Source organism: Thamnophis sirtalis, unplaced genomic scaffold (genome assembly GCF_051295495.1).
Source record: "Thamnophis sirtalis isolate CommonGarterSnake01/CBP01778 unplaced genomic scaffold, rThaSir2_p1.2 scaffold_3, whole genome shotgun sequence".
Classification (NCBI taxonomy): Eukaryota; Metazoa; Chordata; class Lepidosauria; order Squamata; family Natricidae; genus Thamnophis; species Thamnophis sirtalis.
Window position 1 is genome coordinate 32184965 of NW_028261383.1, and position 226476 is coordinate 32411440.

The 226476-nt window shown below is 42.2% G+C and overlaps 9 protein-coding genes across 13 annotated transcripts; 1 reads left to right on the forward strand and 8 right to left on the reverse strand.

The window, feature by feature from the left end:
• Nucleotides 1–11359: 11359 nt before the first annotated feature.
• On the reverse strand, nt 11360–33174 carry LOC148047854 (C-type lectin domain family 2 member D-like). Of its 3 annotated transcripts, none has more exons than XM_087708542.1 (7): nt 33026–33174; nt 26782–26953; nt 24299–24394; nt 21578–21661; nt 19075–19259; nt 15447–15547; nt 11360–13762 (listed from the first exon to the last, which is right to left on the reverse strand). In XM_087708542.1, exons 2-7 carry the CDS (start codon nt 26792–26794, stop codon nt 13639–13641), a joined length of 603 nt encoding a protein of 200 aa, XP_087564668.1. In that variant the 5' UTR covers nt 26795–26953; nt 33026–33174; the 3' UTR covers nt 11360–13638. The 3 variants fall into 3 exon arrangements, with proteins under 3 accessions (XP_087564668.1, XP_087564670.1, XP_087564669.1); XM_087708544.1 differs by lacking the exon at nt 33026–33174 and adding an exon at nt 32850–32985; XM_087708543.1 differs by lacking the exon at nt 33026–33174 and adding an exon at nt 32271–32592.
• Nucleotides 33175–48172: 14998 nt separating this feature from the next.
• LOC106543745 (killer cell lectin-like receptor subfamily B member 1B allele C) lies at nt 48173–58424 on the reverse strand. Its single transcript, XM_087707784.1, has 5 exons — nt 58266–58424; nt 54805–54903; nt 53810–53974; nt 49685–49839; nt 48173–48474 (listed from the first exon to the last, which is right to left on the reverse strand). Exons 1-5 carry the CDS (start codon nt 58354–58356, stop codon nt 48361–48363), a joined length of 624 nt encoding a protein of 207 aa, XP_087563910.1. The 5' UTR covers nt 58357–58424; the 3' UTR covers nt 48173–48360.
• A 13691-nt stretch (nt 58425–72115) lies between these two features.
• LOC148047855 (cholinesterase-like) lies at nt 72116–88657 on the forward strand. Of its 3 annotated transcripts, none has more exons than XM_087708545.1 (6): nt 72116–72208; nt 81871–81940; nt 84235–85753; nt 86771–86925; nt 87592–87640; nt 88319–88656. In XM_087708545.1, the coding sequence occupies exons 3-5, from the start codon at nt 84261–84263 to the stop codon at nt 87624–87626; spliced, it is 1683 nt and encodes a 560-aa protein (XP_087564671.1). In that variant the 5' UTR covers nt 72116–72208; nt 81871–81940; nt 84235–84260; the 3' UTR covers nt 87627–87640; nt 88319–88656. The 3 variants fall into 3 exon arrangements, with proteins under 3 accessions (XP_087564671.1, XP_087564673.1, XP_087564672.1); XM_087708546.1 differs by lacking the exon at nt 72116–72208 and adding an exon at nt 76948–77067; XM_087708547.1 differs by lacking the exon at nt 81871–81940 and having other exon boundaries at nt 72151–72208; nt 88319–88657.
• A 6580-nt stretch (nt 88658–95237) lies between these two features.
• LOC106538378 (RING finger protein 39-like) lies at nt 95238–113165 on the reverse strand. Its single transcript, XM_087707785.1, has 4 exons — nt 113090–113165; nt 103507–103605; nt 100385–100483; nt 95238–95823 (listed from the first exon to the last, which is right to left on the reverse strand). Exons 1-4 carry the CDS (start codon nt 113163–113165, stop codon nt 95303–95305), a joined length of 795 nt encoding a protein of 264 aa, XP_087563911.1. The 3' UTR covers nt 95238–95302.
• Nucleotides 113166–122086: 8921 nt separating this feature from the next.
• Nucleotides 122087–136237, reverse strand: LOC148047856 (butyrophilin subfamily 1 member A1-like). Its single transcript, XM_087707787.1, has 4 exons — nt 136094–136237; nt 126795–126890; nt 124927–125025; nt 122087–122777 (listed from the first exon to the last, which is right to left on the reverse strand). The coding sequence occupies exons 1-4, from the start codon at nt 136161–136163 to the stop codon at nt 122257–122259; spliced, it is 786 nt and encodes a 261-aa protein (XP_087563913.1). The 5' UTR covers nt 136164–136237; the 3' UTR covers nt 122087–122256.
• Nucleotides 136238–142531: 6294 nt separating this feature from the next.
• LOC148047857 (butyrophilin subfamily 2 member A1-like) lies at nt 142532–158029 on the reverse strand. Its single transcript, XM_087707788.1, has 4 exons — nt 157278–158029; nt 148852–148950; nt 145705–145803; nt 142532–143350 (listed from the first exon to the last, which is right to left on the reverse strand). The coding sequence occupies exons 1-4, from the start codon at nt 157351–157353 to the stop codon at nt 142830–142832; spliced, it is 795 nt and encodes a 264-aa protein (XP_087563914.1). The 5' UTR covers nt 157354–158029; the 3' UTR covers nt 142532–142829.
• Nucleotides 158030–161022: 2993 nt separating this feature from the next.
• On the reverse strand, nt 161023–171114 carry LOC148047858 (E3 ubiquitin-protein ligase TRIM15-like). The gene is made up of 4 exons (XM_087707789.1): nt 170994–171114; nt 167089–167184; nt 164917–165015; nt 161023–161713 (listed from the first exon to the last, which is right to left on the reverse strand). Exons 1-4 carry the CDS (start codon nt 171061–171063, stop codon nt 161193–161195), a joined length of 786 nt encoding a protein of 261 aa, XP_087563915.1. The 5' UTR covers nt 171064–171114; the 3' UTR covers nt 161023–161192.
• A 4949-nt stretch (nt 171115–176063) lies between these two features.
• On the reverse strand, nt 176064–186102 carry LOC148047859 (butyrophilin subfamily 1 member A1-like). The gene is made up of 3 exons (XM_087707790.1): nt 186011–186102; nt 179064–179162; nt 176064–176753 (listed from the first exon to the last, which is right to left on the reverse strand). The coding sequence occupies exons 1-3, from the start codon at nt 186021–186023 to the stop codon at nt 176233–176235; spliced, it is 633 nt and encodes a 210-aa protein (XP_087563916.1). The 5' UTR covers nt 186024–186102; the 3' UTR covers nt 176064–176232.
• A 4635-nt stretch (nt 186103–190737) lies between these two features.
• Nucleotides 190738–206140, reverse strand: LOC148047860 (vomeronasal type-2 receptor 26-like). Its single transcript, XM_087708174.1, has 6 exons — nt 206013–206140; nt 204783–205074; nt 202390–203232; nt 195014–195235; nt 193581–193707; nt 190738–191645 (listed from the first exon to the last, which is right to left on the reverse strand). Exons 1-6 carry the CDS (start codon nt 206138–206140, stop codon nt 190738–190740), a joined length of 2520 nt encoding a protein of 839 aa, XP_087564300.1.
• Between the last annotated feature and the right edge of the window lie 20336 nt (nt 206141–226476).

The following is a 226476-nucleotide window of genomic DNA, read 5'->3' on the forward strand; positions in this document are numbered from 1 at the left end:
CTGGATCGGTACATATTTTGCTGAATAAAGAGCTCTTGTTGTCACTGAAGCCTTTACCCTATCTAACAACTGCCAACTCCCAGAATTCCCCATCCCTGCTCTATAAGGAAAGGATGAAGAAGCCATGAGTGTGACTTCCAAGGAGCACAGAGAAGCCTTGGTGTCTGCTGTGTGGGGCCTTCAGATTTCTTTCTCCACAGAACAGATAAAAGTGGATCAGGAATGGCTTACGTCTTCCATCCTTCTCAATAGTTGTGGAAGACGCAAAGTCAATCTCAATTCCACCACTCCCGAAGGTGCTTTTTCAAGAGGCAACTGGACTTTCTGGTTTTTCTTTGAAGACGTTTCGCTCTTCAGAGCATCTAAGAAGCTTCTTCTGCTCTGACTGGAAGGTGGGGAATGGAAGGATTTATACTCCTTGCAGACAGCTGGTCTTTTGCAGTCTTTTAGAGTTGTCAAGTCATGCAAATGGGTGTGGAGCTTCTTGGAACTGTTGAAAGGACTCTGTTGCAGATTGGAGATAGATATTGTATCCCCCCCTTCTCTGTTGAGAGAGGACTGTTCAATTTTGACATAGATGGCCTCTTTTACCCCTTTCAAGACAGCAGATGGGGCTTCGCCCGTTCGTAGGACCTAGTTTCTGACGCGCTATGAAACAGTGCGGTTCGCAGCCCGGGTGTTGGGGACCTCTGGCATAGAGGAGGGCAGTGACAAACATAACATGCAATCCCAACCTACCCATCAACTGTGGTGGTGCAGTGGTTAGAATGCAATACTGCAGGCTACTTCTGCAGTACTGCATTCTAACCACTGCACTGTCTGGCAGCAGTTCGAGTCTCACCGGCTCAAGATTAATTCGTCTTCCATCCTTCTGAGGTTGGTAAAATGAGGACCCAGATGGTTAGGGAAAAATGACTCTGTAAAAACTGCCTAGAGAGGGCTGTAAAGCCCTATGAAGCAGTCTATGAAAACTAAGTGCTATTGCTACCTTCCCCAACAGCATTACAGCAGTTAACCAAATTTTGTTCTTTTGAGTTGTTGTTAGTTGTTATGTTGTGTCTGGCCCATCGCAACCCCATGGACAACATTCCTCCAGGCCTTCCTGTCCTCCACCATCCCCCGGAGTCCATCCAAGCTCATGCCTATTGCTTCAGAGACTCCATCCAGCCACCTCATTCTGTTGTCCCCTTCTTCTTTTGCCTTTAATCATTCCCAGCATTAGGCTCTTCTCCAGTGATTCCTTCCTTCTCATTAGGTGGGCAAAGTATTTTGAGTTTCATCTTCAGGATCTGACCCTCTAAAGAGCTGTCAAGGTTGATCTCCTTTAGGACTGACTGGTTTGATCACCTTGCACGAAGCGACTTGCATGAGTCTTCTACAGCACCATAGTTCAAAGACCTCCATTGTTTGGCGCTCAGCCTTTCTTATAGTCCAACCTTCACAGCCATACATTACCACTGAGAAAACCATAGCCTTGACTGTATGCCCTTTTGTTGGCAGGGTGATGTCTCTACTTTTTAATATGCTGTCTAGATTTGCCACAGCTTCCCTCCCCAGGAGCATCTTTTAATTTCTTGGTTGCAGTCCCCATCTGCGGTGATCTTGGAGCCCAGGAAAATAAAATCTGTCTCTACCTCCATTTCTTTCTCATCTATTTGCTAGGAATTGAGAGGGCCGGATGCCATGATTGGCATCCATTCTTTGAGACAAAGATATTAACATCAATCCTTCCCCTTGGAGGGATGATCTGGACTTCTGTCTCCCACCCTAATAGCCAAATCAGGGGTAGGGTTTCTGTCCCGAATATTATGTGGGAAACTCACCAAAGCTACCATGTTGGCCTAAAGTCAGTTTTGTGTGAGAGTTTTCTTTTCAAAAAGAGGTACATCCCAAATTCCTCTCCTCAAAACCAGGAAAAGTACTGTAATTTTTGGAGTATAAGATGCACTGGAGTATAAGACGCACCAAGGTTTTGAAGAAGCAAATTAAAAAAAAGTTTTTGCACTCTGCAAACCTCCCCAAAACAGCCCATTTTTTGCAAAAACGGGCCCTCTTTTTCAAAAAAAAAAAAAAAAAAAGGCACGGATAACCTTTAGGAGGCTTGTAGAGTACTCCTGGGGCATGTGGGTGCAAAATTGAGCAAAAAACAGGCTGTTTTTTGCTCATTTCTGCCCTCCCCAGCCCCCAGGAGCTCTCTGAAAGCCTCCATAAGGCTATGCACAGCCATTTTGGTGAAGGGGCGGGGATTTGGGAGGCAAAAAATGCTGCATTCAATGTATAAAAAGCACCCAGATTTTCACCCTCTTTTTTGAGGGAAAAGGGTGCGTCTTATACTCCGAAAAATACGATAAGTAAAATAAAATCCTGATTTTTATATAGGGTGGCCCAGCTTCACCCATTTTGTTTCATTACTTCCCCTCCAAGATTACAAAGGATCCCAGGCATGTGTCTACCTTTGTTTTTACCAGCATTCCACGCATATTCTGCATCAGAGCTTCTCAAAGATGTACTTGTGGTCTCAGAAGTCAAGCAATGACAACCATCAGGAACTTCAACAAATATCGAAAGGCAAAAGACAAAAGTTATGGTCTAGTTTTGCTATGGAGAATATGCTGCCCCCACCCCCACCCCCAATACCCAACCAGGGTTCCCTCTTTCTCAGACAAAACAATTTAAATAAATATTTTAAGTAGCTGAAATCTCACAAAATCCCCAAATCTTGCACAGACAGAACTTAAGGTGACTTGGAAAAAACAGCTCATATGAGTTGACCATCTTGCAAGATTTCAGGCGATTATATTAGGGGGTGGTCTCCATGTCATAGGACAAAACCGAACTTAGATCTGGGTTGTTGTTTTTTTTACTGCTTTTGAGGTGCACATTGGAAAGTTTCCTTCTTTTTGCACAAGGAGGTTTGTATATTGCTGAATTCTATCTGAAACTGACACTCCACACAGAATCCAGGTTGTGAAAATCTTTGATTTACTCAATGAGCCTCTTAAAGCTTAGAAGATCATCTGGAAAAGTCCTCCCAGATGTTCTTCTTGTTTCATCAAACTTAGAGTATTTGGTTTCAGTACAGTTCTCACCATAAGAAACAGGGATGACTGAAGAAAACAATCCTATGGGTAACCAATTATCTTACTAGTTTTCCCCAATTCCAGTTTGAATCCTGTCATCTCACAGCTTCAACCTCCAACTATCTATCATGGACCTCACCCCATTCCTAAAAGGTCCCTAAAGGGGGTGTGCATAAGCGCACCAGTGTGCCTACCAGCCCTGTCCTACTGCCCTCATTTATTCATACCCATTTCTTTATGTTTATACTTATACCCGCTATCCTGTATAGTTTGACAAACTAATAAATAAATAAATTCAGATCAAAACTTTTCCCCAAGTCTGCTTTTTCAATTCATGTCTGCCTTACTTTTCGTGATTCCTCCACTTACTATAGAAACCAATGTTTTTAGCCATATAATCAATGAGAGTTTCTCCTCTGATTTCATCAGTACCCTGGGACTTTTCTCCTGCTTCCTGTAGTTCTCAGGTACCATATTTTTCAGACTGTAAGATGCACCGGTGTATAAGATGCACCAAGATTCCAAAGAGGTAAGAAAGAAAAAAAGTTTTTGTCTTCCCCAGCTCCCAGGAGCAATTTGCAGGCTTCCACAGGGCTGGGGGAAGGCAAAAACGCTGTTTTTGCGGAAAATGGCTTTTTTCCCACAAAAATGGGGGCATTTTTCCCTTCCCCCAGCCCTGCTGAAGCTTGCAGAGTGTTTCTGGGGGGGGGAGGCAAAAACGCCTCCGTTTTTGCAAAAAATGACTACTTTTCGCAAAAATGGGATGCTTGGGCAGGGCTTCAGGAGGCCAAAAATGGCTGTATTTGGTGTATAAGACGCAACAACATTTCCACACTCTTTTTTGGGGGGGAGGTTTGGGGGAGGTTTGTCTTATACTCTGACAAATATGGTAAATATAGGAAAGATCTGAATACCTCACCTTTAATTATTCCTGGCATCTTCCAAGCTTTCTGAGTTACAAAAAAGAAAAAGAAAATCAGGGTTCAGACTGCATGGAAAGAAAATAATTCGGTATTACTCATTCCTGCACAGGAGTTTTTTCATTCATATATTAATAAAGATAGATAGATAGATAGATAGATAGATAGATAGATAGATAGATAGATAGATAGATAGATAGATAGATAGATATAGATATAGATAGGTAGGTAGGTAGGTAGGTAGGTAGGTAGGTAGGTAGGATTGATAGATACCCTGTTTCCCTAAAAATAAGACCTCCCCGGATAAACCCAATCCGGCTTTTGAGCGTATGTGCTAAAATAAGCCCTCCCCGAAATTATTGCAACACATAGCAGCAGCCATGAGATGACCACACTCACTGCCTCCTGCACCTCAAAAATAAGACCTCCCCAAAAATAAGGCCAAGTGCTTATTTCGGGGTTCAAAAGAAAATAAGACCCTGCCTTATTTTCGGGGAAACACGATAGATAGATGATAGATAGATGATAGATAGATAGATAGATAGATAGATAGATAGATAGATAGATAGATAGATAGATAGATAGATAGATTACTGTAGGTAAAATACTTCCTTAAACTACTTAACTTCAACAGGCTGCCCTTCACTTGAATTTTATTGACTGGAATGGCCAAAGGTTATGGGACCTGATATCCAATACATCTCTTGGGTACCAGATTGAGGAAGGCAGCTTTAGAAAAACTCACACCTGGTTGTATGGAATATATTTCGACCCATCCATCCTACCATTTGTTTAGTCCAGCTCCAAGAATCTTTTCCATATTAAATATCTCCTATGCTTTAACTAGATTTCCAATGGTCTGAATCTGGAATACTGTACACGTAAAAATTAGAAATTTCTAAATTTAGTAAAACTGAGAAAAACATCAGTCATAATGAAGGGCATTAATATATCAAACATATACACAATCTGATTCTAAGAACTCTAGATAATCATATAAACATATATCTATATTTATCACATTACTGTATTTTTTTAGAAAGTACAAGGCAATTATGGATCAGAAAAATGCATTTAAGAATGATGCAAGAAATGAAGGTGAGAGATATTGCATAATACATATATATAGAAAGGATACTTGCAGAAACATGGTAAAGCAATAGACAGAAGACTAAAAAAGCATAGAAACAAAGGATATGGTAGTAGAAATGAATTGTTTTAGAAGTGGATAAGGACAATTAAAAAGTGTTTAATAGAGTGAATGAAAATAAATATAAAGGTAATTCAGAATGGAATAGAAGAAATGGAATGATGAGAGGAATGTTTTGGAAATGTTTACGAAAATAATACCGTGTTTCCCCAAAAATAAGACAGGGTCCTATTTTCTTTTGCCCCATGAAATATGGCCTTGGGCTTATTATAAAGGGAAGTCTTATTGTTTTGGGGTTGCCGGGCAGCTGCACCCTTGCGAACTGGCTCCCAAAGAGCCAGGCACAGCCTCTGACACTGTGCCCGGCTCTTTGGGAGCCAGTTTGCAAGGGAGCAGCTGCCCGGCAACTCCCCCCTCCGGCCAGGCAGAATGCCACTCCCCAACCTGAAGGCGGCAAGCAACGTGAGCGCCTTCCCCCCCCCCGGCTCCCGCAGCTTGGCACCTTCGGGATAACACTAGGTCGGTGAGCGGTGCTCTGCCAGGCCGGAGGGGGAGGGTTATCTAGGGGGCTTATTTTCGGGGGTGGGCTTATATTTTTGCAAGGTGTTAGTTTCAGGACATGTTGTATTTTCGGGGAAACATGGTATAATGAAATGTGGAATCGAAAATGCTTGAAAATATTATATATCCTCCCAAAATGCTGAAAACAAATGAGTTGTGGTGGCACAGTGGTTAGAGTGCAGTACTGCAAGATACTTCTGCTGATCACTGGCTGCTTGAAATTTGACAGATCAAATCTCACCAGGCTCAAGGTTGAGTCCACCTTCCATCCTTCCAAGGTGGGTAAAATGAGAACCCATATTGTTGGGGGCAATATGCTAATTCTGTAAACCACTTGGAGAGGGCTATAAAGCAGTGTGAAGCGGTATATAAGTCTAAGTATGTATCTTGCTATGTAGGAATACTGAAAGTTACATGACATAACCTGAATAAAAGTAAAAATAAACACACAATGTAATTTGAAATGCATATTCAGTTTGTGTGTGAAGGTTGCATCTGTGACTGATGGTTCAAATAACCATTTATTTATTTGTTTTCTTTTATTTCTATAGCTGCCCATCTCAGCTGACTCCAGGCAGCAAATTCAAAAACATTACAATTAGATCTTTAAAATATTTAAAAACAATAAAAACAGTAAAAAAAAAACCATTAAAACAATAAAAAATATCTGGTTTGAGTCCATGCAAAGTAAGACATCTGACCTGTTCACAATATATCCAACTTGCAAAGGGGACTTCTTTGCTCACCTGAAAAATATGAAACACTAAATAAATTCAGGCAAAGCAAAAAGCATTTACAGGTAGTCCTCATCTTACAAACTTTTGTTTAGTAATCATTCTAAATTACAACGGCACTGGAAAAAGTGACTTATGACCATTTTTCACACTTATAACCGTTGCAGCATCCCCGTCGCCACAATTTACATTTGGATGCTTGACAACTGAGCCATATTTATGAAAGTTGCAGTTTCCCAGAGTCATGTGATCGCCTTTTGCAACCTTCCCACAACCAAAATCGTGGGGAAGCCAGATTCACTTAACAACTGTTACTAACTTAGCAACTGCAATGATACACTTAACAAATGTGGTAAGAAAAGTCATAAAATGGGGTAAAACTTAACATGTTTCTCACTTAGCAACATAGAAAACATTCCACAAGTAGCAAATTTATGGGTTACCTTACTCTGCCAGCTGCATTTGTATGTTTCTTAAAATTTGCAAATGTATTCAAGGACTTTCAGAACATGCTATCTATTGTGTAGTTGCCAAAAAAACAAGTTCTCACATGATAAAGAAATGCCCTTGCCTTGTCTAAGAAGGAAAAACATGTTTCCTTAAAGTTACCGTATTTTTCAGAATATAAGGCGCACTTAGCTTTTGGGGAGGAAAAGAAGGGGAAAATCTGCCTCTGCCTCCCAGCAATTTGCCTCCTTGCAACAAACAGTAAATAGTACAGATGATATACACTGTTTGTGGTGTTACATTTCAGAGTATACTTGTACAAATGCTGTTAAAAGTGATGTGGCTTTCTGGAAGTATCTTTTATTCTCTGCTGTTTAAAAGAAGATACAATAGCACTGCGCCTCTTCAGACCAAACATTTATTTTAAAAAGGTTCCTCATTTTGTTGTCTAGAACAATAATAAAGCAGTCTTTAAAAAATAAGTCTAATAATTTGAACATTCTATAGGCATTTATAGTTATTGATTTACCTCCTTGAAGCAAACAGCAAACAATCTGATTAGCACAAGAAAAAAAAATCTGCCTATCATCAATTTATCTCCTGCAGCAAACAGCAAGTTTCAATTTCAATTTCAGCCTCCAGATGTTTTAGGCTGCAGGGATTGCCATAGCCTATTGCAACCTCCGCAAGCCCCATTTTCCCAGTTTGCTACAGGAGGTAAATTGCTGGGAGGCAGAGGCCAAAAGGTGGGGACGGGGGGGGGGGGGATGGGGTTGGGCAGGGCTACATTCTGTGTATAAGAGCACCCAAATTTTCACCCTCTTTTATGGGGGAAATGTGCATCTTATACAAAAATACAATAAGAAAAAAACCTGCCACCTTAAAAGTGCTTACATAACCTTATAAAATGCTATAGTTTATAAAGCTGAAGTCATTTCTTTAAACATTTCCTTCCTTGCACATTCCAATTCCTCTTTTTACTGTTTAAAAAAAAAACTTTGTATTAGTTCTTATCTTTTTAACTGCCCTGTTCAATAACATTATTACGAAAGTGCTTTAAGGAAAAAGATTTTTCCTTCATGGGCCAAGTCCTCAAAAGCTTCTGTGCTTCACACAGCACGAACGGTAGAGAAAATGTACAAACTAGTCCTACTAATGATTGCATTACAAATATCCGGCGCCCCCTGCTTGCAAAAATAACCCTCCCCAAACCCAGAGAACCCCTACATGAACTCTTAATCTCTCCACCTCGAAGTTATTGCTGGGGCGCGGGGAAAAAAGCCCTGACGGTCTTTGCAGCTCTTCGGCCTAAAAATCTGCGGCATAGCTGTATGTATATATATATCGTAAACAGTAATGAACGCGACTGGCAGGAAAAGAATCGCTCGGCGAGGGACTTTGTAAAACTTTTTCGCCTCCCCCTTGTTTTGACTTGCTCATAAAAAGGCGCGGCCGCATAGTGGAACGCAGCGTTAAAAACGCGGGGAATCCCCCTACCCCCGCGCCAGGGAGCAGCTGCCTCCGGCGCCGAGAACGGAGTGCCTTTCCAAGGACCGCGAGGGGAGCTCCCCCCCCCCGCATCAGATCCAGAGGAGAGCCCCCCCCCCATTCCCCACCCCCCATTCCCCACCTGAGAGTGCAGCGCCCGAGGGTTTCTTTCCTTTCCCCACCTTTTGCAGCGTTGGGAATCGTACTCCCCACTCCCCACCCCCGCGATTGGTTCCCAATCTCTCCTCCCCTCGTTAACTTCCTAAATTTCAGCTCTCGTCCAGAACGTCCTAGGCTCCCGTCCAGAACGCCTTAAGCTTGCTAAACGTTGCCCCGGAGCGATCTCCCTTCATTCCTGTCTTCGCCGCGAATACTTCTGACCGCATTTGGAACAATTTAAAGCCAATTTGTCTGCAGCCCCCCCAACCCCCTAGTTATAGGCTGGATAATGCTTCCCGAGTCCCCCCCCCCCCAAGAAGTCATAGCCTTGTTCAAGGAGAGGGCGGGGGAAGCAAAGGCAACATCTTTGTTGCCAATACCTTCTGTGGGGTGGTCAACACATGGAATGCACACTACCTGATTCTGTGGTTTCATCCCCCTCCCATAACTTCAACCTCAAACTGACTACCTTGGACCTCACCCCATTCCTAAGAGGTCCGTAAAGCGGATGTGCATGTGCCTAATCGTCCCTATCCTACTGTCCCCACTTAATTTGTATCCATTTCCTGTATTTATAATCATGTTTATACTTATCTGTTATACATGCTTGACAAAATAAAACAAATAAATAAACAACACATTAACACACATGAACAAAATCTAAGAACTGGCAAACTTGAGGTTCCTTTAGGAAGTCAAATGAAAGCATCCCAGACAGATGGCCATTTAAACTCTGTATTGACCTTCTCGGAAAGGCAGTTTGGTAGTTGAGGTACCTGGATAGAAATGGGGATTCAGGCCAGCTGGGTGGCCTTGGGCCAGTCCCTCTCCCCTCAGCCCTAGGAAGACAACAAAAAGAAGGCAAGGGCAAATCACATTCAAAGTCTTGCCAGGAAAGCTGCAAACTGTGTCGACATTTGAATTTAATAGTGAACTCAGATATAGCATCAGTGTGACAGAAACCAAACAGACCTGTTGACAAAACACCAGAAAATGTAAGATTGGTTGACAACATGGTTTATTACACAAATCTACAAAAGTTTAATGAATGTGATGGGAGAGAAAACATCTCCATCTACTTTGTATGCATCCAGCACTAACAACAACAACAAAGATTGCTGTACAAAAAAAGAAAAATGACCGAGGTATCAAATTAATTTAACATTAAACATACAGAATTCTCCTCCCCTTTACATAGCAGGTCTACAAACAGTTATAAGCTTTCCCATTCCTATTTAACAAGAATACTATATTAAATAAACAAATATTTAATATTTGAGGGCATTTTTTAATCTTAAATCACATTGACTCACTATCTAATCATAATATAGACCAGTGGTAGTCAACTTGATCCCTACCGCCCACTAGTGGGCGTTCCAGTTTTCATGATGGGCGGTAGGTATTTGCTGTAACTCTGCTTTATAAATTTTATAAATTAAAGTTACTTCCCTACTTTATAAATCACCATTACTGTGGAACCAATGGGCGGTTAGAAAATTTTACTACTAACAGAAATACAAAAGTGGGCGGTAGGTATAAAAAGGTTGATTACCTCTGATATAGACAAACCAGGATGTACTTTAACTCAAAAAATTAAATTGGCCAAAGTACTGCATCCACCGAACCTGAAGGCATCTGAAGGCAAAACGGAGGCCGGGGCAATGCATGCGATTGGCAGGTATGCGGCAGCAGAAGTGGGCCAGCAGAGGGCTCCTGCTTGGCTCCTGCTGGGCTGTCACTGCCACCGCCACGCAGTGAGTCAATAATTAGAACCCTCCAAAAAGAAGGGCTGGCTGTTTTTTCGGGAGTCAAAAGAAAATATGACCTGGCCTTCTTTTTGGAGAAATATGGTATATGCTTCTCTTAACTCACTAATCTTTACCATAATTCATATTAAGAGAATCCTCTATATTCTTTCAATTTTTTTTTACCCTAAATGGAAAAATACTTTTTCTAGTTTTGATATTTTACTAAAATATATTTAAATATTATGTATAAAGGGAGGGAAAAAACCCCTTCATCTTAAACCCAAAACCCAAAACTACATTAGCCCTTTCATTCAATTGTATATATCACACCAATATAAGTCCAATTAGCTCCAATTACCGGTACCTCATTGGATTCAAATCTCTCCCTCAAGTTTATCCTCATGGAGTAAATCTTTTTCTTCCCTTATTTTCAAATTTAATCAATAGTATTTTACAAACTTTGGGAGTTATTCAGTATTTCATAAAAAGATAGAAGACATGTGTTAGGAATATAATCTAATGGTTGGGTTGGCAATATATAAATCATGTAACAATGCTATACCTTTTTCTTTAAATCATACTGTAAAATGTGATTGGTTGCTGTTTTCCTCAATCGGCCATAAAAGGCAGCCAGAATGACTGTTAGCTCTCCGTTTGTTAGATACTGGGCTGATCTGATCTGAGTGTTTTGGAAGCTGGCTGTTAGAAAGTGCCGTGAGCTATTGTAAGTTTTGCAACTGCTAGCAAACTGAGTACTGAACTGATTATATGATACTGGACTATGTTATTTGGATTATCCCTTAACTGAAAGACATTGATGACTGTCTTATCCGTGTATGACTTGGACTGTTTGATGGACTCTGATACCTCTATTTCCACGAAAGTAAAAGCCTATTTAAACTGCAGTGTCTCTGTATGCTAGTTTGTGAATTCTCCAACACAACTATCACAATGCTTCTCTGAACGCACTCGCTCTCCCAACAGGGAGCTTACCTAACAACATGCATTTACAAACTCATTTTATACTTACAAAATTTAGAGGTCCGGACGAAGGACAAGGCAGGAGGCAGTCTGAGGTAACAACAGCCTTTTTATTCCAGATAACAGCACGGTAAAAACTATGTACATAGGCAGTTCAGCATCTTCCCTGCTTGACAGCTATTTATACAGAGCTGTCAAGCAGGGAAACCAATAGGCGCGTCCCTAGCGGCCCGTGCTTAGCCAAGCCGCGTCTTAACCAATCAGGATGCAGCTTAGCTGTTGCTAGCCGCTAGTTCGTAAGTCAAGGACTTAACAAATACTCAACACAAAACGTAAAGCTTTCTTTCAATAAATATATCAAACTTATAAAAATCCATCTCAACTGTAGTAATTAAGTCATTAAATTTAAGCTAGTCTCTCTAGTGTATAGGATGAAATCTTTTTCTTCTCAGCAGAATCTATCAATTCTCTTTTCTTCAATAAATTATTAATATCCTTATTAATATCCATGAAAAACCAGTACCAAAGTTGTTCTGTTAGACATTGTAGATTAACCTGGAGCCACGTCCTCACAGAATAACATCTCCTTCTCTGAAATGTCTATCACATATTTTTTCCTCAAAGGATTCTCGACCTTATTAGTATCCATAAAGAAAAACTCCCAAACTTGACCTCTTAAGAGTTGTCAACTTACTTAGCATTGTTTCAGTTGCATTGGGAGGGTTATATTTAAGCCATCATCAAAATAAAAGCTAGTGTCAGATTTACTTTCCAAAGGTACAGTTATTTGCATTGTCCAGATTTGTAGAGTTGAAACAGTGGGATGAAAATTTTCTGACATGTCCTGAGATCTCTCTCTGGATTGTCGCTTTTCCAACTCAACGACAAAAGGAATAGGCTTTCCTTTCATTTATCTGACTCCTGGGTTAGGGCAAGTCCATCTCTCAAGATCCTCCAATAACACCAATGAGCCACAAGCAGTTTTAGAAGTCTTCAAAATAGCTGGTGAGCTAAAGCTGGGCATCATGGCTGAAATCATGTCGTTGCAGGATAAAACAGCCGAGGTGGCGCAGTGGTTAGGGTGCAGTACTGCAGGCCACTTCAGCTGACTGTTATCTGCAGTTCAGCGGTTCTAAGCTCACCGGCTCAAGGTTGACTCAGCCTTCCATCCTTCCGAGGTGGGTGAAATGAGGACCCAGACTGTGGGGGCAATATGCTGACTCTGTAAACCACTTAGAGAGGGCTGAAAGCCCTATGAAGCGGTATATAAGTCTAACTGCTATTGCTATTGCTATCTCTATTATCTATCTTATCTCTATCAGCTAAAAGAGGCTTTCTTTAGTTATAGCTTATTACTCTTTTTTGAAGATCTGTGCCATTTTTGAGACTTTTTAAATTACTTAATGGCAAGGAAGAGGGTTGCTGGAGCCAGCTAAAATAAAGAAGCATGGATTTTTTTTTTCTTTTAAAATATAAGGATAAAAGCTGTGGTCTTAATTTACTACTTTTAAAGCAATCTGTAGCCATATATTGTTTTGGATGGTTGAAACTTTCCGATTTGCATGAACTCTAGCTAGAAAAAAACTTGATAAATAAATACATAAATAAACAAATAAATAACATTCTTAGCGCCCTAGAGGGAACTACGAAAATGCTTAGCTCTGAGCTGGAGTCTGTTATCAAGGACAGCAGCCCCCAACCTTTTGGGGAATAGGGATCGGTTCCATGGAGCGGTTTTCCGGCGGACAAAAGGGGGCATGGTTTCATGTGCTGCTTGCATCCCATGGATGGAGCTTCACTTGTCTGCACAGACAAGCATGCTGTGGCCCAGTGCTGGTCCACGGACTGGGGGTTGGGAACCCCTGATCAAGGAGATCTTTGAAAGGTCCACATAGAAAATCGTTTAAATCAGAAATCAGTTAAGTTCTAAAGATACTAATTATACAGATATGAAAAAAGAACAAGAGACACAATTAGATGTAGAAAAAAAATAAGATCCAATTTTTGATTTGGGAGGGTAAATGAGCATTTCAGATACAGCGTGATTTGGATATGTATTGTTTGCAATGTGGGAACAGAAGCAGATGTTTTAATGAGTTGTAGGCAGATACCACTTCTCCACCTTCCACATGAATGTTATAGCATACATGCTATTATACCGACAAAAATGTTACACGGTGCAAAGCAATGATGTAACACAAATATATCAGTGAAATGGGGAACACAAAACTCTGTTAGGCTAGGATGTGAAGATGGATTGGTATTCTCAAATACCAAATGCAGGTATGCCAAAAGAGTCTACATACACTTGTGCTTCCCCGATAAATTCTTGTGAAGTCAAATGCTTCCTCTTTTTTTGATGAGGTTGTGTCATCCAGGCTTCCTACAATTTTCTGGCTTGCTGCAGAGAAAATGTTTCTCCATGGAACATATGGTACTACTGGCTCCTTTTCCATTTAGATATGCACAGAAGCCTTCTCCTCGCACTGGAAATCTGGGGAGGGGGGAAAGGACAAGAAGTTACGGTCTGCATGGCAATGGTGACTGGGGGCAGAAATTAGTATTGCAGGAATGATCCTTCCAAGAAGATTCCCAGCTTTAGAGCATAGAGAATTTCAGCCAACACTGTATCTCAGCAGTGTAATCCTCTGAAGTTTGCTACTGGTTTGGTGAGCCTGCTACCAAGCACGCACTTTGCATGTAATCGCGCCTGAGGTGTGCCCACGCAGTGTTAATAAAGGGACATTTTGAAGCCTTCAGAGTCTGCAAAGATAGAAGAATAGCGAGGGGGGATGGGAATCCACTGTGCCACGTGATATAGATTCGCTAGGAAGCAGGAAATCCAACGATTCTAGCTAATATAAATCTCAAGTCACAGCTGATCGTTGGAAATACTGCTTTGTCTGAACCAATAGCATTTTTTACTACCAGTTTGGGTGAATCGGTCCAAACTGGTAGTATTTTACCCCTGCTCGACCTCTAGGGTGCACTGGATCAATCTTGGGGAGCTGCTACCTAGGCTAGAAGAAGGGGTCAACCAAGCGCCTAGCTTGGAGGTGTTCTGATCAGTCACAAATGGCATAAGCATGACCTCCCTATAAATCCATAAAGCCTTATCTCAGTGATGGCTAACCTTTTCCCCATCGCCTGCCAAAAGTGGGGGGAGCGTAGGTGGGTCGTGCGCAGGCATGCCCACACCCATGATTCTATGCATCTGTGGCTCCCAGCGCACATGCCTGCACAACCCCTCCCCCCTGCTTTTGCCACGCAATGGACCTGTTTTTCGCCCTCCTCAGGCTCCAGAGGCTTTCTAGGAGCCTGGGGAGGGTGAAAATGGCCTCCCACCCCACCCCACCCCTCCGAGGCCCTCTGGAGGCTTTGTTCCCAAACATCCGGGTAGCCCGTAGGGCTGTTTTTCTCTCTCTGGAGGGTTCAGCTGGAGCTGACAGGGCAACGCTTTGCGTGCCCTAACAAATGTCTCCGCATCAGGGGTGGGTTTCTCGCCCCGTTCCAACCGGATCAGTTGGAACGAGGCCGGCGGCGTCCTCGCGCACGCACGCGGCGTCCTCGCGCACGCACGCAGCGCGCGCGTGCGTACTAGCGTCTGCACGATGCTCCAGCTGCTCCTGGAGGATTGCGCAGGCGTTCTGCGCATGCGTGGAAAGCGCAAAATTCGAAAAAAACGGGTAAGGAGCGGGCACGGGTGTGCGGGCGCGCGCGGGCGCGGGGGGGGCTTCGCCGTTCCCGGAAGTTACTTACTTCCGGGTTCGGCGACCAACCGGATCGCAGGGACCGGTGCGAACCGGTCGAAACCCACCCCTGCTCCGCATGCCATAGGTTCCCCATCACGGCCTTATCTGATCATTCCCAGGACAAGGCAAACAGTCTGGTGAGATTCTTGTAACATACTGTAGGTGACAAAAAATGAAGTTCAGCTTGAAGCTATTCAGAATTAGTTGTGATTGTCTGTGCCTAACAATTTGATTATGAAGTCTGGAGTATACAGGAGTTCTGTCCAACAAATTTGCAGTCTAGAGGGCACATGGCTGGAAAAAGTATAATATGCATACACAAGCACACAAACCAAAACACACGGCATCCTTTGAAGAGATCTGTCATGCTTAGAACATTTGATAAATAGCTCTAATAAGCACTATAAACAAATAAAACATACTTACTCATTTGTAAACTCTGTGCCATTAGACCATTTCCAGATATTCTTTTCTCTTGAGAGTCCAAACCAGTAATGGTGGGGCTGGAAAATTTTGAACCAAAATTCCTAGAAGAAGGGAAATAATATATAATAATTTCCCCTTTCAGCAGACTAATTGGGATAGATGTCTATTGACTGTCTATTGAATGCCAATGTACATCATTTGTGCCAAATTATTTCATTTGTATAAAATCATAAAATTAAGGTAAAATTAATGTACATGTAATTTGCCTTGTCAGAACTATTGCGCATGCATGCACCAGAAACTAGAAGAGCAGCAGCCCGGTGCCCATGCACGTGCCGGGAAGATGATCCTCCAGTTTCTGGCACACACATGCGCACCAGCCAGCTCATTATATGCATGTATAAACCAGCTAAAGAATGGGCAGTTGTGATTTCACATTGTTGAGAACAAAGGATAATAATAAATATCTTATTTTTCGGAGCATAAGACACATCTTTTTTCTTCAAAAAAGAGGGTGAAAATCTGGGTGCATCTTATATACTGAATACAGCATTTTTGCCCCCCCCCAAACCCCGCCTCATTTGCAAAAATGGCCGTGCATTAGAAGGCTTCCAGAGTGCTGCTGAGGGCTGGGGAGGGAAGAAATGAGAGAAAAATGGGCTGTTTCTTGCTCAATTGTGCCCTTCCCAATCCCCAGGAGCACTCTATAAGCCTCCTAAAGGCTATGCACGCCTCTTTTTTGCCAAAAAACAGGCCCAATTTTGCAAAAAATGAGCCGTTCTTTGCTCATTTTTGCCTTCCCCCTAGGAACACTCTACAAGCCGCATAAAGGCTATTCATGCCTTTTTTTTTTTTTTACAAAAAACAGGCTCATTTTTGCAAAAAAAACAACAACAACAGGCTGTTTTTGGGAGGTCTGCAAAGTGCAAAAACCTTTTTTTTTTAATTTGCCTCTTCAAAATCTTGGTGCGTCTTATACAGTGACGTGCGATGACGGTTACCGTTGGTGAGGCAAGACCGCAGCAGCGGCGAGAAGCAACGTCCCTGGCACTGTGTCCGACAGGCGTCTTGCATTTATGGCAGACATAAACGCGAGATGCCTATCAGACACAGTGGCGGGAGAGTTGCTTCTCGCCACTGTCGCGCTCCACCGCCTTGCACCCCGCCTCCTCCGATGAACAATCCTGCTGCCTCGGCCTGCAGCCAGCCCAGCACCGAGCCTGGACTCACCGCTCTTCTCCTCCTCATCCTCGTCCCCGCTTGGTGCTGGGCTGGCTGCAGGCCGGGGCATCAGGATTGTTTGTCGGAGGAGGCGGGGGCGGGGGCAAGGCGGTGGAGTGCGACGGCGTGGAGAAGCATCTCAGATGGAGCCGGGACACCCGGAAGTCAAGCCGGCACTTCGGCATGCCTTTAAGTGCCGGCTTGTCTTCCGGGTGTCCTGGCTCCATCTGAGATGCTTCTCGCCGCCGTCGCGTTCCACCGCCTTGCCCCCCCCCACCTCCTCATTCGGACAGTCATAATCCTGCAGCCAGCCCGCCCGACCTGCTCCCTGCCTGGACTCACCGCTCTCCTCCTCCCCGCTCGGTGCTGGGCTTTAAAGGGGTCTCCCCTCCCCAGCCAGCAAGCCCACCCAGCCAATTCCTCCCCCCACCACTACTGTGTCCAACAGGCCAGGTGTCTCGCGTTTATGGCGGACATAAATGCGAGACGCCTGGCCTGTTGAAACACAGCGGCGAGAACGTCCCTGCCGCTTCCGTGCTCCGCCGCCTCGCCCCCCTGCCTCCTCCGACCCCACCGCTGTGAAGAAAGAAAAAACACACACACACACACAAACCTCACAATAAAAAAATAATTTTTTTATTAAATTACAAATTACAAATTAAATTACAATAAATTTGAACCCCCCCTTCCCTCCGTCTGATCCACCTTTTCCAGCTGTGGAAACTCTCTCCTCTTGTCCGCCCAACGTAAGCGTGCTAATGTAAGCTTTTAAGGCATGATTCGCTGCTCCCCGATCAGGAGGCGGGAGAATCAGTGCCTCTTTTGCATATGAAAGTGTTCGCTTGTTAACTCCGCCTTAACTTTTAAAAGGCGAACAATTCCTTAGGCAAAAGAGGCTCCGAGTTCTCTCGCCTCCTCCCATAGTTAACACTGAGAGCAGACACCAAGCCACTGTGACTTTGAATCTGGTAGCAACTACCCTGGCTTTAATTATTTAAAAAAAAATTATTTAAAATTCTTCCTTTCCCTCAGGAGACTGGTGAGGCCCCGCCTCCCCTGCCTCTAGTGACTGCACGTCCCTGGTCTTATACTCCGGTGCATCTTATACTCCAAAAGAAATACTGTAACTTGACAAATTTATGACCTGTTCGGTCATTTTTTTGAGAAAATTAATGCAGTCTGATGTGACCAGAACACACACACCATAAATAGAAAAATAATTGTAGTGACAAATGTACTTCAATAATAAGTCAATATATTTATTTAGCTAAAGAGATTAGGCAAAAACGAAATGGTACTGGGAGAGACTTCTAACTTCCTGATGATTTTGCTTGTGGAAAGCTGGCAAGGAACACCAGAAACCACAATCATGTGAGCATAGGGATGATGCAAAGGCCATAACTTCACGAATAAAACTTGTCTGGACATTGCAGAAATTTCAATTCCACAGAAGTAATTGTTGGTGGAATTTTTACACATTCCTTAAGTTAGCAGATTTTAGGTACCTTCATTCAAAAATTGTTGCAGTATAATACTTGAGGGTACAAACAGACAAATAGATAAGCATGAGAGTTTTAGCAGTATATACCGTATTTTTCAGAATATAAGACATATGTTTCCCCCCACTAAAAGAGGGTGAAAATTTGGGTGTGTCTTATATACTGAATGTAGCCCCACCCACCCAAGGGCCCCCACCCTTTTGCCTGTGTCTCCCAGCAATTCACCTCCTTGCAACAAACGGGGAGAATGGGGCTTGTGGAGGCTGAAATAAGCTATGGCAATCCCTGCAGCCTGAAACAGCTGATGACTGAAATTAAAAGTGAAACTTGCTGTTTGCTGCACAAGGCAAATTGCTAGGAGGCAGAGGCAAAAAAAATTTCTTGTGCTAATCAGGCTGTTTGCTGTTTGCTGTAAGGAGGTAAGTCAATAACTATAAACACCTATAGAATGTTCAAATTATTAGACTTATTTTTTAAAGACTGTTTTATTGTTGTTCTAAACAACTTAACAAAATGAAGAAGCTTTTTAAAATAAATGCTTGATTTGAAGAGGCCCAGTGCTATTGTATCTTCTTTTAAATAGCAGACAATAATGTATACTTCCAGAAAGCCACTTCGATTTTAACAGCATCTGTACAAGTATAGTCTGACATGGAACACCACAAACACTGTATATCATCTGTACTGTTTACTGTTTGTTGCAAGGAGGCAAATTGCTGGAAGGCGGAGGCAGATTTGTTCCTCTTGTTTTCGTCCCCCAAAGCTAGGTGCGTCTTATACTTCAGAGCGTCTTATACTCCAAAAAATACGGTAGATAATAAATATAACAAATATAATATGACTGCTGTTTACATTGGTGAATCTTGGGACAATTATGGAATTAATCATGATGTCTAATTATTCCTTACCAATTCTTCCTGATTATCAATCACAGCCAAGGAGGCATTAAACGAAGAACAAGTGTTTAAACTGAGAGACCAATTCCTTTCTTCTTTTGATACATAGAAACATTTCCTTCTATATCCAATCCAGGAATCAGGGCAGGCAGCACTTTCAATGGGAAGGCATGGCACACATGGTTTTGTGCTTAAAACTGGAAAAAGAAAATCAAAATGGACAAATCATAGAGCTCACAATTAACTACAATTCTGATGATATAGTTCGAAAAGCTAATATTAATCTACCGCATTTAAACGGCAATTCCAGGGTTTAAGGAAACCAAGTGAGTTAACCTGTAAATACAGCTAGTCCTCATTTTCCAACCACATATGGGGCTGTCAATTCTGGTTGCAGTTGTTAAGCAAATATTCACAGCTCATCAAGCACAAGGTTATGTGACTGCAACTTGCAACTTCCTGCTAGCTTCCCCATTGACTTTGCTCTACAGAATCTGGCTATGAAGGTCACCAATGATGATCATGTGACTGTGGATCTTTGTGACCATTGTAAACATGCACTATTTGCCCAGTGCCCAAATTGCTATCATGTTATGCTGGGAATGCTGTGACAGCCATAACTGCAAGGACTGTCACATATCTCCTTATTCAGAGTGGTCATAGCTTTGAACAATTGCTGAACATACGTATGTGTAAACACACACACACTTCTTGTAACTCCTACTTGATGCAAACAACTGTTTGCTAGGTTGCAAGATGTCCCAATTTAGAGAGCTTAGCTTGCATTGCATTTATTTAGCCATATATAGCAGTTAAAGATGCTGAGCTAATCAACTGAAAAGCTGACAGTCCAAGGTTCAAGACCCGAGCACCATGCAATGGGGTTAGCTCCTGTTACTTGCCCCAGCTCCTACCCACCTAGCAGTTTGAAAACATGCAAATGTGAGTAGAAAAATAGGTACCACTTTGGTGGGAAGATAACAGCATTCCATGTGCCTCAATGTATAGTCATGCAGGCCACATAGCCATGGAAATAACTTTGGACAACACTGGCTCCCTCAGCTATGAAACGGAGATGACCACTGCCCCCTAGAGTCGATTTACCCTTTTACATTCATTGCTTCCTTGTGTTTCCTTTGTTCCAGAAAACTTCCCGGCTGTTTGGGCTCAGCCAGCTCCTTTTTCAGATGCTGTAGTGAAAAGCAATAGGACGCTAAAGAAAAATCGTAAGCACTGTCGCAGTCACCTGACTTTCCACTTAACAATTGTGACACCTGAGCAACTGAGATGCCTGAAAAAGTTGGTGTCGCTAAACGAGGAGTATCTGTATTGTTCCATCTAAGGGGAGAGCTAGCAATTGTGAGTGCAGAATTTAGCAGAGTTAGTTAAGTAAGTCTGGGAAAGTATCTGGTGTCAAGTCGGAAGTGATCCTGGCTGAGACCCTTTTTACGGCTTGAGAGTTGCCACAAGACAGAGGTGGGGGGAATGGATAGCTGGAGCTTTGTAGTCAAAACAGAACATTTTCCCGTGGGAATCAAGGACATTTCAACAGGTGGCTGGAAAGAGGAGTAGAGTAATTAAGCAACCGTCCAGCACCTCTATTGGACAATGTGACTTGGAGGGAAGGGGGAACTTTAATTTTTAATTAGATGAAAACTGCAGGAAGTAAATACATAGTTCTTTGAGGAATCTACCTACCTCAGAGTTCTGCTTTCAATGGCATTACTTGGAATGTTGACATCTGGCAGATTTCTGATTAATTAAAAGGTACCAATTTAAAAAAAAGCAGTGTGGTTTTATGCCAGACAAAAGATAAACAGACCAAATTTTTACTCTTCAGCAAGTCATTTAGATAAACATGAACATGTAAAAGCAAGTTCATTGCATATTTCTCAATTTAGAGAAATGGTATAAAGTCATTTATAGAACGCTTTGCATGGAAATGAAAGATTGCTGAAGGCAGTTAAGAGTTAAGGGAATGAAATATTTATGATTATCCCATATTGGCATCATTTAAAACCTCTCAAAAAGCTACAGTGGAAATAGAATTGTTGAGCGTGTGTGATAAAACCAGAAGAGAAATGGTCAGGAATGAAAGGCTATGGAATCAAATGCTAATTTATGTGGATCATGCTCTCTTCTATCTACACCCCTCCCCCGCCCTTTTGTATTGGGCTTGTGCTACCTTTTATATAACAATATTTCTTTCCTTCCTGGAAGAATTTGTTAAGAGTGTCAAAAAATATGGCAATCACAGCAGTGCAATATTTTTTTCCCTTTGTGGATATGAAGGAAACATTTGGCACACCCACAAAAGTCCCAGCTTCAATTGCACTGCAGAAAGAATAATTTTTTTTACTAATTTGACAACACACACACACACACACACACACTTGCTGCAACTTCCTTCCAAATTGTTCTGTTTTAAATGCATGTGGTGATCTTGATGTAAACAGTTACAATTATGGACAAAGTTCATACAAATGAATAGAAATAGAAATGTCTCACTACTTACCAGCCAATGCAATTATAATGATAATCAAAACGACGACCAGAATAACAGCTGGTATAATGTATTCTTTGTATTTAAGTACGCAATCTGAAAAGCAGACAGGAAAATATCAGGAGATGAAGTTCAAGATTTTATTGTTGTTGTTTTATTTTTGCTGTCTTGTAAGCTGCCCAGGTTGTAGTCATATTGTAAGTGGCTATGTAGGACAGGCAGACACTATGGTGTACAAAGACAAATAGATGGACAGACAGAGGGAAAGGATCTTAATGCCAGAGAACAAACATTTACCAGAAACAACTGGTTATAATTTGTATGAACAGTTTTCGTGTTCTGAATGTTAGAACTTGGAATCTTCAGTTTTGTGTGTTGCAGTTGTCAGATAGGGGAATTTGAGAAAGGAAGTTGTAAATATTTGGACTGCTTTTGGTTGGAAAACTCTGATGTATTTCCATTTGTTGACAATTCGGGTTTTTGGTCTAACTTGGTTTATTTATTCTGCTATAAATAAACTCTGAATCACCCTGCTCTCCCTCCCTTCCCTTTTCCACAAGGAAAGACAGAAGGCAGCAGTTAGTGTGACTCGAAGGAGCCCAGAAACACAGCCTTGTTGTCTGTTGTGTGTGGCTTTCAGGTTTCTTTCCCCACAGAACAGATCATGTGGATCAGGAGTGGCTAAGATCCCCCATCCTTCCCATAGTTGTGGGAGACACAAAGTTAATCTAAATCCCACCACTCTTAAATGCCCAACAGTCCTGCCAGAAGGAAAGGATGGCAACCCCTTGTCATGTCCAAAAATATAATATCCCAAAATATGATTCCCAGTAATTGTTTTCCACAACTGCAAGTATTTTGCCATAAGGCAAGGATGAATACACACAGGAGGGAGGGGCTGAAAAAATAAGTTAGGCAAAGCAAAACAAAAACAAACATCAGCTGCCAAATACATACATATATACATACATACATACATACATACATACATACATACATACATACATACATACATACATACATATAATTTTCATGAAGAAAACAATAAAACAAGACAGGGCATGTCTGAAAGTAAATACAAGACTTATCACACACACTCAAATATTTCTCTTGAGGAATCCTTGTTAGAGGCAGTGGCAGATTACAGATTATCAGAGTTGGAAGGAACCTTGTTGGTCATCTAGTCTAACGCCCTGCCCAAGCAGAGACCCTACACCATTTCTGGCAGATGGAAGACCAGTCTTTTCTTGAAAGCCTCCAGTGATGAAGCTCCCAAAAGTTCCGATGGCAAAGCTGTTCCATTGGTTTATTGTTCTCACTGTCAGAAAATATCTCCTTATTTCCTGAATCTCTCCTTGGTGAGTTTCCATCCATTATTCCTTGCCTGGTGGCTTGGAAAATAGCTTGACCCCCTCCCCTCTGTGGCAGCCCTTCAAATATTGGAACATTGCTATCATGTCTCCTCTGGTCCCTCTCTTTTCTAGACTACCCATGGCCAGTTCCTGTAACCGTTCTTCATATGTTTTAGTCTCCACACCCCTAATCATCCTGGTTGCTCTTCTCTGCACTTTTTCTAGAGTCTCAACATCTTTTTTATAGTATTGATAGACATTCCTCACTTCCTTCAGCTAAAACACAATGATGTTCTTAGGCCCCCAGCTCTGCTTTGAAGGTCCTTCTTAAGAGGGGTTTCCCAGCAAAAGGGGCATCCTTGCAGTTCTAAGTAACATATGTGGAATTATAAGTGCACCTCTACTTTGCCTTGCTAAAAGCTCATATAAATGTCGCAGAAAAAGGTACCAGAAAAATCTTCTCTGCAAAGGTGCTTTCCTTTTGCAAAGCAGTTCTAAGGAACCTCAGCTGCACAGCCACGCAATTTGTTATGGGAAACAACTGAGGAAGAAGAAGAGAGAAGTGCGGGCAAGTGAGGAAATATTTAGAAGAGAAACCACATTGTACAGAAAAGGACCGTGCGAAATAGAGCATCCCAACACAGCCTCCTCATCTTCTCCAACATCAATTAATCAGATATTGTTCTTTGAGACAAAGAAATGAATATCAGTTGCTTCCCCTTCAGATGGCTGACCTGGATTTCCCCCTCCAAACCCAACTGCCCAAAGTCAGTGGCAGGGTTTCTCTCCTGAAAATGGGAAATGCTCACAAAGGTGACATGGGAAACTGACCAAAGGTTAGCCTATAATTGGCTTTTTTCAAAAAGAGGAACAGCCTGAACTTCCTCTCTTCAAACCCAGGAGGAAAAGATAAAGGATCCTGAGGTGTTTTTTTTTAAACTTGTGTATGGCCCAGCTCCACCCACTGTGTTTCGTTAATTCCCCCTCCAAGATTACAAAGGCCCCCTGGTAGATTAACAAATGAGTTGGAAGGGACCTTATACGTCATCTAGCCCAACCCGCCCCCCCCCCCCCGGTCAAGCAGGAGACCCTACACCATTTCTGACAGATGGCAGTCCAATCTCTTCTTGAAAGTCTCAAGTAATGAAGCGCCCACAACTTCCAAAGGCAAAGCTGTTCCATTGGTTGATTGTTCTCACTGTCAGAAAATGTCTCCTTATTTCTAGGTTGACTCCCTCCTTGGTCAGTTTCCACCCATTATTCCTTGTCTGGCCTTCGGGTGCTTTGAGAAATAGCTCGACTGCTTCCTCTCTGTGGCAGCCCCTCAAATATTGAAACACTGCTATCATAGGTATTAGCAGGTATTAGCCTTTATTTTTACCAGCATTTATTGTCCTCACATCAGGCCTTCGAGCAGAAGATTCCGTTCTCCCCTCAGCAGTCAAATTTTGACGATTTTCAGAATCTCCTTCTTCCTCTAAAGAAAGGCAGAATGTCACAAGTATGACAATAAATAGAGATATGGTCTAGTTTTGCTATTGAGAAGAGGCTGCTCACAATACCCAACCAGGGCTCCCTCTTTCCCAGTCAAAACAATTCAAACAAATATTTTAAGTAGCTGAAATTCACAAAGATCCCAAAATCCTACACTACTTGAACGTTCACTGGCAGAACTGCAACATTTCAGCTGATTCTATTGGGGGGGGGGGTGCCCATGTCATAGGACAAAACTGGGCGTGGATCTGAGGTATTTCCACTGCCTTGTGCACATTGGAAGATGATCTTACTTTTGCAGAAGCAGGTATGTATATTGCTGAATTTCATCTGAAACTGATATTCCACATAGAATCCCAGGTATGAATGTCTCTGATTTACTCAATGAGCTTCTTAAAGCTTAGAAGATCATCTGGCAGAGTCCTCTCAGATGTTCTTCCTGGTTAGAGCCGCGGTCACCAACTGGTGGTCTGTGGACCACTGGTGGTCCGCGAGAAATTTTTGGTGGTCTGCAGAAAAATTATTTGCATTTTTTATATTGCACTAAATCAGGGGTCCTCAAACTATGCCCCCTGGGCTGGATATATATGCAATGAATGCTTGTGTTGCTGCAGAGAGTCTCCCCCTTCGGAATCTTTTTGTGCGGTCAGAGGGGGGCAGAAATTCTGACATGGGATCTGCTTCGGCCTCCTGGTGTGGGGCTTTGGGGGAAGGTTGGAGGGAAGTGCAGCTGGTGGCGAAGAGCCAGAGGGCCTTGTTCCAGTGGGACTGCATCGTGGCCTGGAACTGGTTGATCATTTCAGCCCACTGAGCCTCCAGCTGCCGGTACCTGGCCTTGCACTCCTACAGGTCTTCCCTCTGCTTGGAAAGCCTATGCTGATCGTTCTCAGTGAGGTGCTTCTGTTGAGCCTCCTTCTTGGTCAGATCCAACTTGAACTGAGTCAGCTGTTTTGCCAATTCTTTCTCATGGTGGCTGCTTAGCTCCAACAATTACTTCCTGTTGGGGCCCTAAGGAGCCTGGGCGGGCAGGAGAGGAATGGATGGGAAGGGAGGGGCGAGTAGAGGCCGATGAAGCACCCCTTGATGTGAGTGACATCAAGCCCATCCAGTCACATGACCACCTAGCCACACCCACCCATCTAGTCATTAGGCAGATCAAATTAGTGGTCTGTAGAATTTAAAATTAAGAATTTAGTGGTCCCAGACATCCAAAAGCTTGGTGACCCCTGAGTTAAAGTGTTTACTCCCAGTGCAGCCCTTACCAGAGGAACCAAGGATGACTGAAGAAAACAATCCTATTGTTAACCTGTTCTCTTACCAGTTCTCCTGAATTCTAGCTTGAGTCCAGTCACCTCCAAAAATTGCAGATCAAAACTTTGGCCCATTCAAATTTGCTTTTTCAACTCATGCCTGCCTTACTTATTGTCATTCCTTTGCTTAAAATAGAAACCAATGTTTTTAGCCATAGAATCAATTAAGAGTTTTTCTCTGATTTCATTAGTACTCTGGGGCTTTTCTTCTGCTTTCTGTAATTCTCAGCTAAATGAAAAAAAGATCTGAAGGCCTCAGCTGTAATTTTCCCGGTCATCTTTCAAGCTTTCTGTGTTCATCACATCCCCCGCCCCCCAAAAATCAGGATTCAGACTGCATGGAAAGAAAAGAAATTGGTATTACTCATTCCTGCACTGGAATGTCTTATTGAGATATTACTATAGCTAAGCTAAGACTTAAATACCGCTTCACAGAGCTTCACAGCCCTCTCTAAGCGGTTTACTGAGTCAGCCTATTGCCCCCAACAATTTGGTCCCGCATTTTACCCACCTTGGAAGGACGGGAGGCTAAGTCAACCCTGAGCCTGGTATTCAAATTGCCAAATTGCAGGCAGCCGGCAGTCAGCAGAAGTAGCCAAGCCACATGACATGGCTTTTCTGCGGTTCACGCAGCACATCCGGATTGCCTGCCTTCCCTTTCTGCCTCTGTCTGCTGCCTGTGTCGCCACGTGAAGTCAAGCCACCTGCCACACAGGCCCACTGACGCTCAGCTTTCCTGCAGCCCATGTAGCAGGTCTGTATCACCTGCCTCCCCCCCACCTGTTTCCATCCGCTGCTTACACAGGTAATCAGCTCACCTGTGCTGAGTGGGCTGCGGCCAGACACTGTCGGCCTGTGCATGCTCATTGCCTATGCTGGCCACACCCACCCTCCTTTACTAGGGTTTATTTTGGAGGTAGGGCTTATATTAATGCATAAAATACAGACTAGGGCTTATTTTTGGATCGGTCTTATTTTGGTGGAAACACGGGATTTACCTCTTAATTTTCATGCTCTACCTTTTCTTCAAGTATTGATCTACCTGAAAGAATTCACATACCTGGTCTTCCCATTCCAGTTTCCAGTTTCACCCTTCAGATGATCCTCTGAATGAGATGGACTGCAGCTATTCCAAAGATCAACAGATGAAAACCATGGGTGACCAGAGATTTAAATTTCAGGGTTGCATCACACCAGCCTTCTCCTCATTGTTTCATTAAGAACCATACTCTCTGGAAATAAATTAATGAATCAACAGTGTATATCCCAAAGACCAGGATGCAGAGTGGTAGAAAATCTACACACACACACACACACACACACACACACACAAAGGGGAAGGCTTGCTTTGTTTGCCTAGAGGAATTTGGCTTGCAAATCTCCATCCCACACCCATAATCTATAACAATAAACTCATTCTGATTAACAATGAACCCATGTGAGCCATAATATTTTGGGCATATTATCAACATTTTTCTCTGTTTTCTCTGTGATGACTAAAAACAGAATGTGAACAAGATTTAAGCCAAACGCCTTCTCCAGAAGGCTGTCGTTACCCCTGAAGATTTCAGACTATAGGTGGGTAACATTTTAAATGGGTGGGAAACATAACAAACACATTTTTTACTTTAATGCTATGCCAGCCTCCTCACAAAGCAGCTGATTATTAATCAAGCTTATTTTCATTTTAAAAGTCAACTGTGAAGGGCAACAGATAGCAAAGCACCAACTTCCATTTATCTGGGTTTCTTTTTTCAAAAAATAAAAGTTGTAAGCTGTCCTTCAAAACAATATTTATCAAAGTTTAAATTATTAAATGCCCAAATTTCTTTTTAAAAGATGCTGGAGAATAGGAGGGGCTAGATGATCTCTGAGGTCCCATCTATACTCAGTTATATATCTCTGCCCGTGCCAACCAAATGATAATGCAGGTAGTTCTCGACCTGCGACCTCAATTGAGTCCAAAATGTTCTGTTGTTAAGTGAGACATTTGTTAAGTGAGTTTTGTCCCCTTTACTACCTTTCCTGCCACAGTTGTTAATTGAATCACTACAGTTGATCAATTAGTAACCAGGTTGTTAAGTGAATCTGGTTTCTCCATTGACTTTGCTTGTGAGAAGGTCGCAAAAGAAAATCACATGACTTTGGGACACAGCAATGGCCATAAATATGAACCAGTTGCTGAGCACCTGAATTTTGATCACATCATCATGGGATGCTGCAAAGGTCGTAACTGTGAGAAATGGCTATAAGTCCCTTTTTCAATGCCGTTTTAACTTTGAACAGTCGCTAAATGAACTATTGTAAGCCGAGGACTACCTGTATTAAGGTGCTCTCTCTCAAGGTTTGGAGGCCTTGGCTTGGGTGGAAAAGGACAGGTTTCAGCTCAACGCTAAGAAGGCCGAGGGGCTTTGGGTTTTAAGGATCATGGGATCTGGTGACTTGCCACCTTTGTTACTGGATGGGGTGGCACTATCCCAAAGAAAACTAGTGAGTAGTTTGGCAGGACTTCTGGGATTATAGCTCCACTTTGTGGAGCAAGGATATAACTTATCTTTAGAGCACATCACACCTTCATCTTTCTAATAATTGTAAATACCTCCATTATTGGTATCCCACCTTTGTTATTTTTACAAATAATTCAAGGCCAACATATCCAACATATCTTCATCCTATTTTACTCCACAACCCCTGTGAGGTGGGTTGAGCTGAGAGAGTGACTGGCCCAAAGTCACCTAGCTGGTTTTCAAGGCTAAGGCAGCACTTGAACCCACACTCTCCCACTTTCTAGCCCTGTACTTTAACCACTAGACCCTCCGTTCACTTCTTTAATCAGCTTATCTTTGGTTATCAGTAGTGCTTTTATCAAAGTTTCTCTCCTTGAATCCATCAATTCTTCTCTTTTTTTCTTCTTCTAAACCTTGAAATCTGGGGCAGAGCTCCTTTCCATCTATCTTCCCTTTCCATGTTCCACTCTTTCCATCTCCAACCACACTCAGTTTGCTGTCAGAATCCACAATTATCTTGCCTCTTTGTTCATTTTTCCCTTGGGTTTTTAGGACTCTAACCTCCACTTTCTCCATTTGCTGGATATCTTCAATTTTTCCATCGAATTTTTCTCTTTATCACTTCTATAAACAAGCTGAAGCCTTTGAAGTGCAAAGTTAAAATGATCAAAGAGAAAAAAGAGAAATCAATATTTCCAGGACTCAGCCTCCAACCTCCAAGTGGCAGTGTAACTTCTTTTCCCTCTGATGTTACTACCCTCTTTATATTCCTTTTACATTTTCTTTATATTCCAGGCTTAAAAGAAACAAAATAAGGAGCAAAATAAAGAGAAAAAACCCTCTAAACCAATATTATAAAAATAAAGAAAAAGATTTACTCCATAGATAAAAAAAAGAAATAGAAGAAGAAAAACCAATACTTTCACTTTAAAAAGTAGGAAATACTTGCAAATTTTCCATCTATAAAAAAAGGATAACACATTTCTCCAATATAGCTTAATTTCGCCCCTTATTTTCCTTTTCTTTGCAAGTTTAAGTTAGCTCTGATTTTTTTGGGGGGGGGGACAGTCTCTTTTATAACAATAAAATTTCCTCACCAGATGGACACACTTCTCTTTCTGCTTTTCTCCCATTCTGGAGCTGTCCCAACTTCAGCAGCTTATAGCTGCGCTTCTATCACCAGTAAGAAGAGATTCTCTTGGATCAATCAGGGACTTTGTGAGGTCCCTGAGATCAGCAAGACATACTCTTCCCTGTCACCATCTCTTTGGGATGGTTTAGGTCCAAAAGGATCGCCCAGCGGCAAAAGTATCAATTGCGAGCTCGGAGTTCCAAGATCGCACATCGTATCGTTGCGATGTCAGCTCCTCTCTTGACCCATTGTTCCCAACCCTCCCCATGGTTTACAGAAGAGCTACTGAAAAGGCACCTAGAACACCACTTGAGGAACGCAAGGCATGATTCCAACCAGGCATGATTTAGAGTCGCTATTAAGGCCTATCTCATGACAGTAACAGGGGTGAAACAACAGTATTTCTCTTATTGCGTCCTCAGAGTGCTGCCCACAGGCCCTGTTTCAAGTCACCCATTCACTCCTAGGTCTGGAGGGGCTCAGGAGATCTCTTGCCAAGGCCAAGCAGAGGAATTTGTTCAGCACCTGATTGACAAAGACATTAAATTCATTTCCAGTTGGGACCATGCATGGAAAAATCCTGTGTGAAAAGTCTTGCCCTGTTATCTGGAAATGGTTTGATCCAGTTCGCCCTGATGAAGTGGACAGAACCTTGATTATATCAGTGCCACCACCTGTCAGTTAAACGCCACTTCAGACAAATGGCTATCCAACATCTTCTTAAAAACTTCCAGTGTTGGAGCATTCACAACTTCTGAGAGCAAGTTGTTCCACTGATTAATTGTTCTAACTGTCAGGAAATTTCTCCTTAGTTCTAAGTTACTTTTCTCCTTCATTAGTTTCCACCCATTGCTTCTTGTCCTGCCTGTTAGGTAAGCTCCCCATTGGGAGAGCGAGTACGTTCAGAGAAGCGTTTTTGAGAGTGTTGTTGGAGAACACACAAACCAGCATACATAGACACTGCAGTTTAAAATAGGCTTTTACTTTCATGGAAATAGAGGTATCAGAGTCCATCAAACAGCCCAAGTCATACACAGATAAGTCAGTCAGTCATCAATGTCTTCCAGTTAAGGGATAATCCAAATAACATAGTCCAGTATCATACAAATAGTCCCGTACACACAAAGTTTGCTAACAGTTGCAAAACTCATAGCACTTTCTACAGCCAGCTTCTAAAACACAGATCAGCATCCAATGAACAGAGAGCTAACAGTCATTCTGGCTGCCTCTTATGGCCGATTGAGGAAACAGCAACCTATCACATTTACAGTATGATTTAAAGCAGGGGTAGTAAACCTTTTTATACCTACTTCCCACTTTTGTATCTCTGTTAGTAGTAAAATTTTCTAACCGCCCACCCAGTTCCACAGTAATGGTGATTTATAAAGTAGGGAAGTAACTTTACTTTATAAAATTTATAAAGCAGAGTTACAGCAAACCCCTACTGCCCACCATGAAAGCTGGAATGCCCACTTAGTGGGCAGTAGGGACCAGGTTGACTACCACTGATTTAAAGAAACAGGTACAGCATTGCTATATGATTTATATATTGCCAACCCAACCGTTAGATTATATTCCTAACATTGCCTTCAGATGCTTTGGAGAATAGCTTGACTCGCTCTTCTTTGTGGCAACCCCTGAGATATTGGAACACTGCTATCATGTCTCACCTAGTGCTTCTTTTCATTAAATTAGACATACCCAGTTCCTGCCACCGTTCCTCATATGTTTTAGCCTCCAGTCCCCTAATCCTCTTTGTTGCTCTTCTCTGCACTCTTTCTATAGTCTCCACATCTTTTCTACATTGTGGTCACCAAAACTGAATGCAGTATTCCAAGTGTGGCCTTACCAAGGCATTATAAAGTGGTATTAACACTTCACGTGATCTTGATTCTATCCCTCTGTTTATGCAGCCTAGAACTGTGTTGGCTTTTTTGGCAGCTGCTGGCTCATATTTAAATGGTTGTCCACTAGGACTCCAAGATCCCTCTCACAGTTACTACTATTGAACAAGTTACCCCATATACTGTGCATTTTGTTTTTCTTGCCTAAAGAGAGTGTCAAGTTATTCTCCAAAGCACCTGAAGGCAGGACAAGAAGCAATGGATAGAAGCTAAGGAAGGAGAGAACCAACCTAGAACTAAGGATAAATTTCCATAGGTAAAAGCATAAAAATTGAATAAGCAATCAAGTTCTAGGACATTGAGGAGATTAAGCATCAAAATGTTTGAAAATAATAGGAATGTAAAGTTTAATAAGATACCTTATTCCTGGTAGACCTTAATAGTTTTTGCTGACCAGGACTTAATGACAAGGTTTTATGGGTTTTCCTAACAAGAATAAACTCCAGTTATTGGTCCCAGCTTCTGCCAACCTGGCAGTTCAAAACAATGTAAAAATGAAAGTAGCAAAATAGGGACCACCTTTAGTGGGAAGGTAACAGCGTTCCGTGCACCTTTAGCATTTAATCATGCTGGCCACATGACCACGGAGACATCTTTGGACAGTGCTGGCTCTTCGGCTTTGAAATGGAGATGAGCACCGCCCCTTAGAGTTGGGAACGACTAGCACATATGTGCGAGGGGAACCTTTACCTTATGGGTTTCTTTATAGATAAAGAGATGAGATATGGGAAGAAGAGATCTTTGCTCAAATGTAACAGGTAACATTTGGTTATATTTGTTATGAAGGGAGAAGTCATTTATATCTTTCCTTCCTACCTTTTCTGCCCTTTGTACTTCCCCTCTTTAGTGTCTTTTCTTATCTTTTTAACGGAAGAGCTCAATAACGTTATTAACAAAAGTTTGAAGAACAATTTTTCCTCCGGAGCCAAAAAGCGTTGTCGCTCTCCTCCTTCCCGCCTCCCACAGCATGAAAGCTATCGCAAGACAAGAAAACACACGTACTCACCCAAATGCAATAAAGCAGCCTTCGCAACCATCCCATTACACGTGTCCTTAACAGCAGTAGTAGCACGAGTGCGTGACCCAAACTAGCGGACCCGCTGCTTGCAAAGTAAAACCCACAACTGAATTCACTCCGGAAAGTTGTGGTTGGAAAGCGATTAACCCTCAGGCAAAGAGGCAGGGGGGCTTCTGCAACAGCCTCAAAGGGAGGCGGCCAACCCGACCGTGAATCAACCGTGAAACGCGCAGATCTGGGAGGTCCAACTATTCTACGGTCAGCCCTATCAGTCTTGTTATAGCCAGGAGCCTGACCCTTCCACATCCCCGCCCCGACATGTTCCTGCTCGTCCCGGCCCTTCCAAGTATAATTTCCCAATTCCGGGCCAGAAGCGAGAACATTTCGCAGCTGTTGATGCTGCCAAGATAACCCCCGCTGCGGCAAACACCTGGCAGCTCTCTGCAGCTGCTGCTTGTTTACAGTTCACAAGCCGCTTCAAACAGATCTCAGAGCGGTTAACGCGCCTGCCAAGAACCGGTCGGGGACGGAGTTTTTTACCCTTCTTTGCCTTTCCCTTCTTCTCACCTCGGAATGAAAAGGTTGCGGCCGCATCGCGAAGCGCAGCACAAGAAAACGCGGGGAAACCCCTTCGCCAACAGCCCAGACAGCAGGCGCCAAGAGCGGGGCGGGCCTTCCGAGGGCACCGAGGGAAGTTTCCCCATCCCCCCGGGCACACCCAAGAGCCGAGCCCCCTTCCTCACCTGAGCGTGCAGCGCCCGAGGGCTTTTCTCTCCCCACGTTTCGCAACTTTGAGCCTACGCCTAATAGTTGACACACTCACCTCCGAAAGAGCAAGCTGGTCCCTGCGAAGTCTGGGAACGCTTGATTGAGGGAGGGCGACGACCAGGCACCGCCCCACTCAGTCAAATTTATGTAGGATTATGCCACGAAGCAGCAGAGGGCTGGACAAGAAGCAACGGGCGGAAGCATGTTAAAAGAGAGATCCAATCGAGAAATCAGGATAAATTTTCTGAGAAAACCATTAAAGGAACTGCTTGCCTCCCAGAGTTGCGTGTGCTCCATCGCTGGAGCTCTTCAAAAGTAGACTATCACTATTTGACCGAGATGGAATAAGATCTCCTGCCTTGAGGTGGGAGTTGGACTACAGAGATTCCTTTGAGATCTCTTTGAGATCCCTTCCAAGCCTGTGATTCTATTATTCTAGAGCACTGTTTCCCAACCTTGTCAATTTTAAGGATGGAGTTCAGTTCCCAGAATTTCTCAGCCTCCATACTGGCTGGGGAATTCTGGGAGTTAGAAGTCCACACTTCTTAAATTTAACAAGGTTGGGGAGCACAGCCCTACAGCACTCTTCCTTCTCCCCCAAGCCTGGGAGTTTCCTAATCCAAAGTCAATTAGTGTGCAGTCCCCAAAGTAGAATAACAGAGTTGGGAGGAGCCTTGAAGGTCTTTAGTCCACCCCCCCACCCCACCCAAGGCAGGGAACCTTACACTATTTCAGACAAATTGTTGTCCAGTCTTTTCTTAAAAACTTCCAGTGTTGGAGCATTCACAATTTCAGGAGGCAAGTTGTTCCTCTGATTAATTGTTCTGTCAGGAAATTTCTCCTCAGTTCTATGTTGCTTCCCTCCTTGATTAGTTTCCACCCATTGCTTCTTGTTCTGCCCTCAGGTGCCTTGAAGAATAGTTTGACTCTCTCTTCTTTGTGGCACCCCCTGAGATATTGGAACAATAATACCACTGTTGATCTAAGGAAAAAAGCAAAGACTATATATATGGACAATGCTTTTAATTGGGGCAGAACTCAAAATGGGCAAGCTTGAAGTTCTCCAGAACTCTTCTTCAAGAATTGTTTAGTTTCTGAAGGGTGAATAAATTTCACAGTCACAAGGTTTAATCTCCAACCTCTTGTTTTTACGTATTTATTTTTGGAATCATGAGGCCTGAATTATAGCAGCTTGCTTAAATAACATGAAGAAGCTTTAAAGTGTAAACAGGCGTTGAAATCCCAGGCTGAGTTGGGATGGATGTGAGAGGTATAAAATCTAATCAGGCATTAATATAAAAAATGGTCCTGAAGTTGCACCACTTGCATTCAGTTCCAACCCCAAAAAGTATAAAACAAGGTTGCATTCTCAACACTTGTCTATGGAGATTCTCAATCCCCCAAGTCATGGTTATCCTAAAAGTGCTTTTTCAAGAGGCAACTGGACTTTCTGGTTTTTCTTTTTCTTCCATTTCCCATCGTCCTGTCAGAGCTGAAGAAGCTTCTTGGATGAGAAGAGAAAGGTCTTCAAAGAAAAACCAAGGAAGTTCAGTTGCCTTTTGAAAAAGCACCTTTGGCCATTCTCGCTACTGTTCAACTTTTGCATATGTGCTATGACTCATGTGTTACCCATATGGCATTGTTTGCTTACCGAAATTTTAGCCTGTTTTATTTGCTGCTTTATGCCAACAACACTATAATTCTCTTTACCCCAAGCAGGTATTTCCTCCATATTCAGAATACAGATAATCGTAAATTGAGGACTATCTGTATTCTGACAGTTATCCATCTAATTGCATTCATCTAATGGCAAGATCCAGTCTCGGTTGGTCACTAACCCTAATCCTGAGGATGTGCTCCAACATGAGTCCGGAAGCTCAGAAGACAAAACCTCTGCTCCCGGTGACCAACCCAGATTGGATCTTGCAACATTATCCTGGGACACATATACTTGCCTTCAGAGGTGGAATTCAGCAGGTTCTGACCAGTTCTGGAGAACCGGTAGCAGAAATTTTGAGTAGTTCAGAGAACCGGTAAATATCACCTCTGACTGGCCCTGCCCCCATCTATTCTCTGCCTCCCGAGTCCCAGCTGATTGGGAGGAAATGGGGATTTTGCAGTATCCTTTCACTGCCCCGCCCACCAAGCCACACCCACAAAACCGGTAGTAAAAAAAATTGAATCCCACCACTGCTTGCCTTCTGTCATTCATTTAGTGACCAAATTTACAATGACATTGAAAAAAGTGACTTACGACTGTTGCAGCATCCCCCCCGGTCATGTGATCAAAATTCAGATGCTTGTCAACTGGTTCATTTTTATGACAGTTGCAATATTGCGGGCCATGTGATCACCTTTTGCAACCTTCTGACAGGCAAAGCAGGGAAGCCAGATAGACTTAACAACAGTGTTATTATTAGCAGTGGGAAGAAAGGTTGTAAAATGGGGCAAAACGCTGAACAACTCTCTCGCTTAGCAACAAAAAAATTTGGGCTCAATTGTGGTTGTAAGTCAAGGATTATCTGTACAAGACTGAATCTAACGTCTCTTGTAGCTACTCCCTCCCAGTACGGATGTTTCATCTTCAGCCTCCTGGACATGCTGAGTTCATGAAGTGGCTGCTTGGCTTCATACAATTATTATTATTATTATTTTGGTTACAGGTGTTTTAACATTTATCATTCTTATACATTTATTATTTCATTTAATAGGTCATAATATACAGTTTGGGTTGCTTTGTTTACCATCCCTTCCTCCTGTTATAACACCACCTTATTTTCCCTTTCTTTTCTCCCTCCCTCCCTTCTCTACTTTCTTCCTTCCTCCTCTCCTTTCCCTTCCTTCTTCCTGTACCTTTCTCCTACTCCTGCTCTTCCTCTTCCCCTTCCTACCCTCTTTCCTCCTCTTTCTCTCCTTTCCATCCTCCTCTCCTTACCTCTTTTTTTCCACCCTCTCTCCCTTCTCTACTTTCTTCTTTCCTCCTCTCCTTCCCCTTCCTTCTTCCCTTACCTCTCCTTTGCTCCTGCTCTTCCTCTTTCCCTTCCTATCCTCTCTCCTTCCTCTTTTCTCCCTTCCATCCTCCTTTCCATTCCCTTTCCTTTCTCCCTCCCTCCCTTCTCTACTTTCCTCCTTCCTCCTCTCCTTCCCCTTCCTTCTTCCCGTACCTTTCTCCTACTCCTGCTCTTCCTCTTCCCCTTTCTACCCTCTCTCCTCCTCTTTCTCTCCTTTCCATCCTCCTCTCCTTACCTCTTCCTTCCTTCCGCCACCTTCCTCCTCTCTCCCTTTCTTTTTCTATTGTTGTTGGTGTATCTATTTTAAATCTCAGTTTATGTTTCCTTGGGATGGTATTTCCACCAACCCAAACATAATTTAATATCATTTCTTATTCCCTTACCTGTGCTAATCTATCCTAACTATATTTTCCCCCCCCACACAGACTTTATATCTCTTTGTTATATATATATATATATATATATATATATATATATATATATATATATATATATATATATATATATATATATATATATATATATATATATATATATATATATATATATATATATATATATATATATCAATCACACAACAATAAAAAAGACACAAAAAAAGAAAAAAAAACACAAAAAGAAAAAAACCATCATCACATACAGGATGTCATTTGGTTACAGGTGTTTTAACATCCATATTCTCGAATAATATTTACCATCTCAGACTTTTCATCTAGTATAACTAAATACCTCACGTTCATTCTACAATATATATTCAGTTACCATTAATATTATTTTTCCCCAGAAAATATGCTTATATTCATTATTATTAGGCTTCATACAATTATTAACCATTCTTTAATTGTAATGGAAATATCTCAGTCTCAGCTGCTAGTGAATTGTATAATGAGAAAATGTTCAGGTTTTTCGGTGTTTGGTGCCAGATGGTGCATTTACGTACTCCGCTACTTGTTATCTCCATGGTATTTCATTTATAAAAAAAGAGTTTTATTATGACTTCCCCATTCTACCTTATTTACCTTTCCCCAGGTAGAATGGAGCTGCAGTTCAGTAACAGCTTTGTTTCCATTTGGGGAAATTAAATTGGCAAAGATGTTATTTCCTTTTTCCTATTCTTTAGCCCTGATAGAGTTCTTCAAGTTTTACTTATCTATTTCTCTTTAAGGTTTGTAAGCCCCTTCCCAAGAAACTACATCTACATGGAAGGAAATATTCAGTGGGTTGTCCCAAGGCTCAGAATTTTTTTGCTACCGGTTCGGGTTCTCCTGCACATACTCGCCTGTGTGATGCTTCTGTGCATGTGCACAAGCGTCCGGGCGGGCGGGCAGGTGGAGCCTCCCACTGCCACTACTACAGGTTCAGCCGATCCAGACCGAACTGGCAGCATCCCACCTCTGCCAAGGCTCTGCTTAGACCCAGTACTCTTCCAATGATTTGGACCAGGGGATAGAAGGTGAACACAACCCGTTTGCAGATCACACCAAGGTGGCAAGAATAGCCCACGCTCCAGAAGATAGGCTCCATATACAAAAGAATCTTGACAGACTTGAACAGTGGACCCTATCTAATAAAATGAAATTCAATGGTACATTTCTACATTCAGGTACGAAAAACCAAAAATAAAATAGGGTGGTACTTAGCTCAGTAGTAGTAATTACAAAAGGATCTTGGAGTCTTGATGGACAATCATTTAAATATGAGTCATCCATGTCCTACAGCTGCTAAAAATGCCAACACGGAGTCTGCATTAATAGAGGGATAAAATCAAGATCATGTGATGGGTTAATAACCATTTCATAATGCCTCCGTAAGATCACACTTGGAATATTGCATCCAGTTTTGGTTGCCACTATGTTAAAAAAAAATGTTGAGATTCTAAAAATAAAGTCCAGAGAAGAGCAACAAAGATGATTAGAGAGCTGGAGGCTAAGACATATGAAGCACAGTTGCAGGAATTGGACATGCCTAGTTTAATTAAAAGAAGGACTAGGGGTGATATGACAGCAGTGTTCCAGGGTTGCCACAAAGAAGAAGAGATCAACCTGTTTTCTAGAGCACCTGAAAGCAGGACAAGAAGCAATGGATGGAAATAAATCAAGGAGAGAAGCAACTTAGAACTAAGGAGAAATTTCCTGATAAAACAATTAATTAGAACAATTAATCAGTGGAACAACTTGCCTCCAGAAGTTGTGGATGTTCCATCACTGGAGGTTTTTAAGAAGAGATTGGACAGTCATTTGTCTGAAACGATATAGGGCAGGGGTGTCAAATTGGTGGCCCAATAAATCACACACAGGCCACGCCCACCCCACACAGGCATCGTGACATCACGAATTTGACATCTGTGGTAAAGGGTTCCCTGCCTGAGCATGGGGTTGGACTAGAAGATCTCCAAGGTCAATTCCAACTTTGTTATTTTGTTAAAATAGGGTGACTCTGGGCGGCACACAGCATAAAAAGCAAACATTTAACACTCCAAACCCCTCAAACCATGAGTATTTAAACAAAGAATCCTAGATTAAGAGGCTCAGAATGATAGAGCCCAAATCTCCCCTTACATTGCTTTGAGGATCTTTTCTGCAACCCTTCAGAGTCCCCACAATACCTCCACAAGGTCATCTCTTTTGCATGCCCAAGACTGTCCACGCTAGAAGGGATCAATTCTTTGCCATCAGTGCTGGCAGAGGGAACATTAATCATTAAACATCATTAAACCTCCATTCAGAGAGCTGGCATTTCTTTCAAATCTGCTGTTTGTCTGTGATCATTATCAACTTGTCTCTGGTCAGCTGTCGCCAGAAGTGGGTGGGGAGTCCTCCACATCCGGTTTTCATTCTTTCCACTGGAAGTTTGGCAAAAGAACTCCAGATACTGCTTTCTTTTTAGTTACTTTTTAAAAAAAAATATTTAGTTTGTCACTCATGCACAAGATAACAGAAATAAGAATAAATATGAATTAGAACACAGGAAATGGGTACAAATAAATGGGAACAATAGGAGAGGGATGTTCTTGTTGGGAGATGGTTTGAGGACTTACCCCTATTTTTCAGAGTATGACACATTTTCCCCCTTAAAAGAGGATGAAAATTTGGGTACGTCTTATACACCGAATGTAGCCCTGTTCACTTGCCGGATCCCACCCTTTGGTCTCTGCCTCCCAGCAATTTACCTCCTTGCAGCAAACGGGGAAAATGGGGCTTCCGGAGGCGGCATTAGGCTATGGCAGCCTGGAACAGCTGATCATCGGGATTGAAAGTGAAAAGGGCTGTTTGCTGTTTTCTGCAAAGAGGCAAATTGCTGGGAGGCAGAGGCAGTTTTTTTTTTCTAGTGCTAATCAGGCTAAACTGAAACAGGCTGTTGGCTGCAAGGAGGTAAGTCAATAACTATAAACGCCTATAGAATGTTCAAATTATTAGACTTATTTTTTAAAGACTGCTTTATTATTGTTCTAGACAACTTAACAAAATGAAGAAGCTTTTTAAAATAAATGCTTGATCTGAAGAGGCCCAGTGCTATTGTATCTTCTTTTAAATAACAGAGAATAACAGATACTTCCAGAAAGCCGCATCACTTTTAACAGCATCTGTAAAAGTATAGTCTGAAATGTAACACCACAAACAGTGCATATCATCTGTACCATTTGCTATTTGCTCCAAGCATGCAAATTGCTGGGCAGGAGAAGCAGTTTTCCACCCCCTTTGTTTTCCTCCCCCAAAGCTAGGTGCAATTTTTTTAAAAAAGTTTTTGCACTCTGCAGATCTCCTCGAAATGGCCCGTTTTTCATGAAAACGGGCCCTTTTTTAAAAAATAAAAAAGTGCATGCATAGCCTTTAGGAGGCTTGTAGAGTGCGCCTGTGGGCTGGGGTGGGGGTGGGAAACAAGCAAAAAATGCCCTTTTTGTTCAAAAAAAGGGCATTCATAGCCTTTATGAGGCTTATAGGTTGCTGGCAGTTTTTTGCTCATTTTTGCCTCCCCCCCAACCCCCAGAAGCACTCTGAAGACCTCCTATGCATGGCCATTTTTGCAAAGCGGGCAGGGTTTCAGGGGGCCAAAAATGCTGTATTCCGTGTATAAGACACACCCAGATTTTCATCCTCTTTCTTGAGGAAAACAGGTGTGTCTTATACTCCAAAAAATACAGTATACGGAAACCTTAGGAAATATTTGGTTTTATATTTAATTGTGTTGATATGATGCACCCAATAAAGCAGCTCTTTGAGAGAGATCTGAGTCTCGGCATTCTGATTTGCTTGGATTTGTTAGTCGGAACGTTGACACTACAATTCAATGTTGTTTATATTGCACAAGTCTGACCAAATCCAGATGGCTTAGCAGGGCATACTTGAGTTTACCTCATCTGAATGAACATAAGACAGAAGCAATTGAAAAACTTATCTGATGCCACCTATTGATTGTCTGGATTTTGGGAGACCAGACATGGTAGCTGTGAAAAGTACTACAACTTACTAGAATTTGGTATGGGTTGTGGTTAATTGGAAGTAAAAACAATTGGGCATGCAAGAGATGTATGAATGTATGAAGAATGTAAACATGGGATTAGAGGTTAAATTTAGAACTTAAATGCTTAAACATGGTCTAATATTCTGTGTGATTCCTCTCTACTTTAGACACGTTTTAAAACATGGAACCTGGAACCTGTATAAAACTAGAGATTTAAAAATCTACACTACGGTATCTTGAATGCTCTTTATTGATTTTGTTTGGGAAAGGAAAGTACCTATGAGTTGGTCAGACCCAACCTTAGATAACATGTCCAAATTATCAATTAAATACCTTGAATACAGTGTCCAATTTGTTTCTTAGTTTCCAAGGCTTCTGATTAACTTCTGAATCAATAACTTGGGTTAAAACAGACAACGTGTGACCTCAAGGCTACAGAAAAAAGGTGATAAAGGGGAGGTTCATAAGTATCAAGGGGGAGGCAAGGGGGACATATGGTGAAATAGGCAATATGATGTCATGATGCAAACTCCAGGGCTTACATACCTGAGTCCAGCATTGGACTCACAATAGAAAGGGCCAAGGTTGTACATTTCCTTCTTTTCATAGCAATATAGCAATAGCAGTAGACTTATATACCGCTTCATAGGCCTTTCAGCCCTCTCTAAGCGGTTTACAGAGAGTCAGCATATTGCCCCCAACAATCTGGGTCCTCATTTTACCCACCTCGGAAGGATGGAAGGCTGAGTCAACCCTGAGCCGGTGAGATTTGAACCGCTGACCTGCTGATCTAGCAGTAGCCTGCAGTGCTGCATTTAACCACTGCGCCACCTTTTCATGTCATGCTGGTATAGTATATAGCAGGTCTTATGATTGGTTATGATTTATTATTACGGGTATGATCTGTCACACAGTTATTCAGATGTTCAGATTGGATTTGGCATTTTTATTCACCTATTGAGTCCATCCCAAGGACCTGGGATACACACATGTGGATTTTTAATGGTATTACAGGTATTCTTGCAGAATGTTCTAAGTAAAGCTGTCTTTTTCAATTGACCTATGATGATTTTCTCCAGTGAGTCCTTCCTTCTCATTAGGTGGCCAAAGTATTTGAGTTTCCTCTTCAGGATCTGGCCTTCTAAAGAGCAGTCAGGGTTGATCTCCCCTAGGACTGCCCGGTTTGACTGCCTTGCAGTCCAAGGGACTCGCAGGAGTAATTCTCCAGCACCATAGTTCAAAGGCCTCCATTCTTTGGCGCTCAGCCTTTCTTATGGTCCAACTTTCACAGCCATACATTGCAACTGGGAAAACCATAGCCTTGACATTATGTTATGTTATATTATATTATATTAATTATATTATATTATATTATATTATATTATATTATATTATATTATATTATATTATATTATATTATATTATATTATATTATATTATATTATATTATATTATATTACATTATATTACATTACGTATTGTATTGTATTGTATTACATTACATTACATTAATATATTTACATATATGTATATGTGTATGTATGTATGTATGTATATATGTATATATATGTGTGTGTGTATGTATTTATATATATATTATTTATCAGCACAAATACAACACACACACACACACACACACACACACACACACAACACACACACACACACACACACACACACACACACACACACACACACACATATATATATATATATATATATATATATATATATATATATATATATATATATGTTTTTATTTGTGCTGATAAATAAAATAAATAAATTTATCAGCACAAATAAAAACACAAATATAACAAAGGCAACAGTAAAAATATTGGGTTTCTGTCTGGATGGACTCTTGTGACGAGCCTAATGACAGAGAGTGGAAGTGTGACCTTCCTCCCACACTTGGGCATACCAGGGGTTGTGACTTTAAGTATATATATATATATATATATATATGAGACACTAAATATAAAACTAAATTTGGTTTCTTTTGCCACAGGTGTTCTATTTTCCATTATTACGTGGGAGTAACGTACAGTTAGATTCACAGTTTAAGACTGGTGGAGACTCAAAAACTCATCCTTACTAAAATTATTAGAATCATGAAAGTGGCAGCTAAGAATGTAGGCAGTTCCAAGTAGAGTGTTTTTAATCAGGTATGATAAATTCAATTTATTTATGTTAAATGCATTAGCTTCGATGGACTCTTATAAATGTACGTGTCTGCCATTGAGCCAGTTTTGACTTCATAGATAACCACATGCAGTTTTCTGGCCAGCGTTTCCAGAAGTGATTCAGCAGTATATTCTATCTGTGGCTAACAGAGAAGAGTTAAGGCAGAGTCACCCAGCCAGAAAAACAGAATTAAATTTCATAGTGTTCTCAGGCTAATCTAGCATCTTTAACTGCTGCACCAAAGTGTCCCTCAGGGACTATGAGAATACCCTTCAAATATCTGAAAGGATCTCACAGTGAAGAAAATCACAATCAGGGTTTTTCCTCATAATTTGCAGGATAAGGAATAATTACTTTAATGGCCCTTCCTTGTCTGATCTTCTGTATTAAATAAGCCAGAGGAAAGCGGGAAAACTCCAATTACAGATTCAGTCATGTCATGCAGATCCAGAGGTGGAATTCAGCAGGTTCTGACCAGTTCTGGAGAACCAGTAGCAGAAATTTTGAATAGTTGGGAGAACCTGTAAATACCACCTCTGACTGGCCCTGCCCCCATCTGTTCTCTGCCTCCCGAATCCCAGCTGATAGGGAAGAAATTGGGATTTTGCAGTAACCTTCCTCTGGAGTAGGGTGGGAATGGAGATTTACTGTATCCTTCCCAGGGGTGGGTTTCTCGCCCCGTTCCAACCGGTTCGGTTCAAACGTGGCCGGCGTCGTCCTCTTGCACGCGCGCGGTGCACACATGCGTACTAGCGTCTGCGTGACGCTCCAGCTGCTCCTGGAGGATTGTGCAGGTGCTGTATGCGTCCTGCGCATGCGTGGAAGCGCAGAACTCGTCAAAACCGGGTAAGGAGTGTGGGTGGGCGCGCCCTTCGCCGTTCCCGGAAGTTACTTACTTCCGGGTTCGCCGACCAACCGGTTCACAGGGACCGCCGCGAATCGGTTGAAACCCACCCCTGATCCTTCCCCTACCACGCCCACCAAACCAGGTTCACAGAACCGGTTAAAAATTTTGAATCCCACCACTGTGCAGATCTTTGGTGTGGTGTCAGAATTATGTCAACTCAGTCATAATATTCTGGAGAGTTGCTAAACTGGGGTATTCTGAGAGCTTGAAGTCCACATATTTTAAAGCTGCTAAGGTTGAGAAACATAAAACCCCCTTTTTAGACATAAAACAGGGGTGGAGCTTCCATAGCATGATGATGTAATTGGCCCCTGTGGTCTCATCCCCGCAGCTCCAATACCTTTTGTGGAATAGGTAATCCTCGACTTACAACCATTCGTTTAGAGACTGTCCAAAGTTATAACAACACTGAAAAAAGTGACTTATAACTTATAACCGTTGCAGCATCCCCCATGGTCATGTGATTTACATTCAGATACTTGGCAACTGGTTCACATTTAGGAGGCTTGCCATGTTCTGGGGCCATATGACCTTCTTTTGCGACCTTCTACCTATCAGCAAAGTCAATGGGGAAGCCAAATTCACTTAACAGTGATACTCATTTAGCAATTTAACAACTGTGGCTGGAAAGGTCATAAAATGGGGCAAAACTCTACAACTGTCTTTGCTTAGCAGCAGAAATTTTGGGCTCAGTTTTGATTGTAAGCTGAGGACTAAATGCACTGTAATAAGGCCGAGCCATCTGGAGCAGCTGGAATTTTGTTGTGAAAAGCAGGAGTTGTGGTGCAATAACAGTTATATCTTATCAAAAAATGCATGTTTACTATACAATAGTTCCTTGTTTTGCTGTCCGCAAGTTGAAATTTATTGCTCCCACCCCACCCCTGTGGTTTAACAAATCCACTTGCTCGTTATAGGACAGGAAATTGTGGTTCGTGATGGATCCTTTCCCTGTGATCCTTAAGTTAGTCAACTACAACAGAGACCTGGATTCTTTCTACAGTCCTTTTGTCTATCATTATTTTTTCTGCATCTCTGGACTGTATCTCCTTTATTAACTCAGCTGGCCTGAACACTAGCAGGTTCCCAGATCTTCAAAATGATGTTTGACTAGCATTTTTTTTTCTTTTTATAACCCTATAATCCAGGGGTGAAATTCAGCACGTTCTGACAGGTTCTGGAGAACCAGTAGCGGAAATTTCGAGTAGTTTGGAGAACTGGCAAATACCACCTCTGGGGAGGGAATGGAGATTTTACAGTATCTTTTCCCTGCCACGCCCACTAAGCCGCGCCCACAGAACCAATAGTAAAAAAAATTTGAATTTCACCACTGTTATAATCTCTTTGTTCAAGGTAGAGTCGGAGAATGAACCTGAGTATTTACTGGCCAGGTGCTTTTCCCGATGTCTATGTGGAATTAGTAATAGATATTTTCTCTTTGTGCCCTGAGAGAGAAACATCCACTGCTACCTAGGACTGAACTCTCAACCTTCCGAGTGGGAGGCGAGCATCTTCACCTCTAGGCCCCCCCACATCAATATGGTTTCAAAAAATTAGGAAGTTCCCCCTCCCCCACAGCACTATTAAAGATTCTTGGGAGGGGGCCGGTTGGCACAAAGAATAGATTCCTACAATGTTATCATATTAAATGTGTGACATTTGTGACATATAGTTCCCAGGTGGTATATCCATGCTTCTTCAAAAAGACTCTGTACTGCAAAGGAATTACTCAATTTAGGACTACAATTGCGACTGGAATTCAGCCTCTAAACAATGTCATTAAGTGATTCACATCTGACTTTACAACTTTTTTGTCATGGTTGTTAAGCAAATCACCATGGTTAAGAGAATCTGACTTCCCTCCCGCTGGCTTTGCTTGTTGAAAGGAACCTGAGGAGGTCACAAATGACCACCAGTGACTCTAAGACACTGCAATATGCCAGTTGCCAAGGGTCCAAATTTTGACCATGGGGAGGCTGCAATGGTCATATGTGTGAAGACCGTTGATAAGCCACTTTTTTCAGCACTGTTATAACTTCAAACTGTAGGAAGTTAGCACCCACCCTTCTCCTAGAAAAATGCAATACCATGGGAAATATTGAAAAGGCACAATATTATATTTCCCTGGATAAGAAATGGAAAAAAAACATGTTTTAGACAGGAAACAGACTCACTCTTAATAGCCCCCACCTTTATCAATGGGCCATTTTTAAAAGCCTGGGCCAATCTATTCTACATAACAAAGCTCTCCCCCTTCAGCTCCAGGGTGATGGGATTAAGGTATGATAGTGTTAGCCCTTTGCCCATCTCACCATAGGGCACCTGGGAAGAAGCAAATGCTCAACCAAATGCTCGAAACACAGTCCAGAGAGTTGCCCCTGCATGGCCCCATGGGAACCTGACAACCAATCAGAATACAAGATCGAGATCAAAGGCCAGAGAGGGCATAAAACCAGGGACTTTCAGCATCTCTATCTTTTTTCTTCTTCATCCAATATCTGGAAGCATGTGACCTCCCCCTTTCCTGTTCAGGACCTCAAGCCATGTGGTCCTGTCCACCATTAAACCATCTTTCCAAGCAGCCTCCATGTTTCCAGTGTCTTTTTCCCCACTTGGAACTGAACCCAGAAGGACATTTCTTCCAACAAAACATTTGTTAAATGAATGCAACTCCAGGATTATCTGTATTATGATAATTTTTTTTATTAAAGGGATGGGTGACAATCATTGAGAATCCTAGTTTTCATGGATAGCCAATGGGGAGAAATGATGGGGAGTTTAGAGTCCAACGTTGCTCAGCTTGACTGAATAGGCCTGTCCATCGAGAAGCCTTTACCGTCTCAGAATTTAATGGGGGAAGAATAAGAAAGATGGAAATTATACATCTGAAACTGAAGATGTTGTGCATTGGGAGGCATAAAAATAGATGCAGTAGAAACAACTACAACTTCTCGAAAGATAACCCCAGGTTTCTTTTTCATTTGACTTGCTATATTTAAAGATGCAAGTATAACTTATTCTCTTTCATTTATTTAACTCTATCTTTAAAAATAGTGCACAGGCTTTTTAAAGGGCTCAAATATTTGCTGGCAATGCCACAAAACCATATTCATTCAGAAGCCACTTCCCTTTATGCTCCTTTTCTCATCCATAAAAGGCTGGTATGAGGATTTAGCCGTTGTTTCCTCAAATAGTATCTCTTTGCTCTGTGGTGGAAGAGCCATTGCAAGGCAGCCAACATTTACAGGAGTGGGGAAGATTTTGTTTTTAATTTTACATGAAAATCTTTAGATGAATAGAGATGGTTTCTGACAAATCCAGTTAAGGTCTGCACTGCAGATATCAGATGCAATTCCCTTCTTTCTTATAGTACCACAGTCAGCTATTAAGTGTCGGGATCTATGAAGGGAAAGAGAAAAGTACTTTCAGTTTAGGAAAAACAGTAAACAAGAGCCACCTGTTCCATCAACAGATCTGCCTTTTACAGCCTCCCCCACAAAAAACAAATACATACGTGCATACACAAACACACATAAAGGCACACAAACACATGCAAAATGGTAATAATTAAGGAAGGTGATATGCTACATTTAGTAAATCAGAGAATTCTTTGTTGTGGAACTGCAATAAGCTATGGGAAGCAAAATATTATCACTAGAAATTTATCCTGTTTTTATTACTTTATAGGTAACATGAGGCAGGGAACATATGCAATACTCCTTCAACTTCTTATTTTCCCCACAGCAGCAACCCTGTGAGGTGAGTTGGGCTGAGAGAGAGGGAGTAACCCAAGGTCATCTAGCCAGCTTTCATGCCTAAGGCAGGACTAGCATGTTGATGGCCAGGGATTGGTTGTTGTTTCCTTGTGCTGCCAAGTTCTTTGGAGTTGCTGGCCATCAACAAACCAATCAACCAATAGGAAGGCACCACATAACAACCACACACAGAATAGCCCAAAGCATACATTCCAGTAGAGAGAAGTTGTCTTAGGGTTGGCTCCAGCATGAATCTGAAGGCTCTGAAGACTAAACGTCTGGTCCTGGTAACCCACCCAGATTGGATCCTGCAACATTATCCTGGGACATGAATATTTGGTTCCACCACAAAACCGCGGAGTACAAAATCGCGCTCGACGAAAGCGCGCATTTGATGTCATCACAGCGCGACGAAAACATCGCGCTGTGATCGAAAAATGTAAAAATAAAGCGAAAACCTTACCCTAACCCCCCCAAACCTAACCCTAAACCTAACCCTAAACCTAACCCTTAACCTAACCCTAAATCTAACCCTAAACCTAACCGTTAACGTAACGCTAAACCTAACGCTAACCCTTAACCTAACGCTAAACGTAACGCTAACTCTCTAAACCTAACCCTAACCCTTAACCTAACCCTAACCCTAACCCTAAACCTAACCCTTACCTTTATGTGAATCGGCTTGCTTTAATTTTAATTTTATTTCAATTTTTAATTTTTTTCGTCGCGCTGTGATGACGTCACATGCGCGCTTTCATCGATTGCGATTTTGTCCTCCGCGGTTTTGACGGGTCACGGAATATTTGCCTTCATTTGTGAAGTGGTGCCTTCCTGATGAAGTGAAAGCCGACCCCATAATCATTTTAAGATGCTTTTAGATTCCATAGAGACTAGATGTCTATATTATCTCGACTCTTTCTCGCTCTTTTACTTTATGCTGCAAAAACATTATATTACAGAAGGTTTCTTTTGTACTAGAAAGTTATTAATACTCACGGTATATTTAATGGTGAGCCGTTGACCCACATCCACTTCTTCTCTGGCAATTTTAATTTGAGCCCAATCCATGTAGGGCTCTCTGTTTTTGTATTGTTTTTGATGAATTCCTGTAAAATATCATTTCATCTTCATTACAAGTACGACTATTGGAATCCCTAACTATTCCCTATTACTGAGTTTGTTAGATTTGTGTTAGATTTCCCCAAATTAATTAGCTGCCCAAGCAGATCTCCAACTTCCTGCCAATTATGCCTCTGATACTGCGGGGAAACTTAGCAGGTGAATTTTGCCCCATCTGTTTATCCTTCAGATAGAAAAGGATTGACTAGATTACAAATAAGCCTTGGAGTAAGATCAATAGAAACAACTATGCTCTACATGGGGCAGCCCTTGAAGAGCATTCGGCGACTTCAGCTTGTCCAGAATGCAGCCGCGCGAGCAATTGTGGGTGCACCTCGGTTCACCCACGTAACACCTATCCTCCGCGAGCTGCACTGGCTGCCTATTGGTCTCCGGATACGCTTCAAGGCACTAGTCGTCACTTATAAAGCCCTTCATGGGATTGGACCTGGGTACTTGAGAGACCGCCTGCTGCCAATTACCTCCACTAGACCGATTAGATCCCACAGACTAGGCCTCCTCCGAATTCCATCCACCGGCCAGTGTCGACTGGCGACTACCCGGAGGAGAGCCTTCTCTGTGGCTGCTCCGACCCTCTGGAACGAACTCCCCGTGGAGATTCGTACCCTCACCACCCTCCAGGCCTTCCGCATAGCCCTTAAAACCTGGCTGTTCCGACAGGCCTGGGGCTAAAGATTCGTCACCCCCTTTCGAACGGTATGATTGTTGCGTTTTTAACTATGTATTGTTTTGTGTTGTTGTTAAACTGTCTGTATCCCCCTTTCCCTTCTTTGAGTTGTGAGCCGCCCTGAGTCCCCTTAGGGAAAAGGGTGGCATACAAATGAAATAAAACTCTAAACTCTAAACTATGAGTGAAGCAGAGGTGGGTTCCTACGGGTTCAGACCTGTTTGCCCGAGTAGGTAATAATTTGGCCTTTCACGCCCCTGAACTGGTGCTGTCGTTGGCGCCACCATCTTGATTTTCGGTCTGTGCATGCGTAGAACAATCTTCATTACAAAAATGTAATTTTATTTTCCTTTTCTAACTTTGTGTGCATGCACAGACCTTTTTAGGAAATATCACCTGAAGCCTAATGGGAAATGCTAACCCATTCCCTGAAATCTTTCTGTTTAAAATTAAAATGGAAAAAGTAAGACAGTTATGGATTATTCTTCACCGGTAACAAATTCTTTTACCTGCTCTCCTATACTAGAAATCACTAATAGCTGAGATCTTTTTGCCAAACACTCCTCGTTGCTTTGGTTCCAGGTCCGAATTGAAGTAGAAAACCAGTAGCATTTGTCCTCATACGGAAGCCATGTTACAGGGCACACACTGCAGGATCCATTCTCTAGGAAGGAAAACAAATATTTTCTTTTTTTAAAAATCATGTTTCTAATCAACTCTGCCGGTATATGTTAAGCTCTTTAAAATTACTTTGAAAGGTAAGGAGAGGATCCTATTTAAAAATTGGATAATTTTTCCTGGGTTAGAGTTATTTATTCAATTTTTTGATTTTTTTTAATTTTCAAAACAAATACAACACAAAAAATCTTCCTTACTGTAGAAAGTGTATCAGTTGGTTACAAAAGACTTTTGTGCGTCTCTTCCACTGTCATCAAGCATAATTCATATTAACTCAAGTATTTTAACTCAGATATTTATACGTTACCATCATCATATCTCTATTTTCATTTGCCTATAATTGTTGAAATGTCCTTCATCATAAAATATACCAAGATTTAATACATAACCACATACTGGCATTTCATTTACTATTTCCAAAATCCTCCAATAACACTGAATCCTTATGTCCTATTCTAGCTAAACATCCATAATATTTAATAACAAAATTTTCTAATCCTCCTTTCCAAATCACTGTTTACAATTTACACCCAGTTTCCTTATGTTGTACACACACACACACACAAACACACACCATTATCATTATCCCTCCTTTATTTGACTATATCCTGTATCATAACATTTTCCCCCTAATAATCCAGACTTAACTGAATCTAACTTAGTTCTTTTTTTATTAACCTTTATATATAATCCAAAATGATTTCTATTCTTCCTTTCATGGGTACCACTTAATAGTCATATCCAATTATTACTTATCATAACACTACACATTGTATACCTTATTATCATTATCAATTATTTATTTAACTATATCTATTGTCACTAAATTTCACTAAGTTTAACTAGTTTTAAATTATACATTTCCATCTATCAACCTGTATCTTCCCAATAGCAAAACAGTCTCATGTCTTCTGCCATTTGTGATGTCAGTCCTCTAATCATCTCCTTAATCAAATTTGTATGGACTTCTCTTAGCAACTCCTTGCTTATAAAATCTTTCATGTAATTTTGATGCCCTTCTTCTGTTTCCTTAATCAGCTTATCTTTAATTATCAGTAGCATTATCAATGATGTTGCTAATAAAATTTCTCTCTTTAAATCCATAAATTCTTTTGTTTTTTCTTCTTCTGTGTTTTGCCATCTAGAGTAGAGTTCCCCTCTATTTAATTCCTCTTTCAGTATTCCACTCTTTCCATTTCCAGAAACAAACCAATCACCATAAATATCAGCAGATATAATTTCTTTATGGTCATTTTCCTCTTCGGTTTTTAGGATTCTAACCTCCACTTTTTCCACTTGATAAACATCTCCAACTTCTTCATCATATTTTACTGTTAGATGCTCTAAGTCTTCCAACTTCTTCTCCATCCTCTCAAATGTGTTTGATAATTTCTGCATTTCTAAGAATATATTTTGCAGGCTTAAAGTTTCTTTCTGCTGTTGAAGTTGTGCCATTATGTCCAGCTAACAAACACTGTTGCTTTAGCTTGGAAGGTTTTTACAAGATTAAGCATAGATTCACAATAAAGTTTTATTTTCACTTTTCTCTGGTTAAAGATATACTTCAAAGGGACATCTGTATGCTTTTCTTCTTATCACTCTCTATAAACCAGCAGTGAGATCTTGGAGTGCCAAGCCAGGATAATCAGTAAGAAAAGTAAAAGTGTTTCGTTTCCAATGCACAAACCTCCAGGCTTTAAGTAGCAGTGTTATTGTTGCAATTTTCTTTGTTGCTTTTTGTATATATTTTGTATTTCAAGTTTAAAAAATGGTCCGATTCTTGAATGAGTTAGAAAAACACCCACAGTAATGAAAGAGGAGAATTTTAGTCCATAGGTTACAAAGAATAATAAAAGAAAAAAAAAATAGAAGAAGAAAACTTAATCCATTCATATTAAAAGGCTTGCATAAATTCCATCCATGAACATAGCATTTAAAAAGTAAGATAACCCACTGTCCAAAACCATTCCAAACTTAATTCCACTGCTTATTTCTTCTGTTCTCCAATTTAAATTAATTTTAAGTTTTTTATAGGCAGTCTCTTTTAAAACGGTAAAAATTTCTCACCAGCTGGAAACACTTTCTCTTTCCGTATCCTTCCATTTTGGAGCCACCCTGATTTCATCAGCCTTGGCTGGATTGAAGAACTTTTCTTGCATCGATCAGGGACTTTGCGATGTCCCTGAGATCAGCAAGAAGTATTCTTCCTGTTCACCGTCTCTGCAGGACGGTTTAGGTCCAATTGGACCATCCAGCAGCAAAAGTATCAGCTGCAGTATCAGAGCACACTTCCATATCGTTGCGACATTGGCTCCTCCTCCCAGGGTTATTCATTCAATTTTTCATAGTGACTTTGCATAGGTTAGCATTTTCTTTTTTTTAAAAAGAACTTTATTAAATTTATAAAACAAAAAGGTTAAAATATATAAAATTACAAGAAAAAGGAAAGGTGGGAGAGGAGAACAGCAAAGTTTCAAAGTGATATAAGAAAAAATACACACCAAAAATAACATTAAAAAAGATTAGTTCCATCTCTCTTCAGTATAGACATATAATAAAATACACTCTTATTTTAGTTTAACAAAATATATACATATAACTATAAAGATATACACACCAAATAATTAACTAATAACAGCAACAATATATAATTTAATCTTCATTTGAATTAAACATAAGCTTATAAATGTTTGATATTATCAATACCAAAACATATTGTTACTAGATATTTCTACAATAAAAATCTAAAATAAAACATCCTTTAAAATTAGACAACATTATACAAGATTTATATAACCAAAACATATCTAATTATCAGATCCCAAAGTCAAAACTTCAATTTTCTCTTTATCAAGTAAAAAGCCCTAAAGGGTTTCCAGAAAAGCAATTGTTAACTTTAATTGAAGTAATCAATTTTGTCTTCTTCTCCAGCTCCATTAATTTCATAATCCATTTCTACCAATTATGGGAATTCATATTTCCTTCCACTTCTGAGCATAGGTTTTGCATTTTCAAGTCTGAAATCATTGGGATTATTTACAACTGTGAGGTGGTTAAAGTAGACCACCAAGTCGCTATGGGTAGTCAGCTTCACTAGGTCCAAGGTAGGGGTCTGAAGTCCATGGCTTAGTGTGCCTGCAGGCATAAGGATCCTTCACCCCTGCAAATGCTCTGAAGGACTAGAAAGGCAGATTAAGGCCTATTGATTTCTTCCACTTCATCTTCAGAATTCTGGACACTGAACTACATCAACATAGCTATGAGATTTCTCTCCTTCCCTCTGTTTGTCTTTCTGTGTTTGGTGACTCCCTCAAGGTTTAGCAGTTTATCATTGCCTAAATGTTAGTGGATCCGCACAAATACACAATATTATATACCGCAATAATAGACGAGCACACAATAGATACAAACTCGATTGCAGAAAATGCAACTTCAGCAACAGAGTGGTCAATGCCTGGAGTGCAATACCTGACTCTGTTGTTACATCCTCAAACCCCATAACTTTAACCTTAAACTGTCAACCATGGACCTCGCCTCATTCCTAAGAGGTCCGGCGTGCATAAGTGCACCAACGTGCCTATCATCCCTGTCCTACTGTCCCCATTTATTTGTACCTATTTCCTGTCTTCTTATTCATGTTTATTCCTATTCCTGATATCTTGTACATGAGTGACAAACTAAATAAATAAAATAAATAAAAATCCTACTCTATCCGAGTAGATAGAGTGTAGTTCAGCAGGCCATGCATGAAAGCTATAAGAGTTGGGTGGGGGTGGGGGTGGAGGAGGAAACAAAAGTAGGATGATGATGCCTCCTTGAGGTTGATAAGCAATCTAGAAATGCCAATAAATGATCAGTTAACAATAAGAGATGACAGATATATTTGAAGATAAAAAATTCTGAGAAATAGTAACAAGGGTCACAGGAACATTTCAGTTACAAATAGAAAGAGTTACCTGTAGATGCATTTGTAGCCCCACACAAATGTTGCCTTAGAAAAGTCCGGAGTTTTTCTAATTCTTTATTTGTTTTGTTTTCTTCTTGTTTGCATTGATGTGCATTTGAAATTCCGGTCATTTCCTGGGAGTTTTGAGAGCCTACTGAGGAAATGCACCTCAGGCCTATAAAATATTAAGCCAGAATTATAGTTACATAATTAAAAGTGCACAATATCACAGATATTGTATTCTGGATAAAGAGAGTCCCATCTGGATTCTACCAGGGATGCATAATAATATTCAACCACTACTAAGACTCCATTTATCACTTTTTGATAGCCTCTCACAAGCTTTATTATTTTATTGATATCCTGCCTTGACTGTCCTATTTTTATTCATTCATTCATTCTTTCATTTATAGAATTTATATTGCTGCCTATTCACACATGGCAATCAGTGGTGGGATTCAAAAATTTTTACTACTGGTTCTGTGGGCATGGTTTGATGGGCATGGCAGGGGAAGGATACTGTAAAATCTCCATTCTCACCCCACTCCAGGGGATGGTTACTGCAAAATCCCCATTCCCTCCTGATGAGCGGGGACTCAGGAGGCAGAGAATAGATTGGAGCGGGGCCAGTCAGAGGTGGTATTTATTGGTTCTCTGAACTACTCAAAATTTCTGCTACTGGTTCTCCAGAAGTGGTCAGAACCTGCTGAATTCCAACTCTGATGGGGGCACAAAGCAGCTTACAAAATATAAAACCTCATATTAAAAACAATAACACTAATAAAGGAAGAATTATATAATAAATTAAAATAATAAATTTACCACCCCACCCCACCCCCGCCTCGGCGACAGCATTTCACGCAAGTTACTTAATGGGCTCCATCCCGCTCTGGATGCTTCTATGAGAAGGGATCCTTTTAATCCTTGAATCTTTGGGTGTCTGCTCAGTACATTTGATTCTCACTTATGGAGCTTCATCATGCTCTCTCCTCCTACAATACTTACCATAAACCCCCATCACTATCACAGCCGCCATCAAGAGAACATTCCCAGTACATGAAAGCCATAGAACTGTCCAACGCCAAGAAGGGCATATTCTGTGATCTGCAAAATTCAAACAAAAACATTTGGCGGGTTACTCTAACATAGGTGGATAGGAACTTTTATATTATGTATTTTACAGATCACCTGACACTTCTACTAAATAATAACAGAGTCATATTAGAAAGGCAAGCTATTGAATCTCTCAGCTCAGCATGTTCTCCTTGATCTTCCGTTGCACACATGTGATATTCCAAGCCTTTGTCAAATAAACTTTCACTTCCTTATTCCAAAGTCCCTTTCTGAATGTTACAAGCGTCCCCCCTCTCATTTTGCCACTCACATTTAAAAATAATTATTGAAGGAGGTTTTAATAGATTTCAATATGTTGTCCCCCCACCCCACTCCCTGAGGCATGCCTTCTTTGTTACTACTTTGTCCCTTTTTCACCCAATCTGTGTTAAAAACTTGGCTTATATTTCCCAATTGCAATGTATGGCTATGAATAGGGGTGGTATTCACTTAATTTCCCTACCAGAAAGACACATAAGTTGAAACAACAAGATTGGGCCAAGAAATCTCTGTAGACAATTTTTTCAAAGGTTTTATGGACTGATGAGATGACAGTGACTCTTGCCGGAGCAGATGGATGGTAGATAAAGGAAGAGAGAGAGAGAGAGAGAGAGGGAGGGAGGGAGGGAGGGAGGGAGGGAGGGAGGGAGGGAGGGAGGGAGAGAGAGAGAGAGAGAGAGAGAGAGAGAGAGAGAGAGAGAGAGAGAGAGAGAGAGAATTGCGCACATATATTCTCCTAACAAAGCCAAAACCTGACTTTTACTTTCTTAAATATTCAGGTTTGAGATTTATTAATATTTTGGATTGACCAAGAACACTGTATTTTTGTTCAATAGTAAAAATAATACTCCAAAATACAACTTTCCTAATAATTGTGCACACAGTGTAGAAATCATCCAGAGTGCTGTAAAGCACGATGGAGTGCATATAAGTACTATTGCTATTGGAAGAACAGCCAGACTTTCAGGGGTTTCTAGGGCGTTATCAAGGTAGGAGCCATATCAGCAGTGGTGGGATTCAAGTAATTTAACAACCGGTTCTCTACCTTAATTATTTCTTCCAACAGCCAGTTTGCCAAACTGCTCAGAAAGTTAACAACCTGTTCTCCCGAAGTGGTGCGAACTGGCTGAATCCCACCACTGCATATCAGTCTCTTGGATGATGATGTCCTAGAACATGGGTGTCAAACTCGCTGTGTCATGTTGCCATCACGTGACGTATTGCAACTTGTTTTCCCCTTTTGCACAGCTGGGGTGGATGTGGCCTGCATGTGACATAGCCGGCCCACTGGCTGCCTGTTTGAGACCCCTGTTCTAGAAGACAGATGCTATGGGTGACATGATTTACTTCCCAGAACCCTGATGCTGTTTAATCAAAGGGAGCTGAAGTACACTCACTCTACATCATCTTACTGGAGAAGCGGGAACTACGGGAGATAAGTGGCTCTTAAATCACTTAAACTTATCATAATAAATGTACAAGAGTTGCTCAAGAGTACAATGGGCAGTATATAAATTTAATAACTAAATGAGCACATGTCCCAAAGGTGCTTTTTCAAGAGGCAACTGGACTTTCTGGTTTTTTTCTTTGAAGATGTTTCGCTTCTCATCTAAGAAGTTTCTTCAGTGCTGACTGGATGGTGGGGGAATGGAAGGATTTATATTCCTTGCAGACAGCTGATCATTTGCATTCTTTTAGCTAGTTGCTAATAAACAGGGGGGGGGGGGATCTGTGTCCTCAGGGTAACCTGAGTGGTGCAAATAATTGTGGAGCCTTCTTGGAACTGTTTCAAGGTAAAGAGTATAAATCCTTCCATTCCCCACTATCCAGTCAGAGCTGCAAAAGCTTTTTGGATGAGAAGCAAAACATCTTCAAAGAAAAAAATAAACCAGAAAGTCCAGTTGCCTCTTGAAAAAAGCACCTTTGGGACAACCATGATCTGGATGACTGAAAATCTCCATGGACATAAATGAGCACAGGTGAAACAATGGTAATGAAAGCAGCAGAGAACGAATTGTTGAACGGATAGAGATTAAAGAAAAAGAACAAGAAAGGCTCTTTATCTTCCCCAGAAGACAGAGAGGAAGATGCGTGGGTGGGTGAAGAACAGAAGTGTATCTATAAAACCACAGGAAAATAAAATGTTCCCATCTCTTAGCGCAAAGCTAACAAACACAGAACTCTCTTCAAATTGTATTTGATACCTAGTTCCATTGTTGCATTCCTACAAGATTTTTAGAAATCCACATTGCCAGTGATCCTTCATGTTTCATACATGGCAGAACAATGCAACCACAGTTTTTGGAAAGCACCAAAGCCTGCAATGCTCTGTGACACTGAGTTCATCAAGACCCCCCCCCCTAAGTGATTACTAACTTTTGTACAATTACTTGGGGGCAAAGGACATTCAATGCAAAGAACTTCCTTCTGTTTTCCTATGAGAAGATGCAACAAATCAGAGCCATTCTTATGTACAAAATTTCAGACACTGTATTTGCTTTCTGTTGTTACAATCAATATTGCATTATATCTCATGGTTTTTCTACAAGCTAAATACACATATATAATGCCTTGGTAAGGCCACACTTAGAATACTGACTTCAGTTTTGATTGCCACGATGTAAAAACTCTAGAAAGAGTGCAGAGAAGAGCAACAAAGATGATTAGGGGACTGGAGACTAAAACATATGAAGAACGGTTGCAGGAACTGCGTATGTCTAGTTTAATGAAAAGGGGAGACATGATAGCAGTGATCCAATATCTCAGGGGCTGCCACAAAGAAGAAGGGGTCAATCTGTTTTCCAAAGCACCTGAGGGTAGAACAAAAAGCAATGGGTGGAAACTAATCAAGGAGAGAAGCAACATAGAACTGAGGAGAAATTTCCTGAAAGAACAATTAATCAGTTGCCTTCAAAAGCTGTGAATGCTCCAACACTGGAAGTCTTAAAGAAGATGTTGGATAACCATTTGTCTGAGGTGGTATAGGGTTCCCTCCCTATACCACCTCAGACAAAGGTAGGCAGGGGGTTGGACTAGAAGACCTCCAAGGTCCCTTCCAACTCTGTTATTCTATTCTATATGTAGCAGATAACCCTGTTATCTGCACAGCAACAATCTTTGGGGAGAAATTGACCTGGGGAATATTGTGACTGGCTCAAAGTCAACAAATGAGCTTTGCAGCCAAGTGACAACTTAAATCTGGGTCCTTATCTGCACCCCTTATCTTATCCCTCCTCCTTAGTGGCTGTGTGAGCTTCTACTTATAGTCTGTATGTAAAAAAAAACCTGCATACTTTCAGAAAGTATGTTGCCTTTCCCAGTCTGAGAGGCTGTCCTGAAATAAATGAACTTACCTGCCTGTTGAACAGCAATGCAATTTGAACTTCTTCTGGATGAGGAATCTTCAGAACATATGATATCTGCATAGACCAGGCCGGTATCCATGGTCAACTTTGAAACCCAAAATAGACGGGCTAGGTGTAAGTGAGATGTTCTTAATACGCCTGCATGTGAGTAACGGAAGTGTTGTTGATCTACACTACTTATCACTTCTCCTAAGTGTTAGGTATATTTTCACTGCCCATGTACAGCTGTGGTTATGTGCTCCTACGCTGAAAGGAGGAAAATGTCTTAAGAGAATACAACTGTTATAAAATGTGTTCTTCTCTACGTGGTTTCCAGATGACAGTGCAAATGAAGCTAAGGGTCACTGTTGCAATTTACAAAGGAAACTAAGGTTAAAAATTCTTTCTCCCCCTCTTTTTTTCTTTGTTTGTGATCACCAGTAACAGGCCATGAAATCCAACAGGTGGGACTCCTCTGCACCCACCCACCCAAAAGAAACTACAGTAGCCCAGCTGCAATCCAGGACATGCCGTTTCATCTGCTCTCTTCTTTACTCATTTTCACCCTCCCCCTTTTCATCCACCCAGTGTGATGTGCTTATTAAGTATGAGTAGCTGTTATTTGTCTATTTCTGGAATCCCCCCCCCCCCTTCAAATGATAATGCTATCTCTGTCAGGCCTGCAGTCATATTCCTTTTAGGATCTTTGGCCTGCCACGCTCTCTCTCTTATTTTACTATGCTGTTTCATTAGTGGGGAATTGGGAAGGGGAATAGTAAGGAGCAGATGTGTTGTTGTCAAAATAAAACATTCCTTTCTAGAAGCCCGGGGTCATTCTTGTCTCCGCATCTCTGCACCTGACCAGAACTAGATGGGTGGAAATGCCAGTGTGGCAGTGGAAGATTGGACCATGTGATGGACTTGTGTGTGGGGGGCAAGATCATGAACTTTCAAGTGGGTGGAAAACCCAGGAAGCTTTCAGATTCGGGTTTTCCAGAGATGTGCCAACATGTCTCTCTTAAAAAAATTGGAAGTTTGAGGAAAGTTCTGCCCTGGCATCTGATTTAATTTTGGATGATATTTGGAATGCTGACAATCTCATCCATCCTCACTCCCTAGGGAAAGTATTGCAACATCTTATGCAACTTCCATTTTGTAGTCTAGCCATTATCTTCACAACTAAAACCAGATGTGCATTTCTAAGACCCATTTAGGAAGTCCTTGAGAAGCAGTCCTTGACAAGTGGAGATTGCTGAAACCTTCTCTTTTGATCAGCATTATTATTTTAGTTATTCTCCATGTTTACATTTGCTGCACAATCTTAACCAACAAGAGCTGTGTATACAAATCTCTCCTTCAAAGTTGACATGAGGAAAATATTTATAGTGCAGCTGAACACAAGGATTGGAAGAGTGAAGAAGGCATTGGAAACCTTGACAACAGGGGATTTTGGAAGAGGAAAAGGCCACATTGAGCAATTTTCCCAGAATCACACATTTTCAGTTTTCCGAAAAAGTTATTTTCCTGGCTCTGTCCTGATGTCCCTTCTGGATGTCTCTATTTTCCTGAAGTCTAGCACACTGTCCAAGCTATCACTGGCCTTGAATGTGAATTTGCTTCTTATTTTAGTGTTGGTTCATCGTCAAATTCTCTATGTTTTAAGAAAAAGGACATTGTGAGAAAAAACTTTCATGTCCTTTTATTCTTACAAGCAAATAGAGATAAACTGGAAAAGCAAAACTGAAGTATATTTGGAGGCCCTTGACTGTAATAAATCTGGAGAAGAAACTTTCAAATCAATATCCAAGCACTTCCCACAAACTCCCTCAGCATGGCCAAAGGCAAGAAATGCTAAGAGTTGTGGTTCATCAGGCCCCGGGATCCCAACTCTACAGCTGGATGATGGTTTGGATGAACAAAATAAAACACTTGCACAAAAACTCTGTTAATTGGACATTTTTAGAATTGAAATCCTAATGTAACAGAACATCAAGCAAAGGATGTGTTAGGGCTGCTTAACCATATTATATTACATCTGGCAAAGCCTGAATTGCATTTAAGAAACCAGCTCTGCACTGACCAGAATATAACAGCAGTTTTTCAGATCTTTCTTTACTTTCAACAGTCATGGGGAGATTCTAAAAAGTTCTCATTTGCTGAAATACCTCAGATATTATTTGCTGCATTGGTTCAAACCACACATTTTGGAACAGAAGTTCTTATTTCCTGTACGTCACAAGACACGATAGCTGCTAACTATCATGAAAAAAAAAGGCAGGCTTAAAAGCTATTTTGCAAATAGAAAACATTTATTTATTTATTTGCTTGTATGCCGCCCACTCCCGGAGGACTCCGGGCGGCTCACAAAAGACAAGGGAAAGAGGGGAACGAGACAAAGACAACATATTAAAAACAAAACCAACATTCACAATTTCTGTGGAGGTAGATGCTTCTCAGCTCCCCCCAGCCTGCTGGAACAGCCAGGACTTGGTGGCTTTGCAGAAGGCCGGGAGGGTAGTAAACATATTATTCTCATGAACCTGACCACTATCTCTTTCTCTATAGTGTGACCACAATCTCTTTCTCCATACCGTGCAGTCTTTTATTAAATGAATGCCCCTCCCAGTATGTTTTTTCAAATTGTAATTTCTTCAGAGCAGGAATTCATAGCCTCCCCTCCAATGGTGGGTTGCAAATATTTTTACTACTGGTTCAGGCGTGTTCTCGTGCATGCTCCCACGGAGGTGCAACGCTTCTATGCATGCACAGATGCTTCAGGTGGGTGGGCTGGGCCTCCCACCGCCGCTACTACCGGTTTGGCCGAACTGGGCCGAACCAGGAGCAACCCACCACTGCCTCCCCATTACCTGATAATCACTATGAATGGACATTTACCAACTATAGCTAACAACAGACTGTTAAAATGACCTATTTTACATAGAGGTGGAAAGATAGCAATAGCAATAGCACTTAGCCTTAGACTTCACAGTGTTTTACTATTTACAGAGTCAGCATGTAGCCCCCCAACAATCTGGGTCCTCATTTTTATCAACCTCGGAAGGATGGAAGGCTGAGTGAACCTTGAGCCTGGTGAGTTTCGAACTGCCAAACTGCAGGCAGCCAGTAGTCAATAGAATTAGCCTGCAGTACTGCATTCTAACCACTGCGCCACCATGGCTCTTGGAAATGTTTGAGTTTTGCTTTCTGGAAAGGAAGATCCAGAGAAAAATTGGCTTCCAAATTGTTTGTTTCTAGGTTAGAAGATGTCTTTTACATTTGGTGGCCATAATAAATCCAAATAATAATAATAATAGTAGTAGTAGTAGTAGTAGTAGTAGTAGTAGTAGTAGTAACAACAACCACAACAACAACAACAACAACAACAATATAACATTGCTGATATTGTTGAAAGCTTAAAGTTTGTACAGTGAATGATGTTACTGCTTACAAAGAAAAAGTAAAATACCAGAATATAAATGCATCTTTAACAGAATGGAAAGGCATTAAGAATATTTGTTTTTAATTGAACATAGGACAAACATAGGAAAGACACAGATTGGGCTGGGACACCATCATCCATAAAAGCTAGCCATGCTGCCAGCAATCTCAAGGACATTGTTGGATTTAATATTCTGAAGTCATACCTTCCACAAAACACACACACACACACACACACACACACACACACACACAAACAAACACAAACACACACACCAGCCAAGAATCATAAAATAAGACAGACAGGAGCTCCTACAGCAGAGGTGGGCTCCTACCAGTTCGCACCTATTCAGTAGAACCGGTTCGTCAAATCTACTGAACCGGTTAGAAGAGGTTCCACCAGTGGACCCGGAAAGCAGGCTACACCTACAGAAGAAGTTCCAAAATGTTTTGAAACCCACCACTGGTCCTTGGATATGATTATTCTACACTATCATGCTCATATTTATAAAACTCAGTGCCTCTGTGAAAGGTAAGGATGACTACTGCGTTTGTGGTGCAATCAGAACATTGCGTGTGTTGAAGTTGTTTTAACGCAAACCAAAGATGCCTTTTAAAAAACAAGTTTACATCATATTCTTATGCATGCCAGTGCTGTGGTTCTAACAAATATCCTCGGCATCTTCATATCCGGTCACATGGGTGGCAAGCCACTCCCATCCAGTCACATGGGCAGCAAGCCACTCCCACAAAAGAGGCCACACCCATAGAATATGTTTGAACAATTTTTGAAACCCACCACTGTCCTACAGCCATATAGCAATAGCAATAGCACTTAGACTTATATACCACTTCAAAGTGCTTTGACAGCCCTTTCTAAGCAGTTTTACAAAGTCAGCATATTGTCCCCAACAATCTGGGTCCTCATATAAATGAAGAATAAAAGACATGTGGAGTCATTGATCTGGGAAACCCCACATTTGTCTGATAACAGGGTCCCTGTTGTGCAAGTTAGACTTATATACTGCTTTATAAGGCTTTCAGCCCTCTCTAAGCAGTTTACAGAGTCAGCATATTGCCCCCAACAACAATCCGGGTCCTCATTTTACCCACCTCGGAAGGATGGAAGGCTGAGTCAACCCTGAGCTGGTGAGATTTGAACAGCTGAACTGCAGAACTGCAGTCAGCTGAAGTAGCCTGCAGTGCTGCATTTAACCACTGCGCCGCCTGCATTCAGGCCAGTATTCAGGCCTGCAACAATATTTAGAAGGAAATTAGTAAACCACTTAATTTCCAAAGCTGGCAGAGCCAGTAGCTGTATATAAACAGGGAGCAAAACCCACATTCACACTGATTATATTATCTAGTTGGGTAATGAAATGTCTGCAAGGAAACAACCAAGCTCAGAAAGCACCAAAGACTCAACAGCTTTTTGTTTAGAAAGAGAGATTTTCTGAAGCAAATGTTCCTCTGCTTCAGTCATCTTCAGCTCTTGCAAATTCCAGAAGTTAATCAAAGGCTGAGGAGAGGGAATACTCAATTTTTCCAGGATTCGCCCATGGACTTCTGTTGCATTCTTCCCTTTGTTTTAAAAGGACTTGATTGAAGGAGGAACTGGAGTAATCTGGTTGTCTTAATTGTATTGATTTGTACTGGAAATCTCAGGCTAGTGGTGTGCTGGAGTCAATTTGTCTGGTTCATGAGAGTCAATTGTTAAATTTTGTGAGCTGGTTGAATGCAGAGCTGAGTTACATTCCTGGTTCTACAGCTAGCAGTATGGCAGAAGTTATAATACATCCATTAGACTGGTTTTTGAATTTTATCTGCACACTGTTATCTGAGGTTTAACATTTAATCTGGCATGAAGGTTACATTGCCAAAAAAAATATTTTTAAGAAGATGGATGCTAAGGACTACAGCTTTGGTAAATATACTGCAACAGCTGCTTAATACAAAGTGGTAATTAAAGCTAGATACAGTTTCTAAGTAACAGCACCTTATGCAGAAGAAATACGGATGATTTGCAGCAGTGATCTTTGTAAACCTTTGGAAAACTCCACTTAACGCTTCCCTCCATGTAAATATAGTTCCATGTTGTTTGTGATTAGTCAGCCAGTTACAAATCCATCTGGTAGTGATGCTGTCTACCCGACTTTTTATTTTATTTTACCAAGATGTAGCCTGTGGTCTATTTTATCAAATGCCTTACTTACCAAGTAAATTATGTCCAGAGCAGTTCCCCATCCATAAATTACAAATGTCTTCATGTAATTAAATTACATCAATTAAATTAATTGGAAATTAATGTAGAGGGGAGAGGGGTGAGCTGATCAGAGGGGCACCTGAAAGGTGGCACTCAAAGGTCTGAGCACCAATGGTGCGCTCCACTGATCAGCTCAGTGATGATTATTTGGGCAGCAGGCAGCCGAATGGCGGTGCTTTCTGGATACCCTCAGTGCAAATGGAACTGGCTCAGTTATGAATGAATGAATGAATGAATGAATGAATGAATGAATGAATGAATGAATGAAAGAAAAGCTTTTACTGTGAACTCCATCTTTGTGGGGCAATTTTATTGTAGCGAAAATAGCGCATTTTTGTTTCGATAGGAAGAAAATTGGTGAAAATGTTAGTGACTAAATATTTTCTGTTATTTCTGTGCAGTAGAGTTTCCCCTCACTATGACTGCAGTACAGATAATCCTCGGCTTATGACCACAATTGTGCCAAAAAATTCTGTTGCTAATCAAGACAGTTGTTAAATGAGTTTTGCCCCGTTTTACAACCTTTCTTGCCCCATTTTGCAAGCTTTCTTGTTTAAGTGAAACAGAGAAGTTCTTAAGTTAGCTATCAGCATTCCAAGTAACACATCCACCAAAAGCAGAACTCTGAGGCAGGTTGATTCCTCAAAGAACATATTTATTGGATACATCATATTGACACAGCCAGTGAAAACCAACTCTAAAGTTTTAGGATAGTTAAAAAAAAGGAAAGGTTTCCCTCCCCAGGTGTCACAGGTGACATTGTCCAATCGAAAGAGTGGGTAGATTGCTTGGTCACTCCTCTCCTCTTTCAACTGCCATCTGTTGGAATGACCTTGGTTCCTACGAGAAAGCTTCTTTGTTTTGACTATCTACTTCCCCGTCCTTTCCCCCCTTCAGAATTCGTGGAACTATGAGGCTACAAAAGATGGCTTCAGCCAGATTCGCTTCATAGTTGACATTAGTAATATGGTTGTTAAGTGAATCTGGCTTCCCCCTTGACTTTGCTTGTCAGAAGGTCACAAAAGGTGATCACATGATTGTGGGACACTGTAATCATTATAAATATAAATCAGATGCCAGGCATTTGAATTTTGATCACCTGACCATGCAGAGGCTGCAAAGTGTGAAAAACGGTCATAAATCATTTTTTTCATTGGCATTGTAACTTTGAATGGTCACTAAACGAACTGTTGTAAGTCGAGGACTACCTGTAATTGTTTTTTCCCATTTAGGACAGCAGTGGTATGATTGCAACAGTCAGTTTGATGAAATCTCCATGAAGGGAAGCTATGCAAATAGGCCAATATGTAATGGTTGATTATCACATTATATAATCTGAAGAAATTACAATGTGATGTTGAAATCCTTCCTGGAATCCGGGCATTTTGGGGAAGAGGTGGGATATTTACTGCAGATCTGCCTTCCCTCTCACCTGCCTCGGAAACTCTGAAGGTGCGCACACCCTCGCATGGTGGAGCGGAGCACGCCGAAAGTGCAGGAGGGACAATTTGGCTAGAAGGACGAATGCTCTGTCCCTTCACCTGGGGAAGACCCCTGAATCCCACCAGATCCACCCAAGGAAGGAGAGAGTGAGAGACTCTGGAGGCTGGGCCTCTTCCCGAGCCAGAAAAAGCAGCAAACAACAGGCTGTCACCCCTTCTGGGTTAGCTTAAACTCCACCCCACACCACCTAAGAAAAGGAGTTTTATTTTCTCACTCATGCTGGGGAGCATCACAGTCTCTGCCCTTAACTGCTTTTTCTGGCCTGGGGAGTGGCAGCTTGACTTAGCCTGTCTCTCTCTCTCTCTGTCTCTCTGTCTCTGGCGGCTGGGCCTCTCCCCGATCCCGTGTGGGGAGAGAGGAGGCGGGCTGGCCTGAACGCAGGCAGCCAGTTTGTGGCTGGACTTGCAAGTCCAAGGCATGTGCAGGTGCAAAGATGGTGACAGCTTTCTGCCCCACCCGCCGCCATGTTCCTGGGGGTCGCCCACTTAACTAGAGGGTCTGCGGGTGCTGAGAAGCAAACCAGGCAGCATGCCACTTTCACGCCATGAGACAGCTGCAGGAGGCCGATCGGAGGGGAGGAAGCTTCAATGACACCCGGCAGAGAACACAAGAGCCGGTTGAGGCATCCCATCCGGAAGTTGCGGGGGTGCATTTTCCCATCGTGGCGTGGCGGAGGGCTGACTGAAGTTTTCAAATATCCCACATGGATTGCACTACAATTTCCAGGGATCCAAGGTGTGATTTATTATTAACAGCTTTGATAGTCAGGAATGCTTGCATAAAGTATTCTAGAATTACCAGTGGTGGGATTCAAAGTTTTTTTACTACCAGTTCTGTGGGCGTGGCTTGGTGGGTGTGGTAGGGGAAGGATACTGTAAAACCTCCATTCCCTCCCGATCAGCTGGGACTCGGGAGGCAGAGAATAGATGGGGGCGTGGCCAGTCAGAGGTGATATTTACCGGTTCTCTGCACTACTCAAAATTTCCACTGCCGGTTCTCCAGAACTGGTCAGAACCTGCTGAATATCTTCTCTGATGCATTACCCTGAGCAATTGTCACTGCTGCTGCTTTCAGATCCAGGAAGCTGAAAATAAAATAACATTCAAGGTAGGCTGAACCCCAAGTACTATATCTGGTGCATAGTATTAAGATCCCATCAGAATTGCGCTGAAAAATTTGCTCCATAGATCGGTTATTATTTTCTGAGCAGAATACAGTGTCCTTTAACTCTTGAAAGAGCTTAAGAACTGTCTACCTGGTCTTCAGAACCTTCTCCATTGCCAATGAAGTGGAAGCCACATGGGTTTTTGACTGCAGAATCCTCTAGCTCAGGGGTATCAAACTCAAGGCCCGCAGGCTGGATCCTGCCTGGAGGGTACTTAAATCTGGCCTGTGGGGCCACCCTGGAAACAGCAAATGACCGGCCCGTGGTGCCTCTGCCAGTGAAAATAGAACTCTGTTTTGCTGGCAGAGGACGCCTACCCTGGCCACACCCAGCCCAGCTCCCTGAGGTCAAACACAACCCTGATGCGGCCCTCAATGAAATCAAGTTTGACACCCCTGGTCTAGTTATTCAGAAATCCTGCAGAATCCTTTAGCTTCCTTTCTTGCTTGCTCACTTTTTACTTAGTCATGTGGTCAAAGAGGGATTCTTCAAACTGAGCATAACTGGTGACTACACAGACACATATGAATCTATATGAAATCACGGACAACTAGCACTAGGGGTTGAACCCAGGAAACAGCTGGCAATCAAAGCAACTCCTGATCTAGCAATGTCACTCCAGTAAATCGACATGCACACATCACTTAACTCCTCCTGCAGTTTTACGTGGTTTCATGTAAACGTTAGAAAGAAGTGAAGACAGTAGAGAGCTCTGAGGGGCTCTTATATAGATTGAGATTTTTGTATTAAAGATGACCCCACTTCTCCATGCTTCACTCCAAATGCAATCTCTTTCTTGCTTTCGTTGCAAAATTCTTTGGAAGAAACTATTGTTGCAGCTTGTTCATTGCTGGATCTGTATTTGCAATACTATTCGCCAGACTTCTCTGCCACAGATGGAAATGTAAACTCATTAGAAGAGGAATTAGGCTCTCCTTTACTTTCTACATCCAGGCAGCCTATAAGGCATTTAGTTTTTATTTGTTGCCTGAGTTCTCCTTTATTGTCAATATTTGCGTATCATGGTAACTGTCATGCCCTTCCTGAGCAGATCTGATTATTGAAGATTGCAAATGCTGCCTGCTGTTATCAGTCCGGAAATCCTTTATTCAGCTTAAGGGAAAAGATGCTAAAAGTCTCCCCTCAAAGTGAGATGGACGCCAAACAAATAATAAAATAAAATAATGAAATAAAATAATGAAATAAAATAATGAAATAAAATAATGAAATAAAATAATGAAATAAAATAATGAAATAAAATAATGAAATAAAATAATGAAATAAAATAATGAAATAAAATAATGAAATAAAATAATAAAATAAAATAATAAAATAAAATAATAATAAAATAAAATAAAAAGTATAGTATAGTATAGTATAGTATAGTATAGTATAGTATAGTATAGTATAGTATAGTATAGTATAGAATTGGAATTGGAATTGGAATTTATTCGATTTGTAAGCCACCCTATTCCCCGAAGGGACTCAGGGCGGCTGAACAAAAGCCAAGGGAAGGGGAACAAATACAAAAAAGTAAGACAAAACAGGACAACGATACAAACGATTTAAAAAACACAGCAAGCACAGCAAATTCGAGTAGGGGGGGAACTCAACCACAGGGAGCTCGTTCCAAAGGGCCGGAGCAGCCACAGAGAAGGCTCTCCTCCGGGTGGTCGGCAGCCGGCACTGGCCGGCAGATGGAATTCAGAGGAGGCCTAATCTGTGGGATCTAATGGGTCTATGGGAGGTAATTGGCGGGAGGCGGTCTCTCAAGTACCCAGGTCCAATACCATGTAGGGTTTTATAAGTGACAACTAGCACCTTGAAGCGTATCCAGAGACCGATAGGTAGCCAGTGCAGCTCGCGGAGGATAGGTGTAACGTGGGTGTACCAAGGCGCACCCACAATCACTCGCGTGGCTGCATTTTGGACCAGCTGAAGTCTCCGAACACTCTTCAAGGGCTGCCCCATGTAGAGCGCGTATAGTATGATATGATATGATATGATATGATATTGAAATGAAATGAAATAATAAAATAAAATAATATAAAATAAAATAATAAAACAAAACAATAAAATAAAATAATAAAATTCTCACCAGAAAGTATTGTGTACTGTATAAATTTAATCTAGTACAATAAAACACTGCTTTAGTCAAAATAAATACTTTAACTAGATGTATTCAAAATATTAGAAGTCTTTTCTAAAACCATTGGGACTTAATGCATTGGCAAAACCAACTTTCATACCAGTAAATATTTCCTTTAATAATAATCAGTTATAGACAACTGAGATTCTGTAGGCCAATTCTGATCTAAGGATGATCATGAGAGAATAGAGTAGAGTAGAGTAGAGTAGAGTAGAGTAGAGTAGAGTAGAGTAGAGTAGAGTAGAGTAGAGTAGAGTAGAGTAGAGTAGAATTCTTTATTGGCCAAGTGTGATTGGACACACAAGGAATTTGTCTTTGATGCATATGCTCTCAGTGTACATAAAAAGACAAGACACATTCATCAAAAATTAGATGTTTTCAGCCATATTCAGGCAGAGATCCAGCCATTCCTGCTCTTTCTATCTGGTTCCTCTTCTCTGCCTGTTGTAATACATACAACCCCAGGAATTAACCACAACTCTTGAAGAAGAGGTCAGGTGACTGGCTGGGAAAAGAGTGGGAAGGAATTGTGATTGTTGCATCTTCTGTTTCTTGCCTTGTGACAAAGCAGTGACAGATAGAATTAGTCCAATTCATGGCCATGTGACCCCCTCCTGACTCAGGACTCCATTGCTGGTCAGCATGTGATGGCCTCATGAATTCTTCTGTGTACCATTGGAATCTTCCTTGAGATGTCTTGAGATAACTTGCGGCAAACTATCCCTCTCTCTTTCTCACCAGAATTACAGGAAATAAATATGAGCTTAATGTAAGTGTTTCAGTGTGAATTAAAACACATTGTTGGTTTGGACTCCACCTACACTCTTTTATACTCCTCTCCCCAATGTTTCTTTCAAAGGTCAAATGCAGCTTTCAGCTGAGAAAGATTTGCAAGCCACTCCTCAAAGCATTAATCTGTTAAAACAGAGATATTTCATCTTGGCTTCTCATAGATCTATAAACCACTCATCTCCTAACCACCAAATTGATGTGGTGCTGCCATTCTTCTGTTTGACCCTTGTTAGAAACCGGTGCTCCATTGCTGAATGAGTCCACAGTTAACTTCCCACAGAAACCCCTCAGATACTTTTTCCAATCAGGGGTTAAAGGTCATTGATCTGCCATATTGCTCCCAGAATTCATAGTTTAAGTTCATCTTTGAGTACTTGAAAATGAAGACTGGATTGCAAGTTGATGACAGATGTTTTCAACATTACATGGGTTGATATCAGTGTTATATGGCAGGAGATGCTATCATTCCATTTCCTTCTTCCTCGTTCCTCCTCCCAGCTTTCCGTACTCAGTTTTGAAATCAGAGCTGTGAGGGAGAGGAGCAGATTCTAAATTTGACAAATAAATAAATACAGAAGCTTTATTTATGCCCATGAATGTGTCTGACCTCTTTTCAAACTGTCTTGACCGAGGGCATCAGCTTTGGTACCAATGAATTATATGCTTGGAAGAAGAATATATAGCTGTGATATATAGCTCTGGCTCAGCGCATGCATGCACTGGCCAGCTGATTTTTGGCTGGCCCACCCACGTTGCCCTTCCCTTCCCAGGAGTCTCCACATGATGCCAGGTAAGTATAGGGCTCGTGTGGAGGCCGGGGGGGGGGTCAGCCTCTGGAGGGCCTTGGGGGTGGGGAGGGTGAAAAACGGATCTACCGGGCCCACTGGAAGTCAGTAAATGGGACGTTTCCAGCCTCCCCAGGCTCCAAAAAAGCTGTGCGTGCATGCGCGGGGCAACAAGGTGGTGGTGTCAGGCACGCATGCACAGGGGGCACAGCATGGGTGTGTGTGTGTGATTAAATAATTGGTGTGGGCACTGTTAGGTAAGCTCCCCATTGGGAGAGCGAGTGCGTTCAGAGAAGCACTGTGAGAGTTGTGTTGGAGAACACACAAACCAGTATACAGAGACACCACAGTTTAAATAGGCTTTTACTTTCGTGGAAATAGAGGTATCAGAGTCCATCAAACAGTCCAAGTCATACACGGATAAGACAGTCATCAATGTCTTTCAGTTAAGGGATAATCCAAATAACATAGTCCAGTATCATATAATCAGTTCAGAACTCAAAGTTTGCTAGCAGTTGCAAAACTTACAATAGCTCACGGCACTTTATAACTGCCAGCTTCCAAAACACTCAGATCAGATCAGTCCAGCATCTAACAAACAGAGAGCTAACAGTCATTCTGGCTCAACCGTTAGATTATATTCCTAACAGGCACCCACGTGGTTTTGGCACCCGAGGCGAAAAAGGTTAGCTATCACTGGTATATAGCATGAAAAGCTATTCTCTATCTTACATTCAAATAGAAAACATGTTGGAACATTAAAGTTGCAAAAGTACATCTGAACCAGCCAAGCAGGTCCCAGAGCCATTTTATTTCTCAGGAAGAGGTTCTGTGTAAGTTGAGACTTAACAGGGACAAAGAAGAAATTGTAGATGGTAAGAATTTAAATTTGTTATAATTAGGCTCTGGTATGAGAGACCAGGAGCATTTTGACTTTGTGGTTTGGGCACCTAGTAGAAGAACAGGAAAAAGGAAGCCTATAGCAAAATATCAACAGCATTTACTCTCTGTAATGTAGATACCCCTCCCTGCAACAGTCATTAGGGATTAAATCATTAGTTATAAACTTAAAGAAAACTGAACACCAGTGGTGGTATTCAATTTTTTTTACTACCGGTTCTGTGGACATGGCTTGCTTGGTGGGTGTGGCTTGGTGGGCATATGACTGGGTGGGCATGGCCAACTCGACATCACTCATGCCGAGAGGTGCTTCACCCGGTCCCTCCCCTCCCAGCCACTCCTTGTCATGCCCAGTCTCAATGTATCAATAATTCTGTAAAAATGTTGTTCACCTTTTTTCAACTTTATTATCTGCATCTACATACTATAGATGTACTTTCATGGACCACTGAAAGGAAGAAATGGCTCACCTGCTTTGTGAGTGGGTGGGCAGGGCAAGCGAGTGGCAAGCAGTGAGTGGGCAGCCAGCCAGTTTGGGGGTGTGGCCAGCCAGAGGTCACTACCAGTTTGGTGACCCAGGCCAAATTTCCACTACCGGTTCCCACGAACCGGTGCAAACCAGCTGAATACCACCTCTGCCGTAGACCCTGTATTTTTAAATAATACTGATAATAAGAAGAGTGGCTTTGTTTTACATTTTTGCAAGTATCTTCAATATCTGGCAAATAATTTTGATTTTGCAATTATATATAATTGAGTAAGAGGAAAGAGCGGTTAGCCAGGCTGCATGTTTTCCACCTTTTGTTCACAAGGAAATGACTGGGTTTAGTTTGTGCAACATGTCTTTTTTCCTTATAAATATCCAAAAGCGATGCCTTGTAACAAGGAAGGGGAGCGCCTCCAAATTACGGGAGATCCGGAGCATATACACAAATGAATTAGCAAAGGAACAATTAGGTAAGTACTTTCAAAAATCTTTTTCCCCAGATGTCAGGATGGCCGAGTGGTCTAGGGCAGTGGTCCCCAACCTTTTTATCGCCGCGGACCAGTCAGCCTTTGATAATTTTACCGTGGCCCGCTGAGCACGCGCAGGGGTGGGGGGCGTTGTTCACGACGACACATTGATTGTTTATATATCAGATTGTTTTGATTAAACTTCCCTGGAGCCTTGCGCACGGCTGCAGCGATCATGGCCCCCGGCCGCTGCGCGGCCCGGTGCCAGGTACTCCACGGCCCAGCACCGGTCCGCGGACCGGGGGTTGGGGACCACTGGTCTAGGGCACCAGTCTCAAGATTTGCTCCTTTCCAGTGTTGGATGTTCTGGTCTTTGAATGGAGGCGTGGGTTCAAATCCCACTTCTGACAATGATCCTTTTTGGGGGAGGGTGCAAATGTCCCTTTCAGGGTTCGCTCTAAACTTCTGCAGCAAATGCCAGTAATGATCTGGCATTTCCCCTCTTCCCAGCAGATATTTTTAACATTAACACCTCAAATGGCTCGCCCCGGACTCAACTTCCTCACAAACACCATTGCTTTGTTTCCAAAGAAAGCTACAGTATTTCTATTTCTATTTCCGGATCACACCTGCTTTTTTTTTTAAGCAAAAAAGCTCAAATTGAAAGAGGGGTGACTTAGGAAAGACAGAGCCAAAGAAAGCCAGCAGCCCTGCAAATATCACAGCTGGACCTCTCCTTCCGGCGAGGGTTGATTTAACAAGCTGTAAATTCACTCATGTCTCAAGTGCTCCTAGTGGCGCATTCCTTGGGTGGGGGGTGTGATCTGGAGGCAGTTCTGATGGTCATTTGGTCCCCTAATATGGATGGTTGAGTGAGCTTCATTACCTACTTTTCCAAAGAGAGCGAAAAGATGGATTCAGGATTTAGGATATTTTTGAAACAAAATAAGATAACAAACCAGTTCTCCAGTGCATGGCAACCGATGGCTCTCTAGCCTCTCCTGGAATGCACTGAGACCACCCTGAATTCATTTCACATCGGAAATGATTTTACTCTTAGCGCATTGAGGTTTTGGTTTTTTTCCCTTCCTTAATTCGCCTCCTTTCCTAAAGAAAAATCAACCTTCACAGTCCTTTGGAAAGACAAATACTGAAGCTGAAAGCAAAAGGAGAAGGGGACAGCAGAAGAAGAGGTGGTTAGATAGTGTCATTGAGGCAATGAGTATGAATTTAAGATTGCTTTGGGGGACAGTGGCTGGAGAATGGTTGTGCTATGGTCCATGGGGTCGCGAAGAGTCGGACACAATGTAGTGACAGAACAATAACAAAATTTGCCTCCCTGCATTTCAAATTCATTATTCCGTGGTGTGAAATCTGGGACCAAGAGAGTTAGCTCTCCATCTGCTCTGGCCCACCTTGCAGAGATTGGTGAAGTGTTATAAGTGTATATTTCCAGTTCTGCCAATCTCTCTTCCCAGGATTTAGTTTCTTGTAGTTTGCTGCAGATTGGAAGGAAAATGGTGCTCTGGATTACAGATAGCCGATGATTTACAATCATTCATTTATTAACCATTCAAAGTTAAAGTGGCACTGAAAAAAAGGGATTAAAGACCGTTTTTCATGCTGTTCTGAGCAACAACAATACATACACAAATTGGGGCATGACAATGTAAGAACAATTTACAGTGCACATCTTACGCAGTGCCAGATCAAAGGTGTAAATTAGTTGTCTGCTGGGTGAGTATGCAGCCTTAATCCTAGATAAGAGCCTGGCGGGCGGATGGCAGGTGAAAAGCAGGAAATACAAATACAAAAGCATAATGTGTTGTATATGTGTTACAGAAAGAAAATGCTTACAGAATAAGTTTCTACTAATTCTAGTATTCCAGTATATTATATTCTAGTATTATTTATTATATCCTTATTACTATTTCCCTTCAATACAAAGCATATTTCTGAACAAAATACAGAGAGCTTTCTATTTTTGTTAATTGGATTCAAACATATTACTCTAATCCTTCAACCAGTGGTGGGATTCAGCCAGTTCGCATCACTTCGGGAGAACCAGTTGTTAACTTTCTGAGCAGTTTGGTGAACTGGTTGTTGGAAGAAATCATTAGGGCAGAGAACCGGTTGTTAAATTATTTGAATCCCACCACTGCTTTCAACTAAGATAGTTTATTCACCAATTAAGATGTCTTATGAAACTTATCAAGGAAATTCTTAATCTCCTCTTATGCTTAATATGTTTATGTTAGAAAGCCAGTTTAGTTTACTGGTTAAGACTGGAGTACTAGGCCTGTCTTAGGCATGAAAGCCAGCTGGGTGACTGAGCCTGTCATTAACCCACCTCACAGTGTTTTTGTTGTGGGGAAAATACAACAAAAAATGAGCATTAGGTATGTTCTTTGACTTGAGTTATTTATAAAAATATTAAAGGCAGGATATGTATAAACAAATGTTCAATATTTATCAACATTAAGTTATGTGTAATGGAATATTGACTGATTTTGTCTGACCTCTATCAAAGCATAAACAAAGCTGAGCTGATCATAGATTGTTCTCTATGCCAATAATGCATTAAGTCTTATTCATTGTTACACTATAAATGCTCCATACCCAAATAAATTGATACATCTTTGGCATATTATAAGGTTACTCAGATAATTAGTTTCATAAATTTCCTCTAGTCTCTAATATATTCATGCAAATCTAAAAACTGGGGCTTTATTTGATGTTTTAAATCGCCTTTATTTCAAATGGTCTCAGATAAATTTAAATATAAATAAATGGTTAAAATTTAGGGAGATTTGGGGAAAAAGTAAAAGTTCTAAAATAAAAATATTGTATGTATTAATATATATAGATGTATAGATTTGGAAGAATCCCCATATTTATTGATTGATTAATTACGTGCCATCAATTTAATGGAATGACAAACCATTAAATTTTCTTTTTCTTAATTATAGCTAGAATAAAATAACAGGATTTTTTTTTATTTTTCCATCATTCATTTTTTTTTTTTTGATTGGCCATATTTACCGGTATGACTACTATTTTTCTAAAGAATCCAAGCAATTAAATTCAAAACCCACTATGGACACAGTTAGAAATACATTGTATGGCCTTTCTTGAATCACGTCAGAATTTAATCAAAATTATTCTGTATTTCCTATATTAAAGTTTGCAAAGCATATTTGGAGGGTTTTGGAACAGATGTATAATTTTGACCTTTATCAATATATGGTACTAAATTTACTTTTGAATAATCCCAATCTGAAAATTGAAGGGGGAGTTTGGAGGGAATTCATACGATATTAATACGGCAGCCTTTCTCAGCTAGGATTCCTTAGACCCAGAGATTCTACAAGGGATTGTGACAGAAAAAAACCCTGTAAATCTGATTTCTTAAAAACTTTGCACATTGCACTATGCCAGGGATGGCGAACCTTTTCGGCATTGAGTGCTAAAAAGGTCGCACGGAAACATTGCACTGTCAGGCCTGCAGCCAGGTTCCTTTTTGGATATTTGGCCTGCCACACTTCTATCTACTATGCTGTTTCTATAGTGGGGAAAAGGGAGGAGGATAGTAAGGGGTAGGATGTGATGTAACCAAAATAAAATTCCTTTTAGATTGCCAAGGTCATCCTTTGTCTCGGCACCTCTGCACCTGACCGGAATTGGATGGGTGGAACTGCCAGCATGGCAGTGGAAGATTAGACTATGTGATGGACTTGTGGGTGTGGGGGGGCAAGATCTTGAACTTTCAACTGAGTGTGGAAAACCGGGAAGCTCTCAGATTCGGGTTTTCCCAGATGTGCCAACATGGCTGTCTTAATAAATTAGAACTTTGAGCAATACTTTGCCTCAGACTCTGATTTAATTTTGGATGTTATTTGGAACCCTGACTTGTCATGGCTCACTCCAGAAAAGCAAAACTTCTGGGTTCTAGCACGCATGTGTGACCGACAATCAGCTGGGCATCACACATGCACACACCGGTTTTTGGCACTGCTGTGCACGCGAAGGACAGCTGATCATCACACACTCATGTGCGCCAGAAACCCAGAAAACAAACTGGCAAAGCTGTGTGTGCCGGGCGACATGGCTTCGTGTGCCACTTTGGGCACGCGTGCCATAGGTTTGCCATCACTGTACTATGCTATTGCTCACCATTATGCACATTTTTAAGTGTTGTAACTTAGCTGCTAGCCTGTTGCTACGCTCTTGTAAAACATGTATTATCTAGGTTAGAAGTTAACTGTATTGCAATGTTTTTATATTTTTGTGATCTTTATGCAGGGATCCTTAAGACTTGAAATTTATTATAAGGGTTCCTCCAGGATAAAATGATTGAGAAATGTTCCTGTACATCAGTGTTTTTCAACCTTGGCAACTTTAAAATGTTTGGACTTTTAACTCCCAGAATTCCTCGCCAGCTTACTCAATCAAGTTTTTTAAACTATTTAGATTATTGCAAGAGGAATTTGGATGCGAAACATAGGCTAGTCAACTGAAACTTATTTTCATTTTACAATTAAATCCAGATGTATAAGCAGCATCTAAAATTCCCAAATCACTCTCAGAACTGGTATGTTCCTTTCATGTCGCTTCCTTGTAGGTGTAAATACAATACAATAGCAGAGTTGGAATACAAAAGAGTTGATTTCCTTCTTCCTTGTTTTATGTATAATTAGAATGGAAGGGGAGGATAAAAGTGTAGGAAGGAGGATAAGCATATGAAAGCATTCTCCAATGCGTCATCTCGACATGTGAATCAAAGTGTTTTGAGCACTTTACGTAGCATCAGTACATCTTTTTCCAAGCATTGCCATTGACAGTGTACAAGCCAACAAGATTCGGTAAGTACCTTTTTGCCTAAGACTCACTAACTGAATTATGGCTTGAATTAAATGTATTCTTTAATATATTATGGCTCGAAGCACAGTCAGGTGAATGTTTAGGCTGGATTAGACATTTGTTATTACTTGTTCATCACACAGTCAGCCAGATGTTGAGACTGGATTTGGCATTTTTGTCCACTTATCAAGTCCTTCCTAAGAACCTGGGATAGGCAGAAGCTGATGTTTTATGATGTTAGAGGTATTTTCACAGGATGTCAGTTCTTCCAGGTAAAGCTGCCTTTTGCTATTGACTGATGGTGAATTTGTTCATTATTATTATTATTATGACTACTGGTTAATCTTTGGTAAGATTCGCAGCCTTTGGGGCTGGTTGGTAGCTCAACAGTTAAGAGTCCTAAACAAGGACCTAGGAACTGTTAAGGTAACGTTGGAGGATATAAGCTGTTCCAAATCGGGCGGTTTTTTTGTAGAATCAGAATGTTCAAATCTGATAAATTTAAAATTTCCAAATAGCGAGGTAGCCCTTTAGGTATTGCTCCATGGGCTCCAATTACAATCGGGACAACACTTGATTTCTTCTTCCACAGTCGCTCAACTTCAATTTGCAAGTCCCGGTACTTTGTGATTTTTTTTCTTGCTGTTTATCTTCAATTCGCGCATCACCAGGCATTGTAATGTCAATGAACCAAACTTTTTTGTTTTCAACTATTATTATGTCAGGTGTGTTGTGGGCTAAGTGCCTGTCAGTCTGATGATGATGATGATGACGACGACAATGACTATACCACAATGTGAAATCACAGATGTATTATTATTATTCTATGATTAGATTTCAAGATTTCATAACCTTTTATCATTTAAAAATCAGTTGCCATTTAATTAAGTGGTCAAATTCAAATTAATGAGATGGGTTATAGTCAATTTGCCTTGATACATTTATAATATTTGTAGTAATAAGAGAAGAGCATACTAAAAACTCGTAAGTTAGGCTTGTCACGAAGTCTTTGTTGGTACATAGGACCTTCCCTAACCAGCACTTACTCTGTAACCATTTGAAATTATAAAGGTGATGGTCAAAGGGAGTTTTGACTCGTGCTGCCTAGAACTACTTAGAACTAAGGAGAGATTTCCTAACAGCCAAAATAATTAATCAGTGGAATGATTTGCTCCAGAAGTTGTGGGTGCTCCAACAATGGAGGTTTTTAAGACGAGATTGGACAACCATTTGTTTGAAATGTTATTGTGTAAGGTTCCAAAATGTACTTGAGTCACCAGAATGCCAAAGAGAGAGACCCAAGAAGAGGCTTGGAAAAAAAATATCAGCTTTTATTTTTGATCAAAGCAAAGAACTGGGTAGACCATTTCACAACATACAGACAAAGAGCATGCAGTGAAAGGACACACCATGGGGAAGGTATGGCTTCCTTTTATACCTTCAGAGACTTCAGCTTAGTACCCAATTCTGCCCCCCATGCCCATGCCTGCCTTGTAGCCTTGCATTGGCTGTGCAGCAAGGAACAGGGGGTCTGAGTGCTTAGCAACACAGGTATTTGCCCGATGTAACCCTGCCATGCTATGACATACCCCACACCAGGCACTGAGTTGTAGACAGAAACAAGAGAACAGGAGTTGGGTCACTAGTAGAAGCAAATGGCAGAGGCAATTCTAATTCTTCAGGAGCAAAGCAATTCTTACAGAAGTGAAATAGCAAGTTATTGTTATGTCCCAGTAATTCTACCTATTCTACTATTATTATGTCCCTTCAATAGGATTTCCTTCTTGAGCAGGGGGTTGGACTAGAAGACCTCTAAGGTCCCTTCCAACTGTTATTCTGCCCAGAGTTACAATTTTGCAGCAATTCTGCCGTTGTGTGATAAAATGTTGGGCCTCTGAAGATAGGCAGCGCAAAGCGGAGGGCAACTATGTCCTTCTCCAAGGCACATGAACTTTGGAAAACTATGTGGTTGTCCCCACCACCCAGCCCTCCCCAAGATCTGCTGGACACTCCAGGCAGTTTGCTCCTACTATTGAGAAACCCATGCAGGCCTATCTGATGCTTTAGAAGACTTTCAAAGCCCGTTGGATTTGGCTCTAAGGCGGCTTTGGAAAAGAAGGCCTGGTGCAACCAGGAGCTGCATTGGGTAGGCCTCAACAGCAGGAGAAAAACACCTGAAGGTAAACTATGTGTGGCATATTCTTGGGAGCGCCGGGTGATGGGGGCAATCACACTATTCCCCAATGGTCAGAGTCACCTGGGAGAACAATGTGAGCCAGCATTTCTGAGTGGCAATGGTGATGCTAGGGCTAATGTGGCAGCAGGCTGACACTGAGGCCCTAAGACCATGGACTGTTCCGTTTAGTGGCCTCAATAGGATAAAAATAGGCAGATGTGTAAAATTAGGCAGTGCCCCTTAGAAGCAATGGTGGCGCTAGGGCTGGATTGAGGCCTGGATGATGGCCGCTGACTAAGACTGCTGAAGGCTCCAGGCTTCTACTTCAGGGCTAGGCCTAGTGCTTCCACCAAAATGTCTGCACTGCAAGGCCAGACTGGGGCGCTATTACTGCATTGCCGCACCTCTTGAGCTCATGCATGGTCTGCGCTGGGCCTCCCCACCCTCTGAGGCATCCCTTGCATACTCACTTACAAATGCTAGGAATGAGATTGTCCTGAAGGTGCTTTTTCAGGAGGCAACTGGACTTTCTTGCTTTTTCTTTGAAGACGTTTCGCTTCTCGTCCAAGAAGCTTCTTCAGCTCAGAGTGGATGGTGAGGAATGGAAGATTGCTGAAGAAGCTTGTTGGATGAGAAGCAAAACGTCTTCAAAGAAAAAAAATAAGAAAGTCCAGTTGCCTCATGAAAAGTCACCTTTGGGGTAACCATGACCTGGATGTCTGGGAATCTCTATAGACTTTTAAGAATGCGATTGTTGAGCAAAGCAGTCACATGGGAGTCTCGCTTAATGACTGCAACAACTCACAACCGCAATTCTGATCTCAGTTGTGGTTGTAAATTGAGGACTACCAAGTAACTAGAACTAAGAAGAAATTTCCTGACAGAACAATTAATCAGTGGAACAACTTGCATCCAGAAGTTGTGAATGCTCCAACACTGGAAGTTTTTAAGAAGAGATTGGAAAACGATTTGTCTGAATTGGTAAAGGGTTTCCTGCCTGAGCAGAGTGTCAGAGTTTCAAGCAACAAACCCAATGCAATCAAAACTCCTGGAGATTCCTCAAAGTAAGAATTTATTAGGAATGTCATATTGGCACATCTGTTGAAAACCCAACTTTGAAGGAGGTTTTCCCCACCCAAATCAAAATCCAAAGTTCTTGCCCCCTGGGTGGCACGTCCATCACATGGTCCAATCAAACCACAGTCTCCACTCCAGCTGGCTTCAGTCCACGGCTTCCAAACACCTGGTGAAGACGTCCTTGGCTCCCACAAGAAAGAATGTTATTTTGGCTACATAGCTACATATTCCCCCGGCTACCTCTATCTCACCCCGCACGTTCCCACAGCTCCGACCAGCCTCACTGTGGCAGCCCTGAAGATGCTCCCAAAATGGTTTCAGGGCTGACACCGGGGGTTGGAATAGAAGACCTTCCCGGTCCCTCCCAACTCTGTGTATTGTATTGTATTGTATTGTATTGTATTGTATTGTATTGTATTGTATTGTATTGTATTGTATTGTATTGTATTGTATTGTATTGTATTGTATTGTATTGTATTGTATTGTATTTATTGTATTTATTGTATTTATTGTATTGTATTGTATTGTATTGTATTGTATTGCATTGCACTGCACTGCACTGCACTGCACTGCATTGCATTGCACTCTACTCTACTCTACTCAAAAAGTTTCCACCTTTTACTTCTCTTACCCTCTGATGCCATAGAGAAGTAAATCCCCTTTTCTTTGTGACAGCTCCTCAAGTATTGGAAGACAGCTATCATGTCCCCTCTAATCCTTCTTTTTAATAGGCTAGCTGCTAGACTTACCTAGCTCCCACAATTGTTCATGATACCTGCTGTGTGCAATTGGTTAGCCAATTGACTCAGGTGAAATTGGTGGTGATCTGGTGGTTTATGCTGTCTGTCCTACATTTTTAGAGTCATCCAATTTAGGGTCACTCCTGGTATCTGTTATTTGCTTTCAGGTTCTTTAATTGCTTTGAACTTTGGACAGATGTTGTAATGGCTCTTTTCAAGGCTGCAGGTTGCACACAGAGATAATGACTCTCCTTTACTCTGGAGTTTTCTCACTCCATTTGAAGGAAGTTTTTCTGTTTTTTCCATGTCTTTTTTTCCCCCTCAATATATGTTTTATTTCATTTTCATTTTCAATTTATACAAACACTTATATACTGTGCGATTAAAGAAACAATAAACACAACTCTTCCAAAATACAAAACCAACATAACACTTCAACCCTCCATACACCCTTTCTTTCTCTCCCTCCAACTTTCATTTCTCCCCTTCAGCATTCTCCTCCTCTACTTCCCCTCCCCCTCTAACGTTCCTTTCTCCCCCTCCCTCCATCTCACCCTCCTTCCATTCCCCTCTCACTCCCTCTCTACTCCTCCCTCTTCTTTCCCTCTACTCCTCACTTCGGTGAGGAGTAAAAAACACGAAGTGTTTTTTCCATGTCTTTGATATTGGAACCTATTGCCAATACTTTCACCTTCCTTCTCCTTTTAGCTTCCTTTCCCAGCTATGGACAGAATCCGGTTGGTCAATGCACCTTCTTGCAATATATAAAGTTCCTCTTTTTGCGATCATCATCTTCTTTTTTGTGTGAACAGGATACAGCCTGGTCGTCTCTGAAGCTGCTTTCTTCCTTCGAATAACAAATAGTCCCGTTAAATCTGACAGGTGAGTAAGTTTGCAGAATTTTTGAAAAACAGTGGTTTTTTTCCAGAGAATTAGAAGATGGTTTTTAGGAAAGGGATTAGAATTATTTTTTTCTGGCTGGTTAATTCTATTTAGACTAGTTATTTCTATTCAAGGCTAAACATAACATTAAAGAGACAACAATTTATTCAGCCATAATAGGAAATGCCTGCTAGCGTTTGAGACACAGAAAAACAAGAGTTGAAAAGAAAAGCAGTGAAGATAAAACCCATAGTGGGCTGCAATTTCTTCTAAGCTCAGATACGTGTTTGCAAATTTCTATCATCTTTATCTAGCAATAAGACCCTGTTAAATAGACCCTGTTAAATAGACCCTCTGAATGGATGAGACAGGACTCAGGCTTCAGTGACAAACAACAATTCTTTATTAGACAAACTATTTACAAATCCAGCTCTGGCCTCTCTGGCAGCCCTTTTATAGGGAGCTGTCAGATGGCTCAGCCAATCAGTTTCAAGTATTCTCCCGCCAGAATGGAGGACCTTGGTAGAGCCTATTGCTCCAGTATCAATATGTAACAGACCCGTTAAAAATCAGTGGGATATTCCTCTAGGTAGATGTTGTTAGAATTGCATTTCCTAAAGCACTTGTGCAATTGGACTGGATACATCTGGGATGGGAGGTGTTATTTCTACTTTGCTTTGCTCTAATATTGCTGGCTGTACAGTTGACAATCTGTTCAGTTTTGGAGTCTGTCTTGCTCCTCGAGGACAAATAATGTTAGGCCTTCTTCAGGAAGTCTACAGAAATGCTTGTTAGGCAGCTTAGAGTGCCCACTGAGAAAAGAATGTGTGGATGGGAAAATATTAAGGTTAGAGCAGAGTTCCCCAATCTTTTCAGTTGTGGATTGCCGTGTGTATGTGTGTGTGTGTGTGTGTGTAGAGGGGAACAGTTTGTGCGGCATGCTGCTTGTGTGAGTGGGGATGCGTGCATGCTCACACACTCACCTGCCACCTCCGTGGCGCGGTTCCAAAAGGCTCAAGGCCCGGTAGTGGGCCATGACCCAAGGGTTCGGCACCCTTGGGTTAGGGGAATATAGCTGTTCTAAAAAATATTTCGGAGGCAGTGACATGCGGTGATGTTTATGGCTGGTGAGGCACTGACACAGTGGTGGATTTCAATTTTTTTTACACTTGTGGACTTGTGGAGTGATCATAAAACGCCTAAAGTCAGACTAGATGAGGCACGTTGTTCTCCTGCGGCCTCCTGTAGAGGGCGCTTTTTTAGAGGCTTTTTTAAACAGTTAAGCACTAAGCAGAGTCATCCACGGTGACTCTGGCAGCAACTAGCTCAGCCTGACCTCAGCTCTTGCCTTTTTCCTTTTACATTTTTTTTCTTTTCATGATGACAGTGGTGAGGCTCTGCCTCCTTTGCCTTCCCTAACTGCACGTCCCTGTTCTGATGCTAGCCTTTGTGTGAAAGAAAATAGGAAATCCCGTGGTGATTAGAAAACCTGAGTTTATTGGGTTCAGAGGAAAAGTTGAAAGCGTGCTCTTCATCTTTTCAGTTGTACCTGACTATTTGTAACATTATTTATCAACCTTGGTGACTTTAAGATGTGTGGACTTTAACTCTCAAAATTCTGGGACTTGAGGTCCACACATCTTAAAGTTGCTAAGATTGAGAAACACCGATTTATAGCCTTTTATAGATTAGCTCTCTCCATTTTTTTTTTCTGATGCTTTACAATTTTGCTTATTTTGCCATTCTTACCATAGCTGGTTTTTCTAAGGAATTTCATTGTATAACATACCCAAAAGAGGGCACGCTTACCTTCGTAATCCTAGATTTCAGTGACTCTTCCGGCTTGACATGGTGGGTGGATTTAAAATAAGATCGGAGCAGAAAAAATGTTGATTTGGGGTAATTTTACATTGTTATTTATTTCAGTTATATCATAATTTACAAGATAGGGCTTAGTACACTATGTTCCAGAATAGGATTCTTGAATAAGTTAGAAAGGTAGAACACAGATAATATATAACAACACTGTATTGGGAACCCTGGAAAAGATCTATTGTATAAAGCTGTCCATCCGCTGAGCAAGGGGATCAGTAAACAGGAGTTCTAAGCGGTTCTTCTAGAACGTTGGAGATACATCATGGAGAAGGGCAGAGTTGACTAAGTCATTCCCTGCTCACCATTGGTGTCCTCAGCAAAAAAGGAGCCCAACCATCACAATAAAGTAATCATGAGTTGGCATAAGATGTACTTATACAGTATTGGAATAATCTCATATTGATTGTAACTTTTTCCAGGTCCACCAACTCGTCATACTGTTGCAATGCCTTGTCTGCTGTGCCCAACTCTCTTCTGCTGCCTCCTCCTCCTTCCCTTTCCATTAGCCTCCAGTTGTGCATCTAAGGGAGACACAGTGGTTATAACCAGCAGTGGCCCTATTAAGGGCAAGCAGTTCCTGGCTGGCCCTGGATCTGTAACAGCCTATCTAGGCATTCCTTATGCTGAGCCTCCCCTGGGGAAGTTGCGTCTCCAGAAACCTCTTCCACATCAGCCATGGAAGCAAACATTGGAAGCCACCAGTTTTGGCAATTCCTGTCCTCAATTTATTTTCCGGGATGCTCCTGAAGCAGATATATGGTCTCCTAAAACACCAGTGTCAGAAGATTGCCTTTCTCTCAACATCTGGGTGCCACACCCACAACCTTCTTCACCAGTCCCTGTTTTGGTCTGGATACACGGAGGGGGTTATGCATTCGGCACATCTTCTGTGGATGTGTTAAATGGGACACATTTGGCTGCCACTGAGAATGTCATTGTGGTCACCATCAATTATCGCTTGGGAGCTCTGGGCTTTCTGTACTTGCCACCAGCTGCTCCAGGGAACCTAGGCTTATGGGACCAACAGCTGGCCCTGAAGTGGGTAAAAGAGAATGCAGCTGCCTTTGGGGGAGATCCTTCTCGGGTGACCCTTTTGGGCCACAGTGCTGGAGGATCTTGTATGAATCTCCATCTTCTCTCACCAAAAAGCCAGGACTTTTTTGCCCAAGCGGTGATCCAGAGTGGAACAGCCAATGCCTTCTGGGCTTGGAAGTCTCCTGAGGTAGTCAAACAATTATCTCTGGAATTTGTTCATCTGCTAGGTTGCTCTGAGGACAATAATATCAGCATAGAGCATTGTCTGCAAACAAAAAATGTTTCTGAACTTATTCGGCATGAAAGAGCTATGTCTACCAAAGCCTTCCTTCTGGATTTTCCCTTCGTGCCAACCACAGATGGGGAGTTTTTGCTTGGTAAACCAGAAAAGCTGATGGAGGAGGGGCAAATTCAGGTCAAACCAGTCCTCATAGGTGAAACCTCTGATGAAGCAGCCACACTTGTCCCCTATATTTTCCCTAACATCACCCACAATCTCATAAATCAGGAGCAGCTTCTGAAAGGGATACAGCTGTTAGTGCCAAATGCAACTGAAGATGTTGTTCAGGCTATTGCACTGAGGTACAGTGAAGGACAACATGGCCCAGCACAGTTCCGCTCCGCTCTGTCCTATTTCTATACAGATTTGCTCTTTGCATGCCCATCGAGGGAAGCTGCAGGAAATATCAGGACAACTGGGAGTCCTGTATATGCCTATTTATTCACACATCGCTCTTCATGGTCAATTTGGCCTGAATGGATTGGGGCAACTCACGATGCTGAGATTCCTTATGTTTTTGGAACCCTTGAATCAGTGCCGCCTTTCAATCAAACGTACACAGAGGCTGAAGCCAGACTGAGCCGTAAGATGATGCATTACTGGGCAGAGTTTGCCAGAACTGGGTAAGTGGTTCACTTTATCTCTATAAATTTGTATTTTAAATCCAAAGGAAGCCTTTCCATTCAACAAATGCATTTTATATCTAAAGTAATGAAGCCATAAAGTAATGCATGCTTTCCCTTTCCATATGTTTAAAGGTTGTGTTAATACAAGTAGTTCATGATTTACAACCACAGTTGGGACTAGAATTTCTGTTGCTAAGCAAGACAGTTGTTAACTGAATCATAAGTGCAAGGACCAGTTGTAAGTCACTTTTTTCAGTGCCATTGTAACCTTGAATGGACGTTAAATGAATAGTTGTAAGTCAAGGACTACCTGTACTGGAAACAGCCCTGAATTTCTAAGGATTCTTAATAATGTCACTTATAGATAATTGTTCTTTTATGAGTTCAGTGGTATCACACCTATTCCAGGGTACATTATTTCTCCAAGCGGAATAAAGAAGGCAAAAGGGAGATTAGAAACAGAGCATTACTCTACCATTAAGAGAACAAACAAAGGCTTGCAAGGGAGTAAGTAGTGAAGGGGAAACTCACAAGATGGAGGGTGCCCAGGGTGTCAGGATTGGGACTGGCAGATCCAAGAGTCTACAAGGAGCTGACCTGGGTTTGGATCAGCAAGGAGGAGACACAAGAGATTTCACCAAGCCAAACTCCACCCCTCCCTCAAAGTCTCCTTTGGGAGTTCCCCTTGGTTGTGGTTTCTCAAGTCAAAACCAGTCTCTTTGGAAAAGAGCTACATCAGAATAACAGAGTTGGAAGGGACCTTGGAGGTCTTCTAGGCTCAACCTCCTGCTCAAGCAGTTGCCAAACGGGCAACTAGAACTAGCCCTATTCCATTCTGGACAAGTGGCTGTCCAATCTCTTCTTCAAAACCTCCAATGATGAAGCAGGCATAGCTTCTGAAGGCAACTTCTATTCCACCGATCAACTGTTCTGACTGTCAGGAAATTTCTCCTTATTTCTAGGTTGGTTCTCCCTTTGATTCGTTTCTATCAATGTCCTTTTCTTCCTCCTTAGGAATCCCAATGGGATAGCGGCCAGCAAGGATAAGTGGCCACTCTATAATCCCACAGAACAGAATTTCTTCCTTCTTAATACTGAGCCATTCCAGAAAAGGATGGTAGAGCACTGTGACTTTTTAAAGAGCCTTTTTTCAAAGGCTGAAGAGACACGTAAGTTCAGCTATTAATTCTGCCTTTGGAAGGGAGTGGGGGTTGATGGAAAAGATGTTTTTAAAAATCATTTATATATCAGATATAGAGATCACCCATCTCACTCATAGAGCAATCTCTAAAAATTGATTTTATTGCCACTCTTTGATGAAACATACTCATTTGATTTTACACTGGGCAATTTCGTAATGCTAGTGATAAATTTTGTAGAGCAAGCATATTTCATGACATCCCAAGAGTTAGGTCTCTAGTAATGTCCGCTAAGTAAGCCTTAGTTGCTCACATAAAGATGACAACAACAACAATAACGAATCCCAAAACATCTGGCTCACCACTTGATGACCATCGTCATTGACAAAATCCCTCTCAGTCAATTGCAAAAGGCAGCTTTATTTGGAATAGCTTATATCCTGCAATGGTAACTTTAATACCAACAAAAAAATATCTGCTCATCTCAGCTTTTTGGGAAGGACAGAGTAGGTGGATAAAAAATGTCAAATCCTAAACATCTGGCTGACCAAAACAATAATGTTTTGATATGTATATTTAATAAATATATATTGTGCCATAAATCATGGAACCCTCAGAACCCTACTTCTAGATTCAGATTCTCTAGTGATAAGATGTACACTTTATCTTGATATTTCATTTTTCTTTGTTCTGCAGAGAAGTCCAAAGATGGTTCTGTTTCATCTGACTAAGAAGAAGACAGGAGGTAGGAATCCAGTGCTTGATTGTAGTAACAGCCTTCAATTGGGATCAATTTGGATGATTTCAGAAGTGGGCTAGACTTCTTTTTAAATAGTAATTTCACATCGGCATTCCAAACCATTTTTAAATAACACTTTTGTGGCTCAGCTTCGCTGTGTGGAGTGGAAGCTCTCCAAGCTGATGCCAATGGCCTTTATGGAAGAGGAACCTGGAGAAACCTCTAGATCTCAGCATAAACAAATACAGATCTTGGGCATAGGGGAAGGAAGGAATGAGCCATGAAGAGTAACTTACAGAGAAAATTAGCAGTGCTGAGAAAGAGAAAGCATGAGAATGAAATTCAGCCTTTGGGGGAAATCAGTTTTCAGGTGAGTGGGACTATTTAATAGACTAATGGAGACATTAGGAATGTGTCCTTGTAGCCCAGGGATAAATGCTATCAGAACATTCCCATAGGCACCCCTGAATCTCAAGATGCAAACATTTCTTCTAACTAAGACCATTGTCCTCTCTAGATGACAGAAGGACAGGAAGTCACTTGAGATCAGTTAGGTTATTAATTACCCATGTGTATGCATGCATATAAATCCCCCTCCATTTTCAAATGTATAAATATGAGTGAATCTGTCAGGTCTGCCATCATAATGTCCTCTACTCACAATAGAATCCCATATGCCTCCAGGCTTGAAATCTTGGGCTTGGACAATCTGGAACTGCGCCGCCTGCGGTCCAATCAAGCATAATACACAAAATTGTCTGCTACAACGTCTTGCCTGTCAATGACTTCTTCAGCTTCAACCACAATAATACCCGGGCAAACAATCGATACAAACTCAAGGTAAACCTCTCCAAAGTCGATTGTGGAAAATACGACTTCAGCAACAGTGTGGTCAATGCCTGGAATGCTCTACCCGACTCCGTTGTTACAGCCTCAAACCCTCATAGCTTCAGTTTCAAACTGTCTACTGTGGACCTCACCCCATTCACAAGAGGTCTGTAAAGGGGGCGTGCATAAGTGCACCAGCGTCCCTACCGTCCCTGTCTTACTGTCCCAATTTATCTATATTTACTTCATGTTTATGTTCATACCTATACTTGTTATCTTGTACATGTTTGATAAACAAACAAACAAACAAATAAATAATGGCTTCAGCCTACTTCGCTTTGCTGCAGTGGTGGGTTTAAAATATTTTAGAACCTATTCTATAGGTGTGGCCTGTTTTGTGGGAGTGGCTCGGCAGCCATGTGATTGGGTGGGAGTGGCTTGGCGGGCATGTGACTGGGTGGGAGTGGTTTGGCAGTTATGTGACCAGGTGGGTGTGGCTTGGCGGTCATGTTACTGCTCTTGCTTAGCAACCAAAATTTTGGGCTCAATTGTGGTCATGAGTTCTCTTTCTTTCCTTTCTTATTTTCCTTTCTTACTCATTCTTTCTTTCTCTTTTCATCCAAAGCTGGTGAAATAGTTATTCTGAACTGGTGATGGAAAAGGATGAAGTGAGGAGCCAATCTCTTGTATCCACGCAATATAAAAGCATTATTGATCTCATGATCCTTTCTGGATATAAGATGATGGACTATAACAGCTAATTTTTCTATAATGTTGACATATTAAAGATTGTGAATGGTGTCCACCCTGTAAATATCAAAGGTATTTTTGGGTTCATCTGAATTCATTACAAAATTTTGAAGAATATTTCCCATGCTGGAAAATGGATTCAGAAATGGAACTCACTCCCTCCCTCCCTCCCTCCCTCCCTCCCTCCCTCCCATCTAGCTAGCTAGCTAGCTAGCTATCTCTGTCCAAACAGTATTAAACCTGATAGGGTACCTGAGTTGATAAAATATTTGTTCCTCTCAAGCTGTTCTTTTTATCCAGACAAATAAGGCACGCACAATAATGCTTTTATATTGCATGCATGTAAGAGACTGGCCTCTCACTTCATCTTTTTCCATCACCAGTTCAGAATAACTGCTATTTCACCAGCTTTGGATGAAAAGGCAAAGTAAAGCTGGATGTCCCCTCAGATTAACAATGCAGCCCACTTCTGCCAGCTGATCTCTCTCTTCTCTTATGGAAATTTCCCCAAAGAGTCTATCCTTCTCTCTCTCTCTCTCTCTCTCTCTCTCTCTCTCTCTCTCTCTCTCTCTCTCTCTCTCTCTCTCTCTCTCTCTCACACACACACACACACACACACACACACACACACACACATCTGGTCTGGGTGGTAGAGCTTGCTTTAGCTCTCCGCCATCCCAGAACTGCGCCCCACCAGGGAGTTCTGCATGGATGCGCCTGACAGCAACAGCTGTAGCAGCGGCAGCAGAGCACACCCTGCATTCAGGGACCCGTTCTCCCAGCCGAATCAACCACAATGGGGACTTCTCTGCAGACGCTCCTGGCGGTAGTGTGCTCAACATCAGGAAGATCTGGCGCCCATTCCTTCAAGCGGTGGTCCCTTCAAGAGGGACCTGAATCGGGCACGGAGCAGGCGGGGGGCCTCTGAGGACCTCTCACCCTGGCAGCTGCCAGGTCATATTGCAGGTGCCCAGGGCAGCCTTGACCCCTGCCTTCCTGCCGCCTCCAGCCCCCAGCTCTGCTGGACAGTGGCTCCTTCGCATCCCATTGCAGTTGGCTTTCTACTGCAGAACCTTCCTGACTGGGAGCGACCTTCTGCCCCAGAGAGTTCGCGGTGATGGGGAAATGGAAGCTTCTTTGTCAGCCTCCCAGCTGGCAAAACAGACATTTTCACAGTGGCGGCTGAAGCACAGCAGCAGCTGAATCCCGGCTCTCCCTTCCACAAGCATATCCCGTTGTTGCTGGGGCCACTTTTGCTGAATCCACCGTGGTGGCGGGACTCTTGCCATTGCTGAGAGCATTGCTGGCAGCCACTTCTTGCCATCACTGCCACGCCGGATTCAGCAAAAGTGGCTCCAGCAACAACGGGACATGCTTGGGAAAGGAAGAGTCGGAACTGACTTCCTAGGATTGTGCTTCATCTGCCACTATGAAATGTCTGTTTTGCAGTGGGAGGAGGGAAGGAAAGAAGCCGTTTTTTGGAAAGAACCTTCCCTCCCTCTCCAGAGACCCCATGCCGAAAGATAAAGGGGTGGGCTGGTTTGAATGTGGGCGAGCGAGTGGTTTGGGGCCAGACGGGGCCTCCTTTGCTCATTCGGGCAGGCGGAGAAAGAAAGGGAGCATGTCATAAAGCACCCACACCACCAAGGGCGAAGGGGAGGACCTTCACCTTTGGCTATCGCATGCCTCCTTTCTCCACCCGCCTGACCTAGCAAAGAAGGCGGGCCACTAAACTGCCCGCTCGCCTGCATTCAAATCAGCCTGTCTCCTCTCTTTTGGCATGGGCTCTCTGGAGAGGGGCAGAAGGTCTCTCCCAGGACCTGCTTCCCTTACCTCCCGGTGCAGTTCCAGGATGATGGGATATTTTTGTTTTTGCCAGTATGGTGGTGTAGCCTTGACCCCTACTTCCCTACGTCTTCCTACTGCCTTCAGTCCAGCCCCGCGCAATCTCCCCACCACCACCCTGGCCTGGGGACACTCCCAGCTGCAGTTGGCATTCTCCTAGTGATTCTTCCTGGCTGCACCCCAGAGCATCATATGGCGGTGGCGCACGGGCTGCTGACCGACCCAGGGCCCACCCGGACTCCCAGAGAGGAAGGATTGGCAGGAGAAAGCCAACTGCTGCTGGCAATGGGGCACAAAGGAGCAGCCGCCCAGCAGCTACTGTATCCCGATGCAGGCACCCAGGGTGGCCTTGACGTCCCACCTCCCTGCCGCCTCCAGTCCCATGTAACCTCCTTGGCAACTCACTGACCTCAGAACGCTCTACTGCACAGCCTCTCCTTCGTGTCCTGTTGCCCACTGCAGCCATGTCCCGGCAGGTGCTGCGCCCCCAGAGTGGGCACATGGCAGTGGCACATGGGCTGATGATCCTCCCAGGGCCCACCCGGTTTCTTCTGGAGGGGGCAGGCAGACAGGCAGCATTCCCCCCACCTCCCCAGCCGCCTGCAGCCTCGGAGCCTTGGCTGTGCGGGCAAAGGAAGTGGGTGGGCAGGGCAAGCATGGTGTGGATGGGTGGGGCAAGTGAGCGAGCAGCGAGCGGGTGGGTGGGGGGAGCGAGCAAGGGTGGCCAGGTGGGAGGGAGCATTCTGGTCCTACCAGATGAAGGGCTTCTAAAAAGTAAGGTAAATTTGATGAACCCCTTCTGGCGTACCGGTGCAAACTGGGAGCAACCCACCCCTGCTTTGCTGGCATCCTGCCATAAAATGCAGGGAGGGGGAGAATGGGGATATAGGGAAGGATGACAGGATAACAGAAACCAGAGGTGCCAGTCTGGAACAGGCTGGCTGATCCAACAACATGAACATGAGAATGGAATGTGAAACTCCACCAAAGAGGCATCAAACCTTATAGCTGTTACCAAAACTCCTAATATCATTGGACTCTTAAAACTAGTCAAGATGGGAGGGCCCTGGAGAAGGGGAAAAGGCAGAGTTTGTGCGGGAATACTCAGATCCAGCTTATCTTGTGCTGTAACCACTTGACTTTAGTAAAAGATTACCTTTTGCTACAAGTGGATTCAAGGGTCTTTCTTTCCTAAACATCCAAGCTGAGACAAGCCTGACAGCATCCTTTCCTCTGCATTTTCTTGAGGGAATTTCTCCAGTGTTGACAGTAAATACAGCAGTGAGCCTTGATTACGACCTTTGGATCCTGCATTTTGATTCCACGAACCCCTCCAGGTTTAGTATAAGGGGATTACAGAGCACCTTAGATGGACTTTTAATTAATTAATTAAGGTACTAGGCTAAACATCAAGAGACTGTATGTTCTAATCCTACCTTAGCCATGAAAGGCAAAAAGGTAGGATTAAAATTCACAGTCTGATAACTTTTTGGCCTGGTGACTTAATCTCAAAAATCCATCTAAGGTGCTCTGTGTTCTTCTTATAATAAATAGGTTGATTTTAGACTAGTCACTCTCTCTCAACCCACCTCTAAGCATTGTTTTTGTGAGGAAAATAGGAGGAGGAGGAGGAGGAGGAAGGAATGTGGGGTATGTTCTCCACCTTGGGTTATTTGTAAAAATAATAAAGGTGAGATACATATAATAAACAAAAATAAATAAAATTATCTTATTCTACCTTTCTACAGAGAAGAGCATCCTGGAATCTCTGCTTTGCCTGTGTCTTCAACTGGCCTGCTGTGAAGGGCTGCCACTTAGGTTGGACCTCTTTGAAAATGGCATCCATATGTCAAACCTAGCTACAGTTCTGTTGGCTTCAGAATAGTGGTTGTGTATTTATTTCTCTCAGGAACCAGTAAAGACTTTCCCTTAAAGCAGTGTACGGGCATACTGGTGCCTGCCGGGAGCACCAGGTACCATTCCAGTACAGTGCTCCAGAGGGCTCACCTGCCCGCCCGCGCTCCTTACTGGTATTTGAGGTTTTTGGGGCTTCCACGCATGCGCACGGAGCATATGGCACCTGTGCAATGCTCCGCCAAGCAGCTGGAGTGTCATGGAGACATCGTGGAGGCGTTGTGGAGGGGTCATGGAGGCATCACGGAGGCGTCGCAGGTGGTAAGTACACATGTGCTCGCCGTGTGCATTCATGTGGTGGATGTCCGGCACCGTTGAACCGTACCAGTTGCAACGGGATCCGGAACCCACCACTGCCTTAAAGCCTGGAGAAATGATGACAATCTGAACCAGAGAACCTTCCAGAATCATCCATTGTCCTGTCAGGGACTGACTGGTGGAAACTTGGAAGACAAATAAGGAGACAACTAAAACCCACATCACTTTTGCTGTTAGAATAGTAAATTTCTAGGAGCAATTTGTTATATCTTGATTTGAGACAGGCTTTTAATTAATCCCCCTCCCTCAAAAAGAACCTCTTAATAAATACTGCCTGAATTCTTAGGATAAGAATAAAATTATTTTATTTTCACAACAACATAAGAACTTGATGCAACATGGAAAAACAAATAAAGGAAATTTTATAGCTAAATTTTGCTATAGCCTAATGGCTCACATTGTCAGGGTTCCAAGTAAACAGCCGCAATGAAAGAAAACTCCAAGGCTTGGATTTCCTCAAAGTTACTTTTTACTAGAGATGTCATATTGGCACATCTGGGGAAACCCGAGTCTGAGAGTTTCCGGACTTTCCCCACCCAAAAGAAAGTTCATGTCCCCGCCCAGCACCCACATGTCCATCACATGGTCCAATCAAGGCACCATCCAAAACTGAAGATGCCTCCCAGTCACCTCATAGCAGCTGCAGGAAAAAGCAGCCTTGACTCTCTGGAAAAAATGTTATGGGTGGGGAAAGCTCCATGCCATGGGCTGCAATGGCGAAATGGACAACGGAGTGGCCGGCGCAACGTAAGGAGGAACAAAATAGCCCCATCGTGCTGTGCCCCTCCTGCCGCCAAACGCACTCAGCTGTGTGTGGACTTTCCTTCGCTCATGTGGTTTCTCACCACTTCCCGTGCTGTCCGGGAAGCAGATCCCTTGTGCGTGCCACTTCCCAATGCTTCCCAGAGCTTCCCGCTTGCCTCTGAATGCCGGATGAATACTCTCCTCCCAGGCCCCTTGCCGATGGACAAGTGGCACTTCTTCTCCTTGTAGCACTGAGGTGCTTGGCATTTGAAATCCAGCAGTGCTTCTCCAGCTGTCAAGTCTGAGCACTCTTAAAATCCAAGAGTGCTGGATTTCAAAAGCCAAGGAGATCAGTGCTGCAAGGAGAAGCAGGAAAGGCCCTGAAGCTGCGCTGCCCGGGATCCATGTGGGCTGACGCAGGGGGAGGACAGGCATGGATGGATGGATGGATGCTGCCTGAAAAAAGAGGCTGGCACGAGTAGGAGGAGCCTGCGTCCCTCACCTGCTTGCCTGCCTGCCTCCGTGCTACCCGGCGTCTTAACAACACCGCCCCCAGGAAAGGCCCCAAAGCTGCGCTGCCCGGGATCCACGTGGGCTGCTTCAGGGGGGAGGCAGGCATGGCTGGTTGGATGCTGCCTGGAACACAAGAGGGCAATCTATCTCAGAAACCACCAAGAGTCCCTCACAAATAAGTATTCGGCACAATCCTTCAATTCAGGAGAAAGATTAAAACGTGATTTATGCCTCCAGTTCTTTTTCATAGCTAATTATTGCCGTTTAGGAAATTGTTGATCTAGAAGAGATCTTCGTGGTTATGGATGGCATCTGGGATGGCAACAGAACAGGGGGGATCAAACGCAAGGCCCGTGGGCCAAATCTGGCCCACGATGTGGTTGGATCCGGTGCATGGGACCGTCCTGGAAAATGTAAGGGGCTGCTCTGCATCACTTCGGCCTAATCTACCCAATGCAAAGAGGAACATGCTAACAGTTTGGGGCATGGCGTCAAGCTGGCCACGCCCACCCAGTCAGGCATGCCCCCCCTATCAGCCCCCCCCCGCCCCCCCGAGGTCAACCACAGCCCTGATGCGGACCTCAATGAAATTGAGTTTGATACCCCTGCAATAGAAGGAGAAGAAGGACAAAAGAAATTGGAGGAGAAGGAAAGAGAAATGGGGTGGAGAAAGGGAAAACAGAAAGAGTGGCGGAGAGCTGAAGCCTCAGATGGTTTGAAGTTCTTCCAGCGTGATGACCCCATTGCTCCACTATATCATGGGTGAAGGATAAGCTGTCCATTCCACTTTTGGATCAAGAACCATGGGTGGACTTTCTCTCCTTTAAAATTTTCTTTCGGAAAAGCAAAAATTTCGGCATTCGTGTCACCATCAAAAAATGCTAAGAGGCCTTGTGGGTAGTCCAGAGAAACTCGGATCCTCTTCGGAGGATGGCACAATGTCAAATTTTGCCTGGGATGGGTGATTGCCTCATACCGTCCATTAATTCGCTGAATTCCCCAGTAGCCCCCACTAGAATCGAAAAGAATCTTCGCGTTTCTGTTTGAAGATTCCCTAACAATTCCCACCGCCCACCACTCCTCTCCTTCTATCACCTCTACCTCCCAGCACATCTTCCCAGAATTGAAGGCCTGGTGGGCTATGACACTGGTCATCAAGTCATATCTCAGAGGACTGCTGGCCACAGGCTGTTTCATGGCTTTCCATCTCACGCTTTTCAAATCAGAGGAGACGTAGAGCTCGGGATGAGCTGTGTTCGGATCCAGAGTCAGATTTGCTGTGTGGAAGAAAGAAAAGTTGTGGGGGAGAAGGAGTTACCACCTTTTTCATGCCACCTGGTTTATTTAATTAATAAAAATATGGCAACTGGTGGCCAAGTTATGCTGAAATTGTATCTTCTAAAAAACCAAGAGGTTTGCTCACAATCTGGTTCCATCTTTCTCAACAACAGCAACAAAAACAACAGCGGCCTATTCCAGTAAGGGAAAGGGTGTGGGATACATGAAATTAATTTATTTAATCCCTGGGAAAACTGGCAGCTAATCCTCAAGTAAAGCAAGTTGGTTTAGGAGAAAAGAAATTCATAGCTCATTATTAGATGAAGGCTTTCTAACTGAAAGCCCTGAGAGCAAGGTAAAATTTAGCCAAGAAATTATAGACAATTACATCAATAAAACTTCAATAAAATTTCAAATGATGCTTGTTTTTTTGCTCCATAAACTAAAATTTATTTTATTTTCTGCTCCCCAGCAATACACCTTTTAACACAGTGGAGGCATTTTTTTTTGCATGTTATGAAGTCACATAATTTATGTAATTGATATATACCAGTGAGGGGGAACCTTTTCGTCCCAAATTGAAATGTCCATGCATGCTGGAGTACCAGAAACCCGAACACCAGGTAGCAGGTTATTCGGTGCTCACGAAGACCAACTGGCCTGAGAAGACATGCACGCTGGAAACCCGAAGAGCAGCTGGTGACAGTGCAAGTGCCTACAGAGAGGGTGGGCCCTCTGGCACGTGGGCCATAGGTTCACCATCCCAGGTATATTCATTATCACTTGCATATAATATCTAAAAATCATGTCCACTCTGCAAAATTTACAGTGTGGGTGTCTGTCTGTCTGTCTCTCCCTGTGTGTGTGTCTGTGTGTGTGTGTATGTGTGTGTGTGTGTGTGTGTGTGTGTGTATGTATGTATGTATGTATGTATGTATGTATGTATGTATCAGTGGTGGGTTTCAAATTTTTTGGGAACCTACTCTGTGAGTGTGGCCTTCTTTGTGGGAGTGGCTTGCCGGTCATTTGACCTGGTAGGAGTGGCTTGGCAGCCATGTGTTTTCTCTCTCTCTCTCTCTCTCTCTCTCTCTCTCTCTCTCTCTCTCTCTCTCTCTCTCTCTCTCTCCTTCCTTTGTCTCTCTGTCCCTTTTTTCTTTTTTTCTTTCATCTCTCTCTCACTCTTTTTCTTTCTTTTTTCTTTCTTTATTTCTTTCTTCCTTTCTCTTTCTCTTTCTCTTTCTCTCTCTGTGTCAGTCTGTCTGTCTGTCTGTCTCTCTCTCTCTCTCTCTCTCTCTCTCTCACTCACTCTGTGTGTGTGTGTGTGTGTGTGTGTGTGTGTGTGTGTGTGTGTGTGTGTGTCAGTGGTGGGTTTCATAAAAAATTTGGAACCTCTTCTGTAGGTGTGGCCTGCTTTCCGGGTCCACTGGTGGAACCTCTTCTAACCGGTTCGGTAGATTTGACGAACCGGTTCTACCGAATAGGTGCGAACTGGTAGGAACCCACCTCTGGTATGTATAAACACACATATATACCGTATTTTTTGGACTATAAGACACACCTCTCCCCCCCCCCAAAAAAAGAGCATGGAAATGTTGTTGTGTCTTATACATCAAGTACAGCCATTTTTTGGCATCCTGTCCCGCATCCCATTTTTGCGAAAGGTGGTTGGAAAACGGGCCATTTTTTGCAAAACTGAGGCATTTTAGTCTTCCTCTAGCCCCCAAGAAGCACTCTGCAGGCTTCAGCAGGGCTGGGGGAAGGTGAAAAGGGCCCTGTTTTTGCAAAAAAAAAAAAAACCAGCTCATTTTCCACCCATTTTTCACAAAAACGGGGGCATTTTTGCCTTCCGCCAGCTCTGCTGAAGCCTGCAGAGTGCTCCTGGGGGCTAGGAGGGACAAATACTTTTTTTTACTTACCTCTTCAAAATCTTGGTGAGTCTTATACACTGGTTCATCTTATAGTCCGAAAAATATGATACATACATACATACATACATACATACATACATACATACATACATACATACATACACAGGGACGTGCAATCTGGGGAGGCAGGGGAGGCAGAGCCTCACCACTGTCATCATGAAAAGAAAAAAAATGTAAAAGGAAAAAGGCAAGAGCTGAGATCAGGCTGAGCTAGTTGCTGCCAGAATCAGCATGGATGACTCTGCTTAGTGCTTAACTGTTTTAAAAAGCCTCTAAAAAAGTGTTCTCTACGGGAGGCAGCAGGAGAACGAGGTGCCTCATCTAGTCTGATTTTATGATCACTCGAGCAGAGCTAAGCAAGGGTTAAAAGCCGAAAAATTCCTGACGTAGATGAGGCACGTTGTTCTCCTACCTCCTGTAGAGAGCGTTTTTTAGAGGCTTTTTAGAGGCACTGGCAACAATTAGCTGATGGCAGGCAAGAGCAGAGTTGAAATCCTCTCTGAAACAGGTGTAAAAGGTACATGTGTGGGTCGGAGGGAGGGGGAGGAATTCAAAAAGTTTGATTGCATGCAGAGCCACGTTGCCTTTTCAAACACACACACACACACACACAAACACACACACACACCTGGATAAAAGTATATAAGCCCAGTTTGAAAAGGCAACGGGGCTCCACCTGCAATCAAAGGCTCGGATCGGAAGGCAGCATGGGAATCGGCGGGGCGGGGTATGGCAGAGGAGCTGTTTTCAAGCTATTGGAAAATATATCCAATCCAATTCTGTGTTTGTGTTTGTGTTTGTTTGAGAGTGAGTGAGAGAGGGATCTAACTTCTCTGTGTGCGTGTGTCTGTTTGAGAGAGGGGGGTGGGAGGGAGAGAGGGAGGAAGGAGGGGGAGGGAGAAGAAAAAGAATGAAGGAAAACTTTTTCGCAAAGGAGAAAAACAAATGCTGTTGTTTTAAATCGGAACTGAGCATGCCTGGGAGTTGAAGTCCACAAGTCTAAAAAAAATTGAAACCCCTGTGTCAGTGCCTCACCAGCCATAAGCCTCACCGCACGTCACTGTACATACATACATACATATCTTAAATGCTAATTCCTGAGACATTTGGCTTTAAGAGATTCTTTCCTTGTATTGCAGACTTGATTGTCATTTCAATTTTGTTCCCACTCTCCCTTTCTTGATTTGCTCAGATTAATAAATATTAATCAGTATAAAGATATGCCTCATAAACTTGATGTTTAGCACTCTTTTTCACTTCTGCTCTTAACTGTATTTATTAAAATAAACTTCTGTGTGTCTGAATTACTGACCCAGAATCTTCTTGGGCCTTCCCAGCCTTCTTCTCAGAAGAGGAAATCCCCACATTCAGTAACCATGTGGAAGAAGTACTATAGTCCTTGCCTTTCAATCATTTGCATAGTGACTGTTTGAAGTTACAACGGCACTGAAAAAAGTGACATATAACTGTTTTTCACACTTAAGACCAATGCAGCATTCCCATGGCCATGTGAGCAAAATTAGGATGCTTGACAACTGGTTCATATTTATGACGGTTGCAGGGTCCCGTTCCATTGACAAGCAAAGTCAATGGGGAAGCCAGATTCACTTAACAACCATGTTACTGGAATGGAATGGAAGGGAACGGAACAGAACGGAACCGAACAGAACAGAAAATGAAATGGAATAGTATAGAATAAAATAGAATAGGACCTTGGAGGTCTTCTAAACCAGGATAACCTATACTATTTCAGATAAGTGACTGTCCAGTCTCTTCTTAAAAACCTCCAGTGATGGAGAACCCACAACTTCTGAAGGCAAAGTTGTTCCACTAGTTAATTGTCCTCACTGTTAGGAAGTTTCTCCTTAATTCCAGGTTGCTTCTCTCTTTGATTAGTTTCCAACCATTGTTTCTTGTCCTGCTTTCTGGTGCTTTGGAGAATAATTTGACCCCCACTTCTAACTTAACAACTACAGTGATTCTCTTAACAATCATGGCAAGGAAGGCCATAAAATGGGGCAAAATTCATTTAACAACTGTCTCGCTCAGCAACAGAAATGTTGAGCTCAATTGAGGTCATAAATCTAGGACTACCTGTATGGCTACCTTTTCAGCTACCAAAAATTCATCCAAAAAACTAGGCCCTACAGACACCCTGGAAGACAGAGAGAGAGAGTGGAAATCTCAAACCGGGATCCTTCTTGCTTGTCCTGGTGTGTGTGTGTGTGTATGTGTGTGTGTGTGTGTGTGAGAGAGAGAGAGAGAGAGAGAGAGAGATCATGTGACCATGGGAATGCTGCAACAGTTGTAAGGGTGAACAATGATCCAAAGTCACTTTTTTCAGTGCCGTTGTAACTTTGAATGGTCACTAAATGAACTGTTGTAAGTCGAGGACTACCAGTAGTCCTTCCCCACAAGAGGTCATGTGATAACCTTTTGTGACCTTCTGACAAGCAAAGTCAATAGGGAAGCCAGATTCACTTAACACCCTCACTTAACAAATGTCTCACTTAAGAACAGAAATTCTGCGCTCCATTGTGGTCGTAAGTCAAGGACTTCCTGTATATGAGCTTTTGTACTGCATATCGAAAAGAATCCCATTTTACTGTATGCTGGAAAAGGCAGGCCTTACCTGTCTTGCTGTCCTTAGCCGATCGGCAAGGAATACAATTCTTTACGCAACTGGAGATTGGCTTCGAGGGATCATTGGGTAAGCTGTCATTCTGTGAAGCTTAAGCAATAAATCAACTTTAGAGCCTGTTTGCCATCCGAGATCATTTATTCTGGATCACAAAATAAATACCTTTGTGATCATTTATCCTGGTTCACAAAACAAAGGCCTCCACTAAATAGAAAACATTGGAATTTTGTAGGTTACCAGTTAACTATTAAAAATTAATTATTACATTAATAATTAATAATAATCATTTATTAATAACTATCAATAACAGTTAATTACACTCCCACCAACACTGACAGGGCAAGCCACTTGTACATAAACAGAATGCAAACCCCACTTCTTTCTAGCACTGATTATGCTACTTAGTTGGGTAATGAAACATCTGCAAGAAAACAGTCAAGCTTAGAAAGCAACAGGGACCCCCACAGTGGTGGTTTGGTTTGGTTTGGTTTGGTTTGGTTTGGTTTGGTTTGGTTTGGTTTGGTTTGGTTTGGTTTGGTTTGGTTTGGTTTGGTTTGGTTTGGTTTGGTTTGGTTTGGTTTGGTTTGGTTTGGTTTGGTTTGGTTTGGTTTGGTTTATTGGATTTATATGCCGCCCTTCTCCCAAGGACTTAGGGCAAAAAACACGTATTACAAAAGTTTTTAAAAAAATAGATAGAATATCCAAAAAAAAACCAAACCCAATTAAGATTAACAATAACATTTTTAAAAAATTTTTTGATTAAAATTAACAATAATCAATAATTTATTTTGTTTTGTTCAGGCCAGGCTGGCTTGCTGGAAAAGCCAACTTTTTAGGGCGCGTCGGAAGGACCGGAGGTCGGGGATTATACGAAGCTCCGGGGGCTGCTCATTCCAGTGAATAAATACATTAAACAGTAGAAAAACCAAACCAAGACAAAGAATAATAGGCAAGGAGATATAAAAAATTATGGAGGCACCTCACTAATTCACCTGTCCCCTGGGTGCCCCCCGCCCCCCAGGGCTGCTGGCATAACCAGATCTTGAGGGAATCTCTGGAAGCTAGCAGTGACAAGCCCAATCTCGTATTATCTCATATAAATCCTCTCAAATATGTGGTATGATCTATATACATGTGAATTAGGGAGGTGTCTGCCTTCTTATTTTGGACCTAAGCCATGTTTTTCCTCTTCTTGTAAACAGATCTGGCCTATCTTTTCAAGTGGCGCAGTGGTTAAAAGCAGCACTGCAGGCTACTGCTAGATCAGCAGGTCAGCGGTTCAAATCTCACCGGCTCAGGGTTGACTCAGCCTTCCATCCTTACGAGGTGGGTAAAATGAGAACCCAGATTGTTGGGGGCAATATGCTGACTCTCTGTAAACCGCTTAGAGAGGCCTGAAAGGCCTATGAAGCGGTATATAAGTCTACTGCTATTGCTATTGCTATTGCTATAAGTGCATCTTGAAGGAGCCATTCTGGCACAGTCTTGGAGGCAAATTCTGCTGACAAGCTTTAAGGATTCGATCCTGACTGGCTCAAGGTTGTCTCAGCCTTCCAGCCTTCTGAGGTGGGTAAAAGGACCCACATTGTTGGGGGGGGCAATAGGCTGATTCTGTAAACCGCTTAGAGAGGGTTGTAGAGTACTGTGAAGCGGTATATAAGTCTAAGTGCTTACAGCCTCTACAATTTCACCATTACAAGTGATGTATGCAGCATAATATATATTTTCTCGTTCGGACTGATGGACTGCATATTGAGAGTCTATTCAGATATATGCAGTTGGCATTTCAGCAAATGGGATGGGAAAAACACAAAAATGCTCTCGGCATATTTTCCGACCATACAGGATATCTTGGAACATACAATGGGGAACATACAGATAGTCATCAACTTATAACTGCAATTGAGCCCAAATTTTGGTGATAGGTCAATGAGGTCACCAGATGACTATGTCCGGTTTCATGATTTTTTGTGTGTGTGCTGAGACCATGAAGCCAATGGACATTTTTTTGCTGGAAACTGGAAGTAAATAGCAAAAGTACTTAGACTTATATACCGCTTCACAGTGCTTTACAGCCCTCTCTAAGCGGTTTACAGAGTCAGGAGCCGAGGTGGCGCAGTAGTTAAATGCAGTACTGCAGGCTACTTCAGCTGACTGCAGTTCAGCAGTTTGGCTGTTCAAATCCCACTAGGCTCAAGGTTGACTCAGCCTTCCATCCTTCCGAGGTGGGTAAAATGAGGACCCAGATTGTTGTTGGGGGCAATATGCTGACTCTGTAAACCGCTTAGAGAGGGCTGAAAGCCCTATGAAGCGGTATATAAGTCTAACTATTGCTATTGCTATTGCAGTCTATTGCCCCCAACAATCTGGGTTCTCATTTTACCCAGCTCAGAAGGATGGAAAGCTGAGTCAACCTTGAGCCTGGTAAGATTCGAACTCCCAAACTGCTGGCAGCTGGTAATCAGCAAAAGTAGCCTGCAGTACTGCACTCTAACTACTGTGCCACTGCCAATAACATCTTAAATGGTGGTCACCTGACCACGGGATGCTGCAAAAAGCCATAAAGGTGGGCCAGTTGCCAAGTGCCCCAAATCCGATCACATGACTTTGGGGGAGGGGCTGTCCGAACTTCAAAATTGGGTCATAAATCGCTCCGGGAAAGTCTGTCGTAACTATGAATGATCACCAAGCAACTGGTCATAAGTCAAGGACTACCTGTACTGATGGCAAATTGTGCTCCTGTGACAAATGTGACAGTAAAAATATTTGCTGAGTAGTAGATGTAATTTTAAACCATCACTGTTTATCTGTATCACTCCTGCTTAGCAGATGAGGTGTACTTATAACAATAGCAGTTAGACATATATACCGCTTCACAGTGCTTTTACAACTCTCTCTAAGCGGTTTACAGAATCAGCGTATTGCCCCCAATAATCTGGGTCCTCCTTTCACCCACCTCGGAAGAATGGAAAGCTGAGCCAGTCAGGATCAAACTTATGGCAGTGAGCAGAGTCAGCCTGCCATACTGCATTCTAACCACTGTGCCACCACAACTCTATGGTAGCAGGGGAGAATGATGACAGGTTGAAGGAAGAAAACAGAACATTTCTTACCTGGAAGAATGAAAACAATCAAAAGCACACCCAGGATCACATTTCCTACAGCCGAAATGCCGAACAAAATTTTCCACAGGAGAGGATTCATCGAATGATCTGTGAGGTTGGAAGGTAATTGTGAAGTTCATCCATTCCTTAATTTACATCAAGCATTGTAACTTAAGCATCAATAGCAATAGCAATAGCAGTTGTACTTATATACTGCTTCACAGGACTTTCAGCCCTCTCTAAGTGGTTTACAGAGTCAGCATATTGCCCCCAACAATCCGGGTCCTCATTTTACCCACCTCGGAAGGATGGAAGGCTGAGTCAACCCTGAGCCAGTGAGATTTGAACTGCCGAACTGCCGAACTAGCAGTCAGCTAAAGTAGCCTGCAGTACTGCACTCTAACCACTGCACCACCTCAGCTCTCAATTCCCAATGGAAAGCCAAATAGGTGACTGAACATCCAGACATAGGAAGACATAAAGGATCCTACCAAAAAAAGGTGCCACATTTTGAACTATCCCCTCAGCTACGGACAATCCTGAATAGGATTCACACCTCACATGGCGTCTACCGGGACTCTCTGTATAAATGAGGTTCAGTATCCTCACCTCAGTGTGGCTGCAGGGTCCCACATCAAACTGTAGGTCACAACATGACCAGCTGTAAGCTGAGGCTGTATACCGGTCCAATATCTGATTTTTTAAAAATATAAAGGATACTGTGCTTCAACGATTAAATGGCCTAGACGTTGGTATTTAAACACAGATACTTTTGACATTTCTTCTTCTTCTTCTTCTTCTTCTTCTTCTTCTTCTTCTTCTTCTTCTTCTTCTTCTTCTTCTTCTTCTTCTTCTTCTCCTCCTTCTTCTCCTCCTCCTCCTCCTCCTCCTCCTCCTCCTCCTCCTCCTCCTCCTCCTCCTCCTCCTAGCCATTGTCTATCCACAGCAGGATGAAGGCCTCTTCCACATGTTTCCAACCAATATGACCCTCAGCTTTCTTTTGCCAATTGGGCCCGCAAAACTTGCTGATGTCATCACTCCATCTTGTTTTAGGTCACTTTCTTAGATGCTTTTTATCAGGTGGGATCCATTCTATGACTGCTTTGGTCCACCTGTCATCAGTTTGTCTTGCTATACAACCAACCCATTTCCATTTCCATTCTTTTACTCTCTTGAAGGCATTGTATACTTTCGTTTCTTCTCTAATCCATGTGCAGGTCTTTCTATCTTTCTATCTGGTCTTGTGATTGTCAAGCATATATCTTTCCCTGGCTCTTTGTGCCACTCATAGCTTTTGTATCAATTGTGAGGTTAGTATCCATGTTTCACTGGCATATGTTAGAACAGGTAGCATGCACTGATCAAAACTTTTCTCTTCAGGCATAGGGGAAGGTTTTTCTTGAAAATTATGCTTAGCTTGCCAAATGCCTGCCAACCACATTTAACACGTTCAATTTCCTTTATTGTATCACCTTCTATTGAGTTCCGTTAGCCAAGGTATCACATTTATATTTTATTAAGTTTTACTAGTCTAGATGAAATGTTAATATATTTTTCGAGTCCATGTTAGGACCTGTACACTGCATGAGTCAAAAAGAGGGCCGTGAAAATATTTACAAACCCCTCGCATCCTGAAGATAAATTGTTTCAACTCCTACCCTCAAAACAACGCTATAGAGAACTACACACCAAGCTAAGTAGACACAACAGTTTTTTCCCCAACACCATCACTCTGGTAAACAAATAATTCCCTCAACACTGTCATACCCTTCACTAATGCTGCCTTACAATATTACTATTAGTCTTCTCATCGTTCCTATCACCCATCTCCTCCCACTTATGACTGCATGACTGTAACTTTGTTGCTTGTATCCTTACGATTTATATTGATATTGATTGTCCCTGATTGCTTAATTGTACTCTATGACTCTCATTAAGTGTTGTACCTTATGATTCTTGATGAATGTGTCTTGCCTTTATGTACACTGAGAGCATATGCACCAAAGACAAATTCCTTCTGTGTCCAATCATACTTGGACTATTCTATTCTATTCTATTCTATTCTATTCTATTCTATTCTATTCTATTGATGTGCTATAAATAAATTAGGTATTGTAACATAAAAATTCTTGAACAGGTTGAATCCAACTGCATCCACAGGAATTTACTAAGTGGCTATGGGCTGATCATACTCCCACCCTCAGCCCAGTCTACCTTAAAGGGATCTTTCGGTTGGAAAATAAAACAGGCGGGGGTGTTGTGGACACTGTTATGTGCACCTAGAAGTGTGATATGAGTAAGGCAACAACAATAACAAAACACTGCCATCATTCATCTAGAGAAGCTTATTTTTTTAATGCAACCAAGCTTCCCAACTCAGCATTAAATAGCTTGTCTGTTTACACATATTTTGGAAAAGCTTTATGTGACATGTGTGCCAGTGATAAGAGAGTAACAAAATTAGATAGCAGGGGCAGAAAGAGTGATCTTCGCTTGGAGTCTGGGAAGATAATTTTACAGAGCATGCAAAGATTTCAGAGAGGGGGATGTTTTGCTTCCTTACTCATGGCTAGCACCTTCTTGGCCTGAGTTCAGGTTCTCAAGAACTACAGTGGCACAGTGGTTAGGGTGCAGTACTGCAAGCTACTTCTGTTGACTGCCGGCTGCCTGCAATTTGGCAGTTCAAATCTCACCTGGCTCAAGGTTGACACAGACTTCCATCCTTCTGAAGTGGGTAAAACAAGGACCCATATTGTTGGGAGCAATAGGCAGACTCTGTAAACCACTTAGAAAGGGCTGTAAAGCACTGTAAAGTGGTATATAAGTCTAAGCGCTATTGCTGGTGCTAGAAAGAGGAGGTATTGTAGGCAGATGCAGCTTCTCAAAGAAAATTAAGGGGATGAGGTGTGTGCACTTTGAATCTCTCCCACGAGAGATGTGTTCTAGGGCATGGCCAAATGTTAACTTGCAATGCACCTTTCCTTCAAGCAGTCTGCTAGCCTAAAATTTGCTGTCCATATTTCTGAGTCCCAGGAATGAGATGGGTGGATGGTTCCATCCTTAAGGTGCTAAGGAAAGACCAGCAAAGGAAGGCGATTAATGGATTCCCCCAGCTTTGTTTCTCCTCCCTTTGTCACAGGGCTGACAGTGGGTGCCTCAGATAAAAATCTGCAGTCCATTACAATATTAAGGAGGGAAGGGGAAAATACAGGATATCGACCTTCCATACATAGAAAGAATCACAGCATTATTTATACCTCCATGGTAGTGGATCTGGGTACTTGAGAGACCGCCTCCTGCCAATTACCTCCCTGCGACCTATTAGGTCACACAGATTGGGCCTCCTCCGAGTTCCATCTGCCAGTCAGTGCCGACTGGCAACTACGCGGAGGAGAGCCTTTTCAGTAGTAGCTCCGACCCTTTGGAACGATCTCCCCGTGGAGATTCGTACCTTCACCACCCTCCAGACCTTCCGCACAGCCCTTAAGATCTGGCTATCCCGTCAGGCCTGGGGTTAAAGGTTATAGTCTGTCCCCCACCCGAATGATGAATGAATGTTGCTTTTATTTTAATTATATGTTATTTATATATGTCATTGTGTGTCTTCCCGCCCTATCTGTTGTAAGCCGCCCGGAGTCCCCTCAGGGAAAAGGGCGGCCTATAAATACATTTACCATTACCATTACCATTACCATGAGGTATGTGCGCTTTGAATCTCTCCTAGGAGAGATGTGTTCTAGGGCATGGCCAAATGTTAACCTCCAATGCACCTTTCCTTCAAGCAGTCTGCTAGCCTAAAATTTGCTGTCCATATTTCTGAGTCCCAGGAATGAGATGGGTGCATGGTTCCATCCTTAAGGTGCTAAGGAAAGACCAGCAAAGGAAGGCAATTAGTGGATTCCCCTAGCTTTGTTTCTCCTCCCTTTGTCACAGGGCTGACAGCGGGTGCCTCAGATAAAAATCTGCAGTCCATTACAATATTAAGGAGGGAGGGGGAAAATACAGGATATCGACCTTCCATACATAGAAAGAATCACAGCATCATTTACAGGGTCGAAAGGGGAGTTGGACTTCCTCTGGTTCGACTCCCTACCAAGGACAAAAATCTTTCCACCAATCCAGACACTGGATTTAATGGATGGAAACTAATCAAGGAGAGAATGAACTTAGATCTAAGGAGAAATTTCCTGACAGAACAATGAACCAGTGCTTCCAGAAGTTGTGCATGTCCCAACCCTGGAGGTTTTAAAGAAGAGATTGGACAACCTTTTTCGTAAATGGTAGAGTTTACAGCTTGAGCAGGGAATTATAATAATAATAATTATTATTATCAAAATAGAGCTGGAAGGAATCATGGGAGTTTTCTAGTCCAACCCTCAGCTCAAGCAGGAGATTCTATGTCATTTCAGACAAGTGGCTATATAGTCTCTTCTTAAAAAACCACCAGTATTGAAACACCCACAACTTCTGAAGGCAAGCTATTCCACTAGTTAATTGTTCTCACTGTTAGGAAGTTTCTCCAAGTTTCTTCTTGTCTTGCTTTCTGGTGCTTTGGAAAATAAGTTGATTCCCCATTCTTTGTGGCAACCCCTGAAATACTGGAATACTATACATTCATGTCACCCCTGGTCCTTGTTTTCTCTTGACTAGCCATTCCCAGTTCCTGCAAATGTTCTTCATATGTTTGAACTTCATTTGTTGGACTACAAGACCTCCAAGGTCCCTTCCAACTCTATTATTCTATTATTCTGAAAATGAGACTTGCAGATTTTACTGAATGTTAAAAATATATAAAAAGAGCATGTACTATTAAAGTTAGAGGTATTTGGTATGTAAATGAGGTATTCTCTAAAGTTGCTTTGTTTGCTCAGTTCTTTAAACATAGCCTGATCAAACTACTTTAATAAAATGAAATTCAATGGTGAAAAAAGTAAGGTTCTACATTTAGACAAGAAAAACAAAATGCATAGGTACAGTATTGGTGGTACCTTGCTCAATAGTAGTAACTGTGAGAGTGATCTTGGAGTCCTAGTGGACAACCATTCAAATATGAGCCAGCAGTGTGCAGCAGCGGCCAAAAAAGCCAACACAGTTCTAGGCTGCATAAACAGAGGGATCGAATCAAGATCACGTGAAGTGTTAATACCACTTTATAATGCCTTGGTAAGGCCACACTTGGAATACTGCAGTCAGTTTTGGTTGCCACGATGTAGAAAAGATGGGGAGACTCTAGAAAGAGTGCAGCGAAGAGCAACAAAGATGATTAGGGGACTGGAGGCTAAAACATATGAAGAACGGTTGCAGGAACAGGGTATGTCTAGTTTAATAGAAAGAAGGACTAGGGGAGACATGATAGCAGTCTTCCAATATCTCAGGGGTTGCTACAAAGAAGAGAGAGTCAAACTATTCTTCAAGGCACCTGAGGGCAGAACAAGAAGCAATGGGTGGAAACTAATCAAGGAGAAAAGCAACTTAGAACTGAGGAGAAATTTCCTGACAGGTAGAACAATTAATCAGTGGAACAACTTGCCTCCAGAAGTTGTGAATGCCCCAACACTGGAGGTCTTTAAGAATATGTTGGATAGCCATTTGTCTGAAATGGTATAGGGTTTCCTGCCTAGGCAGGGGGCTGGACTATAAGACCTCCAAGGTCTCTTCCAACTCTGCTATTGTATTTGCATTTATATTTATTTGTACTTAGGAAAAAGTCATCTCAATTTTATTTTTGCAGTAATTGATTAAACACTCATAAATCCTTAGTAATCAATCATGTCTAGTGGATTGGAACCATCTGCTCTACAGGAAAAAGGAAAACCACTTGTCAGGTCTGCAGCCATGTTCCTTTTGGATCTTTGGCATGCTACATTCCAGTGGGTTTCTATAGTGGGGAATTGGGAGGGGAGATAGTACAGAGTAGAATGCTATGTAGCCAAAATAAAATTCCTTTCTAGATTGCCAAGGTCATCCTTTGTTTCTGCACCTCTGCACCTGACCAGAACTGGATGGGTGGAACTGCCAACATGGGAGTGGAAGATTGCACCGTGTGATGAACTTTAAGTTGGGTGGGAGAAATGGAAGAAGTTTCAGATTCGAGTTTCCCCAGATGTGCCAGCATGGCTCTCTTAATAAGTTGGAACTTTGAGCATTATGTTGCCTTGGACTCTGATTTAATTTTGGATGCTATCTGGAACACTGACACCACTCTAAGTAGATGCCACACAAATATTGCAACAGAGGCTGCTGAAATTTCCCACTAAGAGCTTCTCTCCAGCCAGTGCCAGAAAAATACATCACAGGATAGAGTAACTTCATTTTCCACTCATGTGGAGGAAGACAAATTAGACTTTTAAATACTTAAAATGTGGGAGAAATATGTTATATGCCTTCATGTGCATTCTTCCCTTCAATCTACTATTTTTATTTAGCAGAGATGACCAGAAAAGGAAACTAAACTTGTTGCAAACTTCTCTTCCTCCCACATATATGAAATTATAATCTCGAAGAAAGCAAGTTTATCTTGAAAGACAACTGGTCAAATGGATGTGAATCTGTATTCCTTTTCCTTCCAATTTTATTTTATTTTCTTTCTGTCTAAGATTACTGGATTATTAGGTGATAGAGAAGGAAGAAAACAATACTGTAGACAATTTGATTGGGCAAGAATAGCAATAGCAGTAGACTTATATACCGCTTCATAGGCCTTTCAGGCCTCTCTAAGCGGTTTACAGAGAGTCAGCATATTGCCCCCAACAATCTGGGTCCTCATTTTACCCACCTCGGAAGGATGGAAGGCTGAGTCAACCCTGAGCCGGTGAGATTTGAACCGCTGACCTGCTGATCTAGCAGTAGCCTGCAGTGCTGCATTTAACCACTGCGCCACCTTGGCTCAGAATGGGATTATTTGATTTCTCTGAAGCACATTTTGCAAAACAAGAAACTTAACACATTATTCAGTGCTGTGCCAAAGAGAGAAGGAAACTTAATATAGGAAATTCATTCTATAAAGACTTCCACTGGCATGACAAATTGTCATACGAGTTCCACTAGTATGATACCACCATAGTAGCAATACCAGGGGTGGGTTTCAACCGGTTCGTGGCGGTCCCTGCAAACCGGTTGGTCGGCGAACCCGGAAGTAAATCACTTCCGGGAACGGCGAAGGGCTCACCCACCCGCCCACGCTCCTTACCCAGTTTTGACGAGTTCTGCGCTTCCACGCATGTGCAGGACGCATACACCGCCTGCGAGATCCTCCAGGAGCAGCTGGAGCATCGCACAGACGCTAGTACGCATGCGGGCACCGCGCGCATGCACGAGGACGCCGCCGGCCCCATTCCAACCAAACCGGTTGGAACGGGGCGAGAAACCCACCCCTGAGCAATACATACTAGTAATGCACTAGTATAAAAATAGTGGATTAGTGTTCCACTCGTATGACGAGTTGTCAAACTTTGAGAGGGATCTTGAAGTTCTACCAGACTACCACTTAAGTATGAGCCAGCAGTGTGCTGCAGCTGCCAAAAAAGTCAATGCAGTCTTAGGCTGCATCAGCAGAGTGATAGCCTCAAGGTAACATGAAGGTTAGTACCACTACATTAGTAAAACCATACCTAGAATACTGGGTCCAGTTTTTGGACACCACAGTATAAAAAAGATGTTGTGACTCTAGATAGAGTCAGAGCAACAAAGGTGATTGGAGGCTAAAACAGATGAAGAAGGGTAGCAGGAATCGGGTATGTCTCATCTAACAAAGAGAAGGACTAGGTGACATCAGGGTAGTTTTCCAAAGCTAATACGATCCTGGGTTGTATAAACAGACGCATAGAATCAAAATCACACAAAGTATTAGTGCCACTTTACAAAACCCTAAGAAGACCACACCTGGAATACTGCAACTAATTTTGGACACCATACCACGAAAAAGATCTTGAGTCTTTGGAAAAAGTTCAGAGAAGAGGAACTAAGATGATCAAAGGCCTGGAGACTAAACCTTATGAAGAACGGCTGCAGGTTTTGGGTCTGGCTAGTCTAAAGAAAAAAAGAATTAGAGGTGACATGATAGCAGTGTTCCAGTATTTGAGGGGCTGCCACAAAGAAGATGGGGTCAAATTATTCTCCAAAGCACCAGAGGGTAGAACAAGAAACAATTGATGGAAACTAGGTAATCAAGGAGTGAAGCAACCTGGAATTAAGGAGAAACTTCCCAATAGTGAGGACAATTAACCAGTGCAACAACCTGCCTCCAGAAATCATGGGCACTTCAACACTGGAGGTTTTTAAGAAGGGACTGGACAGTCACTTGTCTTAGATGGTATAGGATCTTCTGCTTGAGCAGGGGGCTGGACTAGAACAGTGGTCTCCAACCTTGGCAACTTTAAGACCTGTGGACTTCAACTCCCAGAGTTCCTCAGCCAGCTGGCTGAGGAACTCTGGGAGTTGAAATGCACAAGTCTTAAAGTTGCCAAGGTTGGAGACCACTGGACTAGAAGACCTTCAAGGTTCTATTCTATTCTATTCTATTCTATTCTATTCTATTCTATTCTATTCTATTCTATTCTATTCTATTCTATTCTATTCCATTCCATTCCATTCCATTCCATTCCATTCCATTCCATTCCATTCCATTCCATTCCATTCCATTCCATTCCATCTCATCTGAGGGGCTGTCTAGAGAAGAGGGAATTGACCTATTCTCCAAAGCACCTGAGGGCAACTAACGGATGGAAGCTTATCAAAGAGAGATCCAACCTGGAATTAAGGAGAAATTTCCTGTCAGAACAATTTAATTAGTGGAACAGGTTGCCTCCTGGAGTTGCGGGCAGAGATTGAACAGCTATTTGTCTGTCATTGTACAGGATCTTCTGCTTAAGCAGGAAGTGGATTAGAAGACCTCCAAGGTCCATTCCAACTCTGATATTCTGTTACTCTGTAAACTTTAAAAATGGGTTTTTTTAATCTTTCCAGAATTTTGTCCCATGGTACGAAATGAGATTTATTGCCATTTGTAAAAGCTCATCCTGTTTATCCTGCCAGCCAGCCAGCCAACCTCCCTATTTTAGTCTCTAGCTTCTGGATGTAATTTATACATTTATTTAATATCTTGCCTTTATTATATTTATAAACAACTCAAGGTGATGAACATATGTACTACTCTTTTCCTCCTATTTTCCCCACAGCAACAACTCTGTGTGGTGAGTTAGGCTGAGAGAAAGTGACCAGGCCAAAAAAAACCCCAGCTGGTTTGTATGGCTAAGGCAGAACTAGAATTCATTGTTTTCTTGCTCCTAGTCCAGTGCCTTAAGCACTAGACAAAACACACACACACAGAGACACACACTGTGTGTCTCTCTCTGTATCCCTCTCATAATTGCTAGATATACAGAAAGAACTTAAAGCAAAGGACATGTAGATAATCAAGGAAAGTGTTCTCTGTTAAACAGAAATGACATTTGACAAATGTAATTTCCCCCACCAAAAAAAACAATAGGGACTAGATTCCCCTTCACCCTTTTCTTAACTTCTCTTTTTAAAAAAACCTTATTTCCAATAGGCAGAGTTAAATAAAGAAAAATAAGTAGCTGTAAGATATTACCTTTCTTTCCTTTGATGGCTGGCAAGGGATGGTCTCTCTTACTTGGATCTATACTCATATATCCATCTTCATCCATCCTTTAGAACTTTTTGATTGTGGGGGGGGGGCAGTGGCAAGTTTTGTACTCTTCTCAAGAGGAAGTGAGAGTTTGTTGAGGTTCTTCAAACAGCCAGTCTGACACAATTGTGTAACTGGTTTCACAAAGCCAGCCTCCAAGTTAGTAAATAATTTTTTGCCCAAGTGGGATAGGAGACCAGCTTATTCCATAGTTACCATCATCAGTAGTGGATCGGTGGTTGAAGTTTCCCATAGGATAGTAGTTAGCTGAGAGGTGTTTTTAGCTGGATTCAGACATGGAGGTAGCCATTTCTGCTCTTTACTTCCCAATCTGTTTCTGTAGGCTTAGTTACGTCACAGGTGTTTACTGCAACTTTTGAGGAAGACGTCAGGTGTCTGGATTGGGAAAGTAGTCGGAAGGAGTTGTGAATGGCACACCTCCTATGCAACAGAGTGACTCATCCCAGGATATGGTGAAGTGCCCTTATTGACTCACAACTAGATTGTTGCAGAAGGTGTGTGGAAATAAAAAGTCCTTTGTAGGCAACCAGGCTCTTCTTCCATTAGAAATGTATGTCAATATTTCATTGGGAACTCAATGTTTGGGTTTCACTCATTTTGTTTCTATTTCTCCAAGTCCAAGTTGCATACCAAGCCCGAAGGCCAGGTTTTAAAGTAAGAGCGAAGAACAGAATGATTGATTTTAGAATGAAGGTGTTTATTTTGGTTCCACATAGTTACCAATGTCCCACCCATATCATTAGACCCCTCATGCTCTTGATGTAGAAGAAAGAAGGGAGGGAGAGAGGAGGAGGAAGAGGAGGAAGAGGGAGAGGAAGAAGAGGGAAAGAAGGAGGAGGAGGAGGGGAAGGAGGAGGGAAAGGGGAAGAAGAAGAAGAAGAAGAAGAAGGAGGAGGGGGAGGGGGAGGGGGAGGGAAGGGGGAGGGGGAAGGGGAAGGGGAAGGGGAAGGGGAGGAGGAGGAAGAGAAGGAGGAGAAAAAGACAACCAGCAATGATATACCCTGTTTCCCCAAAAATAAGACCTCCCGGGATAATAAGCCCAATAGGGCTTTTGAGCACATGCGCTAAAATAAGCCCTTCTGGAAAATTTTGCCTCACAGTATCTGCCATGAAGTAACTACGCTTGCCACCTCCTGCACTTCAAAAATAATAAGACCTCCCCGAAAATAAGGCCAAGTGCTTATTTCAAGGGGTCAAAAGAAAATAAGACCCTGTCTTATTTTTGGGGAAACAGCTGTGTTACTCCTCCAAAGAAAGTGAAGATTTCTTCAAACTGCGCACACGTGTGCAGCACACGTCAGGCACGGGTGTGTGCGAAGTGTACACACACACACAAATCGCACGATAACCGAGCCAGTTGTATAACCAAGAGGTTCCTACCACTGGGTGTGGGGGGATATGCATTCCGCCCACACCGCATTTGGGCTGGCAGGGTGCTGCAGGAGAGGTCCGTCCCGTCTTCCCCCACTCCCCAACCTCCCTCACCAGCTGACGGAGGAGAACTACAATGCTGATCTGGCCTTCAAAGAAATCCAGTTTGACATCCCTGGTCCAGTGGTGTGTTGCCAATTTTTTTTATTACCGGTTCAGGTTCCCATGCGTGATGCGTCCCGGTGGGTGGTTGGAGCCTCCTGCTGCTGCTGCTATTACCGGTTTGTCTGACCTGGGCCGAACTGGGAGCAACCCACCTCTGCCCTGGTCTATATACCAAAGAACCAAGGGCTTTTGCTGAGTATGGTGTAAATATACCCCACACAAGCAATGAGTGATTAGTGTGTAGAATTGTGTCAGGAAATTCCATATAGGATGACAATAATTATCTAACACACTCTGTCAAGTTAATTAGGAAAGTAAAAGAAAGTACTTTGTGTTCCAGTGAGTCTACAGCAATTTCCAGACTTACCTGATTTGGGGTTTCCCTGAGAAGGCAGGAAAAAATGATTTTTGTCTCCAGATTCCAAATTATTAGAGGAGATCTCAGTTTCATCTACTCTTTGCCTACCGAAATGTAGTTTATTTGGGGCTTATAGATCTCATCAATTGGCATTATTCATAATGGGTGAATTCCAGATGGTGATGAGGTTCCTTCCAATTCACAGCAAACAACTTGATGAGTCATGCTGACAGAATTTTATAATCTAATTTATTGCTCAAAACACATGGCTGGTTTTTCACAACTTGCTAAAAATGAGGCATGATTTTACCCCTTTGATATTTTGATTGTTAGATAATTGACCAGCGGGCTCAATTATTTCTTCTCTTTTGGCCAAGGAGTAATATTAAAAAGCACTGAAAGAGGAATTTAGCAAATGCATTGCTGAGCCCCTAAATTCAGAGATTAGTGGAAGAAAGAACATGCAGGAGCTGGCCCTCAGAAAGTGATGAGGACATTGTGTGAAGACTTCAAAGGCATTTAAGATCCTTCCATAGCGATCTGGAAGTACATTGGCATAGTCCTCTCTTAAAACATCCCCTTTCTTTTAAAAATATCCTACTGGTCCTAGAATTAGCCTGAGCAGGGGGTTGGACTACAAGACCTTTACTTTTACTTTTACTTTTGCCTTTATTTGTATGCCGCCCTTTTCCCTAAGGGGACTCAGGGCGGCTCACAATTCAAAAGGGAGGGGAAACAACAAACAATAAACAATACAGCATATTAAAAGAGAAAAACGTAACAATCACACAATTCGAGTGGGGCTATAATCTTAGCCCCAGGCCAGCCGGGACAGCCAGATCTTTACAGCAGCGCGGAAGGATTGGAGGGTGGTGAGGGTCCGAATCTCCACGGGGAGTTCGTTCCAAAGGGACGGAGCAGCCACCGAGAAGGCCCTCCTCCGGGTAGTTGCCAGTTTGCACTGGCTAGAAGATGGGATTCGGAGGAGGCCTAATCGATGCGATCGAATCGGTCTAGTGGAGGTAATTGGCAGTAGGCAGTCTCTCAAGTACCCAGGCCCACTACCATGAAGGGCTTTATAGGTGATAAGTAGCACCTTGAAGCGCACCCGGAGATCAACAGGTAGCCAGCGCAGCTCGCGGAGGATAGGTGTTACGTGGGTGAACCGAGGTGCACCCACTATCGCTCGCGCGGCTGCGTTCTGGACTAGCTGGAGTCGCCGAATGCTCTTCAAGGGCAGCCCCATGTAGAGCACATTGCAATATTCCAGCCTAGAGGTCACAAGGGCACGAGTGACTGTTGTGAGGGCCTCCCGGTTCAGGTAGGGACGCAACTGGTGTACCAGGCAAACCTGGGCAAATGCCCCCCTGGTCACAGCTGACAAATGGTGTTCGAAGGTCAGCTGTGGGTCCAGGAGGACTCCCAAGTTGCGAACCCTGTCTGAGGGGCGTATAATTTGACCCCCCAGCCTGAGAGATGGAGTACTTGGCCAATTTTTGGGAGGGAAACACAGCAGCCACTCGGTCTTTTCTGGATTGAGCACAAGCTTGTTGACCCCCATCCAGTCTTTAACAGCATCCAGCCCCTGGCTCATCACATCCATCGCTTCGTTGAGTTGGCACGGGGCGGACAGATACAATTGAGTATCGTCCGCATATTGATGGTACTTTATCCCATGCCGTCGAATGATCTCACCCAGCGGTTTCATGTAGATGTTGAAAAGTAGGGGGACAGGACCGAACCCTGAGGCACCCCACATGTTAGGGGCCTAGGGGTCGATCTCTGCTCCCCAACTAACACCGACTGTGACCTGTCCGAGAGGTAAGAGGAGAACCACTGTAAAACAGCGCCTCCCACCCCCACCTCCCGCAGTCGTCGCAGAAGGATACCATGGTCGATGGTATCGAAAGCCGCCGAGAGGTCAAGGAGCACTAGGATGGAGGCGTGGCCTCCATCCCTGGCTCTCCAGAGATCATCGGTCAACGCGACCAAAGCGGTTTCTGTGCTGCAGCCAGGTCTGAATCCAGACTGGAATGGATCGAGTTAGCTGGCTTCCTCCAAGGACCGCTGGAGCTGAAAGGCCACCACCTTCTCAACAACCTTCCCCACAAAGGGGAGGTTGGAGACTGGACGATAGTTATTTAAAACAGCTGGATCCAAGGATGGTTTCTTCAGGAGGGGTCTCACCACCGCCGTCTTTAAAGATCCCCTCCCGAAGTGAGGTGGTAACAACCGCCTGGATCCAGCCTCGTGTCACCTCCCTGCTGTTTACAACCAGCCAGGAAGGGCACGGGTCCAGCACACATGTGGAGGCACCTACAGCTCTCATGGCCTTGTCCACATCCTCAGGGGCAACAGCCTGAAACTCAATCTAGCGATGACTTACCAGATCATCCCTTAGTGTCTCGGCTGGTACTGCGGGATTGGAGTCCAGGTCCGCCCGGAGCCGAGCAACCTTGTCTGCGAGAAATTGGACGTAGTCCTCAGCCCTGCCCTGCAGCGGATCGCCCATATCCCTCCTATTTAGGAGGGAACGGGTTATCCTAAACAGGGCGGCTGGGCGCGACTCAGCAGACACAACCAGAGAGGCAATGTGTGTTTTCTTAGCCGTCCTGATTGCCCGAATGTAATCTCTGGTGCAGGTTGTCAAAAATGCTCGGCTCGATTCGGATTTGCTGGACCTCCATAGGTGCTCTAGGCGTCTCCTTCGGCGCTTCATCTCCCGGAGTTCCTCAGTAAACCAAGGAGCCTTCCGGGATCCACTGCCTCGGAGCGGCCATAGAGGCGCAATCCGGTTAAGAGACTCCGCCGCTGCCAGATCCCAGGCAGCAACCAGAGTCTCCGCCGAACTGCGGGCGAGAGTATCAGGAATAACCCCAAGCTCCGTCTGGAACCCCGAAGGGTCCATAAGTCGCCTGGGGCGGGACCACCTGGTCGGTTCCTCCTCCCTACAGTGGGGGTTTGGTCTCCGAAAGTCAAACCTCAATAGGTAGTGGTCTGACCATGACAGGGGCAAGATCTTGCTACCCCAAGGTTCCTTCCAACTATTCTATTCTATTCTATTCTATTCTATTCTATTCCATTCCATTCCATTCCATTCCTTTCCATTCCATTCCATTCCTTTCCATTCCTTTCCATTCTATCCTTTGCTGGTCTTTCTCAGAAATATCCATTTCCCCCTGTGTTTTAATCTTTGTGGATCTGTTGTTTTTTGCTATTTGAATATCTGAAAAAATGTGGGATTTCATCCCTTAAATATTTGACTTGGTTAGCTGGCTAGGGTTGGCATTGGGAGATATGAGGAAGGTGAGGTAGAAGGAGACTCTAGAAAGAGTGCAGAGAAGAGCAACAAAGATGATTAGGGGATTGGAGGCTAAAAAGTATGAAGAACAGTTGCAGGAACTGGGTATGTCTAGTTTAATAAAAAGAAGGCCTAGAGGAGACATGATAACAGTGTTCCAATATCTCAGGGGTTGCCACAAAGAAGAGGGAGTCAAACTATTCTCCAAGGCACCTGAGGGTAGGACAAGAAGCAATGGGTGAAACTAATCAAGGAGAGAAGCAACCGAGAACTAAGGAGAACAATTAATCAGTGGAACAACTTGCCTCCGGAACTTCTAAATGTTCCAACACTGGAAATTTTTAAGAAGAGATTGGATGACCATTTGTCTGAAGTGGTGTAGGGTATCCTGCCTAAGCAGGCAGTTGGACTAGAAGACCTCCAAGGGCCCTTCCAACTCTGTTATTATTGTACTGTATTTGCTCATTCACTGGTGACCTCTTTTGTCCCCCTTTTCCCCTTATTCTCCAAAGCACCAGAAGGCAGAAGAAGAAATAATGGTTGGGAACAATCAAAGAGAGAAGCAACCTGGAATTAAGAAGAAACTTCCAAACAGGGAGGACAATTAACCAGTGGAACAGCTTGCCACCAGAAATTGTGGGCACTCGCTTCGGGGGGAGGAGCCTGCCGCCGTCGGGAGCTCAACGAAGCTCCTGTCAGGACTCTGGTTCGTATATCTTATAAGATCTATAGATATCTCCCCTTTCTGGCAGAAAGGGGCAGGGAGAAGGTCAGTCGTTAGGATCTCTTTGTAATTCATAGCTTTTTTTTTGCTGTGAATGGAGAAGAGGTTCAACATTAGCTGAGCCTTTACTCCGGCCAGTTTTCTGCGCTGCCTTTTTTGCAGCCCTAGGCAGATTGCCCCCCCCCCAGGACAAAGCTAAGCTATTTAAATGTCAATCCGGGCAGGGACCATTCCTGAGGAATTTCTTCCATTACTATTTAAAATACCAGCTTCAACTTCGCAAAAGGCTCCCTTTCTTTTTTAGCTGCGTCACAAGATGGCGATCTCGTAGCTTTTGTGTTTGATGTGACGTACTTAGTCAGCCCTACCCTCCTGAAGGCTTCTCCGTACTAATTGCTAAAAGATTAATTGAGGGGAGCAGAGACTTTGATTTTTGGCTCGCTTGATTGCTTGTCTTTTATTTTTACTCTGGAATGGCTCCCAAATCTAAACAGAAGCGCTTCCTTAATAACATATCTCCAAAAACTGCTATGAAGCCGCTACCCTTGTCTCCTACACCCTCCACGGGAGATTTGTTAACACAAGAATTTCTTCTCAAAACGCTTAATGATTTCAGACAGGAAATTAATCAACTGATATCGGATTTATATGATCAATTTGATGCTAAAATTGCTCAGGCAAAGGAGGATATGATCGGAGTAATGACAGTCATGACAGATTATATTGCTGAAACGGAGGACAAATTGGAACTTTTGGAAGAAACTAACCTTAATTTGATATCCAAAATTCAAACGTTACAACAGGAAATTGAAACTGCTCAAAAACAACTTGTCATGATAAATTATAATAAGACTGCCTTTGCAATAAGAGTTAGAGGACTGCGTGAAAACCAACAGGAGAATTTGAAACAGATCTTCTTTGAGGCTTTCAGCCGCTTGGTGGGAAGTCCGGGATTTAACTTTGATTGGCAGATTCAAAGAATTTACCGCCAGAATTCGTGGGTAGCAAAACAGCGACAGCTTCCGAGGGACATAATTATATACTTTACCACAAGGGAATCCAGAAATGAGATAATACAGAGGCTTTACGGAAAGAGGTTGAGAATTGATGGACAGGACTTGATTGTTTTTAAAGAGATACCATCTCAAATATTAAGAACAAGGAGAGAGTACGCTTTCTTAACCGAAGAACTCAGAAATTCTCAGATTCCATACAAATGGGAAGTCCCAGCTGGTATTACAGTTACATTTGGCAACCAAAAACACCGCATTAATTCTGTCTGTGAAGCCCGAGAATTTTACTACGAGACCCTGAAGGCGGGACTTCCTGATTCATCCGGACCTGGAGAGAGACAAGGAGAAGGAGAAGACAAACAGCGAGACACGTGGCTACAAGGCGGAGGGTGTTGCTTTCCTCTTCCGGAAGGGCAGAAGACTAAAGAATAAAGACTAAGCGATGTTCTTAAAGCTTTATGATTTCCGTCTGGGATAAAATGGAAAAGTGGTATATTGATGATGAGACATGGAGACTGAAAGAAGCATTGCTGATTGTGGACACATATTGTATATAAGATTTGTCTGAACTCTAACTCAAATTGCGCATGAATTATTTTCCTAGGCGAGGAGAGCGGAGATTGCGATCTTTTTGAGTTGTGGTCTGGGACGAACGGAGTTGGGAGGCGCGTGGGAGAGGGAAGGGTAGCGAAAGCTTAATTAGACTACTTGGGGCTAGAATGCAAGCTGATGTTTGTTTGAGTTGCTATTTCAATATAAGGTCAAGAAAGATTGGTCGGAGAGTCTTCAGGAAAGTGGAGTAAATATGGGAGGAGCAATGGACGCGGATAAAATATATATATGGACATGGATAAAGGCAGGGTGGAAGGTAAAAAATTTACATGTGGAGGTGGGTAAGGATAGAAAGGGAGGTGTTGGAAATGAAAAATGAAAGAAGTACTTGAGTTTAATGGTTTTATAGAAAGGTTTGGATATTCGGATAAAAAAGAGATAAATTAAAGGTTTGAATAGATAGACAAAGCAATGAGACTTTTAGTTGGGGAATCCTAATTGATCAACTTACCTGGCTCTAATACAGTTTGAAACCCTGCAAGTAGTAAAATAATCGAAATTTGGAATGAGCTACATTGTTTAAGATTTACAGATAATGGGAAGCTGTGTTAACGTAGTGGGTTTATTGACCCTTCTCTGTTTCTCCTTTCTTTTTGGGTGTGTGTGTGCTTTTTCTTCTTCTTTATTTTTTATTATTCTCTTTTTTTTTGGCTTTTCTTTTCTTTTCTTTTTTTAATTTTAAAGTTAGCTGGCCTTATTATACTCAAATGCTTGTTAAAGAATTATGCCGGGTATGGGACCTGCGAAGCCGTAAGGGGGTTAGGGAGGGGGGATTATAGGGGGGAGGGGGGAGGGTGGAATTACAGTTTCAATTCTTAGAACAATAAGAATTCACTTGTATACTGCGGCTCGTTTTCCTTTTTTTTTTTCTTTTTCTCTTTTATTTTTTTTAAAAAAAAACAAACTGATGGATACACCAAAGCGAGAAGAGGGAAAGAGGAGGGAGAAGTAAAGAGGGAGTGAGAGGGAATGTAAGGAGGGTGAGATGGAGGGAGGGGGAGATGTCTGAGGGGGAAGGGAAGTAGAAGAGGGGAATGCTGGAGGGGTGAAATGAAAGTTGGAGGGGGAGAAGAGAGGGTGTATGGGGGATTGAAGTGTTATGTTGGGGTTTTTTTTTTCTCTTTGTTTTTTTGTTACGTACAGTATATAAGTGATTGTATAAAATGAAAATGAAAATGAAATAAATAAAATGTATTTAAAAAAAAAAAAAAGAAATTGTGGGCACTCCATCACTGTAGGTTTTAAAGAAGAGACTGGACAGCCACTTGTCTGAGATGGTATAGGTTCTCCTGCTTGAGCAGGGGGCTGGACTAGAAGACCTCTGAGATGCCTTCCTATTCTATTCTATTCTATTCTACTCTACTCTACTCTATACTATACTCTACTCTATTTAGAAGATAATTCAGCTATTCAGGGAAAAGGAAGGTCAAAGGAAATCAAATACACCCATGACAATGGTGGCATGGAAAAACACAAGGAATGAAGGAGATCTGAAGGCAGATAGTCTGCATTTCTTCAGTATGATGACCCCTTTGCTTCACTATCTCATGGATGGAGGAGAAGCTGTCCATTCCACTTATAGATCAAGAACCAAGCGTGAACCTTCTCTCCAGCAAAATTTGCTTTAGGAAAAGTGAAGAGTTCAGCATTCGTGTCACCATCAAAGAATGCGATGAGGCCTTGTGAATAGTCCAGAGAAACTCGGATCCTTCTCGGCGAACGACTCAGTGTCAAATTTGTCCTGGGATGAGTGATGGCTTGGTGCTTCCCGCTAATTCGCTGCACTCCCCAGTAACCCCCTCGAGGATCGAAGAGAATCTGCCCATTTCTGTTTGCAGATTCCCTAACAATTCCCACCCCCCACCATTCCCCTTCCTCCACCACCTCTACCTCCCAGCAAAGCTTCCCAGAATTAAAGCTCTCTTGGCTTAGAACGCTGGCCAAAAGTTCATATCTCAGTGGACTGGCGTTCACTTGCTGTTTCATTTCTTTCCATCTCACGCTTTTCAAATCTTGAGATACGTAGAGCCGGGGGTGAGCTGTGCTTGGATCCAGAGTCAGGTTTGCTGTGTGGAAGAAAGAAAACAGTTTTGGGGAGAAGGAATTACCATCTTTTGTGTGCCATCTACTTTTTCTTATAAGCTGGTTGGGGAAAATAGCAATTGTTCAACTACCGTATTTTTCGGAGTAAATGACAATAAAAGGGTGACGAAATGTTGGTGAGTCTTATACACCAAATACAGCTGTTTTTGGCCTTTCCTGAAGCCCCGCCCCCCCTTATCACATTTTTGTGAAAAACGGGCAAAAAAGGAGGATGGTTTTCACTTCCCCCACTCCCCAGAAGCACTCTGCAGGCTTCAGCAGGGCTGAAAAAGGGGGGCATTTTTGCCTTCCCCAAGCCCTGATGAAGCCTGCAGAATGCTCCTGGGGGCCAGGGAGGACAAAAACTTTTTTTCCTGACTTACCTCTTTGAAATCTTGGTGCATCTTATATACCAGTGTGTCTTATAGTCCGAAAATACGGTATATACAGTAAGCCTTCTATTTTACAGACACCCTATCAGTGGACTCCAGATGCAATAGAAAAAAAAACTAGACTTCATGATACTTGGAATGCTGACAGGTAGCTGATATTGTTTCACTGGAAGGCACACATTTCTTTTATTCATCAAGTGCATCACTTTACTTTTCCAATTCTTTACTTTTGGGGATGGGCTTGAAATAGATCTTCCCAGGGGTTCACTTCTGGGGGTTCACAGGGGTTCGGGAAAACCTCTAGCTAAGATTCGGTGTAGTTCGGAGAACCCCCCCCCCCAAGTCCCACTCTTGACTGGCCCCGCCCATCCTACCCCTCCCAGGAGTCCCTACGCCACCCATTTTGGATGCGGGTAAGTGCAGGGTGTGTATGAAGGCTCAGGGAGGGTGAAAAATGGGCCTACCGGAAGTTCGGAAGGCCTCCAGAGCTGGGGAAGCCATTTTCGCCCTCCCAGAGGCTCGAGGAAAGCAAAAAGCACATGTACCCCGCTCTGGTGCAGGAGGCCAACTAAGCCACATCCACCATGGCCATACCCACCCAACCGGGCAGAGAACACCTTGCTAAAATTTTTGACCCCTGGATCTTCCTCAAACTGGCCTTATCTGGAAACCTCTGATGGACATATTTCCTCTTGATACCTGAAGAAAGCATTTTACTTCATGCTGGATTGTGCCCAAAGGGAGAAAAACACCGGCAACTTAATTTCTTACCTCAGACAGAAAGGCTAGAGTGGAAAAATATATATATATTTTTTGCTTTGTCACATATCTACCATAGATGGTAAAATTCCCTTCTTTGTTTTTACACTTCCAACATATGTCATGTGGGAAGTGTAAAAACAAAGAAGGGACTTTTTATTACGGCTCTGTGTGAGCTTTGACACCGCATCTTGGATGTCTTTGAACCCACAAAGAGGAATAACTTGACAGCTTTAAGACTTGCATGCTTCAAATGCCAAAGTTTCTGAGCCAACATGCCTGGAGGAATTCTAAGAGTCCACAACTCTTAAAGCTGTCAAGTTTGAACACCCCTGGGGTATTTTTTCTAAAGGGTTAGGGGTGCAAGGGCCTTGTAGCTTGACAGCTTTAAGACTTGCGTGCTTCAAATGCCAGAGTTTCTGAGCCAACATTTTGGTTGCTAAGCAAGAGCGTTGTTAAGTGAATTTCACCACATTTTACAAGTTGGCCATGCCCACCCAGTCACATGGCTGCCAAGCCACTCCCACATGGTCACATGGCCGGCAAGCCACTCCCACAAAGCAGGTCACACCTACAGAAGAGGTTCTAAAATAATTTGAAACTCACCACTGTCCTTAGGTCCTGTTGCAACTGAATGGCCAACTTCTTAAGCAATGCATACAGCCAGAGGAAAGCATAATAACTGCCAAAGGGACTGGTATCCCTTTTGGAGTCATTATCGTCCATCCCCCAAAAGGTCTTCAGCATTGAGCAACATCAGATGACCTTTGCTTTATTTTGCACCCCGACGCCCCTTTTGCTGGGAAGGCACAATGACCACAGTGCAGCTTCAAAGGACACTGGCTCACCCTGTCACTGGAGCAAAGTCTTATTTCTGAAAACACTTCACCAGTGTGTGAGCTTTGACACCGCATCTTGGATGTCTTCGAACCCACAAAGAGGAATATCTATGTTGCTCAATGCTAGAGCAGTTGGAGTTTACCTGTTATGCTGTTTGTAGCAGATTGACAAGGAATACAGTTTAACATGCAACTCCGGATATGGTAAGGTGCAGGTTCTGAAACAGCACGAACCTGCAAATCTTAAATAAAAAAAAATTTGAGTTCAATACCATCCAACACCACCATTTGTTTTTTATTGGTTCACAAGTGGTTCAGGGGAGTAGAAAACCCATTAGACTTTTGGTATTCAGAGTTATTTTAAGAAACAAAGTCCCTATGAATAAGAGTAAAATATCAAGAGTTGCTTTGTCTCTGATTCAGTCATTTTAAAGCATTTCCTCACCAATGAGCCCAATTCGCAAATTCAAGTTATTAATTGCCCGGTCACTGATGCCATGGTCATCTTTTGTTCAGACTATTGCAATGTGCTCTACATGGGGCTACCCTTGAAAAGTACCCAGATACTTCAGCTGGTACAGAATGCAGCCGGGCAGGCAAACTTGGGCACCCAAAGAGCATTCCAGCAGAAGCTGCATTGGGTGCCAGTTTTCTTCCTGGTCCAATTCAAGGTATTGGTTATGACCTTTTAAAGAGGGGTCAAATTCAGCAGGTTCTGACAGATTCTGGAGAACTGGTAGCGGAAATTTTGAGTAGTTCGGAGAACTGGCAAATACCACATCTGGCTGGCCCCAGAATGGGGAGGGAATGGAGATTTTGCAGTATCCTTCCCCTGCCACGCCCACCAAACCACACCCACAGAACCCGTAGTAAAAATATTTAAATTGCGCCATTGCTTTAAAGCCCTATATGGCAGGGGACTAGGCTACCTACAGTATCATCTTCGTCCTATTACATCAGCCATTCCCACTCGATCAAAGCAGAGAAGACATGTTGTGGGCCCCATTGAACAATTCCCACTGGTGCTGTTCTCCCCACCCTTTGGAACATCCTGAAGAGCCATGGTGGTGCAGTGGTTAGAGTGCAGTACTGCAGGCTGCTTCTGCTGCCTGACGGCTGCCTGCAATTTGGCAGTTCGAATCTCACCAGGTTCAAGGTTGACTCATCCTTCCATCCTTCCGAGGTGGGTAAAATGAGGACCCAGATTGTTGGGGGAAACATGCTGACTCTGTAAACTGCTTAGAGAGGACTGTAAAGCACTGTGAAGCGGTATATAAGTCTAAGTGCTATTGCTATCCTACCCACCCATGGAGGTGAGGTTGGCCCCTGCTGTCCTGGCCTTTCGGAAAGATGTAAAATATGGCTCTGTGGTCTTGCTTAGAGTACACAATGGAGCACACAGCCATGGGGCTGGTTCAGAGGTGGGTTCCTAACAGTTTGGACCAGTTCAGCCAAACCGGTAGTGGTTTTGCGGCCTGGGTCGCTGGAACCGGCAGCGACCCAGGCCTGCCACACTCCTAAACCAGTTCTCCAATGTGGCCGCCATCTTGTTTTTTGGTTCTGCGCATGTGCAGAACAATTTTCAGTGCAGAAATTTATTTGTTTTTTTTCATTTTCTAAGGTTTTGCGTATGTGCAAACCATTTTATTTGCAAATGCGAAAATGCGCCTGGTTTGTGCGCGAACTGGCAGTAATGCCAGCAGCAACCCACCTCTGGGCTGGTTAGTATCTTGAAAACTCTCCCCTCTCCCTTTGATTAACTTTTGACGTTGAATTTTACTTATCCTTGCCTCTTTTAAACATTTTATATACTGTTTGTATGTTTTAATATTTTATTTGTGTGCTGCCCAGAGTCCCTCTGAGGGAGATGGGTGGTTTCTGAATTTAATAATTAAAGAAATAAATAAAATATTTTGGGTGTGAATATGGTTCTGTATATCTCTATAACAATGCATTGCAGCATGCAAAAAAAGCATGACAAGCTAGGAGAAGACTGCAGAACTTGTCTTACCTCCACGAACGAAAAGAATCAAAAGCACAGCCAGAGCTAAATTTCCCACCATCGAAATGCCAAGTGAAATCTTGCAGCAGAAATTAAAGGAGCAACCTGTGGATATTAATCATAGAGTTTAATCTTCCATCCCTCCACCAGCTTCCATAACTGTGTTGTGGGGTATTAAAATATTGGGATTAGGCCCAGGTTTACATTCAGCCATGGAAACTCACAATTTGAGGGTCAGGCTCACTCTTTCAGCCCAAACCTTCCTCACAGGGACATTAGATGGGGAAGTAAAGCAGATGCCACAGGTGTCCACAGGATCTCATTTTTGAAATTATGAAAGTGGCATTGTTTGTTGCACATGTGCAGAGCTGCCAGAAGAAAAGAACAGCTAAGAAATCAGGGTCGACTTGGGAATAAAGCCACAGGTGGATGGTGAATGGCCCCTCCCATAGGAAATAAAAGAGGATCAAAAGGAGAGTGGGCTTTTGCAGGAATCAATACATTCGTTTGGTCATTAGATTCGTTTCAGGAGTGTGAAGATCTATCCATGAATCTCAGAGACTCTGTGCCAAGTCTTTCCTTGCACAGCACTGCATATGGAAAGTATTTGCATGGCAGCTTTCCAAGCTAGATAAGGTCTGTGGTCATAAATTCACCTTTGAAAAACTGTTTACCAGGCCATTGCAGAACGTACATGAGAGGAATTCACTTTTGTTTAATAAAAGGGGTTTTGTCAGGACCGGGAATCTGCTTTGTGTTTTTCGGGGAAGCCTAGGTCAGAAAACAGTTAATCTGACTTCGGCCACAAGTGGGAGCCATGAAGGAAGGGTTGCTTCCTTATGTGTAGCTGTCTTGACTATATGTTTTTGTAGAGAAAAGGAATTGTAGGCAGGTGCAACTTAGCAAAGAACATTATGGGGATGAAGTGCTATGCTTTGAATCTTTTCGGTGAGAGATCTTTTCTAGAGGCAGAGCCCTGCACTTGTTCTTGAGCAGCCTAGAAAGTCTTCTAGCATAAAATCTAAAGGTCTTCTTCTCTTCCAGGAAGGAGACCTGTGGATGGTGCTGTCCTAAAAGGGTTAGGATAGGATAGGATAGGATAGGATAGGATAGGACAGGATAGGATAGGATAGGATAGGATAGGATAGGATAAGATAGGACAGGACAAACAGGACAGAATAGAAGAGTTGGAAGGGATCTTGGAGGTCTTCTAGTCCAACCCCCTGCCTAGGCAGGCAACCTTACACCACTTCAGACAAATGGTTGTCCAATCTCTTCTTTAAAACTTCCAGTGTTGGAGAATTCCCAACTTCTGGAGGCAAGTTCTTCCACTGATTAATTATTCTAATTGTCAGGAAATTTCTCCTTAGTTCTAAGTTGCTTCTTATTCTGTCCTCAGGTGCTTTGGAGAATAGCTTGACTCCGTCTTCTTTGTGGCCGCCCCTGAGATATTGGAACACTGCTATCATGTTTCCGCTAGTCCTTCTTTTCATTAAACTAGACATACCCAGTTCCTGCAACCGTTCCTCCTATGTTTTAGTCTCCAGTCCCCTAATCATCTTTGTTGCTCTTCTCTTCACTCTTTCTAGAGTCTCCACAACTTTTCTACATCGTGGTCACCAAAACTGAATGCAGTATTCCAAGGTATTATAAAGTGGTATTAACACTTCACGTGATCTTGATTCTGTCACTCTGTTTATGCAGCTTACAACTGTGTTGGCTTTTTTGGCAGCTGCTGCACATGGCTGTTATGGAAAGACCACATAGTTAAGGAAGATGGTTAGTGGATTCCCCTGGCTTTATTTCTCCTTTCCTTGTCACAAGATTGACAAAATTGTATAGAATGTGAAGGATGTGTGTGTGTTTTTTTTTTTTTTTTAACAGAACTTTTTTTATTTTTCTTTGAAAAAAAAACACAAATATGTCATCATTTGTCAATCATTAAAACATTGAAGTACAATTTTTTTGTGTGTGTGTGTACCCCTCCCTCCCTCCACCCCCCACCCCCCCTCCTCCTCCCCCCCCCCCGACTTCCCAGAACCCGTACACGGTATAGAATTTTAACTAACACAGTCTAAAATCTATTGAGAAAAAAGAAATAAAGAAATTAATGACATTCTAGATTGACCTTAGCTTCTTCTTACTGAACTAACTTTAAACAATTTAAATCATTTCTGATCTTAAGCATAGGCTAACTGGAATTTCTTAGTCCCGTATTTATTTTGTATATAGTCAATCCATTTTTTCCAGTCTCGTTTATATCTCTCATTTGAATGATCTTTGAGATATGCCGATATTTTAGCCATTTCAGCTAAGTTTGTTACTTTCAATGTCCATTCTTGAATTGTAGGCAAGTCTTCCTTCTTCCAATATTGCGCCACCAACAGTCTTGCTGCAGTTATCAGGTGCAGAGTCAAATTGGTCTCTACCACTGTAAAGTCAGTACATATACCTAGTAAAAATAACTGAGGACTAAACTTTATCCTTCTTTTAAAAACATTTTGCATGACCCACCATATTTTTATCCAAAATGCTTTAACCTTTTGGCAGGTCCACCATATATGATAATATGTAGCATCGAGAGAACCACATCTCCAACATTTAGGCTGTACATTCGGATACATAGAAGCCAACTTTTTAGGATCTAAATGCCATCTATAGAACATCTTGTAAAAATTTTCTCTCAGATTTTGAGCTTGGGTAAATTTCACATTTCTTACCCAGATTCTTTCCCATGTATCCAACATTATTGGTTCCTCAATATTTTGAGCCCATTTTATCATACAATCTTTAACTAATTCTGTTTCGGAATCCATCTGTATCAATACATTATATATCCTCTTTATATGCATTAAGCTTTGATCTCTTATTTGTTTAAACAAATTATCCTCAACTTGAATAAAACCAATTTTTTGATCTATTTTCCACCTAGCCTGTAATTGCCCATACTGGAACCATGTTTGAACTACCTTCTCCTCTTTTAATACCTCTAAAGATTTTAATTGTAATACCCCCCTTTCCGAGGTAAGAAGCTGTCTGTAGGTAATTCTGTCCTGTTTTTGTGCTGTATTCATATTTTCAATTGCGTGTCTAGGAATTGCCCACATGGGTATCTTGTCATTTAATTTATATTGATATTTCTTCCAGACCCGCAATAAAGCATTTCTTAAAATATGACTTTTAAAGTTCTTATCCAATTTTTTGTTGAATAACAGGTAAGCATGCCAACCAAATACCAGATCGTGTCCCTCAATGTTCAATATTCTATCATTGGTTAAGTGAATCCAGTCACTAATTACAGATAATACCACTGCATCATAATATATTTTTAAATTAGGTAGTTTCAATCCTCCTCTCTCACGTACATCTTGCATTATTTTCATCTTTACCCTCGGCTTCTTTCCTGCCCACACAAATTTGTTGATACCCTTCTGCCATTCTAAAAGGTTCGCATCTTTTTTAAGTATAGGTAACATTTGGAAGAGAAATAAAAATTTTGGTAAAATGTTCATTTTCACTGCCGCTATCCTACCCAGCAAAGATAAGTGCAATTTCTCCCATTTTTTCATCTCTGTCTGTATGCTATGCCAAAGTGGTTCATAATTATGCTTATATAATTTCCCATTTGAAGTTAAAATGTTAACTCCAAGATATTTAACTTTTTTAACTACCTCACATCCTAGCATCACTCCTAATTCTTCCTTTTGTTTAATATTCATATTTATAGCTAATATTTTGGTTTTTCCTAAGTTTATTTTAAAGCCCGACACTTGACCATATTGATTAATCATATTCATTAAAACCATACTAGATTCCTGCGGTTGTTCCAATATTATGACCAAATCATCCGCAAAAGCGCGGACTCTATATTCTTGCTTTTAAGAGCCAAGGTGGCGCAGTGGTTAAATGCAGCACTGCAGGCTACTGCTAGATCAGCAGGTCAGCGGTTCAAATCTCACCGGCTCAGGGTTGACTCAGCCTTCCATCCTTCCGAGGTGGGTAAAATGAGGACCCAGATTGTTGGGGGCAATATGCTGACTCTCTGTAAACCGCTTAGAGAGGCCTGAAAGGCCTATGAAGCGGTATATAAGTCTACTGCTATTGCTAAGTCTACTACTGCTATTGCTGCCTAATCTTGATCCCTTTTAAACCATCCAAGCCCCGTATTTTATTCAACAATACTTCCAAAGTTATAATAAACAATAATGGGGACAAAGGACAGCCCTGTCTTGTACCTTTTCCAATTTGAAAAGAATCTGTTAGACTTCCATTGACTATAATTTGTGCTGTTTGCTGTTGGTATATTGCTTTAATTGACTGTAGAAAATTATCTCCTATCTGCATTTTTTGCAGTATCTTCAACAGAAATTGCCAGTTAACTCGATCAAAGGCCTTCTCAGCATCCAAAAATATAAACGCAGCAGGGATCTGGTTGTTCTTTCCCAAATATTCTAATGCATTAATAATTAATCTAACATTACTTTTCATCTGTCTCCCTTGTATAAAACCTGTTTGGTCCGTGTGTATCAATTGTTGAATGACCAACATTAACCTATTTGCTAATATTTTAGTAAAAATTTTATAATCTACATTCAGTAATGAAATAGGTCTATAATTTTTGGGTTGAGTAGTATCTTGTTCTTCTTTGGGTATCAAAGATATAAACGCTGTCTTCCAAGATGGAGGGACTTTACCTTCCGTTTGAATCATATTAAATAATTCTCTAAGAGGTTCTACCATTTCTAACTGTAAGTTTTTATAGTAAACCGCTGTCAAGCCATCTGTACCTGGTGCTTTCCCTAACTTTAATTGCTTAATTACCTGCAGGATTTCCCCCGAGGTTATTGGTTGATTCAATTTTTGCCTGTGTTCTTCTCTAACTGAAGGTATTTTCTCTTTGTCTAAATATTTGTCTATGTCTAAACCATTGATTTTATCCCCTTTATACAGTTCTGTAAAAAATTCCCAGAAAGCCTTTTGAATCTCTTCCTGTTGAAACACCTCCTTCCCTCTGTAAAACAGTTTAGATATATTTCGAGTTTTCCTTTTTTTCCTAATCTGATAAGCTAACCATCTGCCAGGTTTGTTTGCATTACAAAAAGTATTGTGTTTTGCATATAATAGATTAGTAGCCACCTGGTCAGAGATCAACATGTCAAATTGAGATTTTAATATGTTAAAAGCTTCCTTAACCTTTGTATCGTCTGGGTTCATTGTTAACTCCAGCTCTTTTCTCTTAATTTCCTCTTCCAGTTCTGTTCGTTTTAACCCTTGCTTATTTCTATGTGTTTTATTTATATTCATCAAAACTCCTCTCATATACGCTTTGCTTGCGTCCCATACAAATTCCATAGATGTACCCTTATTCATATTCAAAACAAAATATTCAGATAATAATTTTTTACAATCATTAATATACTTTTCATATCTAAATAAGTTTTCATTCAATCTCCAAGACCTTCTTGCCTGCACTACCCTTCCCAACTCCATCCAAACTGGATTATGGTCAGAAAGGACCCTAACTGCAATCTTTGTTTTCTTGACCCTAGAAAGCAAATCGTTAGTGGTTAGGATAAAATCAATCCTTGAAAGGGATTGATGCCTGTCCGAGAAGAAAGTGAAGTCATATTCCTCTGCATTTCTTTCTCGCCAAATATCTCTCAATTCAAAATCATCCATAATGTCAAAGAAAGATTTGGGTAACTTTGCTCGCATCTTGGTATTTAGGCGGGAAATCTTCTTATCTCTCTTAGTGTCTATCACTCCATTCCAGTCACCCAATAGTATACAGGAACTATAGTCCCACTGTACTAATTTAGCATGAAGATTTCTATAGAATCTATCTTGCTGTTGATTGGGAGCATAAATTCCCAAAAGTAATGTCTTTTTCCCTTCTAAGATTAAGTCTAAAGCAATATATCTTCCGAAGGGATCTGCTTCTATTAATTCAGCTTTCATATCTTTTCTTAAGTATACAACTATACCATTCTTCTTTTCCATAGCAGAAGCTGCAAAATGTTGACCAAGTTTTGAGTTGATCAAATATTTTTGATCAGTTGACTTGATATGAGTTTCTTGCAAACAAATTACATCGTTCTTAAACTGTTTGAGATAATGAAATATTTTCTTCCTCTTCTGTGGAGAGTTCAGTCCATTGACATTCCATGTTAAAATCTTAGTTGTCATTTTTGGTTGGTTGAAGCATTTTTAGAGCTTCCTGCACGGCCTGTTTAACCTTAGGTCTAGCTCCTCCCATTGCTTCCAGATTTGTTGTTGTAGATCCTTGATCGATGGCCGATGATTGTTGATGCTGTTGCTTTTTAGCTTGTTTCTCCATACGTCTAGTAGTCATGCGGCTAGGTCTTGATTCCATAGCACCTTGCACTTCTAGAGAAGAAAGATGCTCCATCTTGTCTGATGGTTGTGTAGTTTGCTGTCTATCCTGTCTTTCTTGTGGTCTTTCTCTGGGTCCAGATGGTGCAGGGTGTCCGGCCTTCAATATATTATAATAAAAATCTCGGGCTTTCCATACAGAGTTGAGGCGGTACCTTTGCTTATCAAATGTAAATATGATGCCAAATGGTGCATCCCATCTATACTGTATCTGACGATTTCTGAGTTCTTCGACCAAAAAAGCGTAGTCTCTCCTGGCTCTTAACATTGGAGGTGGTATCTCTTTCAAAACAACCAGGTCTTGACCGCCAATTTGAAGCTTAGTGTTATAAGATGCTTGCAGTACCATATTTCTAAACTCTCTTGTAGTAAAATATATAACGATGTCTCGAGGAAGCTGCTTCTGCTTTGCCAGCCAGGAGTTGACGCGGTAAGCTTTGTCAATTTGCCAGCCTTGATTGGTCCCTGGTCTTCCCATCAGGCGGTCAAAAGCTTCCGATAGGATCTGTTTCAGGTTCTCCTGTTTCTCCTCACGCAGCCCCCTTACTCTTAATGCGAACTCCATTTGTCGGTACTGTATCATAATAATTTCTTTTTCAGCATTTTCCACTTTTTGTTCCACCACCTCTGTTTTCAATGTCAAGTTAGCATTGGCATCATTAAGAACCTCTAAAGTATCTTCCACTCCAGAAATATGTTCTGTTAATACAGTTACAAGACTCAGCATGTCGTCTCTAATTTTATCAACCTTAGCCTCAAATTTCTCATACAACTCCTGTTTAAGTCCTTTTATTTCACTTTTAATTTCATTTTTAATTTCTTCTTTCATTTCTTTTATTTCCTCTTTTCTCTCCTCTCTATTATCTCTAAATTTATCTTCCATTTTAATTGTCTGTGCATTAAGAGCCTCGCTTAGATTACTCAGAAAAAATTCTTTCGTTAACACATCCCCAGCAGGGGGCGTAGGAAGCGAAGGCTGCAGCTTTGTGCCAGGCACTGAGGATGTGCCCCTGGAAGTAGAGGGTGACGACTTCAAGTTAATATTTGGTTTTGAGGCCATTTCAAAATTTATCTGCCTGCAGTTAATAAAACTCTATTACCTAAATAAGCAGCTTTAAAAAAAAGAGGCTTTTATTTTGAAGTTTAAGGCTTGGCAAAACTTTCAGTGAGTAAACATTGTAACAAGACCATTCAGCAGATTCATCACCATTTAACTTCCAAATAAGCAAGGTTAATAAAGGAGTAAAATTCTTCTATTGTGAAACCAAAACAAATGATAAGCAATCTCTTTTGTTTTGAATTCTTTTGAGGATTTGCATTGTCTAGCAAAAAGTGTTCATTATTACCGGAGAAACCAGGCTGCTCGGCGCCATTTTAGAAGCCTCTGAGTAAATAATTTTTCGGAGGAGAAAAAGAAAAGAAGCTAAAATGTTGATAAGCAATTAATGTCCACAGTGAACGGATCCAGCTCGTGATAAGAATAAATCAAACAAAACTTTGATCAGAGTGGGAGAGACCTACTTTGTCCTGCACAAGGCAGTTTGAAGTTCCCAGCACGGACAGCCGTTCTGCCTTGGGCTAGCCCCCCTTTCCTTGCAAGCACAAAAGCTGCAAAAATCGAAGAGCATTTGCCAGCAAAACAGTTTCTTCTTTCCTTCTTGCCTGAAGGATAAGAAAACCTGATAAGACGTCAGATGGAAGATCCTCTAAACAGGTACGTAGCCAGGAATTCGGAGGCAGCTGATTTTTTGCTGCTTCCACCAGTAGGCTCCTACCAGGAAGTCGAAGGATGTGTGTTTTTGTTACATTTTTTATAGTTTTATTATGTATGATGTAACCTGAAGGCGGCATTTAATTTCATTGTACGAGGTGCTATGACAATAAAGTAAACTTAACTTAAGAACACACGCTTATCTTTAGAAGCTTCAGATCATATGGGCATTGCCATGTATTCCATCTTCTTTGCTTTTACAATGTTTCATCTCCCTAATATGACCTGATCATAAGATGGTGAAGAAGAGGGAAACAGTATGAAATGTAGCTCATAAAAATTTGACAAGGAAGGAGTAATTTTTTTTAAAGTGCACTTTGTAAAAAAAAAAAAAAAGTTATATGAAAAGCCGGAATACAGACACCAAAAAGTTGTTAGAACATAGGAAGTTGAAATACAGGAAGTTCAATCAAAAAAATACTTCAGTTTTTATGACAATTTTATTTAAAGTTTACAAAAACTTAAAATAACACAGGTAAAGAATAGAAGAAGCAAGGAGAGAAAGAAAAAGTGCAGAAAGAATGAATGACAAAGAAATAGAAGAAACTTCTGATTTCCTTTGCAGTAAATATAAGTACATTTGTAAAATTTTTACTATAATTGCAAAAAAAGTCTCTCATGTTTTCTACTATCCAGATTTTTTTTTCTCATAATCAAAACCATAAATCATAAGAACATATTTTTTCCAATTCATTCAGAAAGTCTAAAAGGAGTCTCCAATCAGCTTACAGATGTAGATAATATTAATATTTGTATTTATTAGTTTGTCAAACATGTTCAAGATAGCAGGTATAAATATAAACATGGATATAAATGAAAGAAATGAATACAAATAAATGGGAACAGTAGGACAGGGACATTAGGCATTTATGCATGCCCCATAACAACAACAACAACAACAACAACAACAACAACAGGAAGCCTAAATGGGGGGGGAAAGAATACCGATAGCGGAAAGCTGTAAAAGGGTAATTGTGATTACACAATTGTGATTTTAATGTTTAAAAATGCTGAATAAAAATGATATTTAAAAAAAGCATAAAAGTCCTAGGGACTGGATTTACTTTCACCATCTTCTTAAATTGCTTTTAAAAAAATTACTACCCACATTCAGAGGGCAGTAAAAGGAGCTTTAAGTCGTTACCTTTGCTCTGTTTAGAAGCTGGCAAGTCTCTTTTTTGGGCATCCATATACACTTGTCCATCTACATCCATCTTCCAGAGCTTGTTGTTAACGGCAGTTGCAAGTTTCACAGTCTTCAAAAGAGAAACCACTAACTCCTTGAGCTTCTGAAACAGCCGGTCTAAAGCAATTACATCATTGCCTTCAGAAACCCAGCCCTATAAATGATGTTTCGTTCAAAGAGTGTGGGGGAGTGGGAGGGTTATTGCTTAATGGTAATCGTCAGTACACAACAGTGGTGGGTTCCTACCTATTCAGCCAAACCAGTAGTGGTTTGGTGGCCTGGGTTGCTGGAACCAGCAGCGACTCAGGCCTGCCACGCCCCCAAACTGGTTCCCTGCCAACGACGCCATCTTGTTTTTCAGTTCTGTGCATACACAAAACAAGTTTAATTGCACTGTGCATGCGTGTGCAGTGCGCATCAAGCATGCACATGAGCGAACCGGCAGTAGTGCCTGCCGGAACCCATCCCTGATACATAACTGATGCTTTGTGGACAAAGATGATGATGAAGATTGATCAGGGGACAACTAGTGAGTTGTGGGCAGATATTTGAGACTCAGAACCTCAATTTCTAAGGACGATCACTCCATTTCCATTTGACTGATCAGCCATGGTGGCGCAGTGGTTAGAGTGCAGTAGAGTGCAGGCTACTTCTGCTGCCTGATGGCTGCCTGCAATTCAGCAGTTCGAATCTCACCAGGTTCAGGTTAACTCAGGCTTCCATCCTTCCGAGGTGGGTAAAATGAGGACCCAGATTGTTGGGGGCAATAGGCTGACTCTGCAAACCGCTTAGAGAGGGCTGTAAAGCACTGTAAAGTGGTATATAAGTCTAAGCGCTAGTGCTAGAAAGAGGAGGTATTGTAGGCAGATGCAGCTTCTCAAAGAAGCACTGTGAAGCCGTATATAAGTCTAAGTTCTATTGCTATGGTTATTCCTTTTCTTCACCATGTTTTAAGAAAGTTCAGCTCCATGGCTTCATGACATCTCCAGATGGCTGGATTGGGAAAAACGGGGTAGCTGTTCCATCTCCTAATTAACCTCTTATAATAGAGTAGTGATGGAAGACTCATTCTTCCTTACGGTCAGGACTCCATTGTCAGTGAGGGTTCTGTGGCAACATGAGTTCTTCTGCATACAGAGAGTCCTCAACTTACAACAGTTCATTTACTGACCATTCAAAGCTCCAACTGTGGAGGAATGCATATTATTTATGACCGTTTTTCACACTTACGACCAGTGGTGGGCTGCAACCAGTTTAACAACCGGTTCGGTGATCATGTCTGTGCGTGCGCCTAATGTGCTTGCACACAGCATTCAAAACACAGCAGTTTGAAGCTCAGCTGCTCACCGACTAAGGCAGCCCTGGTAAGAAGAGCAGAGGAGGCACGGAGGTCAGCTGTGTTGCACGAATCAGCTGAGCCAGGAAATATAGGGCAGGATAGCAATAGCAATAGCAATAGCCGTTCGACTTATATACCGCTTCATAGGGCTTTCAGCCCTCTCTAAGCGGTTTACAGAGTCAGCATATCACCCCCACAGTCTGGGTCCTCATTTCACCTACCTCGGAAGGATGGAAGGCTGAGTTAACCTTGAGCCGGTGAGATTAGAACCGCTGAACTGCAGATAACAGTCAGCTGAAGTGGCCTGCAGTACTGCACCCTAACAACTGTGCCACCTCGGCTTGGATAGGACGGGGGCAGGTGGGCAGGGGCAGCTGATCATTGGAACTACCAGTTCACCCGAACTAGTTTGAACTAGCAGCAGCCCACCACTGCTTACGACCATTACAGCATCCCTGTGGTCATGCGATCAAAATTTAGACCCTTGGCAACTGATTCATACTTATGATGATTTGGGGTGATGTGATCACTTTTTGTGACCTTCTGGCAAAGAAAGTCACTGTGGAAGCCAGATTCACTTTACAACTGTGTTACTAGCTGAATGACTGCAGCGATTCACTTCACAATTGTGGCAAGAAAGGTCATAAAACGGGGCAAGATTCACTTAACAACTGTCCTGGTTAGCAACAGAAACTTTTGGCTTAATTGTGGACCTGAGTATATTGTAATTTTGGAGGCCCTTGTGAAATTCCCTCAAATGACAATGGCTGTAGGCCAGGGGTGTCAAACTCAATTTCATTGAAAGCCACACCAGGGTTGTGTTTGACCCCAGGGGGCCAGGTGAGTGTGGCCAGGGTGGGCATGGCCAGCTCAATGTCACTCATGTTGGGGGCACCTGTGGTGGCCTGAGCGCTCTGCCAGCAAAATGGAGCTGGGGGGGGGGCTCTGTGCGGTCCTCCCAGCTCCATTTTCTCTGGCATAAGGCTGCAGGAGGCAGTCACAGCCAAAAATGGTGTCCAGGAGGGCTGCGTGTGGCCCTCCCGAGCTCTGTCTTTGCTGGCAGAGGCCACCATACGCCGGTCCTTCGCTGTTTCCAGGGCAGGCCTGTGGGCCAAATCTAAGCACTCCACAGGCCGGATCTGGCCTGCAATCCTTGAGTTTGACACCCCTGCTGTAGATAATTAGGCTCCCTCAAATCTCACCGGCTCAGGGTTGACTCAGCCTTCCATCCTTCCGAGGTGGGTAAAATGAGGACCCAGATTGTTGGGGGCAATATGCTGACTCTCTGTAAACCGCTTAGAGAGGCCTGAAAGGCCTATGAAGCGGTATATAAGTCTACTGCTATCATGAGACATAAAGTATATTAATGTCAACATGTAATTGGGAATTAAATGTAATGTTCATTCTGGTTCCATCCATTCTTTTTGTATTCCTCCAAAACCAAGGATTCCCCCCCCCCTCCGGTTTATGCATCTCCTACTGTATTGCCATGACACCTCTCCTCCGCGAGCTGCACTGGTTAGCAATCGGTCTCCGGATACGCTTCAAAGTGCTAGTCGTAACTTATAAAGCCCTTCATGGTATTGAACCTGGGTACTTGAGAGACCGCCTTCTGCCAATTACCTCCCACAGACCCGTTAGATCGCACAGGGTCGGCCTTCTCCGGGTTCCGTCTACCAGCCAATGCCACCTGGCTACTACCCAGGGGAGGGCCTTCTCTGTTGCAGCTCCGGCCCTTTGGAATGAACTCCCCGCGGAGATTCGGACCCTCACCCCTCTCCAGGCCTTCCGGAAAGCCGTCAAACTTGGCTGTGCCGGCAGGCCTGGGGTTGATGAGTTCCCCTCCCCTCTCAACTTGTATGGCCGTATGACTCTTGTGTATTTTAATTATATGTATTGTGTTTGTATCCCCTTTTCCCTTTTGAGTTGTTCACCGCCCTGAGTCCCTCCCGGAGAAGGGCGGCATACAAATAAATTAAATCTGAATCTGAATCTGAATGTGGGCAGAATCTCTCCTAGGGAACAATGAGATAAGAGAGGGCTTAACCCACAGCTGCATAATGGGCAGAAAAAGAAAGGAATCTCCCTGGCTCCTCAGGCTGTAAAAGAGATGTCGGGAGATTTGTCTTGTCAAACTTGAAAAATTGTTGTCAGCGCTCCCATAAAGGAAACATGACCAGATAATCTAATCTACTGTATTATAAAGCCTCGCAAAAAGTGTATTGCTAGTCTGAAAGTATGAATCTCCCACAGTTGCTTTTAACAGCCTGATCAACTAGGGCAGGTCCTCCCTAACTTTCTTTCTCCGCTCTTTATGCAGCCGTGGGCTGTGCCATCTCTCATCTGATTGTTCCTTGGGCACCATCTCTTGTCTTCCTCTCCCAAGGTTGTTCCAACATATCATTATACCTACATGTCCTTCCAAGGCCATCTTTAGACTGCATACCACTGTTGAAGATTCAGCTATAATGTAATTGTGAAAAACATCACAAATTGAGTTGTTTTATTTTGGTTCCCGACATATACCTAGCTCCCACCCCATCTTAGAAATGTAGTCAAGCTCTTGATCCAATTCAACTAGCTTAGACTTCTGCCATTAAAGATACTTATATATAGTTCAACACTTAGTTTCCACACATTCTTCTCACAAGCAGAGATGTAAAGCAAAGGTGATATTCAGCAGGTTCTGGAGAACCGGTAGTAGAAATTATGAGTAGTTTGGAGAACCAATAAATACCACCTCTTACTGGCCCCGTCCCCATCTATTCTCTGCCTCCCTAGTCCCAGCTGATCAGGAGGAAATGGAGATTTTGCAGTAACCTTCCCCTGGAGTGGGTAGGGAATGGAGATTTTACAGTATCCTTCCACTGCCATGCCCAACAAGCCTTACCCAACAAGCCATGCCCACAGAACCGATAGTAAAACATTTTTTTAATCCCAACACTGATTTAAGGTGATGGAGCTTCCATATAGTTCCCAGGAACCGCTAGTTCTGTTGTGTAAGAAGGTGCTATTTATTCATTCATCCTAAGAATTTGTTGGGAAGGTTGTTGAGAAGGTGGTGGCCTTCCAGCTTCAGCATACCTTGGAGGAAGCTAGTTACCTTGACCCCTTCCAGTCCGGCTTCAGGCCCGGTTACAGCACAGAAACCACTTTGGTCGCATTGACCGATGATCTCTGGAGAGCCAGAGATGGAGGCCGTGCATCCATCCTGGTTCTCCTTGACCTCTCAGCGGCTTTCGATACCATCGACCATGGTATCCTTCTGCGACGACTGCGGGAGGTGGGAGTGGGAGGCACTGTTTTGCAGTGGTTCTCCTCCTACCTCTCGGACAGGTCGCAGTCGGTGTTGGTGGGGGGGCAGAGATCGTCCCCGAGGCCCCTTACCTATGGGGTGCCGCAGGGCTCGGTCTTATCCCCCCTACTATTTAACATATACATGAAACCGCTGGGCGAGATCATTCGGAGGCACGGGATAAAATACCATCAATACGCGGACGACACACAGTTGTATCTGTCCGCCCCGTGCCAACTCAATGAAGCGGTGGACGTGATGAACCGGGGTCTTGAGGCCGTTAAGAACTGGATGAGGGCTAACAAACTGGTACTCAACCCAGACAAGACCGAGTGGCTGTTGTGTTTCCCTCCCAACAATTTGGCCAGCGTTCCATCACTCAGGCTGGGGGGTCAAAATCTACACCCCTCAGATAGGGTTCACAACTTGGGAGTCCTCCTGGACCCACAGCTGACTTTTGACCATCATTTGTCAGCTGTGACCAGGGGGGCATTTGCCCAGGTTCGCCTGGTACGCCAGTTGCGGCCCTACCTGAATCAGGAGGCCCTCACAACAGTCACTCGAGCCCTTGTGATCTCTAGGCTGGAATACTGCAATGTGCTCTACATGGGGCTGCCCTTGAAGAGCATCCGGCGACTTCAGCTAGTCCAGAATGCGGCCGCGCGAGTGATCGTGGGCGCACCACGGTTCGCCCACATAACACTGATCCTCCGTGAGCTGCGCTGGCTACCTGTTGATCTCCGGGTGCGCTTCAAGGTGCTACTTACCATTCATAAAGCCCTCCATGGTAGTGGATCTGACTATTTGAGAGACCGCCTTCTGCCGATTACCTCCCTTCGTCCCATCAGATCGCATAGAGTAGGCCTCCTCCGAATTCCATCCGCCAGTCAGTGCCGACTGGTGACTACGCGGAGGAGAGCCTTCTCAGTAGCAGCTCCGACGCTTTGGAACGATCTCCCCGTGGAGAGTCGTACCCTCACCACCGTCCAGACCTTCCGCACAGCCCTCAAGATCTGGCTATCCCGTCAGGCCTGGGGATAAGACCCTAATCTCGCCCCACCCGAATGCTGAACGAATGTTGTGTTTTATTGTTTTATTTTATTATATTCCACACTTTCTTTTTGTGTTTTGTCTTGCACTCCCTTCCTACAAATTGTAAGCTGCCCTGAGTCCCCTCAGGGAAAAGGGCGGCCTATAAATGTCAAATAAATGAAAAAAAATGAAATGAATGATTCTGGTTTAAAACCAACAAGACTGATAGGCATCCGCTGTTAATTGAGATGAATCCCGCACAAAGATTCTGAAAGAGATTTACTTTTTCAAATTCAGTATGGAAAATACTGCACTCTGAATGCCTAGGTTTCAATATCTGAACCAGCCAAAGCACGTCCCAGAGTGTATTTGGGCAGCCATCTCTCCCCCCCCCCCCCAAGATTGCTGTTTAACATTGGATGATGGCAGTGGTGGGATTCAAATAATTTAACAATCGGTTCTCTGCCCTAATGATTTCTTCCAACAACCAGTTCACCAAACTGCTTAGAAAGTTACCAACTGGTTCTCCCGAAGTGGTGCGAACTGGCTGAATCCCACCACTGGATGATGGATTCAGAATGTTTAAAACTGGGAGTGGCCAGAAGCTTAATGAGATCCAATGGCTGCAAGGTACATGGTTTTGGGGATGGATTGACAAGTGAACTCTCAAAGTCAAGATAATTATTTGTGTCCTAGTCCTGTCCAGCACACACATTCTCAAATATAGGAGACAGATTGAAACATGATTTATTCCTTCTAATTTTTAAGTTTAGAAGTATTATTTGAAATGCAGTTTATTACTGCAACATAAGGGTTCTTTGATTTAGAATTTAAAAATCTGGTAGGTGAGACTGGGGAAAACAGAAGGATTTTAAAAAAGGTCAAAGCACCCCAGACTGGATCCTGTAATGTTATCCTAGGATCCTACATCGCACAGGAAGGTAGAGAGAAACAGAAAAAGTGGAAGAGAGATTAAGGCAGGTGGCCTGAAGTTCTTCCAACAGGATGATCGTCTTTGTCCCTTAGTGTCATGGGTGGAGAAGAAGTTGTCCGTTCCACTTATAGATCAAGAACCATGCATGAATCTTCTCTCCAGCAAAATTGGCTTTTGGAAAAGTGAAGATTTCAGCATTCGTATCGCCATCAAAAAATGCCACAAGTCCTTCTAAATAATCCAAAGAAACTCGGATCCTTCTTGGGGAGTGGCACAATGTCAAATTTGTCCTGGGCTGAGTGATTGATTGATGCTGCCCTTTAATTCGCTGCACTCCCCAGTAACCCCCTTGAGGATCGAGGAGAATCGGCCCATTTCTGTTTGCAGATTCCCTAACAATTCCCACTCCCCACCATTCCCCTTCATCCACCACCTCAACCTCCCAGCAAAGCTTCCCAGAATTAAAGCCCTCGTGGCTTAGGACGCTGGCCATAACGTCGTATCTCAGAAGACTGCCGTGGACTTGCTGATTCATGCCTCTCCATCTCACGCTTTTCAAATCAGAGGATATGTAGAGCTGGGGATGAGCTGTGCTGGGATTCAGAGTCAGATTTGCTGCGTCGAAGAAAGAATGGAAAAATGTTCACCATCAGCTGTGGAATTTGCTATGCAGTTCTACAGTTCTGTACAGTTGTACAGAATTTGCTGATACAGTTCTACAGAGGAATTATTGAGTCTGTCATCTGCATAACTGTCTGGTTTGGTTCTGCAACCCAACAAGACAGACACAGACTTCAGAGGATAATTAGAACTGCAGAAAAAAACAATTACTGCCAACCTGCCTTCCATTGAGGACCTATACACTGCATGAGTCAAAAAGAGGGCTGAGAAAATATCTACAACTCCTCACATCCTGGACATAAATTGTTTCAACTCCTACCCTCGAAACAACACTATAGAGCACTGCACACCAGAACAACTAGACACAAGAACAGAACGCTATCACTCTGCTAAAGAAATAATCCCCTCAACACTGCCAAACTATTCACTAAGTCTGCATTAGTATTAATCTTCTCATCATTCCTATCACCCATCTCCTCCCATTTATGACTATATGACTGTAACTTTGATGCTTGTATCCTTACAATGTAAATTGCTTGTCTCCTAGTATGATTTGATTGCTTATTTGTTCCCTATGACTATCATTAAGTGTTCTACCTTATGATTCGTGAAGAATGTATCTTTTCTTTTATATACACAGAGAGCATATGCACCAAAGACAAATTCCTTCTGTGTCCAATCACACTTGGCACAATAAAGAATTCCGTTCTATTCTATTATAGCTCTTCAAATAATTTTTATAGTTATCCATTTGTTGTGCAAGAGTAGAGATCTACAGGTGGGATCTCTCCTCAATTTTGGGGGATTTTTTTCAACGAGATTACAAGGATGCTGATTTTAAATAAGTAATAAAATTGAAAACCATAAGAAATTTTGAAAGTGTTCAGTACAATAGAGCTCATATCCCAGGGATCTATGAAAATGATGGAACTGAAATTAAAATGGTTTATACAAAAATGCCTTGTCTTCTAGGCAATACCCAAGAAGAAGTTGCAAAGAAAATTCAACTGTGGTTGCCTTTAAAAAAAAGCATAAATGGTAACAGTTTAAAGCAGAAGCATTAGTAACTTGATTGTGCAAGAAAGCCCATTCGTTGCAAAATCTGGACTAAATTTATTTTGAAACAACGTCATATGTAGGGGGAAAACAGTTTTAAATGTCAATGAAGATTAAAACACAAAAAGATTGTGATTTTTGTGGTCTATCTGTCTATCTGCCTCAGAATCACAGAACTCTTTTTACACACGAAGATCTCCAGGTTAAAACGGAGTTCAAATGGAGTGTAAATCTTCTTGAAACGATTTACCTAGCCTGAGCCACAAAAAACAAAGTATGCCATCTAAAAGGCTGATTTGTGATGCCACTAAAACAGATAGAAAAGATAATAGCATGCATGCACACAACTATTTCCTTCAGGGCTGAAAAACTGCAGAACGAAAAGCTTCTGATATTGGCACTCGAATGAGAATGGATGCCATTACATGAAACATGAAGCTCTGTATTTTGAAATGCAGTTAACATTTTTATGTCCAGCTTGCAATTTTATGGCTTAAAGGGTCACAGGAGATGGAAAGAGATTATCAGTGGTGGGATTCAAAAATGTTTATTACTGGTTGTATGGGCATGGCTTGGTCGGCTTGGATTGGCTTGGTGGGCGTGGCAGGGGAAGGATACTGTAAAATCTCCATTCCCTCCTCACTCCAGGGGAAGGTTACTGCAAAATCCCCATTTCCTCACAATCAGCTGGGACTCGGGACTCATGAACCGAAGTGGCGCAGTGGTTAGGGTGCAGTACTGCAGCCACTTCAGCTGACTGCTAGTTCTGCATTTCGGCGGTTCAAATCTCACCGGCAAAGGGTTGACTCAGCCTTCCATCCTTCCGAGGTGGGTAAAATGAGGACCCAGACTGTGGGGGCAATATGCTGACTCTGTAAACCGCTTAGAGAGGGCTGAAAGCCCTATGAAGCGGTATATAAGTCTAACTGCTATTGCTATGAACAATTCATGCTGTTCCCATTTGGATGCTTTGGGCAACAACTGCAGTATCTCCTGTCTAGATTCAAGCTCTCACATTGGACAACTTCTACGCTTTTGCTCCCTCCCACTTTTATTTCTCTTCTAGAATTCCATTGGCCTTGCTTCCTCTCGGCCTTTTCCTTGGGACTCTTAACCTATCAGAATCCTGTAAAAAGTATTGTTCTTGACTCTATAACTTAATGACTTCTGAGGAGACATCTCGGATGGATTCTCACACCTGTCTTTTATGAGTTCTGAATGTTTTAAAAACCATAATTCATATCGATATTTTGACAGAGCTGATGTTTATTGATGGAAAGAACCAGGATTACCTGTTATGTAGCCTTCAGCTGATCCACAAGGAATACATTTCTGTAGACAACTTTGGATCCCTCTCCTTGCCTTCAGCCCCTCACTAGGAGCCTGAGATCCTTAAAGAATAGCTTGACGTTAGAATACAGTTGTCATCATTATCTTCTCTCTTTTTTTTCTTATAAAGACATTTATTAATATATGCCATCTTTTGGAGAAGGTCTGTTATAAGCTGGGTTCTATAAACTGGCTTAACAAAATCAGAAATGAGGAGGCAATAAGCTGCCTGGGAAAGCCAAGGGAGATCATCAAAACCATTAAAAAGGGAAAGTTAGAATATTTTGGACATGTGATGCTACACCCGGAAAAATACACCACCCTTCACTTAATCATCCTGGAAAGATGGAAGGCAAATGAGGTCCAGGCAGAAGAAAAACATCATGGCTTCAAAATCTAAGGGACTGGTTTGGACAAAACTCAGCAGCACTTTTTCATGGGGCTGTTGATAAAAATAGGATCGCGAACATGATCACCAACGTTCGATGAGGGATATGGTAGAAGGAGGAGGGGGGGAGGCAGCTTTGGCTAAAAAAAGCTAAGGACTAGCTACTTAGTTCTTACCCCTTGTTTGGCTCTTTGGAGACTCTGTAGGGATATATGTGGCCTTGTTTCTTCTGTGATTTGCAAACCACTCTGGGCAATTTTATTCTTGGAGGGGAGAAGCAGTGTATGAATCTGAACCAGAGGTGGTATTCAGCCAGTTCTAACAGGTTCTGGAGAACTGGTAGCAGACATTTTGAGTAGTTCAGAGAACCGCCAAATAGGCTGGCCCCGCCCCCGCTGCCTCCCTGCCTCTCAGCCTCCCAGCGGATCTTCTTCTGTTTCTCTGGACAGGAGAACGGAGCTGGAAAGCAGGTTAGTGGGGTAGAGAGCGAATGGGGATTTTGTATCCTTTCCCCTGCCACACCCACAAACCCACAGCATACCCACAGAACCAGTAGTAAAAAAAATTGAATTCCACCACTGATCTGAACGATAAATAATTTGATTTGGCTTTTTAAGGAAGTGATAGACGGAGTTGGTCACCCATTCCTACCAAGGGCTTGCCAAAATTTGCCCCATTGATTCTGAAGGGAGAGAGGGAGATTAGAAAGTGAGTTCCCACAGGCTGAGCAAGCTTGTTTAAGACCTGTACTGTCCTAGTCTTCCTTTAAATTCAGAGTGTAGAGTTTTTCTTGGGCTAAAAATTGTACTCAGACTTTGAATGGCATGCTGGGCCCTACAGAAAGATCACAGTACAGCCAGGACCAAAAATTAACTGAATTTAATGTTGTTATTCCTTTCAAAACAGCCTTACTTAATTCAGTTACTTTCCAGTCATTGATTTAATTCTTTCTCCCTTTTCATTACATTAAAGGACCAGTTTATATTTTTTAGCTTTATTTATTGATTTTTAATCCTGCTTTTGTTACTTTATAAATAAGGCAGTGAACCTATCTAATGCCCATTCCTCTTTTTTTATTTTGTCTTCTGCTCTTCTTATATCATTTTTAATGGTTGTCAGCAGAATCATGTTTTTGAGATTGGTGGCCATATCGACTGATGGATGGATTGATTGAATGATTGCTTGATAAATGAATGAATGCAATTAAAAAGTACTATTATATAATAATAGCAATAGCACTTGGACTTATTTACTGCTCCGTAGAGCTTTACAGCACTCTCTTCGCAGATACCATGTCAGCATATTGCCCCCAACAATCTGGGGGCATTTTACCTCATTTTATCGATATTAGAAGGATGGAAGGCTGAGTCAGCCTTGAGTTGGTCAAGGTCAAACGCTAGTCTGTGGGCAGAGTTTGCCTGCAGTACTGCATTCTAACTTCTGAGCCACCAGACTGTGGTGACAGGCAAGATGGACAGGACTATGAGATTGAAGCTCTGCCACTTTTTATGTGGATTGCATACATGTTCCATGTTAAAAACAAAAGATGGGCCTTTGCAGTAACCCACTTGAATTTTTTGGTTTTCCTGTGAAGCTTCATGGTGATCTCTGTTATCAGGACTCCACACTCTACTTGTCAACTGTCCCAACTTGGTCAGTTAGAAAAGAAAGGCTCTCGGGCCCATGGTTAGCCAAAGGTGTACTTTACTAAAGCCAAGTGGTTACAGAAGAAGCAAAGCTGGATCTGAAGTTTTCACACCAAAAGCATATGGTTAATTTTCTCTTGCTTCCATCCACCACCACTCCTGGTTATCAAAGTGTGTCCAATTAGGTGCTAACAAATTGTTTGGTGAAACAGTCCCTGTCTTCACAGGCTGGGTGTTTCTGCATTTCTTTGCTTGACCTTGGAATGTCCAGCGATTTTCACAGGAGGGTGCAATGCTTAGTTTCAATTCCTCCTGCTAACTTTCCCTCTTATTCCACCCACTTGTCCCTACCCTTGTTGCTATAGCAGGCTGACCGCAAGCAATGCATAGCATAGCATAGCTGAATGGCAGCCCTGACACTGCTCCTCTGCAGCCAATGGAAAATATTGTGAGGGGAAAAGGAAAGACTAAAATATTTATAACCTCTGCTCCCCAGATTTCCAGCTGTTAAAATGAGGAACAAACACAGTGTTCTCTTCAACTTTGATTTGTTCCCAAAATGGAACAAAAGAATTTCCCAATGAATGAACAAATAGAGTAGAATAATAACAGAGTTTGAAGGGACCTTGGAGGTCTTCTAATCTAACCCCCTGCTAAGGCATTTCAGACAAATGGTTATCCTATCTCTTCTTAAAAACTTCCAGTGTTGGAGCACCCACAACTTCTGGAGACAAGTTGTTCCACTGATTAATTGTTCCATCAGGAAATTTCTTTTTAGCTCTAATTTTAACCTTCTCTCCTTGATTAGTTTCCATCCATCGCTTCTTGTCCTGCCTTCATGTACTTTGGAAAATAGCTTGACTCCCTCTTCTTTGTGGCAACCGCCAAGATATCAAAACACTGTTATCATGTCACCCCTAGTCCTTCTTTCATTAAACTACTAGACATACACAATTACCATTTTCTTCTCTATTTTAACTTGTGTTCCGAATCTGTTTTTTCCTGATTGTTTTTGATACTTTGTGTAAAGGGGAGAATGATGACAGGTTGAAGGAAGAAAGCAGAACATTTCTTACCTGAAAGAATGAAAACAATCAAAAGCACACCCAGGATCACATTTCCTACAGCCGAAATGCCGAACAAAATTTTCCACAGGAGAGGATTCACCGAATGATCTGTGAGGTTGGAAGGTAATTGTGAAGTTCATCCATTCCTTAATTTACATCAAGTATTGTAACTTAAGCATCAATAGCAATAGCAATAGCAGTTATACTTATATACTGCTTCACAGGGCTTTCAGCCCTCTCTAAGCGGTTTACAGAGTCAGCATATTGCCCCCAACAATCCGGGTCCTCATTTTACCCACCTCGGAAGGATGGAAGGCTGAGTCAACCCTGAGCCAGTGAGATTTGAACTGCTGAACTGCCGAACTAGCAGTCAGCTAAAGTAGCCTGCAGTACTGCACTCTAACCACTGCGCCACCTCAGCTCTCAATTCCCAATGGAAAGCCAAATAGGTGACTGAACATCCAGACATAGGAAGACATAAAGGATCCTACCAAAAAAAGGTGCCACATTTTGAACTATCCCCTCAGCTACGGAGAATCCTGAATAGGATTCACACCTCACATGGCGTCTACCGGGACTCTCTGTATAAATGAGGTTCAGTATCCTCACCTCAGTGTGGCTCCTGTGTCCCACATCAAACTGTAGGTCAGAACATGACCAGCTGTAAGCTGAGGCTGTATACCGGTCCAATATCTGATTTTTTAAAAATATAAAGGATACTGTGCTTCAACGATTAAATGGCCTAGACGTTGGTATTTAAACACAGATACTTTTGACATTTCTTCTTCTTCTTCTTCTTCTTCTTCTTCTTCTTCTTCTTCTTCTTCTTCTTCTTCTTCTTCTTCTTCTTCTTCTTCTCCTCCTCCTCCTCCTCCTCCTCCTCCTCCTCCTCCTCCTCCTCCTCCTCCTCCTCCTCCTCCTCCTCCTCCTCCTCCTCCTAGCCATTGTCTATCCACTGCAGGATGAAGGCCTCTTCCACATGTTTCCAACCAATATGACCCTCAGCTTTCTTTTGCCAATTGGGCCCGCAAAACTTGCTGATGTCATCACTCCATCTTGTTTTAGGTCACTTTCTTAGATGCTTTTTATCAGGTGGGATCCATTCTATGACTGCTTTGGTCCACCTGTCATCAGTTTGTCTTGCTATACAACCAGCCCATTTCCATTTCCATTCTTTTACTCTCTTGAAGGCATTGTATACTTTCGTTTCTTCTCTAATCCATGTGCAGGTCTTTCTATCTTTCTATCTGGTCTTGTGATGTCAAGCATATATCTTTCCCTGGCTCTTTGTGCCACTCATAGCTTTTGTATCAATTGTGAGGTTAGTATCCATGTTTCACTGGCGTATGTTAGAACAGGTAGCATGCACTGATCAAAACTTTTCTCTTCAGGCATAGGGGAAGGTTTTTCTTGAAAATTATGCTTAGCTTGCCAAATGCCTGCCAACCACATTTAACACGTTCAATTTCCTTTATTGTATCACCTTCTATTGAGTTCCGTTAGCCAAGGTATCACATTTATATTTTATTAAGTTTTACTAGTCTAGGTGAAATGTTAATATGTTTTTCGAGTCCATGTTAGGACCTGTGCACTGCATGAGTCAAAAAGAGGGCCGTGAAAATATTTACAAACCCCTCGCATCCTGAACATAAATTGTTTCAACTCCTACCCTCAAAACAACGCTATAGAGCACTACACACCAAGCTAAGTAGACACAACAGTTTTTTCCCCAACACCATCACTCTGGTAAACAAATAATTCCCTCAACACTGTCATACCCTTCACTAATGCTGCCTTACAATATTACTATTAGTCTTCTCATCGTTCCTATCACCCATCTCCTCCCACTTATGACTGCATGACTGTAACTTTGTTGCTTGTATCCTTACAATTTATATTGATATTGATTGTCCCTGATTGCTTAATTGTACTCTCTGACTCTCATTAAGTGTTGTACCTTATGATTCTTGATGAATGTGTCTTGCCTTTATGTACACTGAGAGCATATGCACCAAAGACAAATTCCTTCTGTGTCCAATCATACTTGGACAATTCTATTCTATTCTATTCTATTCTATGTATGATGTGCTATAAATAAATTAGGTATTGTAATATAAAAATTCTTGAACAGGTTGAATCCAACTGCATCCACAGGAATTTACTAAGTGACTATGGGCTGATCATACTCCCACCCTCAGCCCAGTCTACCTTAAAGGGATCTTTCGGTTGGAAAATAAAACAGGCGGGGGTGTTGTGGACACTGTTATGTGCACCTAGAAGTGTGATGTGAGTAAGGCAACAACAATAACAAAACACTGCCATCATTCATCTAGTGAAGCTTATTTTTTAAATGCAACCAAGCTTCCCAACTCAGCATTAAATAGCTTGCCTGTTTACACATATTTTGGAAAAGCTTTATGTGACATATGAGCCAGTGATAAGACAGTAACAAAATTAGATAGCAGGGGCAGAAAGCGTGATCTGCGGTTCTTCGCTTGGAGTTTGGGAAGATAATTTTACAGAGCATGCAAAGATTTCAGAGAGGGGGACGTTTTGCTTCCTTACTCATGGCTAGCACCTTCTTGGCCTGAGTTCAGGTTCTCAAAAGCTACAGTGGCACAGTGGTTAGGGTGCAGTACTGCAAACTACTTCTGTTGACTGCTGGCTGCCTGCAATTTGGCAGTTCAAATCTCACCAGGCTCAAGATTGACTCAGACTTCCATCCTTCCAAAGTGGGTAAAACGAGGACCCAGATTGTTGGGAGCAATAGGCAGACTCTGTAAACCACTTAGAGAGGGCTGTAAAGCACTGTAAAGTGGTATATAAGTCTAAGCGCTATTGCTGGTGCTAGAAAGAGGAGGTATTGTAGGCAGATGCAGCTTCTCAAAGAAAATTAAGGGGATGAGGTATGTGGGCTTTGAATCTCTCCTAGGAGAGATGTGTTCTAGGGCATGGCCAAATGTTAACCTCCAATGCACCTTTCCTTCAAGCAGTCTGCTAGCCTAAAATTTGCTGTCCATATTTCTGAGTCCCAGGAATGAGATGGGTGGATGGTTCCATCCTTAAGGTGCTAAGGAAAGACCAGCAAAGGAAGGGGATTAGTGGATTCCCCCAGCTTTGTTTCTCCTCCCTTTGTCACAGAGATGACAGTGGGTGCCTCAGATAAAAATCTGCAGTCCATTACAATATTAAGGAGGGAAGGGGAAAATACAGGATATCGACCTTCCATACATAGAAAGAATCACAGCATCATTTACAGGGTCGAAAGGGGAGTTGGACTTCCTCTGGTCCGACTCCCTACCAAGGACAAAAATCTTTCCACCAATCCAGACACTGGATTGAATGGATGGAAACTAATGAAGGAGCGAACCAACTTAGATCTAAGGAGAAATTTCCTGACAGAACAATGAACCAGTGCTTCCAGAAGTTGTGCGTGTCCCAACCCTGGAGGTTTTAAAAAAGAGATTGGACAACCTTTTTTGGAAATGGTAGAGTTTACAGCTTGAGCAGGGAATTATAATAATAATAATTATTATTATTAGAATAGAGCTGGAAGGAATCATGGGAGTTTTCTAGTCCAACCCTCAGCTCAAGCAGGAGATCCTATGTCATTTCAGACAAGTGGCTGTATAGTCTCTTCTTAAAAACCACCAGTATTGAAACACCCACAACTTCTGAAGGCAAGCTATTCCACTAGTTAATTGTTCTCACTGTTAGGAAGTTTCTCCAAGTTTCTTCTTGTCTTGCTTTCTGGTGCTTTGGAAAATAAGTTGATTCCCCATTCTTTGTGGCAACCCCTGAAATACTGGAATACTATACATTCATGTCACCCCTGGTCCTTGTTTTCTCTTGACTAGCCATACCCAGTTCCTGCAAATGTTCTTCATATGTTTGAACTTCATTTGTTGGACTACAAGACCTCCAAGGTCCCTTCCAACTCTATTATTCTATTATTCTGAAAATGAGACTTGCAGATTTTACTGAATGTTAAAAATATATAAAAAGAGCATGTACTATTAAAGTTAGAGGTATTTGGTATGTAAATGAGGTATTCTCTAAAGTTGCTTTGTTGCTCAGTTCTTTAAACATAGCCTGATCAAACTACTTTAATAAAATGAAATTCAATGGTGAAAAAAGTAAGGTTCTACATTTAGGCAAGAAAAACGAAATGCACAGGTACAGTATTGGTGGTACCTTGCTCAATAGTAGTAACTGTGAGAGGGATCTTGGAGTCCTAGTGGACAACCATTTAAATATGAGCCAGCAGTGTGCAGCAGCTGCCAAAAAAGCCAACACAGTTCTAAGCTGCATAAGCAGAGGGATCGAATCAAGATCACGTGAAGTGTTAATACCACTTTATAATGCCTTGGTAAGTCCACACTCGGAATACTGCATTCAGTTTTGGTTGCCGTGATGTAGAAAAGATGGGGAGACTCTAGAAAGAGTGCAGAGAAGAGCAACAAAGATGATTAGGGGACTGGAGACTAAAACATATGAAGAACCGTTGCAGGAACAGGATATGTCTAATTCAATAGAAAGAAGGACTAGGGGAGACATGGTAGCACTGTTCCAATATCTCAGGGGTTGCCACAAAGAAGAGAGAGTCAAACTATTCTTCAAGGCACCTGAGGGCAGAACAAGAAGCAATGGGTGGAAACTAATCAAGGAGAGAAGCAACTTAGAACTGACGAGAAATTTCCTGACAGGTAGAACAATTAATCAGTGGAACAACTTGCCTCCAGAAGTTGTGAATGCCCCAACACTGGAAGTCTTTAAGAATATGTTGGATAGCCATTTGTCTGAAATGGTGTAGGGTTTCCTGCCTAGGCAGGGGGTTGGACTATAAGACCTCCAAGGTCTCTTCCAACTCTGCTATTGTATTTGTATTTATATTTATTTGTACTTAGGAAAAAGTCATCTCAATTTTATTTTTGCAGTAATTGATTAAACACTCATAAAACCTTAGTAATCAATCATGTCTAGTGGATTGGAACCATCTGCTCTACAGGAAAAAGGAAAACCACTTGTCAGGTCTGCAGCCATGTTCCTTTTGGATCTTTGGCATGCTACATTCCAGTGGGTTTCTCTAGTGGGGATTGGGAGGGGAGATAGTACAGAGTAGAATGTTATGTAGCCAAAATAAAATTCCTTTCTAGATTGCCAAGATCATCCTTTGTCTCTGCACCTCTGCACCTGACCAGAACTGGATGGGTGGAACTGCCAGCATGGCAGTGGAAGATTGCACCCTGTGATGAACTTTAAGTTGGGTGGGGGAAATGGAAGAAGTTTCAGATTCGAGTTTCCCCAGATGTGCCAGCATGGCTCTCTTAATAAATTGGAACTTTGAGCATTATGTTGCCTTGGACTCTGATTTAATTTTGGATGCTATCTGGAACACTGACACCACTCTAAGTAGATGCCACACAAATATTGCAACAGAGGCTGATGAAATTTCCCACTCAGAGCTTCTCTCCAGCCAGTGCCAGAAAAATACATCACAGGATAGAGTAACTTCATTTTCCACTCATGTGGAGGAAGACAAATTAGACTTTTAAATACTTAAAATGTGGGAGAAATCTGTTATATGCCTTCATGTGCATTCTTCCCTTCAATCTGCTATTTTTATTTAGCAGAGATGACCAGAAAAGGAAACTAAACTTGTTGCAAACTTCTCTTCCTCCCACGTATATGAAATTATAATCTCGAAGAAAGCAAGTTTATCTTGAAAGACAACTAGTCAAACGGATGTGAATCTGTATTCCTTTTCCTTCCAATTTTATTTTATTTTCTTTCTGTCTAAGATTACTGGATTATTAGGTGATAGAGAAGGAAGAAAACAATACTGTAGACAATTTGATTGGGCAAGAATGGGATTATTTGATTTCTCTGAAGCACATTTTGCAAAACAAGAAACTTAACACATTATTCAGTGCTGTGCCAAGGAGAGAAGGAAACTTAATATAGGAAATTCATTCTATAAAGACTTCCACTGGCATGACAAATTGTCATATGAGTTCCACTAGTATGATACTACCATAGTAGCAATACCAGGGGTGGGTTTCAACCGGTTCGCGGTGGTCCCTGCGAACCGGTTGGTCGGCGAACCCGGAAGTAAGTAACTTCCGGGAACGGCGAAGGGCTCACCCGCCCGCCCGTGCTCCTTACCAGGTTTTGACGAGTTCTGTGCTTCCACGCATGCGCAGGACGCATACAGCGCCTGTGCGATCCTCCAGGAGCAGCTGGAGCATCGCACAGACGCTAGTATGCATGCGGGCACTAGTATAAAAATAGTGGATTAGTGTTCCACTCGTATGACGAGTTGTCAAACTTTGAGAGGGATCTTGAAGTTCTACCAGACTACCACTTAAGTATGAGCCAGCAGTGTGCTGCAGCTGCCAAAAAAGTCAATGCAGTCTTAGGCTGCATCAGCAGAGTGATAGCCTCAAGGTCACATGAAGGTTAGTACCACTTTACCCTACATTAGTAAAACCATACCTAGAATACTGGGTCCAGTTTTTGGACACCACAATATAAAAAAGATGTTGTGACTCTAGATAGAGTCAGAGCAACAAAGGTGATTGGAGGCTAAAACAGATGAAGAAGGGTGGCAGGAATCGGGTATGTCTCATCTAACAAAGAGAAGGACTAGGTGACATCATGGTAGTTTTCCAAAGCTAATACGATCCTGGGTTGTATAAACAGAAGCATAGAATCAAAATCACACAAAGTATTAGTGCCACTTTACAAAACCCTAATAAGACCCCACCTGGAATACTGCAACTAATTTTGGACACCATACCACGAAAAAGATCTTGAGTCTTTGGAAAAAAGTTCAGAGAAGAGGAACTAAGATGATCAAAGGCCTGGAGACTAAACCATATGAAGAACGGCTGCAGGTTTTGGGTCTGACTAGTCTAAAGAAAAAAAGAATTAGAGGTGACATGATAGCAGTGTTCCAGTATTTGAGGGGCTGCCACAAAGAAGATGGGGTCAAATTATTCTCCAAAGCACCAGAGGGTAGAACAAGAAACAATGGATGGAAACTAGGTAATCAAGGAGTGAAGCAACCTGGAATTAAGGAGAAACTTCCCAATAGTGAGGACAATTAACCAGTGCAACAACCTGCCTCCAGAAATCATGGGCACTTCAACACTGGAGGTTTTTAAGAAGGGACTGGACAGTCACTTGTCTTAGATGGTATAGGATCTTCTGCTTGAGCAGGGGGCTGGACTAGAACAGTGGTCTCTAACCTTGGCAACTTTAAGACCTGTAGACTTCAACTGTTGAAGTCCACAAGTCTTAAAGTTGCCAAGGTTGGAGACCACTGGACTAGAAGACCTTCAAGGTTCTATTCTATTCTGTTCTGTTCTGTTCTGTTCTGTTCTGTTCTGTTCTGTTCTGTTCTGTTCTGTTCTATTCTATTCCATTCCATTCCATTCCATCTCATCTGAGGGGCTGTCTAGAGAAGAGGGAATTGACCTATACTCCAAAGCACCTGAGGGCAAATAACGGATGGAAGCTTATCAAAGAGAGATCCAACCTGGAATTAAGGAGAAATTTCCTGTCAGAACAATTTAATTAGTGGAACAGGTTGCCTCCCGGAGTTGCGGTCAGAGATTGAACAACTATTTGTCTGTCATTGTACAGGATCTTCTGCTTAAGCAGGAAGTGGATTAGAAGACCTCCAAGGTCCATTCCAACTCTGATATTCTGTTACTCTGTAAATTTTAAAAATGGGTTTTTTTAATCTTTCCAGAATTTTGTCCCATGGTACGAAATGAGATTTATTGCCATTTGTAAAAGCTCATCCTGTTTATCCTGCCAGCCAGCCAGCCAACCTCCCTATTTTAGTCTCTAGCTTCTGGATGTAATTTATACATTTATTTAATATCCTGCCTTTATTATTTTTATAAACAACTCAAGGTGATGAACATATGTACTACTCCTTCCTCCTATTTTCCCCACAGCAACAACTCTGTTTGGTGAGTTAGGCTGAGAGAAAGTGATCAGGCCAAAAAAAACCCCAGCTGGTTTGTATGGCTAAGGCAGAACTAGAATTCATTGTTTTCTTGTTCCTAGTCCAGTGCCTTAAGCACTAGACAAAACACACAGACACACAGACACACACACACACACACACACACACACAGACACACACACACACAGACACATATACACTGTATGTGTGTCTCTCTGTATCCCTCTCATAATTGCTAGATATACAGAAAGAACTTAAAGCAAAGGACATGTAGATAATCAAGGAAAGTGTTCTCTGTTAAACAGAAATGACATTTGACAAATGTAATCCCCCCCACCAAAAAAACAATAGGGACTAGATTCCCCTTCACCCTTTTCTTAACTTCTCTTTTTAAAAAAACCTTATTTCCAATAGGCAGAGTCAAATAAAGAAAAAATAAGTAGCTGTTAGATATTACCTTTCTTTCCTTTGATGGCTGGCAAGGGATGGTCTCTCTTACTTGGATCTATACTCATATATCCATCTTCATCCATCCTTTAGAACTTTTTGATTTGGGGGGGGGCAGTGGCAAGTTTTGTACTCTTCTCAAGAGGAAGTGAGAGTTCGTTGAAGTTCTTCAAACAGCCAGTCTGACACAATTGTGTAACTGGTTTCACAAAGCCAGCCTCCAAGTTAGTAAATAGTTTTTTGCCCAAGTGGGATAGGAGACCAGCTTATTCCATAGTTACCATCATCAGTAGTGGATCGGTGGTTGAAGTTTCCCATAGGATAGTAGTTAGCTGAGAGGTGTTTTTAGCTGGATTCAGACATGGAGGTAGCCATTTCTGCTCTTTACTTCCCAATCTGTTTCTGTAGGCTTAGTTACGTTACAGGTGTTTACTGCAACTTTTGAGGAAGACGTCAGGTGTCTGGATTGGGAAAGTAGTCGGAAGGAGTTGTGAATGGCACACCTCCTATGCAACAGAGTGACTCATCCCAGGATATGGTGAAGAGCCCTTATTGACTCACAACTAGATTGTTGAAGAAGGTGCGTGGAAATAAAAAGTCCTTTGTAGGCAACCAGGCTCTTCTTCCATTAGAAATGTGTTTCGATATTTCATTGGGAACTCAATGTTTGGGTTTCACTCATTTTGTTTCTATTTCACCAAGTCCAAGTTGCATACCAAGCTCGAAGGCCAGGTTTTAAAGTAAGAGCGAAGAACAGAATGATTGATTTTAGAATGGAGGTGTTTATTTCGGTTCCACATAGTTACCAATGTCCCACCCATATCATTAGACCCCTCATGCTCTTGATGTAGAAGAAAGAAGGGAGAGAGAGAGGAGGAGGAAGAGGAGGAAGAGGGAGAGGAAGAAGAGGGAAAGAAGGAGGAGGAGGAGGGGAAGGAGGAGGGAAAGGGGAAGAAGAAGAAGAAGAAGAAGAAGAAGAAGAAGAAGAAGAAGAAGAAGAAGAAGAAGAAGAAGAAGAAGAAGAAGAAGAAGAAAGGGAAGGGGAAGGGGAAGGGGAAGGGGAGGAGGAGGGGGAGGAGGAGGAGGAGGAGGAGGAGGAGGAGGAGGAGGAGGAGGAGGAGGAGGAGGAGGAGGAGGAGGAGAAAAAGACAACCAGCAATGATAAACCATGTTTCCCCAAAAATAAGACCTCCCGGGATAATAAGCCCAATAGGGCTTTTGAGGACATGCGCTAAAATAAGCCCTTCTGGAAAATTTTGCCTCACAGTATCTGCCATGAAGTAACTACGCTTGCCACCTCCTGCACTTCAAAAATAATAAGACCTCCCCGAAAAAAAGGCCAAGTGTTTATTTCAAGGGGTCAAAAGAAAATAAGACCCTGTCTTATTTTTGGGGAAACAGCTGTGTTACTCCTCCAAAGAAAGTGAAGATTTCTTCAAACTGCGCACACGTGTGCAGCACACGTCAGGCACGGGTGTGTGCGAAGTGTACACACACACGCAAATCGCACGATAACCGAGCCAGTTGTATAACCAAGAGGTTCCTACCACTGGGTGTGGGGGGATATGCATTCCGCCCACACACCGCATTTGGGCTGGCGGGGTGCTGCAGGAGAAGTCCGTCCTGTCTTCCCCCACTCCCCAACCTCCCTCACCAGCTGACGGAGGAGAACTACAATGCTGATCTGGCCTTCAAAGAAATCCAGTTTGACATCCCTGGTCCAGTGGTGTGTTGCCAATTTTTTTTATTACCGGTTCAGGTTCCCATGCGTGATGTGTCCTGGTGGGTGGGTGGAGCCTCCTGCTGCTGCTACTACTACTACTGGTTTGCCCGAACTGGGAACAACTGGGCCGAACTGGGAACAACCCACCTCTGCCCTGGTTTATATACCAAAGAACCAAGGGCTTTTGCTGAGTATGGTGTAAATATACCCCACACAAGCAATGAGTGATTAAGGTGTAGAATTGTGTCAGGAAATTCCATATAGGATGACAGTAATTATCTAACACACTCTGTCAAGTTAATTTAGGAAAGCAAAAGAAAGTCCTTTGTGTTCCAGTGAGTCTACAGCAATTTCCAGACTTACCTGATTTGGGGTTTCCCTGAGAAGGCAGGAAAAAATGATTTTTGTCTCCAGATTCCAAACTATTAGAGGAGATCTCAGTTTCATCTACTCTTTGCCTACCAAAATGTAGTTTATTTGGGGCTTATAGATCTCATCAATTGGCATTATTCATAATGGGTGAATTCCAGATGGTGATGAGGTTCCTTCCAATTCACAGCAAACAACATGATGAGTCATGCTGACAGAATTTTATAATCTAATTTATTGCTCAAAACACATGGCTGGTTTTTCACAACTTGCTAAAAGCAAGGCATGATTTTACCCCTTTGATATTTTGATTGTTAGATAATTGACCAGCGGGCTCAATTATTTCTTCTCTTTTGGCCAAGGAGTAATATTAAAAAGCACTGAAAAAGGAATTTAGCAGATGCATTGCTGAGCCCCTAAATTCAGAGATTAGTGGAAGAAAGAACATGCAGGAGCTGGCCCTCAGAAAGTGATGAGGACATTGTGTGAAGACTTCAAAAACATTTAAGATCCTTCCATAGCGATCTGGAAGTACATTGGCATAGTCCTCTCTTAAAACATCCCCTTTCTTTTAAAAATATCCTACTGGTCCTAGAATTAGCCTGAGCAGGGGGTTGGACTACAAGACCTCCAAGGTTCCTTCCAACTATTCTATTCTATTCTATTCTATTCCATTCCATTCCTTTCCTTTCCATTCCTTTCCATTCTATCCTTTGCTGGTCTTTCTCAGAAATATCCATTTCCCCCTGTGTTTTAATCTTTGTGGATCTGTTGTTTTTTGTTATTTGAATATCTGAAAAAATGTGGGATTTCATCCCTTAAATATTTGACTTGGTTAGCTGGCTAGGGTTGGCATTGGGAGATATGAGGAAAGTGAGGTAGAAGGAGACTCTAGAAAGAGTGCAGAGAAGAGCAACAAAGATGATTAGGGGATTGGAGGCTAAAACGTATGAAGAACAGTTGCAGGAACTGGGTATGTCTAGTTTAATGAAAAGAAGGCCTAGAGGAGACATGATAACAGTGTTCCAATATCTCAGGGGTTGCCACAAAGAAGAGGGAGTCAATCTATTCTCCAAGGCACCTGAGGGTAGGACAAGAAGCAATGGGTGGAAACTAATCAAGGAGAGAAGCAACCTAGAACTAAGGAGAACAATTAATCAGTGGAACAACTTGCCTCCAGAACTTCTAAATGTTCCAACACTGGAAATTTTTAAGAAGAGTAGATGACCATTTGTCTGAAGTGGTGTAGGGTATCCTGCCTAAGCTGGCAGTTGGACTAGAAGACCTCCAAGGGCCCTTCCAACTCTGTTATTGTATTCTATTTGCTCATTCACTGGAGACCTCTTTTGTCCCCCTTTTCCCCTTATTCTCCAAAGCACCAGAAGGCAGAAGAGGAAATAATGGTTAGGAACAATCAAAGAGAGAAGCAACCTGGAATTAAGAAGAAACTTCCAAACAGGGAGGACAATTAACCAGTGGAACAGCCTGCCACCAGAAATTGTGGGCACTCCATCACTGTAGGTTTTAAAGAAGAGACTGGACAGCCACTTGTCTGAGATGGTATAGGTTCTCCTGCTTGAGCAGGGGGCTGGACTAGAAGACCTCTGAGATGCCTTCCTATTCTATTCTATTCTATTCTATTCTACTCTACTCTACTCTATACTATACTATACTCTATTTAGAAGATAATTCAGCTATTCAGGGAAAAGGAAGGTCAAAGGAAATCAAATACACCCATGACAATGGTGGCATGGAAAAACACAAGGAATGAAGGAGAGCTGAAGGCAGACAGTCTGCATTTCTTCAGTATGATGACCCCTTTGCTTCACCATCTCATGGATGGAGGAGAAGCTGTCCATTCCACTTATAGATCAAGAACCAAGCGTGAACCTTCTCTCCAGCAAAATTTGCTTTAGGAAAAGTGAAGAGTTCAGCATTCGTGTCACCATCAAAGAATGCGATGAGGCCTTGTGAATAGTCCAGAGAAACTCGGATCCTTCTCGGCGAACGACTCAGTGTCAAATTTGTCCTGGGATGAGTGATGGCTTGGTGCTTCCCGTTAATTCGCTGCACTCCCCAGTAACCCCCTCGAGGATCGAAAAGAATCTGCCCATTTCTGTTTGCAGATTCCCTAACAATTCCCACCCCCCACCATTCCCCTTCCTCCACCACCTCAACCTCCCAGCAAAGCTTCCCAGAATTAAAGCTCTCTTGGCTTAGGACGCCGGCCAAAAGTTCATATCTCAGTGGACTGGTGTTCACTTGCTGTTTCATTTCTTTCCATCTCACGCTTTTCAAATCTGGAGATACATAGAGCTGGGGGTGAGCTGTGCTTGGATCCAGAGTCAGGTTTGCTGTGTGGAAGAAAGAAAACAGTTTTGGGGAGAAGGAATTACCATCTTTTGTGTGCCATCTACTTTTTCTTATAAGCTGGTTGGGGAAAATAGCAATTGTTCAACTACTGTATTTTTCAGAGTAAATGACAATAAAAGGGTGACGAAATGTTGGTGCGTCTTATACACCAAATACAGCTGTTTTTGGCCTTTCCTGAAGCCCCGCCCCCCTTATCACATTTTTGTGAAAAACGGGCAAAAAAGGAGGATGTTTTTCACTTCCCCCACTCCCCAGAAGCACTCTGCAGGCTTCAGCAGCGCTGAAAAAGGGGGGCATTTTTGCCTTCCCCAAGCCCTGATGAAGCCTGCAGAATGCTCCTGGGGGCCAGGGAGGACAAAACCTTTCTTTTCCTGACTTACCTCTTTGAAATCTTGGTGCATCTTATATACCAGTGTGTCTTATAGTCCGAAAATACGGTATATACAATAAGCCTTCTATTTTACAGACACCCTATCAGTGGACTCCAGATGCAATAGAAAAAAAAAACTAGACTTCATATTTTGTAGAAATGTTACCTGGGTTTTGCAAAATGTGTGTGTGTGTGTGTCTGTGTGTGTGTCTGTGTGTGTGTCTGTGTGTCTCTGTGTGTGTCTGTGTGTGTCTCTGTGTGTGTGTTTATAAACCATTTGTCAAGCTTGGAAGCCATCTTTGTATAAGGCCTCAAGCCTGACACATATTCAAACATACTCTTCTGTGGGAAATTGGGAGGGGGGACTGTATGGAGCACGGGAAATATGTAGCCAAAATAACATTCCTTCTCAGGGAGTCAAGGTCATCCTGTCCCTGCACCTAGACAGATGTGGATGGGAGGAATCTTCCTTCGTGGCAATGAATGTTTGGACCATGTGATGGATGTGGGTACTGGGGCAGGATTTTGAATTTCAACTACCGTAGGTGGAAACCTGGAAGCTTTCAGATTTGGGTTTTCCCAGATGTACCATCATGGCTCTTCTAATAAATTGGAACTTTGAAGAATCCTTTGCCTCAGACTCTTATTGGATTGAGGTTGCTATTTGGAACCCTGACACCATTCCTCTACAAATGGAGGTCTCGTTTTAAATTACAGGTGGATCTAAATTCAAGATGTGAACTTCTTATAAGTAGCCTTGAACAGCTATGTTTTTTAACTTACAATCATTCTCAGGTAGTGTCAGGTCTGCAATTATATTCTTTTAGAATTGCGGCCTGCCACACTTCCCCTTATTTCATTATGCTGTTTCATTAGTATAGTTGATGGGAGGGGGGAATAGAAGGAGTAGGATTGTGGAATGTATTGTTTACATTCTTTTCTAGAAGTCAAGTCTTTTGTCTCCGCACTAGTACACATGACCAGAAGCAGCTGGGTGTGGATGCCAGCGTGGAAGAAGAAGATTGGACCATGTGATGGATTGTGGGTGTGGGGACAAGATCATGAACTTTTAACTGGGTGGAATTGTGATGTCATTTCCAGTATTGGGATTTCATAGCATAATGCTAGGATGTCTGCTTTATTAAATTGGAACTTTAAGGATCGTTTTGCCTTTGACTCTGATTTAATTCTACATGATACTTGGAACGCTGACAGGTAGCTGATATTGTTTCACTGGAAGGCGCACATTTCTTTTATTCATCAAGTGCATCACTTTACTTTTCCAATTCTTTACTTTTGGGGATGGGCTTGAAATAGATCCTCCCAGGGGTTCACTTCTGGGGGTTCACAGGGGTTCGGGAAAACCTCTAGCTAAGATTCAGTGTAGTTCGGAGAACCCCCCCAAGTCCCACTCTTGACTGGCCCCGCCCATCCTACCCCTCCCAGGAGTCCCTACGCCACCCATTTTGGATGCGGGTAAGTGCAGGGTGTGTATGAAGGCTCAGGGAGGGTGAAAAATGGGCCTCCCGGAAGTTCGAAAGGTCCTCCAGAGCTGGGGAAGCCATTTTCGCCCTCCCAGAGGCTCGAGGAAAGCAAAAAGCACACGTACCCCGCTCTGGTGCAGGAGGCCAACTAGGCCACATCCACCATGGCCATACCCACCCAACTGGGCAGAGAACACCTTGCTAAAAATTTTGACCCCTGGATCTTCCTCAAACTGGCCTTATCTGGAAACCTCTGATGGACATATTTCCTCTTGATACCTGAAGAAAGCATTTTACTTTATGCTGGATTGTGCCCAAAGGGAGAAAAACACCAGCAACTTAATTTCTTACCTCCGACAGAAAGACTAGAGTGGAATTTTTTTTTTTTTTTTTTTTGCTTTGTCACATATCTACCATAGATGGTAAAATTCCCTTCTTTGTTTTTACACTTCCAACATATGTCATGTGGGAAGTGTAAAAACAAAGAAGGGACTTTTTATTAGGGCTCTGTGTGAGCTTTGACACCGCATCTTGGATGTCTTTGAACCCACAAAGAGGAATAACTTGACAGCTTTAAGACTTGCATGCTTCAAATGCCAAAGTTTCTGAGCCAACATGCCTGGAGGAATTCTGGGAGTTGAAGTCCACAAGTCTTAAAGCTGTCAAGTTTGAACACCCCTGGGGTTTTTTTTCCAAAGGGTTAGGGGTGCAAGGGCCTTGTAGCTTGACAGCTTTAAGACTTGTGTGCTTCAAATGCCAGAGTTTCTGAGCCAACATTTTGGTTGCTAAGCAAGAGCGTTGTTAAGTGAATTTCACCACATTTTACAAGTTGGCCAGGCCCACCCAGTCACATGGCTGCCAAGCCACTCCCACCTGATCACATGGCCAGCAAGCCACTCCCACAAAGCAGACCACCCCTACAGAAGAGGTTCTAAAAAAAATTGAAATCCACCACTGTCCTTAGGTCCCGTTGCAACTGAATGGCCAACTTCTTAAGCAATGCATACAGCCAGAGGAAAGCATAATAACTGCCAAAGGCTAATGGGTATCCCTTTTGGAGTCATTATCGTCCTTCCCCCAAAAGGTCTTCAGCATTGAGCAACATCAGATGACCTTTGCTTTATTTTGCACCCCGACGCCCCTTTTGCTGGGAAGCCACAATGACCACAGTGCAGCTTCAAAGGACACTGGCTCACCCTGTCACTGGAGCAAAGTCTTATTTCTGAAAACACTTCACCAGTGTGTGAGCTTTGACACCGCATCTTGGATGTCTTCGAACCCACAAAGAGGAATAACTATGTTGCTCAATGCTAGAGCAGTTGGAGTTTACCTGTTATGCTGTTCGTAGCAGATTGACAAGGAATACAGTTTAGCATGCAACTCCGGATATGGTAAGGTGCAGGTTCTGAAACAGCACGAACCTGCAAATCTAAAAAAAAAATATGAGTTCAATGCCATCCAACACCACCATTTGTTTTTTATTGGTTCACAAGTGGTTCAGGGGAGTAGGAAACCCATTGGACTTTTGGTATTCGGCGTTATTTTAAGAAACAAAGTCCCTATGAATAAGAGTAAAATATCAAGAGTTGTTTTGTCTCTGATTCAGTCATTTTAAAGCATTTCCTCACCAATGAGCCCAATTCGCAAATTCAAGTTATTAATTGCCCGGTCATTGATGCCGTGGTCATCTTCTGTTCAGACTATTGCAATGTGCTTTACATGGGGCTACCCTTGGAAAGTACCCAGATACTTCAGCTGGTACAGAATGCAGCCGGGCAGGCAAACTTGGGCACCCAAAGAGCAGGGATTATGACACCTTTCCAGCAGAAGCTGCATTGGGTGCCAGTTTTCTTCCTGGTCCAATTCAAGGTATTGGTTATGACCTTTAAAGAAGGGTCAAATTCAGCAGGTTCTGACAGATTCTGGAGAACCGGTAGCGCAAATTTTGAGTCGTTTGGAGAACCGGCAAATACCACCTCTGGCTGGCCCCAGAGAGAGGAGGGAATGGAGATTTTGCAGTATCCTTCCCCTGCCACACCCACCAAGCCACGCCCACAGATCCTGTAGTAAAAATATTTAAATTGCACCACTGCTTTAAAGCCCTATATGGCAGGGGACTAGGCTACCTACAGTATCATCTTTGTCCAATTACATCAGCCATTCCCACTCGATCAAAGCAGGGAAGACATGTTGTGGGTCCCATTGATCAATTCTGACTGGTGCTGTTCTCCCCACCCTTTGGAACATCCTGAAGAGCCATGGTGGCGCACTGGTTATTAAGAGCCAAGGTGGCGCAGTGGTTAAATGCAGCACTGCAGGCTACTGCTAGATCAGCAGGTCATTATTATTAAGAGCCAAGGTGGCACAGTGGTTAAATGCAGCACTGCAGGCTACTGCTAGATCAGCAGGTCAGCGGTTCAAATCTCACCGGCTCAGGGTTGACTCAGCCTTCCATCCTTCCGAGGTGGGTAAAATGAGGACCCAGATTGTTGGGGGCAATATGCTGACTCTCTGTAAACCGCTTAGAGAGGGCTGAAAGCCCTATGAAGCGGTATATAAGTCTACTGCTATTGGTTAGAGTGCAGGCTGCTTCTGCTGCCTGACGGCTGCCTGCAATTTGGCAGTTCGAATCTCACCAGGCTCAAGGTTGACTCAGCCTTCCATCCTTCTGAGGTGGGTAAAATGAGGACCCAGATTGTTGGGGGAAACATGCTGACTCTGTAAACTGCTTAGAGAGGGCTGTAAAGCACTGTGAAGCTCTATATAAGTCTAAGTGCTATTGCTATTCTACCCACCCATGGAGGTGAGGTTGGCCCCTGCTGTCCTGGCCTTTCGGAAAGATGTAAAACATGGCTCTGTGGTCTTGCTTAGAGTACACAATGGAGCACACAGCCATGGGGCTGGTTCAGAGGTGGGTTCCTAACAGTTTGGACCAGTTCAGCCAAACCAGTAGTGGTTTTGCGGCCTGGGTCGCTGGAATCGGCAGCGACCCAGGCCTGCCACGCCCCTGAACCAGTTCTCCAATGTGGCCGCCATCTTGTTTTTTGGTTCTGCGCATGTGCAGAACAATTTTCAGTGCAGAAATTTATTTGTTCTTTTTTTCATTTTCTAAGGTTTTGCATATGTGCAAACCATTTTATTTGCAAATGCGAAAATGCACCTGGTTTGTGCGCGAATTGGCAGTAATGCCAGCAGCAACCCACCTCTGGGCTGGTTAGTATCCTGAAAACTCTCCCCTCCCCTTTTGATTAACTTTTGACGTTGAATTTTACTTATCCTTGTCTCTTTTAAACATTTTATATACAGTTTTTATATTTTAATATTTTATTTGTGTGCTGCCCAGAGTCCCTCTGAGGGAGATGAGTGGTTTCTGAATTTAATAATTAAAGAAATAAATAAAATATTTTGGGTGCGAATATGGTTCTGTATATCTCTATAACAATGCATTGCAGCATGAAAAAAAGCATGACAAGCTAGGAGAAGACTGCAGAACTTGTCTTACCTCCACGAACGAAAAGAATCAAAAGCACAGCCAGAGCTAAATTTCCCACCATCGAAATGCCAAGCGTAATCTTGCAGCAGAAATTAAAGGAGCAACCTGTGGATAGTAATCATAGAGTTTAATCTTCCATCCCTCCACCAGCTTCCATAACTGTGTTGTGGGGTATTAAAATATTGGGATTAGGCCCAGGTTTACATTCAGCCATGGAAACTCACAATTTGAGGGTCAGGCTCACTCTTTCAGCCCAAACCTTCCTCACAGGGGCATTAGATGGGGAAATAAAGCAGATGCCACAGGTGTCCACAGGATCTCATTTTTGAAATTATGAAAGTAGCATTGTTTGTTGCACTACAAATTCTGTTCCTCTTGTTATATTGTGTGATATGAAGACAGAGTTACAAAAGGGGGTCCATCAGGGGTGAAATTCAGCAGGTTCTGGAGAACTGGTAGTGGAAGTTTTGAGTAGTTTGGAGAACCGGCAAATACTACCTGTGACTGGCCCCAGAGTGGGGTGGGAATGGAGATTTTGCAGTATCCTGACCCTGCCCCACCCACTAAGCCACGTCCACAGAACAGGTAGTAAAAAAAAATTGAATTTCACCACTGGGGTCCATCATTCTTCTACCCTTTCAATCACAATGGAGCTGGAAGGGAAGCTAGTCCAGCCCCCTGCTCAAGGAGGAGACCCTATAAAATTTGAGGCAAGTGGCTGTCCTCTCTCTTCTTAAAAGGTTTTCCATTTCCTTTCTGCTGAAGGAGAGATTGCTTTGCATTTCTCCTGTATTTCCTTTTGGTTTAACTAATTCCTCAGCAGAGCCTATTGTAACCATAAGAACCAGAAATAAAAGTCCTAAGAACAATTTCAAAGTAGATGCTAAAACGAAACATAAAACCGAGAGATGCGGCAGTCCAGTTTTGCACCTAGAAGCTAAATAGGTCGCCTCTTTCCAAAGATTTTCTGGGAAGGCCTTAAGGGAAGACTTAGGACAATGAACAAATGATAAATAGGCAGCAGCTTTTGCAAAGGCCAAAAATGATCGTGTGGTCTTTCCTATGGATAATTTCTTCCAGAGTAGCTTGTTGTGGCCTGCCAGCAGCCAGTGGAGCTGGAAGCAGAGTCGGAGAGTGAGGAGGTTGGGGAGGAACATGGGCCAGTCATGGAGGCTGGGGAAGGCTTGGACAAGGGCTCTGCATCGGAGGCAGAGATGGGGCCAAGGCCGTCTGGCAGTTCTCAGTTGCCTTCAGAGCTACACAGCAGCGAGGCAGAGGAACAGCTGGAGCCTGTTTCCAGTGTGCACATGTGCAGAGCTGCCAGAAGAAAAGAACAGCTAAGAAATCAGGGTCGACTTGGGAATAAAGCCACAGGTGGACGGTGAATGGCCCCTCCCATAGGAAATAAAAGAGGATCAAAAGGAGAGTGGGCTTTTGCAGGAATCAATACATTCGTTTGGTCGTTAGATTCGTTTCAGGAGTGTGAAGATCTATCCATGAATCTCAGAGACTCTGTGCCAAGTCTTTCCTTGCACAGCACTGCATATGGAAAGTATTTGCATGGCAGCTTTCCAAGCTAGATAAGGTCTGTGGTCATAAATTCACCTTTGAAAGACTGTTTACCAGGCCTTTGCAGAACGTACATGAGAGGAATTCATTTTCGTTTAATAAAAAGGGGTTTGTCAGGACCGGGAATCTGCTTTGTGTTTTTCGGGGAAGCCTAGGTCAGAAAACAGTTAATCCCACTTCAGCCACAAGTGGGAGCCATGAAGGAAGGGTTGCTTCCTTATGTGTAGCTGTCTTGACTATATGTTTTTGTAGAGAAAAGGAATTGTAGGCAGGTGCAACTTAGCAAAGAACATTATGGGGATGAAGTGCTATGCTTTGAATCTTTTCGGTGAGAGATCTTTTCTAGAGGCAGAGCCCTGCACTTGTTCTTGAGCAGCCTAGAAAGTCTTCTAGCATAAAATCTAAAGGTCTTCTTCTCTTCCAGGAAGGAGACCTGTGGATGGTGCTGTCCTAAAAGGGTTAGGATAGGATAGGATAGGATAGGATAGGATAGCATAGGATAGGATAGGATAAGATAGGACAGGACAAACAGGACCGAATAGAAGAGTTGGAAGGGATCTTGGAGGTCTTCTAGTCCAACCCCCTGCCTAGGCAGGCAACCTTACACCACTTCAGACAAATGGTTGTCCAATCTCTTCTTTAAAACTTCCAGTGTTGGAGAATTCCCAACTTCTGGAGGCAAGTTCTTCCACTGATTAATTATTCTAATTGTCAGGAAATTTCTCCTTAGTTCTAAGTTGCTTCTTATTCTGTCCTCAGGTGCTTTGGAGAATAGCTTGACTCCCTCTTCTTTGTGGCCGCCCCTGAGATATTGGAACACTGCTATCATGTCTCCCCTAGTCCTTCTTTTCATTAAACTAGACATACCCAGTTCCTGCAACCGTTCCTCCTATGTTTTAGTCTCCAGTCCCCTAATCATCTTTGTTGCTCTTCTCTTCACTCTTTCTAGAGTCTCCACAACTTTTCTACATCGTGGTCACCAAAACTGAATGCAGTATTCCAAGGCATTATAAAGTGGTATTAACACTTCACGTGATCTTGATTCTGTCACTCTGTTTATGCAGCTTAGAACTGTGTTGGCTTTTTTGGCAGCTGCTGCACACGGCTGTTAAGGAAAGACCACATAGTTAAGGAAGATGGTTAGTGGATTCCCCTGGCTTTGTTTCTCCTTTCCTTGTCACAAGACTGACAAAATTGTATAGAATGTGAAGGATGTGTGTTTTTGTTACATTTTTTATAGTTTTATTATGTATGATGTAACCTGAAGGCGGCATTTAATTTCATTGTACAAGGTGCAATGACAATGAAGTAAACTTAACTTAAGAACACACACTTATTTTTAGAAACTTCAGATCATATGGGCATTGCCATGTATTCCATCTTCTTTGCTTTTACAATGTTTCATCTGCCTAATATGACCTGATCATAAGATGGTGGAGAAGAGGGAAACAGTATGAAATGTAGCTCATAAAAATCTGACAAGGAAGGAGTATTTTTTTTTTAAAGTGCACTTTGTAAAAAAAAAAAAAGTTATATGAAAAGCCGGAATACAGACACCAAAAAGTTGTTAGAACATAGGAAGTTGAAATACAGGAAGTTCAATCAATAAAAAACTTCAGTTTTTATGACAATTTTATTTAAAGTTTACAAAAACTTAAAATAACACAGGTAAAGAATAGAAGAAGCAAGGAGAGAAAGAAAAAGTGCAGAAAGAATGAATGACAAAGAAATAGAAGAAACTTCTGGTTTCCTTTGCAATAAATATAAGTACAATTATAAAATTATTTTTACCTATAATTGCAAAAAAAAGTCTTTCATGTTTTCTACTATCCAGTTTTTTTTTCTCATAATCAAAACCATAAATCATAAGAACATATTTTTCCAATTCATTCAGAAAGTCTAAAAGGAGTCTCCAATCAGCTTACAGATGTAGATAATATTAATATTTGTATTTATTAGTTTGTCAAACATGTTCAAGATAGCAGGTATAAATATAAACATGGATATAAATGAAAGAAATGAATACAAATAAATGGGGACAGTAGGACAGGGACATTAGGCATTTATGCATGCCCCATAATAACAACAACAACAACAACAACAACAACAACAACAACAGGAAGCCTAAATGGGGAAAAAAAGAATACCGATAGCGGAAAGCTGTAAAAGGGTAATTGTGATTACACAATTGTGATCTTAATGTTTAAAAATGCTGAATAAAAATGATATTTAAAAAAACATAAAAGTCCTAGGGATTGGATTTACTTTCACCATCTTCTTAAATTGCTTTTAAAAAAAATACTACCCACATGCAGAGGGCAGTAAAAGGAGCTTTAAGTCGTTACCTTTGCTCTGTTTAGAAGCTGGCAAGTCTCTTTTTTGGGCATCCATATACACTTGTCCATCTACATCCATCTTCCAGAGCTTGTTGTTAACGGCAGTTGCAAGTTTCACAGTCTTCAAAAGAGAAACCGCTAACTCCTTGAGCTTCTGAAACAGCCGGTCTGAAGCAATTACATCATTGCCTTCAGAAACCCAGCCCTATAAATGATGTTTCGTTCAAAGAGTGTGGGGGAGTGGGAGGGTTATTCCTTAATTAAGGTGACCAGATTTTCAGATTGGAAAAGAGGGACACCCTTGACCGGGGGGGGGGGGGGCTTGATTAAAAAAAAAAATTTTTGTCAAAAGGTCACCCCAGGACACTGAAACCAGCATAAATACGAATTTGTTGCCAAACAAAATTTTGATCACGTGACCATGAGGATACTGCAACGGTCGCTAAGTGTGAAAAATGGTCGCAACGGTCGCTAAGTGTGAAAAATGGTCGCAACGGTCGCTAAGTGTGAAAAATGGTCATCAGTCACTTTTTCAATGCCATTGTAACTTTGGTCACTAAATGTTTTCCCCCTCCTCGAGACTCCTCACTTCTTCCTTCATTCCTCTTGCTTATCTACCTTCACCTTATCTGTCTTCTGCTCTTTCCCTCTCTTCCTTCCTTCCTCCCTCCTTCCATCCTCTTCTTTCCTCACTCACTCCCTTCCTCCTTTTTTCTCTTCCTTCCTCCTTCCATTCTTTATACGATATAAAATTCAATGAGGGTGAAACACACCAAATCTGGCAAAGCTGCCTTGCACCAACCTGGCCTGCCCATAGAATAGCAGCCACTTTGAGACACATAAACCTGGTCTGAACATATTGCATCACAAAGATTTGCAAATATCACATTTGCAAAAAGGAACATTTCTTGTAGTAAATACATTTTATAAACAATTTAAAAGTAAAAATCCCCCCAAAATAATAAAAAAGGTATTCTATAAATAAAAGAAATCCTTAAAAACCATTGTTAAGTATCACACCAGCAATAATTTATACTGTCACCATTTCAAACTATCATCAGAAATACGAATCCGTTGCCAAACATCAACATTTTGATCGCGTAACCATGAGGATGCCACAACGGTCGCTAAGTGTGAAAATGGTCGCTAAGTGTGAAAAATGGTCATCAGTCACTTTTTTCAATGCCATTGTATCTTCCTGATTATTAAAAGTACAAATTCACTCAGTGTCAATCATGACTCCTGAGTCCATTTCAAAGTATTGTGCATAGAAATTTTAAAAATGGCTTGTTTCAATTTATTTTGGATAGAATCTTTTTTTAAATAGTCTAAGACAATTTAAAAAAAGAATCAACACAGAATACCACTATTTTAAAAAATCATATGCACAATAAATAAAATATTATTTTAAAATACATTGAGCCTATACTCCTTACAGTAAATGACTCATCTGGAAACAAGCCAATAGCATTTTTTGTGCTTTCAAATTTACAGATGTTCCAAAATCAGCTTAAAGTCCAAATATTTAAAGACCACCCCCCTCAAAGCTATCTTACCAGAGCTTTAAATATCTTCTGGGGAGGCCCTGTAATCCCATTCATGACAAAGGTAGGGCTTTCTCAGGAGGAAGGTTTCAGCTGATGCCCATCCTTTGGAAACCTCCTCCAGAGCAGGGAGCCCTAACCTGCTGTCCATTCAGGAAGGCTGTACAAATTATTCTGTCTTCTAGAGCCATTGGGATTTAATATGGTTTTATCACTGGATTTTCTTTTTATTGTTTTTGTGGAATTGTTACAATGATTTTATAATAATATAATTTTATTTGGCATTTTTGTTGCTGTAAACTGCTGAAAGCCCCTGATAGAATACAAATTATTTAATAATAAATTTAAAAAGCTGGATGCAAAATATGAAAACATTGCAAACTATTGTTCAAGATAATTTGAGAAAAGGGAATCATTCACCAAGAGTGCTAATAACTACTGCTAAGTTATATAGCAAATCAGATACTAAGGCCTAATGCCACAGAGGGGAGAGAAATTCATAAGTTTTCAAGATTTCCTGCACTGCTTCAAACATATACACTTAATACCAATGAATCCACAGCTATTATTTGATACAAGAAGATGGGTATGGAGAACGGAAAGAAATTTAAATTAATAAAAAAGATGCCACTGAAATCATCTGTTTTAAATTATAATCCCTCTTCCTGACAGTGGATCAATAAAAAAAGATTATGCCCAATTCAAACTGGAAAAATACATTTAGCTCAAAAAAATAAGATCGTCATGGTGATGAAAGAACATGGCAAGTATCCCTAGGAATTATTTGTCTCTCCAGGCAAATAAGGAAATACCTGTTGCTCTGGTCTTTAATGCAGTTCTTGCTTAAGGCAGAGCCCTCCCCCGAAAAAATGCTTCTGCCGGGCTGCGAGAGCCACTTGGAAGTTGTCTGCACAGCTGAAAAAAGGACTGTTTGCTGGGCTGGGAGGAGGAGACAGCCCCCTGCCTTCTCCCCCTTTGGCTTTGCGGAGTTCACAGCCAGCACGGGCGGCAAGTCTGGATGGAACCACGTGGAAGTTCTCTGCACGACTGGCAGCCGCTTTTTACTCCCGAGTAAAATTTTTACTCGGGAGTAAATTTTACTCCCGAGTAAAATTTTTACTCGGGAGTAAGTAAAATTTACTCCCGAGTAAAATTTTTTACAAAACATGATTTATTTTACTCACCACCAGTAAGCGCAGCTGCAACCCCAACAAGAAAGACAAAATAAAATGGAGACTCACGCATGCGTCCTCAGCTAAGGAGTCCAGCCAATCAGTGAGCTGGTTGGCCAGCTCACTGATTGGCTGGAGTCCAGCCAATCAAATCAGTGAGCGGCAGGCTGGGCTGGCTTAAATTTGTAGGTAGCATAGAACAGAACGATGAGCCAGCCCAGCAGCTGATGGGCGGGAGCTGCGAACGCCAAAAAAAGCGTGCCTTTTAAAAAAGCGGGCGGGACGCGGGAAAAAGCATCAAAAAGCGGGGGTGTCCCGCCAAAAGCGTTATGTCTGGTCACCTTAGTCTACCAGCCAATGCCATCTGGCTACTACCCAGGGGAGGGCCTTCTCTGTTGCAGCCCCGGCCCTTTGGAATGAACTCCCCATGGAGATTCGGACCCTCACCTCTCTCCAGGCCTTCCGGAAAGCCGTCAAACCTGGCTGTGCCGGCAGGCCTGGGGTTGATGAGTTCCCCTCCCCTCTCAACTTGTATGGCCGTATGACTCTTGTGTATTTTAATTATATGTATTGTGTTTGTATCCCCTTTTCCCTTTTGAGTTGTTCACCGCCCTGAGTCCCTCCCGGAGAAGGGCGGCATACAAATAAATTAAATCTGAATCTGAATCTGAATGTGGGCAGAATCTCTCCTAGGGAACAATGAGATAAGAGAGGGCTTAACCCACAGCTGCATAATGGGCAGAGAAAGAAAGGAATCTCCCTGGCTCCTCAGGCTGTAAAAGAGATGTCGGGAGATTTGTCTTATCAAACTTGAAAAATTGTTGTCAGCCCTCCCATACAGGAAACATGACCAGATAATCTAATTCTACTGTATTATAAAGCCTCGCAAAAAGTGTATTGCAAGTCTGAAAGTATAAATCTCCCACAGTTGCTTTTAACAGCCTCATCAACTAGGGCAGGTCCTCCCTAACTTTCTTTCTCCAGTCTTTATGCAGCCGTGGGCTGTGCCATCTCTCATCTGATTGTTCCTTGGGCATCATCTCTTGTCTTCCTCCCAAGGTTGTTCCAACATATCATTACACCCACATTTCCTTCCAGGGCCATCTTTAGACTGCATATCACTGCTGAAGATTCAGCTATAATGTAATTGTGAAAAACATCACAAATTGAGTTGTTTTATTTTGGTTCCCGTCATATACCTAGCTCCCACCCCATCTTAGAAATGGAGTCACGCTCTTGATCCAATCCAACTAGCTTAGACTTCTGCCCTTAAAGATACTCATATATAGTTCAACACTTAGTTTTCCCACATTCTTCTCACAAGCAGAGATGTAAAGCAAAGGTGGTATTCAGCAGGTTCTGGAGAACTGGTAGTAGAAATTATGAGTAGTTTGGAGAACCAATAAATACCACCTCTTACTGGCCCCATCCCCATCTATTCTCTGCCTCCCTAGTCCCAGCTGATCAGGAGGAAATGGAGATTTTGCAGTAACCTTCCCCTGGAGTGGGTAGGGAATGGAGATTTTACAGTATCCTTCCCCTGCTATGCCCAACAAGCCTTGCCCACCAAGCCATGCCCACAGAACCAATTGTAAAAAAAATTTTTTAATCTCAACACTGATTTAAGATGATGGAGCTTCCATATCGTTCCCAGGAACTGCTAGTTCTGTTGTGTAAGAAGGTGCTATTTATTCATTCATCCTAAGAACTGAATGATTCTGGTTTAAAACCAACAAGACTGATAGGCATCCGCTGTTAATTGAGATGAATCCCATAGAAAGATTCTGAAAGAGATTTACTTTTTCAAATTCAGTACGGAAAATACTGCACTCTGAATGCCTAGGTTTCAATATCTGAACCAGCCAAAGCACGTCCCAGAGTGTATCTGGGCAGCCATCTCCCCGCCCCCCCAAGATTGCTGTTTAACATTGGATGATGGCAGTAGTGGGATTCAAATAATTTAACAACCGGTTCTCTGCCCTAATGATTTCTTCCAACAGCCAGTTCACCAAACTGCTTAGAAAGTTACCAACCGGTTCTCCCAAAGTGGTGCGAACTGGCTGAATCCCACCACTGGATGATGGATTCAGAATGTTTAAAACTGGGAGTGGCCAGAAGCTTAATGAGATCCAATGGCTGCAAGGTACATGATGGATTGGCAAGTGAACTCTCAAAGTCAAGATAATTATTTGTGTCCTAGTCCTGTCCAGCACACACATTCTCAAATATAGGAGACAGATTGAAACATGATTTATTCCTTCTAATTTTTAAGTTTAGAAGTATTATTTGAAATGCAGTTTATTACTGCAACATAAGGGTTCTTTGATTTAGAATTTAAAAATCTGGTAAGTGAGACTGGGGAAAACAGAAGGATTTAAAAAAAGGTCAAAGGATTCCAGATTGGATCTGGTAATGTTATCCTAGGATCCTACATCACACAGGAAGGTAGAGAGAAACAGAAAAAGTGGAAGAGAGATTAAGGCAGGTGGCCTGAAGTTCTTCCAACAGGATGATCGTCTTTGTCCCTTAGTGTCACGGGTGGAGAAGAAGTTGTCCATTCCACTTATGGATCAAGAACCATGCATGAATCTTCTCTCCAGCAAAATTGGCTTTTGGAAAAGTGAAGATTTCAGCATTCGTATCGCCATCAAAAAATGCCACAAGTCCTTCTAAATAATCCAAAGAAACTCGGATCCTTCTTGGGGAGTGGCACAATGTCAAATCTGTCCTGGGCTGAGTGATTGATTCATGCTTCCCGTTAATTCGCTGCACTCCCCAGTAACCCCCTCGAGGATCGAGGAGAATCGGCCCATTTCTGTTTGCAGATTCCCTAACAATTCCCACTCCCCACCACTCCCCTTCATCCACCACCTCAACCTCCCAGCAAAGCTTCCCAGAATTAAAGCCCTCGTGGCTTAGGACGCTGGCCATAACGTCGTATCTCAGAAGACTGCCGTGGACTTGCTGATTCATGCCTCTCCATCTCACGCCTTTCAAATCAGAGGATATGTAGAGCTGGGGATGAGCTGTGCTGGGATTCAGAGTCAGATTTGCTGTGTCGAAGAAAGAATGGAAAAATGTTCACCATCAGCTGTCGAATTTGCTATGCAGTTCTACAGTTCCGTACAGTTGTACAGAATTTGCTGATACAGTTCTACAGAGGAATTATTGAGTCTGTCATCTGCATAACTGTCTGGTTTGGTTCTGCAACCCAACAAGACAGACACAGACTTCAGAGGATAATTAGAACTGCAGGAAAAAACAATTACTGCCAACCTGCCTTCCACTGAGGACCTATACACTGCATGAGTCAAAAAGAGAGCTGAGAAAATATCTACAAACTCCTCACATCCTGGACATAAATTGTTTCAACTCCTACCCTCAAAACGACGCTATAGAGCACTGCACACCAGAACAACTAGACACAAGAACAGAACGCTATCACTCTGCTAAAGAAATAATCCCCTCAACACTATTCACTAAGTCTGCATTAGTATTAATCTTCTCATCATTCCTATCACCCATCTCCTCCCATTTATGACTATATGACTGTAACTTTGATGCTTGTATCCTTACAATGTAAATTGCTTGTCTCCTAGTATGATTTGATTGCTTATTTGTTCCCTATGACTATCATTAAGTGTTCTACCTTATGATTCGTGAAGAATGTATCTTTTCTTTTATATACACTGAGAGCACATGCACCAAAGACAAATTCCTTCTGTGTCCAATCACACTTGGCGCAATAAAGAATTCCGTTCTATTCTATTATAGCTCTTCAAATAATTTTTATAGTTATCCATTTGTTGTGCAAGAGTAGAGAACTACAGGTGGGATCTCTCCTCAATTTTGGGGGATTTTTTTCAACGAGATTACAAGGATGCTGATTTTAAATAAGTAATAAAATTGAAAACCATAAGAAATTTTGAAAGTGTTCAGTACAATAGAGCTCATATCCCAGGGATCTATGAAAATGATGGAAGTGAAATTAAAATGGTTTATACAAAAATGCCTTGTCTTCTAGGCAATACCCAAGAAGAAGTTGCAAAGAAAATTCAACTGTGGTTGCCTTTTTTTAAAAAAAAGCATAAATGGTAACAGTTTAAAGCAGAAGCATTAGTAACTTGATTGTGCAAGAAAGCCCATTCATTGCAAAATCTGGACTAAATTTATTTTGAAACAACGTCATATGTAGGGGGAAAACAGTTTTAAATGTCAATGAAGATTAAAACACAAAAAGATTGTGATTTTTGTGGTCTATCTGTCTATCTGCCTCAGAATCACAGAACTTTTTTTACACACAAAGATCTCCAAGTTAAAACGGAGTTCAAATGGAGTGTAAATCTTCTTGAAACGATTTACCTAGCAGGAGCCACAAAAAACAAAGTATGCCATCTAAAAGGCTGATTTGTGATGCCACTAAAACAGATAGAAAAGATAATAGCATGCATGCACACAACTATTTCCTTCAGGGCTGAAAAACTGCAGAACGAAAAGCTTCTGATATTGGCACTCGAATGAGAATGGATGCCATTACATGAAACATGAAGCTCTGTATTTTGAAATGCAGTTAACATTTTTATGTCCAGCTTGCGATTTTATGGCTTAAAAGGTCACAGGAGATAGAAAGGGAATATCAGTGGTGGGATTCAAAAATGTTTATTACTGGTTGTGTGGGCATGACTTGGTCGGCTTGGCTTGGCTTGGTGGGCGTGGCAGGGGAAGGATACTGTAAAATCTCCATTTCCTCACAATCAGCTGGGACTCACGACTCATGAACCGAGGTGGCGCAGTGGTTAGGGTGCAGTACTGCAGCCACTTCAGCTGACTGCTAGTTCTGCAGTTCGGCGGTTCAAATCTCACCGGCTCAGGGTTGACTCAGACTTCCATCCTTCCGAGGTGGGTAAAATGAGGACCCAGATTGTGGGGGCAATATGCTGACTCTGTAAACCGCTTAGAGAGGGCTGAAAGCCCTATGAAGCGGTATATAAGTCTAACTGCTATTGCTATGAACAATTCATGCTGTTCCCATTTGGATGCTTTGGGCAACAACTGCAGTATCTCCTGTCTAGATTCAAGCTCTCACATTGGACAACTTCTATGCTTCTGCTCCCTCCCACTTTTATTTCTCTTCTAGAATTCCATTGGCCTTGCTTCCTCTTGGCCTTTTCCTTGGGACTCTTAACCTATCAGAATCCTGTAAAAAGTATTGTTCTTGACTCTATAACTTAATGACTTCTGAGGAGACATCTCAGATGGATTCTCACACCTGTCTTTTATGAGTTCTGAACGTTTTAAAAACCATAACTCATATCAATATTTTGACAGATCTGATGTTTATTGATGGAAAGAACCAGGATTACCTGTTATGTGGCCTTCAGCTGATCCACAAGGAATACATTTCTGTAGACAACTTTGGATCCCTCTCCTTGCCTTCAGCCCCTCACTAGGAGCCTGCGAACCTTAGAGAATAGCTTGATGTTAGAATACAGTTGTCATCGTTATCTTCTCTCTTTTTTTTCTTATAAAGACATTTATTAATATATGCCATCTTTTGGAGAAGGTCTGTTATAAGCTGGGTTCTATAAACTGGCTTAACAAAATCAGAAATGAGGAGGCGATAAGCTGACTGGGAAAGCCAAGGGAGATCATCAAAACCATTAAAAAGGGAAAGTTAGAATATTTTGGACATGTGATGCTACACCCGGAAAAATACACCACCCTTCACTTAATCATCCTGGAAAGATGGAAGGCAAATGAGGTCCAGGCAGAAGAAGAACATCATGGCTTCAAAATCTAAGGGATTGGTTTGGACAAAACTCAGCAGCACTTTTTCATGGGGCTATTGATAAGAATAGGATCGCGAACATGATCACCAACGTTCGATGAGGGATAAAGGAGGAGGAGGGGGGGAGGCAGCTTTGGCTAAAAAAAGCTAAGGACTAGCTGCTTAGTTCTTACCTCTTGTTTGGTCTTTGGAGACTCTGTAGGGATACATGTGGCCTTGTTTCTTCTGTGATTTGCAAACCACTCTGGGCAATTTTATTCTTGGAGGGGAGAAGCAGTGTATGAATCTGAACCAGAGGTGGTATTCAGCCAGTTCTGATAGGTTCTGGAGAACCGGTAGCAGAAATTTTGAGTAGTTCAGACGACCGCCAAATAGGCTGGCCCCGCCCCCGCTGCCTCCCTGCCTCTCAGCCTCCCAGCGGATCTTCTTTTGTTTCTCTGGACAGGAGAACGGAGCTTGAAAGCAGGTTAGTGGGGTAGAGAGGGAATGGGGATTTTGCATCCTTTCCCCTGCCACACCCACAAACCCACAGCACACCCACAGAACCAGTAGTAAAAAAAAAATGAATTCCACCACTGATCTGAACGATAAATAATTTGATTTGGCTTTTTAAGGAAGTGATAGATGGTGTTGGTCACCCAGTCCTACCAAGGGCTTGCCAAAATTTGCACCATTGATTCTGAAGCGAGAGTGGGAAATTAGAAAGTGAGTTTCCACAGGCTGAGCAAGCTTGTTTAAGACCTGTACTGTCCTAGTCTTCCTTTAAATTCAGAGTGTTGAGTTTTTCTTGGGCTAAAAGTTGTACTCAGAGTTTGAATGGCATGCTGGGGCCTACAGGAAGATCACAGTACAGCCAGGACCAAGAATTAACTGAATTTAATGTTGTTATTCCTTTCAAAACAGCCTTACTTAATTCAGTTACTTTCCAGTCATTGCTTTAATTCTTTCTCCCTTTTCATTACATTAATGGACCCGTTTATATTTTTTAGCTTTATTTATTGATTTTTAATCCTGCTTTTGTTACTTTATAAATAAGGCAGTGAACCTGTCGAATGCCCATTCCTCTTTTTTTATTTTGTCTCCTGCTCTTTTTATATCATTTTTAATGGTTGTCAGCAGAATCATGTTTTTGAGATCGGTGGCCATATCGACTGATGGATGGATTGATTGAATGATTGCTTGATAAATGAATGAATACAATTAAAAAGTACTATTATATAATAATAGCAATAGCACTTGGACTTATTTACTGCTCCGTAGAGCTTTACAGCACTCTCTTCGCAGATACCATGTCAGCATATTGCCCCCAACAATCTGGGGGCATTTTACCTCATTTTATCGATATTAGAAGGATGGAAGGCTGAGTCAGCCTTGAGTTGGTCAAGGTCGAACGCTAGTCTGTGGGCAGAGTTTGCCTGCAGTACTGCATTCTAACTTCTGAGCCACCAGACTGTGGTGACAGGCAAGATGGACAGGACTATGAGATTGAAGCTCTGCCACTTTTTATGTGGATTGCATACATGTTCCATGTTAAAAACAAAAGATGGGCCTTTGCAGTAACCCACTTGAATTTTTTGGTTTTCCTGTGAAGCTTCATGGTGATCTCTGTAATCTGGACTCCACACTCTACTTGTCAACTGTCCCAACTTGGTCAGTTAGAAAAGAAAGGCTCTCGGGCCCATGGTTAGCCAAAGGTGTACTTTACTAAAGCCAAGTGGTTACAGAAGAAGCAAAGCTGGATCTGAAGTTTTCACACCAAAAGCATACGGTTAATTTTCTCTTGCTTCCATCCACCACCACTCCTGGTTATCAAAGTGTGTCCAATTAGGTGCTAACAAATTGTTTGGTGAAACAGTCCCTGTCTTCACAGGCTGGGTGTTTCTGCATTTCTTTGCTTGACCTTGGAATGTCCAGCGATTTTCACAGGAGGGTGCAATGCTTAGTTTCAATTCCTCCTGCTAACCTTCCCTCTTATTCCACCCACTTGTCCCTACCCTTGTTGCTATAGCAGGCTGACCGCAAGCAATGCATAGCATAGCATAGCTGAATGGCAGCCCTGACACTGCTCCTCTGCAGCCAATGGAAAATATTGTGAGGGGAAAAGGAAAGACTAAAATATTTATAACCTCTGCTCCCCAGATTTCCAGCTGTTAAAATGAGGAACAAACACAGTGTTCTCTTCAACTTTGATTTGTTCCCAAAATGGAACAAAAGAATTTCCCAGTGAGTGAACAAATAGAGTAGAATAATAACAGAGTTTGAAGGGACCTTGGAGGTCTTCTAATCTAACCCCCTGCTAAGGCATTTCAGACAAATGGTTATCCTATCTCTTCTTAAAAACTTCCAGTGTTGGAGCACCCACAACTTCTGGAGACAAGTTGTTCCACTGATTAATTGTTCCATCAGGAAATTTCTTTTTAGCTCTAATTTTTACCTTCTCTCCTTGATTAGTTTCCACCAATCGCTTCTTGTCCTGCCTTCATGTACTTTGGAAAATAGCTTGACTCCCTCTTCTTTGTGGCAACCGCCAAGATATCAAAACACTGTTATCATGTCACCCCTAGTCCTTCTTTCATTAAACTGCTAGACATACACAATTACCATTTTCTTCTCTATTTTAACTTGTGTTCCTAATCTGTTTTTTCCTGACTGTTTTTGATACTTTGTGTAAAGACATGATGCAAAAAATGAGTTAAATAGTTCTGCTTTCTCTCTGTTGTTTGTCACCTTCTTGCCAATTTCTCTCACCAATGGACCAATCATTTCCTTGACTTTTTTTCTTGTTTTTAACATGAAGAAGAAAAATAAGCTCTTTTTTTTTTGATGGGCTGGCTTTTAAAGCAAGTTCATGGCACGCACTTGAATGTAAATCAGGAAGATAGTAATTGTGGGGGTCTGTCTGGCAAGAACAAAGAATGCTTATCAACAGGAAATATGCATGTGTAAAGCTTGTAGCAATTATGGGTAGTTAGAAAGCTGATAAAAGTAACAAGAGTTAGACAACTTACAGACCTCAGCCAAAAGTTAGGAATGGAGATGGCCTGCAGCAAGTGAAATGTGTACTAGATCACTCCTGGGTCATTCATTAGCCAAGGCTTAGGAATGGGACAGCTATAGACCAATAGAACAAACTGTAGAATTATTGCTAAAACGTTTACTAGGTGATATTTCTTATTGTTTCACCTTTTCCCGCCTTCTCCTTTAGTGAAAATGTATAAAACTTTCTAAATCCTTTGTTCTTGGTTCTTGGCCTTTTGACCAGGAATCCTTTTCCTTGGAGTACTCCAATAAAAAGCATTCAGAAAACCTGCACCTCATGTCTGGCGTCCATCATTGGCTTTGGCACCAGGCTCAGACCCAAATTGGGGACAACACCTTGGTTCAGTTATGGTGAACCTTTTCGGCACTGAGTGTCCAAACCAGAACATGTGTGCATGTGCATGTATGTGTATACATGCCGGAGTGCCGGAAACCTGAAGACCAGGTGGCTGGTGCGTGCATGCATGTTTTTTGGATGTTTTTGGACATTTTTCAGTCATTTTGGGGCCATTTTCAGGACATTTTTCAGCCTGAAAAACAACCTGTAAAACAGTCTGGAAAATGGCTTGCTTTTTACCATTTTTGATCATTTTTCAGGCAGTTTTCAGGCCATTTTCCAGTGCTTCGATGCTCGCAAAGTCCAGCTGGCCAGTGCGCATGTGTGCACCAGAAACCAGAAGAATACTTGGCCACGGCATGTGTGGCCCACAGAGAGGGCTCTGCACATGTGCCATAGGTTCGCCATCATGGCCTTAGTTCATTTTGAGCCTTAGCTTTTCTCACTTCCTCTTTACAGGCTCAGGCTATTTGCTGATATTCTGCCCTAGTTATGTGCCCTCTTCCCACTTTTTATACTTGACCTTTTTGTCTTTCAATGTATCAGAGAGTTCTTTATGTAGCCATGCTGGTTTCGTTTGAGAACTGTTGTTTTTCTTCTTCACTGGTATTGTGCTAGACTGGCCTTTTATGATCTTGCTTTCTAAAAATTTCCCAAGCTTCTTGAGTTGTTTTCACCTTTGAGGATTCTCATGCATGGAATCGTTCCCAAGCTCTCTGTAAGTTTATTGAAATTAGTTCTCTTAAAGTCCAAGAGTCTAGTTTGACTTTGTTCTATTGCTTGTGCTTGCATAATGCTGAATTCCAATATTGCGTGATCACTTCCCCCAAGGTTCCTGTAGAATCAACACCTTCTATCATTTATGTTAGTGAGAATTAAGTCCAATATGGCTGCTCCTCTAGGAGGCTCTTCCTCCTTTTTGGGAAACAAAGTTGGCTGCTAGGTTTGTCAGGAACCAGTTTGATCTCCACTTGGTGCAGAGTTTGTCTCTTAGTTGATATCAGGATAGTTAAAGTCCCCCATTACTATGGTGATGTTCTTCCTACATACCTTAGTTAATGACTACAAAATTTTCATCTATTCCTTCTGTTTGGCTGGGTGGCCTATAGTATATACCTATGGCAATGTCATCCCCCCCCCCTTTTATATTGGCCCAAATCATACAAGGCAGTTTTCATCATTGTTGTGCTCTATCTCTGTAGAGATATAGTTATTTCTTAGCAATAGCAATAGCAGTAGACTTATATACCGCTTCATAGGCCTTTCAGGCCTCTCTAAGCGGTTTACAGAGAGTCAGCATATTGCCCCCAACAATCTGGGTCCTCATTTTACCCACCTCGGAAGGATGGAAGGCTGAGTCAACCCTGAGCCGGTGAGATTTGAACCGCTGACCTGCTGATCTAGCAGTAGCCTGCAGTGCTGCATTTAACCACTGCGCCACCTTGGCTCTTCTTATATATAGTGCAACTCCATCTCCTCTTTTATTTGATCTATTTCTTTTAAATAATTTAAATCCTTCTAGCTGTATGTTCCATTTGTGGGTTCCATCCCACCAAGTTTCCCTAATGGCAACAATATCATATCTACCCTCATTTACTTGAATTTCTAATCCACCCTGTTTATTCCTCATACTCTGTGCATTGGTGTATAGACATTTGAGTCCTTTTTGATTGACATAACCTGTGTTGTGCCTGACTTCTCCTACTTCCTTACTTCCTTACTTCCTTACTATTTGATTAGTGCACACATGGTATGGCACTCACTATTAAATGCTTGATTTTACTTGACAGCATAATCATCACAGCCAGCTTGATCTGCCATCTTAGTATCCCCAATAAGGTTAGCATGGGTACTGTATCTGTTATTCAGGGACACAACGAACGTTTCGTGTTTGTGGTTCATGGCTCTCACCCCGCCAGATCCCACAGTCATCCATACTGCCCTTCTCCTGCAGGGTCTTTGTGGTAGAGGGGGATGATAGTGGTGCAGCTCAATAGAACTGAATGGCTGAGCTGGATACCTAATTTCTGCCTCAAGAGCACAGACTAGAGACTCTAAGTAAGCAATCTGTCCATGTAGACTAGCAATTTGTTTACAAATAGGACAGTGTCGAAATTTGAAAAGAGTCCCATGGAAGACAGCTGCAAAACAAGTATTGCACTGAACTAAGCCAGACATTCTAAAATAAAATAGGTAAAAGTAAAGGGTTAGGATCGTTCCCAACTCTAGGGGGAGGTGCTCATCTCCGTTTCACAGCCAAAGAACCAGTGCTGTCCGAAGATGTCTCCGTGGTCATGTGGCTGGCATGGCTAAACACTGAAGGCACACAGAAAACTGTTACCTTCCCACCAAAGTTGGTTTCTATTTTTCTACTTGCATTTTTTACGTGCTTTCGAACTGCTAGGTTGGCAGAAGTTGGGACATGTAACGGGAGCTCACTCTGTTACGCGGCACTAGAGATTCGAACTGCCGACATTTCTGATCGACAAGCTCAGCATCTTAGCCACTGAACCACCGTGTCCCTTAAAATAAAATAGGATCTATAAATAAAATAGGATCTATAAATAAAATAGAATCTATAAATAAAATAGAATCTATAAATAAAATAGAATCTATAAATGAAATAGAATCTATAAATAAAATAGAATCTATAAATAAAATAGAATCTACAAATAAAATAAAATTGCAAGGAAATATTGATTTCCCTGCAACCAAGTGTTGGAGAGAAGTTGGGAAGACAGAGGAGGAAAATAATTAATGGACATATTGATATATTAAATAGAGAGGAAAAAATGAGGTTAGTAGGGGAAGCTAGTGTTCATGCATAGGTCTTCAATCCTATTTTTCATGCTAAAGACATTTCATGTTTCAAAGATTATGTTTTCTTGTCATTAGAACTAGAATTGTGTAATCTTCAAGTCAATTTCGAAATCAACAGGCTTATTCTTAGAAATGTGACAGTGGGAGTAAATTTTAAAGGGGGAAGGACTGCTGCTTTCAGATCAATCTTGACTTCTGGCAACTGCATGAATGAGCTGTTGCGATTGCACAACAGGATCGAGTCTAGTGGTTATTAGTCAGGGGTTGGATGCTGATTTTAGGGCCAGTTTTTATTTTTAGATTACAGGATGAAACCAGATCATTACCTGAAAACACCATAACGATCACCGTGCACTTCAGAGCAATGCTTGCTATCAGCAATATCAAAAAAACATTCCTGGGCCAGAGGTAAGATGGAGCATCTGTGGAGCATTGGGAAATAAATACAGTAAAAACAAATCAATAATATTGGAAAATGTCAGAGTTGTTATGAAACACCTGGAAGTTCATTGTAGCGGATGGATTGCCTGCACAAATTGACAGATATAGGAGGGACACCTGTAGTGTATATGGGATGATGTAAAAAAAAATCTAGAGATTATTGTGGCCCGCCAGCGACCAGCAGAGCTGGTAGCAGATTCGGACAGTGAGGAGGTTGGGGAGGAATGTGGGCCAGTGCTGGAGTCTGGGGAAAGCTCTGATGAGGGCTCTTTGTTGGAGGCAGAGTGGGGACCAGAGCCATAATCCAGTTATCAGCTTCCTTCAGAGTCAGTCATCAGGGAGGCAGACTAACAGCTGGAGCCTGTTCCCAGTGTGTGCATGTACAGAGTTGCCAGACGAAGGGAACAGCTAAAGAACAGGGGTCGACCTGGGAGTAAGGCCACATGTGAATAATGAATGGCCCCTCCCAGAGGAAATAAAAGGGGAGCAAAAGGGGAGTGGAGTTTGCAGGAGATAATTAGTTCGCTTCATTGGTTCATGGCTCTCTGAGACTCCTTACCAAGTTTTGCAGAGATCGGCCTGTCAGTTCTGCAAGCCAGATAAGGTCTGTGAGTGTAAATCCTCCCTTGAAAGACTTTGCTGGATGTGAATGAGCGGAATTCACAGTCAATTAATAAAAGGGGTCTTTGTAGGGACAAGGAGTTTGCTTCATGCTCTTGGGAAGCCTCAGTCAGAGCAGAGGTATAGGAAGCCACAGAGATGACCCTGCAGAAGCCATCCAGAAACCATTAGAATAACAGCAGAGATGGAAGCAGCATGTGTTAAGTGAAGCTTGGTGGAAAAATACAGATAGTCCTCGACTTACGATCACAATTGAGCTGAAAAGTTTTGTTTGCTAAGTGAGACATTTGTTAAGTGAACTTTGCCCCCATTTTACAACCATTCTTGCCACCGTTGTTAAATTAATCCCTGCTGTTTTAAAGTTAGTAACACAGCTATTAAGTAAATCTGGCTTTCCCATTGACTTTGCTTGTCAGAAGGTCGCAGAAGTGTGATCACATGACTTTGGGGACACAGCAACGGTCATAAATGTGAGTCAGTTGCCAAGCGTCTGAATTTTGATCACGTGACCCGTGGGGATGCTTCATCGGTCATAAGTGAGAAAAATGGTCATAAGTCACTTTTTTCCATGCTGTTGTAACTTCAAACGCTTACTAAATGAACTGTTGTAAGTCGAGGACCTGTATTAGACCCCCAAAAAAGCACACTGCCTCCCCTTTTTAATTCCTGCGGGTATGAGATGAAGGCAAGATTGTGAAATTATTACTATATTTAAATTAAATATACAGGTAGTCCTAACTTAAGACCCCAATTGGGACCAGAACTTCCATTGCTAAGCAAGGCGGTTGTTAAATGAGTCATGTTTATGAACTTTTTTTTTGTTTCAGTTAAGCAAATTCCTGCCGTTCTTAAATGAATCACACGATTGATTGGTGAATCTGACTTCCACCCTTGACTTCGCTTGTCAGAAACCAGCTGAGAAGGCCTCAAGTGATGATCAGGTGACCCTGCAACTGTCATAAATATATTCGAATTCCAAAACACCTAAATTTTGATCATGTGGACCTTGAGGATGTTACGAAGGTTGTCGGGGTGAGGACTGGCCATAAATCATTTTTCTTTGCAGTGGCCACTAAATAAATGTTTGTAAGTCAAGGCTAAATTTGTAAGTCTACCAGAGGTGGGTTCCTACCAGTTTGCACCTATTCGGTAGAACCGGTTCATCAAATCTACCGAACCGGTTAGAAGAGGTTCCACCAGTGGACCCAGAAAGCAGGCCACACCTACAGAAGAGGTTCCAAAAATTTTTGAAACCCACCACTGGTCCTTGGATATGATTATTCTGCACTATCATGCTCATATTCATAAAACTCAGTGCCTCTGTCAAAGGTAAGGATGACTACTGCATTTGTGGTGCAATCAGAACATTGCGTGTGTTGAAGTTGTTTTAACGCAAACCAAAGATGCCTTTTAAAAAACAAGTTTACATCATATTCTTATGCATGCCAGTGCTGTGTGTGAGGTAACTTAAGGTGGTTTTGACAAGTGTCGTCGGCATCTTCATATCCGGTCACATGGGCTGCAAGCCACTCCCTCAAAGGAGGCCACACCCACAGAGTAGGTTCGAACAATTTTTGAAACCCACCACTGAAATCTACCTCATAGTTCTAATATTCCTGATGGGAATTCCTTTATAGAGCTGAAAAGATGGCAGTTGGGGCAATATAACTGAAGCCCTATCGTGCAACAGATGCAAAAACAAAGTGTTGAGGCTTCAGCTATGCCAACCATCTTGACTTTTACACACACACACACACACACACACACACACACACACACACCAGAGGTGATATTCTGCTGGTTCGCCCCAGTTTGGGCAGGAGGCTCCGCCCACCTGCTCAGACATCATCACGGACACTCTGCACATGCGCAGAATAGCAATAGCAATAGCAATAGCAATAGCAGTTAGACTTATATACCGCTTCATAGGGCATTCAGCCCTCTCTAAGCGGTTTACAGAGTCAGCATATCGCCCCCACAGTCTGGGTCCTCATTTCACCCGTGACCCGTCAAAACCGCGGACGACAAAATCGCGCTCGACGAAAGCGCGCATTTGATGTCATCACAGCGCGACGGAAAAAAATAAACATTGAAATAAAAATAAAATTAAAGCAGTTAGGTTAAGGGTTAGGGTTAGGGTTAGGGTTAGGGTTAGGTTTGGGGGGGTTAGGGTAAGGTTTTCGCTTTATTTTTACATTTATCGATCACAGCGCGATGTTTTCATCGCGCTGTGATGACGTCACGTACGCGCTTTCGTCGAGCGCGATTTTGTCGTCCGCGGTTTTGTGGTGGAACCATTTCACCCACCTCGGAAGGATGGAAGGATGAGTCAACCTTGAGCCGGTGAGATTAGAACCGCTGAACTGCAGATAACAGTCAGCTGAAGTGGCCTGCAGTACTGCATCCTAACCACTGCGCCACCTCGGCTCACTTCGCTCACACCCATGTGCTCCCAGTTCCGAACCAGTAACAAAAGTAAGAGGATTTCATCACACACACAGACACACACACACACACAGACACACACACACACGATAAACCTGCGCTCCAGCCTTGTGAATCAGCAAACCAATGTCAGCTTTTAATATAAATGTTCTCCGGCTGAAGCCAAACACCAAATGCCAAGCACAGCTAAACTTTTCAGAAACAAAACTGCTCTGCAAAAGAAGGCAGCCTCAAGGACTGATATAGCTCAAAGCGCGATTCTAAATTCAAAGAACTGTTCTCATCTTGAAACCACATAAACCTCATCTTATTGCTAAGACCAGCCCACATCAAATTTAAGTGTTTTTTCAATGAACTTTAAAAGAAAACAAAAAGAGACAGCTATAATTTTTTTTTTGTCCCTGTTTGAGACTGAAATTAGACAGCAGAGGTGCACAGTTCAAAGCCTCTGGCCTATAGGCAGTCCTCCTCTCTGTTTTTTGGCCCTGCAGGTCCTTTGTCCCTGAACAAATTAGCTGCTGAAATTTGGTTGCAAAATAGCAATTTAAATTTAATTCCTTTCCAAAACAAAAAACAAAAAATACCCCCACCCCTGTCTTTCTTTAGGCTTTACGTTAATATCAAAAGATTTTTTCAAGAATAGCTTCATGGTTCAAAAAAAAAAAAGAAAAGAAAGGCAATTAGAATATGAATTCAATACCTTTGGGCTGAGTTGATATTAGTGTGGGGTGAACTCCTGGTTTTGTCAGATGGTGCGGTTGAGGATTCATGTTGACTAACTCTCTGCTTAAAGAAGCCCTTTGAAATAAAAATTGAAAATGAAAGAACCGCAAACAAAAAGACCAAAAGTGTGGGGGGGAGGAAGCTAATTTATGCAACCACTTTGTTTCCATTCCTTAGCAGCCTCTATCAGTTTTGTCGATAAAGTAGAAGCTGGATTTTTGAATGCTTTCTCCCGGATTAAACTGCTATCCAACTATTTTGGAGGCTTTTTAAAAAAAACTTTAAAATCTTCGGCAGGTGTCAACTTCCAGGCTACTCCTATTTATTCCAACCTATTAAAACTACTACTATTTATTCAAAAAATAATATCAACCAATGGAACAGCTTGCCTTTGGAAGTTGTAGGGGCTTCATCACTTGAGACTTTCAAGAAAAGATTGGACAGAAATGGTGTAGGGTCCCCTGCTTGAGCGGGGGATTGGACTAGTTGACCTATAAGATCCCTTCCAACTCTGTTAATCTGTTAAACCCATTTATTGAAATAATAAATATTTCTTTTTCTCTCCTTGGGGTTCATATTAAGTCATTTATTACATCGGTGCACTCAAACCGGAACTTGTCATTTCTATAATCCAAAAATGGGTCCAGCCCCATTTAGAATGGAGTGCATGATGTGTTGTATTTTATATCTATCTTTCTTCACTATATCTTACTTTTTTTTCTTTTTTTGATTATTTTTGTACTGTAAGCCGCCCGGAGTCCTACGGGATTGGGCGGCATATAAATGTTATTAAACTTATAAACTTATAATAAATTTCATAAAACTATTCCTTTCTTCTTTTCATCATTAGGTGCTCTTTGGTGTTCAGATGAGGTCGCAATACAATTACGTAACACTTGGGAAGGAAAATGCAACCCACTAGCCCAGCGCTGGAAGTCAAGATGGAGAAAACCTGCACAGCTACCATGTATTTGCCCCTGGTGCTCAAGTAACTTGGCACAAAGGACACCCAAACACTGCAAAAGACCAGCATACTGAAGGTGATCAGCTTGGCTTCATTGAAACCTCCTGGCAACTCTCTGGCTAGGAAAGCCACGGTGAAACAGATGGCCGCCAGAATGCCCATGTAACCAAGAGCGCTGTAAAACATGGCGACAGACCCTTCGTTGCATTGCAGTACCAGCTGTCCAATCTGAGAATCGGGGTCAAGTTCTGGGAAGGGAGGAGAAATTCCAATCCAAGTCATGCAGATGCCACACTGGATTATGGACCCAGAGAGTACCACAGCCATTGCCAAATTCTTCCCCAGCCATTTGTTCATCTTGCTTCCTGGTTTTGTAGCCATGAATGCCAGCACCACAGTCAGAGTTTTGGCCAGCACAGCGGAGACAGCGATCGAAAAGATGATGCTAAAGGCGGTTTGGCGCAGGAGACAAGTCGCTTTCTGAGGGGGACCAATGAATAAGAAGGAGGATAAGAAGCAAAGCAGGAGGGAGACAAGGATGGTGTAGGTGAGCTTTTGGTTGTTGGCTTTGACCAATGGTGTGTCTAGGTATTTGATGAAGATTCCTAAAATTAGAATTGCAGTTAGGCTTAAGCAGAGGGCAAAGAAACTCAGAGTGATTCCCAGAGGTTCATCATAGGCTAGAAAGACTATAACCTTGGGGATACATTGATCTCTGCCATTGTTTGGATATTGAGCTTTGGAGCACTCATGACAATCAACTGCATCTGAAAAACACAATATATTTAGAAACTTCACCACCTGGTATTTTTCCACAATAATTGACATTTTCTCTTTCCTCCTCACTTTTATTGCAATTTCTTAACGAGCATCAAAATCTAGAATATGGGCCGTGTGGAAGAAGGCAAATCTAGAGATTGAAAGCTGCTTGAGATAATACTAACGCATCAGACTGCAGAGACACTTCCATGTCATTGACATTTGCAGCCCTCATCTCTAACACAGCAAGGTAAAGTTAATTGCAATTGTTTTATGCCTGCCCAAGTTAAATTATTATAGGGAACATATTGAGTCAATCAATCTAGGGGACTAGGGGTGACATGATAGCAGTGTTCCAATATCTCGGGGGCTGCCACAAAGAAGAGGGAGTCAAGCTATTCTCCAAAGCAACTGAGGGTAGGACAAGAAGCTATGGGTGGAAACTAATCAAGGAAAGAAGCAACCTAGAACTAAGGAGAAATTTCCTGACAGTTAGAACAGATTGATCAGTGGAACAATTTGCCTCCAGAAGTTGTGAATCCTCCAACACTGGAAGTTTTAAAGAAGATGTTGGATTTGTCTGAAGTGGTATAGGATTTGTCTGAAGTGGTGTAGGATTTCCTGCCTAAGCAGGGAGTTGGACTAGAAGACCTCCAAGGCCCCTTCCAATTCTGTTATTCTATATTCTAATCTCTCAGAAAGTGCCTTGGTTAAAGTTGCTAGAAGTCATGGCACAACATAATTTTTCACTCCACTCCATTAGCCAGGGTGTCGCAGTGGTTAGAGTGAAGTACTGCAGGCTACTTTTGCTGCCTGCCAGCTGCCTGCAATTTGGCAGTTCAAATCTCAGCGACCTAAGGTTGGCTCAGCCTTCCATCCTTCCAAGGTGGGTAAAATGAGGATCCAAATTGTTATGGGCAAAATGTTGATTCTGTAAACCTCTTACAAAGGGCTGTAAAGTAATGTAAAGCAATATATAAGTCTAAGTGCTATTGCTAATAAGAGAAATTGAAGCATATCCAATCCATGTTTGCCATATATTTGTATGCAAAATAAATATACAAACAAAATAGCTATCTGACATTTGCCCTGATTGGAAGCTTCTGGCTATACAGCTCCCCACTCTGCCATGCATTCAGTTGTGGGATTCACCAGTTGGCACCTATTCGGGAGAACCGGTTGGTACTTTCTAAGTAGTTCAGACTGATTGTTGGAAGAAATCTCCTTTTGTTTTTTTCCACTTTACAGGGCTAATCCTGTAAGGAAGGCAGGAAGGAAACATTCTGGTGTTGTTTCTAACCTAATCTTTATTGCCCTGCTTACAGAAACTGCCTCTCTGGTTAACCCTTATTACATTGTAACAGCTAAAGCAAAGCACCCATCGACCTGAGTGATACTGAGTTGGCCACACCCACCTAGTCACATGACCACCAAGCCCCACCTACCCAGGTGGTCATTAGGGCAGAGAACCGGTTGTTAAATTATTTGAATCCCACCACTGCATGCATTTAATTTAATTTTTTAGAGCTGTGAAGGTGAAATAATACTATGGCTGCACTTCTATTTTTGCATCAAGGGCTTTTTGACAGCTACTTTAGTTAAAGGTAGCTGCCATGGCTAGAGAACAGAAGAGAGAAAGAGGTATTTTTAAAACCACAGTTTCCAGTTTCCATATTTGAGGTAAATGGAATAGAATAGAATAGAATAATAACTTTATTGTCACTTTGAATGTACACTAATCGGCATACATTGAAATGAAATGTTGTTCAATTCACTCTCAAGGTGTGCATTTGGGCTCAATATGTTGAAGTACAAACTCTTTTAATCCAAATTCTTTGGATTTGAACTTGCAAAGATGACTAAAGTTGCTGTAAGACCTTCAGGAAACAAAAATTCTCTACCTTTGGTCATTCGACACATGCCATGTTTTCACAGCAACCTACCTGTGTGGGTAGAAATTGTCCCTTCTTTGCATGGGGCACAATCATGGCAGCACACTTGGCGTCTTTTAGAGATCACTTTGCGGTATCCTGGTTGGCAGGGTTCGGTACAGACGGAACGAGGCCTTGTCTGAAGAATGTCAAGGAAACAACACTGCTTGAGCACCTGTGTTTTATGTGTGCCAATACATTTGTGGGTTTTGTGTCAGCAATGCCTTATGGCCGTGAAGCCTTTTCCCCACCTTGAAATAGTTGCTATCCGAGGTAATCAGTTCTCTCCCGTCTCTAATGGTAGGCCTGGCCCTATGGAATGGATTCTGATCTGTGAAACCTTATGTTATTTATCTCTTAAAAGTCAAGCTGTTGCAAAATATTTCTTCCATATCTTCCCAGTAACAAAGAAGAGTGCCTACAATTTGATAAGCCTAATCAAGGTATTTTGTGTGAACTGTGTGATAAGGTTGGTTACAGTCACCCAATGTTACTTTATTGCTAACACATAACACCGTATAATCAAAACATGCTTTTCCCAATAGTAATGTATGGCTGTGAGAGTTGGACTATAAGGATGGCTGAGAATGAAAGAATTAATGTTTTCGAATTGTGGTGGTGAAGAAATCTAGTGAAGAGAAGGACCCGGGGAGACATGATAGCAGTGTTCCAATAGTTGAGGGGCTGTCCACAGATAGGAGGGGGTCAACCTATTTTTCCAAAGCGCTTGAAGGCCAGACAAGTAATAATGGATGGAAACTGATCAAGGAGAGATTCAGCCTAGAAATAAGGATAAATCTTTGGACAGTGAGAGCAATCAACCAATAGAACAGCTTGCCTTCAGAAGATGTGGGAGCTTCATCACTGGAAGCTGTCAAGAAGAGACTGGGCTGCCATGTGCCAGAAATGGTATAGGGTCTCCTGCTTGGGCAGGGACTAGATGACCTACAAGGTCCCTTCCAACTTGGTTATTCTTATTCTGTCTCTTGAGAGTCCCTTGGACTGCAAGGGAATCAAATCAGTCAGTGCTAAAGGAAATCAACCCTGATTGGTCTTTGGAAAGACAGATCCTGAAGCTGAAGCTCAAATGCTTTGGCCACCTAATGAGAAGAAAGGACTCAAGGGGAAAACCCTGATTTTGGGAAAGATGGAAGGCAAAAGGAGAAGGGGACGGCAGAAGATGGGACGGTTAGATAGTGTCATTGATGCAATGGGCATGAGCATGGACAAACTCCAGGAGACAATGGAAGATGGGGTGGGCAGAGAAGCCTGGTGTGCTACAGTCCACCAGGTCGTGAAAAGTTGGACACAACGTAGCAATTGAACAACAAAGAAGTAACACCTGGGAGATAGCAGTTGGCTATGGTTATTTTACAAATTCTGCTGAATTTCAACTCACACTTTTAATTCTTACATTAATTGGCTTTGTGGAGTTTCCTTCCCACCTGATTAAATGAGCTGGGCCACACAATAGCCTCTTCCTCAATGCTCATCACTAGGCCTGTAGAAATCCCACTCTCTAGTTTTCCCACGGTCTTCCGTACAGCCGACTTGTTTGGAAATACAATCAAATTCACAATGTCATAGTTGGTCACCAACTCCCTATCTTCGTCAAAAAATACCTCTTCTCCAATGATAGTGTTAAAGTGGACAGTTTTCAGAAAAGACTGAAGCTGGAATGAGAAAGGGAACACAACACATACACGTGTGCACGCGCACACACACACACACATCAGGTAAATCAATTTGAGAATGTCAGAAAAATATATCTGCAATAATTTTCTCTGGAATGCCCGGTGCACATAGAAATCAAGCCTTTATATTATAAAATGTAATATAAAGCTATAAGAAAGCTTCTGTAAAGCTTAAGAAAGTGAGGATTTAATACTGTATTATATACTTACAAGGTACTCCTCAACTTACAAATAATTCAGTTAGTTACAACAGTCATAGTTGTAATAATAAAATACATTCATCACAAATCATAAGATACAACACTCAGTGATGATAGATACCATAGATAGATAAATGGATGGATGGATGGATGGATGGATGGATGGATGGATGGGATGGGATGGGATGGGATGGGATGGGATGGGATGGGATGGGATGGGATGGGATGGGATGGGATAAGATAAGATAAGATAAGATAAGATAAGATAAGATAAGATAAGATAAGATAAGATAAGATAAGATAAGATAAGATAAGATAAGATAAGATAAGATAAGATAAGATAAGATAAGATAAGATAAAGATTATTGTTTTATTAAGAAAATTTATATGGCTGTCCAACTCATTCACAGTGATTCGGGGCAGATTATAAAGATAAAACCACCAAATATAAATACACGTAGAAAGATAGACAATAGACAGATACATAGATAGATAGGCAGAGAGACAGACAAGTATATTCAATCTTCAGTTTGTTTTTTATAGTGCTAGTGTTAGTGGTTGTTGTTTTTTCATTAGTTTGTCTTTTTGATCTCATGCTTGCTATTTTTAATAATACTTTTCTCAGATGACCTTCCCACATTGTCTGTTTCAGTGCTGACGGAAGTACCCCTTCCGACATTACAGGCTGAGCAGGGCTGAGTTACTGTATGTTAGAGCATTTGAAACAGTTTATATTACCAGTGAAAGAGATCAGCTCCTCCTTAAGAAGGCCCAGATGCTGAAATAAAACAAACACTTTCGCCCAGTGAGCTATTTCCCTGAATTTGCAGAAGTGTCACGAGGCAGAACCTGAGGGCTGTTTGACCCATGACATTCCCCAACCCCGTGCCTGCCACCCCCTCTCCATTTCTATATTTGTGTGAGGAACAAACAGGAAACAGCACAATGAAAACAACAAATCAGTGTGTGGGTTGCAGTGAAGCAAGAAAAGAAAAGAAAAAGCAAGAAATATTCATGCTGGGAATACCTCTTAGCAAACAGGATGGCAACACCACAAGTACGAGTATCAGCGAACCTCAAGAAAGCTTACGGAAGACACAGAAAAGATGAGCAAGACACCTAAGTGATCAAGTTCATTTATTTACACAATCTGTGGTCACCTCTGCTGCCCGTCCTCCTGAATTCCAGTATTATGAGGGCAAGAGAAAAACAATCCCCCATTCTTTCTTTTCACAACCCACCATGCTTCACTTCATGCTCCTCTCCCATGTCCCTGCTTAACAAACTCTCTCTTAAACTGAGCAGATTTAAGAGATTGCAACCTTTCCTTCACAGCCAGAACCATACACCTATATAGGGTATATAAGAACAGTATGGCATAAAGGACCAGGACCAGGATGGTGTTCCCATGTTCTTGTAATCTCCTTCACCGTGGATCTTCTCTGGGGTAGTTCTTCTGCCTTCGTCCAGGACCCAGTGAGGTCTAGGAATGAAGGTGCTGGATTAGGAATGAGGAATGAGGAATGAGGAAACCCAGGTTCTAATCATCCTTCAGCACAAAATCTGTTTGGGGACTCTGCCCATTCCTTCTTCTCAATCCTAGAGTGGTGTAATGGTGAAGGTTCTAGACTGGAATGAGGAGACCCAGGCTCTAGTCCCTCCTTAACCTGAACTCCTTAACTCCCTCAAGGAGACAGGTGATTGGTCCAAGGATAGAATACGAATGAAGGTAATAGACTGTGAGTGGGGGAATGAGGGAATTGGGTGGGGTTTAATTTACTCTCAAATCTCACTGCAAGACTTTGGACCAGGGGTGTCAAACTCAAGGCCAGATGCAGCCCACAGGGTGCTTAGATCTGGCCCATGGAACCACCCTGGAACAACAAAAGAGCAGCCCATGGTGCCTCTGTCAGTGAAAACAGAGTTCGAGAATGCCACTTGTGGCCCTTGCAATCTCCATTTTCGCTGGCAGAGGGTTGCAGGAGGCAGTCCCAGCCGAAAACAGAGCTCGGGAGCCCGTTTTCACTGGCTGAGCACTTGGGCCACCACAGGCGCCCCCGACACAAGTGACATGAAGCTGGCCACACCCAGCCTGGCCCCCAGAGGTCAAACAGAATCCTCAATGAAATGAAGTTTGACACCCCTGCTTTGGACCAATCCATGTCTACCTCTTGTGGGGCAAAATGGGTCTTGTGCTGCTACAAATAAAAATACTACATTCTGGTGGGTCTAAAATGAACCTATATTATGTTCTTGGAAGATATGGAGAAACTTGTCCCATAGAATTGCCAAGACTCAGACATGACTGAATGGGTGACATCATCATTATATTAGGTTCCTTTTTATATTAGCATATGAGGTAGGAAAGTTCATAAGCTCCTTCATTCCGTTCAGTCGTGTCTGATTCTTAGAGAGTGCCTGGCAAATTCCTGTAGGGTTCTTTTGCCAAGATTTTTTAAGAAATGTTTTGCCATTGCCTCCTTCCTAAGGGAGAGAGAAAATGACTGGACCAGGGCTGGCATTCACTTACTTTTCCTACCGGTTCACAAATGTAACCACATCCACACATGCACTCAGCCTTCCACCCTCAATTTCCAGTACCGGTTCAGGCGGTCCAAATCGGCTGGATATCACCTCTGGACTGGACCAAGGTTACCAACTGGTTTCGTAAGAGGTGGGTTCCTACTGGTTTGGCCCGGTTCAGCCGAATAGGTAGTAACTCAGCCGAACACATCCCTGAACCAGTTCTATCGGTGGTGCCATAGGTGCCACCATCTTGTGGGTTTTTTTTACTACTACACATACATGCATAGCCACATCAAGCACCCGCCTGCAGTGCACTCATGAGTGAACAGAAGCCGGAACCCCACCCTGGGTTTCATGCTCAGTCAGGGCTAAATTCATGGTCTCCCATTTTCTAGCCTGATGTTTAACCACTACACCAAGCTGGCTGCTTCGTGGCTGTACAGTGTATTTATGTACAATAAATAGCAAGATAAGGATGAATGATTTGCCATTTTTTTAAAAATGGTTGCCTAAAATGGTTTTCTTCAGCAATACAGCTGGCCTTGTTTGCATTATGGGGAAATTGTTCCAGCTTTTACTTTCTCCGTAATATCTCTGAGGAAGTTTAATAAATCAAACATACTATTCCAAATAGAGACATACATTATAAGTACATTCTTTTCTATAGCACTTAATTATTCTATAGATGTTTCATCTCAGTCATGCAAAATCCCTTTGCTGGTCAGTAAATATCAGCTCATATTTGATATTTTTTTCTGATGTTTTCCATAGTTTAATTGAGCAAAGATTTTACATAATTAACTTGCTTTAACTTGCTTGCTTGCTTTATTTATTTGTCATTTTTGCTGTAATTATAGAAGATTTCTGTTGGCTCAGCATGCTAGATAAAACTCAATAATCAATCAACCAAACAAAATCCTACAAATACCTTAAACAGTTTCCGAATTTGGGTAACACATTAAGCCATAACTTAACCACATAGGTTAAGTCTGGATTCGCCCAACATTTAGCGCTAAAATGTGGTTGGCTGACACACTAAAACCAATGTGGCTTTAATGTGTTATGTGAACATGATTGTTGTGTGAGGAATGTCTTCTGTATGTGGTTGCTTGGATCACATTGTGAAAAATGCTGAGTTTTCTATGAATTTTCTTTCTGGTGACATGTAAAGAAATACACAGACGTTACCCTGATGTCCTGGCACACAGGTTGAATTAGGTTAGTGATGGCTAGCCTTTTTGTTGCTGGGTGCTAAAAATGTGAGCACACGTGCGCACAATAGCATACATGTGTGCTGTAACGCAAAGCGCGCACAACCACCACCACCCCACACACTTCCCACCGCATTGCTCTCCTCCAAACTGAGCTTGGTATTTCCGCCGGGGGGCAGGGGAAGGCATTTTCACCCTTCCCAGGATCCAGAGGCTTTCCTGGAGCCTGGAGAAGGTGAAAATGGACTCTACTGCCCCCCCGGAGGCCTTACGGAACCCGGAGATGGATCATTTCCAAATTTCCGGTAGGCCTGTTGGGCCCATTTTTTGCTCTCCCCAGGCTCCAGAGGCTTTCCTGAAGCCTGGGGAGGGCAAAAACAGCCTCCCCCGGCCCTCCAGAAGGCTGAAAATCAGCTGATGGCTCATGTACTGGCACGTGCCAAAGGTTTGCCATCACGGATTTAGGTGATTTTCACTCATGGGCATCAGCTATTAACTAATGGGAACAAAAATGATGAACTATGGCATTACATCATAAGCCTTACCCTTTCATATATGAAAGCACCATTGGAGAGCCAGTAAATCCGAATCGAACCGAGCACTTTTAACATCCTGCATCAGAGAGTACATCCGGGCAATCAGGACGTCAAAAAGAACTTACATTGCCACTCTGATTGCTTCCGCCGAGTCGCGCCCAGCCGCCCTGTTCAGGATAACCCGTTCCCTCCTAAATAGGAGGGATACGGGTGATCCTTTGCAGGGCAGGGCTGAGGACTACGTCCAGTTTCTCGCGGATAAAGTTGCTCCGTTTCGGGCGGACCTGGACTCCAATCCTGCAGAACCAGCCGAGGCACTAAGGGATAATCTGGTAGGTCATCACTGGATTGATTTTCAAGCTGTTGCCCCTGAGGACGTGGACAAGGCTATGAGAGCTGTAGGTGCCTCCACATGCGTGCTGGACCCGTGCCCCTCCTGGCTGGTTGTTAACAGCAGGGAGGTGACACGGGGCTGGATCCAGGCGGTTGTTGCCGTCTCTCTTCGGGAGGGGGTCTTTCCCCCCACTTTAAAGGCGGCGGTGGTGAGACCCCTCCTGAAGAAACCATCCTTGGATCCAGCCGTTCTAAACAACTATCATCCAGTCTCCAATCTCCCCTTTGTGGGGAAGGTTGTTGAGAAGGTGGTGGCCTTTCAGCTCCAGCGGTCCTTGGAGGAAGCCAGTTATCTTGATCCATTCCAGTCTGGCTTCAGGCCTGGCTACAGCACAGAAACCGCTTTGGTCGCATTGACCGATGATCTCTGGAGAGCCAGGGATGGAGGCCACGCCTCCATCCTGGTACTCCTTGACCTCTCTGCGACTTTCGATACCATCGACCATGGTATCCTTCTGCGACGACTGCGGGAGGTGGGGGTGGGAGGCACTGTTTTACGGTGGTTCTCCTCTTATCTCTCGGACAGGTCGCAGTCGGTGTTAGTCGGAGGGCAGAGATCGACCCCTAAGCCCCTAACATATGGGGTGCTGCAGGGTTCGGTCCTGTCCCCTCTACTTTTTAATATCTACATGAAACCGCTGGGCGAGATCATTCGGAGGCACGGGATAAAATACCACCAGTATGCGGATGATACACAGTTGTATCTGTCCGCCCCGTGCCAACTCAATGAAGCGATGGACGTGATGAGCCAGGGCCTTGAGGCTGTTAGAGACTGGATGGGGGTTAACAAGCTTGTACTCAATCCAGATAAGACCGAGTGGCTGTTGTGCTTCCCTCCCACTAATTGGCCAAGTGTTCCATCTCTCAGGCTGGGGGGTCAAATACTACGCCCCTCAGACAGGGTCCGCAACTTGGGAGTCCTCCTGGACCCACAGCTGACTTTTGAACATCATTTGTCAGCTGTGACCAGGGGGGCATTTGCCCAGGTTCGCCTGGTGCACCAGTTGCGTCCCTACCTGAACCGGGAGGCTCTCACAACAGTCACTCGTGCCCTTGTGGCCTCTAGGCTGGAGTACTGCAATGTGCTCTACATGGGGCTGCCCTTGAAGAGTATTTGGCGACTTCAGCTAGTCCAGAATGCAGCCGCGCGAGTGATCGTAGGTGCACCTCATTTCACCCACATAACACCTATCCTCCGCGAGCTGCACTGGCTGCCTGTTGATCTCCGGGTGCGCTTCAAGGTGCTAGTTGTCACCTACAAAGCCCTTCATGGTATTGGATCTGGGTACTTGAGAGACTGCCTACTGCCAATTACCTCCACTAGGCCAATAAGATCCCATAGATTAGGCCTCCTCCGAATTCCATCAGCCGGTCAATGTCGACTGGCAACTACCCGGAGGAGAGCCTTCTCGGTGGCTGCTCCAACCCTATTGAACGAACTCCCCGTGGAGATTTGTACCCTCACCACCCTCCAGACCTTCCGCGTAGCCCTTAAAACCTGGCTGTCCTGACAGGCCTGGGACTAAAGACTTCAACCCCACCCGAATAGTATGACTGTTGTGCTTTTTTAACGATGTATTGTCTTCATGTGTATAACTTGTTTTGTCCTTCCCTCCCCCTGAACTGTGAGCCGCCCTGAGTCCTCTCAGGGAAAAGGGCGGCATACAAATAAAGTTAAATCCAAATCCAAATTCTTCACATTCAGCAGCAGTCACTCCTGCCTGATGAAACTCTTCTTGCCTTACAACTTCCAGGAGACTAGATAAAGATGTATAGTCATAGTATTTGCATCACGCTGTCACAAGTCAATGTTTCATCATGAATTTGCTCCTTTACGAAAGCCTGTGATATATCTTACATGGCAAAACATGTCTTGGGAAACATCCTTAGATCTGGTCAAAACCACAATCTGTCTACCCTAAAATTGTCCATTCGAGCCTTTTCCAATCTTCAGATATACAAACACAACAACTCTCCAAATACCTAACAATATAGGGGATGCTACATTAACCTTCTGTGATTTACGATTCACAGCACAGGAGGTCAATAGAGTCTATGAAAGTGCTCTCTAGGCCTTTCAGCAAATGAAGGATCCAATCACCCATTGTTTTAAAAAAATGAATGTAGAGGGACCAAGTCTATAGGCTGGAAGGAAACAGCAGCAGTCATTCCCAGAGCTGGAATGAAATAAAAAGATTCTGGAAAAGAAAACCATCCAACATGTAAGATTCACTTTAGCTTGTAATTTAAGTGGAATTCACTCTCACCTTCCATGGTTGTAGAAGGTTTGGAAGATCTACCTTGTCTTCTTTTCTAATGACAACATGGCTAGATAAGGATGTGAAGATATCCTGGAGGGCGTGTGCCACAGCATAGACTGTGTGGTAGATGTTGTAGCTCTCCGGGGACATTTCTTTTTCGGGCCAATCTGGGAGGAACCCTGCCATGTTTCTTCTCACAAGGCCCCGTTTCCATGTCTTCCTTGACAATCTATTGTTGGAATCATGGAAGTCAAACATTTCTGACCAAACAACTTCAAGGGAATCATCTTGAATCAAAATAAGTTCATGGAATTTGGATCTTTGGTTTCCCTGGATGGTGAAGGTTAGTGCTCCATGGAAGGGTTTGATGTCCCAATATCTAAAAGTTGTGCTTAAGGTGAAACCCCACAAAGCTGTGGAGATCCAAACTTTCCCCAGAGGGGTTTGATTGGCTTCTTCAATGTTGGACAACATCAGAGGCAACAAAAGCATTGTGTCAAGATCCCCATAATAAATGAGCACCTTGCTTGTCCAGTGTGTAAGAAGAGCATCAAAATGCGAGAATATCTCATAAAAATCATTAACCTTCTCAATATGAATTTGTGGAATCTTAAATGTGAAGGCTACACAGATCCCACTCTTGAAGACCATTGTCTCAATGGTCTTCATAAACCAAACTCCGCCATCATGTTTGGGGGCAATGAGTCCAATCCATGTCCACTGAAAATGCAGGAGCAGCTTCATGATCCCCATGTACTGTGAGGTTTCCTTTGGGTTCATCCAGAAAGAGGAAGGGAACTGGGCTTTATCACTCAGAATGTAGTTAACAAAGCCATAAGTGAGCTAGTGAGGAAAAGAATCAATGCTTAGTGTTGAAAAATAGCACTCAGTCTCTTTTAAAAATAATAATAATCTGAAATAGCTTTAGCCTCTCTGTGAAGTCTGATCAAGGGGTGTTCAAAAGTTCATCTTCCTGGATTGATTCAGCTTTACTTAGAATAATTTATTTTTATTTTATTAATCAACTCTTAAAACTTCTCGTTTCCCTCACAGTGGGATACTGGGTAGTGTACAAATCAAACATTAAACATAAAAAGAATATATACAATTTAGTTTTTTATTTTTAAAAAAGAATGTAGCTTTTCTTAGTTCTAGGCTCCTTATTCCCAGACCCCATAAGGACCACTGACGTGCTAAATCTTCTGAGCATATCTGCGCCAGATTTTACCACCAGAATATAATTAATTGTTATAAAAGGATTGTTTTTCAGTATAATTTTCATTGCTATTCGGTTTTTTCTTAATTCTAAAATACATGTGATGTCTTGTAATAGTAGCTCCAGGATAATAAATAATATATTTCATGTTAGAATGTCACACAGAAACATAATGCCCATCAGTCTGCCATTTTCAAATGCATTTTTAAATTTATTTTCAATAATCCATATTAACTTGCTATATATTTACAATAATTTTCAAACAATTTGCATAATGTCAGGTTTAGAATTGAGAAAGTAACAAAAGGCAATCTTCTATTCAAACCCCGGTTGCTTATCATTGTTTTTCTGACGTCTTAAAATTGGAATTGCTTTGCATTTCTATCTACTGGTCCAAACTGTGTCTTTAATTCTGTGAAATTTATCATATCTAATACAGGTATGTGTTTTATAGAAAAACAATGATATATTATTTCTAGTATATACATTTCCACATGGTCACTTTTACAAATGATCTTCTGTAATCACATATTTCTCCAGTCTATACATTTCTATGTAAATGTTTATTGAAATATTTAACTTTATTAATACAATATTGCAAATAAATATTAACATTTAAAGCCCACTCCAGTTTGCATATAGATTCACGGCATGCAAAATATAAAACTTGAGAACAAATATAGTACATTCCTCTCTCTTCCATATTTCTGATATTGCTTTAAATATATACTTATATCCCCTAAGTTGTATAGAAGATGTTTATGGAAGTTGCCTGAAAATATGTAATAAATAATACCCAAAGGAAATTTAGAAAACATTCTGAAAGCAAATCTATAAAGTAGAAATTATTTTCCTCCATTGTTCTTAAAAAGAACAATTCATGTGATTTCCATTCTTTGTTCTTTCTTGGGCCTCACTGAACAAGGTGCAAGGGGAACCTCCAGAGGTTCATTCTATATAGACTTTCTTCTTCGGTCAGAAATCCAGAACCACCATTCAAAGTCTATCAGTTCATATTCTTATATATATCACAATTTATTTGTGGCAGACTTCAATAAAAAGCTCACATACTGAAGAAAAGAACTGGCATGCTCTACATTGTCCACACAATGTCCTTTTTCAAACTGTTGTAGAATTGATGGAAGTGGTTCACTCAAAAGTAGGGACTTATTCATACCTGAGGGATCTTGTAAATGCTTAACAAGGTAGCCATCTGAAAGAAAGTTTCAAAGTCCCCTCCTTGAATCACAGCCAAAGCAATTTCTTCCCTTCCACACTTGAAATTAGGGACCATCCCATGACTGGAAGAAAGTATATCTATGGTGGCGTCATAGGTTGTCCTTGTGCTGAAACAATTTTCATAGATATTGTAGCCGAGAGTAATATTGGGCAACAGCAGGGAGTTTTGGTTGATCTCCTCTATGGCTATTAAGATGGCAAAGATATGTTGGAAGTTCCTTTCCAGTAACCTAGAATAAAAGTTCAACTGGACATCAGCCCGTTTAAATGCTATTTCTTAAAGGTAAAGTTCCCCTTGCACATATGTGCTAGTCATTCACGACTCTAGGGGATGGTGTGCATCTCTGTTTCAAAGCTGAATAGCCAGCGCTGTCCGAAGATGTCTCCCTGACCATGTGGCCAGCATGACTAAATGCTGAAGGTGCATGGAACGCTGTTACCTCCCCACCAAGGTGGTTCCTATTTTTTTACTTGCATTTTTACATGCTTTCAAACTGCTAGGTTGGCAGAAGCTGGGACAAGTAACGGGAGCTCACTCCGTTATGCGGCATTAGGGATGTGAACTGCCAAACTGCCTAGCCTTCTGATCAACAAGCTCATTGTCTTAGTCACTGAACCACCATGTCCCTTTTGCTATTTCTTAAGCTTGCTCTTTCAACTAAAAATCTCATTGTACTGAACATTTCAAAGGAATTGCTCCTTCAAAAGCTTTTAACCCATCCATTTGAATCCCAGATAAGGTAGCTCCAAGATGTCTCCAAGAAGACATCACACTAGAAAATGATAGTTTTTTTTAAAAAAAAATCAGCATTCCTGAAATCTCAATAAAAAGCAAAGTGTGGACAACAACTTTCCAAGAACAGGTGTCAAAAAGGAAATAAATAAGGAATTTAGGTATTGATAAAGTGTTCTCAAGTTGGTGTCATCTCTTAATGACTACATATCTTATGATTTATCCACTGGCTCATACTTCACTAAAATCCTCGTGTGAACCCTGGTGTTTCCTCTCTTCACTTTGTAACATCTCTCATATTTTAAAGCACTTTATTTTTTCCAAAATTGGGAATCTAAGAGTATGCTACTACTGGTTTTAGAAAAAACAACCTACATTTCTGATTGCACCGAGGAAGAACTAAATTGGAGAAGGACAAATTGAAAGCTAACTTACGGGAAAAAGTCTCTGGAAGGGTCAGATCTGAATGTGTGTGTTGGATACACGGCTGTCCTGGTGGGTATGACTCCAGCAACGAGGTAGTCCCCCCATTGATAATAGTTATAAGGATACATTTTTTGCATTGACCGACCTGGTCTTTGAGTTGTTACTGCCCCAAAGTTCAAATAAAGCAGTAATAGCAGAACTGTCATCTTTAAAAAAAAATACACTGACTTTGTAGAAGGCTTACCTTTAGTACTTAAAAAGATATTTCTGATTTTTAGAAGGATTGAACCTACATGGTTCCTAATTTATGGGAATCCAAAGCTCGAATCATAGTAACTATTGGTACAATTATCTATCACACTTTTTTTTGGATTTGTTGAAGAATTATTCATGATTTTAAATACCCTCAGTTTCATCATCTGAAGTGACACATGAAAACCTTCAAAGTTCTTGGCACTAGGGACAAATAGCAGCAGTGGCACTAGGGACAAATAACAGAGAGTGGCAATTATAGTGATTTTAATAATTACAATAGAAAAAGTTATCTCCAGAAATTGTATGCATGCATGACAGCTGCATACAATTTGTGTGCACAGCAGGAGAAAACATGTTTGCCAACGTCCATCTGAGTCCTGTTATGCTTCATTATGAAATTCCGAAGGGATTGTAAACTTTGCCAAGAACTTTTGTTAGACAAAAGAATGACAGTTTGGGCTACTGGTTTTAAGGGGCTGGCCTAAAAACCAGGAGACTGTGAGTTCTAGTCCCATCAGAGGCATGAAAGCTGGCTGAGTGACTTTGAGCCAGTCACTGTCTCTCATCCCAACTAACTCACGGGGTGGTTGATGTGGGAAAAATAGGAGGAGGAAGGAGTATTGAGTATTTTTGGTGCCTTGAATTATTCATAAAAATAATAAAGGCGGTATATAAACAATAAGTAAATAAAAACATATCCAAGGCTGTTCAGCACATCCTCCTTGTTGCTCACTTTTCTTCATACTTTTGCATCATGCAAAGAGAAAAGGCCAAAAAAAAAAACCCCAATATTGATCCTCCATTGCTGGGTTATTCATCGTCCATTCCCCTTTTGAAACCACTGCCTGTATTTTTCCAGATCAATTTCTTCTGCTTCTTTCACGGTTTTTAATTTAATATTGGCATGATAAAAGTAAACATTCTGAGGCTGTGTTTCTCAAACTTGGCAACCTGAAGATATGTGGACTTCAACTCCCACAATTCTCCAGCCAGCTATGGTTGAGAAAGGTTTTAGGGGTTTTAGTCCAGCACAAGTCATAAAACCCAAAAAGTCTTGATTTCACAAATGGAGCATGAATCCAGGGCTCTCCTGTAAAAATCAAAAACCAAACACATGCCAACATTTCCACAAAAGTTACATACATAATAGACAATAACAAAGTTGGGAGGGACCTTGAAGGTCTTCTAGTCCAACCCCCTGCTCAGGCAGGAAACTGTATACCATTTCAGACAAATCATTGTCCAATCTCTTCTTAGAAACTTAAAAACTTCCAGTGTTGGAGCATTCTATAGGCAAGTTGTTCCACTGATGAATTGTTCTAACTGTCAGGAAATTTCTCCTTAGTTCTAAGTTGCTTCTCTCCTTGATTAGTTTCCACCCGTTGCTTCTTGTCCTGCCTTCAGGTGCTTTGGAAAATAGCTTGACTCCCTCTTAGATATTGGGATACTGCTATCATGTCACCCCTAGTACTTCTTTTCATTAAGCTAGACATACCCAACTGCACAACGATTCTTTATATGTTTTAGTTTCCAGTCTCCTAATGATCTTTCTTGCTTTTCTCTTCACTCTTTCTAGAGCAGGGGTGTCAAACTCAAGGCCCAGGGGCTGGATCTGGCCCATGGGATGCTTAGATCTGGCCTGCAGGATCACCTTGGAAACAGCAAAGATCTGGCCCGCAGTGCCTCTGCCAGTGAAAATGGAGCTCAGGTGGGCTGCCGGTGGCTCAAGAGCCTGTTTTTGCTGGCAGAGCACTTGGACCACCACAGGAACCCCCAAAAAGAGTTACGTCAAGCTGGCCACACCCATCCTGGCCACACCTGTTAAATATTCATCAGTATAGATTGCATATTCAGTTACCTTATTCTATAAAAAGCCAGCAACAGCCCTGCTGCGTCCTGATTGGCTGAGACGCAGCAGAGGCTGTTGCCGGCCGCAGATCCTTACTGATTGGCCGAGGCACTGACGTCAGCGGTTGCTGCCCAGTCCTCGGCCACCGATTGGTTGACTTAGTTATATAAATACCTTTGGCGCGCGGTTTGCCTTTGAATTGCTGTCACTTCGTTCTTCTGCATAATAAACTGGTTGTTGTTCGGAAACCCTGGCTTCTGCGTTTTCCCTCACCTCAATCCACAAAAACACCCACCCCAGTCTCCAAGATCAAACACAACTCTGATGTGGCCCTCAATGAAATCGAGTTGGACGCCCCTGCGCTAGAGTCTCAACATCTTTTTGACAACCAAAGCTGGATGCACTTTAGTATCTTTATCACTATTTTTAAAGGTAGCTCATTCCTCAGAGCCATCCAGAGAAATTTGCAGGTTACTGAGCTCTTTTTTTAAAAAAAAAAACAATTGCTGAATTTTATGAAAACATAGCAGCTGAATGAAATGCACACTATGGTTCTATAATAAGAAAGTTTCCTAGAAAGAAAAAGAAGAAGTGAAAGTCAGAAAAAAGATAAGTAAAAGAAAAACGCCAATATTTCTCAACTCCAAAATATGAAGTCCAACACTTCATGAGCAGGAAACCAACATGTCAAGATATTGCTACTTTTCTTCATTATAAATTCTTAAATATGTATCGTTACAATTCAAATGTTGAATTAAACTAGTCCATATGGAACCATATTGTCTAGTCTTGTCGTTCCATCAGCAGAAAGCTAAGTCAAATAATAACTTAAAGTCAGGTGCAAGACAGAGGGATAGAATCAAGATCATGTGAAGTGTTAATACCGCTTTATAATGCCTAGGTAAGGCCACACTTGGAATACTGCATTCAGTTTTGGTCACCACAATGTAGAAAAGATGTGGAGACTCTAGAAAGAGTGAAGAGAAGAGCAACAAAGATGATTGGGGCCTGGAGACTAAAACATATGAAGAATAGTTGCAGGAACTGGGTATGTCTAGTTTAATGAAAAGAAGGACTAGGGGAGACATGATAGCAGTGTTCCAATATCTCAGGGGTTGCCACAAAGAAGAGGGAGTCAAACTATTTTCCAAGGCACCTGAGGGTAGGACAAGAAGCAATGGGTGGAAACTAATCAAGGAGAGAAGCAACTTAGAACTGAGGAGAAATTTCCTGACAGGTAGAACAATTAATCAGTGGAACAGCTTGCCTCCAGAAGTTGTGAATGCCCCAACACTGGAAGTCTTTAAGAAGATGTTGGATAGCCATTTGTCTGAAACGGTATAGGGTTTCCTGCCTAGGCAGGAGGTTGGACTAGAAGACCTCCAAGGTCCCTTCCAACTCTGCTATTGTATTTGTATTTGTAAGTAACCAGAAACAGTAGTTGAGTTCAAAGTACTGTATTACAAAATTACTACTTGCTACCTATTACACCTGAATTTGATCTACTATTGGTCAAAGCAAACTGGCACGTGATGAGTCAACAGAATTCATGGGGGACATAGATTTTCTGGGAGCATAGCACCTTCAAACTGATGACGCATTTGACCCCACCTTCGAGCTTCACCTCGTCATCTCCTACATCAAGCTGACCAATTTCATTGAACCAATATTTAAAATCTAGTATACACAAACATCTTTCCAGAAATACATGATCACAATTTATCCACAGTCCTTGCTAAACTGATATATTCTCATTTGGATCTCTATTGGGGTGATGGTCCAAGGTCACATTTGACCCAAATGTGATCATTGTCTACTAGTTCTCATGAATAAATGATATATTCCAGTAACCTCCACATGGTATGTAGAATATTGGCCTATTGGTGTCTGCAGACTCTTCAACAGTCCCCCATGCTTCACCAGTCTGTTCCTTCCATGTCATCCCAACAAGGCAGGCCGGGATTATTTTTATCATAACGACTATTGGTAGTTTGACTTCTGACCTCTATTGAGCACAACATTTCTGTTGCTAAGAGAGACATTTGTGAAGTGAGCTTTGCCCCATTTTACAACCTTTCTTGCCACTGTTGTTAAGTGAATCACTGCTGTTGTTAAATTAGTAATTCACTTGTTACTTGAGAGACCGCCTACTGCCAATTACCTCCACTAGACCGATCCGATCGCATCGATTAGGCCTCCTCCGAATTCCATCTTCCAGCCAGTGCAGACTGGCAACTACCCGGAGGAGAGCCTTCTCGGTGGCTGCTCCGACCCTCTGGAACAAACTCCCCGTGGAGATTCGGACCCTCACCACCCTTCAGTCCTTCCGCGCCGCTTTAAAGATCTGGCTGTCCTGGCTGGCCTGGGGTTAAGATTCTAACCCCACCCGAATTGTGTGACTGTGTGAATGTTGTGCTCTCTTTTTAATATGTTGTACTGTCTCCATGTGGAATACTGTTTGTCTTCCCCCCCCCCTTTTTGAACTGTGAGCCGCCCTGAGTCCCCCCAGGGAAAAGGGCGGCATACAAATAAAGGGAAACTAAACTAAACTAAACTGTTAAGTGAATCTGGCTTCTCCATTGATTTTGCTCGTCAGAACATCATAAAAGGCGATCGCATAACCCCTGGGGCACTGCAACCGTCATAAATAGGAGCCAGTTGCCAAGCATCTGAATTTTGACTACATGACCACAGAAATGCTGCAACTGTCATAAGTGTGAAATAATAGCCAGCTACGGTTTATGCTTCTGTTGCCCTCCTTTCCCTGTTCATGGTTTTCAAATCAGGAAACAAGTAACTGTGGTTTCTAAGTTAGATTTCAGAATTCCTGTCTGGGAAAGTTAAAACCTAGCCCATTTGTAGATTTCGTTTTAAATTATACCTCCAGTCCGCCTCAATTAAAGCAATAAACTTTCCTCTCTGTTTTTGAAAGAAGGTCACTGCAAGGAGGCTGAGATCAAGACGCAGTTTTAAAGCGATGGTTTTGCTTTAATTCAATCCCTTCGTAAAGGAAGTATAAAGAAAAGAGTAAAACAGAGAAAGGAAAGTGGCATGTGGTTGGCACAGAAAGGAAGTAGACAGCCCCCTCACTAAAACACTCCAAAAATAGGAATCTTCCATCAAAACGCTTTTCCTTTTAAAGGGCAACATACGCACTTCAGTCTTGTGACTGGAGGCCGAAGGGCTAAATGTTTATAAGGGCACAGTATTAAGGAACACGATGCTTGGCCTGAGTGTAAACTCAGCTTAGATCATGTCTCCCTTTGTCCAGTATCACTCCAAAATGTCCCTTGGACAGCAACTACTTTGCTTTGTCTCAATAACAGAATAACAGAGTTCGAAGGGACCTTGGAGGTCTTCTAGTCCAGCCCCCTGCTCAGGCAGGAGACCTTGTAACATTTCAGACAAATGGTTGTCTAATCTCTTCTTTAAAACTTCCGGTGTTGGAGCACCCACAACTTCTGAAGGCAAGTCGTTCCTCTGATTAATTGCTCTCACTGTTAGGAAATTTCTCCTTAATTTGAAGTTGGTTCTCCTCTCGATGAGTTGCCCTCCATTGCTTCTTGTCCTGCCTTCAGGTGCTTTGGAGAATAGGTTGGACCTAACTGCTATCTTTTCATCCCCCTATGAGATAGGTTTAACTTACTCTTAGCTGTACTAGTGTTAAAATAATATTTCCTCTATTATTCCAGCATCCAAAACTGCAAGGTATGTAAAATTTTGTCATAATTGGCTACTCCTAAACGGCTAATCAGTGGCTAAGACACTGAGCTTGTCGATCAGAAAGATCGACGGTTCGAAACCCTTGCACGGCATAATGGAGTGAGCTCTCATTACTTGTCCCAGCCTCTGCCAACATAGCAGTTTGAAAGCATGTAGAAATGCAATTAGAAAAATAGGAACCACCTTTGGTGGGAAGGTAATGGTGTTCCGTGCCCTTTTGATGTTTAGTCATGCCGGCCACAAGACCATGGAGACGTCTTCACACAGCGCTGTCTCTTCGGCCTTGAAATGGAAATGAGCACTGCCCCCTAGAGTCAGGAATGACTAGTATGTGCGAGGGGAACGTTTACCTTTGCCTTGCATGTAGTCTCCAAGTTACAACCGTTCATTTAACAATGGTTCAAAGTTACGTTAGGAAAAGCAAATTATGACCTGTCCTCTTAATTGACCATTGCACCACCCTACAATTCAGGCACTTGGCATCCAGCTTGCATTTACAACTAATTGCAGTGTCCTGTGGTCACATGAACATGACCTGCAGCCTTTTTGGCTAATTTCCAGCAAAAAAATGCCCATGGGGAAATTTGATTTACCTAATGACTGCAGTGATTCATTACGATGATGTAAAATTGGGCCAGCTTTGCTTACAACTATGATTTACAATGGAAATTTTAGTCCCAAATGTGATCAAAGGTTGAGGACTACCTGTTTAGCACAGGCAAAGCCAGGTGATCAGTAGTGGATAAGATCAGAAAACTACATGGTCATTTCAGGCTAACCCAGACACAGCTATTCACTCAAAGAATGATAAATAGCACATAAACTCAGCAACAGCAGAAAGTCAGAATGAGAAAAGGTATAAAAGTAAAGGTAAAGGTTCCCCTCGCACATATGTGCTAGTCGTTCCCAACTCTAGTGGGCGGTGCTCATCTCCGTTTCAAAGCTAAAGAGCCAGCACCATCTGAAGCTGTCTCTGTGGTCATGTGGCCAGCATGACTAAATGCTGAAGGAGCATAGAATACTGTTACCTTCCCACCAAAGGTGGTCCCTGTTTTTCTACTTGCATTTTTACATGCTTTCGAACTGCTAGGTTGGCAGAAGCTGGGATAAGTAACGGGAGCTCACTCCATTACGTGGTGCAAGAGATTCGAACTGCCAAAGTGCCGACCTTTCTGATTGACAAACTCAGGGTCTTAGCCACTGAGCCACTACGTCCCCCAGAGAAAATGTATAGAAAAATGCATATTGTGATAAGTTACATCTTCACACCTGCTTTATTCATTTTAGCCAAGTTCTATGCTGCCTACTATGCCAAGTAGCTTACACCAGTGGTGGGTTCCTACCAGTGGTGGGTTTCAAAAATTTTTAGATCCTCTTCTGTGGCCAGCTTTGTGGGAGTGGCTGGCCGGCCATGTGACCGGAGGGGAGTGGCCATGCGATTGGGTGGGCATGGCCAACTTGTAAAATGTGGTGAAACTCACTTAACAACGCTCTTGCTTAGCAACCAAAATGTTGGCTCAGAAACTGGCATTTGAAGCATGCAAGTCTTAAAGCTGTCAAATTAAAAGACCCTTGCACCCCTAACCCTTTAGGAAAAAAACCCAGGGATGTTCAAACTTGACAGCTTTAAGACTTGTGGACTACAACTCCCAGAATTCCTGCTCCAGTCATGTTAGCTCAGGAACTCTGGCATTTGAAGCACGCAAGTCTTAAATCTGTCAAGTTACAAGACCCTTGCACCCTAACCCTTTAGAAAAGAAACCCCAGGGGTATTCAAACTTGACAGCTTTAAGACTTGTGGACTTCAACTCGCAGAATTCCTCCTCTTGCTCTTCATCTTGATGATGTGCGGACGGGCAGGGGGAGAGAGCTGGAACCAGTTCTAAATGGCACTGTAGATTTTGGAACCTCTTCTTTAGACGAGGTTAGAACTGACAGGAACCCAACCCTGGTTCCTACCAGTTCGGACCAGTTCGGCCAAACCGGTAGTGGTTTGGCAGCCTGGGTCGTTGGAACCAGCAGTGGCCCAGGTCTGCCATGCCCCTGAATCAGTTCTCCAGGCAGCACCATAGGCGCCACCATCTTGTTTTTCATTTCTGCACATGTGCAGAACAATTTTATTGCACTGTGCATACACGCACAGTGCACGAAGCATGCACGGTGCACGCCCGAGCAAACCAGCAGTAGTTCCTGCCAGAACCCACCCCTGGCTTTACAACATCAATCTCATTATCTTCATCTCATAGCAAGTATCCCCCCCCAAATTAAGTTACTTGAGCTTCTTACATATATGTTTAGAGTCTTTACATCAGGGTTATAGCAATGTTTCTCAACTTTGGTCAATTGAAGAAATGTGGATTTCATTTTGTAGAATTCCTCAGCCAGCAAATGCTGGCTAGAAAATTCTGAGATTAGAATTCCACACTTCTACAAGTGGCTGAGGTTGAGAAACACTGGGTTAAGGTATTCTATCAGAAAATTCTGGGTTTTCACCCAAAATGATGTTGATCACTCCCTCCTTTAAAAAAAACATTTATAAAAATGGTAAAATCATTCTAACATAAATCCACTAAAGACAGTGTAATAACCCTTCCCCCCCCAAAAAAAACCCCATACCAGAATCTGACAAGGCGATGTGATGTTAGGGCTCCCCCATCTGGTTGCTTAAAATAAATCATCTATGGAGCTCTGTATCTTAGTTCACAAATGATCTGTCAGCTCAAACCTAGCAGGAGTTATTTGGACATCTACCGTTCATATTGTGTCACCGTTAAAATAAGAATTATTATACAAATTTGTAAAAGCTTTCATATTTCTCTTAAAGGTTTTTGTAAGCGTTCAAATAGCACAAACACTACAGAGAAAAATTTACAGAAAAAAATACAAGTCCTCGATCCAGAAATATTGCAGTCCAAACTAGTTCTTTAATGTACTGCTCCATTTTCAGTGAAATTAGGAAGAATTCTCAGTAGATAATTACTGGCAGTTTCGCTGGTATGCATTCATAATCCAATTGTTACTTTTCTCGCCAACAACACAAGATCCACTGAAAAACCCTTCACCATGGAATATATTCTGAAACTATCCTGTAGTTTAACTATCTCCATGTAACAGAGTGAGCTTCCATCACTTGTCCCAGCTTCTGCCAACCTAGCAGTTTAAAAGCATGTAAAAAATGCAAGTAGAAAAATAGGAACCACCTTTGGTGGGAAGGTAACAGCATTCCATGCACCTTTGGCATTTAGTCATGCTGGCCATATGACCATGGCGACATCTTTGGACAGTGCTGGCTCTTTGGCTTTGAAACAGAGATGAGAACCACCCTCCAGAGTCAGGAATGACTAGCACATATGTGCGAGGGGAACCTTTACCTTATTACTATTACTTTCTTATTTTCACCAGTGAGTACTCTTTAGTACTCAAATGGAGCTGAAATCCAGTTATGTAGCAATCTACTAGCCCAGCATTGGAACCCAAAATGGAGAAGATCTGCACAGCTACTATGTACTTTCTCTTAATACTCAAGTAGTTTGGCACAAAGAGACTCAAACTTTGCAAAAGATCAGCATACTGAAGGTGATCAACTTGGTTCATTGAAACCACCTGGATATTCCATGGCTGGGAAAGCCACAGTGAAACAGATGGCTGCCTAAATGCCCATATAACCAAGAAGGATGCAAAACATGGTGACAGATCCTTGATTGCATTGTAGCACCAGATGTTCAATCTGGGATTGAGTGTCAACTTCTGGGAAGGGAAGTGTAATAGATTGTAGTGAAGAGGTGGAACCTCAGAAAGGGGGGGGATGTATTTCAGAGGAGTAAGAAGCAACTTGACCCAGATGTCATGAGTGAGACAAAGAGGATGAAAACAATCCCTCTCTAATAGTTCATAGAGTATATTGTACATGCAGATAGTAGAGTCCTCAGTTTCCCAATATTTTGTTTATAGGTGTGAGACAGTGGTGAAATTCAATTTTTTTGCTACCGGTTCTGTGGGCGTGGCTTGGTAGGCCTGGCGGGGGAATGATACTACAAAATCTCCATTCCCACTCCACTCCAGGGAAAGGATATTGCAAAATCTCCATTTCCTCCCCACTCTGGGGCTAGCAGGAGGTGGTATTTGCCGGTTCTCTGAACTACTCAAAATTTCCTCTACCAGTTATTTAGAACCTGCTGAATTTCACCCCCTGGTATGAGACAATAAAGACTCTTAGCTTTGGACCTGATCAGAGGAGAAATCCCAGTCCAAGCCACACAGATGAATATTTAACTCACAAAGTGCAATGGCCATTAACAAATTCTTTCCTGGCCATTTCTTCATTCTTTTTCCTGACTTTGTAGCCATGAATTCCAACATCACAGTCAGAGTTTTGGCCAACAGAACAGAGAGAGAAACTGAAAAGACTATGCTAAAGGCAAATCACTGTCTAAGAGCGGCCAATGTAGAAAGGAAGACAAGAAGGAATGCAAGAGAATTTAGGTAAGCTTTTGGTTGACCAATGGTGTGTCTAGAAATTTGATGAGGATTCTCAAAATCAGAATTGTAAGTTGACTTCAGCACAGGACATAGGAACTTGAAGTGATTCCCAGAGTTTCTTTATAGGCTAAGGTAAAGGTTCCCCTTGCACATATGTGCTAGTCATTCCCAACTCTAGGGGGCAGCACTCCTCTCCATTTCAAAGCCAAAGAGTCAGTGCTGTCCAAAGATGTCTCTGTGGTCATGTGGCCGGCATGACTAAATGCCGAAGGTGCATGGAACGCTGTTACCTTCCCACCAAAGGTGGCCCCTATTTTTCTACTTGCATTTTTAACGTGCTTTCAAACTGCTATGTTAGCAGAAGCTGGGACAAATAATGGGAGCTCACTCCGTTACGCGGTGCTAGGGATTTGAACTGCTGAACTGCCAACCTTCTGCCTCTCTTTCTTTATAGGTAGAAAGATCATAATCTTGGTGATACATTGATCTCTACTGTTCTTGAATTTAGAACCCTCATGACAACCCTCATGCTTTGGAGCACTTATGGCAGTCATCTGCATCTGAAAAGGCCAATCAATTTAATACCTCCAGCTTCTTTTTTTTTAAACTCAAGACTGATGTGCTAAGGGAATACTAACATATCAGACCAGGGAGAATCCTTCATGACTGGCATGTCCATCTTCCAACGCTCATAAGCATTGCAAAATCAGCCTGCAAGTTGTTTTATATCTGCCGATCTCAAAATTTTGGGAGCATCAAGAAAACCCTGTGAGCCAATCAATGTACTTCCCTCTGACCAGATGGATAGCACAAGGAATATCCTTCAGTCAATGCTCTGATTCAAAGCTTCACTCTCTTTGTTCTTTTTAACATGTTCACATGCGAATACACTTATATAAAATGTGGGGGAGCTTTGATTACCCATCATTTTCAACCTGTTAAAATAGATCTTGATGGGTAACAATATGGCAAAGATGTGACAGAAGTTCCTTTCCAATAACCTAGAAAAAAAAATTCAATTACCAGCTGACCTGATATTATTTCCACCTCAAGATGGCGCTGCCGATGGCAGCCTTGCTAAAACGCTCTCTGATAGTTTTGTTGTATTTTATTATTCTCTGTGATTCACTTCATATTTCATATTCAAGAGACCAACTGTTAAGCATCAGGCAATGTTTTTTTTTAATGGGCAGCTTTCTGTGATTACATTCGTCCTGTCTTTACAAATGCAGAACATTCAAGAAGTGATAAGACTGAGTGGCTTTGGATGCTGGCCCCGAAGGACTGCTTGGACAGTCCATCCTTAACCATATGGGGTGAAAATTTACGCCCCTCAGAGAGTCCTCCTGGATTCGCAGCTGAAACTGGAACATCATCTATCGGCTGTGACCAGGGGGGCCTTTGCCCAAGTTCATCTGGTGCACCAATTGTGGCCCTATTTGGATCGGGAGGCACTTCAAACGGTCACTCATGCCCTTGTCACCTCGAGGCTGGATTATTGCAATGCGCTCTACATGGGGCTACCCTTGAAAAGTATTCGGAGACTGCAGTTAGTTCAGAATGCGGCCGCGCGAGCGATATTGGGTGCACCGAGGTACACCCATGTTACACTTCTCCTCCGCAAGCTGCACTGGCTACCAATTGGTCTCCAGACACAATTCAAGGTGTTGGTTATCACCTTTAAAGCCCTACATGACTTCGGGCCAGAATACCTTCGAGACCGCCTGCTGCCACATACCTCCCAGCGGCCAGTAAGATCCCACAGATTGGGCCTCCTTCAGATGCCATCAGCCAGACAGTGTCGGCTGGCGGGCCCTCGGAGGAGAGCCTTCTCTGTGACTGCTCCGACTCTCTGGAATCAGCCTCCCCTGGAGATCCGGACCATACCCACTCTCATGGCCTTCAGGAAAGCTGTAAAAACTTGGCTGTTCCAGCAGGCCTGGGGCTGTTGACCTCACTGTTGAGGTCCAGCCCTGATTAGAATGTATGTATGAGGTGTTGTTGTTTTTAAACTGTTTCCTTTGTTATGTGTTTCGTTATGCGTTTTTTCTCTTTATTTTTGTAAGCTGCCCAGAGTCCTTTGGGATTGGGTGGCATATAAATGTGTCTAATAAATAAATAAATAAATAAATAAATAAATAAATAAATAAATAAATAAATAAATAAATAAATAAATAAATAAATAAATAAATAAATAAATAAATAAATAAATAAATAAATAAATAAATAAATAAATAAAGTGGCAGTTCTCTCAGAACAATGGAAAAACAGAAACAAAAGGAGGAAACCATTGAGAAGAAGGGGTAAGCAATAAAACGCCCTCTTCCTTCACTCTTCCGGACCAATTTACATTTGATCTCTGATAAGATGGATGAAATACTTCTTTTAAATACTCATTTCCCCAAAACGCATTCCTGGTTCTATTTTCCATAGCTAAATTTAGGGTACTGTTTGCAATTCTTGACAATTTCATTGATGGTTCAGCAATATGGAGTGTCAACCCTAGAATCCTAGAATTCCAAGCCAGAGTGGCCATTGATGTAAATTTTTGTGAAATTGTCAAGATTGGAAAAGTTTAGAAGTAATAAAACGTTTTGGTGATAGCCAGCAGATGCCACCGTTTAGAAATAGACAAGATTGGAAATATTTAGAGGTAATGACGCTTTTTGGTGATTGCCAGCAGATGGCACCATTGAGATGAGTGCCTGGAGATAATTTTGCATTGGATTTCTGTACTATGAGTAGCTCTGAAAGCCTATTAGCTTATTAGCCCAATGGACAGCAAAGCAAGAGCTAAATCAATAATTCATCACTCTATTAATCCACATAATTAAGTGTTGAAGCAACTTGACAAAAAGATAAAGAGTTTTACTGAGTTAAGGGAGTTCCTTCTTTTCTTCTATAGAAACATTATGTTCACCATCAATTAAAACTACGATTTGACAAGATTTGAGCCAACATTGCGACGAGACAACATGCGGTCTCGGTTGTCCGAGACCGCCGTTGATTCTTTTATTCCTAAGCCGTCCCGTAGAGACAGTGACAGGGAGATAAAGCCTTGCTGGTCTCAGGGACATCACAAAGTCCCTGATTGACCCAAGGGAAGCTCTCCAAGTTAGCGATAAACAGACAGCCCCATGCTGACGAAGTCGGAGACGGCTCCTGAAAAAAGGCAGTGAAAGTGAGTCCATCTGGTGAGATTTTTCTTTGAGAATGATTGCCCAAAGGAATTTTTTTGTTTAAAGATAAATTAGTCCCTTAAGCAGAGAACAAAGCAGCGCAATTTATCTTTAATGGACTGCCTTAGAAAGTTTTTCTTTCCTTTTTCTTCTTTGTAACAATGTTTTGTGGATTGAAGTGATCGAAACGTTTGCTGTTTCTCTTCGCAAGTGAACGAACTGGTTTTTTTTTTTTTTTGTCTTCCTATTTTTAGCTGCCCTACTTGTTGGCTTGAACTAAAATTTCTTTTATCCTAATAATTCTTATTATTTCTCATTGATTCCCATTAAAGTCATTTAAAGATTTTGGTTTTTGACAAACCTGAGACAAACGGGTGTAAAATCGAAACTGCCACTTCAAAGCCAGAACTTGGGGGGGGGGGAGGTTGAAACATTGTATCCTTTGTTCTTTCTGTTTTTGATCTTACTGACGAACTGTAAAACTTTCAAGGGCACGGCTGTCTTTTTGAAACACTCTTGGCAATGGAAGGAAAAGGAAAGAGAAAGATAGATCCCTTCCTTGTTGAGGAATGTGAAAGAACTTGTGGTTAATTCAATTTAAAACATAACATTCTATACAAAAAAGAGATTTTAAAGGATAAAGTGGTAGTAGATATTAGAACTCCCCCTTCTTCTTTCTCCTTGTTTTTTTTTTTTTTTCTGGAATCATGTATCAATTTTCAGATGAGGGAACCCTAAGTTTTCAAGATTTTTGGGCTGGAATTCAAAAGATATTGGAAGGATTTGAGAGATTTGACAACAAGTTGGATAGGCTATTGTCTTCTACAGCAAAAGATGATGGAGTTGGAGACCCCAAAATTACAGAAATGAATGAAGATGGAGAAGACCAAAATAAGACAATAGATGATCTAATTGATGGAGCAAACATGGGTGAAAATCCAAAGGAGGAAATATGTAAAAGTGAATCCGATATCCTGGAGCTCTATTCCCCTGTTCAAGATATGGAGGGGGGGGAATTGATGATGATGGAGTCAAGAAGAAAAACCATTTTAGAAATATGTTTGACAACTAAAGATATGTTAATTGTAATACCATTTCAAGGGCAACAAGACTATTTGAGAGATCTTTTAAGCAAAAAAGTGCTGAGATAAGTTTATAAAAACCTTACAAAAGAATTAACAAGAGGACTGATGCAACAATTGACAGACGAAATAAGACTGTTTTCCTACTGGAAAGACACAGCCTGATAAACGAACTGTTGATGGGGGAAAAAAACTTAATTAATTTTTGGTGACTAATAGCTAGGAATTCTAGTACTTTGTAGATTCCTTTAGATCATTTTTAAATGTGTTTTTTCATTAACAAGTAACTCATTATGATATTAACAATGATATAATAATTCTAACTAGTAAAAACATCTTGGATATAAATAGCAAACTGGGACCTGGGGGGAAAAAAATTTATGAATATATCTAACAAACTTTTGTTTAGATTTGCTATAAAGAGGTAATTTTTCTTGGGTCTGCCGAGAGGAGAGGTCATATAAACAGTAAACAATCTTTAGTTACATATAACAATAATGATGACAATAATGAAATAATAATCTTGACTAGTAAAAGCTATTTGGATCTAAACTGCAAATTGGGACCTGGGAAAAAGACTTATAAAATTTTTAAGCAATAAAATTTTGTTTGGATTATGTATAAAAATGATTTTTTTTCTTGGGTCTGATGAGTGGAGATGTGATATATATAGCAAATAATCTTTAATTAACTACAATAACAACAAGGAAATGTTAACGGGTAATGTTTAACGGGATCTACACGTGCTGGCAGTAGGGGGTGGGGAAATGCTTAGATATTTTATTAATTGATTTCTTTGTTAGAATATGTCATAAATTGTAATATTACAGGAGGTTTATTGAAATTGCTAATAAATGCCAGTAGGTAGTAATGTTTTTTAAATACAAAGGATTTCAGATAAAAAGCATGTTTAAATAATTTTAGTTGAATGAAAATTATGATACATTGATAGTAGTAAAATATATGAAGATTTCAGATGTAAATTGTACAAGTCAATATGAAGGAAGTATATGTAATGATTGTGGTTGAAATGCACAAAAACTATTTGTAACCAATCGACATGCTTTCTACAATGAAAGATGATTCTTTATATACATATACATATACATATAACTATATATATATATAGAATTTGATGGATATTAGAATTCCTGCCTTCTCATTGTAAGGTATCTGATAAATATTGCTGGGCTCAGAAAGGGCATAATTTGGCATGCAGCTTGGATTTTGTACAATAAAGCTTGTGTTTTTAAGTACATACCTTTTAATTACATACATGGAATTTACTATGTATCTAATACTTGGAATTTGACAAGATAGTATAAATGGATTCTTTGTGCCTTTATTATGGCTAAAAAATGATGCTGCTGCATTGCAAAGGTAGCCCCTTCCACTCTATGGATTAAAGATCTGATTGCACATAGATAAGATAATCTTTATTGTCACTTTTTCTGTGTACACACTGGTGCACTTTAAAAATGAATGTGTATATACAGTGTCTGTGTGTGTGTATGTGTATGTATGTGTACATACACACATACACACATACATACACACACCTACACACCTATACACCTACACACCTACACACACCCCTTTGGTGAAGTATATACTCACCAAAGAATGTATCCAGTGAAATTTTCATGACATTTACTGATATTTTTAGAGCACAAAAAATAAGGCTAACAAATAATGAATAGAATAGAGCAGAGCAGAACAGAACAGAACGGAACAGGATTGCCTGCAACAACTATTGAAGGACAACGCCAATGACAAGCCACAATACTATCACCTTTACCCTCGGGGAAGTCACTCCTTGCATTTATGGACTCCCCCAAATCCACAAACAGGGAACTCCACTCGGACCAATCGTCAGCAGCATGAACTCATTCACTTAGAACATTACAAGACATCACCACCCATCACATCAGCAATTCACAGCAAAAACTAAAAGTGGATCCTAATGAAACAATAATTTCTTATGTCACTCCACTTTTCGCCTGTATTCCAACAGCTGAAGCAAACAAGGTAGTGAAAAAATGACTGCTACAAGACAGTACATTAGGGAACAGAACTAACCTCAGCCTAGACCACATATGTGCCATGTTGGATCTCTGCCCATCCACTCTGCCCGACTATTTCAAATACAATGAAGGTTTCTACAGACAAAAACACGGCTGTGCCATGCGTTCATCTGTGTCCACTATTGTGGCCAATCTCTACATGGAAGAGGTAAAAACCAAAACTCTAAACTCCTTCATATTAACTCCACCCATTCACTGGTATAGGTGTGTAGATGACACTTGGGTCAAAATTAAAACACAGGAAGTGGAAACCTTCACCAAGCACAAACACATTAAATTCATACATACAAGATGTAAAAAAAAATAGTCTTGCCTTCCTGGACTGAGCAGTACACATCAGGGAAAACAGAAGCCTCAACAATGTATACAAAAATCCACACACATAGATCAGTATTTATATTTTGATTCTCACCACCCACTGGAGGACAAACTAGGACTAATCAGAACCCTACACCACTGGGCTGAAGGTTTGTCTACCAGCATAGAGGGAAAAGAGAAAGAACAAAAATACATTAAGGAAGCCCTCAGAACTTGTGGCTCTCCTAACTGGGTCTTCCTTAAATCCACAAAAACACCCAGTAGGAGCTCCTTCATAACAGACAAAGAAGAGAGCAACAAATGGATCGACATTGTCATTCCATCTGTTGCAAGAATATCTGAAAAACTCAAGAGAGTATTTTCAACCAGCACAACATCAGTGGTGGATTCCTACCGATTCGGCTGAACTAGTAGCTCTGACTGCAAGCAGAGAGGGAACTAGTTCTTTGTTTGTGTGAAAGTGGGCCCACCCACTGCCTCCAGGTTATACTGATCTTTATTTCTGCTTCCGAAACCCAACTGATCAGTGGCGGCAGATTGAATTGACACTCCTCAGCTGTTTTCCTTGCTCCCGTCCTTGTTTGCAATATGGGAGATCAATTTTTGCTAAACTGTGCAAGTGTGCGTGAAGCAAACCAACTGTTCAGCAGGTAGGAACCCACCCTGCACAACATACATGCATATTTTAAAACCAAGAATACACTAAGGTACAAGCTTGCCCATCCCAAAGACAAAACCCCAGAAGCAAACAAAGCAATATGCATGCAGTGTAATGCAGTGAGACATGTGCAGACTTGTACTTTTGAGAAAACAAAACAGCCACCTCACAAACACATGGCACAACCAGGGGTGGGTTTTAACCAGTTCGCAGTGGTCCCTGCGAACCGGTTGGTCGGCGAACCCGGAAGTAAGTAACTTCCGGGAACGGCGAAGGGCGCGCCTGCCCGCCCGCGGTCCTTACCCAGTTTTGACGAGTTCTGCGCTTCTACGCATGTGCAGGACACATTCAGCGCCTGCGCAATCCTCCAGGAGCAGCTGGAGCGTCACGCAGACGCTAGTACGCATGCGTGCACCGCGCGCGTGCACGAGGACGCCGCCGGCCCCGTTCCAACCGAACTGGTTGGAACGGGGCGAGAAACCCACCCCTGGGCACAACATAGAACAAACTCATCAGGGCAGGATTCAGCAGTCCACCTACCTCTGAGAGACAAAAGGCCACTCTTTTGAAGACAGCAAAGTTCACATTCTGAAAAAGGAGTCAAAAAGGCTACCTATGTTAAAATTGAACAGCCCACTCTCAATGGATGGGGAGGGATATGACACCACCTATTTCCTATTTATAACACAGTCCGTTCAGCAGTCCCAAGAAGATTCCACACTCATTTAAACTCTGATTCAAGTGACGGTGGATACAAGTAACCCCCCCAAGTGGCCTCAATGACTCTCAGAATAGTAACAACCAGATGATTGTAAACAATACAAATCTTTCCATTCCCCATCAGTCAGTCAAAATTGAAGAAGCTTTTTGGATGAAAAGCAAAATGTTTTCAAAGAAAAAACAACAAGAAAGTCCAAATGCCTTTTGGAAAAAGTACCTTGAGGTAACCAGGACCTGGATGACGGAGTATCTCCATAGACACCACCTGAACATTAAAAAAAAAAGATTGGCAACATCAGGGAAGAGCCAAATTGGTTGGAAACCAGGGAAAGCTAACTCAGGGAATAAATCCTGAGCAAAGTCAAATGTGAAAGCTGTCAACTTGTAAAGTGTATCCATGACTATTATCAAGTTGACATAGGAAAAGGGAGGAGAATTCCATGCATACCTTTGGCCAGAGTCAGGTCTCATATTCCTACAGCTGGCGTATGAAATGCTCATGTTCATAGCCTGCCGCAGCACGTTGTTGGTGTATGTGATTTATGACACAGACAGAAGGGAGGGGGTACAGGGGTAAAGTTCAAGCGCAATTAAGCGAAAATCAGTTTCGGCTCCACAGATGAACATGCCAAAACGTTGATTCTAATAAATGACTGGATTTCTTTTCAACTTTGTCTCGAGGCTCGTAAATTAATTAGGTTCTTTTTGGAAACTTCACAAGCATGTATCAGATACGTTGCTATCTTTCTCAATTTGCCTCCAGCCATTTAGAGAACTCAAAATGCAACTATGACTCAGATGACTCAGATATGTGCACTAACAGCTCGGTGTTATGGAACAAGAGGGCATTTGTTGGTCAAAAAAGGAGATTCTGTTCCTGTGGGAATAATGCTAGAAAGATGAGGATGAGGATTTGGATTGATTGATGATGATGATGATTTTTGCAGTTGATGCACAAAATATTATCAACCCTGAGTAATGGTATGTACCTGCTAGTTCTTGGGACTAGAAGCAACAGCACAAATCACAATAATTTTAATAATTACAACAGAGATATAATCACCTCCCAAATGATTTACATACTGTAAAGTCTAAAAACTGCACTTAAGTCATCAAGATGCCAAAAGGAGACTTAAGAAGAGATTTGGAAAAATAACAATTTTTATTTGTACAATGAAAAGAACTGGGTGGACTTATTCCAAGGCATATAGATAACAAACATGTCAGGGAAAAGCCACACCTATTGTAGCCCCAATGTATTATACCCAAATTTAGGCAATCAGAGACAAAGGTTCATTACCCAATATGGGCAATGACTTGCCCATGCTCCCCTTATGCATGGAGCATTCTTTGTCCATGTTCTGTCCATACTTTTTGTTATCTTACAGAGCATTCTTTGTTCTGTTAACTATGGAGCAAGATTAAGGTGACCAGATTTTCAGATTGGTAAAGAGGGACACCATTGACCGGGGGGGGGGGGGGGGGCGCGGCGGCTTGATTAAAAATTTTATATTTTGTCAAAAGGTCACACAAGGCGATTATATGACCCCAGGACACTGAAAGCATCATAAATATGAATCTGTTGCCAAACATCAAAATTTTGATCACGTGACCATGAGGGTGCATCAACGGTCGCTAAGTGTGAAAATGGTCACTAAGTGTGAAAAATGGTAATCGGTCATTGTAACTTTGGTCACTAAATGAACTGTTTGAAAGCTAAAGCTAGCTTGCATTATGCTAGCTTACATTTTCAAGAGAGAGAAGCTAAACTCCTTATTAGAATTAAAATAGAAATGAGTAGAGTAGAGTAGAGTAGAATAGTTTATTACCCAAGCATGATTGGACACACAAGGAATTTGTCTTCGGTGTACATAAATAAAATAAAATACAATACATTCATCAAGAATCATAAGCTACAACACAGTGATAGTCTCTCTCTCTCTCTCTCTCTCTCTCTCACACACACACACACACACACACACACACACACACACACACACAAATACACACACACAAATACACACACACTCCTCCTCTGGATTCAATGGGGTTTAGGAAATCCCCCCACCCTCATACACTCCCTCTTTCTTTCTCTCTTCCCTCCTCTGGATTCAATGGGGTTTAGG

Coding starts and splice junctions, on each gene's coding strand:
- LOC148047856 (XM_087707787.1), bottom strand. CDS start 136,163: ATGGATGTAGATGGACAAGTGTATATGGATGCCCAAAAAAGAGACTTG. Junction 126,891..136,093: donor AGCTTCTAAACAGAGCAAAG/GTAACGACTTAA, acceptor TAATATCCACAG/GTTGCTCCTTTAATTTCTGC. Junction 122,778..124,926: donor TGCTACAAACAGCATAACAG/GTAAACTCCAAC, acceptor TCTTCCACACAG/CAAACCTGACTCTGGATCCA.
- LOC148047859 (XM_087707790.1), bottom strand. Junction 176,754..179,063: donor AGCTGAAGGCCACATAACAG/GTAATCCTGGTT, acceptor TCTTCGACACAG/CAAATCTGACTCTGAATCCC.
- LOC106538378 (XM_087707785.1), bottom strand. CDS start 113,165: ATGGATGAAGATGGATATATGAGTATAGATCCAAGTAAGAGAGACCAT. Junction 103,606..113,089: donor AGCCATCAAAGGAAAGAAAG/GTAATATCTTAC, acceptor CCAACCTCACAG/ATCATTCGATGAATCCTCTC. Junction 95,824..100,384: donor GGCTAAGGACAGCAAGACAG/GTAAGGCCTGCC, acceptor TCTTCCACACAG/CAAATCTGACTCTGGATCCG.
- LOC148047857 (XM_087707788.1), bottom strand. CDS start 157,353: ATGGATGAAGATGGATATATGAGTATAGATCCAAGTAAGAGAGACCAT. Junction 148,951..157,277: donor AGCCATCAAAGGAAAGAAAG/GTAATATCTAAC, acceptor CCAACCTCACAG/ATCATTCGGTGAATCCTCTC. Junction 145,804..148,851: donor GATTGTTTTCATTCTTTCAG/GTAAGAAATGTT, acceptor CTATTCTTTAAG/GATCTCAGGCTCCTAGTGAG.
- LOC148047854 (XM_087708542.1), bottom strand. Junction 21,662..24,298: donor TGTGAGGACAATAAATGCTG/GTAAAAATAAAG, acceptor TCTGCTTTTCAG/ATTGCGTACTTAAATACAAA. Junction 13,763..15,446: donor GGCACAGAGTTTACAAATGA/GTAAGTATGTTT, acceptor CCCCCTCCCCAG/ATTTCCAGTGCGAGGAGAAG.
- LOC148047855 (XM_087708545.1), top strand. CDS start 84,261: ATGCCTTGTCTGCTGTGCCCAACTCTCTTCTGCTGCCTCCTCCTCCTT. Junction 85,754..86,770: donor GCAGAGTTTGCCAGAACTGG/GTAAGTGGTTCA, acceptor CTTCCTCCTTAG/GAATCCCAATGGGATAGCGG. Junction 86,926..87,591: donor TTCAAAGGCTGAAGAGACAC/GTAAGTTCAGCT, acceptor TTTGTTCTGCAG/AGAAGTCCAAAGATGGTTCT.
- LOC148047860 (XM_087708174.1), bottom strand. CDS start 206,140: ATGCAAAAAATGTATCCTTATAACTATTATCAATGGGGGGACTACCTC. Junction 195,236..202,389: donor TACAACCATGGAAGGTGAGA/GTGAATTCCACT, acceptor TTCCAGCTTCAG/TCTTTTCTGAAAACTGTCCA. Junction 191,646..193,580: donor GACAATTTCTACCCACACAG/GTAGGTTGCTGT, acceptor TGTGTTTTTCAG/ATGCAGTTGATTGTCATGAG.
- LOC106543745 (XM_087707784.1), bottom strand. CDS start 58,356: ATGGATACCGGCCTGGTCTATGCAGATATCATATGTTCTGAAGATTCC. Junction 49,840..53,809: donor GGCTACAAATGCATCTACAG/GTAACTCTTTCT, acceptor TTTCCTTCCTAG/AGAATGGATCCTGCAGTGTG. Junction 48,475..49,684: donor TTTCTAGTATAGGAGAGCAG/GTAAAAGAATTT, acceptor GATATTTTACAG/GAATTCATCAAAAACAATAC.
- LOC148047858 (XM_087707789.1), bottom strand. CDS start 171,063: ATGGATGTAGATGGACAAGTGTATATGGATGCCCAAAAAAGAGACTTG. Junction 167,185..170,993: donor AGCTTCTAAACAGAGCAAAG/GTAACGACTTAA, acceptor TACTATCCACAG/GTTGCTCCTTTAATTTCTGC. Junction 165,016..167,088: donor GATTCTTTTCGTTCGTGGAG/GTAAGACAAGTT, acceptor TTTTTTTTTTAG/ATTTGCAGGTTCGTGCTGTT.